The 243793-nt window shown below is 41.4% G+C and overlaps 2 protein-coding genes across 4 annotated transcripts; both read right to left on the bottom strand.

Annotated features, from left to right (window-relative positions):
* Positions 1-72974: 72974 nt before the first annotated feature.
* Positions 72975-168229, bottom strand: KIF26A (kinesin family member 26A). Of its 2 annotated transcripts, XM_072339090.1 has the most exons (16): positions 167972-168229; positions 167514-167777; positions 137169-137669; positions 119424-119590; positions 100013-100196; positions 88680-88889; positions 86787-86880; positions 86042-86304; positions 85602-85785; positions 85156-85315; positions 83457-83619; positions 79538-82910; positions 75930-76120; positions 75458-75478; positions 74930-75080; positions 72975-74427 (listed from the first exon to the last, which is right to left on the bottom strand). In XM_072339090.1, the coding sequence occupies exons 1-16, from the start codon at positions 168023-168025 to the stop codon at positions 74252-74254; spliced, it is 6156 nt and encodes a 2051-aa protein (XP_072195191.1). In that variant the 5' UTR covers positions 168026-168229; the 3' UTR covers positions 72975-74251. The 2 variants fall into 2 exon arrangements, with proteins under 2 accessions (XP_072195191.1, XP_072195192.1); XM_072339091.1 differs by lacking the exon at positions 75458-75478.
* Positions 168230-196172: 27943 nt separating this feature from the next.
* On the bottom strand, positions 196173-238082 carry ASPG (asparaginase). 2 transcript variants are annotated; one of them, XM_072337841.1, is made up of 16 exons: positions 237891-238082; positions 232840-232969; positions 229841-229952; positions 226996-227121; positions 225430-225513; positions 224269-224395; positions 218044-218156; positions 216533-216715; positions 213746-213859; positions 210718-210837; positions 209554-209649; positions 208539-208702; positions 203487-203573; positions 198530-198629; positions 198159-198218; positions 196173-196616 (listed from the first exon to the last, which is right to left on the bottom strand). In XM_072337841.1, the coding sequence occupies exons 2-16, from the start codon at positions 232923-232925 to the stop codon at positions 196590-196592; spliced, it is 1599 nt and encodes a 532-aa protein (XP_072193942.1). In that variant the 5' UTR covers positions 232926-232969; positions 237891-238082; the 3' UTR covers positions 196173-196589. The 2 variants fall into 2 exon arrangements, with proteins under 2 accessions (XP_072193942.1, XP_072193940.1); XM_072337839.1 differs by lacking the exon at positions 237891-238082 and adding an exon at positions 237449-237679.
* Positions 238083-243793: the final 5711 nt, after the last annotated feature.

Consider the following 243793-nt stretch of genomic DNA (forward strand, 5'->3'; position numbering starts at 1 on the left):
TTAGAAAAGTATATTTATCACTAAAATAAATTCTTCTGTCATCCCTCAACATATTCGCAGTTTTCTCATTCAGTGTCGTGTCTAACACCCTAAGCTCTTCCTTTTTCTTTTCTAAAGAAAAAGTTCCTGAATTCCTGCACTGTATGTCAATTTGTACATTGGGAAATTGAATGGTGAGACACTACCTCACTCAACCAGAGACACAATCAGATTTATAAGACTATAATCTCATTTGCTACGATCACTGCCATAATGAGGAATGCATGTTTTTATCCAACAAGGCCTATTCTTAATGTAATATACTCTTGACCTTGAACATCCAGTGGGGCTACTTAACCAACAGCCAGTTATAGGGAGTCTTCCATCTTGAACATCAAGATAATGAACAAAAACATGCTGTATAGATATAAAAGAAAAAAATATAGTATATTCACCTTAGAACTTTTTTTTTTTTTTTAAGTTTACATATTTATGTATAGAATCACATTACATTTTTCAAATAGGTGATTCACATGCATGCAACTTCAATTCAATACTATCACTGGGAAAAAAAAGAAGAGTAATCTTAGAACAGCATGGGTTAGAAGGGAATCCCAGAGATCATTCCCCCCTGTCACAGGCAGGTCCTGGGCCCTTGAGAAAGGCATGCCTATTTGCCACAATACAAGTAAGTAATAAATGGCAACAAGGGCTCAGGAAGTTTGATTTCAGTTCACACCTCTGCCACAGACCTTAGGGAAATCATTTCTTTTCTCTTTGACTCAGCTCCCTGAATGTAAAATGAGGTTAATGATATTTTTATCATACCCTTTGTCTCATTCATCTACTCAGAATTCAAGCTTTCTGGGGGGGGCTCTCAGTGCATTATTCTACAGTAGCCACTGTAACAAGGACAAATCTCTATTATGGTGTCTGCTCTCTTCTGTCACCCTTATAAATATGATAAATCATCTACAATTAATCATCAAGGCTAAAAAAAATTATCCCCTCATGAAATGGTGATAACAAAATGATTCCAGCAATATCCCTGTAATTTATCAAAAAAAAAGCAACCAACAAGTCAGGACTTTGCTGGTAGAAGAAAGCATAAGTGAACTGATCCAAGATAAAACCTCCCTCTGCAAAATATGGATCATTGCAACTTCTCATTCCAACTCTCTACTTTTGCAATTGTTCCCTACACTTTGTTGAAGGAATTGATAAGAGATTATGACTTGCTATGAAATTAATCTCCCAGAAATATTTTATTTTCACCATTGAAGGGGGTTCTGCGGGCTATAAATTCAAGGAGTGTTAAATACGGAAGAATAAAGTCTGAATATCTTAACACAATTTTAAGCATAAAACAGAAATTTTTAAAGTTATGAACATACAAGAACAAATTAGAATATGTGGAATATCTTCCATTTAAATGACTGCTATACTGAGGAAATCTCCTTACTGAGCAAACCTACACGGTACAAATGAATTCGTTGAGCAAGGATCCTGTCCTCTATTTCTTTAAACAAGGGCATCTTGATGCCTGTTTCTTTACCACAATAGTAGATGCTATTACCTGGCCTCAGCCTGTTTCAAAAGAGTAGTCTGCAAAACTAACAAGTGTGCAACTCTGCTCACCTGCTTTGAGAACTTGGCAGCACACACACATTTCACTGCGAAGCATTCAGGTAGCAAGCAGATACACTTCTTTTGTTTGCACATATTTTCTTATGTTGATGGCACTGCTTGGCAAGCCATTAACCAAAGCCTTATGTATCTTTTTTGCATTTATAGAACTTAGTACATAAGCCTATGTATATTTTCCAGGTTTTGCCTTTAACAGCAACTTATGACCCAGCACTGCACAAAATTCTCTTTGAGAATGGGATGTCTCTCACAAGTCCATGCACAAAGCACATTCAGGGAAAATGGTCCCAGGGAAAGAGATCAGTTTTAAGTGCTGCAATCAAACAACACAAATTACATTGCCATCCTGGATAACTACACCTTCATTTAAAACACTTTGACTATACTACCAGCTTAACACACTCTGTTGCGACTGTGACTCTCTCTCACTGCCTGGCAGTGGGTGTGGGTGTGATTCCAAGCCATGCCCCTTCAGTTTCAAAGTAGGCTTCCCAGTCTTCAGAAAACTCTCTCTTTCTCTTATTTTACTTGATTTATTAGCCTCAATTTTAATTAGATTGCATTATATTGTGTTATCTTGCATTCCGATATCATAGTAAAATCAGTTTTCCTCCTTAGATCATTGCCGCTGCTCTGTTTCTTTCCTTGAGCCCAGCTCCCATCTCCCTACACCTTTCTCTGTTTCCCTTCTCATTTTTGGGGCCAGGGGGCCCACAGGCCAACTGCTCCCCTGTCACAGACATAGATTGGTCTAGATAACTCCATGACAAATGGGAAGTAGAATGTGCAATTCATGGAAACTCACACGTGCATGGGCATGCACGTATACATGTATGTTTATATGTATTCTCTCCAAAGAGAAAACAGGCTCATTGTTAATGCTGACCCACAATGCAAGGCTGGATATAAACTCTCTGATAATAAACTTGCTGTAGTCATTAAGAAATTGCAGCAATTTTGAAATGTTTATTATATACCAGATGTCATGTGTAGGATTTAGGTTTCCAAGTGACATGAGAGGCTAAGGAACAGTGTGGATTCGAGGACAACATATTGCTTGTCTGTCTCTCTCTCTCTCTGTCATGGTAATGATAAGAAAGGGCAGGAATGCAGTGGCACTTGCTCCTCTCCAAATAGAATCACCACACTCAGAAATTCCTAAATAACAGCCTCAAATCACTTGTTGGGGTGAACAGAAATGGCAATCCTTGGCTGGCCTAAATTAGCTCAAGACCACCCCACACAGGAAGCCCGTTAAGGAGAAAGCTGACTGCTCCAGACAGCAAGGCTATTTGTATCATCTAACACATTCATCACTCGAGGTAGCAATGAACATCCCAAGCAACAAGCAGGCAGGCCAGCAGCATGCTAGAGACCATCACTTGGAAGCAGTGAAGAACTCAGAGCAGCTATTTCATGAGGTGAAGGACTTTCAGAGCAGGATAAGCAGTATGAAATTAGGAAATTAAGGAACCCAGTAAGTGAGGAAGAAAACACTCAAATCTACAGCTTCATTACCACCCCCCCACCCCAAATGAATTGTTTACTTTGCACAAGCTAAGGATGATATAAAATAAGTGAGCATGCACTGGTTAGGGTCTCCCTCTTAGAAAATGACTAAGATCAAAGACTGACTGACTATTTTCTCTCAGAAAAATTGAAAATTAATTGCTTGAATTCATGTACCAGTTTATTCAAGTCCTGTCTTCTCCAGTCATACAATTTGCATTGACTGACAGATATTTTTAGGATGCTAACATAAAGAGCTGGCCTAATACTCTATGTCAGGGTATATTTTAATTGGTAAAAAGCAATCATCTTTGTTGCAGCAGGGTCATTTCCTGAATGTCAGAAATCAAATTAACACAAAAGGATTATGTCCCTATCAAAAAAGTTGTGTATCTACAACCCATGAGACATAAGGCAGAGAATAAAACCTATCAAGATTGAAGGGCAAATTCAAAGTGCTCCTGCTCAGTCTTAAATTAGGGGAAAAAAAGGCTGGAATTAAAAGCTATATGACTGAAGCTGGAACACGTATACATTATGTTCACAGCTCCTCCCATTCTATAAAACCTGAGCATTTGACAGTAATCTTAATTATCCACAGCTAAGGCTGTTGACAGCAGAGGCAAAGTCAAGCAACTCAGGGTGGTCTCTAGGTGAGCTGCCTGCCCCTCAATATCTATTAGTCACCCACTTGCATTAAAACATGCACTTATTACATAGTAAGAAGGCAAATGTGAATTAGGGAGCCTTGGGGTGTTGCTGCTCATTCCCTTCAAACAGCAGAAAGGCCTCTGCAAAAGCCATGTGTACCTGTTCTCTAGGTGCCCTGTGACTAGTTAATCAAGTGTCATGAATATTTAGATTCTAAGCATTGCAGAGTGGATTCTTTGACTTTCCCTTCCATTCAACACTGCTCTAATAGACCTGAGTCCGCATAAGCAAAATGTATAATGCCTCTGTTTCCCAATGATGAATAATGCCTGTATGGCACAGATCTGCCTGCAAAGTGGTACAGTTTGTGCCTGTCAGAATCCTGCCTTCATCACCATCCTTCACAGCTTACCTGCAACAAAGTCACATCTAATACTCTGCTCTAGAGCCTAACATTTAAGTGAAAAATAAAACTGTGCAACTAACTAAGCTTTATCACAATCTAGTCCCTAGCTCTCACCAACGAGATGCACAGAACTTTGGAGTCAGAAATAACATACTCCATTCCCAGGAGCTGCTCTCTTTGAAGGATCCACAGCTAGATGTTACAGAAAGTGTCCTGGATCTTGAGGGTTAAAACAACTAGACGTTCTGTTACCCATAAATATCCAATCAGTTGAGAGCCTGGCTACCGCTTTATGAATAATGGATTGTTGTTCAGCACAAGAACTTAAAGAAGAATGAAAAAAAAGGAAAAAACAAATGGGATGTTTCAAGGTGATCTTAAGCCATCTATTTTGTTCCCTATTTATAGATTTTATATAGCACAAATTTGTCTCATTAGCCCTGAAGAAACCTACATAAAGACCACCTTCAAAATAGAATCAAAATAATTCCTTTTAAAAATACTGGATCTATTCTCCTTCATTCTTCTTGTAGCTGAAGCAAACTTAGCTAAGTTTAGCCCAAGTTTGAGATACAGAACTACCCAGTTTTCTGAATTTAAAAGAGAATTTAGTCTTCTCAAAAGCTGTTCCTGTTCACCTCTAAAGTATTGTTGATTCCATGATATTTAATCTTATATCATCATCATCGATTAAGTATAGACACTCTTTATTTTAATGCTCAGTCAGCTCCTTTTAAAATTCTCTCAATCTACCAAACATTTTTCTGACCATCTAGCAGATTAACTTCATGTTATGCCATTCAACTCAAGACATAGTCAGCACTGCTGCCAAGAGACAGGATTGTTGAACAAATCACAGTAGATGTTTATGGATTACGTACAGGTATGACACTGTTTTAAAACAATAACAGTAATAGATAATCCTAAAGCAACACAGTGTAATTTCTGACCACTTTCAAAATATCATCCTTATCACAATTCTGGCCACAGAGCATGAAATCAATATATGGATGTCGCTGTAAAATTAATGAGGCCTCAATAGACTGTTTGGAGAATTTTATTTTGAATCATTTCTGATTTTTCTTTTCTGAAATTGAACATGCATACATTGGTTGACAAATGTATCACAGCACAAGAAAAATCTACAGGAGTATTTGTCCTCTGTAATCATCTCCACCAGGCATATATTCTTCTTTCCCTGAACAGATAGACAAAATTAAGTACTTCGGCTTAATTTGGTTGCCATTGCAAGCCCAAATGGGATACAAAGTGAAATCAATATTAGTGAAATAGATCAGACTAGAATTAGAAGGTAATATAATTAGGTTCACTTTGCTATACCTTGGAAGTCTTATCTCCAGTATTCTACCAAATAGAATATGGGCATCTATTTTCTGAAACTATAGGAGGTTTTTATGCTGTATTGTCCTTATTTATGCTGGTTTGAATGAATACTTCAGAAAGACCTGTCGGTCCAATTCCTTGTCACTTAGATCTGTCATATCTCAAGGAGAGATCTGGATTTCATGCTTACAATCAAGATTTGCTTCTAAAGAAACAGAATTAAAAATTGTTTCATAAGTGCCATGCAGAGAAAACAGCATGTGCTCTGTCCTTAGGAAACATGCTTTTCACCTCTGAGTGCTTGACTGTGATAATCCCAGAGCCCAATAACAAGGATCACAGGAAACCCATGCCTCTGCTTCTCAGACTTCAACATGGCCCGACCAAAATTTACTGCATCAGCCAAAATACTTTTCCATGCCTGAGATGGAGGCTACCATGGAGATAGGTTGTCTCCAATTAACAAAGGTTTTTCTGAGTAATCAAATGCAAACCATGGGCTCCTCCCAATGTCTCTAATGCAAATCTCTTCCCAAAAGAATGGAGAATCTGTTTTGCCAAGATGCAGGCATAAGACATCTCTACAGGAATCACTATACAATAGTGAAACATATTGCCCTTTACACTACATCAGACAATGAATCCACATCATTCTCACAGTTGTAAAATCCCAGAATCATTAATATTGGAAAAGACCTCTAAGATCATCTAGTCCAACTCCAACACATCGCCCACCATGTCCACCAAACCTTATCCCTCAGTACCACATCTTCACATTTCTTGAACACTTCCAGGGACAGTAACTCCAAGGCATTACCACTCTGAAAATAAATTTTTCCTAACATCCATCCTGAAAAGAAGTCTTGCCATGGGTCACACCAGTGCCAGATTCTCTTTAGTAACATCTGTTGTGATAGGACAAGCAAAAATGGTCTCAAATGAAAAGAGGGGCAATCAAGAATGGATATGAGAAAATAGTTGTTCACAATAAGGGTGGTGAGGCACTGGCACAGGTTGCCCAGCGAGGTGGTGGATGCTCCATCTCTAGAGACAATCAAAGTGAGGCTGAACGGGGGCTCTGAGCACCTGATGGAGCTGTGGGTGTCCCTGTTCACTGCAGTGGAGTAAGACTGGATGACCTTTAAGGGTCCCTTTCAACAAAAACAATTATATCATTCCAGCAGCAGAACACCTCATATTTCATATACAATTTTATTTTTTTAATCCTTATCACTAAAAGAAGGAGAAAGGGAATAAGTTAAATTCTGTCTCTCTCACTTCAAGGCTACCTTTAATGATTTTATCCCTTTGGACTAAAACTTGTAAGCTCAGATCTGAACTTAACATCAAAACATGGGGCAAGTTCCATAAGAATCAGGAAAAAGTATATATATCCAGTGCTGCTGTGGAGGAACTTCCTCCTGAAGCTACTTCAGTGCAACTGCTCTCCCACTGAGTGTCTTGAGGGGGCTGCACAACAACAACACATGGCTTTACTGAGAGAAAGATGTCACATGCCATGGCTGACACACTCCCAGATTTCCATCTGCCCCACTGTCTATAGCAAGGAGCAGGAAACACAACCAAAACAACACTGGGAAGTCTATGCCATATGCACACCACTCATGCAGTTCCCCAGGGACTCAGAAATAAAGAGGAATGCCATAATGCACTCTCAAAGAAAGGCAAAAAGGAAGCAGGGTTGACACAAGGCACAAAACCACTGTGAAACAACTTAGAAGCAGCTCTTGAAAGGCTGGCATTTGCAGTTAATAACTCAATGCAGAAAAACTTGAACCCATAAAAAAGAAAATCTGGCAGCAAATGACAAAACTCGTTTTCCCTGTTTCTAACTCAGCCCTTGAGGGGCATAAAAGAATGACATTCTTCAATGGGAGAGGTAGTGCAATGCCAGAGCAATAACCAGAAATGCAATGCAGGGACACCAGTGCTATCATACTGACACACAAGGACAAAAGAACTGGGAGTACAGGGCAAATTAATATGTGAAAATAAGAAAAGAGAAATCACTTTTAATCAGATTTTAATCTCATTAAGGATTGCTTGCTCATTCTTTTCATTCTGCTACCCACCTTCAAAGTTAACATAAGCCAGAAATCAAAATTATAATTATGATAAGTCAGTGAGATATTATAATGTTCCCATCCGATTGAAGGGATGCCACAAATTTCAATGTATGTCAAAAATCTCATTTATGAAGACCTATATCAGGCTATGAGGAAAAATAAGATTTCCTACTTTTTAAGTATATTAAATAGAGTAAATAATACAAAATATAGCAGTAATAATGTGCATCATCTCATATTTTAATTATTGGTAAACATGCTTTGATGCAGAAGATGACAGGTGGGACATACATCCTACCTTTCCTAGACAAATGTGTATCACATATCAGCTCCTTAATTTCAATTTAGTGCAGGTATATTTCTTGAAATGCAGTAAGATGCTACAGTAAGAAGCCCACAAACACAGGAAAATGCTGAATGGTGACAGATGTGAGACAACTTTACCATGAAATAAAGTTAAAACAGAAGTTTCTACAGTCATCCAAGTCTACTCAATCAGTAGCCTAACCACATGCAGTCAAAAATCATTTTCTAGACCTTTTGCAAGTCTTGGGACATTGTACAAATTCCATACTATTCTGCTAAATATATATATATTTTTTCTTTTCCTTCAGTGCTCTAGATAGCTGCTGGGGTTTCTTTTAGTCAACCCAATTGTACCAGCACTACCTGGCTTACAGTACTGCACCTGGCAAACATCTTCCACATGAACAGACTCCGGTAGAAATTACTGGACTTCAGTAAAATTCATGAGTGAATGAACTGTGGATTTTTAGCATTTCTAGCTGGAGGACAGTATTTTAAGTTGCACATTGGTACTCACAGAAGTCCCATCCTACTCAAAAGAGTCATTGAAAGTGCCAAACTGCCAACGAAAGAATAAGCTTACAACATATCATCCACCACACTATATAACGCTTTACTACTGAAAGTGTGAAAGTATTAAGTTAAACATAACACCATCTAATATTTATATATTTACGTTAACAAGAAAAGGATGAAATATAAACACAAAAAGCTAGCATTTGCAAGAGCAGCTTCATGCAGTGAGGAACAATAACTAAGCTATTTTTGCCTATTTTATTCTTTTAAATTAACTTAAAAAATATTGCACGTGTTGAGATAAGGAGAAAGGCAGAATCAATGGCTTTGAAAAAATATCACTTTTTTTTTTCAATTCCTTGCAAGTTCTTTCCATTTCTGCTTGATCAGAGTGACAATCTGAACTCAAGAAGCTATCCCCAATAAAGTTTTTACAGAAAAAAAAGAAAAAAATTTACATTTCTTTCAAAAGAAAATAACCATCAAGCATGCCTACCTAGGGCTCTTACAGATCTGAGGCTCTTCCACAGACCCATCCTCAGCCTTTTCCCATCTGTAAACAGAAGACTACTTCACTGAGGAAAAACAGATTTGTTTCCATACTATAATCTTTTTCCTACATTTTACATTTATAAAAGGCCTTATCTCCCTTTGCTACTCTAGCTAATGGTCTTCATGATATTGTAATAACCATAGTAATGAGCTCTACCACATTTCCTTTATCTAGAAATTGACTTTTTAATCAAGAAATGCCATTAAGCTAGTTTGGTAAAAGCTATATTTGATAAACCAAGTCTATGTTTTTATCCCATTTCTTATTTGTCTTAATGTATTTAAACATTGATTCTCAGCATAGAGCATTACCTGCCACCATTTCTTCAGTATACATATCAGATTTGGCTTCAGTAGAAACCTCTGCTGCCAAAGTTACCAATTAATAAAGAAATCCCTCTCTGAGGAAGGAGGCTGAGCTGGAATTTATCCGAGTCCCTACACTTTGAACATACTGAACTCTACAACCACATTCAATATGGATATATCTTTTTCTTTATTGGTTCTTCATGTCCATGGTCAGTACTGTCATACTTTTTGAAATAAAGATGTTAAGTATACTTTTAATTCCAGAGGCCTCTTCAAAACTTTTTTCTATACCATTCCCATAGCATACATATGTTTTGCCTTTTTTTAGTGTTTAATTTTTTAGATGATTCTTAGATTTCTCTTGTTGAAATAACCCTCTACCTCAGTGTACCAACATCTGATTTGCAGAGGATGAGCTTTTCCATAAGCGTAGATAGCTTCCTTTCTCATTACCCAGATTTCTTGAAGACTAGACCTTGTACTTCTCTAGCATTAAAGAACCCAAGTGTAACTCTGTGAGATGTTCCTATAGCAGATGACTGCTAACCTCATTTCAGAGCCATCTGACTTATCACAGGATTCTTGTTGTTTTCTTTAAGAGCACATTAATCCCTTAGTATCCTTTTTCTTCATATTATTTTCACCTAAAAAACTAAGCAAATTAATCAATTTGTATTTCTTGCTAATTATTATTTTTAAGTAAGAATGCCTTACACAGAAGTTGGATTTGCAATCCTTCTGCATTTCAGCCCCTAAGAACTGCTCTGGTTTCACAGCCCTGATGCCACACAGGAGAATACTGAGCATCTCAGAAGTAAAGCTGTTCTTTATAATTTTGTCTATTTAGACAGATGTAACTAACTTTAAGTCCTTCTCCTTGATGTTTTTCCCCTCTTTTGACAGCAGTAAAGAATCATGTATGCAGAAGCCTCAGTAAAAAATCAGAGCCCAATTGAGTGAAGTCTTGTGTAAACATGAAGAAAGACAAATGAAGGAATTGTGGTACTTCAGAAGTCTGTGTGGGGTCTGCATCTCTGATTTCACCTGGATCAGGCTTTTTATGATTACACCCATTACTAAGTTTGATGCAAGAAACCATTGGAAGATAAAACCAGAATGTTCAAAATATAAGAAGGGTGCCCATTACATCTTCATTAGCACTTAAATTAATTAAGCCTTATTTTTTTTATTCATTTATTCCTCATGGTTGACTGATTTTTTTAAAATCAATCCAAAATCCCATTACTTTTGTTTTTACCAACAGAAGCTTACTTTTACCTAACTTTCCCCTCCAGTGAGTTGTTTTGAGCTGCTATCTGCCCCACATTGCAAATACACGACCCAACCAAGAAGCTAACGCTGTGTGCTTCCCAAATGGTCAGATACAAGCAGTCAGTGAATGGATGAAGTATTTACCAACTCTTAGTCTGTGGCAGGGCAGCCTGATGTTTTTGTTTGAAGCTAAGCACTGTACCTGATTTTCATAAAAATTCAGTAACATGCAAGTTCCTGTTTCCCTCTTGAAATTATCCAAAAGGTTCAAACACTTATGAAAAAAATGGAGGAAATGTGCACCAATATTTGGAGTGATTTCAGGCACCTTTTTAATTCTCATGCATAGCACACGAGGTGAGAGTCAGCACCATTTTTCATGCAAGTCTCACAAAAATTAAGTGTAAATAAGACATATTTCCAAGTGTATAATGTGCACATTAAAAAATACCGTCTAAAGATATCAGCTGTACAGAGCATGAATAGTACACTGACAAGCTTGTGAAAGACTGATGTTCTTTGAGCTCATCACTGCATACTTGAACAGGATATGAATATTTTATATTCATGCTAACTGTCATACTGCAAGTTGAGCTGCTTGTACTAGAAAGGCGTACATGTAGCGCTACTATTCATGTTTACATTTACCCTGCAAACATCAGCAAAACGTTTCTTTCTTGTAAGCATCTCCTCCCCCTCCCTCTGTCTTTAATTCAGGAGAAATTATTCTAAATGACTACACAGTAACAAGTTAAAAATGGAAGATAAAGTGGCTTCTGAGAATTTAACCTAGACAGCAGGCAAAGAGAACCTGATAATCCAATACTCATAGTATGAAGCAAGTATAGCTGTGTGGTATGGTAGGCCACTACTGACTGCTGCAAAAAGTTCCACTGAATACAGTTTGGGGGGGGGGGGGGGGAAATGGAAGTTCAATAACATACCCATCCATATATATTCTGAGGAGCTCATCAGAATCTGCAGAAACTAATATACAACATGGAAATGACCTCCAGTGAATGCAGTTCTCTTCCTTTCTATCTCAAATAATCACAGCATTATTTGATACAAAGATCTACTAGGACTGACCCACCAGGACGGCTAATGTGCTTTACTTAGCAACTCTATGACTCGCATTCACAAAGAATCAAAAAAGAGCAGTAGTACCTCCACCTGACAAAGGTCACGTTGCACTTACTTGGACAATCAGAATATTTTTACTAGAACCCACACTGTATCACTGTGACTATCTGCTTTGCTAATCTAAGATCAGTAATACACCCACTGCCAGCTCTTTGCCACCGTTCTGTGTCTCGCAGGACTCTGTGTGACCACACATTTTAAGCATTCAAGTGGCACACTTGTGCGCTGTGACTTTGTTATGAACAATCTCAAGCTGTAATTCTTTTAGTCCTGAGCAACTCTACAGTTTGTATTACATCTTTATACCAAGCTTTGAAATCTGACTTTTGGGCTATAATTTGCCTTCTGTTGACACCTGCATAGAAATCACCTCCCAGACTTCTGACAATCATCCTAGAGACCACACAGAAGATCCAGGAATTTTATTTGAAGCTCTTTCATAATGACTGACTTTTTAAAGCCAGACTACTGCAGGGAAAAGATATCTTTTCTAATGGTTCAGAAGAGGTCATGTCATCTGATAAAGGAGGAACTACCAAAGCCTGGTGACAGTAAGGCTTACAGTGAAATATGAAAAGCTAAATTTAGTCCCTGCATTGATGGCAGATCATTAAGTATTTTCTTACCTGTACATTCATACGCACACTGGCATCTACTACTTAATATCAGAGCTCAGATTTTAATATCAGAGCTCAGATTTATCATCCTCCACTTACTGAAGAAAAAAAAGAGTATTCCTTTTATACTTCAAATATATTTCTATACAACCTGTAAAGAACTCAAACTATTTCAAACATACAGAGAGGCTCAAACTACACCAGACTTCTCCATGCATAACCACGTTTCCAAGGCTTTACAATTTGAAAACCGTAAAAATTACTTGATTTCTGTATAAAAGTATTTTCTAAAGAATCAACTTTATTTTTTCCTTTTCCTAATCACCCTTCATGATATCTTTACAAGATATCCTCAATATATTGCTTATAAGCTAAAATCAGCCAAGTTAAACTTGAAGAAATGGCATAGAAGTCTATTTCTCCTCTCCCTTTTTCTCTTTTGATTGTGTTAATTTGAAAAGCACCACGAGGTGATAAACTCATACCAAGATTACTAAACCAGTCACGATATCTCAAAAGCCCAGTAATTTCTTCTGCCTCCTGTGGTCTCTGCAGTCATTAAAAAGGTGGACAATCTAATCAAGCTGCAAGTTGTTACATCTCTATTTATGTAAGAGACATCTGCAGTTTCTGGAAGTTATTGAGATACAGCTAAATGTAATCTAGTCTTGTCAAGATAAGGTAAACACCGGCACTACTTTTGTGGGATCAATCATAACTGCCCAACTGGAATATCACAGCCTGCTCAAAAGTCACAGGATCCTCAAGTTCCACCAAAAGAGCTGGGCATATGCCCAAAAAGTTTCTGGATTAGAAGGTTCCAATGTATTTTTTTCATGTCAATGTACCTAAGCCTTCTTTAAAAGCAGTTATCAGAAGATGTTGCTCAATGTCACACACAGCTTTCACTGGCCTGCAGACCTGGATTGCTCCCCAGGGTCTACAAGAAGATGCATTTAATACAGACGCAAAGAGAAAACCATGAACCTGGTACCATGATGTACTGTCTGTACATTAAGAGGGCTCAGGACAAGCCTAGCACCAAGCAGCCCACTGAATTCCACAACAAGTGGCTTAGATCGCTTCCTATCACACGTGCTCCATTCCTTTCTGCACAGTCCCTTGATAGTCAATAAGCTGCTCTATTTTCTGGACAACAGAACACACACTGTCTGCAAACACAAGCTAACTCATAACAAGCCATGAATCTATAGGCCCTCCCCAGGAAGCCACTCAAAAAGGAAGAGTGGGGAGAAAGGAGGGGCCCTTTTGCCTGGTACCAATTACTTCTCAAAGTAACAGTAATATACCACGAACATTATACGGAACTCCTTTGGCTTTGCTGGCGTTTCTCAATCTCCTTTACAGAAAGATATGCAGTAAAAGAGGTATTTCTGTGACCTACAGCAAGCCTGCACACAACTGTTTGTACTATATACTGCTCTGCTTTGCTCCCTGGCACTGCTCTTCGGTGGCTGTTACGGCCCATAAAGCCATCTGTTAGGAAAGCTCAGTCATAAAATTATTAATGCCTGTAGCCTAAAACCAACCCTAAGTAAATAAACAGTACCACAGAAGGCCCAGCACAGAATTCTTGGATGGCTAATACACAGGAAATGCACAGAACTATAAATCTTAATAATAGTTCTACATGCAATTATGTATTTGCTGTGTGAAACACACAGAAAGGCTACACAAATCTGCCTTAGAGTTGAACCCCATGTGAAAATATTTGCAATATTGTTGTGAATCCTTTTGACACTTAGAGCTTCTGGAACTGTGCAATTACATAAGAAAGTCCCTAACTAAGACGTCCGCAACACACAAAATTCTCAAGGCTTAAAGTACAGAACAAGGGAAGAATTGCCTAAGTCGGAAAAACTAAAATTCCTTAGGGGAGAGGGTAAAGCTATTTGTTTTGGATATATGGCATTCCAGTCACAAAGAAAACAAACAGAAATTCAATATAGATAGATCATTGACAACATAATGACAAGTCTTGAGTAAAAAAATCACACAGGACTATTGCTTTAGATACTTGGTGCTAGCTCCCACCTTGATGTAAAAATGGAACTTCTTCCACTTCCCTCACAGCTCTGGTCAGCTCTTCTCGCCCAGGGGGTGTCCAGAAGGCCTGGAACCTGGCTGGTTAGCTCTCACACAGGGGATGTTAGGGGTTCAGCCTGTTCAGCTCCCCAGAAGCATGCACAGAACAGCCTGTCACTCTTGTCTGGTAGCCACAGATATCAACATTACTATCAACATTTAACTTCAAAACATCTGCCAGAGAAGCTGCTGTGCTTCAGCATTAAGCATATCTTTTAAAAAAGGCCTGATATTAAACTCATTAACTTGACTTCAGCAAGGTCTTTGGCCTGGTCTCACACCACACTCTTATTTCTAAATTGGAAAGATATGGATTTGAAGGCTGGACTGTTCAACAGATCAAAAGTTGCTTGGATAGTTGTAGCCAGAGGTTTGAGCTCAATAGTTCAGTGTCCAGATGAAGCCAATGATGAGTGGCATTCCTCAGCACATTCTTCATTAGTGAACTGGTTAGTGGGACTGAGCACACTCATAGCACATTTGCAGATGACACTGAGCGGTACAGTTTAAACAATAGAAAAATACCATCCAGAGGGACCTGGACAGGCTTGAAAGTGGGCTTTAATGAGATTCAGCAAGGCCAAACACAGTGTGTTGCACTTGGGTCAAGGCAATCCCACATATATGTACAGACTGGGAGAACAACTCATTGAAAGCAGCCCTGCAGAGAATTACTTTGAGGGTACTGGTGGATGAAAAGCTCAGCATGAGCCAGCACTGCATACTTGCATCCCAGAAGGCCAACAGTATCCTGAGCTGCATACAAAAAAAGGAGCGGTCAGCATTTTGAGGGAAGGGACTGTCCCCCCATCTACTCTGCTCTCATGAGGCCTTATCTGCAGTACTGTGCCCTGAAATCAAGGCTTTGTGTCTAAACTATAGAGCAAGGTTCTTTAGAACACAGAGTTGGAGACATACGGGTCTTTATTTACAATATGATGCATGTCTGGGTTTTCTCTTAAACTAACATAAACTGGGTTGTGACTTTTACTATGAACCACATTTTGATATATCACATAAAGAAACAAGCACCTTTGATTTGTCTATCAGAGTCAAGATTTTGAATATCCTGACAACATCTCTCTCTCCCTAGTTCTCATTTCCTTTTTTTCCAGATGAAAATAGATCAAGAAATAACAGGCAAAAAGAAAACACATCACCACCATAATTCAGCATCACTTACTCAGAAACCAGGGAAATTTCAATAACTAAAATGTGACTCAGTAGAATAAAGCAACCATTCAACAGCACAGAAGACACTAAGCACACAAGCTGGGCAGAACAGACCAAGAACTGGGGGCAGGAGTGTAATTAGATTGACAGGAGCTTGCCAGGGATCAGAAAATGGAATGCAAAAAGCAAGGACTCATGACAAGATGCCATCACATCTGTCCTGAAGAGTAGAGTTTCATCCCCTCCCCATCTGCAGAGCAAAGCCTGCAGTTCAAGGAGTGGATTTGCAGGATTGCTCAAGAGTAGCAAAACAGACAGAGGGGAAGACAAAGTGTTCCAAACAACAAAGGTCTGTGCACAGGTTGATAATGAAGGGTCCAAAATAGAGCTTCACAGATGAGAGAATTAAGGGAAAAATCCAGGCTGGACTGAGTAGTGTGGGAAGTTTCACCTGAAAAATGAAATTTGAAATGAACATAATAAGCAACTCATCCCCACACACAGAATGGGCTGCAGTTCAATTTTCAGACTTCCACTGTCTGAGTATTGTTTCTAGCTCAAATGGAAGTTTTCATCACAACTTTTGATAATGGTTTTCATTTCTGTGCTTCATATCTGCCATCCACAAATGACTCATGGCTATTAAGAAATGTAGACTTTGGGGAAAGAAGAACAGAGTGGCAACATTGGTTGAAATAGCTTATTTGCTGGGTTCTTATACACAAACTAGTCAGCTTTCCATGGATCACAAAGGTAATTTTTCTGTCATAGCATATTACTAATAGAAGAAAAACTTTAAGAAAAGCACATGCATCATTTTCAGTGATATCCTTTGATGCCTTACCTCATGCTGTAGTTGTAAACAGGATATCTTAATATAATTTCCTACTTTGCTGGTTAGGGGGTTATAATAACAGTCTTTTTCAGAGCAGACATGCACCAATCATTCTTATCTACCATTTTATCTACTGTTTTTATCCACAATCGCTGGGTTACAGACAGAGTTGTATTTTTTACGTATCAATGATTAATTTCAGCACCCAACCAACCATCAAGGTTTCTCTCTCTATTCAAATCAAAACGGTGCGTCCTCCCAGGAAAACATTTCCCAGTCTTCTGCTGTGCAACAGGTTTCCTTCAAGAGCAGGGGGACTCAATAGATCTGTATTTTATAAATTACATATGTCGAAAGATATTCTAGGCACTCTATAATTAGCCAGCAAGGAAAAGCATTTCTGATTCATTAGGTCAACTTTAATGGTTTCCTCATTAAAAGTTTTTGCTGTTAAGCTGACAGAAGCTAGAATTTAATAGTAGCTTCCAGCACTTTCTTTATTAGCCGATCTCTATTGAATCAGTCTTTATCACCTGAAGAGAGATTTTAAATGGAAATTCCTCAGCCCAGAGCAACCTAGATTGACCAAAGGCCTAGAGATTGCTCTGTCCCTGCTTTAATAAACTGACTGTGTATATTGCTGCAAAGGTCAGTCCTCATTAGTCAGCAATAGCCATGCAAGATTTAACACATTATATTCCAGTACTAATTTGTCACTTGTTGATACCATCATATCCTTGTTGATATTAAACAGCTATTATATAGGATGGAATTTATAAATAAGCATCTCTGGAGAGCTTTTACAAGAAAAAACATTTCCCTCTCATTCATCTCATAATTCTCTGGTCTTCTGACAAACAAACTGCCATAATTTAGCAAAGTATAAAATTAACTCCTTTACTGCCTTCCCTCTGAGCACAAATCAGGTCAACAAAAGCTCATCTTCTACACACCAATGGTAAAGCTCTTTCTTAGGCAACTCACTGAAGCTCAGATTCCCTGCTGCCAAATTTCACACAAACCAAACCACATCACATACTATTATCATTGGGCGTGCATGGGGAAAGAGGTACAGAAAGAGGTACTTTCTTTAAAAGATCAAAAGTGCCCATCTTCCACTTCTCATTAATGTTCCAACTAACAGACAATGAATTTAAAGAGACAAGTTCACTCAGCTATAAACAGGATTAAGCTTGCACAACTTGGTTATTTCAAAACATACAAATTGTAAATGCAGTAAGAATTAGATCACCGAATCCAATCAAGACTACTCTATTTTAATTAAGAGCTATCCTCCTCAGCAGGCTCACTTGATTTTTGAATGGCTTCTTAATAGGTGCCTTGCCTTGAGCCTGCAAGTCACTTAGCACTAACTCGTGTTCAAACTTATACTTTCCATAGGGAAATTAATTTGAGAAGCTTATATGGGGTTTTTTTTTGAGAAATATTTGTGTAATGACTAAGGTGCTGCTCCAAGACTCAGGAGGTAGGGATTCAATCCGTGCATCTCTCACTGCACATGACCTTGAAGAAACTCTCCGGGCCTCATTTAGCTCAGACAAAATGAAGGTGACATTTGCTTTCTCTCACATTTGATCTGTCTGGATCATAAACTCCTGGTTGGCAGGGACTCCTTCTCACAATTTGTTTGTAAAATGCCTAGTGTCACTTTACAAGCTGCAGCACTAATCTAAGATAAATTAAAAGTAGTAATTCATACATTAACATAGAAGTGAATTTTTCCATCATAAACTCATGGAGTTGCTTTAAGTAGGGTTGCTTCTTTACAACAGTATCAGAGAAGAGGATGCAAGAAGGGAGGTCATATTAGAAACAGACAGTGCCAGAGGCAGTTCAGCTCCTGCTTCTTTCTCCTCATCGAGCGACCTCAAATGATAACTGCATTAATTATCTGCTAAATTCCAAATTAACTAGGAAATCTTTGGTTAGCCACGAGAAATGTCATGGAAGAAAAAAGGACTTTAGCCTCAGCCACAGTGTTTGGCTTTGCAGGATTCCCTCATTTCAGCAGGAAACTGCTGCTCAGTGGGCAGAAATATCTTGCTTAGTAATCTCTTGTTGAGGAAAAATAAAACAAAACTAGCATGCACATCGTTCAGATGTGACTGTCCATAGCTGCAAAAGCTTGCTGGCCCAAGAGTGACCTTGGCATCCAGTAACATTGCCGCATGAGGCAACGTTAATGGAGGATTAACGTAGGGAGGAGGGAACAGCAGCAGAACAGGGAATAGGTGGGGAAATGGGCAGGCAATAAAAGTAGCAATGAACTGTCAAAACACCCCCATACTCTCAGACCATAAAAAGCAGCAGAGGAGTATCTACAGAGCCATACTCTGGAACCAGAATAATTCAGTATGACAGCAGTTTAGAGACTGAGGGTAAAATATATATATATGTATATATATTTTTTAATTTCAGATAAGAAAGCAAGAAGTTCCAGGTTGCAAGCACTACAGTAGTACCAGTAAGTAGATACCTTGAGTTGAGTTCCTCAAGCTGTATTTTTATTGCTGTGAATAATTCTGGCTGTCAAAACATCCCAACCGACTTCCTTTAAATAACAAAGATGTTCTGAACAGATTATGTGTGCTGCCATCAGCAGCATCGGAACAGAGGTTGAGGCTAGCTGTGAAGAACTGTTAAAGTGGCATCCAAGTCCTAGGCCCTCTTCCAATTTTATTTTTATTTTTTAATAAAACTTAGACAAGCTGTAGAGTGGCAGACTTCTTGCTGAACAGAGCAATCCTTAAAGTAGAAAATAGCAAGAAGGCTTAGAAGCATATGGAACCCATTAGAAATGGCATGCTTGCAGGGGACAAATTATAAATTGGATCAACTAGAAAAGCATCTGAAAAAAAGCCTGTCTACAATTCCATCTTATGTGAACTGTCTGAATCCAGCTGAAGTATGTTTCTAATGATAGGCTTCTCCATCATTTCTCCATCTTACCCCATGTGGAAAATACCCATAAGTGATGACAGACAGCTGAAAACCCACAAACTCTAAGACCTATCCTGAAGAGAAAGGGGAGAGGGATAAATGGCCTGCTTACCTAGTCACAATAATGTATAATCACTGCATCTTCAAAGCATCCTGTAACCTCAGAGGAGCTATTTCAGAGGTCTAATGGAGACATTGCCCACATTTGTGCATATAATCACAGAATCATTTGAGTTGGAAGTCACCCTTAAGGGTGATCTAGTCCAACCCCTCTAAAGTGAGCAGGGACACCTACAGTCAGGTGTTCGGTCTCACCTAGCCTAACCTTGAATGTCTCCAGGGACATGGCATCCAGAACCATTCTGGGGACCCTGTGGCAGCACCTCACTACCCCTATTGTAAACACCCTTTTCGCTTATATCCAAGTTCAAATCTCCCTTCTTTCAGTTTGAAACCATTTTCTCTTGTCCTATCCAAAATACACCACTATGTTTGGGGTGCAAACCCCCAGAGGTCCCCATGCCTGGATGGGATAGATGTGGCTGCTGCACCAGCCACAACTGACATACTGTGGGGTGCTCTCCTCCAGCCCCACACTTGCTACAAGCATGGATTTCACCCCCGTTGGCTTCCTCCCTCTTGCAATGTCTGAAGTGTGACTGCTAACTTTGCTGTTTCATGCAGATACAGAGAATATCACCATAAAGAATAACAACCAGCCTTCACTGACATCAGACATGCAAAACAAACTTAGCTAAGCTGATTACTGTAATGTGGTAGCCAAGAGCACTGTTTAAATTTACACGGGAGAAGAAACGCTTTTGATACTCAGTACAATGAGGTGCCTATTTTTGTAGTCTCATGTTTCCTAATTACCTTAATACTCTAAGAATTAGGTAATATCAATGTACAATCACACTGGGCTCACAGCCTCCCATTCCACAGTGCTTGCAGGGAATGCTGTTCTGTTGCAAGAAGTCTGGCTGCAGTATCAGACAGCTTCTTTGAAATCGTCAGCCACATTTCAGTGTAAGGAAAACCCTAAAACACCACAAGGCAGAGGAAATGTGATGAGCATGAAGGTGGCTACAAAAACCCTTTTTGCTGACACTGTGCTAATGAAGGACTATCCTCTCTCAGCCAAAATTGAGGATGAAGCAAAATCTACCATCAAGTGTAATGAAAGCAATTCTGCCTTCCCAAACCCGTGTGTGCCAGGAGATACCTAACACACCATCACCCACACAGACCATGCAAACCTAACACAGCTCAACAGTGCAGCTGTGGATGTGCCCTGAGAGGACTGGAACAGTTCCTGGAGAGCTGTATTTCCATTCACTCAGCCAGTAACCCTAAAATTTAGGCCTGGTGAAGTTGCAGAGGTGATGCTGGATGATAGATGCTGCAGTAGCTGAGCATGTCTGTGGGAGCAGTGAAGCAGGGCCTTTTGTGCTAACCCCATGGTGTGAGCTTAACAACTCCACTATATTTCTCCATATGTTTATTTATGGGCAGATTTTGAAAAAGAAAGCAAAGCATCCTAAAATGGGAACAGATGGGATCTGCCTATTATCCCAAATCATTCTGTGACAGAGAACGAAAACAAGGAAGGCTCATGTGTGGCAACCTGCAGTGCAAGACACTGAACAGACCCCACTGACAAGCAGTATCTTATTGCTGCAGAGACCCAAGCTGGCTCCCCGCTCGTGTGCTTCCACAGAGTTAGCTCTAGCTTGCAATAATAGAAGTACAGAAAGGAGTTGACCTTTGGTGCAACAAATGAACTCAGCCAGGACACATATGTGGGCTCTTGGGCATTAAAAAAAAACAAAAAACCAACCATAAAAGCACGTAGCTATCAGCAGCATTAAACTATCCACAGCTACAAATTGCTCTTTCATGCATGATACATGCAATTACAGCATGCTTAAATCCTGGATTATTGAGACAATAGGTTGTACCAGCTTAAATCCAAGTGAGTCATTAAGCTGTGCCACTTCAGTAGGAATCTGCATACTTAAAGTGTCTGTGTATCATACAGTCCATCTGTGTAACACAGTCCATACAGCCCAGCTCCAGTAATTAACTACACTTCCTCGTGAACATATTGCTACCATGTGTATCCATTAGCATCTTGGCAATATTTTCTTTCTGCAAAAAGATTGAAAGTATTAGTGCCAATGTGGTAAATCTGTCTACGTCTGCACGTCTAAGCCTTACGGCTGTTCACAGGGATTGTCTCTCTCTCCTTGTGTTAGACTACCAACTGCTTTGGAAACTCTTTCCATTTCAAATGCACCGTGCTTCCATATTGAAATAAAATCCCCAGGAGATGACAGATATCTGATGCAAGGTTAACAAAGGAGGGCTGTTAGCTACTGATGGTGAGTTGAGTTGGAAAGTTTACAGGGAAAGAGGTGGCCACAAACCAGTGCAAAACAGGTTGTCAGACTGCCCTTCCCAGAGATGCAACAACACATCTGCTGGGAATCTTCAATGATTTATCAACCTCCTCACATAACCCAAGGAAGGACAAGGAAAGCGCAATGTGCAAGCACGTGGATAGTTTTAGATTCACAGTTCAGGAACAAAATATGAAACTGGAAGAAACCTTGTTACAAACAGGCTTTTCCAGAGACTCTGGCATAAACCCCAAACCACTGAAAAGTAACAAAAAAAAGCTGAGGCAGAACAATGCACTCAGTTTGCTACTCTGACCTCCGGTAACCAATCTGAACCAGTAAATCCACACCACAGCACACTGCAGTGTGCCATCTCAGACCAGTCCTGTCTTGCAGGACAGACAGCTCAACTCTCCAGCTCATTTCTCATGTGTTTCTGGGAATAAATACAGTGAGAGCCAACTTGGGTATTCAGAACATGGACAAGCTATTTCTAACTGTGCAAAAGGACTGGTGTCAGGGGCTCTTTACCAAGACTGCAACACCCCTAGGACTAGAGGGAATGGTTTCAAGCTGTAGCAGGGGAGATTCAGGCTAGACATTAGGAAATATTACTTCTCAGAAAGGGTGGTCAGGCACTGGAATGGACTGCCCAGGGAGGTGGTGGAGTCACCGACTCTGGGGGTGTTCAAGGAATGACTGAATGTTGTGTTGAGGGACATGGTTTAGTGGGAGCTATTGGTAATAAGTGAATGGTTGGACTGGGTGATCTTTTAGGTCTTTTCCAGCCTTTGTGATTCTACACTACACCCCAATTAAGGAAATAGCACTTGTGGTTTTGCCATATACTGCCAGAGAACTTAAGAAATCACAAAGGCAAGTAGCACTGCTGTTTGGTCACGTAACTCTAAAGCATCACAAAGAAATCTAAACAGTAAATCTGGTAAATCATTACTCCCAAGATACAACTACAAACGCCAAGCTTTACCATCGGTAAATAAATGGGAAAAATACATAAGAAAATCCAAACTCTGACTCTCAAGTCAAAGCAAGTTGTTCCAGTATTATGATTCAACATTATCTGCTAATCAGTGCCATGAGAATTACCTCCCCCTTCGCTTCCATATCCCTAAACAGAAAGACACACTTTCTGAAACATATTTTAATAAATGGAATGCTAATTAAAATCAGGCTTGTGACCAGGAGAAGTGACCTCAGATTTCTACACACTAATTAAGATTACTCATATGTTGCACATACTAAAATATCTTTTTTTTAAAGATTATTCTGTGGACTCCCCAAAATAAAACCAAACCTCAAAATATAGAACGTTACAGAATGAGAATATCACACACAAAGAAATAAAATGAATGCATCTACAGGTTTTTTTTTTAGGATTATTTTTATGTTGAACCATATCCACTAAAATGCCTTCTGGGAATATCAATGTCAGAGCTTCAGGCTTAAATCCTTCTAACAAGACAGCACCCAGAACACCTCCAACCACGTATTGCAATCATTGGATTCCTATGAAGTCCCAGTGGGCAGAAGCAGAGTTTCTTCACGCTGCACAGCAGAAGATATAATCCACCTAAGAAAACAACCCGAGGAAATAACAGCAAAACAAGATGCAAAATCCGTACCTCTTCAGGGTCATGGAAGCTGAGCAGACACACAGTGAACTCACATGACAAACTCTGACTCAACTAACTGCAGCAACACATTTCAACTGTTTGAACTAACATGAAATATATTTATTTTTCCAAGTCTACCTGGGAAAACTCAGATCTTTCTTGATTTTTATCTTCCAGATATTTCTGCTGAGAAGTATTTTGATCTGGCTTTAATTTGGCATTTCAGCAGGAAAGGAAAAACACTACCACTTAGAGCAGCATCTAAAGCAGAAGAATTCAAAAGAAGGAATAATTTACAGGAGATGGAGTTGGCAACACTGATTCTTAATATTAGCACTAAGGATTGAACAATACTTGTGTCCCAGCCTTGGCACTCATCTGTACCATGCAAAAGGGCAAACCAAAAGAGAACAGAGTACAGCACACTGTACTCTTAACATCCATTTTAACAGGAGAGGAAGCAGATTCTGTCATTAATAAAATGCCATGGAGCTCTGGAGGGGCCGGCCAGCCAGCTCTGCCCCATGTGTCAGGCCAGGTTATGAGCAAACCACCATTGCTTCACACATATTTTGGAAAGAAAGCAGTACAACAAATACAACTTCCAAATTTCTATGCTGACAAGGGTTCTCATTAGGTCTTTAAGGAAGTAAAGTGTGGGGAGAAGAAACAGCAATTGATTCCTAAAGCCAGACACATATCACATGTAGCAAATATCAGTGAGCTGAAGCTATAACTGTGCTAAAGTTGCAATAGCAATTTTTTTTATTTCAGGGTTGGATGACTTAAGGCATCTCACCAAAAAGCCAAAAGGTACACGTTTGCACTTCATACTGGGTTCATGCCAGAGGAAATCTCCCATAGCAGCAGCTGTAAAGGAGCACCTGCATTTGCGGCCAGAGGACAGAAGCCAGATATGGGCCAGTAGCTGCCCTGTGGCTTGGATGCACTGTCTCAGTGGGATAGGCATCAGATTTCTATTGCCTGTAATTGAACTCGAAGCCGTTTGCTTCATTTGGTTTCAGATAATTTCATACTCTTGAACTTTCTGTCATGTTAGCAAGTTTGCTGGAGTGGGGCCTTTTTTAATGAAAAAACATACCTGAATTTCCTGTAGAAACAGGTCCATTTTTCATTTTGTAGATGACATTTGCCCTCAAAAATGGACTTCAAAAACAAAAGCTCTTACTTGAGCTCAGAGGCCCACAGTTTACATTCACATATTTTTTAACACAAATACTCCCTTGAACTGACTTTTCCTGCTGTACATAACAAAAGTACACTTTTCAAACCCTCTTCATCCCCTGAAATGATCCCCCCTAACCACAGTCACTAGAGACAGGATGTGTATTTGTCATGTTTGTACAGATACAAGATATCTGTGGTTGAGCTACAGATAACCCATTTAAAAACCATAAGCTGCCTTCATTCCTTAAACCACAACATAATGCTGATTACAATGAACTATGCCTCCATTCCCAGAAAGCAGCAGCTGGCATACTTCTGTCACTGCTGCAAACCAGGACTGAAGGTGATGATGAGCCAACAACACTTTGGACCTCGACCTGAATACATTCTTAAATCAATTAATGAAACTCACTACAGTCATTGTGGAAACACTTCTTAAGATTAATTCCAGTTAGCATTTAATATTCACAGTAACTTATAATTCAGCTTGATATAAAATGATGAACCTAAGGGGATTTGTTAGCTTTCCAGATAATCATAGTCAACATAAGACTACAGTGTGTAAAAAGATCTGTGATTCCTTTGAACACCACAGTTCTGCTATCCCCACAGTTTTAACAAACTCAGGGCAGATGGAATTAGAAACACAGTTCTGCTTAAAGTCAGCTTCAACAAGAATCTGTTCACAAGCCATAAATTAAAGACAAGAATAACCTTCTTTCTCCAGACTTGCCAAGGCCAATGACACCACAAACATCTGGACAATAATGACTGAAAGACAGCAAAATCATTACTGACCTTGCCAGAGGCTCACCGCCAGCTTGTAACCGTAACATCTATTCTTTGTAGCTTTCAGGTACCACACAAATATCACTCATCATCCTATAGTTACCATATTTATCTCTCAGTCTCATTTTAACGACTTTAGAGACACCAGCATTTGACACTAAATATAAAACACTGCAGCAAAGGAGAGGACAGTTGAATAATTGCACTATCACTCCCCAGTGAACAAATATCTGGGAGCAATTACAGTCTTCATGTTTGAAGGTAAGGCAAAATTTCTGTACAGCTTACTGCCTTTGGCAATGACCATGTAGCCAAGAAAACAGAATTAGGAAACACTGCTAAAAAAAAAAAAAAAATTACAAAGGAAGCATATGGCAAACCTTTAAACAAAACTCAGGAATCCTGACAGGAAAAGAAAAGAGTGAAGAATAAAATGGACATGGATAGACAAAGTCAACATCTTGGGAAGCAGTTGGTAAAGCGAGAGACAGATTTCATCATAGTAAACAAGCTATAAAGTTCTCCCCAGGAAAGCCAGGTTGCATTACTCAAATGTCGAAGACACTTCTCTTTTGTTATGACTTGAAAAAAAAATCTTGTTTTTCTGCCTATCTGTTTACAGGGAAACATGTATGTGGGCTGTCTGCTCTGGAATGATACTTTCAAGTCGAATGCTGGAACTTGGCCTAGACACATTCTCTGTGATGAACAAACATCCCACGTGGGGAAGGAAAACAAGGGTTTCCTAACAAACAAAGTATTTGTTTTATTCATTGGTCTTTTAAAAAGACAATTTTTTATTTTGAATGATGTATCTCATTCACTATTAAATGTGCAAAATTGTACAAGAACTTGGCAGCAAATACCTGTTAGAACTGCAGGAATAGGATATTTTCACAGAAACATGGCTTTGTCAGCATATTTGCAGAAATTCTGAGGTATAATGACAGGCATGTGATCTCACAAAGGTGTTCTTTTATGCTTCACATTAATGGTGTTTTATTAAGCACTAGGTTTGTTGTATGAGGAATTCAGAGCTGAAGGTAGCAGTGTTGAGCTCTCCATCCCCACAGCTCTCTTATAAGTAGTATATCTGCAAAGACATTAAACTTGTATGCAGTAGGCCAAACAAGTAAATTTGTATGGAAATTACAGTGAGGAAAACCATCTGTCTGCCACCCTAGGCGCTATGGGAGGTCTACAACAGCAGTGTCAGTGTTGGTCGATTGTACAAACAGCAAGATTGCCTTCACAGGCTTGGACAAAAGTGCTTCTTGATACTGTTACCTTTGATCTAACCCCTCACAGATCTTCTCTCCAACCTTCTGACTGGCAGCAAATACATCAGCTGGCTACACAACAGGCAGGCAACTATCCAAAGAAGACAGCAGGGAGAAACTACCATGGAATCCTAGAATAGCCCCAAGTTGGAAGGGACCCATAAGGATCATCGAGTCCAACTCCTGTGAAAACAACCTCAAGAGAAATATACCTTCTCAGAAATCTCCCTGGCAGAAAGAACCAATCCATGAACCCAGACCCCAAGTCTTAGTTTTGGAGTCCTATATGTAAGCCTTATGCCTACAATTCATCTTATTTCAGTTCTGAAATAGTCCATACAGACCCAAAGCAGTTGGTGTAGATAGCAACATCAACTTTCATATCTTGCTGACAGCCCTCTTTCATTTCAAAATCAACAGTTTCGGAATGGTTTGTGTATCCCACCTATGTCTGAACCTATTCAAACCTCACACAAGAGAGCTTTTACTGTTGAGATAATTACAGCCCCTACATGGATGAAATTCTGCAAATTCAACATCCACATAAAGTAACTGCAGGCTGTGTGGGTATGCCAAAACCCTCATTTGTCTTTCCAGAAATCAAAGGGTTTGCTTAACAAAAAATTATTTCATCCTCAGAAGTTTAACCTTACAGAAGTTACATCATCTACAGAGGCATTGCAGTAGTAGGGATATCAGTGAGAGGGGGGGGAAAAACACCCCCTATTATCACAGGGTAGTTGTACAAGGCCATGCTGAATGGGGCCCTGTGCAGTCTGACCTGGTGGGTGGCAACCAGCCCATAGCAGAGGGCTTGAAACTGGATGATCTTTAAAGGTCCCTTCCAACCCAAACCATTATCATCCACATAGAGAGACAAACCTACTTAGAAGTACTGGCTCAGAGAGAGAACTTCCAATTGACAAGGGGGAAAAAAAAAAAAAAACAACACAACAAACAACAGGTCTTTAAATGTAAAGCTCACTAAAAAGCTCTTACCGAGTAGTGTGAATGTTTGCTGATTGTAAATATTTACTGAATGGAGTAGGAGTAATAAATTTTATATGCCTACCAAGGGCAGTATATTTTCAGCTGATTTTATTCTTTCTGGAAGGCTTTATGATGCATTTATGAAGACATGCTTACAGGCAGGATTAAATCTCTCCTGTTTGCACAGCTATAACACGAAATATGCAAATGCTGTGTGTGGTAAATTAAAGCAGTTTTTGTTGGCTTTTCTCTTACAAGGAAACTTGATTGCAAAAGAGTTCTCCCTTCTCCTGTGTAGCATATTAAATTAAATAAATAAATAAATAAAAATCCTTATCCTTTAATTCCTAGAATTTAAGCCCTTTTTTTTGTCTCATGCCTCTCCTTCCAGAGAAACTACTGTGTATTTTGTCCAGGAGAAGAGTGCAGGACTTGCTCGACTTTGGAGTGATGAGCCTGCAGTGTGAGCAAGACAGGACTCGTACTTAGACAAGAAATAACTTACACATTTCACACAGATACTGATCACCAGAAAGGAACATTTACCGTATTAAATTGAAATCCATGAATAATTCACCAGCTTCAGCTGATGACAAACCCAGAAGTGGCAGAGTACTTGATGATCAATAATTATTTCTGAGATTTTTAGGAAGCCTGGCATCTTATAACTGAACAATTTAATTAACCATTGGATTTGATTGTTTAATTGCACACACTATATCAATCTCTCCTTTTGAATTCTGTGCAGGTGCTAAAAATAGTTCCTCGCTTCTTGAACAAATGCATTTCTCATGAATTATAAAATCTGTTCTCTAATAAGGTTTTCTAATAGTGCATTCTGCGTTACACTTCCGCACACAGTGAACTGCTAATAGCCTTCACATAATAAGTTTACTGGAAATTGTAGCTCTAAGTTTACTGAAATTACATTTGAATCGCATCTGTTGCTGAGGTTTGTAATAAGTGACAGTACTAAGACTGAATCTGATTTTGTTCTGACCTTATGTCCAGCACCACAATACTCCAGCAATAGATAACATTTCCAGCAGTAAGAGCCAGAACACATCTGGGGTGTCAATCCATTCTTCAGACTGGAAGGAGGTTTATGTATTTAACCAAAGACTTATTTTCTTTCTTTGAAAATCTCAGAGAGACAGATTTATTCATCAGTTGGGTTTCTTTCCTGGGTCTGCTGGCTTTGTGGCAAATTACATCTCACACAATCCTGAGACCAAGTTGATGTACTGTAAGGCATTAATTCTATCCTGGAAGAAATAATTTCTTATAGTTTCAATGACAAATACTGCCCCCACTAGAAGAAAGCTGTGATGATTGAGAAAAAAAAACACCAGTTCACATCACTAGATGTGTTCACTAGATGTGAACTTCATGTGAACTTCAGCCTTATGCTGAAGCAGAGAACTGAAGATACAAAAAGGGAGCAGTCAGAATGGTTCTTATGTGCATTTTGCACTGCCTTTTGAACACCAAAAACTTCTAACAAGATTTTTTTTCCAATTAGTTTTCTTTGACCATTTTTCTGGCCATTCTTTATTCACTTCCTTCAAGCATTTTGCCTCTACTAATGCACACAGCTGCCTCAAGAGCCTCCTGGGCTAAGAGTTCTTTCCCTGGTCTGAAGAGCAAGAACTACATCACCAAATGGTGAATTATCACATCATATAGCCTAGAGTGGGTAGTCTATGCCAATTAGTAGTATAGGCATTTCATTCTCTTAGCTCCAGAGGAAAATCCAGCTTGCAGTCTGTATTACGTTCATATGGCAGACATTTGGTCTATCTAATCAAAAGAATCAATTTTTGGCAACTCAGTGAAGGGATAATGCAGTACGCTCCAGAAAAAAAACAACGCAATAGTTCTATACAGTGTCAAATCATTATCATGATTTTGGCTCACATGGCACTTACTATTGAACAGAAAGTATGAATTCATTAAATTGACATGCCACTCCTTTCACATAGAAATAAAAAGGAGCTGGCAATCCTGAAACATGAATATTTTTGTTAGATTAATTGTTCAATGCATATTTACAAATTATAATAACATAGTTAGGAATACCTTTTCATAAGTTTCAATTAGGACCTCTCATTTATAACTGATCATTTCTGGATGCTGATCCATTGACTGCTACTCTCTAGGTGCAATCTCACAACTAGTTCTTCCATTGAATAGTCCACCAATCAAATCCATATTTCCTCTTCTGAATGTCAAAGTCATTAACACTTCTCAAACAAAGACAGAACAGAAGTTTTTCCTGATGACAAGCCTTAGAAAAACTTAAATATGGTGATCATTATCTTTGATTTTAAGGCCCTCCAACTTTTTGTCATTGATTTTCAGTTGCTTGTAGTTTGGTCTCTCTAGAAGAATCATGTTGTAAGCATGTTCTGGATAATCTCTGAAATCAACACTGTTATTAAGTTGCACCTCACCTTAAGAAATGCCAACTCCCAACTCCTAAACATACATACATACATATATATATATATATATATATATATATTAATCCCATGGAACAGTTTCATTATTATCTGATCTAACCAACTTGGCTTTAGTTTCAGTTATTCAGGTGGAAGGTAGCTGATATGTATTACTATATTTTAGAATTATAGCCACTTAATTTTGCACCTCTGGATGAGCCAGCTCCTGCTATGCTGACTCCTGTAAAATTCTCCATAATTAATGCTACTGAAAACAGCATAGGTAGGCTTCCTTCCACAGCACAGCAAACAAACAAGGAGGACATGGCTCTTCACTAGAATTTACCCAGACCACTGAGAACAGCATGTTCCTCTTCAGCCAGGAAGAGTGAAGAATTTCTACCTGTGCAGTTTACCTCAGTCAGCCTCCAAGTTAAACACAGAACAACTAAAGAAAGATCTGGGAGATGTGTGAATTGCCCTAGAAACTAGAGGAACAGCAATTCCTGCTGTTCTGTTTCTACCCTGTTAGTGTCTGGTCAGTCTGGCCCCAAAGGCTCTAAATCTGATACTACATCTGCTCTAGGATGTTAATGTTTTGAACTATAAATATTATTACCATAAAAATCTAGTGTATTGCATTACACGGAGAAGTAAATTAAGCACTAATTTACATTTTTTTAAAAATTTTTTTTATTTTTAATTTAAATGCCTTAAATTAACTTTTTTTTTCTCCCCCCACAGCTGCTGTAGAACAAGAAAAGCTTTTTCTTGGGGATTTTGGCTTTGCTTTTTGACTCCATTTGTCTTAAATATCCCTTAAAAGTTAACCACACAAGTATCAGCCTTTAAAAGACTGCAGTACTAAAGTTCATGCATTCAATTCTGATGTAAAGCAAGCATAGAAATGAACTTTGACATCCAGGGTGGATACAATGGGTGACTAATGCATCCAGTTTAACTATAGAAGGCAACAATAAAAGCTCAGCATTGGATGTGGAACAGAAAACTACCTAAACTGCCCATCTAAGGTTCTCCAGCTCTGAACATTTTTGCTGATTTTGAGTGTTTTGTGCCATGCAAGATGGAGACTCAGTCTTCTTCCATTCTATACATAGTTAGGTGCATCACAACCATTTTAGAAGTCATACTTCACATTTTAACCAGAAGCTCCCATACTGTTATTCATCAGATAAGTTACTAAAAACTCCAGGTTTTGACCAACATCCAGATGTTTTGAGAACAGTATTCTCTGCCTGCATTTTTACATGCTACTCACTGTGGGACTTGATCAAAACCTTGACTGCATAACTGAGGCTATCAGCAGCAGCTCTGTGCACTGTAATGAAGCATAGAGAACAGGAGGGCTCTGCCTTCCCACAGGGGAGCCAGGAGCCACTATGTCTCAGTGAAACAGCCAGCTGGTGAGAAGGGAATAAATCTATTACTGCAGTCTGCTTCTTTCTTTGAGAAGAGTCAGGAGAAAAATACTTAAAAGAAAAAAAGACTAATAATAAACAAAGCTTCACATTCCCAAGCTTAGCCTATTAACCAGCAGAAGCTAGGTATGTCAGATTGTGACATTTTGCATGTATTTTTAATCCATCTGGTACTGTCCAATATTGAAAACAGGACATTGGCCTAAATGGGCAATTAATCTAATCTTCTACAGCAATTCCTATATGTTTCTTTTTCTCTAAACATATGCCAATACAGAATTATAAACAGTGTTGGAAACATCTGAATTTGATGTACTAGAGGTCACTGAAGAGCACACAACTCTCTCTTCCCTCCTCTCCATTCCACACAACACTCAGTGTGGGAAGTTTTCCCAGAATTCCTATTTCACATAAGTAAATCAGTTTTTAGATATCTTTTATTTGCATAGAAAATAATCAAATACTCACTTGAGCCTATGAAATTTAATTGGCTTTTTCAGTGGTTAAAATCAGCATGGTAAATAATCTTGATCTCACAAGCAAGACGCAACTGAGTTGAAATAGTAAAGCAATTCATCTTCAACAACGTAGCATATGGTAGCTTGGAAAACAGAGCTCTAAATTATGACAACCATCCTAAAATATTTAACACCATTTCTTTGGAGATTTCTGTAGAAATCCAATAGAAAAGATCTATCTTCTGCTCACAAAATAAATGCAAATTCCTACAAGGCTGGATAACCATATTAGGCCTGCAGACATATCTTCGGTTCTTTCTTGCTACGCACTCCTGTGAGACCTCCATATTCCCTGATACTCAGAGAAAGTAAGTGGCTGCTTTCTCCAGGCTTCTCATACTTGTTTTTCAGGCATCATCTCGGTTCCCCTTTCACATCTAACAATTCCATTCATGGCTAATAAAAAATAATAATAATTAAAAAAATAAAAAAATAAAAACAAAAAAAAAAACAACAAAAAAAAACAAAAAAACAAAACCACAAACACTTATTTTAGACTATGTTTTGGAGCATTTAACAAATCAACTCATAGCTTACAACTCTCATGCTGCTCTGTGGTTTAAAAACCCTAAACAAGCTGAAAAAAGTTACCACTGTGGACTGTCCAGTTAACTCAGAACCTACTCACAGTCCATTCCTAAAAAAGGATTAAGTTCACTTATTGTTGACACACTTCACATTTCTGTGTTCCCTTCACATCAAACACACACTCAAGGCAGCAGTACTCTTGACCCCCCCAGGCATGCAATACACATTTGTGTGCCAAATTAACCTTCGGTTTGAAAATTGCCTTCAAAAGGCAACACAACACAAATGAGCAAAAACAAATTTAGGTTCTTTCTCTTGTTGATCTTCACAGGCTCAAGTTACTTATTTAATATCACTGGAATCACCATGGAACAACCACTTCAGTATGTGGGTGCAATGATCAGCACAATCACTTTATTCCAGCTACTGACTTCCAACTGATAATATAAAATGTCGTTTCAGAACAAAAAAAAAATGAAGGGATGAAGAAAAAGGTGTTTTCTCATTCCAAATTCAAAAAACCATTTTGAGCCCCAAATCATAATCAGGTTACTTTGGTGAACCTTGCAATTTTTTTTTGGCAGCTGAGACTAAGACATTAGTTTATATCTGTGAAGAGGTCACATTTTTGAGAACAGAAAAAAAAAGTACCTTGAATATGAAATAAATACTGCATTTAACTCTTACTTACATTATTTCACCACATAGCTTATCCCAACCAGACAGTCTAACAAAGCGCAACCCAGCATAATAAAGTTCATCTCAGTTTTGTTCTGAAATGAGAAAAGAACTCCTCAGGCTTCCTTCATCATCTATGCTTTCTAACCCCTGTGTTGATCACCACCAACTCTTACTTCTTTTATCAACACTTTTTTCTACATCGCATCTTAATACAATGTGTGCTTCTTCAGAGGTTAACTTAGAAACCATCTCTGCTGTGCCCAGCCAAAAAACAGGCACCAGACTTCTTAGTTGCAGCTCTTGACAAGGAAGATGTGCAAATCCTGCCTTTATTGTGATGAAACTGACAATAGACTAACACTGATCCATAAGACACTATCAGAGAAATTAAAGACTCATCAGGTTTTTACATCATTTGTATTTACATAAACGTTTTTTCTTAGCTTGTATATTCTTGTAGGAGTTTGTGAGAGACCTAGTCACCTTTACAGTAATAAAACAGCAGTTTCAGTCAATCATATACTACTGAAGCAAAACCAGAAAATCTAATAGAAGAGGCATCATGCTGATAACAGGGGAAATACACCAAAGAGCAAAGCTCAGAACCTAACAGAAAAAGAAAATAACTGAGAGCTTGACGAGCAATTCAGAAAGGAATGTATGCAGTTATAAAACAGCTACTACTCTTCTCTGAGACTGCATCATAGGGTCACTTGCAAGGGCTCAATGGCCAATTGCTGTCAAGAAAGTCAGTCCTGAAATTCAGAATAGCTGATTAATTTTAGTAGGCTAGAATCTTCGAAAACTCCAGACATGCAAATTTGATTATACACTATCTATCATGAGTTCAGGTTAACATTTCTCAGTCACTCTATTGTAAGAAAATTGTGTGGTTCTTGTTAAAGCAATTCCCATTCAAGCGAATATCTGACAGTTAAGAAAGCTTGGGCATAATTAGTTAATACTAAGAAGAGTAAAATATCTTAGATAGTGACAATGCTGGGACAAGCTAAAAACTATGTATGTGCTATTCCCCCTGCAGCTATTTAGGAAAACAATAAATGGCGTGAGGCACCTACAGATGGTGCTGGCTGGGGAATGTTGTTCTCAGGTGCTGGGAACAACTGCTTTAGAAGTTAATATTCATTAGACTTCTGCAAAAGAATTGTGTTGACAAAACTTTTTGAGAAGAGCTACACTGGAAGAGGCTCAGGTTGGAAATCACAGAATTGTAGGGGTCAAAAGGGATCTCTAGAGATCGAGTCCAACCCCCCTGCCAAAGCAGGTTCCCAAAACAAAGCAGGTTCTGATAATATTATTATCAGATAATCTTTGGCAAAATAAGGATTGCTTGCTTCTTTTTTTCTTTCCATTATTTCCTAGCATCACTTCTGCAGATGACCTCTGGAATAAAACTGTCTCAAATGGTCTCCTTTCATTAATTGTCTCCAGACAAATCAATTTATGATGCGAGAGATGTTGACAGCATGTTTCAAGAGAAACTAATTGCATTTTCAAAGTTACAATGACAATTAGCCATGTAAAAATTAAGTGCTGTGAAAATATTTTTAAAGAGTTTCACTGTGAAGAATAGATGGTACTTCAAAATGCTAGTGGAGCAATAAGCTCTTGTTTGTCAACATAATATTTCCTTATGTAATTACAGAACAGTGTGCACACGCTGGCCACTTTTCTTCGCTCCATTAGGGAAACTAACTGCCAGCATTAAGAGCAGCATGACAAAAGATCCATTTTCAATTATGAAACAAACAAGAATTCCAGTCACAAAGCTACTTGCACTACTTTTATTTCTGACATATTTCATCTATGGCCTTTAACCAAACCCAAGTCTTTTCCCAAGCCTTTCAAGAAAAAGAGATGCATTAAGAACAAAGGGTCAGTTATTCAATTATCCTTATGTACTTGCAGATGTTTAAAAAAAAAAAAAAAAAAAAAAAAAAAAAAAAAAAAGAATTAGCTTAATTGCATATTCAATCTAAGGTTTAGGAAGAACTTTCAACTACTAAAACTGGTGACAGATTAGAATACAGCCACCCAGGGAGGTCATGCAATCTCCTACCCAGTCCATGAAGGTTTTTAACAGCTATGTAGGAGATCCATCCTGTGTAAGCACAGAGCATTGGACTCTGCTTCCTCTTGAAGTCTTTTCCAGTTTGACATATCCATTATTCACTGTTTATATGCACCCTGACTCAATGAGCACACTGCTGTATTGCTGCACACTGATACAGCTGAAGCTGACAGGGCTTGTCATAAGCATAGGGCACTGCCAAAATACTAACAGCTGCAGAATGAGAGCTTTTCTTCAGCAGTCCATGGTTACTCGTTATTAAGGCCTCAACATGCTTCAGTTTCCTAGAAGATATTGCAGCACCTTTTGAGTTAACTCAATACAACTTGCTTTGTCTTAAAGCACAAATATGGACCCAAGTAATACCATATTCATTTCTTATCCATGATGAATAAGGTTACCAGTAGGAATTAGTAATAGTTTTATGCGTTATGTCTTTTAAACAAAAAAAAAAAAAACAACAACAAAAAACTATGCAACAAGAAATCATTAAGAACAAATCCTTGCTATAGTTAATAGAAATAAACCAGATTCTTAGCATAATCTACCCCCAAAAGAGAGTCAAGACCAAGTACCACACTGATTATTTTTTCATTCCTTTCAAAAATCATTGTACTGTTCCGCCACAAAAAGTGAGCCAATTTGAAGATAATACATAAAAACAGATACATTGTACTTGCTAGAGAAGTAATCATTTCCTTAGCTATTTTCAGTGACTTCACAGATTGATTCCAGTATCCATTTGCCTGTTATTTTATTTTTAACTACAGTCATAAACTCAGCTGATGGCCTCAGGGAGCTTCCCCACCAAATACTATTTCTGGTCAGTATAGCATGACTACTCCCTTCAATACGTACTCCCTACTTTGCTCCATTACCCAAGAAACCACATTTTTCCACTAGCCTAAGATAAAAATCAGGTAGCAGTCATGAGATCTGATGGGAAAATATAGTTTATGTAACCAGTCTTTTATGTTTAACAATTAAATATACCATTTCTCTAGTGTGTACATTAAGTTTAAATGGTCATTGCAAGCAACTTAGAGAGGTCCCAAGGAACAATGAACTGGAAAAGCTCTTAGGAGTTTCAGAAGTCGCAGAGAAGATACAGAGTATTATCTTCCCATCTGAAACAAAAGCATTTTAAGCTTAGAAATTCCAAGAGCTCTCTTTTTCTTTAAATCCCCTTTCTGTAGATATGTTTGTTGAGTATAGAAGTGTGTATATAATGGGTGCCAGAGAGATTAGTAACACCAGTCTGCTATCTCGCATTACTACCAAAACACTGTTGTGCATTGAGCTCTTAAAACAACTGTTCTGAAGTTGTTTTGGTTTACCCCATTGACAGCTAACATAAGCAGGATTTCACCTGACTATCAGTCTTGCTTGTTTTAATTGTTGAAGGAACGAGGCAAGATTTTACAGACGGGTTAGCTTTCATAGACTAAGCCACAACATCCATGGAACCACCTTGGTTTATTGAAGTGCATTACTAGGTGGTCCTCCTTCCTTCTCACTGCAGCTCATGGTATTTCTTACACTTACAGCATAATATATTAAGCAAAGTGATCTCTGGTGTTTACCATGTGCTGTACATTCACACAAAGGATCACAGAACCTGTTACACTAGTATCAGGCTGCTCAGGCTACACATCTGCACACAGAGGAACACACAGGATCACATGCTTTATTTTTCCCTGAATCATGCAAGAGGAAAACAAAGTCTTGTCAAAGCTTTATCCCCACACATAGAGGTCCACACAGACTCATTAGCTTATATGGTGAACAGCTCAGGAACTCCCCTAGGGTGTCATTCTTTAGAAAAAGGGAAAGTATTTAATTCTTTCCTCTAAAGTAGAGCAAAATGTCCTGATCTTCCTTCACTCAAGGGACAAAACTCAGTTTCTGAGTGACATAAATGTAATATGTTGTTTCTCAAGCCCCAGATAAGACAAATAAACTAAACTGCTCAGCTAAAGGGCTTCATCTGTTGCCTGGTCTTCCTTTACTGCTTCAAGTATTTCTCTCTTCACCTCTCCCCAGCTCTGAAGAATATGTAATTTTTGTCCAGTATGTCTCCTGCTGGGTGATTCACATGCTGTTCTTAATTTGCCCCTTCACATTTCAACAAACAAATTCACCCCTGTCCAAGACAGATCCACATTTCCTCTTCTTTCTCTCCAAAGGATAAAAACAAATAAACAATTTTCATTTGGCTTTTTCAAATAAAAACAAACATCAGCTGTTTCTATGAAGATGGAATGATCTCCATCCTCAGCTCTATCCCCAGCACCCCAGGGAACCAGGCCTCCACATACCTACACAACACCGTCAGTATATTTGGAAAACCCTTGACCCCAGGTTAGAATGTACTGTATGTGGTTGTTCGTGTTCAGTATTCCTATTTACTCTTAATTGTCTCTAAAAGGGATTTATTTATACAGTCAGCTGTACACTGCTCACTTATTACTCATATTCAGCATTGAGCTGTGCTGCCACAGGAGTATTTAATGACCTTTTGCACACCACTCACTCACTTCAGTTGGGATGAATGTGAGATCCAATCCCTCCAATTGTCCCACCCCTTGCTATAAAACAAGGAGTTCTAATCAAAATACCTCAGGGCATTGTATAGCCCCTCACTTAGTCACTTGAGTTGCTTCATCTAGCGCTCTCTCTTAACAAGTATTTCAAATTGGATGATAGCACTAGAAGGCTTTGCTCAAATATAAGCAGTGCCCATTTTCCAGCTTTATTAAATCATAAAGCACTTGATTTGCTTCCAAGGATTAGGTCCAAAATATCCTCTGGCTATACTGACCATTCAACAAATCACATTATAAAAGTAGCACTACACTAAAGTACCTCTAAAAGCCTGCCTTCCTTGAATTTTGCATGGTTATTATTCCAATCAATACCGGAATGATTCAAACCCCTTGTGAACAATCTCCAAGCCACCTCCTAGGTGCTCCTCTTATCTGTACAAGCATTTCACAGAATTTCTGAACTGCTGTAGGGGTCTATAACAACAACTGGCCTTTTCATCATCAACTTCTTGCCACATCACCTCTTGTTTATTGGATACAGTATTCACTCCTTGGGGAATCCATTCCCATCCTTAAAAGTTGATGCTAAAGTCAGTTTGGTATTCCGGATCTCAAAATTCTAGACCTTTCCAAACAGTGCTACATTTAATATTTCAGTTGGAACATTTTAATTCTGGACATAGGATGCTTTTTCTCCTCCACAAAAAGGATACTAAAAGTGTGTAGTCCAACTATTTTTTCTGTTCCTTTATATTGGCAATTCAAACTTCTAACAGGATGAAAAACCTATGGTGGTCACAAGCCACAGTTAAAGAAAGAAAATGCCTGCTTTCTCCTTCACTTATAGAAACACTTATTTTAATATGAGATTCTAGAATACAATGCCACGAAATGCATATTGCCATTTGAATTTGTACACCGGAGACCTACTGCACCACCTCCACGGTATCACCTGAATTAAGTTTCATCATAACCCATCTACTGCAAGGGTTAATCCAGTTAAATTCCAATGGAATTTCTACTCCATGCTCTCAATAGTGTGACAAATTGAGAGAAAAGGCAGGGGCACATGAAGGGTGTGCTAATTTCAATCAACCCTGTTCCAAGCGTGTGAATGCCAGAGAATGATTGGATCTCAAATTTCATCCTGTGTGCAAGTATTGCTTTGTTGTGAGCATTTACATTAGCAGTTTAATCCCTTTAGGAAAAGAATACTAAAAATTGCTTTCAAAATGTTCCCTTCATTAGATCTGTTGCAATTTCTCTTGAAATAAAAGGCACAGTTTGAGTGAGTGAGAACCTTGCAGATGAACTGTTAGAAACATTAGAAAAGAACCTCTCAACCCTTGAAAGGAAAGAAATTGTACTGTACATTTCCCTACTGAATTGTTGCAACATTTTAACATCATTTGGGGGAACAGAACTTTAAGTAAATGCTAGCAAATGTGTATCACATGTTTAAAGAAAATCGACCACAAAATAGAATTTAAAATGTGCAGGGAAGCCACATTCATATACAGCCACAAATTTTTTCTAATCTTGCTTTTCTGCCCTTTATGGTAGCTTATTTACAGTACTTCGCTGTGTCGGAGATGGAATGATACAAATACCACCATGGGAGATCTCAGTTTTGTGCTTCAGCAAATTCCCATTTCAGAGAAGATTTTGTAAGATTGTCTGAAGTCACAATTTCTAGCAGCTCATCAGTGCATCCTGCACTGGAAACAGAGATATACAACACTTTTAACTGCTGTATAAATTAAAAAAAGACCAAGGCAAGCAGTACATGCACTAGTATTGGGTACAGAACCAGATATCACATGCATGGGTGCTTTGGAGGAATTTATTGTAGAAAGCTAAAGCTGGTCCAGTAGCAAAATAGCTAAATCAGTCCATGCTTACTTCAGTCCTGAGATGTGTACAAGCAGTTTTTGTGGCCTGATACATGCTTGTGTCTATATTCTCAGTCTTCCCCAAATCACAAACAGAAAACTGCTAGTTTCTAGAGATGTATGATTCTAGCCTTTAAGCCAGTCACCTCAGATCAGATCACCTCACCTCAGATCAGACATGCACAAATATATATATATATATATACACACACACATATATATACACATACACACACACACACACAGAGACTACTATAAATTAGTTGAGGCCCTTGTTGCCCTGTAGTAACTTGTGAGGATGATCAGTTTCCAACTCCTTCCCTGAAACCAGTGAATTCCTAGCCTTGGTTCTCCCCACCACCAGAAAGTTTTGTATGGTTTGGTATGGTTTACACTCTTACCAGCTCTCGCTAAAACTAAACCAAGGAAAGCATCACTGAGAAGTTACTGTTTGATGAATTCACACTTTTCAATGATAAAATACTTCATTTAAATATTCCAAACACCCAAAGAGAAAAAACATTTAAACTTCTTTTTAGAAAAGAGCATTTTCCAAAATCAGAATTTACAGATAAGCCTCTTACAAAAATTCTTAGCTACTCTATGAAGGTTCCTAGCATGCCAAATTAATAATAGTAGATCAATGGCATTGATAAAACAGATTTTGCTGATGACATTTGGTCACATCACCTACATCAGTCAAGTTTCCAATAATCTGTTTTCCAACTATTTAGAAAATTAGATTTAAAAATATATATACACATGTTTAATAAAAAATACTTTTTTGATCCACACAGAAGAGTTATAGAAAACAACAAATAGGACTAAACTGGGTGACAGAAAAATCAATCTTCAAAAGATCTACAAAGGAGTATTTAGTAGTTGTGTCTTCAAACATACATATATCTTACAGAAGCAACAATAAAAGCAACTGCAGACCACAGCACTCAAACTCCTCCAGGTTCACTGCTGTGATAATGCTTTGGAGATAGGCAAGTAGGAGTGTACTTACATTTGTAACTGATGCCATAACAGTGGCTTGATTAGCCCCACACAAGTTGGAATAAATAGCCTTCTGGAAACACCTAGCATTGTCTATCTCTGTTGTCTGGTCGGATAGCAAAAAGGGCAATGTTATCTTTTCTCAGAACAGCCACCCATGACTTTAAATTTGAAAAGGTTAAAAACTTCTGCTGACCTGTTTTATTGTTTGACATGCATAATGATACTGACAACAAAAACAAGTAAGCAAACCACTGAGACTGAAAGTTTCCCCATAAGCTCACTCTTCATCTACCTTCTGACATCAATTGCTCAAACAGACAGCCAAGGAGAGAAGATCTGTTTGTATGGGAAACTGACATGGAAAACAGAGACATGTGACATTACTTTCTCCTTGGCAGTTGATTTTTTCATGTCTTACATTCAGAAAAATGAACTTTCTACTTCCTGCAAAGATGCAATGGCTGCAACAATAACTAGAAAACATTATTCAGGACCAAGCCCTTATTAAGAGAGGGCTGCAAAAAATAATATGCATAAATCAAATTTGGCTTGGAAGAGCACGAAAGCTTCAAAAGGACCTAATTCTGGAAAGTACATAGCAAAGCATTTGAACATTTTCTTATGTCCTAGTGAAGCATGTGGTTAAAGTTAAGCATTTGGTTTTGTTCTTTTTCTCAAGTACAAAGCAATGAACAAAACAAATAGTTACTTCCTTTAGCCTTCATATGCATTCTGTCTCAGTAAGGAACACCAAACCAAACCCTCTGTACTACTGAGACCATAGATATCCAAAGTAAGACTGCAACACTTTAAAATCAAATCCTAGGCTCTGCAGAGTACCATTTAGATGAAGAGCTATGTTAGTTCCAACCAGAAAGAAAACAACTTTGCAAAAACTCTTACACAAAACTTCACAGCAAAGGAGGCATTATTGATAAACCACTTCGTATAAATTGATTGCATCGTATCTATCCAGCATTGCTTCTTAGTGCCAGAAGTTCAGCATTAGCTCAAAACTGCCTGGGTCTGTGCTTACACAGACACCCAGTCAAACAATTAGGAACCTAATCATTAAAGAGTTTAAGACGGAAAACAGATGTTCCAGCCAATTTTGTTAGAGCTGGGAGCCTCTGAAGAAAGACGTCTGGATTGTTTAGCTTGCTGATTTCTGCAGCGCCAGAGATCACTTTCGTTACTGTGTTTTGAAGCAGTAATTTCTGAATGATGATGCTGGCAGAACTACAAACAAAGAATTACACTAATCCAATCTGGCTGTTACTAACACATCTAAGACTGCCTTCAGACTTTCACAGGTCAAGCAGGATTTAAACCTTAATCCACTAATAAAGCAGAAATACACCATCCTAGGACTTTTTAGAGTGTCTTTGCCTAAAAAGGTATGAGCCCACAGTGGGTTCTAGCATTTTGTCCTGCAACGGGAGCTCAATAAAGTTGTTTATATAGATTGGACTGCCAACAATCAAATTGCTTTAAGTAGATAAAGCTCTTACTCTAAGCATTTGCCAAAGAAATATCCTGGCTAACACAGAACTGCCTCTCCAGGGCCTTTCCACATACATATACATTCAGTGTGACTGATAACCAACTGTTAAGGAACAAGAAGCATTCCATTAGCTATGAATTAGAACTTCAGAAAAGAATCTACTTTCTTCTCCTGAGTTTTGGAGGAGAGACCAAATGTTGATTCAAATCTTGGGATCCAAATCAGTCCCAGTTTTGTTGTCATCAGTGGCATCTACAGGAACTACTCAAGGTTTTCCTTAGCTTACTGTTGTTTTGGTTTTTTTAGAAAAACTACCAAGACTTCTTTTGCATTTTAGAACACTTCACAAAACAGTGTTTAACCCCAAAGAAAAGGCCAGAATCCATTTGAACTTCTTACTCAAACACTGGTGGGACCTAAATCCAAAAGGCATTTACTGACCCTAGCCTAATACCTGCTTGCATAACTTCATACTGTCCACACAACCCGCATTAACATAGTTTTGAGAACTAATATCCTGTTTTCTAACTGATGAATGACAGTGACTGAGATTCCACAGAACTGAGGCTGCCACCGTTCTGAGAGTCAGCCTAAATAGTGAGGAAGGGATCAGTCTTTAAATAGAAAAAGCAAGGTTTGCAATTGTTTATTTATGCCAAAATTCCCCCAAAAGTTGAGAAATGCCATAAAGGTGAGACTATTTTGTTCTCGTCAAATGAATAAAAGAATCAGAATTGCATGAAAACCATCCTCTTGACAGAAGCAAGATGCTCATTTAGCTCTCTCAAATTTCCTCGTCTTTTTAGTGAAGACAGGAAATAAGCATCTACATTTCTTGCCTGTGCTTTTGTTTATTAGATGAAAACCTAATCAGCCACCGATAATGCAGGGTTTTTTTAGCTAAAACTAACCTCCAAGTCACAAGGAAATGAGTGAGGTTTTTCCTTTCTATGGCTGCATATGCTTCTTGCTCATTAAAATGGTCACTGATGAGTACCAGCATGGTACATTAACAATGCTATTAGCATGCAGACAAATATCACATTTCCAAGCACAGGTCTGAATTCTATGAGTGAAATTTTATTTTCAGTTACTTAACACTGATTGCTCAAAGCAAGAACTAAGCTGGCTTTTGAAGCTGCATTTCTCAATCTTTGAAATGTTCAGGATTCTGGATGTAGTATCACACCGTACAAGATGCACTTTACAGTAAAAACCTTAAATGTTACCCAGTGAAATAATAAGTAATAAAAGGGAAGCAATAGGAAGAGCAAGCAGGAAGTTGTCCCATTGACATTAACACCTTGATGCTTTTAGTCAGTGAATAACAATGGTTGAGGACTTCTAAGACAGAGACAGCAAAAACTCCTGCAGAGGAGGAAGGAAAATGAAAGAGTTCTTTTTAGAGCCCTTGATAAAGTCCTCAGATCTTACAATCCGGTGGAAAGAGCAATTATTGCTAAGATCATGTATAAAACAAGAAAAATAATGGTTAAGATCTAAAGCCATGGGGAAGGCCCTCACAAACATCACTCCCTGGTCATAGTCATTCCTTGTTGCATTTTACATGTCCTTTGACACAGTTAACTTGGTGTCTACCTGCAGGGCTACACCTAAGTAAACCTGCATGTCTTCTGCTCCCTTAGCCTCCAGCCTGTGTCTAGACAAAGTAAGCTGGTAGTGGTCAAGGTAAAAGGCTTAATAGCACTTCATCTTAGTAGAGACAGCCATACTCATTCACATCTGGCTCTCATCTGCAAGAATAAGCATATTGTCATCTGTTCTTCTGCATAGGTATACAGATAAAACTTGCCAAAGGCAGTTCCATCTCTTCCTACTAATTAGGTTGTTAGATCTTGGGAAGCAATGAATTACACAGGAAATCAGTGGCTTTAGCCATTTATGATTTTGCACCTATATAGTGGCAAGGAAATCTATAAACCTTCAAAGGTACTTCAAAGAAACCTTTAAATGTTTCTGATTCTCAGTCATTAGATTTCCCTGCACACACACAAACCAGCATAACTATAATCTGTGTAATTAGGAGTCTATTAAAGACCTGGAAAGAGACAGAAAAAGCAGGAAGCTAACTTCAGGACTCCCATTAGTCACAACCACCCAAAATGAACTGGAAATAAGTAGTTCTATAACAGCATAGCACTAAAATAGAATACAGTGGGCAACTAAGTAAAAACCACCAAAAACTACTCTCCAGTAAAAGAGGCATAGTTCCCCCTTATCAGCAGGAAACTCTCCTTCAAGCTCAGCAGCAGCTGGATCAAATCCTATCAGAGAAAGGAAATATACATGATGTGTCTAAGGCATGCAGTTACAATAAGCAGAAAGATTGATATTGCTTTTCACTAGACCAGAAAAGGTTGCTGTCAGATCCTGAAGAAGCATAGTGGTGCCTGACTTATGCCAAGTGCCCCAGAACAAAGTTAATATGTGTAGCAAAATTCACAAAAGAAGAACTCCAAACACTCCATGCAGCCATACCCACAAGTTCTGAATTAACATCCAAATAAAATCCATTAAATACAGTTAAGGCATATAGATGTTTCAGCTAATACTACCATAGGATCCACAAGGAAAACAAAACAAAACACCACAAACCAAAAACCCTAGAATCTTCAAATGCTTATAACATCTTAACTAACACTAAGAAGGGGAAAAGGTGAAAGTTGTTCCCAGTTTGGTGAGGAACCCATATTGGGTGAGGAAGAGCTGAGGCTTATAAAGAAATACTTTAAAAAGGCTAGGTAAAAAAAACAAAAACCAAGAAAAGCATTCAAGATACATTTCTATAATAAGCATTAGAAGATCTGTACTGGCCAGAAAGTACCCAATGTCCATACTGAAAACAAGCAGCTTCCATTATTTCCATCCTAGCCCTCCATCATGGAAGTAAAAGCTCATATGTGCTGCAGACTTACTGAAAGAGGCTAGGAAAAATAAAATGCAGAGAAGAAAAATGTAAAGCAGAAACAAGACATCAAAGCCCTCCACTGCTCATGCCAGAGAACTGGTGGCCCATGGAACACATCAGATGTCTATCTGAGGTACAGAGTGAGAATGGAATTCACATGCTCATGTTCAAAATGCTTTCAGCCAGACTACCCAGATGTTTGTGCACAGCTGCATATTAATAATGTTCTGTGGGCAGAATGCAATGGATGCAACAATCCTGTCTTGATGTGCAGAACAGCTGCAGGAAAATGGAAGGCACAATCATAATTCACAGAAGCTAAAATTAACTTCTTCTGCAAGCTGTTTAACTAAAACTCATATCATATACACAAAAGCAAAGAGAAAGGCAACCCAAATGAAGACAAGCAGAGAAAGAAGAAAAAATATCCTTGGAGTTTTACAAGTTTGGGTTGTGATTGCAATTCTTTTTAGTGTTCTTGTCAATAAATGTTCTGTATGTTACCAGCTGATGCTTCTCCATAGGGGAAGGAACTTAATTATTAGAAAAAATTTAAACCACAAAAAAAACACTCTCTAAATAAAATAAAAGAATACGATGAAGTACAAAGACTGCATTGAGAACAAAAGTGCTGGCCAAACAATTTCTGTCAGAAAACGTTATTCCATATAAAGTTACTGATTTTTAATGGTAGATTTGACACAGCCCACAATACCCTTCTCACTCCTTTTCAGTCTTAGTGTGAAAGTTGGGCTTTTTCAGGAAAATGAAGTTCTAATTATTTCAGTTCACCCAAAAAAAGATATTTTCAGACTTAAATATTTGTTAAAGAGCAAATTGAGATCTCCATTAGGAAATCCAGGAATCTTCAGTACAATCATGTAGATGCTCAAGTTATAATACATTTAAATGTCTACAAGACCACCAGAAATCATGTATTTCACTATTTGAAGCAGTTAAATGAACAGAGTTAAATCCTTGCCTGATAATCCTTGCACACTGAATAATTTTGCAGTGCTGCACTCTGAAGGTCTGTTGAAAAGACCACATGATCCTTTTTTACCTTCCCTTCAGACCTTCCTTAAAGTAGGAATCAGTAAGGATACTGAGCACACACAACATATACTTGACCAGGCATTCTAGGCATATTTTGGGTAGAAATCAGCTCGATTCACAGAGGTAACAAAGCAATTTACTTCAGGAGAAAAAACACCTACAAACTTATTCCAGCGTAATCAAAGCAAACATGAGCAAACATGAGCAAAGATGAGAGTTGCTGCTAAACCTGTCTTTGAAAAAAAAGAATCCTCTGCTTTTTTTGATTCTTTATGTCTCCAAAAATTAACTGTCTAAACTGTACGAAGCAGAACTGGATAAGAATCAGTCCATCCATACCATGAAGTTTCCTGATCTTTAATTGCTTTTTCTTATTTCTTCTGTTTCACAACCAGAAGCGAGGAATGCAGGGAAAGACTGTAAATTGAGTATGTAGACAACATATGAAGTTGGAATTATCCTAAAGGATGCTGCATTCTCACAGTTCCTGTCTCAACTCTAACCTGTTTCTTCTCCAAGATATTTTGCAGTTCTCAGCTGGTTCAATTACCTTCCTAACTGGATTAGTTTGACTGTATGCTGAGGACATATACAAAGCTTCATCACCCGTGACTAGTTTTATTTATCTTCTATTACGCTGCTCCAGCTCCCTAACATCCCTCCTAGTTTTTAATTGACTGTTACCACTAAGTGGTTCCCTTTAAGCCAGCACAGTTAAGCCAGCACAGTTTCTTTAGCAAAGTCTTTTGCCCTCAGAATAAGAACTACTGGCATAACATTTCTAATTCTAAATATTTTAGATTTTGTATCAATCATCAAGAACAGAGGGACTTCCAATATTCAGTTAAGAAACCAGCTAACAGCCTAAGAAAGCCTTTGTAAATGCACTGAAGGTATTCTCAGATATAAAAATAAAAACATAAAAAAAAATGCTGTTGCCAAAGGAAATAAGTATGATTTCTAAAGCTGCTTTCTAAAACTGCTGTTAGAGATAGCAGGATAAGCTGTTGTAATCCTAGGTCTGGAAGCAGGGATACCACAGCTTTCAAACTTCTGTACGCAGTAACCAGGAGACCTTTTCCCCCCCACTCCCCTCTTTTCCTCAGCTTTAAACCTGTTTCCAGTCCACTGAAGTGGCAAATGCAAGCAGTGATATCGTGGCCAGTTTCTGCCACCAAACAGATGGTGACTGCTGGAAGCCAGCAGCACAGCTCCCAGTCACTGAAACTTTATTGGGAGCGCCCACCAGCATGAATAAATGTCTTTAGACGGACTAATTAAAAGGACTCTCTTCATTAGTTAGGACCATCTGTTAGGCCACAGACCTGGTGGAATTGCATACAGGTGGACATTCCTTGGTGGAAATCAGCAGAAGAGCATCTCATGGCTTGTAAAGCTACTGTGATCCAGTAACAGACTAATGAGGTTTCATGCAGCATGTTCCTTCAATCTGTATCCACAAAGATTTTTACCCCTCTCCCTCAGCCAGATAGGTACCAATTAGCTCACCAAGCTCAAAAGCAACTCAGCCCTCCTGGTCAAATGTGCCAGGTATCTTTCTGGATGCATCACAAGGGCCTCTATCCTTTCAGTTCTCTTGGAGTTTCCATGCATAAGCAAGAGGAGAAGAAAAGAAATTGTTGAAGATGACAAGAGATCAGCTAGTAAAAGCTCAAGCTTTCACTAACATGCCCAGTGTACAAAATTCGTCACACAACTAAAGGCCCATAAAGATAACCAGAAAAATACTTGGCTTATTTTTTAATAATAAAACCTGCTCCTCCAAACACCAAATTCTGATCTCCGCATTTAGATTCCTCAAGTCTTTACACATGGTCTGACAACTGTATTCATTAGTAACAGAACTCCAAAGCCCACAAGATCTTTTGACTGCTCAGAACTTTAAAAACAGAAATGCAGCACCACACTTTTTTTTAAACACTTTTATTCCCATGGAAGGGTTAAAAATCCCAGTCCAAACACATTTATACAAGTACCAGCCATTACAATTCACCACCACTATCCTAAATGCTACCAACTTTGCCATGAGTGACAGCAAGAAAAAGGAGACTTAGCTGCTAGAAAAAGATAAAGGTCAGGGAGGAAACATTTTCAAGAAAAAGTTGTTTCAGGCCTTACTATACATAAAAGGTCATTTATTTTTTTCTGTTATACATCACCTTTAGACAGTCACACTGTTAAGGCAACACAGACACGCAGGAAGCTGGCTAGCCAACATACAAAGAGCTTTAAAAAGAGCATAAAGGCCAATATGTTCCTATTTACAATATTTTGTGACCCTAACCTAATCATCATGTTTTATTGTTTTCTAATTTTATAGCTCTGCTCTTTTAAGAGAGCCAGCCACCAGCATTTCATCTCCACTGGCCAAAGGAGCAGCCAAGTGACTGCTTCACAGCCAACGTCAGTCACTGAGCCATAAGCAGCTAAAATGAGATTGTAAATGCACAAAGTAGCAGCTGATGCCCTTCTACTGGAAAATTAGACTCAAGATTTAGGCACCTATGGGTTCTCTTTTGACTTCAGTTTTCACTGGGACCCAATTTAATATTATTTGATCGAATTTGAACTTAAATTAGAGCAGCCAGCAGAACAATAGATTTATGCCAGCTGAGGAAAGTAGTACATTTTAAATACTACATTCTTGTGTTTTTGTAGAGGAATAAACAGGCAGGAATTCAAGCCTGAAGGAAACAAAATGTCATTGTGTAATTTCAAGGCCAAACATAAGCATGTATGCTGAAATCAGAAGACATCAACTTAAGAAACAGAACTTGACAGAAAAAACATGATTTTCCCTGTGTTGGAAAACACATTTTCAGAGTCACTGTTTATAACCTAAAGCTGATCAAAAGACATAAGATGGTGTGTTCACCTCACCCACTGTGTAAACAGTCATGACCCTCAGATTTCCTTTACCTGATCTCTCTCCAAGCAGCCAAACCATTTGTAATCAAGCTGTAGAAAACAGTAATAGAGCATCCCCATTACTTAAGAATTAAATATTACTCCACAGGAACAGTTTATTTACAAGATTTTCAGTTCTAACAATGACTGGGCAGTCCAGAGATACACCAATTGAGTTCTTGTCAAAGAGTATAGTGTTATGACTAGTAATGACCAGCCAGTAATTTTTCCAGGAATCATAGAATAATAGAATCACCAAGGTTGGAAAAGACCTAAAAGATCATCCAGTCCAACCATTCACCTATTACTAATAGCTCTTACTAAACCATGTCCCTCAACACAACATCCAGTCTTTCCTTGAACACCCCCAGGGTCGGTGACTCCACCACCTCCCTGGGCAGTCCATTCCAGTGCCAGAGAAGCAGATTCTGCAAGATCTTGTTAAAATTTATGTTCATTGATTGCCTTCTAAGCCTGAATAGCAACCAGGTTCACTAAACTCACCCAGACCCTCATCTAAGGATTTGCACTGAACTTCATTTGGCCTTTACTGACATTTTACAGAAGACCAAACAATACCTCCTTCAAAGTTAAAATCATTCTGAACTATTATTTTTATACAAATTAAATGAACACTTGCAAAGAAAAAGCAGGCATCCCAAACTCATACAGCTTTCATATTACCCGTGCCCTGTACAGATATAACTGAAACAGAGCCTGATACATAAGCAACACATACTTCTTAAGTGGTGACAGTAGTAAACATGATTTCAAACTTCTGCTAGACCACAAAGACAACCTCAGGGAGCTGTTAAAAATGCACATGAAGCATGAAGCTAGCAAAGCTATATTCAATTGTTTTAATAACATTCCTACAGCATGAAAACACCTAGAATGCTACGTAAGTATATGTATGGGGAATTAATAACTAGTTGTCATCAGTACTGCTGTTTCCCCTTAAAGAGGTTTTTTCCAGTACACATCTGAAATGCTAGTCAATATACCTGGTTTGCAAGCTCATATTCAAGTGCATTCCTTACAAATTGTTTTCTGACAAATACAAAAGAACTTCTGCCTAAGTTGATTACACATGGTGCTATAGGATATTTTAAACTCCCCAGTCATACCTCCATAAGTAAATACTCATGATTTTAACTTTAACCAGCGCATTGCCTGTTGATAATACTGACTTAGGTATAGGGTTTGGTTTTTCCTAGGTAGCATTGGAAATTGAGGAATATGAACAGAATCCTTCAAGGAGAGCTGAGCCTCAAGCATTCTCAGGAAAAATACAGCCGAGCATTTGCAGAGATGCATCACAAGCAGATTAACATGTATAGAACCAGTACAGACAAAAGAAAAGAGAGGGAAAACATGTTTAGAAGTTGAATAGGTGTATTTGAAGCAATCAGTCTTACATAGAACGTCACAACTTGTCATTCCAACACACTGGAAGTACTGGTAATGGAGATATGGGCCTAGAAGAAGGAATGATTCGTGTATGGGCTAGTGTTTACTGTATTACTATCCTGAAACCACTGGCAATAGCAGAAGCACAAGGAAACAAGCAAGATTATTCAGTTAAATATGCCATTACAATGCAAGCACAGTTGTTTTAATACACACAGGCCAGTAGAAGATTGGTGCTCATCACCTAATGGCATATGATTATGTTTGCCTCAGAAGCACATGCAGACAGGCAATGCAGATGTCCACAGATGCTACACAAGCAATGAAAAGCTATATTCATGGGAAAACTGGAAAAACTTTGCCCTCTAGCAGATGATGTGCCTGGATAAAGGCAGACTGGTATTTTCCCTTGTCACATATCAGGGGATAAAGAGATGGTATAAAATCTTTCATTTCTTGATTACATGCAGCCATAAATGCCAGCTTGTTTTAATTAAAAGGCTGGAACATCAGCATTTAACAGGGATTAGAGACGTTGCTCAGAGAACTTCCCTTTCCCCTCTTGTGATATGCCACTTGGTATCACATTTCCCCACACATTTGAAAACTCTCGCTTCTCAGCAGCGTTCTTTGGGATTCCCAACATATTTCATAAATTCCACATAAAATACTGTGGAGATGATACAATGCTCATCTCAGTTACCAAGGTACAGGTATGAACATAATCCATTTAATTCTACTGTGCTACAGTCAGCATGAGGAATTTTGTCTGAAATGATTCTTCTAAAGCAGAATAAAAGATAATTTCCTAATGTCTTAAGAAGGCTGTTGCAAGCCTCCAGCCTGGCTGTAAGTATCACTGACCATTTCATACTGTAACATTTTTCATTACTTTAGCCTGTTTTCAAGACTCAGTCCACCACTAACATTTACCTCTACCTTATATTTGACTTTTCCCTTGTTTTTTCAAAACCTCCCCTCTTCAAATCATGCCTTTAGAGGTTGGCAGTGGCAATCAACTTAGAGATTGTTAGTTTATGACATAATTCTGTGCTAGCACTGCTCTAAAGCTACTTGGATGTAAATCACTGAAGCAAGCAAAGACAACAAGAAATACCTATTTTAGTTTTGGGAGTTTTTTATTAAAACTAACTAAAGGCTGCAGGTCAGGTCTTCTGCAGCTGATAAATCCACCTTTATACACAAAACCCCTCAGGTTTCCATCAAAACACAGTTTGTAGGGTCATAATTGTTCAGATGAATTTGGAGATTTGACTTGTTGGGTAGAACCACCTTACTGAAAAGGTAATCCAAGAATCTCAGGGCTAATTTGAAATAAGAAAATAGGACTTTAAAATTAGAATCCAATATTAAGATTGAAGATGGAAGCTCAAGTAGCCCCTATTGCCATTTCTTTTGTAATGAAACAACATGCTTTCATCCAATACCCTGAAGCTGCAATTAGAAGTAAAAACTTGAAGTTTAACTCTTACTCTCTGTTTTATTTAAGGCAACTTACCTACCTGGACACATACAGCCATACAGTGACAAAAATAGCCAAACTTGAAGGCCAGCAATTAAGTGAGTGAACAGCCTCCATGACCTCAGTGCATGCACAGGTGAGACTTAACCACAAAAGTATAATGATTTCATTGAACACCTAAAGCCCTTGTCATCAGTGCTGGTGGCAATGTGTTCCAAAAAAATTCAACAAGAACAAGGTAAATAAATTACCTATCTCATATAGTCAGTCTTGCTTACATGCATCTAAATGCACATGTATCTACAGAAATACACTGGCACAGTACCAGCTGTAAGCAACAAATCAGAGATCTTACTGCAGAGAAATGAGAGTAACCATAGTGCTGTAGTACATGAGAACATACACAAGATTCCTGTAGCATGTCAGGTAAAATGGCGCCTTAAACATTATATCTTAGGCTAAATGCATTGGTAGAGAGCACACACTTCATTCCTCTGGCTCATGAGGCACAATCACTTCCCTGAAGAGCCCAGAGAGCAGTTGTAGTTACACTCACTGACACCTGCTGCATTTCTCCCCCCCTTGCATGGCAGAAGTCATCAGCTGCTGTTTAGAATAGCTCAGAAGTCCTTTTGCACAAATATGGTAGAATAAGCTGACCCCAATACGTGGCAGGATATAACCTTACCATGTAAGACACTTATCATCCAACTCTTTTTTCCTGCATTCTTTCCCACTCCACAGCAGAGGCCAAGGATTTGTTACATATTCCTATCACTGTACTAAATTGAAATGCTTTATATTTCACTACAGTTTCTCAAGTAGAAAGACAGGAATAGTTAAAGTATTATGTATTTGAATAATGTTAAAATAACTTCAATGCCAGCAAGAGCTGCAGCAAATGGTGAAGTAAAAATTGTTTCTTTATTCTTTCTACAGCTCACGCCAGCATTCTTTCCTGTTCTTTCCTCTGAATTAGAGGTATGGTTATTCAAATGCATTTACTTAATTTTATTGAGCTATGCACTGGATCCTTCCACTGCAAAGATAAAAAAGTCAAGCCAGTAGTGATCAATGCCTTTCATAGATCACCAGTCACAAGGATATGGCTATTTTACCCTCCCTTTTCTCCTCACTGTACAACTACTTAAGGATATTACTTAATTGATGTGCCAATGAAACCTTTCAGAGTTGCAATGAAGACATGCAAAACTTTACCTAGCAGCTAGTTCTTAACAGTGCTGACAAAAACACACAAAAAATACTTATTAAAAAAAAAAACAAACAGTAAGTACATGAGCATGGTACATGTGATAGAGCTAGAAGCATACATAAAATTCCTCCTGAAAACTCCAGGCTATCTGTACACTATCTGATTTGTTTCATCCATAAGAAATACTTAACAGGTAGTCTTCTTTCTCCAGTACTTCCTTTGTCGCTTCTTTCATAAAATACAAGAAAATAAAAGAGAAACCCTTATGGGGTTGAGAGGGATTATAAGAGTGGCTGCATTTACAGTATATCAAGGGCAACCATGAGATAACTTTAAATTAGACATCAGAAGAAAAAATGGAAAGCACTCCAAACAAGCCAAAACAGGAAGCCATCTTGCATTCTTAGTTCAATATGTCCTAGTTTTGTTCTTTTATGAATTGACAAACCTCATGTTTCTTCTTATACATTATTTAATATATAAACACACACTGATGGGATGGATGGATAAATCCTGGTATGGCTGAATGAACAGACATTAACTTTCAAACACTCATCTTCACCCTTCCAACATTTACAAAGAATTTCCTTTAGGGGAACTGGAGAAGCTGAGAAGAAAAAAATTCTACAGAAGGAAGCAGACATCTGAAAAGCCACATCTACATGTAAGTGCTCTGAATTTAAGGTCATATACTGCTAATCGGATCACATTATTTCCAATGGAAACAAAAGTCCCACGTGAGAACAGGATCTTCAAAACAGTGTTTCTCATATCCTTTCACCAATTGCAAGCTTTCTTTTACTCTCAATATTCAAAAGCTATTGCTTGTAAAAACTATCCTCCCAAGCCCAAAGCTTTCTGCTTAGCTATATATCTGAAGCGTCTGTGACTCTTTCTTCTCATAGTGATAAACGCTTCCTTGCTACAGATTCCTATGTAGATAAAATCCACCACAATCCAAAGAAGTGTAGAAGATTGGGGAAAAGAGGGAAGGTGTCACATCACAAAGCTATAGGCCTTCAAATGCTTTCAACGCAGAACTGAGCTTCCATATCTGTTCCAGTTTGACAGTTATTTTCTTCATCTGAGTCAAAAGGCAGGTGTCATCCAGACTCTCCGTAGACCCAGCCCAACTGGCACAGCTAATCTCACATAAGCTCAATGCATAAAGCTACCAACTCCAACATGAGCCACAGTCCTTGCCACACAGACCTGCTTTCTGCCAGAGCAGCAGGAAAACACAGAGAACCAATCTGCTCAATTTGAATATTTTTTTCCACTCCTCAAAGAATTTAACTCAGCCATTTATTTACTGGGACAGTCGCTACCATCATAATAAATTGATGGGAAACTATGAAAAAAGATTGCTGGTTTACACCCACAGCAGAAAGATTCAAAAGAAGCAAGCAGCGCAGCATAAATAACTTCCACAAACAAAGCTTTATAGGGAGAGTTGTCTGATCTCCTTTCCTCCCCAGCTCTCAGTCTGTCCTTCTCCAAAGGCAGAGGTGAGCTCCTGAGCACACACTCCCCTCTGCTCCAGCCTGCACGACACTTGGAAGTCAGCCCCAGACAAACAGATCTCACAAGAATCACTTCCAGTTTAGTATTTTACAGCTACTCATTAGAATCTATCCATAACTCAACCAATTCATCAGAGAAGGTGCTTTGCCAGCTCCTGCATGAGCAGCATGGCAGTAGCAATAAAAAAACGTGTCATGACTATCACTGTTCAACATGCATGTTTTCCTGTTCATGGGAGTTAGTGCAGATAGAAAACAATTCCTTTCTCCAGTATGTAGGCAAAGAAACTCATCCACCCTCAACAAAGATGCTGGCAAGAGAGCTTCTTGCATACTGGTGCTTTCAGCTTAGAAGAACTGTATTAAAGGCCATATGAACAGCACTCTTCTTTCTTCAGGAAGGTGAGCTCAGAGCCTAGAGCACTCAGCTGCAGCTATAGACTGGTCCCTGGGCTCATTGTCCACATTGCAAAGATTGTTCTTCATCATGTGGCACAATCCCCAGGGTTACTTTGTCTCCAGGGATTCTTAGAGCCTTCTTGAATGTCTATGGCCTCAAAGCTTTAAAAGCTTCCTAGTTATTTTGCTCTGAGAGAAAGAAATAGTTAAAGATCTTTAAAGCCAAGAGACTGACTAATTTTTAAGCTGTGTGAAATGAATTCAACTGAACACAGCAACTCAGTGGAATCCCTAGATTTCTTTAAATGAGCCCCTGCAGCAGATAATCTCCTCTTAATCAGTTTGATGCTCTGATAAATCAGCTCCTATTTCCTAGCATGGGGAGAAAAAGAGCAACTGAGTCAGTGCTCATTTGAAACAGAATATGTTGATAGAAGCTATTTGTACGTGTAAATGCCAGAAAGCCTCTAATTTACAAACACGGGAAATTCATTTCTATTTTAAGTCAGTGTTCATCTAATCCTAGGATATTTTGAGGGATTTTGTGTTAGCCCACATGCATATCATTCCACTTGTCTGCAGTACAAAATTTGCTCAAGTATACAAAACAAACTTGTTGGGCCGAGTAATAGCAGTAATCCATCTAATCATAGTCAATTCAGCTGCTGGTTGCTTTTGGGCATCTTTTGCACATTAATTTCAAGACTGAATAAGCAACATCAGAGCAGCTATTAAACAAAAGCCCGTTCATAAAGCTATCAGCACTGAGCCTAATATTCAGAGGCTCGTGATCTGGCAGAATGCTCTTAAAGTAAGTTTACCAGCTTTAACCTTTCCATCTGTCACTAGACAAACTAGTCAAGTCAGTATTAATTTATTACTAAATAACATTTCTGATCAGTAGTTTGGTCATTGAGAACGAGGACACTTACAAAAACAAAAACCCATGAAACGCTTAATTCTGCTTTTTCCCAGTCTCAATTTGTCTCTTTATCAGTGAGTCAGAATTATTCCATTGAAGTTTTGGGCATCACAAGGCACTCAAGTGGTACGCACAATGCTTACAAAATATTTCTGAAATATGTTTGAGAAGGGATACCACGCATTGTCTTATGTTAAAAATAACTGTGTTACCCCCATGTTTCCAGCTCCTCCAGCAGTCAGGCAGCAGTGCTGACCAGCTCCAAGCAGTTCACAGCCTACTCATGTTCAGGTCACCACTGTAAGCCACATTTGCTTAAACCTGATGATTTGTGCCACCTTATGCTCCTACACCAGAGCAATAAGGAAGCCCAAGAGCTTGCAGTTTTGAGGATGTATATAGTAGCAAGGATCAAGTTTGCCAAACTACATGGACATTCCCACCTAGAACAAGCACTTTCAGGTCTGGGTGTTAGACCAGATTCAATCTATGGCACTGTAGACAGGATCCAGTCACTTGAGCCATGATTCAGAGATGCCTGGAGATGACACCTCTGTATCACTCCCAAATATGCTGCACAAGCAGCTCTGACAACTGCAGTAACTGGTTCATCACAGATATATATTTCCCACATGGAAATATATACACATAGGCAAAGGTATCAAGAAAGATCAGTTCATTCCTCCAAGACAATAGCACAACACTTAGATGGCTAGAGAAGGTGCGTTCATTGCCTAAACTCAATACTAAAAGTATTGGAATTCAAGGAGAGACCCCTCTGCTTGTCCAATAGTACACCATACAGAGGGAACAAAAATAAATCAGAAGGGCATTCTGTGAAAGTACAGTCGAGCATAAGAAGAAACAAGAAGCACTAGTAATCACTGAGGATCAAAACTCATACATACTCCAAGGATGAAAAAATGGGTACATGCATAAAAATAAGAAGCAACAGTGGCTACAGATATCTTCACTTCTGTATAGGAATAGTTTTGCCTAATGAGTTCCTGGAAGGCCCTCAGCAAATGCCATTCAAGAATTCAACCTTTTTGTACCTGAACTGTACAGATAAGTTATATACTTCCCTGGAGGCCCCAGTACAATCACAGCAGGTAAATCAGGGAATGCATGGATCAGTGTAAGTCCAATGGTGATAAAAATCTTGCAAGGAGTAAGTTTTTATTCCTAAAGTTGAGCATCTGATATGCCAGGTGATGTCACTAGTTCAGGTCCAATATCATTCACAGAACTTAAGCTTGCAACTGAAATTTGGAAATTGTAATTGCATGCTTTAATTCTACTCCTTCTAATTAAAAAACATATTAAGAGCCACAGCTTGATTTACAAGAACACCTTTCTTTAAAAGTGCTTGTTTACATGTGACTAAAAGGCATTTAAAGTCTCTCTTTATCCAGTTAATAGAAATTCAACTTAATTGTTAAGACAGCTTTTGACTAGTTGATTTATGAAGCAGAAAGGACTTCAATAATAAACTCTGCACTCCAGTCCATTTTAAGACTTCCTACATACAATGAGAGGCCTGTAACAGTATTCTTGATCATTAAAGATACCATTGTTACATCATTTAGGATATGGCATCCAGATTTCTCAATTAGGTTTACTAATTGCCATTAGTCTCCTAATATTCCAGTTAGATGTTTTTACTTCTGCAATACATGGTATGGTAAACAGACTGAGAAGCTAAGTATCTTACCCTCAGATCCCTTAAATAGCCTGAGGTGCATTCAGAGCACTCTTTATGTTAATGAAAAGGAAGTCTGCTTTATAGTTAAGTCACCAGATTGGTACTTGAGAGATCTGAATTCACTCCTTTCCCATACATGTTTTGTGTTATGGCTGGCATGCTTCCAAATAGCTCCAGGTTCATCCCTTGGTAGGTGAAACTAATGACAGGAGCAAGACTGGGGAGTTCCTAGATAAGGACAGAAAGTGCCAAAATAACCAATAACCCAGCCACAAAAAGCACAAACAACCTCACGCAGTAATGTGTTCTATATCAAGGAAGATGAAAAGTAGATCTTCTCTAAATTAACATCTTATCTAGTCTTAGACAAGAGGAGCTAAAGGTTAACCTAAGGAGCCTACTCTCTACTACCCCCATTGAAGATACATTTTAAATTAGGCAGCTAATTCCACCTTTCCTCCAAACTCTAAATGCGGTCACATCTAGGCAGTCATGAAGCCCCAAGAACATGGGCAAGTTAATGCTAGTACACTACTTTCATATCACAGACTTACTCTTTATGTCTATCCATCCGATATAGTTTACTCTGTGATAACTGCAACCTGCACAGCTTATTATATGAAAGCTGCAGTCTCTGGACACAAGCTGAAGACTCTGGGGGAAAAAACTCAACAGGCACAGTTTTAACAACAGCAATTGTTTCTCTGAAAAACACTGCTCTGGGTCACAAGATCACCGACATGCAACTGAAAGTCAAGTCTATTGCTGATGAGGTCTGCAGACTGAATAGAACTAACAGATTTGAACTTGTTGAAACCTTTCAAAGCATTTTTGAATGCCTATAATATGACGTTCTGAGGTGATGTAATAGCATTGGGAAGTTCTGAAACATCTTTATAGCTTGCAACCTTTCACTATGCCAGGTGTATAGTCTCTACAGAAAGCCTTCAAAAACAATACTTTCTACAAAATTTTATGTATAACAATTTGGCCCTTTCAAGTTCCTCCTGTTAAATGCAAACAAAAGCTTCACAATATGTGACTCAGTTACCAAAGAGTGACTCCATATTTTTTTTTTCCCAAGGTTTTCACAAACATGCTCAGATAATCCCATATTTACTTTTTGCATGCTTAATGCAATAAGCTTCAATAAGAAATACATCAGGAGATTATTCAAATGTGGCAAGTACCACGAAACATGTGAAAATGCACATAGCATGCACCAAACTATGTTGTACAGAGCTCGCATTTCTACACCACTGTGTAGGAAATGCTGTGCAATAATTTGCTGCTTAAAGCTACTCCATGCACAGAGAATACATCTGCATGTTGCAAACACTGCTGTTGCTTCACAGAATATTCATAGAATAGTGTGATAGCAACTTTGAATTCCTTCAGTCTTGTGTTTCAGACTTACTGAAAAACTTGCTTAGTAAGACCACATCTTATATGTATATGCCCCTACTACTCTGTTTATTTCAGGCTTTCTTTGATATATTCCTAGGGCCACTACCATATAATTCATATCACACATTAGCTTCAACAATTTTATTCAATCAGTTGTCAACTGCTTACAACATGAGATCTCTTCCCTTTTCTACAAGGAAGAAAGAATTAACAGAAAAGACCCCCTGGGTCAGTCGTAGAAAAAAAGATACAGGGAAGATTTGGCATTTCAAACTTTCCTCTATAGCCAATATGTTCTTCAATAGCTCTCCCAGTATCAGCAAGCCTGCTCATCTTAGGGGAATTACATTTGATAGCATATTTAGTTCACAGGACCAGCACAGCTACATTAAACAGAGGCTGCTAATAAAACATTATATCTCTCTCCCCCCAGCACTCCATTTGCCATGATGTAAAAGGCAGACACCCCATAGAGAAATTAATCAGAAAGAAGGAGAATGAATCTAAGGAGTGAAAATTAAAAGACCCCATGACATCTATGTCGTTATACTACATCCAGATGAAATGGGGTCCCAAAACTCAAGGATGTATTAGGATCCTTCTGAGAAATGGAAGTGGTTATAGAATTCAGCATATTAACATCAATATAAATTTCAGTTTTAAGTAGAAAGATTTCTCTTTGCTAATCACTGGAGCTAAAGTGAATGCAGTGGTTTTTGTTTGGTTTTTAGAAAAAAGCACACCTATTTTCCTCTGCAAAGGGATGAAATAGACAAAACTTAAAAGAGATCTAAAAGAGTTCATGTCAGTCTTACACCAGTAAAGCCATGTTTTGCCTCTACTGAAAATGCACCCTAAGTATCTACATTTCTCCCACAAAATGAAACCTGGAAGAGGTGCCCATGTTCAAATAAAGTGACATAGTTGAGTTTTTCCCAAATCTCAATAATTTCTTTGTTGATCTAATTATTCTCAAAGTGTTTCATAGCACCAGAACTGTGCTTACACTTTTTCCTTTCAACATTTCCTTTTAGCTCAAAAATTTTTCTCCTAACCAACACAGATGTGTCACACAGATGATTCCATTGGGAACATTTAGGCAGAAAATGCATAATATCAATCTTCTGTGTCAGGGTGAATGCTAGAATCAAATCACAGAACTAAATTGGTATGGACCTTTAAAGGCCAGAAGGCTCAGGTCTAGAAGACTAGCTGGAGCACTTCACAGAACTGCATGGCTTGGAAGGAACCTCTAGAGCTCAAGTCCAATCCCTCCACTAAAGCAGGTTCCATACAATAGGTTGCACAGGTAGGCAACCACACAAGCCTTGAATATTTCCAATGGAGAACCCCACAACCTCCCTGGAAAGCCTGTTCCTGTGATCTATCATCCTCACTGTAGGGTTATTTCACATATTTGTGTGGAACTTCTCATGTTCCAGTTTTGCCATTGCTCTGTCCTATTACTACACACCACTGAAAAGCCTGGACTCATCCAGTCATCTCCCACACTTTAGATATTTATAAACATTGATTAGGTCCCATTTTCTCAAGGCTGAAAAGACCCAGGTCTCTCAGCCATTCCTTGTACAGAAGATGCTCCAGGCCCTTTATCATATTTGCAGTTATCCACAGGATCTCTAGGAGAGATCCCTGGGGAACAATGTTAGTTACAGGTTGTCAAGAGCCCAATTTGGGTCCTCCTTCTCTTTGAATTGCTTGGAGATGGCATCCACAAGTTGCTCCATCTCCAGGCAGTCTGAGAAGGATCCTTTCCTTAGATCCCCAGCTCAAAAATGCTGTGTCTTCCATAAATAGTATATAGAGGTAAATAAACACCACAGCTAGGAAAAAAGTTCAGGTCTTTTACCTCAGTCAGACATAACAAATTTGGAAGTAGCATTTCACACTCCCCTCATCTGACTTCTGTTTTCAGGAGACTTGTTATTCCTTTCCAAAACAACAACAAAAAAAAGCCAACAGCCCCTTGATGTTGTCCAGAAAAACATAAATGGAGAAATTCTGAAGGACTGAACAGTTTTAAAGCATAAGAAAGCTATTTTCCACCCATTTTTATCCTCATATTTTGTTTGGCTAACAGCACAGCTGCTGTAGGATTTAACTTCAGTAAACTGAAATCATGTTCAGCATTACTTATAAAAATATAAAAAGAAAATTTTAACATGTTCCCCAGATCAGGGAAGTAAGAAAAGCTGAAGAGCAAAAAAATATCAGCTTTTCCAGCTGTACAACCTGCTTCTGAGAAATTTCTGTGTTTAAGAACTAGCACAGTTACAAGGTGCTGTTTTCCATTTATGACCTGCTAGAAGAATGGTTCCCAAACCCTTTGGGCCAACACACCTGAAATCTTCAAAACTTCCGGTGGCTTACTTCACATATTTTTCATTATCCTTTCTGTTGAAAGCGCTCTAAAGCAAAATCTATTTCCCATGCATGCAGCAGTCTTGAAACATTTAAACTAACAGAAGCCCAAAGCTACTCATCATGAGTTTCTGCCATAGTGACACTTCACACATACAAAATCTGATGCAGCCAAACAAGAACCAATGAGCAAGAGGTAAATAAAGGTTAACTGTTTATCAGGACAAAGACTGGAGCATAGAAAGGGAGGATTAAGAAAAAGGGAGAGCAAGCCACATCACAACACCATTGCCATGCCTAACGCTTTCCTGGTACATGACATTTAAGTGATTAAATTTATCTTGGGCTTTGGTTGTCAGTGTCTCCTTGTGATAACATCTTTGATAATTAGATACCTTGTTCCAGCACTACAGCAATAGCAAGGTTCTACCCTATGATAAGAAAGAACAAGTACAAAGGGAGTGGTCAAGTAAAGTCACTTAATAAAGTTACTTACAGTGCACCTTTCTCAGAGTTAAGAAACATCCCAAATACATCCAATAAACCGTACAGCACTATGTTTGTATGTAACAGGAGTGGAAAGGGTAAGAACATTTGTTACAACTGTTCCTTACAGATGAAGTCAAGATAGCTATCTATCCCTAAGCATTCTTCCGAGGATGTTTTATTTGCCTGGTAAAACAATTAGGTGGAATAAATCTTAGTACTGATCAGCACTACACATGCAAACACTGCAAAACTTTAACCAAGTGAAATAGAGTTCGCTTGTTGGAACTCAGAGTTGGAATTTACCAGGTGTTTCTGACAGGGTAACACCAGATTTTTGTAAGTTAACACTCACTGGTTCATTCTCACCATTACCCTTGGCTATTTTCCACTCCAGCCCTACAGAACAAGGATTACTCCATCAATGTGTTCAGTTTCGTAGCTTCCTTCCTTATGATACAAGTACAGAAACAGTAAAATGAGGGCTCTATTTCACAACTTTAAGAAATAGGTCTATCCCTGCAGGCACTTGTTGAATAGAAATATAATTCTCTGCTTTTGGCACATAAGCTGTTCTCTAACACAGCAGGGAAATGATAACTAAGGTTACAGCTTAGTTATACAAATAACTTTCATTACGTGACTTAATTCAAGAGTAACTTCCCATACACAGGGGTTAACAGTCTGCCCAGGGTTGAGGCTTGCGCAGAGCATTAGAGTTTCAGTGAAGTTGTAAGAAATAGTTGTTTCAGCTTTCAACACAAGTAAAACAGCATATTTTAACAAATTCACAAAGCAAAGCAACTTTGTTTTGACCACAGTTTTCTGCATGATTACATAATAAAATGATTTAATTAGTCCACATCAGTTTTCCCCAGGAACATCATAACACCCAGTTGGAAAAATACCAGTGAAGCCCTACCTGAGATAAGTTCAGCAGAACTCAGATTTGATAGTTTTACAGGAGCAGGACGAGTATCTTTTCCTCAGAAGCACATAGTGGTCCTGAAAATAGTATTTTCACACTTGATTCAAGATATTTGTGCAGGTCCAGGCAATGTTACATTGGTAGCCCTGAGACGCTGAGTGTTCTGCAGTTGCCAGAGCAAAAAGTCAAGCTCACTACCTATTAGTCTCACTCTGTCCTATGCTTTAGATTTCCTTCTGTTTATCCTCCTACACTATTCTGATATTAATAGCTTGCTTTAATGTTTGCAAAATATACTTAGCACAAGGCACTGAGTTCAGATACTAATATTTCTCTTCCCAGCAGGATGAGCATCTGCAAAACCCAAACACTTTGGTATGCCACACAAAGCATAAGAAAATGCTTTTTGCACTGTGATGAGAACAAGAGAACTCCAGTAGGAATACACACATCAGCACTTTCTGCTTCCTTTAGCACAATGCAGGCTTTGAAGTACAGATAGATGAGAAGAAGTTTATTTTGTAAACATGTTTCTACATCATCTTCCAAGATTACCATGTAAAGTGATTAAAGTCTCATCAACATCCTAACAAAGAGCAACAAACTTTTTTCCCCTTCTCAGCGAAATTAGGTTGAACAACTAGGCCTGTTACAGAAAATCTTGAATTAGTCTGATTAGTCTCACCCATATAAATTAAGAAAAAGATGCCTCGCTTTACAAGACTACGATTAAAAGCTGCATTCACATAAAATTAAGTAGGATTAGGCACACTTAAGGCAATATTTCCTGTTTGCCAGCCCTTCTCCCATAGGAGATGACCAGAGCAATTTATGACTTCAGAAAATAATCACTACGAGGTCTCCAAAGATGAAACATGGCTGCCTGACTTTCAGTGACAAAGCCACACACAAGCCAAGGCTACTTCAAGTATTCTCCTCATCTGATCATCCAGGCAAAGAAAAACATCCAACCCACTCACACAGGTTGAGCAGGTCAAAATATGGCACTTGTGCCTTCTCCAGAGAGTCACCCCTATAGCAGAAAAACCAGAGCAGAAAAGGGAGCAAACAAAACCCATATCTTACCTCATAATGCTGCAGCCAACACAAGCAGTGAGAAATCACAAACTCAGAGCCAGAAAATGGCTTGTTATCCATCCCAGAAGGTAATGTGTGGCCAACACTGCCTTTTATCAAGCCCTTAACAGGTGTAAAATTAGCACTCGTTATTAAAGACAATGGAGTTACACAGATTGCCAGCAGCTGAAGAAATGTGCTGGGATTGTTCTCACCTCCAGTTAATTTGCCACCATTCAATACTGTACATGAAGCCCGTAAATTAGTAAGGTACTCTCTGAAGCACAGCAGTAAGTTAAACCCTTTCCAAACACAGGTGCCCTCAGTTGAGGGCCTAACTATCAAATCCTGCTCTCATCAATGCTGGTTTAATTTCAGGCAAACCAAGTTTACTCGTGTATACTCCCTCTTAGTCTGCTCTATTGTAATCTGTAAGAGATCCTCGTGTGCAAATTCTGGGACAGAGCAATTTTCAGCCTGTCTAACTCTACTGAGCACGGAGCATCCTCCCTCCTTGGCTGCTTACAGTTCATTCCTGGAAGCAGAGAAAGGAGTTATTCACTGAGAGAGGCAGAACCAATATCAGCTGTGTCTCATTACAGGAGATGACTTCAGGTTTAGAATGAGAAGTCCCTGAGCCACTAAGGAAGGTGCAGCTTCATTGCACATTTTTCTGTATTAATAGCAAGCTCAGCTTTGAAAGCAAGTGATTTGGATTTGTGCTGCACACAGGAACTCCTCTGGCTGCCCACCTGCTTTTATTCAATTGCGATGTACATCACACCACTCCCCCTTCTTTCCAGTAACTTGGAGGAGCTTTAGCCAACATCAAACACATCTGACAAAGGGCAGAAATATCAGTGATAATTACATTCCTATGGGGTTTCGTGCAAATTGGCTGCACGACTGAGGAGGAGATTAACTCTTTCACCAAGGGAAGGGCAGACATGAGGTAGGCATCATGCAGACCCCAAGCAACCAGATTGCTCTGCATGAGCTGTAGTACATGCTGCCTTTTGTCTACTGGGTCTGTCACAGGAGCCTGACTTCAGTGGGAGGGGATGGAGGGGAGTGCTCATGAGTCCATGAAACCACACTTTGTTTCTGCTGCCAGATCCTGTATGCAGGCTGAAGCTCAGACCATGGGGCAGTGCTCCCTTTTATTAATACATTCTATTACTGATGTGTGTGGGAAAGGTCTGAGGGAGTGTGGTAAAGCTTGTAGATAGTCACTCATAGCCGCGGGTTCTCTCCTGCTAGAGCTGCTCTGCAATTTTCCTATCGTTGTTTTATGATGTAGTCAGAACATGTCTGAAACACCCAATATAAAAGCAAACTGTTGCTGCGCTTCTATTGAAAGGCCCCTGGACAAGTTCAAGTTTGGGCAACCCTTTTGCTTAGGCACGAAAACATGTTACTGCTGTCCTTGGTTCATTGCACATCTTAGAAAAGGCAAAAACAAGCATAAAGCAAATAAAGAGTAATTTGTCTCTGTGCAGAGCCCTGGTTGGGCTGCTGGGTGAGGTGAGTCACTAGCACTGCTGGGGTTGTCACTGTGGTGGCTGTAGCCCAAGGCAGAGCCCTTCCCCTGTGCTCCTGAGCTTTGTCACTCCTTGTACCATATGCAAGCTGCTTTTATTTCATGGCTCTTACATGCCTCTGGGCAATGGGAGTGACTGCATTCTGACGTAGGTTATGCCAACAAAACACCCATCTTGATGTCATTAGGGAAAGGCTCTGTTCCAGGGGGCAGTGGACGTAGAACAGGCTGCCCAGGGCAGTGGGCACAGCCCTGAGTGCTGGAACTCAGGGAGTACTGGGACATCGTTCTCATACATTGGGTTTGGATTTTGGGTGGTGCTGTGTGGAGCCAGAAGATGGACTCAGTGTTCCTTGTAGGTCTTTTCCATCTTAGGATATTCTGCGATTCTAGATATGTGCCAGTGTGCTGCAAGCTAGCAAAACACATTGGTAATTCACTCTGATAGGATAGCACAACAAAGGGAAACCTTACGCAACACATTTGTAAACACACAGCCATGCCTTGTTGAAGTATTGCCACATCATAAATACAAATAGAACAACTGTCTGTGCAGCTTGCTGCTGTGGGAGATTATGGCTAGATCAGCCCTTGCAAAGCATGGGGAGCTCCAAGAAAACAGCAGCACAGCTGGAGCCACTTGCTGTACATGCAGCAACTTGCGTGGGCCCCGGAGCACCAGCAGAGCCCAACTTGTTCTCAGCTACCATCAGCTGTCTGTACGAGGGGCAGAGAGGCCTTTCCCAGTGAAGGGCAGGCGTTTGTGTTTCCAGGGGCTCCCGGTTAGTTTGCACATGGTCTTGTCAGGCTGCGGTGCTCGCTTCCAACCTTATTATTAACACTGCTAACAAGGAAAGGCCTCAGAGGGCAAGGGCTGCACAGCTGCATGCTTGGTGCACTCAGAGCGGAAATTCCTGGCCACATTCCCAACATATATAGACCCATCCATTTTATTAACTGATCTTATAGCATCACTGACTCAATTTCACACCCATACCATGAGAACTATGGATGAAAGGGGGGGGATCTTATGAAGCATTCAGACCTGCATTTACAATTTACACACCTGAAGGTGGATCATAGTATCATATCATAGTATCATAGTATTGTGCGAGTTGGAAGGGACCTTAGAGATCATCGAGTCCAACTCCCGGGATTCGAGCCCTCTGTGTAGCAGAGCAGCACTTCTACCCCCTGCTCCACAGGGAGGATTCGAACCCGGGCCCCCTGGTGTTGCAAACGGGAATTCTACCGCTGCGCTCAGTCTCTCTGAGAAACCAAATAGTGCATCATAGAATCACAGAATCACAGAATCACCAAGGTTGGAAAAGACCTAAAAGATCATCCAGTCCAACTGTTCACCTATTACTAATAGCTCCCCCTAAACCATGTCCCTCAACACAACATCCAGTCTTTCCTTGAACACAAAAATTTTAATCATAGTCTCATTTTAGTAGCTGCCTAAAAAATAATCTTGATAACAGTGCAGAGTTCTATCTTTTTAACTTGGATTTAGCAATGATTATGGCTTAATAACTACACCAATCTAACGACTTAATGACTACAGTGCAATCCAAGCATGATGCAAAACTGTGCAGTTCTCACTTGTTCAAATGTCAACACAGCTTGTTGGGCTTCAAGCAGAAGAAAATGACAAATAAATGTGACTGCTGTGCTGCTAGCACCACTGGTCCAAGCCCAAACATAACAGCAGAGCATTTGGATCCTAGAGATGAACATCATTCCTGTCTTTTCTATTAGGCATTTCTTCTATCCCAGCACCTGCCCAGCACACAGCTTTGGAAAAGAAGTGCACAGTGTAGGCTCTGGTACTTCCTTTATTTATAGATGTGTTTTATATATTGTTACATTTTCTTCCTTCTCTGTATCTCCCCAAAAGGTGAAGGGAAAAGCTGAGGGAAAGCTTTGCTTTCTCTCCTTTCCTGTCATAAAAGCAAATAACATGCCTTCACTGTGAAAACTGAGCAGCCTGGAAATGGGATCCCATTGGAGCTCGTCTGCAAGGCTTCAGCTGCCATGTCTGAATGCTTTGCTCAGGACCCAGCAAAGGTCAAAGCAGGAGCCAAATGTTAAGAACTAAACATAGTCCTTTCAGAAGAGAGCACAGCAGTCCACTTGGTTCTTCCCATTCAATACCCTGTTGAGGCTAAAAAATGGTGCTTGTACAGCACTCAGTCCCATGAGATAGAAGACTTTAGGTACAAATGTAACTCATTTAAATGGTAATATGCAATGAAATGAGTAGCACCCTTCAAAATCCAGGGCATCTGTAGGTATAACAGTTCTGAGTGCTGAAAAAATGGACAGGCTCAGGGAGAGGTCTGGGTGAGCCTATATTTAAAATCAGGTTTTCCAGCCATGGGCCAAAACCCTGAAACATCCACGTATTGCATTGTGCCCTGGAGCACCACATGACGTCCCAGAGAGCAGCAGCATTAGGGCTTTGCATGCTTTTCCTAGACAAGGTCAGACTAATTAAAATGTGCTTTAAATACAGTTGCATGAGCTGTGTCAAGTGCTCTGCAGCCCTGATTACATCCTGGGTACTCTGAAGGGAAGCATTGAAAGCAATCTGGTAACCTCAGGCAGCAGAGCCTGTAACAGGGAGACTGAGCCTATTTGGTCACTACCTGGGGACTGAGGGCTGTGCTTTCTTCCCATGCAATGTACTGGCTATGATGCCAAGAGTTAACTAACGACCTGGTACTTCCCTGTTGAAGTCAGCAGCAAAGCTTCATTTAGTTTCAGTAACAGGCAGGCTCATTCTTCCAAAAGTCAGGACATGCTTCTTCAGCCATCTCAAGGTGACCAGGACCACAACATGAGCTGTTGCATTCTTTTGCCACACCTGAAAGGGAGCTCTGATGGAAACGTTTACATTAAAGGAAAAAAAAAAGAAGCAACAAAATCTTCAGAATTGGCTGTGCTGGCTCTCTCCAGGACCTGGCCTGTCCATTTGAGACTGTTCAACCAAACAAAAGATATCTCATAAAGACCTCACTGAGATTTTAATAAGGCCATAATCTCTATAACACATATTGATAGAAACATACAGCAAGTAAATTATAGAATCACGGAATAATTAAGGGAAAGACCTCTGAGATCACCAAGTCCATCTTCAACCCAACCCCACCGTGCCTACTGACCGCATCCCTCAGTGCCACATCTCCACTTCTCTTGAACACCTCCAGGGACAGCGACTCCACCACCTCCCTGGGCAGCCTGTGCCACTGCATCACCACTCTTTCTGAGAAGAAATTTTTTCTAAAACCCAACCTGAACTATATCTGGTGCAACTTGGGGCCGTTTCCTTTTGTCCTACTATGTTACTGAGTGTGCACTGATGTGCTGGAGAGAAGCAGAAATGTTGCATGTATTTTGCTCACCATCCTCTGGTGAGTTGTAGACAAACGATTGTTGCCCTTTCCTTCCATTCAGAAGCCATGGGAACATGCCCAGGAATAACCTTTCACAAGCTGAAGAAAATAGTCAGAAGCAAAAGGCATAAAAGTGGCAAAACCAGGCCACTGAATGTGTCTATTACCAGCAGTCACTGTGTGGATAGTTCTGTACTCCCATTGTTGTCACCACACTCCTGCAGCCCCCTCAGCTTTTGGGAAGAGTCTTAGGAAGGGAAACATCAAGTGAAATAATGATATCCTAAGTATGCTGCTGTAAGGCTACTGCAGTGCTAAGTGCACCCAATCCTCAGGCAGTTCCCCTGCAGCCCTGATAATAAATCTCTCTGAACACCTACGCTGTCAAGGGTTATGTCTTATTCTCTGCATTTCACAAACAGATTTCTGCAAGTCAAATTCTGCATGAAGGCATGAGACGCGCAGGAGCAGCCTGGGAGGCAATTTTTGCTTTCTAATTTGCACTCGTGATACCACTGCACATCAACAGAATTATTCTTCCCATTCTCCCAAATACCACTGATAAGGAAAACACTTTGAGCAGGACCTACACAGCTCCACTGAAGCACTGCTAAGGCAATTTACACCATCTGAAGCCCTGGAGCAATAAATCCAAGTCAGTGGGACATAAGCCAAAACTGAAGTGTTTTGCTGGATACAAACCAGATTTACTTGTTTGCTTAAGCAGGTGCCTAAGTGCTCTAGTGAACTGGGGCCCAAATACACTGCCATTTTTTATTTGTGTCCATTTTTGCCAGCCTGGACAGCTGATACAGAGGTCATCTTAGAGCCAACATTTTTGCCTTAAACCCTGCTTATAGCCTCAATATAGAACAGCTGCCGGTGGAGTTATGTTCCACATGTGACTTTAAAAATAAAATGCAAGTGACTGGAAAACATGGGTTTATAACTAGAAACAAAATACATGAGTATCTTGAAATAGAAATAAATGAAACACTTACTGAACGCTGAGAAAAGAACAAATAATCTCATATTTCTGTTGCAGTCTACTACTACTGATGTTTCAGTACTGCAATTAGGGTGTCCTAGAAAAGCCTTAGCTTAGATCAGAAGCACTATTTGGAAAAAAAATAAAAAATAAAAAAGGTTTAACATATAGATTGAATTAGGTTTTGCTCACACAGCATTTGTAGGGAATCTGTTTGTGATAACTGCATATACAAAGATGGGATGGCTCCTTAGACATACAGTTCTTAATACTTGGTCAGCAACAACAGAGCTTAGAGAAGTGACCACCACCTCATCCATCTAGCTTGCAAACTCTCACAAGCAAGTCAAAATCCTATTTCCCAGAGTCAGTTTTAATTTATTGGCCCACATCCATGGGAAAATACAAAAGTAAGCTTGGAGGCCATCTCCAGAATCCAAGGTTCACCTCACCTTCCTGAGACCCCAGTAACCAGAAAAGAGCCTGGCTTTCTCACTTCATTTCTCAGGTTTTTATTGAGTTACCATTACACTGATTTAAAAATACGGCAGCTGTCACTACATTCTGGGGGGCTGGGAGCAATCCTGTTGCCTGGAAATAAGCATAACATGAGCTGCTTGGTAGACTGGGCCACAAGGGGACCAGGAAAGGGTCCCCTGTGGAAGAAGGAGCTGACGAATTTCATGGGAAGATCTGCAACCAAAAGAGAAATTACTGTTCTGTGACTGAGGCTTGCCAAGAGTAACTCAGAGAGTTCTCCAGCACCACTGGGATTCTATGGTTTTATTTGATACTGTGACAAATTCAACAAGCTCACTCCTTTAAGAGTGCAGTTTAATGGCTCTCTTAGATCATTAAATCTCAAAAGAAAATTGATGAAATAATGTGCCCCACCTCTTTTTGCAACTCTCATTTGTAACCCTTTACAATTAGGCTATTTACAATTTATTGTAAACTGAGCATTTGTTTGCATGAATCTTAAGTGAACAGGACTGAAAAAGAAGCCAAAAAGAAAGGAATATTACAAGATGCAAGGACTTGTGATACAGAAGATACCTCACTATCCACAACCACCAGCAAAGAACGCTGTTTGCATAAGTAAATGTCTGCTATTTCACCCATCAGTGCCTCACCTTATTTTACATCTCAGTCTTGCTTTGTGCCACCCAGCCAGAGGCTAAATGCATCTAATACGTATGCAATTGCCATGTTGACATGGAAGTAAGCAGCCTTGAAATGTCTCTTTCACTATTTTGAGGAAAACATAACCATGGTTAGAAATTAAGAAGAAAAAAAAAAAAAAGTGTCAAAAGCTGCAAGACTTTGGGATACATGATTAGTTTCTTGGTTTATATCTCTGAGTACTGCAGTATTGCTGGAAGTGGGGAGAAACAACAAACACCTCGCAGAGAAGGAAGAGAATGGCAAATAAAAGAACTCCTGTTGCAATTAATTAGGGACTTCAGGCTACCCTGATATGAGCCCAGCTGTGCTGTGCCCACTGCTCAGAGGCAATCACTGGTCAACTCACCTTGATGCAGCAGCACTATTAAATGCACATCACCAGATGACAGTGTAATGGCAGCACTAACAAATCTAGCATTGCACTCCAGTGCTCCTATGGATGTATTCTCCTTCAGCCCTGTAGTTTGGAGGTCTTCCACTTTGCTAACAGATACTCATTCCTCAGCACTCCACTACTTTCTTTGTTTTGATGGTATTTCTCTGATCCTTGCTTTGGAAAATCCACAAAGCATTGCTCCACGGCTTGATTTCAATGCTGTGTTTGGAAGAACTGTGTAATTCTGCACACATGCACAAAAAAATACAGCTTAATAAACGTATCTGATATTCAAGGACATCAGCAAGGGGATTCCACAGAAATTCTAGATGTCACATTCCTCTCTATACAACCCAGTGCAGTACCAAATTCCAATAAGCAAATATGGAGCAGCTTTTTCCAGGGATAAACTACAGGGACTTTGATAAGGGCAGGGCATCCTTTGCAATTTATCAAAAATCATAAAGGTATTTAAGCATCAGAGTCATCCACTCACTGTCCACCTCCTCCAGTTGTATAATGAGGAGAAAAGCATAGAATCATAGAATCACAAGGTTGGAAAGGACCTACAATATCATCTAGTCAAACCGTTCTCCCATTACCATTACAACAGAAGGGGTCTGTTGTAGTTATTACCAGCAGACCCCTTCTGGGAGCTACAGAATGTGGTGTTTGGATGCTGATGCTGTGCTGTAAGGGCTTTGAAAAGAAAGAGGGAGGGAAGGAGGGACAGATGGGAAAACGCTACATGTTACAGGTTGTTTGGCCAAATAGCTTGAAAATACTTGAGATGGTGTCATTAGAAAGATTAGCTTACATTAAGTCTGCCTGGAGCTACTGCAGCTGGCATCAGCGGAAGATAAGGACCAGGCACAGCTACTGTCCAAAGAGAGCAAATGCAGTAGTGTCAGAAATAAGTGTAGTGGTTTGCAATGATGGACCAATGGGGTGCAGGGCTCAATTCTAGTTCCTGAAGTTATCATGTTTTTGTAGACTTGCTCTTAATTGCTTTGTCTCATCAGGAGAAAAATGTTATCTGAGCCACAGGTTTTTGTTCTTAAACTGTGAAGTGCTAACAGTATTATCACTGCTCTTTATTTTACCCTTTGGTCTTTTGTCTCTTTTCTGATTGGTTTATGATGACTAACGTCAAGGCTTTCTCACAAGTTCTCTCTTGGGAAAGAAAATAACATAATATGACATTTAGTGCTGCATGCCACAGGCCATCCTCTCTCTTCCTAACATCAGTATCACGTACATAGCAAGGAGAAATCGTAACAATAGATGTATCTTTTATTCACAGATAAAAACCGAAGCAAGCTGTTATAATACATATTTGTACAAAGGATTTGAAAAAACCATAAAAAGGAAGATGATCAGAAAATATGATTCATTATGAAATGTGGTATTACATACACTATTAAACCTTTGCAAAAGTATTTGTTTGGCAACAATTTATCAATAGTTTCCACACCTATGTGGCCTCCTTCAAAAAAGCACAAATCTCATGCAGCATGTATAAACTTGATCCTGAGGGTTTGCCTTCCTTAGAAAAACTGTAAAAAGATATACTATTTGTCTTAAAAGTTCAAAATGCAAATGCTATATTTATAGTCAAAACTATATAAAAATATGGACCTAACTTAACATTTACAAAAAGTTTTTGCTTCTTTTTTTTGTTGTTGTTGTTTGTTTTATGGTTTTGGTAATAAACGTGATTCTCAGTTCTTGCATTCAGAGAGGAAAAAAGAAAACCAAAAACAAACCACAGTGCCCTTTGTAGACTTCTTCACATTAAAAAAGACCAGGTCTGTGAGAAGTGAGGTTATTAACCAAGGAAGTAGGTTAAGCAGTTAATATATATCTATATATGAATATATAAAATGGAAAACAAACATTTATTTTGATCTGAAAAAGTAATAATACAAAACCCGAAGGTAAAACAATCATCTCAAAATGTCATAATACACCTTTTCAATAGATAAATGTTCATAAAAATATCTTGAACCCTAACCAAGAAAACAATTATAATACAGTTTTAATTCTGCTACATAAAACAGCTTTTCTATGAAACAAGAAGGCAAGTTCAGGTATGAAAACATAATTTACTTATTGCTTTTGCTACAATGTTGTTTGTTTTTTACATATTGTCATAAATACACTATACAGTATAAAATACTTCGTAGGAATACATTTTGTGGTCTGCTTAGGTTTGCTGGCTTTAATTCTAGCACCGAATACAAAAATGAAAATCAAATGAACTTTAAAGGCACTTCCATTGTATGCTTGTTTGATTTTTTTTTTTAATGTCTTGGTTTGTACTAAATTTCTTCACTTCCCTCTGGTAGAAGCAATACTTTTTCCTACTTTTCACTTTGTACAGTTCAGGTCATGTTGAGGCACCAAATGATTTATGAACATTCCCATCCCTCAGCCGTTTCTTTCTCCTACAACATTCATCGCTGCTTTTTAGTCTTCACTTTTTCTCCTTCACTTCCCAACTGCTTAATCTCTTTACTTCTTCATGTCAGACGATCCAGCTTCACTTCCTTCAGTCCCTTGAAAAGCCTCTCTTCAAACCTCCACTTCCCTTACTCCATCTTGTGCATCTGTTATTCCAATATCAAAACACGTCACTATCATGATATGCGACTTGCACAGATTAACACACTGCTCTAGTTCCTCTGTCACTTGTTCCAGTGCCTCCAGGTACTCCTGTGACTCCTTATCAAGATCAGGATCCACTTCAACTGTCAGATTAAAAAAAAAAAAAAAAAAAGCATGTTAAGGTAAGAAGCTCACAAAGAAACAGCATTCTATCATGAGGTAAAAAAATAAATAATGAAATGGACCATTGTACTTCTCTTCAACTAAGAAAGAGTTCCATTTTTCCACAGTTCACCTTGAAACTCACATCACTCAGTCTGCAAACAAATCTCATGCCTCAGTTTCCCATCTGTAACATGGATTTGAAAATACATTTCCTTCTTTGGAAAGAAGGACAATAAAATATTATATGGATATTTAATATTAAGAATCACAGTGTGTCTCTGTTGTTTGTTTCTTCCATTTCTGGTACTATTCATCACTGAACAAAATCCTGTATCACAGAAATGCTATTGCTGTCACAGAGCGCTTGGGTCCCTTTTCAGCACAGTATCTTAGCAAGTGCTTAACTTTGTCAGAGGGATTGCTCACATGCTGAAAATTCGTTACATGTCCATCATAATACTATTTTGCAAAAATACTTACAGTCTTCTTTCCATTTATTCGGATCTATCATCAACCTGCATTTTGTCTCTTCCAACTCTTCCTTCAAAAACTCATGCTTTGCCTTTACTTCTCTGATTCGCTGCTGGCGCCTCTCTAGTATCTTCAGCTTTGTATGGAAATACATCAGACCCTTAAAAGACAAAGAAAAAAACATTTCATTAATTTGCCTGTTATGAGCTGACCTCTGATGTTTGGACACAAATTGCTCCCAGTTCACTACCTATTAAAGTTGGCAGATGAGTTGTTTTGTTTGGTTGGTTTTCATTGTTTTGTTTTTACTATTATTATTATTTGAAGTTCACACCAATGGATTCCAGTCTAGAGCAACAGCATGCTATGTCACTCTAGCATTTGTTGCACGCTTCTCTACGAGCAAACACCTCCAATACATTCTGAAATTATCACTGTTTGTAGAGGATTTCTTTTTTCAGTAGTGGAAAACAAACAAAACCACCACAGCCTAATAATAGGAAATGTGAATTCTTATTTTCTTAAAAGTATTCCTACCTTCTCAACATCCTGGAAAGGCTATTACAAAAGAAATGGGAAAAAGGCATCAGAAGAATATAGAATTCTGGTCTCCAAAACAGAATTAGGTGAAGTGTTTTCCAATTGCAAGTAAATTAAACTCAATGTATCCCTGATTTAATAGAATCCTGTCATTTACATAAAAAGTTAATGACCCTACAGTTGAGAGAAGCTGTAAGGTTTCATCAGCTAGGCTAAGATTATGAAGTTTCCTCATAATGTATTCATTGGTAACTTCCATTTACACCATCAGTCATGTTAAACACAATTAATTTTAGATAGCAATCACTTTCATTTTCCGTGTTAAGGGTACCTCAACATATGAATTGTAAAATTAATAATTATAGTGCTTTAATTGCAATCAATTTCTCAAACACTGTTCCAGCATTCAAGCAAGGATTCTGCTTGTGTACTGTAATTTGTCTACAGTTGTTGTAAAATATGTGCTGACCTCAGTTTCCTCTTGTCTGTGTCGATGTAATCGTTCCACATCATCAATCTCATAAACTTTAATTTCAAATGGCTCCTTTAAAGTGCCTGGCAAAGGTGGTAGATCAACCCATTGGCCAGTGACACTGGGTTTTCTTCCTAGGGAGGCAGCATCTGGCAGTGGAGCAGGAATCAGTCTGCGACGCTGGAGACCTGTAATGACAAAGACAAGTGATCCTCAGATTCCAAGGGGACTAACAGACAGCAGAACATGATTGCAGCAAACCGAAGATGTGGGTTCTATGGAAAATTAGGAAGAAATGCTTTTCTTGATCTTTTCCTTTTAGCAAATCCCCTCAGGCTGCTGAATGAGTTACTGACTTGACAAAGTATGTTCCTGTTAGTTTGTCAATGGGAGTAACAACAGTTCCATTCCCAAAGCAGATGTCTAAGCACTGGCTTTTTATTCTCTCCTTGGAAAAATATTTTTCCTGGATTTATTTCTCTTTGGTGGGTTTTAATTGTATTCATTACCTTGCAATGGAAATGAGATAGAGTAACTTTCCACCAATACTGGTAATGGCTGACAAGCCTGAGTATCTCTTTCTCCAGTTAAAGCCAAGCAAGGCTAAGATCCCTACAGTTCTATTACTTCTTTGCCATGAGCACCCAGCCCCCTCCAGTACAACTGCCAGTACTTAAAGGAGGTAAATGTCAGCATTTTCAGTGACACTGTGGGATAAGAAGATTTTTGTCACTTCAGAAGGAAGCAATCAATCAAGTTGCAATTTGTCACCGCTACACCTATCACTGCCCATTTACATTTAGGTCAGATTATGACAAATCTCACAAATTCCTCAACAGCAAGCATTTGTTTTTTCCACAAGCAAAGAGCAAACCACTACACTGATACAGTTCCCAGGACAAGTTTCCTACAGCAGAAACTGACTGGCGTATTTCAAAAACATTAGTACTTTCGTATAGAAAAGCTCACACTTTGGTGTCCAGCAGTTTTCACTGTCATAAGTGTCTCTCTCTTCATTCTCTCAAAGGCAGAACTTTACATATGTCATGAATGAGTACCGGCATATAGGGCTGGTTAAAACAAGGCTGCAATCCAGTCCCTAGGTAAACAGAAGGGCTGAAGGCCACCAGAAACAAGCTGAAACATCACATTAGCAGTACAAACAGCTTTGGCTGAGTGGTGCCAATAAATTCATTGCTGACAAATCTCACTCCTTTTATTGAAAACCTACTCTCAGAGTTGAGTTTTATTACTTTTGGTCTTCTTGCTAAAGAGAATGTATCAAAAAGACAAGGCAGTGCTGCTCAGAGGAAAGTGCACCCAAGGTATCAACTAGGGTTGAGACCTCTGCAGGAAAAATTCAAGTTAAGGCAGCCAGGTGAGCCCTGTCACAAAATTCCAGATGAAATGGAGACAAAACCCCAGCAGACACCTTATGAGACCAATACACCCCTACAGATACCTGATGAGTTACCTGGTTTACATGCTCTTAAGAAAAACATCCCTTACTCTTATTTGCACCCTTGCTAAATTCTAAGTAACAATAATCACAAGGGGAATATTTTTGGGAAAGGTAAGAGTTGATTCTACTTCTCCAGCACTTGTTTATCATTCTCCCATTCTCAGTTTATTTCACCTGAATCAACACTATTTGCCCACTGAAACCACCCACTGTGACTCTGATCTTGTAACTACATTGGTGAGAGCTGGATCCCCTCTGATGAGGGCACTGAATAGAAGTAGTAAAACACATATACTAAGCAGAAAAACTTCACATACTTCCACTGAACCAGCCAAGGTCAACGTCATTTCTCTGCAGACAAAGTTAAAGGGTGAGGGAACAAGGTTTGCAGTGACACCTAAGGGAGTAGGTTCTGTCTACACAGTGGGTTTCCCTTCCCGAGGTTTTGTAAACCCAGAGACCTGTCACATGACTATGACATAGTTGGGAGCAATGTAATCATCAAGAATCTCCCACTTTGCAAAGATTAGCATATGGTTTAGGGCAATAATGGGAGTGCATTAAACATTTTGTTTATGAAATATTTCATGAAGTTCCCAGGAAACTTTGTTTCATGTATAAAATACATTATGGTCTCAAAGTCTGAAGCACTCCAAAAATAATTTACTGATACAGAGAAATTTCAATTGAAAAAATAAATAGTTTGTCATTTTTTAAGACATTAGAAGCATTTCCTGGGGCAAAAACAAATAGAAATCCATCATCGGGTAATGCCTTCTCAATATGTGCACAACTTATACAGCTGCAAATATTGATTTGTCGGAAAGGTTTAAGAGGTTGCTATGCTATGGAAAGAGAACTGCAACAAATGCTGCACTAAGTTTCCAAACTGATTTATCCCCCACTGAATCAACTCAGTTTCTTTGACCAGAAAGTACCATAGATCTACATCACTTCAACTCATTTGACTTTACTGCCAGAATTGTGCGTTGTGTCTCTACAGATTACAAAAATTACCCCTAGCCATCCAAAAACTGAAGATTCAGTGCATCACTGATATCCATTCCTGTTCTACTGCTACTGGTCAGTACACTTAGATTACTGAATGAGCATTTTGGTCTTTAGCTACGCATGGCACTGATTGTCTCTGATTCTTTATTGTATGTCTTCAAGCTAAATGGATAAAAATGACTACTGTAACAGCAGTCACACCAGCCTGATTTTGAAGCTGGCTACAACCAGGGACACTTAGATGAGCACCACCATCAAGAGCAACAAGGAAAGGTACTGGAGAGAAGAAAAGGGGACTTGGCACTCATATGCCCACCTCTGCATGGTGCAGTCAGATGCATCTGCCTTGGCACAGCATGCAAGTGAGAACCATTGCTTCTGAGCAACTTCCACATTGGTCTGCTATTCTTCTTAGAATCCAAACATTTACCTTCCAAACATTTTTCATGAAACCTCCTCTACAGTGCAACACAGTAATTTTGCAGTTATCTGGCAGTATTAATGCACTCTCCTGCACTGCCTGCAGGCCCTACTTTTGGATACTCTAATGCATGTCCAGCAATCTTCATTAATTCACAGATGCTGTTCTCCACTCCAGACTTATTTCCTTGTTTCCAAACAAGTCTCAGCCCACTCCACAGAAACTTCCCATCAACAGAGCTCCTCTTCTCCTCACTGCCCCCTTCTTGCTCTTCTTCCCCAGCCTGCATGAAAACACTCTCCATCCTCACAAAAATGCTTTCAGTATCTTCACTCTTCCCAATCCATCTCTAACACCCTCTTCACCTGGGCTGTGTTTGCTGCTGACCCTGCTAAAGAAGGAAGGTCCCGGTCTGCCGGCAGCCACCTGCTGCCTCCTCCCTCATAAGGAGGCTGCCAGCGCCCCAGGGCACCCAGCACCTTCTCTTGCCCTCTCTGCTGCAGCACCTGTGTCGCACCTGCAGCTTTGAAGTGAAATAAATGACAAGTAGCTGCTGTCACAGCAATACACGTGCACACACAAGTGCAATGCAGGCAGACCCCACTTCAAGCTTGCCCCAGCCCACTTCTGTTGGAGGTGCTATGAAAATTCCACACCCTCCAGGATGCAGCAGTGTGCTGGTGGCCTGGTCACCTTCCCTTTACTCCTTACCTGTTGATCGTTTCTTGGGGGACTTAAGGCTTCTCATCCGGCCTGGAGAGGACATCCCACTTTCACTCATGGAGTCGTGCGCAGAAGAGGCACTGCCAGTGGCCTCGCTGTCTCGAATCATACTCTCATAACCGCTGCTGCCACCACTGTGGTAAAACAGAGCTGTCCTCCCCATGGCTGGTGGCAGTTCCCCACTTAAGACACTGCTGTTGTCACTACCATGCCCGCTGCTGTACCTCTGAGGCCGCCGGGGTGCCGTTATCTTGCTGTATGGAGATGGCAGCACTGGGATTGGTGACTTCTCATCACTGAGATTAATGCCACTGTCGTTGCCACTATCAGAGTCGGTAGAGCCTCGGAAGTGGCCCACCTTGGCAGAGCCACCAGACACCAGCTCATTCACACGGCTGTTGGCTGCCCTCATGGCCTGCTTCGTCCCCATGATGGTCCCTCGGCCAGGTTTGCCACCAACAGGTTGCATGGAGCGAGGTGCAGCCTTTCCTCCAGGAGCCACACCAGAGCTCTTCCCCACCGGCTGTGCCAGAGACTTCACGGAGGAACTGAGAGACTTTGACCCGCTGGCAGAGAGGCCCCGGTTTTTATTCCCGCTAGCTTGGACCTTCTGGTTAGCTGTGGGCTTTGCCTGGCTGTTTTTACCAGGCGTGGGGTTGTTGAAGGACAATGGTAAAGCTCCACTAGAGGCAACGGGGGGAACACCCAGCCTAGGGACAGAGCGTCCTGCCCGGACGTTACCAGTGCTCACATTTTCCCTCACCAAGTTTGCTTTGGATCCGACTGACGTCAGACTGTCACACCTCTCCAGAGACATGTGGCTCCCATAACGGTGCACAACCTCACTTTTTGATGTCTTTGCCTTCAAGCTTGATGTCATCTTAGGCAAAGAGTGATCACCTTTCAGGTTCATTCTACTGCTGGCACTTTCACTGAAGTAAGACCCAGCTTTCAACCGCAAATCCAGTTCATCTTCAGCCTTTGGTGTGGAAGCTCTGGCAAACTCTAGGCTGGAGGCTTTTCCCCCACCACTTCCCAGAGCAACAGGTTTCTGTTCCAGGCTTGATTTGCGCACAGGAGGTGCTGGAGGCATTGGCCCACCTGGTCTGGGCAACATACTTGACTTCTGTGGCATGCTCTTCTTTCCCAGTGAAGATTTCAAGCTGCCAGTAGCCATAGGAACATCTGAATTCCCTCTGGTGATGGCCTCTGACAAGGTACTGTTATTAGCATGTGATACTGGCATCACTCCCAATGTGGTGGCCCCTCTCTTCAGCTGTGGCATCTTCATCACAGCTTCTGACTTCTTTGCAGCTCCACTGGAGGATTTGCAGGCCATTTCACAACCATCCACAACCCTCTGTGAACAGGCAAGCACAGTTTGTGACTTCATTGGCCCAGATGATGTGCCAAAATACTGGGCAGCTTTTCCTGGCTGCTTGTCAGTACCAAATGCATGAGATTTTGGAGACAGCAATGCATCCGTGGGCTTTGTTTCCAGCTGATTATCTGTGCGCAGCAGCCAGGGATCTTCAAATACACCATGTGGATTCTGCAGATCTTTATAACTGATGACAGTATTATTGTGGATTGGAGACGAGGTAGTTTTTGTTTTCCTAGGAAGACTAGAATGTATTGTTTCTATTACAGGCGTATTACGAGAATTACATTTTATTTTTACAGGCTGATCAGAGACACAAAAAGCACTTTTAATCTGAGATGCTTTGGTAGTTTCAGAGGTTTGAGGGCTTTTTCCAAATCCTGAGGACAGTTTGCTAGAACTCATGCTCTCACTGTCCAGTTCAGAGAAGCAAAATCCACTGTCATTCAGAGCGCTTTTCAAAGGGACAGATAAATTGGGTGAATCCAAGTTGAAGGGATCCTCAGACTTATTACAGCTGTAAGATGTCTGAGCTACAAAACTGTCACTTGACTGAGCTCCATCACTCTCAATTGTACAAATGCTGACTTCACTGAGCCACGAACTGATGGAGGAACGTCTGCTGCTGGTAAAGGGATCTTTAGCGAAGGGCACAACAATATCAATATTTACACCAGTAGAAGTTTCCTGTGAGGTATAAGCATCAAACTCATCATTTATGCTGCTGATAATACTAACTGGTCTTGAACCCGATGCAAGAGCCTGAAGGGAGCAGTCGCTGTTAAAGCTAATGATACTGGAAGGTCTTCCATTATCCATAATCCCACTGATAGACAGTTCTTCCACCACAGTGAAAACAAGCTCATCCTCTCCATTCAGCTCAACAGGCTGCTGTAAAGTCACCGTAGTAGTCAGTATATCTCGATCAAAACATTTACCTCTGAATGCTGATCGGAAGCTGTGTACCTCTATAGCGCCCGACTGACTCTGGCCATTGCTACCAACCAGAAATGTGCTTCCTACAGAGTTTTGCTCAGTTTTGTTTGCCATCTGCTTGCTCATTCCCACAGGAGGAGTCCGAACTGCGTTGCTATTGTCCAGTTCTAAACTCTGAGCTGTGGAACTTGGCACCTGCTCTTTCTGCTGTGGAGGTGGGGGTGCTGGGCTTGGCAAGGGCCTCTTCACGTACGAAGACTTTTCTTTAATGACACATTCAGCTGTGACTTTATTCTGCTCTGGGTTCTTTGAAGGGCTACACCTTGACAACTGCAGGGAATCGGTGATTGTCTCTCTCTCCCCCTCCAGTACTTTGCTGTCAGTGCTGCTCTGCGGCACAGAAAGCTCCGTTCTCAAGTGAGGCGTGCTCTTTTCATGACAATTACCATTGCCACCCCTTGGTGCAACAGCCTGGAAAGGAATATTATGCCCTTTTTTTGGAGATGCAGTTTCTTGGGAAACTGGTTTCTTAAATCCTCCAGAAGGAGAAGACAGTTTTTCCTTTATCAACTTAGACTGCGTGTTTTCTGTACCTCCGGGCACTGGACTGCAATTGGATGTAACAGACGTCTCTCCACAAGCGTATCTGATAGGTTCCTCGCTTCCATCAATGCACTCTAACCTTTCTTGCAGTTCAGCAAAAGTGTTGCATTTAAAATGGTCCTTGTCAGAACTCCTACCGCTAGCAGAATTGTCTTTACTTCTCTTCTTGTTCAGGGATGGGATTATGGGAACAAACTCCGGAGGACCTTCATTATCCGTCAATTCCCTGTCAGACAAAGCCGCACCATTGGGACCAACATAGATGACAGTATCACAAGACTGTTCACTGCTAGATGAATAATCGGGATCACTAGATATACTCAGGACAGGAAGGTCAGGGTCAAGGGCAACAGTTCGTGGGTGGAATGGTCGAAGATGGGGAGGTCTTCGGACATGTCCTTCTTCACATGAACTCTCTCCTCCAGATGAGCTGGATGCATACTGCAAATGATCAACAGGGGAAGAGCTATTAAATAAATTGTTTTATGTGTACTTAGATGTGCATGTAATTGATAAAAAGAGAAGGTTCTGCAATATACTCTGCACAGTATGTACTATCACATCTACATCTAGTGCAAAAATATTACTGTGTGAATTAAAGTTACAAGGTCATACTACGCAAATTTTACTGCAGTCATAAATAACACCTTTTCAGACAGTTTACATTAAATACTACACATTTTCTTTATCCTCAACAGTTTTCTGCTTCTTTCTTATTGGTTTTTAATTAACACAAATTGAAGCCTGAGATAGTTCCACATACAAGCAAATAAAGGATTCGTGTTTAGAACAAAAAGAAAAGGAATTTCAGGATTAAGGATTGGAGGCGGGATGATGGCTTTATGCCAAGTCATTTGTCAGTTCCCATTCCGAGCTTTTATGCATTTTGTATTACTTCTTATGGCTGAGAAATCCCATATTCCCCCACCAAGAGGTTAGAAAGACTCATTATCAAATGAATTAATTGTGGCTTGTTTGTGTACCAACCTTGGATTTCTTCTTTCTCATTCGGTGGATTCGTGATGAAAGCTGAATGGTGGTGAGGGTTTCTGCATAATTTGCTGGAGAGTCAGAAATATGCGCAATCATAGTAGTTCTGCAGTTGATGTTCCCAAGTGATTCCCTCAACAACATTGTCAACTTGTTGTCTCTGTGTAACAAATGAGAATGTTAATACGGTTTAAAGAAATGGCAATTTTTTGCAGATTATTACACCACAAGTTTTTTCTTATTCTCAAAGGATATAGACATTTATGGTACATATCAATCACAAACTATTCCTATCATTTGCCAATATTCAAAATGTGTCAAATTGTACAGATACAAATATACCAACATTTGGACAATTTATCTGTGTTTTTTGCAGAATAATTCATTTTGTTTGTTATGTAGCACAGCTGTAAAATGACTGATAACTAGTTTAGTAACCCACACTTAGTTCATAATTATCAAGCAGCTCATGATCACATTATTTTTTATCCACACAGACTTTGCATCTCAATCTAACCTTTGTGGGCTACGGGCATATAATTTTGATAGGAAAAAGTCAACAGAAATAGTTAAGTCCTAGAAAAATAACAACATTAGGTATCAGAAATGCATTATTAGTGTCTCACTAGCTAATTTAGTTCTCATTATGACATGGCAAATGGGAAGCTATAACTCTCTCTGAAAGTATTCCTTCATTAGGTGACGCAATCATTAGCTATGGAGAGCAAAGCTGACAAGATAGCTAACATTCTGTCCTCCACAGGTCTCCAACACATCTACCCAAGGCTCTTTGCTGGCTGTTTCCTATCACCAGTCTAAGCTGGCCCAAAGCATAGGAATTACTATCATGTCTATGCTCACAAAATCGTAGTAGGTGCCCTTCCCTATTCTAACCCATTCATCCTTTACTCCATCCCCAAACCTAGCAACCAGCCTGAAGAAATTACCTACTTTCAGCCTAATACAGAAAGAAGGAACACCTGTTTGAGACGCAGCACTAGATAAGTGAAATGGCATGATTGATAATAAAGACATGGAAGTGTAAAGACAAGCAGAAATTAAACTTAAGGGCAGAAGGCCAACTTCTGGCAGGGGTGTTTACATTATGAATGTTGTCTTTAGGCTGGGCTCCCCACAGATATATTTGGCATATCATTATTGTCAAGCATACTTTACAAAGCAATACACCTGAATGTTCCCTTCTGATAAACAAACGCGCAACATGGACACCTTTTCTCGTTGTTTGTTTGGTTTTTTTTTTTAATTGAAAAAACTGGAATGTACCACTAAAAATAGTATAGTGAAATAAAACCCCTGGATGACCATATTTTATAAATATTCCATTATTTTCTGAAATTTCTAAACCGTTTCTAAATTTCAAAAAGGAAACAGAAGAGGAAAAAAAATAAGATCTCTGCCATTCCTCCTGCACTCTTCAACAACCAAATTCTCTTCAACATACGCATTTCACCCAAATTAAGCATATGCCAATATCCACACAATTTCTGGTCACTCAAGTAAGAATGTAGTGTTGGTAGATAAATGCATATATCTAATTTGTAAGTGATATTAAGACATTCCTCTCTGACAGAACTTCCTTTACTTTCATCTTAGGCAGAGTAAATTGTTTTTGCAATTCATTGTTCAGGTAACACCAGCCACAAATTTAAGCTAATGCATGCAATAATTGACTTACTTATATGGCACGTGTTTAGCACCATTAATTAAGGCCAAAATTACATTGCCCAAGGCAGAGAGAGACAAACACAGAGAGCCTCCTCCATCTCGGCTCTTGCTCAGCACTTTTTCACAGCTCCCTAGATCAATGAGATGCAAACGGCTGCGTCCTCCAGACACTAAAACAAAAAGGGAAAAACAGTTGTATGTCATGTGCTTGTATGGGCTCCAGCCAGACTGGGTATTGAAAACTTATTCAAATGAAGAAAATAATGAATACAGCATAGACTAATGACCAAATTAAATATTAATAGCAAGGAAAACCAGATATTAGCCACAGCTACTGAAGTTGTAGGTGGACTGGCTTGAGGGTTCACTTCATTTTTTTTGAGTTTATTGCAAATAATTGTTAAGCAAACCCAAACCCAAGTCATTTAAAAGTTAAGAATATGTGAAGATTCATACTTCCTCCTTTGCCACTCTTCTCCATGCGATACTGATATATGTGAAGAGTAAAGAGCATGTGTGAATTCCTCCTATCTTCTTCCTCACATTCAGGTTTGCTGGTACTTCTGGCAGCAATTGCAGCATCAAGGAAAAAGGCAGCTTTCTCTGCTGTTGGAGCCCTTAGCTCGCTTTGGTTTTGAAGCTGGAATACAAACAATAAAATGTCCAATTAGCACAGGAGCTTATATTTTTTTCTTTCTGAAATAGCTTAATCTCTTGAGAACTAAAAGAAACAAGTATGTACATCACAGGAGCAGGACTTAGCAGATTAAAAGCAATATTTTTTATTTATTATGTTTTACCATCTTGAAAGTCGTCATAATTGCTGTCAGATAAAAGAAAATAAAAAGTGGAAGAAATTCAGACTCAGAAAATCTACGATGTGATATCCATTATACCTGGGTTCCACATATTGGATCTTCTCTTAGATAAACCCCGGGAGACTGGCCATCCTGAAGGCTGCCAGTGGCTACTTCAGCTAACAAATCCTTAAGGTTTTCATCTTTGCCGCTGATCTCCACAGCAGATACTCTAATAGAAAAACGAGTCCCAGTTTTTTCTTTACGTTCGTTGATTAATTTGAAGAGCCATGAGATTGCACAGGGGATGATACCAAGGCTTTGTGTGGAACTATCTTTCCCAATCATCGTAAAAGATTTTCCTAGAATGAAATGACAAACGTGAACTTAGTTCACCTTTCTTGTAAAAGACAGTTTCTCTACATCTCACCACTGCACATTACATGCAATGCTATGCACTGCAAAGATAATGGAAAATAACAGATGCAAAAAATGCCAAGTATCTAATTATTAATCCATTACTATTTATTCAATTAATTTTGCCATTTTTGCAACTCTGACCTTCAGCAAATTAGATTTTAAAAACATCTCTGGTCTTTTGATTTTCATCACAATGCACCTATATATAAATGTGCTTCTGAATAAGCTAATCTGATGTTACGTTTTACCTTTTCAAATTAAAACTTACAATCTCAGTGTAGAAATAAACCATGATAAGTTTGCAAAGCTAATTAAAAAGAAATTCTAATCTATTCATATACTCCAGGTTTATTGTTCCAGGAGCTGACAGCATGTAATTACCAGACTGACATAGTAATTAACTGTAACGAATTTGGGAGCTCACCAAGCTTGACATGACCAAAGCAAAATATGCAACCATCTGCACCATTCACAACAGACTGGATTACTTCTGCTACTGTTCCAGAGCATACCTCCGCCTGAAAGAAAGATTGGAGACAAATAAGTAGAAGAGAATATACTGCTATGTTTTTCCACTACTCTTCTGTATGAAATGACTTAATATTTTTATATTCTTCCCATTTTTATGGCATCAGTCCTATTATTTCAGTAACTACACTATCTTAAAAAAAAAACAACAACAACAAAAAACACACAAAAAAACCCACAGCCTAAAATAGTTTTCAATTCTATTAAACCAATTTTCTTGGAATATTGATTCTATGACTAATGTACCAAACTGAATGCTATCCAACCAGGCTTCCTGCTGGTATAATAGCTTTGCCAAGGCTATTCAGCAATAGTAGCGACTCCACTGAAATTAAGCTACTCAGCAGCGCTCACAGGAATTAAAAAGACATTCATACTGGAGAAAATGCATTAAGATCCCTGAATAAGATTTCACAGCATCACATTTTCCTTTTCCAGGGAAAACAGTATCATCAATAACTTGCTAAAATACCTGAGTGTACTAAAACCTGTTTATCCACATCAGTGAAGGCTTCAAATATACAACATGATGATATATTAGGTATGGAAACTGTGTGGGGCAGTGGAGGCAGGGAAAGGTTTAAACATATAACTACAGTGAAATGGTAAAGCTGTTTGTAGGTCCTTGGCAGTGAGGAATGATGCCTGCACAGAAGCGGGTGGGCTGCCCAACAGAAACACCACAAATGGTCCACTATGAGCTCTGAAAGTGCCTGGCCCAAACAAGGGGGCAGTGACCCACAGGGCTTGTGTCAAAGCCAGCACAGCTGTGATCAACCACCTTGCAGAAGGGCTGGCCATGGGAGTTTCAGTATCTGTAAGACAAAGCCACTTCCAGTTCTAGACCAATGCTGACATCATGGTTGGAAATCTCTGCACAAAGACATTGCTTGGGTTTATGCAGAATCTCAGTACCAGACTACTGGTGTAGTTACCATTGCATTAGGAATGGATCTGTGTGGGACGTATTCTCCATCTTCAGTGCTGGCTAGAACTTAAATTTCATGCATATTTTTGTATCTTTTCTTTGGAACCCAAAAAGTAAATAAGATACTAAAAGATATGAGCTTGGGATTCTGAACTACAGCTAAATATCTTTTCTCGACATTAATATATCTTTATCATCTTTGTTTCAGTTTGTATCACCTTGTGTTTCAGTAAAATCTAAGTTTAATAATAACTCCCTGAAAACAAAAGTCCTGTCAAATACCCATCATGCCCTCTGCGTATCTTAGATTTAATGCTTGGGGCTACTACTGTAGAAATACAGACTTTTGCAGGGCATGAGAGGCACACACCACCAGCACCACCACCAAGATAAAATATTCAGTCAAAAATGTAGAATAAGGAAACTGGAAAAGGTGATGAAAACATAAAAGCTCCCTAACTACTTCAGTATAGCAGTACCATGGGGTTAGCTGTGTCTCTTCTCCTAACAGCAGCATTTAGCACTTAACATTAAGTACATGCTCATTACCCACTGAAAGCAGTGAGGAAGGAGATTCTTTGTGACATCAAATGGGTTAAAACTTAAATGGATGGAAAAGCCAACTTCAAATTGGCTGTCTTTCACTAACAAGAGAAAACGCACAAAGATAATTCAGTCAGCAAATCCATTTCCTTGTACTTTATGTCTTGGCTAAACTGAAAACGTCTGTCTAGTAATTACTGTAGTGTGCGGCTTCTTTTCCAAGCGTTAGGCAACTCATTCAAATACAGAAACAGAAGGTACTCTAAAGGCAAATCAAATGCAAAGGACTCAGGAGATTTACGCAAGTGACTTGAGTACCTGTGAAGCATCCTGTGGGAAAACTGCATCAAAGGCAAACATCTTCGGGACAGCAACAACACCTCTTCTGTGACCTCCATTGGAAGACCCACTTGCCGCTGGATCATAAAGCGTGATTTGCTTTTTTCGAGGATCTACCTTTAGGAAGGACATGGATTCGGATGTTTCATGCGTTCCTTGAGAGGGACAAATCCTTACCATCACTTTCACCTGCAAATATTCAGAAGAAAGTGACAACTTTTATTTCCAAGCTCAACACATGCATAGCATTCCTCCCTAATATGCCTCCCCCTCCCAAGACACGATCATTTGTATTACTTAGGTGTGTCAGGACAACCGTGGGACAAAACCAGAGCCAGATTTTTCAGGCTGGTTTCCACCTGAGGGTTTTCACTAAATTAGCTTTCAAAGGTGCACTTTGTCCCTTCTTTTGACTCCCCCAGTTTCACTGTTTCTATTTCCAAGCGTCTGATCTGCAGGTATAATCCACTGTAGGCGTAATACCACGCCTAAAGAAAACAAAACTCTGGTCTCCTACCTTCAATGTGCTTAATGTGACCTAAAGTACAACCTGAGCCATTCCAAAAATCCATGTGAATAATTCAAAGCGGAGAGAGCTAGCGCGTTCAAGCTGAACTAAATCTGGAAAGTTTCAATTTCTTTTTCACATTGCTGTAATAAACAGGTGCCTCTCTTATAGCTTTCCCAGGCAGACACCTTTAAGCTGTTATTCCTAGGCAGCTTGGTGGTTAGCTGAAGATTTAATGGCAGTCTCAAAGAAGGGAAGCAAAAAAAAAAATAAATCAAAAACATTAGAAGCTTGAAAAGAAACTACTCATGAAGTACATTTTTACTCCTACACGTGGCTTTTTAAGGCAACACTTTCAGACATGCTGGCTATGATTTTCCGAGTAGCTCATGGGAGCCAAGTGACCTGGTCTCACTGAAATTCAGCAAAGGCTGCACACCTGCTTCTACTAGGTTTCCTGGAAGTCCTACCCTTATTTTGAAAAGCCGTGAAATACTGCCTCATACCTATTTACAACCATTTATCCTTACAAAATGCTCCCAGGTCAGAACCATTGTATTTTACACACCTGGCACTGCAGTAAATGACTATTACAGGAACAGTGTCACTCAGCTGATCATCAAGTCCACACTGCCAGCCGATCAAACTTAAAGGAAAGCTATTCCTGGCAAGAGTAACTCTCCCTGGCCAATATAAAAAGCTTCAAAAACAAGGTGAACAACAGTATTACATACTCTTCTAGCTAACAAATGACTTTCCCAGCAGCAGTGGGACACCTAGTTTTGTTGGGTGAAGTGCCTCCACAGCTGTAATGCAAAACAGCCAGCAGAGCTGGAACAACCCACACCTGCGCTCTCCAAAGCACCCATCGGGACTTGCACGTTCCCTAATGCAACTGCTGATCCAAACAAAATACCCACTCCTCCTTCTATAGTACTTGCATTCAGTTTGGATGGAGAGTGAGATAGCAACCTCTCTACTGCAAATCTACCAGATGACCCCTCCAAACAGACAGCACAGAGTCATTTGCTGATTCCATATTTAGCTCTAGCTCAATGTTGGATGCTGCACTGGAAGATAGGCTGGAAAGCATATATCTCTAATAAAGAGCCTCCTTTCCAGTAACTTGCTTTTGCTAAATTTAATCTTAAAACTGTCAGAGCAATTTGGGTCTAAGAGCCTGAAAATATTCTAAGTCACAAGAGTACTATTTCATGAAGATTGTGTGCATTGATATTACTGCTACATTCTCTCCATCTTTGCAAAAAAAAACAAACACAAAACTGCAGTTTGAAGTCACCATCTCCCCATCAGTCCTGCACCCTGAAAAATAAGGGCAAAGGAACACCTGAAGCTGAAAACACACTTCAGCAAAACTGGGTTGGGAAATGTAGGCCCCCACAGCACTGCAAGGAACAGACCCCAGTGTAGGCTGAGCCATCCTCTAAGAATGCCCTTTATCCTTGACAAGGTGAGAAAGGTAACAGCATATACCCCTGGCACCTGGTTCACAGAAGTGAAATGCAGTGCCCAGACAAGGATAAGTCACAATGGACAAGTGAGTTCAGCACTAAGCACTACACAAAACATCCCTGCCTTTATCAAGGACAGCTATTTGATGATTTTCATCTCATTCCTTAACTGTTCCATTTCTCCAGCTCCTCAATTCAGTGGGGTCTGAGGTGCACGCAGGCATCACCTGCCCAGCCACGCAGGGGTATGACTGAGTGTCATCACAAAGCATTCTCAGAAAGCAGCTATAAAAGCTTCTTTCCTCAACATTTTTTTTTCCTAACAAAGAGTTTAAGAAACAATTGACCCCTCCAGTAAGTACTGCCAGAGGCTTCACCAAAGGCAGAAGCAAACTCTTCCACTTATTCACTCAAGCAAACCCCTATTCTTTTCCTTCCACTTTTACACTGTTGTAAATATGAAAATACTGTCCCTTTTATACTGATATAAAAATAAAAATGCAGTGCAGGAAAATAATTGAACCTCAGAACAAATGAAACAGCTGTTTCAAAAGCAAAGTGCATCAGGAGTGACAGTCTCAAGGCTGATTCCTTATAAAAGCTCCATGGAGGCAGTGTTGTGTATTAGCCTCTTTGCTCAACCTTGACATGCAACTGAAACATCCAGAAAATAACCACCCTAAGGAGAGAAATACATATATACGTGTGTATACATATATGTATTAAAGAAAACACAAATCCCCACCTCAGGGTCGCTTGATTAAAAATAATTTTAAAATATACGCTATTTTCAAATAATTTTCCTAAACTGCACTTTCTTTTCTCTCTCACACTTACTATTAGATTATAGCAGCCAGAGATTGGATTAGAGGAAAACTGGTTTCCTCCTGACCCAAACAGCAAGTTTCCTCCATCAGCGTGTTCCTCCCTCTAATAAAAAGATGGCTTCAGTCCCAGAAAAACCATGCGTGTCAAATCAGCTTTTTGAGACCAGCAAAAGGATACCAAAATCTGTTCCTATAATGGATCAGATTCCAACTCCTAACAACCTTCAATGGTCACATTCATCTTTACAGTGCAAAGTTTCCAAGAGAAATGTAACTAGAGGCAGTATTTGCACTGCACTCAAATGTGGGGGGGGTTTTTGGCTTATGAAATTAATGACAAGAATTAAATGCAATAACATTAATTTCAGGCCCACTCAGGATTACATCCTCTGTTGGCAGATGTTCAGCAGTATAGCCACTTCTGATGCAGAAATCCAACTGCAGCAGTACCAGCTGCTTGCATGAAGCAAAGAAATGACATGAGGAAGAATTTAAAGAACAAAAGAAGAAACAGAAAAGTCAAGACCGAAAGAGAAAAAGAGATAAAAGTAATGCAAACAGAGAAGGGAGCACACACACACAAGAATAAAATAAAATAAGCAACACAGATAAAGTGATCCCAGAAGAGTCATCTCAGGCTCAGACCATCTCTGCCCTGGCCACTTTTAGACTCTGTAAAGAGAGCTAAGATGCCAAATGCTTCCTCTGACAAGGATGAACCTCTTTGCTATAACTGGAAATTCTTACTAACTCGTTGTATTGTTCTCTTCTGTCTTTCTTCTTCAATGTCACAAAGATGCAGAAGAAGAAAATGAATAACAGGTAAAAGTTTATAATCATAAAGGATGCAAGAATTTTTTACATACACATTCAGAGAGATATCAAATGCTGTTATGAGACTCAGTAATTACCTGACTCTAATGCTGTGGGTTTTGTAAGATGGGGTTAACACCCAATTGGGCTTTCCAAACTTATGTTTCCACAGGAACTAGGAGGTCAGCAGAAGTGCTGAAGGAAATTCTATTAAAATCAAAAGCGTTTGGGAAGATGGCAAACATCCTGAATATGCTGCTAAAGGATAAATAAATAAATGAGCACAGAATTTGGAAAAGCCCTGGGAATGGGTGGTATAAGGTCACAAGTCCACCTACTCAAGACAACAATGGGTATAACATAAACTGTCACTAGCAATAATAGGTGAAAGATTCATAACAATCAAGGGCTTTATTAAGTTCTTTATTTTCCTACATTGGAAGTTCGTGCTCTGAAAGCACACACCTGCAAACCAGCATTCCCTTTCTCCAGCCATGGGGAAAACCCAGTTTATGGATACTGAAGCATAAAAACAAACATCATAACATTGTTTTATGCATATATAAATAATTTTAAGTGAGACAAGCTGACAAAAGGCAGATTTATGAAGAAGAAAAAAATTTTGTTTGTAGTGACATAGGGAGGAAAAAAACCCTCATGTGAGGTACAGTGGCTGTGGCTAAGTCCCATATAGTTTTAGAAACATCTGATGAGACCACTAGACAACCACAGACACAAATATCAGTAATCTGCAGGAGCCCTAAGCCGAAGCTCTAGACTTTGACATTTTTGACCATTTTGAATGTTAAAGAGAGATGCATATTTAACAGTTCTGAATTGTTAAATACAACACTGAATCTCCTCAGAAATGGAGGAACATATATCCTGGCTAGCGTCACCCTTTCTCCTCTAAAGGCCATCACTACTGTCTACCCCATTTCACACCTAACGGTCACTAGGAGAAATCTTTTGCCTCCTCCCCACATTGTTCCCATGCTGAGACCTCCAGGAGCACCAATGCCACATATCCTCTTCATGTGGGCTGGTCACCTCCAGACTTCCCTTCATATAATGTACCAGATGCAGTTAAGAGAGCAGGATGAGGAAGTGACAGCAACATAAGTAACAGGTTGGCTGCAGGACAGGTCAAGATAGCGCAAAACATCAAGGATATGTCAGTGTCAAAAAGCAAGTTTGGGAAAAGCAAAAGACAGACCAAAAAACTGTGAAAACCAAATTTCAAGGCAACTCTCTGACAGTAAGACATGAATGTGAGACTGATGGCCAGAGGCAAGCTAGCAGTCTTTCTTAATATATCCTTGCTATTTTGGATATGCTGAACTGAATGGAAATACAGCAAAGCCATGCATCAGTGAACATGAAACTCCTCAAAGACCAGTGAGGCAACCGTCATCTCAGAAGACATAACATCCAAGGCTGATTTTTTAAGAGAAAAGAGCCAGTGATAGCAGAGAGAATGACACAAACCTACACAATTTTAGACAGGAACAGCCAAGAGACTGAGACAGCCAGGTTCACATTGATTATTACCCTGTAATCAAGGAAGATGGAAAGACTATCAACATTGAGACCAGAGAAAGGGGAAGGATTATCACACTTGAAACAAAGAAATAGAGTATTTGGATTCTATCCCTAATACTACCAGACTTCTACAATATTGTTTCAGAGGATGTTTACAAAAAAAAACAAACAGCATATATAATAAAGTTGATCCTTCATCTTTCAATGAAGCAAAGGATGCCAAATAATATACAGAGCTTAATTTAGGGCAGACATGTAGGCAGAAAAAACTCTTCTAATTCACCAAGTAATTACCATACTCCATGGCATTTTGAATGCTGAGGAAATTAAGACCCTGACCCAGCCAAGTATGTTAACAGAGGCATAACTGTAACATATGGTGCTTCCTTTGAAATCAATGGGTATGCAGCGCTCATGTGTTTATGGTGATGCTTTGTTAGCATTTGATGCTTATACAGTTAAGTTTCAAATCAAACAGAACAAGAAGGAAAAAAACAAAAACAAAACAAAAAACAGAAGAAATGCATTAAAAGCAGATTTTTAAATACATGGGCTCAAGACTATTTTTTTTTCTTTTTTTTCTTTTTTTTTTTTTTTTGCTAAAATAATCTCTCCGACTTTATCTCTCTGTAATTTGGGAAAGTGCTGGCACTATACTGGAATTCCATTCTAAAAATGCCGATTGTATTCTACATTGCGACAGTATCGTAATCCCTAAATGAACAAGCAATTTGGTCTTTAGCAATAAATGTCATTACATCAGATTTGAATGGACACTAAATATTCCCTGGAAACACGCATCTTTGACAGGCATCACGCAGCCAGGAAGTCAATCTCGTCCAATGCTCACAAAATGACGTATAACAGCAGGTTAATTAAATAACTACATTTAGACTTCATCCACCATTCTGAATTAAGATTTCTCAGCAAGAAATTACAAAGAATTCACATTCCGTTGAATAAAGGCCATTTTCCAATGAAATCACTTGTTTCTCCACTACAGTCTAAATCAAATTAGAAAAGTCTTAGTTCAGAGCCAATATTTTTCATGGATTTAATTGTAACTGACAGATATATAACCCTTGCTAAATTGGTAGTTCTTACAAGCCTTTCACATACTGCCACTACCGATGGATGGTAAATTTATATGCAAAATTGCTATGCTAGCATAGACCATTTAGCTCCCCTGGGAGAACCTTTAAAGAAAGAAAAAAAATAACGTCTGTATTGTTCTCTATTAAAGAAGAATTGATTCTCCACTCCCAGGAGACATGAAGAAAATTATTTTATTTTTAAAAGGTAAAAACAAAATAGAAGGAATTGTGTATTTTAATCTAAACTTTGATGTTTTTATTGAAGTAGTTCAGTGCATTTCAGCAGGAAGGTACATACTTTTTACTATATAGGGCTACATGTGTGGATTGAAGAGTACTTAGTATATGTGATTTATACCAGAAATAACACTCTAGTCATTAGGAAACAAGCAGCAATAAAGATGACAAAATTAAGTACCTATTTGTTATCCATCATCAAACCATCGTAAGAACCAGTGAATGGGACATACAGCACACTTAAGAAAACCCTGCATGATCAGTAAATCATATTAGCAGTACATAAGCTTTGGCTTGGTAAAGCATAAAAGAAAGTAGATGTCTAAAACACATAAATGGAGACCGATAAGTCAGACATGTCTGTTGGACAGGTATATACAATTCAGGTTCACTATAAATGCTCCGCTTCTATTGTCTCACATAGGAGGCTCCTGTCATTCTAACATACAAAAAGAGAAAGGATCCTTGAAAGAGACAAGCACTTACAGTTGCTGTTGTAAGTGATGCGGTATTATAAAGAATGAGCTGAATAGAACTCCAGAAAAAAAAAACATTTTGCATGAAAAAGGCTTCCAACCATGCTGAAGAAAAATAGCAAATTAGAATGCTACACAGCAGCCACTATAAAAAGGATGTCTTTTTTAATACCACAATATGATAAATTACCTTAAGTAGCACATTAATGTCAGAAATCGAGTACAATCTAACTTCTTTCCAGTGACAATATTAAATGGCTTTCAGACGTCTTTCCTACTATTCTGACATTAAATTTAATAACACCCAGAGAGACCACAAAAATGATTCAGTTACAAGAATCACGGTGTATTGGATCATTGCCTTTTAAGCAGGATTCAGCTAAATGATTCGGACTCTGATGTTTTTGGCACATTCAAGTGAAAGGTATGAAATCTGTATTGTAACATCTATTGGCAGTGAGCAAAATTCCTTTTACATTTAGCTTATATCGATAATGGGATTTCCCTTTGTATATGGGAGTTTGATAATTGTTGATCATATAAAACACAAGTCTCGGACACATTTACAACTTTAGATTATTATTACTTTTTTAATTCTCTTTTTAAACTTTTTAGTGCATGGTGTTCCTGAATATTGAAAACCCTGCAAGCAGCTGTTAGAGTGTATAACCTTTTGCACTCTTAGTAAAGAAAAGCAAGCAAAAGGCATAATTAAACACTTCTGCTGAATTTATGATAACAGATAATCTGGTATTCGTGAAATGTAAAAGAAGTTAATAAGATATTTACTACCAACCTTCCAAGACATGACTTGAAACAATGAGAAATTATAAATAGAAACTGCAAAAGATACACACCTATAGGACCTCTGCTGCAGTGAGTCACTAACATATTCAACCCCTGTGAAAACCATATAGTTACATTTCATTTTCAGAACTGCATTATATGCATGGAGACGATGATGTCAGATAGAATCAAATTTAAACCTTGGGTTCACACAATCAGTAATTGTGTTCAAGTGCAAGAACTGGCCATACAGTCTTTTCACATTCCTGCCCCCTCTGGCAGTCCTGACAGTACACAGTTACCTTCTGTGCTGAGCTGACGCTCAGTTCAGTGGGTTTCTTAAATTCAACCACCCTCCACTCCAGTTCAGAATAACTCTTACTCGTTTGTTTAACTTTGAAACCAATTGAAAAGGACTTAATGCATAGGGAATATCTCCCATTGATCAATCACTGACACTTGAAGGGTTTCCAGTTTGTTTCAACATTTTTCATTCTCACATAACATATACATTTCTCCTTAAATGTTATCTCTTCAGCCCCTTCACAACACAAAAAGTTGTACTGCTGTATGGTCCATCCTGTCAGTCATGAAGAAGCCATGAGACAAGAGGGACATTAAAACTTGTCAAGGTATCTGTCCTCAAGAATCAGCCCCTTGCAAAGAGAAAGGACTGGTCCTCAAGGAGTCATCCTCAGGTTAGAAAGGTTAAGTAAGGCAGCCACCAATACTGCTGCATTCTCACCTACACAGCAGATACCAGCAAGAAAGCAGTCCTCCACATCAAAAATAACCATGAAAGACAAAGCAGCAGCATGTGGGGAGATGAAAAAGGAAAAATTGCCTCAACAGCTGCCTATCCCACTGTAATTGCACAATAATAGGGCCAGGCACACTGCTGACCTGGGAACAGTCACACAAACCAAAGAAAAAGCCAGCCACAGACACTGCAGTAGGAGAGACTGACTCCAGAATCCAGCATTGCTTCTATCCACAAGTTATCTTGTACTTACTATTGGACAGGCTGCAAGAAAAGCATGAGGAAGGAGAGAACCAGGAGGACAGCAAAGTGAAAAGCTGTTAGGAGGGAGCAAAAGGTAACAGGATCACAGTACATCTGCCAGCATTTGCCAACTGCTCTCTCAGTTGCAATGATACTTAAAGCGAGTTACCGTAAAGAGATGCTGGGCTGGATAAATCTTAATTAGCAGAAACTGGTTAAGAAGAAAATACAACAGAGAATGTAACCACTACACCAGTGAACTAAATGTTACCGAAACTGACTCGGCATTGCTCAGAGAAGGTGAAACTCAGCATTCAGAGCTAAATAACTGAATGTTCTATGTAAGACTGAATTTTTTCTTAGTCCATAACATCTAAGAATTAGAATAAATAATATTTCATTTCTTCTGGGTTTTGGTTTGCTTTTACAAAAAACAAAAAAAATTAAAATGAATAGGTGAAGTGGTTTTAAGATGTATTGCACATTTTAAACCATGGGTTAGAGAAGATGCCTTATCACCTTATTTTTTGAGGAGCATTAAAACTAGGAAACAGCACACCCCATCATCACTTTGATACTCTTCAGTCTTAATGCACATGTGAATGATGCTATCAGCAGAGAGTTCTTATTCCCAGCACTGCACAAGGGCTTTCCAAATGTTGGTCAAGTACATGATGAAAAGTCCACAGCTGGAATCTTGGACCCAAACAAACAGTACTTTCAATAATATTATCAGCCAACAGCCTACACAACTGAGACACTTGAGGGTCAAACACCAGCTTGTTGATCCATAAAAATCTGAGAGTGCTTTGGTGCAACCTTCTTGACAAGACAGAAATACAAGCCACTCTGCCAGCATGCTCTCTCTATATATGTATATGCCCTGGATCATGTGGTCTATCTACCTTTTCCATTAGTGAAATATATATATACATATATATTTACATATATGTATATATTTATATATGTATATAATATATATATATATTCCATGCTGGAGAAGCTCATGCAGTTTAGCAGGTGGGCATAGCCCTGGTCTGTTGGGTTGCTGCAAGGTCCCACTTTGATCTGCTGCATACTGCTAGCCCTTTGAAAGGCATTTTCTCTGCTCCCTGATTAAAAAGGTTGGTAGACCACATAACCTAAGGCATGATTTCCTACCATCTGGGATCGTTTACTTGATGTTTAGACTTTGCTGACCTGTTTCAAGACGTCAGCTAAACCAGAGTTTTCTGCAAGGCACAAGTCATGCTGATAAGCTCCACTGACCACCCTCAAAGTGTAAGAGAAAGGCTACACGCAGCTGTAGGCGTGTAAGTGTGGTGAGGTACAGAGACAGTTCTTCGAGCTGTCAGCACAGGGAGATATAAGCACGCTTTAAAGGTCTTCCTAAGCCCAAGAACCTCAGAAATGCAATGCTACACATCGCTCCTCCCGCCACAGCTAAGTGCTCAGCCTCAGGGAAAATAGGCAGGCTCTAATGGGCTCTGCTAAAACATCAGCATAGAATGGATGTTCCTTGACCAAACTCTTATTCCTCCTCAGAATCTCTAATGTGCCACATTTGCTGCATTCCACCATTTCATAACAAATCATTTTTATAACAGATTTTAAAAATAGGAGCAGAAATCACATTTTCGTGTACACATTTTCACTTGCTTGAAGATAAATAGAACACAAATCAGTAATTGGGGTTATCACAAACTCACCAGCTTAAGAGAATACAGAGTATTCTCTGAGAGTAACAGTACGTCAGTTATAAGAATTTAGGCTGACAATCTCTTTATGTTAATGCTTTCTATGGTTAGTCAAGGTGCATATCTGTGCTTTCTTATGCACATTAAGTATTTCAATTCTATCTTCAAACACCAATTGCTTGTAACTTATGTAAATAAGTATTCAGATTGTCATGTAGGTGATTAAACTGTTATAAATATGAATAAAGCTCTAAGTAATTAGGTTGTATTTTAATTAATTTTAAATAAAATTAGGACAGAATTTACAGTTTGAAAGGTGATAGATTTCCCAAGCAGGAGACACATCTATTTTTCTCTAGCTTTTTGATCTCCACAGAATTGCTCCTGGTTTACATTGACACGTGAAGTAGAAGAAAACCAAGCACCCGTGCCTATCTCCTTTACTCACTGCAGACAGCATCAGCAGCTGCACCTGAGCGTTGCTGGTAACAGAGACTGCTTCTGCTAAAGGTGACACCTGTATGTGCACTGGTTTTGGACCAAAGAAGTCAAAGGAAATTCTGTCCCTTGCTTTAAGAGAGGAAAGAACAAAATAACCTTCGTCAATATTGTCATCAGTGATGTTAACTGGTTTCAGCATAGCCAAAATTTATGCACTGAGTCTGCTCTGAGGATGCAAACATTTTCCAAAGTCAACAAATGGTAACAGCTCTCAGGCATATTCAGACAGATGCATGTACCTCTCTCACCCAAAACCATTCCCTTGAGCCTATCCAACCATGTCCTAGGCTGAAAGCTTCCAGCCCCATTAAAGCTGATCTGGACAACTATTTTAAAAAACTGAAATCCAAAGTTACCTTTCCAATGCCAGGGTTGTCCTTGATTTTGGACACAGCTCTCAGAAGGCATGGTGGTGCTGGGGGAGGACAGAGCTGTAGGATGCCACTAAAGTTAGTAGCATAAATAGAGAAGTCGTGTGTGTGTGGCAGGGGTGGATGATATTTCTTTCTCTTCGAAGACAGGTTAAGCTTCTGTGCTGCTCTGTATAAAAGCAATAGCAAGAAATGACAATGTTACTAGGTGTTAATGGCAATCTTGACCAGACAAACAGATGTTCATTGTCATCATTGTGTGTTTTAACAAATCAAGTCATTGCTTTCTAATCTGATTCAATAAGGACAAAACATCAGGGGACTAATAAAAGGAAACATGGGTAGAAAAATTATGAGTGAAGTATTCAGTTAATTTCTCCCTCAGCAGAGTTTCAGTTCTAAACTAACTTTCCTCTCCTCCCCCCAACAGCTTGACAGCTGAACCCTAAAACGCTTAAAATTTCACTGATGTAATAAAAAGTTGAAATAATCCCCTTGTCACCGTAAGGGCCAGATGGACTTTTCTGGTGATAACATTATGGAAGCAATGCTTTGTACACTACAAGTTACTCAAGACACAGAATGACACTTCAAGTCAGCTAAGCCTAGATCCTATCTTGTTGGCTGTGCTGAAAATCCTCAGATAACAGAAAATTTCCTTCAAGAAAGATTGGTTTTTTCCTCCTCAATTCCATTCTTCCACGTTAAAAGGGAAAGCTATTAGAGAAACATTCTTTAATGTTTAAAATGATAATGATCCTGCTTTTGAAATGCAGAATTTCAAAACATAAAAGACAGAGGAAAAATTAAGGCATAAAATTAAAATTGTAACATTCTTCCTTGTGATTAAGAATAGCAACAATATCAGTGTTTATGCTATTCCCCACCAGCAACACCAAACAGTATAGCAAAAAAAAAACCAGAAACTCAATTCTACATCAAAACCCGTATGGGAAAAAACACCCTATAGAGTAATGTAGAACATGTATCTGCATAAGTGAGTACACAGCAGATAACTGGCTGTGACTGTGAGGGTGAAATCTCGGCTCTGCCAAAGCCAAGAACTGTTTCGCCACTTGAATATGTGTGATGAACCTTAAGACTGCCTGAAGATAGACAGCCTTCAGATACTTATCATAAAAGAATCCAACATGCTATCTTTTATTATAATTTTGAATGACTGCTAAGCCTGCAAAGGAACGAAGTGTTACACTAGCAATATCTGTGAGCGATCTGAGCCCACGCTACTGACAGTCAGTCCTTCTGTTGCTACTTCAGTACAACTGTTGGTAGCGGTTGGTACTGATACCAACAGTATTTCCAGGGGTAGCAAAGCACTATTCTGGTGCATGTTTGTGATATAAAGGCCTGTCACTTTGGGTAAATTAGTTTAGAAGTATATGACCAACAAGAAGTCTCCTTATACAACAGCTACTTTATATTTTCATCGTGACATTCGGGCCAGGATCTCAAAGTGCTCTCCAGTGAGAATGAGCTGGCATCAATATCTCTGAAGTATTATAAGCAACAGACACATGGAAAAACTAAGGCAGTGCTACGCTCAACTCAGGGTAAAACTAGACCTCTTGACTTTTCCATGAATCTAGGGATGATTCAGCCCCAGGTTCCATCATCTTAGTAAGATGATTTGTGAAGGAAATTCTTCCTTTGCTTCCTACTTACAGTAGGTCAGGAGCAAAACAGAACACCAAGAGCAGGAGGCCTGCACAGTCTCTTCCAGCAACACTACCATTTGCATCAAGCAAGTTGCAGGGCAAACACCGAGCTGTGCCCAAGCATCAAAATTACTCACTTGGGTCAGGATTAAGCATCTAAGAACAAGAATTAACATCTCCAGGCTTCCCAGTTCAATGTTCTACATTGCCCAACATGCGAATTAAACTCCTGGACCCTTTTCCTCATCAACATCAAGAGATGTAGACACCCTGTGTGCTTCTTTCTCCCTCTAAAAACACTGCAATATTTTGAAGAAAACAAAGAGTCATGTGATGAAAAGACCACAGTTCCAAACTGAAAGGGAGTCAGAATCCACCCTCTTGTGAGAAACAAGCTGAATTCTTGCCTCTGAGCAAAGAAAGTTTTTGACTCCCACTGCACCCTGAGACCAGCAGGACCTGCTTCCCATGGTGAAGGAAAACACTGCAAGCATGAGTTTACACAGAACTTCAGGTTTTCAGTGGCAGTGAGAACTGATTTAACTGCCTAAACCCCAAAACTCTTGATAATATCTCTTTCAGTATGGAAACATATGCCTGGAACAGGACACCAGGCAAACAGTTGCACAACTTCACTGAGGTTGCAGCTGCACACTAAAACTGTAATGCCTCCTAAATACACAGCTTTATTGTGCAGAAAAGTCTATCTACCCATTTGTGCTCTCACATGGAAGTCAAGATAGTAATTACCCTCCCTCTCCAAGTACCAATTAACAGTTCTGGTTATTATTTAATCATCTTGTTGATTAATATGAAAGGTAGCATTTATTTCCTTGTTTACATGCTATGATCCCTTGTTAAAATGATAAAACCTCCTCAAGAGAATGTCTTCAAAGTGGAATCAAGATATGCATTACATCCTGATGAAATAATTATTCCTTCAGTATATCTGGCTGAAGGAGCTCCTCTGGGAAACATACGTGAAAGAGAATGGGATACAAAGAACAAATTTGCTCAGTAGTTGTTTATTCAGGCACCTAACAAAGTACTAATGACCAGTAAATGCACCCAAAAAGGCCAAGCTAAGCAGCACGTAAATATATAAATGGAAAAATCAGCCTGATTTAAGTATAACATCTCTCAACATTGTCCAGTAACACAGTTTTGGACCATTATAAGAAGCAGGTAGAAGACACCAAACCCACTAACAGTTATGTTAACTTCCCTGAGACAGACCACCTTTCAAACTGATTCCTCCTAGCCGTATCCAGACTTCACGCACTTTCACAGTTCAAAGTATGGTGCCATATGCTAGCTAAAGCAATTAACTGCTAGAGTGCTGATAACTCCTTTTCCTATGAGTTTGAAGGATCGCGGTGTGCTGAGAAATTTGGCAAAGGGACTGCAGATGTCCATGTAGGATAACAGGAAACTGAGAAAGCAGAGGAACTGGAGTAGTTGTTGAAGAAAATAATTGGTGCTTTGACAGGCAACAGGCCAACTGCACTAATAATGATATATTCTAAGCTTATCTCATCTCAGGTAGCAGTGCACAAAGTTTAATTGTAACCTCTCTGTGTTTACTTGACATCAAAATGAGGTTATTTCTGGAATAGGAACATCACAGATATCTTGCACAAGCAGTATCAAACAATTTGTTGGGTTGGTTTGTTTTTTTTTCTATCTAAAGGGGAATATGTAAGGAGTTAAGAACTGAGCAATTGGGAAAACAAAATATAACCAATTCTAGACTTTGAATACAAATGTAAGTAGCTGTCAGCCTCAGCTCTTACGAAAAGCACAGTTCTTTAACTGCTAAAAAAAATTCAGCTGGGCAGCAGCCTTCATATGATGGGCTTGGGCCCCTGGAGTGGTCCAGGCAAGGAAAACCACAAAAGGGCTCATCAATCCTTCTGCACTTCTTACAACACCAGAACACACTTGGTGGTAACCAAGCCAAGTACTCATTAGACCAAAACACAGGCCACGTTGGTTTGGATGAGGGCCCAATCAAATGAAACAAAATCCAACTACACAAAACTCCTCACTTCAGTAAAATTCACGAGAACATGTACTCACAGGCCACTTCCAAGATGCATGAAAATACTGAATTTCCTGCAGTCCTTATTCAATAACCCATTACTAAATTTACACCTGAGTTTCCAGTCCTTTTTTTCCTCCAGCATTCTCTTTCTCCAGTAGAATCTGCCCCATCACAACAGAGAAGGCCAACCTCTAATAAACTGTGAAACTTCCAGAAAGGCTGAAGCTGGGATCATACCAAACCACTTTCTGTATGTGCTGTGCCTATTTCCTCTCAATCTGAACCTTTTCCTCGATTTTAATCTCTCATGCAAGGCTCTTACATTCACCTTCATTGCCACGGTAGACTGTCTGGTCTTCTACAGTATCAAATACTTTTTCGCCAAAGGAAAAATTATAACTTCTAAAGAATACAGTGCAAAACATAAATGTTAGACTAATTTGTTTTTCTGGGTATTTTCCAAGTATTTCTTTGCAACTTTGACACTCACATACTTTCCACCTACCTTTGGTTTTCCCCATTCAAATTCAATAGCTCATCTACAGAGTATTCTTTCAAGGGAAGCTAAGCTCCACTATTATGCCTCTGTTCCAATTAATGCTTCAGAGACCCATGCATATATTATTTTTACTTCTAGCTGTGAGATCTATTGTTTGCATTTTGCTTAACTCTTTCCATCGCTAATAGAAGATGTCTTTTAAGATGCTCTGGAGAGTTCTTTTCTCATAGCTAGGTGTCACGGTAGAAAATAAAACTAATATATGGCACAAGCAGGAGCATTCAAATATTAAATGACAAGGGACAGTCTCTAACCTGTTCTTTCCCCTCCAACACAATTTACAGATTACTGGATTTTTCTGCCATGCGTGGATGAGACCAGTGAGGAAAAGCACAGCCAGATCAATTACAAAATTCTCAGCATCTAGAGAATATGTGTGCAGCAATGGCAGCTACAAAGCCTGCCCAGTAAAATAAATACAATTTTTTTTCATTTTATATTCTTTTTATGTAGTTAGCATGACATTTCAGATACTCTAATGCGCTGCAAGCTGCTTCTACATTACATTCACTATACACGTTCTGCACATTATATCTGTGAAAGTAAACAGTACAATTTAAATCCCTAAAGAACACTGTTCCATCTAGGTATAATTTCTCCATGAAACAGAAAGCTAGAATTTAAGCTTTTATAATGATGCAAAATTACAAAATTCTACAAAGTGTTATCCTAACATTTACTAAGCTTCACAAGGAAAAGTGATGCAAAATATAGTCTGGGACACATACTAGAAATGAGTCAAGTGAGACAGATGCAGAGGACTTAATTTGACAAGCTGGTTGTGCAGACAAACCCACACAAGTCAGATTAAGCTCCACTGATAAAATAATAAAAGAAAACTTCTTCACATTCATTTCAGCACGAGCCATTATGTATTAACATAATTTTAGCATCCTTAGCCAGCCTTATCACTGTCATTCAGATTGTGAAATCTTTTAGGGTTTTACCAAGCAAGTCATGGCCAAAGAAGTGCATGGTCGAAGTCTCAAATATCCTGAGCTTTGGAGTTTACTTAAGAGTCCACTCAGCAGACCTTGACAGATATCTCAAGACTCAGCTTTATCCCGAGACTGAACCTTCTGCAAAGCTTGCAGAATTCTGAATGCAGGTTTACCCTGGGTATCAGTCTTTACCCTTAAGAAGGATCCTTCTGAACTTTCTTAGCTCCCAGCCAAGCACAGTCATCACCCCTCATCACATAACACAAGCCTTTCCCACTGCAAACCAACTCGAATGGAAGCAGTGGGAAAGTCCCAGTCTGTCATTGTATCTGCAGTTCCAGTTATTGTTTCCTTAATTACTCGTCAATAGAGACAACAAATAGACGGATGTCCTACAATACACCCTCCAGCATTATGTCCTGAGCCTTCCGCAATTAACAGAACAAACTTGGTTGGCATTATCACTTTTATTATTGCTATTGCTGTTTGATTTGTGGTTCTAAAATTAGAAAGACAGCACAATGAAACAATATACAGTTGCTGCCCAAAACACCATACAAAATAAGCAGAAATAAGCAAGGTATCAGGTTCCACCAGCACCATTTAATGTGGAAAATAAAACTGGTTCAGAAAGAGCCATTTTTGAACAGAAAGCTGGGAATGCCTAAATCCTAAAACGTCTGGGAGGAAAAAAAAGTCACCATCTGTATTTTTGCAATAAATTTTGCCCAAGGCATCTCTTATGAAGTATGAATTACATTCTGAGATTATGTCCTGTTCTTCCCCATGGAACAACATTCCCAGGTTTCTGTGATGCATACTTAGTTTCAGGAGCATATGCTGACTTTCCTCAATTCAGCATCATTATACATGTACAACACCAAACCTTTGTTTGCTTAGCCATCCCAGCAGTGCTGTCCAGATACACTGCCAGGAGGAACAATAGATGTTCCTTATTTCACTGGCTCACCTTCCTCAACAAATAAATAATTTGGATCACAATGCACAACCTCAAACAATGGCATTTTTATAATGGGCGACGGAAATAAATTTCAATAGAAAAAACATCATTCTAAAACATTCCAAAATGTCAAACTCCATCTAATACTGTGGCTATATTACCAAGCCAACATTATGAAAGGAAGTATCTTCAACATGAGATTAAGCTCAAGCCTTGCACGTAGCATAAATTCAGGCCTGAATTTCAGCTTCTCGCTTTGAGTGACCTCAATGTTTTCTATCTTTCATTAAAATCTGAAAGGCAGAATATATATATACATGATATATATATACATTATATATACACACACACACGATATTTTATATATATACACACACATATATATACATACATACTATATATATATACTATGTGTGTGTGTGTATATATATATATATATATATCAGCTACACTGACATATTAGGAACATTATCTTCTACATTTTCCCAGGAATGAATGTTACCTAATGTATTTCCATTATATATTTTCCCAAGTTGTTCTCAGAAACTTCAGGGAAAGCAAGTCACAGCCTCCTGAGGCAGTCAGTTCTATCTTTTAACTGCTCCTGCTGAAAGAAAATTCACACCTTGTATTTCTCTCATAAATATGCCTTGCTGTAATTTACGTTCCTTATTCCCCCCATCACCCCAGTAGACATGCAGAGGAGCTTATTTCCTTCTGCTGAAGCAGCTGTTACCTGTATGAAGGCTGAGCATCTCTCAGCCTTCTCCTTTCCACACAAAAACAGTTCCAGTTCTTTCAACCTCTTCTTAAAGACCAAGTTTCCTTGATTTCTGATCACCCTCATTGCCCTCCCCCTACTCAGTTCACATCTTCACCAAGTACAGAATGAAGGCCTGATGGACAGGCGTACAATAGTCGAGATACACCTGAATTCAGACACCTTACAAGAAGACCAGACAGAGCCACTCTGTGCGAAACTCAGAAAGACCTCTGTGAGATGACAGGTTAAAATAAACCTGCAGAGTACAGATGACACCAGAAAAGCTTTCCCACGGTGTACAGACCCAAGAGCTGATACGTTTTCTTCACCACACATTACTACTTAAACATAAGCAGCCAACCAAGTGATTTGCAATCAAGAATCCAGGACGGAATTCTCACAGCTCTTCTGCTGTTCCCAAAATTTAAATAACACCAAGGGCAGCATTCGCTGACTTTTACATCCAACTGTTTTTTCCCACTCTCCCAAAACAGTGGTTTCTGAGGTGACTGCTACAAAATTGTTATGAGTGATGTCAGATAGACATTCTTCTCAGTATGCAGATTTAAAACACTTTTCTGGCCAAGGAATGTTGCTTCAGCAGCCAGGACCAAGGATCTGGAACTGACTTATTTATACACACACCAGGGTAGCAGCTAGGCACCGCAGCCCGCCACATCCCATTTCCAGCTCTGCTCACTAATGATGTTAAACAAAGTAGGAGCAGTTGCACATACTGCTGTACTTCTGTGCTCACTGTTTACAGTTGTGCCATATGACAAACTGCTGAATACCCGTGTAGGTTAATCTTTATGTAAGCAAGACTGTCAACACCTAATATAGAAATATGCCAGTTTCTGGGTCGCACGCAACATAGATAGCTCCATATTGAAAACACGGCTACCTGACTGCCAGCGGTGTTGTCTCGCTCTGTTTCATGAACTAACTGAGCTAAAGCAGGCAGAACCACATCAATCTAAGCACACACCTTAGGCAAAAACAGTTGGATTTATTTGTCAGCATGACACAGACTCTTGAAAGAAAAACTAAATTTTAGTCTCATTTGTATTCTATCATGAAAAAGTAACAAAGCCACTTTTAAAACTAAAAAGTAATGAAACGGAAACAGCGGTGCTAACTAGCCATTCATTATTAAAGTAATTACTTTAATAGATCATCTAACATTTTGCTCTGCAATTCCAGCTCCCAACATACAGAAGGAAGCCAGCATCAAAATGACTTATCAGGCAATACATTATTTTTGTTACAAAGAATATTGCACACAATGCTATTCATCAAAAACAGTCTGGTATGAAAAGCAAAAACATTCTGCTTATTCAGGCTGCTCCCAGGAAGGAACAGACACATCCGTCATTGCAAAGGATGAGAGAGAAAATGCAGGACATGGCTAACAGGGGATATCTGAAGCACAGGGTTCAGGCAAACATATATGGGGAAGCATGGGGCTGAACCAGGGCCCTCCTTATGCAAGATTTTCTCATTTCTGGCCACTTTCAACTGCAAAGCCTCCATTAACTCCAGGGATGGTTATATTTTTAAGTTACCTTCCTTCAGTCCCAGCACACTGGCCCTACAGACAAACCTTTCTCATTACTTTCAGCTCCACTTATCAATGCACATTTAGAAATTCCACAGAGGGTCTGTCCTTCCTTCGGCCAGCTTTTATTTCAGATACTTAGCCAAAGGCTTGACATTTCTACTACCTAGCAAAAAACTTCTTGGTGTGTGTGTGTGTGTGTGTGGGGGGGGGGGGGGGGGGGGGTATTTACAGAGTTAAATGCACTGACAGTACTAAATGATACAGTGGAAATCAACAAAGTCTTGTGCCTACACAATGAGTATTTTTAAACAAAGGAGAGACGTGCAAGATTCTTAAAGCCGGTGTACCTGTGGTTTGTTTAAATGACACCAGTTCTGAAGCAATCAGACTACCCCTCAGAGGTATGGCAGGCTAAAATTGCAGCACCATTTAAACCTTGTCCTGGACTTCAACTAGCTTCCCTATAATAACTTTCAGATAAGATTCATTTAATGCTGATTAACTTCCACTGATTCATTTCCTTATATTCAAAACTCCACAGGGCACTGCTTCTTAATAAGTGAAGCAAATCCAACGGGGATGGGCAGAGAAACACTAACTAATGCTGAGAAAAGTACTGGGCTAAGCTTGGAAGCATCATGACAAAAGAATCATTAGAAAATCATCACAGAATTGTTTGAATTGGAAGGAACATTTAAAGGCCATTTACTCCAATCCCCCTGCACTGAGCACATCTCCATCAGATGCTCAGAGCCCTGCCCAGCCTGACCTTGGCTGTCTCCAGGGATGAGACATCCACCAGCTCTCTGGGCAACCTGTGCCAGTGCATCACCACCCTTATTACAAAAATATTTTCCTTATATCTGGTCTAAATTTCCCTTCTTTTAGTTTGAAACCATTTTCATCATATCAGAATAGACCCTGCTGAAGAGTCTATCCCCTTCTTTCTTACAGCCCCTCTTTAGATACTGAAATGCTCTCAGCTCTCCCCAGAGCCTTCTCTTCTCCACAATGAACAGCCACAGCTTTTCCAGCCTGTCCTTGCAGGGGAGGTGTTCCATCCCCTGGATCATTTTTGCATCCCTCCTCAAGGCCAGCTCCAACAGGTTCATACCTCTCCAGTACTGAGAACTCCACAACAGGACAGAGTACTCCAGGTGAAGTCTCACAGTACAGAGCAGAGGGCAGGATTCCCTCCCCGACCCTGCTGGCCATGCTTCTGATGCAGCCCAGGATACGGTTAGCTTTTTGGGTTGCAAGGGCACACTTCCAGCTCATGTCCAGCTTGCCACCCCACCATTATCCCAAAGTCTTTTTCAAAAGGGTTGTACTTTAACCTTTCATTCCTCAGGCTGCATTGATAGTAGGGGTTACCACGATGCAGCTGCAAAACCTTACGCTTGGAAATACCCTCCATCATCCAACAGGAAGGATGAGGGAGGTTTTGCAATCTTGCAGTAGGTCAAGCTCTGCAATTGTAGTGCTGGTGCTTTATTTTGCCATGACATTTCATTTTTGTTATAAATGATAATGTGAAGCATCTTATTTTGCCAGTAGCACAAGCAAGCAAAGCAGTCAAGCTCAGAACACAGCCAGTGTCAGCTGAAAATGCACACACCCTGCAAACTGCATGCAACTCTCAGTAAACTGAGTGTCAGAGTGACTGCAAATCACCCATGAGAGCCAAGTGCTCTATTATCAGTCTGATTTGACTATTTCAATTGCTTTGTCTGTCATGCCTTAATATAAAGCATTAAAATAGTTAAGTATGTTATTGAAAGAGCCTGAAAGACACCAATAAAGTTGTGAGACAGGTGCAAACTGTCAAATTACAGCCCCACAGGAAAGTTGCCGTTATCATTTTACCAATGGAATGCCTCATTCCTCCTGCAACGAAACTACCAGTGCAGCTGCCACAGCCTCCAAGCTGAGAAGTCCCAAATAATGGGGTCAGAACAGACACTGATGTTCAGGAGCCAAGGAGGCAAAAAAGCAGGCAGAGGGAAAGGGCTGGGGTGGGTGAGGTGGGAGATGTGTTCCTCTTGACAAGGGGCACGTTCAGGTGAATGAGGAAATGCAGACAGGATCATATGAAAAAAACCCTAAGTTAGAGGATAAAATATTAAATTCAGGAAAGCAGAGGGTCAGAGAGATAAGAAAATAAGAAGTACCTGCATGACTCCAGTCAGATCATCTATAAACGCTTCAGGCTTTTCACTAGTTTATAACACCTTCCATACTTCACCATTTACCCCACGCACATGCACATTCCGTCAATCACTTGTGTCTCTATAAATTCGAACTTTGGTAGCTCTGAAGGCACCAATTCTGTCCTACCATTGTGAACACATCTGTTTCAAGTTATTCTGCTTTGTTCTTCCTCCTGGGCATCAGGAACATCTCAGAACACAGAGCAAACCCAGTACCGCAATACTGTCTGCACAGAGTCACCTAAAGCAGCTCAAAAAGTCATTTCATCTCCTAAGGACGCTGCCTCTGGTGTTCCAAAACCTCCTGTATTATCTATCCATCGAGGTAATCGGGGGCTCACAAAAAAAAATCAGCCTTTTCCAAGGACAGCCTCACATGAAAAAGATCGTTAAAGGCAATTAGCCAGCACAAAGCACTACCAGTGTTCCGTTGTGCCTTCATTCAGCTTCTGCTATGAAAGAGTATTTGCCAAGGCAATGACTTTTAGGTGCCCAGCACTACTTCATCTAGTCAACACAAACCCAGTTTCTCAGCCAGTTCCCTACTGACCTCTGGGACATTCTTCACACTTTCAGTACTGATGAACTGAGAAGTGCCGATGTCCAAAACTCCATTGTTCCCTCTCTTCTCAACTACTTTGGCTTCTTTACCTCCTCTTTTTGCTGAACCACAGCTCTATGTCCCCAGCTGTCTTCCCCGTCAGTCTCACAGTCTTCACAGACGAGCTCCTCATAGCAGGGAACCTGGCTTAATTTACATAGTGCTTTATCAGCATATGGTATGATGCAGTATTAGTAATGATACCAGTAATGATGTCGCGCTCTTAAACACACTGCTCTGCACAAAGCCTACTAAATTCAGTCTTATCTTCTCATTTATCCTCCTTATGTGCAAAAGCTAAACAGGATATACCTAAGGCATGCACTACTTTGTTTGTCCTTAATTATAGGCACTATTATGCTGCCACAGCAACTAGGAAAGTTTAAGCTGCCTAAAGATGATACAAGATACTACACAATGCTACACACCCTGCCTCATCTCCTGTCCCTGCATAGCACTGGGCTATATGCAGGTCACATTTACACACCAGGGACTGCTAGCAACCACATTCCAGCAATTGTGGCATAGCACCAGCAGGACAAGGCAAGCCATCCAGTGTTGTCACTCCATCTCCATCTGCACATCTGCATGAGGGCTTCCTAGAATCATACAATCATTAAGGATGGAAAAGAACTCTAAGATCATCTAGTCCAACTGTTCATCTACCACCAGTATTTCCTACTAAACCGTGTCCTTAAGTATCACATTCACATCCACTGTCTGCTCCACAGACAGTGACACCACCACCTCCCTGGGCAGCCTCTGACAGTGCCTGACCACTCTCCTGGAGAGTAAATTTTTCCTAATATCCAACCTGAAACCATACAGCTTCAAAAAGGCATCTGGGAAGGTTTCACACTTCCAGTATCCTGTGGTGGGCAACACTCTGCAGAGATCAGGCTGCTCCAGACCACCAGATTTTGAAGAGAGATTCATTGAGGGAAAAGTGGGAATTACACATTCGACACCCCCTGAAACATCTGGATGCTTCAGCCATCAGAATGCTCAGACACCATTCCTGACTGGCTTCCAACAATGACTGGATGGTAGAAAGAGGAAGTGGGGCACTGTGGGGATTTAATGACGAAGGTCTGATGCTCTGAGTGGCTGTTGAGCTGCATTAATGTCAGCCAGTTGATGTGTCCCTGGAAGAGCCTCACAGCTCCCATGATACTGCCGCAACCCCAAAAAGAAGAGACAAACCATGTACAGCTCTTTGTCTACCTCTGTCAACCAGGCCAAGAAAAGCCAGGATCCCCCATTTCCAGGCAATTAATTCGAAATTAATTTTCTGACACTTCAACATACGATTTCTTGGATGTGAACTAGCCTTAATGAGGATGGAACTAACTCTGCTTCTTCCTCTGACTTGTGATTCACCAAAGATTTGCTATAGTTACCTATAATCATCACAAGCACTTCTGTTGCAGCGTCACAAACTGACCTGGCTACTGCATTTCAGCACTAAAAGGTCTGGCTCAGGATCCAACGCGTCACACATTTTCTTCACCTTCCGGTGAACTACTACTTACTCGTAACCCAGTTATCTACTTTAACTGTCAAAGAGATTTAAATTGTGCCAGCTCTGCACAAAGCCAGGATACCAGCACATCCCAGCAGGGTACAGGGCAAAAGTTTACAGCTATTAAATACAGAGAATTGGTGAACTACATTATGAGCTTAACAGAAATATAATTCTTGCTTTTAGAAGGACAGAGAATGGCAGGATGAAGTGATTTAGCTGGAAACATCTCAAACATGGCAAGTTAAAGAAAAAAAGTAGGGTTTTTTTTTGTTTTGTTTTTTGTTCTTTTTCTTCCCCGTATTAAATTCTGAAAGTACTGACAGACAAGGAATAATCAGGTTTAACAGGTTAGCAGTAATATATGCCTCAAGTGTTCCTAATACATCATAATCTTCTTTCACAGAATTTGCATCACTGTCAAACCCAACTACTGATTTTCGGTTGATGCTTTTAACGTGTTTCTATGGTTACTTTCCAAGGTCGCATCACAGACGCCTCAACAGCAGTTCAGACAGACATTTTGCATCCTTCACTGTATTAAATAATTTATGAAAGTTAAGGCATCCTCATGGAAAAAAAAAAAAAACAACAAAATCATAAAAGAATGGTTCTGAGGTTATTTTCTCAGCAACAGTTTGAAGCACAGTAAAATCAATATCCCTTCAAAAGCCCTCAAGAGGTAGACTATTTGAGTAATGTTCCACACGGTACAAAACGCTAAGGAACACATTCTAAGTTTAGATCTATATGCACAAGCCTACATGAACTGCATGAGTGAATCTTAAAGCAGAACATGTAGACATCTAATTTGCTACTGTCAGCTTCGTCTTTTAAACCAGGCAGCAGCTATTGTCTCCGTAAGTATTCTGAATTTAAAAAAAAAAAAAAAAAAAAAAAAAAGCAAAAATAAAACTGGAAAAAGTGAAGTAAAAATGGTAATGACAGCCTTTATTATTTCCATCATTTTTCATTCAAAGCCACACAGATTTCACCTGTCCCCGAAACGTTACAAATTTTGACTAGCGTAATGAAAGCGTGTACACAAAATATCTGAATCCTCTGCCTACCACTACGCTACATCAGAGTTTATTGGAACTAATTGAAGTGTCTGAAGCTTGGAACAAAAACACATTAGTCATTTAGTGGTTGTGCTAATATTGCTATGCCTTTCGTGCAGATTCATTAGATACAGACTGCTTCAATACCCTAATCATATGCTCAGTCACAGCACAATCAGTACGCAGAGTACTGACAAGCTGTCCCACCATGCCTAGTGCTGATAAGGTGCCTGCTCTATGACTAACCTCAATTATTGACTATATTTTATGGTCAATCTAATGGCCAAATGCTTATCAGTGAACCATCGGGTGCCTGTAATAGGATAGTGACCCTTAGTTTATATGTACCATTACTGCTCATTAGTGAATAATTAGATTCTGTAATCCACAACTCACAGGCATTACAATATGATGGAATATCCTGAATCTAGGAAAAGACTATGTTTATTTTAACTCATAAGATGTTCAATTGCATTACTCAGAGATTGTATGTTATGTCTTGCTAAGAAAGCTGCTTGTAAAAAGCACATCGTGTAGTGTTTTATGTCATGTCTAAATTGACACCGCTTTCCTAAACATGCAGAAATACGATGAGTGGAAAGATAATGGGTGTGATTCACCATTGTGATTCTCCAGATTTATTAACTTAACTGATTTCAATCTAGCAAAGCCCAGCAACACTGCAAATAATTTAGAGACCTAGAAACCAGGGAGTGCACAGTGAGTGCTGTGTTTGGAAAAGTAATTCATCACTGCTTCAAAGGCAATGGTCTCACAGCAGCAAGTGCAACCTTGTACTCAAACCAGCCTGAAAAGACACAAAAACAATCCAATATCAAAGAATATTAATATTTAAGATGCAATACAGCTTGTTTTCTGTTCAATCTTGCTCAGGGTCAGCTGGCTTTATACATAGCCTCCTCCAAACAGCTTCAATTCCTCTTAGCTGGCCCATCACTGCTTGAACCCCCACTTTGGATACCAAAGCCAGAAACTCAAAAGAACCAAACTTCTGAAGATGGTACAGGCAGCACTGCCATGACTGTCACCAGCCAGCAACAGGCAAAATTAATAAATAAATACATAAATAAGTCACACATTAACAGCAACAGCTTCATTTTTAGGTGAACCCGATAATTCTCTCAAGGGAGTGGTATTTTCTTTTTAGACTATTAACCTCTTCCCAAGTTCATTCTCCTCCTCCTTCTCTCTGTCTTTCTGCCTGCTCTTGAATACAACACCTCCACTCTTTCCCAGGTGTCCGGCTGACAGAAATCTAACAGCTTATTACAGCTTTCCACCAAAATCAGTCAATATTTACTTAGTTGAAAGCATAAGAGAATTCAGCTCACAGAAGGGTCCTACAACTTTCTCACATATTTTCACTCGGTAATTTCAAGTTTGTTCAGGTTGCTTATACAAAAAAAAAGAAATAAACAAGGAAAGAAAAAAGAAAAAAAGGCTGTGGAAACACATACAAAGTATGGAGTACTACAGCAAGGCATGGCTCAGACCACACCAATGGGCAAAGCCTACTTGCATTTTTCTTAAACCTGAGGAATGCCCACTTAAAACTTCACCTGCACTATAAAGGTCAACCTGGGAGCCTCTTCACAGCCACCAGTGCTGATGAGCTGCACTTTTTACTCCAACATCCTTATTCTGACAGTGACATATTGAGAAACTGCATTTTCTGCTAAATCCTCCAACCCTTCAGTAACACGACCATAGAGCAGTGTCTGGCAATTTGCTTGTGTGGCACAGTCAGCTCTTAATCAAAGCTTTTTCTCCTTCTATGACAGATCAGAGTGAGGGAAAAAGGCTTAAAACTGATTTAATTTCTTAATATGCTTCTGTCTGCTGGTTCTAATACTTGGCTTTGATTTTGAATACTTAGTACTTCCACACCAGACTCTGCATTTCTAGGTAATGAATAAAATGTTTTTCTTTTTTCTTTATTTTGAAAAGCAGAGCATAATTAAGCTTAAAGAAATTAAATATGACATTCAAATGAAAAGGAGCTTTGGATGAATACATGAACTTGGGCTGCACATTATGCGTAACAGAATCAATGCATTCACTGCGAAGACCATCTTAAAAGATATTCATTTTTACTCCATGTACCTTGTGTCAGCAGGTAAAGGCTCTGATGCAGCTATTAGTTTTTTCCACACGAGGATATGAATACTGCTGTACTGAGTTCTGAATTTGTGACCTTACAAACTATGACTATGATTGAGGAATAAACTGGAGTGGAGAAAAAAAAAAACAAACAAGTGAACCAAAAAGGTTGCACAGACTTGACTTCACAGGTACAAGCCAGCCCACAAGCAAGAGTCAAAGGGTGCCATTCCACTGAATAGAGATTCTAGTTTTAATTTGAAAGACATTTATGTGCTGCCAGCAAACCACGCCACAACCCAAAAGCTAATTGTGCTCAGACCTGTACAAACACAGTTAATGCTGCTTCATGAAGAACAAGACTGGAAGCCTTTATTCATGATCTACTGTTGCCACTGCTAAGTAAATCACAGGCGCAGTTTCCACAAGCAACCTACAAAGGCTTTGTCTTCTGAAGTAACTAACCCTGCACCCTCATACACTGAAAGTTAATATACATGCATATTTTTGCCTAGCTACTTTATTCCTGTGACAAAACAACCCTCTTCCCAAGAAAAAGGCCCATCCACAGCCACTTTTTAAAAAGGACTCCTGTAAAGATGGAAGCACTCAATAGAAAGATGAAAAGAGAGGAACATTTTTTGGGGGGAGAGGGGGGGGGGGAAGATTACTTGTAAAATCTTCAATATATTAACTGTATTTGTCCAGAAGCAAATAAGGGAAAAAGTGTTCCAGGCTCAGCGTAACTCAAACAACAGTCTGGCCCTGCTATGAAGTTTACAGTTTAAGTGGCTGCATAGAGAACGATCATAAGGAAATATTCAGAAAAATATTGGACTGCAGTATGTTGCCATTGCCTGCAACTCCTCACTTATCTCAAGGTGCTTGCTGAGAGAGGGTTAGCTGAGTAAGAGATGAAGGACAGAGAAGAAGATGTTGCTACAAAGGATTCAAGACAGAGATGACCTCCTGCCACTCGCTCAGAGTTGGATGGTGCAAAGGGACAAAGACATAGGGGCGGAAAGGCTAGATCAAACAGTTCTGATACCCCACCACCACTGAAGGTAAACTGCTGAGACTGTTAATTCTAATACTTCTGCTCCCAGGATAAGCTACTTCTTCTACTCCAGATTCTGCCAGCACCTGCCTCTGTCATCCCTGAAGGTTTCCTCTTCTTCCTCCCAGGGGCTACACACTTCAGCAAGGAGAGGAGGGGACAGCACAGGAATTTTGATCCATAGGGCAGGACACATTAGAAGCAAAGGAGGAACGGGGGAGTGGAAGATTAATGCTGACAGGGGTGGATCTGCCTAGCCAGGATTAGGCAATAGTATCCACCCGAGGACTTGATCAACGTATATATGACTGCCAGGGATCAAATTGGAACTCTCTCCTCCTACCTTCATAAGACTCCCTGCATTTCCATCTATATGTTCAATCAGCAGTAGCTGAACTTGTTGTCCGAATGCTTGCTTTTAGGAATCAAAAAAAAACAACAAACAAGAGAAACCTCTTAAGAGGTACTCTGAGAAGACCGAGAAATAAATACTGAAATGCATTTATCAGCAAGATGATAAAAAATAATGAAAATACTAATTCAGAAAACTGTTGAGAGAAACAAGTGCTTTGTGGGGGAAAAAAATGAAGGAAAAAAAAAATAAAAATCAAACCATCCCTATTATTTGGTTTAAAAAAAAAAAAAAAGAGAGAATTTTGAACAGAGAAAATGTGTAGGGAATAAGTAAAGTACTAATGGATTTTAAAACATTTTAGCTAGCACATGGCTGCTAAAGCTATAAAAATGCTATTCACTCAGGGCAAAGACAGATTCATGTGAAGCAATTAGGGCCTGATCCAACAGACATTGACGTCATTTTCAGTCCTGTTTCAAGACTGAGGACTTTAAGAATATTTCAGTCAAGCCAATGATAATCATTAGCAAGAACCTGTCTCTTTACAATAAAACCAGAACTGTGTTTTGCTGACCAGTGACAGAATCACCACTGGGAGGAAAAGATTTGGGATCTTTTTTTTTTCAGATTATTAGGCACTGATTTCTTTCTCTCAGTTCTAAATGGGTTATTTTATTTTCTCCAGTGAAAGCATAAAGCTTAATCTACTCCAGTAGATTGAATCAGACTGTTCATACCCCCAGTATGAACAAGTTGTTATAAAAGTTGTGCAGCTGGCCACTCTAGCTACTAAGGAAAGGATTCACCTCTAACTTTATCTAGCTAACCAAAAGAAAAAAGGTTGAGCTTTTCCCCTCACTTTCCTCTCCACTCACACCAGCTTCAAATAACTGCCTTAAAACAAAACACCTTATCCTCAGTCAGCAACATTTCTCTATGCTGACTTTAAACCTGCAGCACAGACCCACAACGTGAACTTCCACACATGACACTTGGCACAGACCTTTCCCTACCTCTCGCGTACAGAGACATGGTAGTAGATAGGTACCTGATGCTTTAGACTCACCACATCACATTTGTCTGCCCAAGTGCTGTTTTCTGAAGAGCTCTTTTTTATTTTAAGATTACAATTTACAATTCATTTTGTCAAATGTCGCAAGACATAATTAAGGAAAAGGAAACAATACGATTTTAGCAAGAATAAAAAGGATCCTCAGTGCATAAATTCTACTATAATGCCATTCACAGACATATGCTTTTTCAATATTGTCTCAAAACATGTTCAGTTCTGAATTTAAAAAGGAGTTTGGAATGCAAGTACAAAGCCCTGAATTTTGTTGTTTTAAATACCATCTGCTTGACAGCGTATTGCATTTAGTCAACAGTGCTAATTACAACAAACGTTTCACAAACAAAACTAACAGCTTATTTTCATTATAAGACCCAAGAACAGGGAAAAAAGAAGACTGTTCTATGCTAGCACTATAAAAGTCTTAAACTGTTTTAACTGTTGTTACCAATGAAGGGGAAAAAAAACCAAAACAACACAAAATAACAGTTGTATATACACATGTGGCCATGCTGCTGAATGAAAATCTAAATAAAAACCTCTTTTACTTTTGATCCAAGTGTAAAAACTTTGCTACTTCTGCTTCTGCTCCAAAGAAACCTACTGAAAACCAGATTTGCTACAGGTAGAAATGCCCATTCAGGACTAGATAAAGACCAAGAGGTATGTGATAGGGTTTTGGTCAACTAAGGTTCCTGCTCAAGTCTGCAGAGAGAGAAGTGGGATGTCAGTGTAACATCCCTGCTCCCCAATGGCAGTGGAAAGCCACAGGTGACCAACACTACCTCACAGCAACCAACACCAACCACCTTCTACCTATCAAAAAAGCCTCAAGGATATTTCACAACCATTTGAAAATCCACAAGCAGTTACTGAAAACAGAAAGGTGACGAACCTGATGAAGAATGAAGCTGCAGCTGAGGCACCTGCCGAGACCCCAGCTGGAGCCACCAAGCTCTGGGAAGCTGCTGAGCCACCGGGTCCTGTGGGGTCGGAATTGTTCTGCCCTGAGCTGACCTGAACGCTGGGACCATCCCAAACACTTTCTGGTGCAGTTTCTGCCTGAAAAAGAAATAAAAGAAAATATATAGGTTAATACTCTTTGCTGAATGGCCATGATGGGGAACAGTTATATGCAGTATTTCCAAAGAGTGTGAAGATGAACATGAAGATGAGCTGAGAAGCAATACAACTGGACAAGTGTACCACAAAAGGTCCTGCAATAGAGAAGGTAAAAGCCATGACCGCAGCAGACAAGCAGAATAACACAGGGACCTTTTGTGATGGGTAATGCACAGTTAAATAGTATGACAGGCATGAAGAAATGGAAACGATAAGCAGAACCCTTTTGTTTTACGGTGTTATTTGGGAGCTGGCAGAACTGTTTATCTGGTTCAGTTATAGCTGTCAGAAATTATTTCTCAGCAGCACATCATCTACAAGACCTATCTGTTTAAGAGGAACTAACCAAAGAGTCACATTCGTAACAAGTTTCCACAAGAATAACTCCAGGAACTAAACAAAACCAAAAGAATTGATTTTTTAAGATGTGTATACAGCCCTGCTTTTCTGCATTACCCATCTTAACCGCACAAGTATGTGGCATTTTTGTCTCCGATACACACACAGGTCCAGCGTAAGAACAAGAGGAGCTGCATCTTCTTCAGCGTAACGCATCCACAACATCACAGACTGAGTTTGGAGGGAGGTGGTTGTTTTGGAATTCTGACAAAGTGACAGACATTGGTATGGTGAAACTGTGCCGTGTCCATACATCCTCCCTAGGCAATTAACTCTTTGAGAGCCAAGTTCAATTAAGTCCCAGTCAAACACTCATTGACAGTGCTGGGAAGGACTCCTTTTAGGAAGAACCCGCTCTCTGTCTAGGAGTACTGAGGATTTAATTAAAGACGACACCACAATAAATATTTGTCAAAAGAGGTAATTGCTTCACATATGATAATATATGATATTTCTGACATCTGAAATGCTACTTCGACATTTCCAACTAATTAGCTAAAATAAATTCCAGAAAAGGAGACAGTCTTGTAATGAAGCACAAATGCAATTAAATACTTCCTGGGATGCCACCAAATTTTAAATTTTGTGCTGCCATAGATCATGTTTTACAACTACAGATACATAAACATGGTAATAGGGCTCTCCCAGCTACGTACAGACAATAAACTTTCTCATGCACTGGAAAAAACAAGAGTTGCTCTCATAAGAAGTGAGGCAACCCTGTTGTTAGGTATCAAGCACAGGAAAACTGCCAACCTCGCAGCACTTGGCTGAGTGTCTGGAGGTTCATTTGGACTCATTCCCATAGGTTCTGTCTGCTGAATTCCCAGTTCCCAGAAAAGTCAACAAGAAGGAAGTGCATTCGGCTCCTCAGAATGTCTGCACTTCAAAGGCTTATGCTGTTGTCATAACAGGAGAAGTGACAAATGCTTCACCTTACGATGCTGCAACAAAAAAAAATCCTTTTATAGATCACACTTCAGAGATCTGAGGCTGAGACAGAGGAATATTCAAACAAATAAGGTAATCCTAGTGAAGTTACTTGTGCTGAAAGCCTAACTTGAAGATTTAAATAACCTTTCACAAAAATCCTTCACTTGGTAACACACGTCCCAGAAGATTAGATTTCTTAGCAATGCAGGAGACCAAGCACTGCTGGAGATCAAGAATGACACAAAAAAGTGGTACACTAGCAATATGCACACACACATAGAAAATGAAGTCTGTCTACACCAGCCATGAGCTACTGACATTGAACCATCACACATGGACAGCCAAGAAACGAGATGACAGGAAAATAATGAAATCTGCTCATGTGGTTAGCTGCTTGAAACTAAATGATGGCGTAAAGAGTATTATGGGGTGGTGGATAAAGCAGGTACCTGAGTATGAACAAATTGAAAGGGAAAGTGTGTGGTCTTGACCTAAGCCAGCCATGGAAAATATGAGACACCCAGGGAAAAAATATACAGACTAGGAAAGATCCAAATGTGCTATCTTCTGAGTTACCTGAACTGATGCAAAATGCTGCCACTGCCAATGAGAAGAGCTTACTGAGTGCTTAGCAATGTATGGATTAGGAAATATACATCAGATGCGTAAGAGAATAACCAAAAGAAGACCGCATGACACAACATCACAGAAACAATCAAATGCCAATGAGGAAAAGGTGGACTCTGGATCTTTGACCTCAGCTGCTGCATCAGCTGTAACACCAAGCTGCCCTGTGTGGTGACTGGCACACAGCACCACACTTCACCCTAGGCTTCACCTAATGAAGCAATCTGAGTGATGAAAGTAGAGTTACACAGCAAAGTGATGAAGCAAGGTGGAGCAAGACTGGTTTCTAGAGAGAAGGGATAAGAAACTCCAAAGCTGGTACACTGAGGGACTGGCATGCTCACAGGCCAGCACAAGAGGGAAGGAAACCCCACCAGCTGCCACTCCTAGCATTAGTGTTTGAATATTCCCTTATGTTCTACCAGGAAGACAACCGCAATGCTCCATCACGTGCACTGTCTCAGATTAAAAAGCTGAAGAAGCTGAATTCCCAAAATGTATGCATATTTTTCCATTCACTTTAAACAGGACAAGATTAGACAGCGGGATTTTAAAACAAAGAAATCACATTTAAGCAAAATATTGAAAAAAAAGAATACTGAAGAAGCAACATGTTTCTAACCTTTAATGTAAAGTTAAAAACTGTATTTATCAGAAAACTTTGGGGGATTTTATAGGAAAGTATGCCAGCTTTATAAGAACTCACTGGAATCTGTTAACCAGATCAGGTTTTGCTTCTTTGTAAGCACTCATCTTCTGACAGGTCAATTCCCATCAAAGCAATTCACGTTTAAGAAAAACACGAGCAACAGATAACACACGTGCTTTCTTCATCACTTATTCGTTTCTATGAGAACTTAAAAGCCTAAATTTCTAAAAGAGACCAGTGACTGCAGACATATCAGGCACCTAACTCAAAACACCCAAACCTAAACTCATTTTTCAGATAGCAGATGGTTTATACTTTTCAAACACCCATTTCCTAGCCAACATATCTAAGCTGGATCATAGACTCATAGAACAGCCCAGGAAGCCTAATTGCCATTCCCAGAATTATTACACACTTTTAAAAACTCAAACTGAAATTTCTGGGTAAATCTGACAGTATTTTTCCTCAGTTCTTTGCATAAAATTTACATTGAATGAGAACAGTGGGAAACCATTAACTCCTGTAAAGGAGAAAAAGTGAAATAAGACAAGCAAGGTAAATTCATTAGAAGCCTAGTGCTGAAGACAAACCATACCTTTTTCATTAAGTTTTCAATTACTCAATTAGCATTCTTAAACATTGCAGGAAGACTGATGTTAATTCTTACCAAGAAGGTGTGGAAAAAAATCCAACCAAGCTCTCCCAAGTTTAGGATTAATTTCAAGGATTGTTTGCACTGTATGAAGTGAATGCATTTTCCAGCACAGTCATTTTCAGCTCTCCAGGATACAGCTACATCTCAGCTGCTGAGGAGAAAAGGGTCAGTCTTCCTACAGGCATATCCAGTATCCCTAGCTAAAATAACATTTCAGCACAGACCAGGAACACATATTAACCTTCCAAAAGGAAGATGGCTACATGGTCACACAGTGATGGCCATGTTCTCCTTCTGCCCTTTTTCACCTCTGCACACCACATGCGCACTGTCCTCATGTTTGGTGGATATCAGGTTCCCACTGGGACCAAACAGGCACACAGCTGCCCAAAGGGACATGCCCTGAGGCAGTTCCAGGCTGCAATCCCACTAACATCCTCTTATATTTAGGTACTGAATCCTGCCAGTTCTTCTAGAAAATGGAATATCTGAGGCTGGCCCACCTCAGCACAGGGGGACCTGCAAAGAAAAGAGAAGATGGATCATGGGGAAGAAATGAAGAAAGACTACTTGAGGACAACAGCAAACCAAGGAGAACTTCAAAGTTTAGGAGAAACAGCTCCATGGGTACACATCCCTCCTTGCAGTCACACACTAAGACTGTTACCAGTTCAAGAAAATCCAGTTCAGGTATGAGGAAATATTTCAGGTCCAAGTCATTTGCCCTGAGGCAGGAAAACTAAGTGGAGATTGTCGGACTCTCTTGCACACTCCTGATTCAGACTGAGTCGCCTATAGATGCTGAAGGGTAAAACTAAGATAAGTGGGCTTTGTTTTTAAATTAAGCATGGGAATTACCTCATGCCTCACCCTCATCTCAGTCCATTCTCTTTTCAGGACTACATATGGAAAGTATTCCTCTAAAGGAACAGGAGCAACTCTGCAATGTTCTCATAAATCACTCATGACCAAGTGCAGAAATCACAAACTTGTCACTATAAAGCGCTGCTGAATATTTTAAATGTCACACGCCTCCACCCAGAGATTAATGTATTGGGTTTGGCTTTTTGTTTTGTGTTTTTTTGTTGCTTTTTATTTTTGTGTGTGTGTGTTTTTGTTGTTGTTTTAATTTTCTAAGTAAAATCTGGAGGTGATAAAAAATCATTAACTCTCTGAAAAACTGCCAGTCCCCCGAGGAAGGATTTCCAAAACTGCTCTATAGTGCTGCTTCCCTTTACTTTCTCTCTGAAGCCATACATAGACTGGTGGCAGTAAGAGCATAGCAAAGGCAAGGGCTGAAAACATTACACCAGGTGTTTTGCAGTCTGAGCACATCAGTGACAAAAGGGTTTTGGTTTGGGGTCCCAGTGCCCATCCTGAGGAATTTGGAACAGCACTGGATGTGCTGCATTTTGGCTGGCAGAATCCACACATACAACCAAGGTTGACAGGGCCACAACAACAACTGTAGCACAGGTTGCTCCCAGTCCAAGTTCCTGAAAGCTCAGGGTGAGGACAGAGAGACAGAGGTGACCTGACATCCTCAGGCTGCAGAGATGTGCTGGGTATGGCAAGGGCATCCCCTGTCCCATCCCCAGTTCCCAGCACACAGGTTCCCTGCTGTGACCAAATGGCAGGAAACATCTGTCCATGTTTAAACAAGTCAGACTTGTCTAAAATCACACTATAGAGAAGCTGGACATAGATTAAATTTCCAGGTACAGCACACTGACAAGTCATTACCATCTAAGGGACAATTACAGCCCTAGCAAGCTCTTAACAAGTTTGAGATACATAGCCAAAAGCTAAGCTGAATTTCTTTCAGTTTACTGAGTATTTCCATTCTCTGGACATTGACCTTTGTCCACAGATCAAAAAAAGCCAAGCTAGGTGCTGCTACTTCATCTCTGCAACTTGTGCAAAACATGAGCCTGTTGACAGGCAAGAAGCAAATATGGGAATATAAAAATCTGCATAGAGAAAAATGGATCAATCCCTGGACAGTGCTATGAAGGTAAAAGAAAACCAGAAGACTAAAGAGAATGTAAAAGAAAGAAATCAGATTCAACATCTAAATGTGAGTATTAAGAACAGACTCACAGAAGCGGGAAGGAAGAAAAATTACAGAAACATCACCCCATATCTGGTAGATACCTGCGCAATCAAAACCCAATATATTATCTTGCCAAAAACTGGTTCTGTAGTGAATGCATTCAGCAGGGCTTCACTAGTAAACTGCAGTTGAAGCTCTAGCAACATCAATCCTGATGCTGTACTGGGACTGTTCTTTTCCTCCAACTAAGTTGTTTTCACCCCTTTCTGACTTGCAGGCCAAAAGGCAGAATTTAAGTAGTTGCTTTAACTTGCTATTCTCTACTTTTAGACTACGACATCACAGCAAACTGAACTGTAAAAACTGTTTGATTTAATGATTTTGCAGTCTATTAAGGCTCTTGTTTGTATATGACAAAACAATAATTCCCCCCAAATGTTTTATACCAAAGTTCTATGACCCACTAACTGGAAGAAACATGACATAAATCTCTAGCTGGGTAATGCTTACACTATAAACCCTCCTTCCCCCCAAGCATATCCCTCCCATGTGAAATGTCTCCCTCTCAAGTTGACTAGCATGATGTAAAGTTAACCATGCAGTATACACCACTTGAAATGAAACATGTTCCAAAGAAACTTCATACTACCTTTTGATAATGTTTCTGTTGGGGCTCATTATAAAATAACTAGGGTAGTTTACAACCACAATGCACTACTGTAGTAGTAGTTCCATAACCTGCAGCTGAAAAGTGATAACAAGAATGCCTAAACCTGTACATTCAGACTTTTATGAGCATTGTGTGTTCAATGTGAATCAAACACTGAGCGTAATATCCCTTCCCTGAAATAGGTTTTCAGCTACAAGAGTTGCTAATGCCTGGCTTATTGTTTTATCTTTAAAGATAAGACAGAAGGGAAAATCAAAGAAAAGCAGAATTAAATAGAAACAGGAAGGTCTGTCAGACAGGAAAACACTGTAGGAAACCCAAAGGCAACCTCAGGGCTCTTACTTTTTGGTCAAATATCTGAATTGCTAACACAGGCTGAGGATTTGTGTCTTCACTACCAAAAATCACGCACAGAGTATGTTTCATGGACTGTCCTCACTCTTCAAATGCATGGGCATGGAAAACCATGTGCTTCCAGTGCTGATATCTTTTGCAGTACAGTGAAAGAAGAAAGTCTCCCTATGGCCAGGGGCTCCTGATCTCACCTAAACCATGCTCCTCAGTCCCAGAGATTTAGTAAAGTTGTGGATAGATCTTGGGCTGACGTCCCTGGTCTCTGAAGTATCCATTCCTTCCTTCAGTATGCTTGTGTTCCCAGGCTAGAAAGAGTGAAGCCAAGGCTCTGAAAGCACAAAGGTGCCAGTGGGCACCAATGAACCTGCTGCTTCCCTGCTCCCATTCACACCTTTGCACTGACAGCATTCTCTCTCATTCTGACACAGCTTTCCACAGCCAAAGCTTCAGTACCCACACAGGTGACTTCACACCTCAGGTGCATGGAAAGAAGCAGCAAACAATACTCTTTTTTTCCTCCTTTACAGCTCTCTGATCACCAAACATACAAATGTTACTCTCCCATTTATATACATGAGCCCACCACTTGGAAAGCTGAGGGGACATGAAAGGGTCAGGAAGGGCACAGACCCTGCCACACATCCACACTCTCAAAGTCAGGACCCTCCATGTATGGTCAGTTTAAAACAGCCTGTCCAGAGGAGCTGTTTCTCCTACTGCCTCCAGGCAAGCATCAGAAAATGTTGCTTGGAACCATCCCTGCTGACACTGCAATAGTTACAGCTTCCAAAACCAAAAAAATATTGCTGTTTACAGCTCAGGGTGCTTTAATTTGCCATTGTGGTCAAAGTTAAAAATGAACTGTTTATTCGAATGGACAAATATATAGTTGAATCCCTGCTTTTTGTCAGAGGCTGATATGAGCAAGCAAAGGAATTCATTAACAAGCTCATAATAATGCAAATTTCTGTTTGCTTAGGATTTGTTTTCCTACTAGAAGACAAATGCTTTTCCATTAGGACTGACTTCCACAGGCCAGATGAGTCTCTAGCAACAAAACACAGGGCACACACAAATCTTTGAAGCAGAACTTGCAGTGCCTTCCTGAGGCTGCAAAAATCACCCAGTGACTTCAGGCAGCTCAGTCCAAGTTTCACTGTGTCTTGCTTTCCCTATTTTGTAAAACGGAATCATCACATTTCCAAGAACTGCATCTCCTTTTTATTACATTATTTTGCAATTACTACGTTGTGACATTTACTGACATACAGTGTCAGCAAATAAAAGACAAAGGTGGCCAGCGACTGCCATATCTACTTTCTTTTTCAATCATGCCTGAACTGCTTATATATTACACATAACTACTTTAAAAGAGAACATCCCTCAGGACTAATTTGCCTGACAGCTACCAAGTGCAAGGCACCCACTGAAGAACGTGTCTCACTTGAAGAGATACAAGCCCTAGTTACGTGAAGTGAAAGCTACATCTTCAGTACACCAAAACCTAGAGTATATGGCCTCATCTCCAGTAAGCTTAATAAGCAGCATTAAGTTTCCAAGGGGCAGTTCAGGCTATGTGATAATTGGTGAAGGACACCAACCTTTCAAATTAGGGAAGGAGATGTGCAAGTGATGCTGTTTCTCCCTTGCAGCTGTTCACTGCTTACCCTCCCATGCTGAAACTCTGCAACTCAGATGCACAGACAGCCATGATTCCCTGCAGGTGTCCCAAAGCTCTCCAGGTAGCTAAGCTAAATGCCAGGACAGATTCAAGGAACTCCAGAAGAACTTCCCAAACATGAGTGGGCAAAGAAGGGCAAAGTGAGGTGTGACACATATAACATTAACTTAAGACACACCTAAACAGCGCATACTAAGTAAATTTGCAGATGATACCAAATTAGGAGGAGCTGTTGACTCCCTCAAGGGTGGAGGGGCCCTGCAGAGAGATCTTGACAAATTAGAGGGTTAGGCAGTCAGCAATTATAGAAAATTTAACAAAAGTAAATGCTGGATTCTGCACCTGGGCAAGGGTAATCCTGGTTATATTTACAGACAGGGGAACAAGAGACTATAGGTAACACTGCAGAAAGGGATCTGGGGGGTTCTGGCTGATTGCACGTTCAATGGGAGTCAACTGCCCTACTCTGCCCTGTGCTGTGTGGTCTCACCTCGAGCACTGGGTGCAGTGTGGCTGCCACAAGATTTACAAGGACATAAAGCTGTTAGAGAGTGCCCAAAGGAGGGCTACATAGAAGGGGGTCAGACAGGGGTTAGGGAAAGGCTCTGCCCCAGAGGGCTGTGGATATGGAACAGGCTACCCAGGGCAGTGGGCACAGCCCTGAGCTGCTGGGAGCTCAGGGAACATTTGGATGCTGCTCTCAGACATAGGGTTTGGATTTTGGGTGGTCCTATGTGGAACCAGGGGCTGGACTTGATGACCTTTGTGGGTCCTTTTCAACTTCAAATATTCTACGCACACTGAGCTCAGAACTGACAGTTACAACTCAGGGAATAAGAGAATCACCAAGGCGGGAAAAGACCTACAACCATCCAGCATTTCAAGATGTAATAGCAGCCAAAACCACCAGATTCTGAGCATCACAAAACAGGATACTGAGAACAAGAAGGAGTCTGTCCACACACTGAGTGCAGTCCTAGTCCTGCATCTGAAGACAGAGGTAGCAGAGTTAGAGAAATGACAGGAACAAGCAACCCTTTGTCAGATGATCAAGAGGATGATGCATCAGTCTTAGGAGGACAGATGACATAAGCTAGGACTATTGTTTACCAAGATGAAGACTGAGAGGCATCTGACTGAGGGCTACAAAGTCAAAAAGATACTGAATATGCTGAATGAAGAATTACAGTGCACCCACCTCTGTGTTATGAGGTACAAGCGATGGTCAATGAAACTGATGGGGTTTAACTTTAAAAGTGATGACAGAGAGTACTTCTTTGCACAGGGGTAATGAACTCTTGCAACCTGTTGACATAGGAGGCTCTGGAGGCAGAAATTGTCAGCAGAGTCAGGCATTAGATAAATTCTGGGATGTCAGGCATATAAACAGATACTAAAGGAAACAGACAGAGATGTGCCCCTGAGATCTCCTCAGCTACACATGCTGAGGACTATGAGCAGACTGCACAAAGCAGCCAGGCTCCATAGCTCTCCCTAAACACCATCAATAGCACCACTGCTAGAGACAACCCTAAGCATGATGTGCCACAGCTCAGACAGAGTAGGATATTTCTAACATTCCTATCCCTTACATCTATCTTTTCACTTGTCTTTCTTATCTTAACTAGTAATGGGAGGTTGCACTACTCCCATAGGTCTCCATAAGAACATCAGAGTCATCCAAAGAGGCTGCTGAGGATGGAGGCAATATCTGCACAGCTAGTCTGCAGACACCAACTAAACTCAGACCATTCTCTAAGCCAGTCATCCTAAGGGTACTTTCTCCCATTCATTTTCCACTATCTTCCTATAACAGCTGTGATCACCTTGACCAACACTACCACCCTTACTTTTGAGAAGCAGGAGTGGGAGGTTCTGAATAGCAGATCCATCATCTTTGCCCAACATTCTCAAAAATACAGCAACAGGTTCCTTTCAAATGCTTCCTCCAAATTAAATACCAGGAAAGATCAAACTTGTCCAGTTTTGAGAGATCACCAGTGTCCCGGGTTAACCCAGCTGTGCAAACCCAGAGGAATTAATTCATAAGCACTTGGGCACCAAACTAAAATAATAGGCCAACTTCGCACAATGTCCGACCACAACATCATTTTGTGTAATGATTTATATGGACTCACTTCCCTAAAGTATTTCATGCCAGAATCTCACAAGTGCTACTTTAAGATTCAAAGTGAACCTCTAATTATTGATCCTTCGTTACACTGGGAAATTACCTCATCGCAGTTTTAAAGTTCTATTTATAAGTCTAATAATCTCATCATTGATTATGGTGACTGTATTCTAATTATAAATCCATTATCTCCCCAGCAGTGAAATAAAATCAATAATGCACGTAAATGGAAAAGAAGGAATTTAAATGTGTACATTAACGTCATTCCAAGTAGCACTATTTTATACACCATCTCTAACAAAACCATGTCACATCATTAGCAATAATGTGAAAAATCTTCTTCAATTAACAAAGCTGATTTGATACTGTGTCCAGCAAAGTGGCAATCCATTCCATTAAACACACACATATGAAATGCTTGAAACATCTATGAACTGTCATAATTTTTTTTCCCAAGTGCTCAAACAGAAACGTAGATACGTTTTACATTGGTGCTTTTAAAAACTCCTTTCAGAAGCTGCCTCTTATAGTCTTTCAGTGATTCCAGTTGCAAGTAACAAAGAAAATCAACATCTGCCACATGCTCAGCTGTTCACAAAGCAGGAGATGCTCTCCCTGTGCAGTGTAACTACCTGGAATCCCAAAACCTTGACATGTCATCATTGCAGTATTTAGACTACAGAGCAAATGTTAAAGTGCTTTCCAAAAAACTGTACTGTATTCAGTCTTTTATTATGCATGTAGAGAGACTGAGTTAATCCACACTTGTATCCAGCCATGTACATCAGTTCCTTTCATGAGGTACAGAGACCTCTGCAAAATACTTGTCCTCCATCTGTTTTAGGCTGACTAAGGTCTGAGCTCATTTGGAATTTATCTGGTTGCTCAGCTTTTCAGCTCTGAAATGATGAAGCATCATTCAGTTGGAGCCCACCCTTAACCAACACAGTGCAGAACAATGGCAGCTTCATTAAAGACCTTCTGGATTAGATATATAGTCTTACTCTATTGGATGGTATTTCTGAGCTCCAGCTAAAAATTAAGAGCCTTTCTTGTAAGGTGATTTCTAATGTTGTGAGGAGCGGGACACGTGAATTAACAAATCAGATAATACACATGGTTTAAATGTACTAAGCAAAAGACACTAAAGTAAAATGGGTGAACAGAAAAGGCCAGTTCAAAGAAATTAATTCACAGGGGAGAGTAGAAAATTTAAACACCTGTAGTAAAAAAACGAGGAGATATTTTTCACTTAAAGTGTAGTTTATAATACATTTTCCAGATTAGAGTCCTATGAACCCCTATTACTTTCAAAAAGGCATTGCAGAAACTCAGGATGTTCTCACAGAGTTCCTCACAAGTTACACAAAGATTTTCTGAGAGTTTGAAGGCAGTTAACCTCACCAACAGGCCTTGAGATAACCTGAGACCCAGTAAAGGTAAATTCTGTGGATTATCATCTGCAAATAATCTCTGAAGTCTGCTTGTTTTAAATCTACCCCTGATTACTACAGGTGAAGTCTGGGCCAACATTCTTTATTATTGCTTGTTGACTGCAGTTGTCAACAAAGGCCAGTATGGATTTGTTTCCCTATGAGAGCTGTAATAATAACTGCTTAGCCTAGAGGGGCAAAGGATCAAAAGAACTGTGCTTTCAGGTGGTAATCTGAGCCCCAAGAGTGTCTGAGTCCTGAGGATAGTTACTCTGTCCCATGACTATAAAACCAACAATATGGCAGAAGTTTCAAATACACAGTATAAAGGGATGCAAACCACACCTTTACCTATGAAAATGCTTATTTTCATCTTGGAGCCAATACCTCTTTCACCAACTCTCCCTATTTTTCATGAGGCACTCTGATATCTGAGCTATACTTTCAAAAGCAAGCGCATTTTCATGCTGGGAGCAATCTAAAAAGAAAAAAAATTCTTTTTTTAATTTAAAATGGGCATGAAGTCCTTAGCAATCACACAGAACACTGTGCTAACTAACACATTTCTATGCATTCTGTGTGTGTGCAACACTAGATTTCTAACCCACAGTTTCTAAGCTGATCTGTTACTTGATCTGCTACTGCTGAGGTAAGGTCAACCTCGCAACTCTAAATGTAAGTGAATGTAAGGTATTGCTGATAGTGTCGTCCTCTCACATCGCATCTCTCCCTCCACACAGGAACTATAAAATTAGGTTAATATGAAAGAGCACTTCATAACTTGGATCAGAAGGTTTCTTTTTATTGCTTGGACTTGTTAAGGAGAGCAACCAACTCCAGTTTTCTTTGTTATTCTCCTTCCTTGATGTACCTCCTCTGAAGAACAGTAACACCAGCACCTCTAAAACTAGAGAATACATTAAAGTCTCTGTGCAGTCCTAGCCCCACTACTAATCTGAAGTTTGCTATTGCCTTCTGTAGATCCAGGTTGTTATCCATCTTGTCTGAGAAACATCCCAAAGCTCAAAGTCATCCAAATGACTTATAGACAAGATTTATGGTCAAAGCACTATATTTTAATTGTTTTGTTACAAAATATATTTCACACATAGTATTATTAAAAGGTCACTGAGAAATCTATCAAGAAAGATTTTAGAAATCCATTTGGTATGACATTTATCAATGTAAAAAAGTAGATGCTGGAAAGTGAATCTTCTCATTCTTCTGTTTTCCACAGTCAGTTTCTATTACATCTTCTAAGCAAAGCAGAAGTCATCCTCGCTATAAACAAAGGAAAAGGATTTCAGGAAAGTCAACAGGGGCTGAGCAACCCTCAAATGAATCCATCTGGTTTCCATTAGGAATATGTTGTCTTCTTACCCTAAGAACTACGGGAAAGCTTAAATTCTGGCTAAAACAGCCTTCAGAAATTCTTCAAATAATGAAAATTAACAGAACTCCTTGAACTTACGAAGACATGCACCCATTCACACCCAGACCGGCTTTTTGACCCACAGTCAAAGAGCCTCACTCAACCTAGACATAAACATAGCTTTGAACATGTGAGTACTTTCAAGGATGCACATTGGAATACTGATAAATTCACAATTTTATATACCTGTGCCTTAAAGTCTTTTTAAATCATTTACTTCTCCAGCACCTCAGCTTTCCTAGGTTCGTAATGGAGTAGGTTTCTTCTTAAATACATTTCTAAAGCAACTTAGATACTAGTAAACAGGCAACAAATATTCAAATTAGAAATAAAGCGTGGCAAAGATTTCATTTTGCATAAGATGAAAGAAAAAGCAATTTGCAAAACAAGCTCTATTTCACGGTGATGTTTTTACACTGCACGGCTACATTACCACTTTTATTCAGCACATAATGCTGCATACTAATAACAGTCAATTCAAAGCATGCAGTTGAACCTCTTTTTCCTACAGTAAGCAATATACGCAGGTATTTCTAATAGAGCTACAATGTATTTTTAGTAGTCTTCATTTTCTCCATCTCAGGCAGAATCTTGGTTCTAGGAAGACTAAATTCCCCTTGCTTCTCTATGTTTAACAGTATGGTTGGTGCCAACGCTGAGTACTGCTTACATGCCTTTTCATTTGAGTAGTGACCTTGTATTCATTTGTCAGGTTTAGAATTAAAAACATCAATATAAAACTATGTACTAATTACAGCTGTCAGTCGTCCACTGCAAATCAGCTGTCTTACATGGAGTTATGTCAGCTCCCTCCCCTTCACAGTGTTCACTGCCTGGTCAAACTACTTATCACTGCTACTGGTGATTATTTTGTGTAATTTTTCACAACAGGCCACTTGGGTAAAGCCACTGATTACATCTTCACCTCTTGCACTCTCGTTGCAATCCTCGTCCTCCCCTCCCTGGACCCTCCTCCAGATCCTTAATTACTGCTCCTTTTCAGAGCTCCTGAAGACCACGGTTATTATTGCAGTTCGAGCAGCATTCACACTATGCTTTGAAGACACGCTCCTGTTCAAAAAATTTATAATCTATATAATGGATTTTCACACTTGAACTCCAAACATTTATTAAAAATTTACGATGCATTGCACTTCTGACCCCAAACATTCGGCTCTGAAGTGTTTTTGTAACTCAGTGACATTATAAGGCAAGTTCAGGAAGGGAGATGAGAGGAGCAGAAATCAAATCATCCTTTTATCTCTGCAGACAGCTGCAGTATTACCACTGTTAAAACTGACCATAATAAAATTATATATATATACACACACACACACACATATATATGTATGTATATATATGTATGGAACCTAAAGAACAGTCTGTAGATACAAGGTCTCCTGAAGTTTGACAGCGATGTGTTGTTAAGCATTTTCAAGACACCCATCTGGGTTCTACCAGCACCAGCAGAAAGCAACAGACACCTTCAACAGTTGAGGTGAGCAAAGATAGATGTCAAAGATGAGCCAGGACAGACAGCCAACATGAGAAGAATAAAGCACATCTCAGAGGTGCCTGGTACTCTCCCACTGCTATAAAGGAAGGCTCTGTAATTAGCTTGGAATAAACACCTGTCTTTTTGGCAGTTGAAAACAGTTGAGATGAATCCCAGCCTTCATCTGCATCTGTCATCCAGTCTTTAGAAAATGAATTATGCTCACTTCAAGTGCGGCACTGAGTTATATCACTGAGATGTAAAGCACTTAGAGAACAGTTTCCCAGCAAGGAGTGCAGCACTGTTTGATGAAAAACCCTCCATTGAGGGGGGGAGGGAAAACTGCAGGTTCCAAGTGAATCAGGAGTATTTACAGAGTGAACAAAATAACATCACAAGTTAAGAGCATGAAGACCTCAGGGCAGGAGCTATCTTTTCTTCTGCATTTATGCCGTATCATAAGGGCTCCAAAATGCAGTCATGTTACACATAATAAATAATTCAATGCTATCCTTTTCACTGCGTTTGTTTTCCTTGCCCTAACCAGAACAGTTCACATCTTGCATGGGCTCTATATTTGGAGGCTTGCTCCACAGCTGCAACACTCTGATCTTGATTCTGGTGAAACTGAGGAGGTAACCCAAACCTGAACTATCCATTCTACAGTTCATTTCAATGACGCCTCAGCTAGAACAAAATATCCTGCTAGAGTGCTGGTATTTAGACTGACATGGGACAAAAATGGAACATTTAGAGAGATATGAAAGTGTCATCAAGAGTCTAGAAATCATTACTAACAAGAAAAGGCTGAATGCACAGGATTTACCTTCTGGTAAAGATTGGAAATGTGACAACAAGCCTCAAATAGAAAAGGAAAAGAAGAAGCTATGCAGAACAGAATAAATTCTTCTCCAGCTACAGTAACTGTCACCTGGAATAATGGGTTTAACATGCAGCAGTGGAGATTAATTTTTGCTTGTTTATTTCAAAAGACAAGAAAACCTTTCTAACGGAAAAGGAGGTTGAGAGCTGACAATCAGTAGAACTCATGAAATCACAGTCATGACATTTGTAGGATGAAGTAAGACAAGCACTGGACAAGAATGCCCTGCAGTGAATGCTATCCTAGATCAGCCAGTTCCTGAAATCCCTCCAACCTTACATCCAGCCTATGGGGAAAAGCAATGTGCAGGCACTTTCCCCACCCAAACAGCTTCATCATACACAAGGCTCTTAATAAAACAAAAGCCAGTAGGAGAATTCAGACACAGAAAGGATACTGCGGACAGAGATGAACAAAGTTGGGCTTTAATTAAAAATAAAAGAAAAAAAATAGCATTTCTCCAAAAGCTGCATCTAAAACTAAACTGCTCTTGCAGATGACTGGATCACATCCAAGCAACCTCCAATACCCAGTCTAACACTGTCTGTCCTTTCATTTAAAGGTCACTTTTCCAGGCTATTGAGCTTTTTTGCACATTTCTAGATTGCACTTCAGGTCTGTTGCATTACACACAGCTTTACTTCACAGGGGTTAAATGAGGTAGCTCAGTTTTATTGTAGGGTAATGCAGTGGTTAGGGGAAACCACATCTATCAGTAAGCATGGTTAAGCAGAAAGAAATTTGGAGCTGGCAGTTAGTGAATTATTTAGAATGTGAAAAGAGCAGGAAGGGAATGAGCAGAAAAATTGAAATACTTGTGCTTCCACAGACTGTAGGCCTCTTAAGCCAAAAGCTTTCTAATTTTCCTACATTTCTGTGATATATGCAGAATTAAATAGATACTACAATGCCACATGCCCTAACACTGGCCATAATGGTCCCAAACAGAGTAGCATTTTAGAGAACAGGACTCACAGAAGCAGTTCCTCATAATAGCTGAATAGAACGTTTCTCATCCCTTTTTCTAAAAGCAATATCATTAGAGATCAATACATCAATAAGGATACACCAGATATAAATGGGGGCCCCCTCAAAGTGGGACATGCAAGCATTCACAGATTTCCATGTGAGAAAAAAGTATGGGAAGGAACAATCATGTCTCTGAAGAGCCTTCTAGAAGGAAATACAGCAGCCTCCCTGTAAAAGTAACTCCATACAATGGCACTCTTAAAATTAACACTGACGATCTTGAAGCTCAACCAGCTGATGCTACTAAGCAGTACTTGGTAGTGTTTATATATACCAGCACATAAGGCATTATGTTACACTCAAAGCTGTCTAGCACCAGCATCCCTGGTCTTGAAAGATCTGTTGCAATACCTAAGTGAAAAGCATGACTTCTGCTCACTATCATGGGAAAATGGCTTATATCTTAGTCAAAATCAATCTGTGTATCATTTTGTACTCAGCAGTAATGAACTTGGTTGTCAAGGTGATGTGCACCTCTATTAAGATTTTTCCTTTCTCGCAAGAATTCTTACCATATATATATCAAATACAGAAATGGTTTAAAACCAACTTTAACACTTAGAATCCAAGTGCAGTAGTATTTACAGAAGCATGTCTGAACACCCTCCTCACAGCAAACTGTTTTGCAAGACACCTAACTTGAAGATTAATCCTCCCCATAGCATTCTATCAACATCTGCTGAATCAAACACAGCCATAGAAGTTCAGCGCTAGACTAGAGGGTCAAATTTGTCTTTGATACAGCTCCCATGAAGCCCCCAGAGCTTTCAGTGACAAACCTGGCTTTTTATGTTTTTCTGAAGAGGTCACCAGGTATTTGACAGGCAAATAACATCAACCTGCATCCACAAAGCCACAACAGTTGCAAAAAAATTCAGAGGAAAGGATGTCACCATGCACGATAAGAAAGCAAATTCCTTGTGACATCTGACAGAACATCGTTCAGAGCTCTTTTCAAGCTATTCAGTTCCTGAAACATGGCTTAGAATACCATTAGCTAACCCTCTCTAACATAAATATGCATACATCTCACATTTCTTCTTTATCCACGCACACGTAAACAAAAGTTGTGCATCTACATTATCATGACTTACTAGACAAGCCTGAGGCAGGAAGCTGTTCACCCTGGAGATACTCCACATGCCCTCGAGGTACTGCTGAGCCTGGATGGTGACTGAACTCAGTGCACCGCTGAGACCACTGGGAGCTACTGTGACTTGAACACTGGAGTTTGGAAAACTGCCCATGCCTTGAGACCATCCAAGTCCCTTCTTCCTCTCTGTCCCAGAGAAGAGATTTGGTGATTTTCCAGGTTGCCTGCCCACCTGCCCAGTAATCAGTGGCAGATCCCGCTGGGAAGAGACTGTGACCACCCTGGGTACCATGCTGGTCACTGCTGTGGCACCAGGTGGGAGGTCGGGCATTTCTGAGTAGCTGGCTTGGTTGAGGGTGTGCATCATCTGGATGGCTTCCTGTTTCAGCTGGTTCAAGTGAGTGGCACAAGTTTCGCATCTGCTCTCTCCTTCATTCCTGTTTTTCTGTAAATAGTCAGGCACTTGAAGCTTGTCAAAAATTAAAGCTGATAATCGTGGGTCCTACAGAAGGGGGGGGGGGGGGGAGAAGCAGAAAAAAAACAACAAAAACAAAAACACATTGAGTCAAAACACAAAAAGAGAAAAAGACAAAGTTCCACCCATGGAAACACTTTAAATCTCTACTGGTATTTATCAAGGTTTTCTTTTTTGTCTGAATACCCCAAAAGACTTGCAGGTCACAGCTGACTAATAAACCATAAGTGACTTCATTTGTATGAGACCCAGCACGAAAATTTTCATCAACTTAAACAGCAGAGCTGTGGGTGCACTTGATAACTACTCATTCTTCTAATTAACTCTCCTTTGGAGATATCCAACATGCTTCTTTTTCATGCTCAGAAACAACATTAGGAGAGATGCTGACCCTACAGGTACTGTAATGCATTTCAAGGGCATTACCACCAACTTTAACCCAGGAAAATAAAATTTCATATTATTAAAAAAAAATTAGTGCATGACCCTCAGAAATGAGTAATCAAGTGACATAAAGACAGCTTAGATGGTAGTGATCAAAAACTGGCTCCTCTGCTGGCTAGGCCTGTTATTTCTGACCTTTGCGACCCAGATGGTAGCAATATTCCCTTACACTACACTTGCTTTGATGAGAAATAGATTTGGAAGTACAGCCATGTGTGAAGGTACGACAATGTGCACACTAAGAAGCTGATTTAAAAGCAACACCTACTTTGCTCCCCACTCCTCCACCTTGCTAGTTCATTTTAAGGCTGCCCAGAAATCTTAAAAGCTTGCTCTGTGCTTCCATTTCAGAGACAGAGTTACCTATCTCCTGCAACACACCAACGCCTTCCCATCTCCAACATGCTACTGTAAAGATCAGCCAGGAGATTAAATCCAGCCCTGCTGTAAATCTGCTATCAAGATGAATGCCATGCAGTAAAACTGACCCAACTTCACATGCTCTCCTCCAGCTCTCTAAACAATTAAAATTTTAATGAAATCACAGCCAAAGGTTTATTTGTATAATTATTTTAAGTGAAAATATTTAATTTGCATGTTCATAATGAGGGCATGCAAAGCTAGAACGTCAGCCACCCTGCATACGCTGGGGTATCCCTAGATCAGTACTCCTTTTAAAATCGTATTACTTGATGCCAAATTGCAATTGCTCTCTAGGAAATGAATGCCCTATTAGAAAACTAACTCATTTTGGTTTTAATTACAACACACATCAATAAAACTCTTTAGAAGTCTAGGGACCGGTACTTTGGCTTTGCTCATTATTCTCTTTCAACTGTGCCATTTCCCTTTGCTCTGAGTTTATAAAATCCTCAAACACTGCTCAACTTCTCCACCAGCAGCAGGGAATCTAGCTTGTTTTTAGCTGCTGGATTACTGCTGCAGTAGTTTTTGATCTATCTCATAAAATGCCAGTATTGTGTTAATATAAACCATTATGTATAGCATCACATCAGTCCACAGCCAAAAGCCATTAACAAAAGTTACTTTTTCCACAGTAATTTAAATTACTGTTTATTTACTGGAAGAAAAAAAAAAAAAAAAAAGAAAAGAAAAAAAAAAAAAGAAAAAGAAAAATTACCTCTCAGGCTAAGGAAAGCTGCTCCTGCTGTTGACTGAACAATACATTGCATTCACACTAGCGAGTGAATTTACAAACTCAGATCAAAGACAGTGTTTCATCTTTGTCTCATTTCTCCTTATTGAGGCTTAAAATGCATTTGAAGTTGCTCAATTTGCCTATCCTCCTGAGCAAGAAAATTCTTCCCCTTCATGCCTCCCAGAAGTCAGAAACTCTAAATTAACAGATAACAGTCAGGAAAAAAATAAAATATTTCAGAAACTTTTTCCTAAGCCAGTGGCACATCAGCAGAAAGGTGCTGTTGGTTAGACTGGAAGATATCACAGCACAGCACTGCAGGCACCATTATGCTTCAGGCAAGCCAAGGACCATGCCTAATGCCTCCCAAGAAAAACAAACAGCCCACATTCTGCAGAAACCCTTCCAAATGAGAGCCTTCTGAACACAATCTTGCAATCAACAACCTAGCATTAATTGCACAGCTGCCAAAAACACCAGAGCACAATACTGCGCCACCACGTCGTGGCCTGGCACTCAAGGAAGCTCTAACTAGCAATAGGACTCGAAGGAATGGCCTCAATAGGGGAAGTTCAGGTTGGATATTAGGAAAAGTTTCTTCCCCAAAAGAGCAATCAGATGCAGGAATTGGATGCCCAGGGCAGTCGTTGACTCATTTAGATGTTGTACTAAGAGACATGGTTTAGTGAGGAAATTGGTGGTAGGAGGACGGCTGGTCTACATGATCTTGAAGGCCTTTTCCAATCTTGGTGATTCTATAAAGCACCTGTGGCTCTTGCCGTCATGGGCCTCATCTGGCAACACTTACATTGCTATCAGATGTCAAAAGTTTCAAATGAGCAATTAAAGTAAATGACTAGGTGAAGCAGGCTTCTCATTCGAAAGAAACAACTTTCTTTTGATGTAAAGAAAATTAATGAGCCCCCAGTTCCAGCTCCATATACAGAGTTCACAGCACAAGGCAGATGAGAGTCAGGCAGTATTGCAGTTACAAGGAAACTAAGTGGATGGCATATTAAAAAGGGGAGGAAATAGATCTATTTAGATTACACAAAACACAGAATCGTAGAATCATTAAGGCTGGAAAATGCCTCTAAGATCATCTAGTCCAGCTGTCCATCTAACACCAATACTGCACAGTGACTATGTCAGTCAGTGCCACATCTCCATTTCTTGAACACCGTTAAAGATGGTGACTCCACCACCTCCAGGGCAGCCTGCGCCAGTGCCTCACCACCCTTCCTCAGAAGAAATTTTTCCTAATGTTCAACCTGAAAACAAACTATATAATCACACTTTATGTCAGGGCACCTGACATAAAGACACCTTCCAATTTCTATAAAAGGCCATTTCCAACTGCCAAGCCCTTACAGCCTTGTAAGCCCACTCCCCACTGATGCTCCAGCTCCCTCTCAGAGGGCCCAGCTGTGAGCTTAGATTACTTTTATTTTTCCACTCCCTGTGACAAAAACACCTGGCTAATGATTGGGCGTGAAGGGCAGAGGAAGTGCAGGTTACTGTTAAAAACATTAAGCGGAACTTAAAAGTTAAGTCAGTCCCATTAAAGGGGTTTTACTACCTGGTGACAACGCCTGGACCTGGGGAGCCCCTGTTTCAGCAGCTTGTGACCTAATGAGTCTGAGTGGAAGTTGCCTTCTCATGTTTTACAGGGGAAGAAAATGAAGCGGAGCAACCAAATGTGTTAAGGGCACAGATGGGGCGCAGTTAAAGTCATCCTCATCACAGCTCTGCCGGCAGTGAGGGGAGCAAACAAAGCAGGCATGCAAGCTGGGGGTACTGACACAACACTACCACACACAAACTACAAACCCATCCAAACAGTGCACCAAATCCACTTCTGCCTGCTGTGCTACAAAAGCGACTCACCCTGTTAACTTCTGCTTACAAATACTGGAGTGCTAAACACTCCAGACAATTACATGAATAATGATTCTACTACGGACCACTGCAGTTGGGAGCCCAGCAAGCCCACAGTGAGATAACTGCACATATCTGTGTGAGCAAAAGTTTCCTGAAACACCTGAATTTGTCTGTGTTTTCCAGCAAGTGGCTCTTACAGACACAAGTGACCTTACAAGCTCCTGGGAGACTAATCACGCATGTACAACTTGCCCCAAGGATAAGCATGCATGCCTGGTCTGAAAGTGCTTTCTAGCTGAATTGGGGAAGACAATAAATGTGGAAAACCAGGACTGTGATCCAGCTAGAAATAACAGAGAAATAGCCACGTAGTTCAATACTGTTGCATTTAGCCTGGAGTTTGCCTTCAGGCTTTATCTCTGAAAGCTGAGAGTACAGAAAACACGCTCAGATCTGAAAACACATCCAGTAATTTGTAACAGAAGGAAAAATAGAGACAGTAATTTTAATTCACACAACCCTGTCCAATGCAAAACTTAACTGCTGCAGTTCCTCCCTGTGAAATCCAGCACACACCAAACAGGCTTCCGGCAATGCAGCTAACATGTGGGGCACAAACAAAGGCCAGCATCTCACAACCGTAAATTACTACAGCCTGAGACCACAGTCCTTGAAACAACAGACATACTCTAAGCAACTGTGATGTGTCCAAAGGCCACTATCTGAAAATCCCCACTGCAGCTTAGGCACAAAAATAATATGCAGGTTTTCAGAAGCATGCAACATCAAATGACCTTGTTGGAGCTCAACTCTTTGAAGCCTGAGACTGTTTGAGTGACATGCAGTTAAAAAAAGAAACCTCAAATTCTCTTGAAATTTTACTGTAATCTGCAATTTATCAGTAATTTCCAAAGTATTTAAAGTCTGCATTTAAATTTTGCTAACAAAGAGCGACAGAAAGCTTTGCAAAAGAGAAACAAGAATGCAAACTTTAAATCTTACCTGCAGCCACTGACTTCTACCTCCCAAACTAAGCAACAGGAGAGGATGTAGAAAAGCATCTGGATTCTCACTTAAGAAGTCACTGAAGTAATACCCACCCATCTGTAACCTAATCCTTGCAGTGAGGGACTATCCAGAGAGCGCGAACAAATGATGACGAACAAATGATGAAAAGTCAAATTGCCAACGACCACCCTCAGTAATTAGCTGTAATTCTGCCTGCTGCTGGTTTCTGCAATGCAAGTTTACCTGCAGCAGTATTTAGAATTAAAGGAAATCTTGATATAATCAAAAAAAATAAAGAAGCACTGAATGGTACACTGAAACACATCCTTAAACACAGACCAAGGCAAACCACATGTTTAAAAATGCTTTGGGAGAATCAAATGTACTTTCCCAGTGCAAATGGATCGATGATAATGATTTTTTGTCTTAATTGTCTTTGCCAATTTCTGCTATGCTGCTTACAAATTAGTTTTTATCTTACATGACATTGTGGAATATCCACTAATATGCTCTATATTGACACATAATGTTGAAGGTTGGGGCTTGCTTTCCACTATATAATCATTGACAGAAAAGAAAAGGAGAAAAAAAGAACATGCTATAGATACCATTTAGTATAACCAAATTAAAAAACAACTATGCTAATAGCTTTTTGTTTTTAAAAAGTTTCTGCGTGGCTAATTATCTCAAGGGACTGAAAATACGAGCTCTAATTCTTCAAGTAACCCATGCTATAAGACCACTCGGTTACTGGCCTATGCTTTATCAGAGTGTAAACAATCAAGGAAAAATAAACACACAAAGCTTTTGCAAGATGGGAGTTCACTGCAAATCCCTTCTTCCAGAGGGACGTGGGACTTGCAGTGTAACTTAGCTGTCTATGGAAGCAGCTACCCCTCTGAATAAGAAGGGAAGCAATCAACGTTTCCAAAGCAAAATACACATGAATTAAGGAACAGACAGATGCATTTAAAGGCCGAATTCCATTTCATCTCCCTACCTGAACGCCTCACTACCTTGAAGCAGATTAATTTAAGTGAATGGATTGCGGTCCTTGCCCTACGCTGTCTGTCAGCACGACTTCTTCCAATCTCCAGTCCCATTATTCTGCTTCTAACCCCAACCTGAGGCAGTGCATGCAGACGTATCCTCTATTGACTCTGGCCAGCTGAGTCTCAACCCAATTTATTTTCATCTTTGGCAACCCAAAGAGTTTGGGGGAAAATACACGTATTAGAGCACATTTTATTTCTTACTTTACAAGTAAACTGCATCTCTTTCAAATATCTTCATAACAAAGGTCAGGCAGCACGCTAAAATGTGCTAAAAAACACACGACCCCACACTAAAAATGACTTCAGCGTGCTTAGTTATTCTGAAGCCTCCACTGAACTCTATTTATTTCCATTTCCTGCCCACTTTAATGTACTTCAGTGGCCCGCAGTAAAGTTAAAGCAATAGGTGTCTGTCATAAAGATGAATAGTGCTATTGGAATGCATAATACAGTGGAAAGAGGAAATGAGAGCAATCTGGTTTATTTACATCTCAGACTCCCATCAGCACCTCAACCCAACTCCCAGTGGTTTCAGGGGCCTTTCCTGTTATCTTCTGCATAGTCCCCTGCAATGATTCCTCTTTTAACCTCCCAGAACTGGAAGGTATAGGCCGTTCCCGAGATTTGTGTTTGAGAGCCAGTGGAGTATGGGAACAAACAGCCAGGCAGCGCATTCAGTGCAACAGAAACAACATAAAGGTAGCACTCGTGATTTAAAACAATTAAAGACGCACACAAAACAAAAGATCCCAAAGAGATCTGCTATCATATTTAAATTTAGATCAACACACAGGAACACGACTACTTCTGAAAAATAGTAATTACCGTATCACAAAATATTACTTTTAATCTCCTTTCTTTACGATCTAATTAAACAGATATTTTACTTGCCTTTGGAAAAATGTTTTTCTTAATTTGATTCAATTTTAACATTCCACGTATTCTATAAACTACACATTCAAACCAGTATGTAATTTTCTGCTTATTTTTAACAGTGTATGACTTCATTTAAAAATGATGCGTTTTAATTTGCATGTTTATTGTTGGTTTTAAGTAATCCTTTAATTTTCCCCTCTCGGGTCTGTGGCTTACTGTAACTTCACAATGCAAATTCAGAACTGATTTTGTTCACATGATAAGAGGGTATCCCAACATCCTCTGCATTCTTCTTTCCCTCCTTTTTTGTTTTTAAACCTTATTTATTATCATTTTGCACAGCAAGAGTTGTCCGAAGAAATAGTAGAAATAGTTACATATCCCATCCCTACACTGCCCTTTGGTGTCCTCAGAAGATATAAGTCAAAACTTCTTTTCTCTTTAAAAGGAAAAAAGAAGAGTTTACGTGCTTATGAGAAGTGTTACAATGACCGTTCTGGAAACTGATGCCCTCTGCCACTACCTACCCTACATGCAGTTTGAGTTCAATCAGGCACAGTTCAAATCACTCCAATCATACAGTACCTCTGAATTCCAGCACAGGGCTGAAAACCTGAGCAGCGCTCACCACAAAGGAAACACGCCGTGTTGTCAGAATGCCTCAGAAACATGATCCTTTGGTATCATTTTACTCAAAACAAAAGGCTGTTTGCACTATCTCATTTATTCAGGCAGCAGCCCGTATTTTCAGAATCAGATCACAAGGGCAAGCCTTGTGAGATAGACTTCTCCAATGAGCTGGCCAGAGACCAGCAACCCAGCCCACACAGCTCAATGGACTGGGAGAGGAGTAACACTCTAGATGAGATCTTCAGCACATTTAAGTTACTTTAATGACATTTCTCTCAGGAGAAGCATGCTCATTTGCATCAGGCAAACCTTCAATGGGGGATTTTAGGAACGTCTGGACTCCAGCCTCAATGATCACAACATTGGCTTTGAAAAACCAAAGAGAGAAAAAAAATGCTTGGAGCACTCAGGACATCCATATATGAACCCTACCACTGTTGCAGTCCAACCATCTGAATCCAATTAAAAGCATGCTCAGTGGCAGAAGTTAGGGAGTGGACACATCTTCCAAATGAACATCATTAGCATAATGTAGATTTAAAATCAACTACGAAAACCAGTGCTTGGCATTGGATCACACCCTCTTAGTGTCTCTCTCACTTGCTCATTTTATCAATTATTTGTTTGGTAAATGAATACTTGAGAACCATAAAGAAACGATTTTGCTTACAGAATGGAAGGGCTGCCCATTGTGTATTCCTCCTGAAAGCTACAAATTACTGCACACAGTGCATAGTTAGCACACTATGCAGTCTGTCTGCAGAAATAAAGTAATAAAGTGGATTACACTTTATCTTCATTAAAGTGCTTCTGTTAATTTTTTTTTTCTTTTGCCAAAAACTGATTTGTTGGCTGAAAAAAATTGAGTTCACAAATTGAGTTTAAGCAACTTCATAGTAAGTCAGAATTTTCCCTTTTTCTTCCGGTTTGGAATTAAGAAAAACAAAAGAAAAGAAACTTCCAAGCAGAGAAAATTAACGACTAAGTGTACTTCTAATTCCTCAGCCTCAATCAGGCCACACACTGCTCTGAAGAACCTGCTCGTGTTCCTTTGCTTATTTGGTGGCACGTGTAGAAGAGCTGCTGTGGGGTAAATAGACTGTGGAGGCAGGTGGTGCTTCGCATTTATTTTACACACCTTTTAGCAAGAAACTTCAACAAGTAAGTTCACAAACTTGCCATCAGCTCTGTTGGAAAGCAGCACCCTGGTGCCTCCCACATCTATGGACTTGGAGAGAACCAAGCTCTTTGGTTCTTGTTTGGTTTCAGTTAAGATGCTAATGCACAGAAGTAGCTGATTCCATTCTGCTTAACTAGCGCGTTCTACAGTTATATTTTACTTACACAGTTCCCCTATTTCAATGGTTTCTTTAGATGAAAAGTTCAGCACTTAACACAACACCTTGGAACGTGAGCCTGTAGCAGTGTCACACCAAAACGCTATGTAAAAGAAATGTAGTAAAGTGGGTAGTACTAAGACACTGTTGTTGCTCATTTTGTTGATCCTGCTGTTCTCCAAAAGCTCTTACCTGAACATTATCAGATAACCTTTGTTCACAAAACAATCTATTTTCTAATACGAGACTTACAATGGCTATGCCATACTGTGAACAAGAAAGCAAGTATCCTGCCTTGTACCTTAAAACACCTAACAAGACCATTAAAAGGCACTGTACATTCTCCTGGCAACCTAAATGACAAGTCAGAAATTGACTTTTTTTAAACTGCTCTCCCCTGTCAGCCCAGCAAATGATGTGAGCAGGAAAACAGTACTGTGATTAATGTCCACCTGTAATCCTTATGGCAGCAAGGCTGGGAGGCCCCACAGTGGTCCTGCAAAACCCACACGTTGTACAACCTCTCTCCATCCAGAGAGCTTGTGTAATCAAAGAAGACTAACTCCCTTTGCCCAAGGTCTCTCTACTGCAAACATAGATCAACACAGCCATGTCCACAGACAGACAAACAGAATCACTCTGCCTATGCTCAGGGCATCTTGAAAACCACGTTGGTATGGTTTATAAGCTCTGTTTCAACACAGGATATGAGCATAGTAAATATGTGGGCAGAGCGAGCTATAACACACATAGATGTAGACATTCCCACAGACGGATAGCTAAAATACCTCTGCAAACTCTGTCAGGCTCCTCAAGAAAAAAAAAAAAGTAAAAAAGCCTTATCTCCTGAGACACAGCAGCAATCAGACACCTGGCAACAACTTTCAACACCCTTCAAGCCAGATCCTATTAAAACCAGCAAGTAAGAGATGAAAGGCTGTAGCTCACCCTACCAGTCACACTTACCAGGGCTCTTAAACATTTATGGTATCTAATGTCGCTTCTATAGAAATTCCACAAGCTTAGACAATGCTTAACATCACAGGATACATTTATACTTCCATTCAATTGTTAGTACTACATAAGAGGATGTTTTTACTTTAATTTCTGTTCTGAGACCTTGAAAGATAAGCTTTCTCATCACCTGTTGGAAAAGGCCAAGTACAGAGGAAGATAGCTTTCCTTTAAGAAGAGAAATTACAGCCCCAGAGTGAGACCTGGGCCCTGTGAAAAACCACAGTAACATCCATACCAAATACAAAGTCAGTATTTCCCTCTCTCTAAGTTCATGCATCCCCATTCCTGACTATGAATCAGCAATGAAGACTGTTTCATCAATCCACTTCTCCATGTATCACAAAGCACCCATGAAATGCACGTTTGCTGGGAGAAGAGTTAAATTAACGTGCAAAGATTCCCCTCATTTGAAAATTAAGTTTTGTGGCAACAGATAGCGCTGTATCAAATTTGCAGTAAATCACCGGAAAAAACACCGTACGTGCTTCCCAGGGTGATTTATTATTATTATTATTACAGATGTAAATATACATTTAAAATCAGAAAATTGTGTGTAATCATGCCTTGCCAACATCCTCATAAGATCTGACAGCTAGTCAAACAGTTCTAATTGTGGACAGTGCCGAAGCAGTTCTACAGATCCTTAGAGCTTGAGGCCATTGGAGATAACCATCTCGTCCGGCCTCCTGCACCTCAGAGCCCTGCTAATTTCAGCCAGGGGGTGCAATGACCCCGACAGGCCTATTTAATGAAAATAGGAACTTTAGGATTTTTAGAAACATTCACTTTTACTTCGACCCACAGGTCTTTCAAAGCCACAGTGCTTCCGAACGAATCCTATTTTTAAAGTGCTATGAATAAAATATACAATTCAAGCAGACAGCAGCAGCACTCGAGGTGATGTAAATCCCAAGCTGGCACACGCTGTTCTTTGCTGGTGTGCTAGCTTGTATCAGCGAGGCCAAAAACCTTATTCCATGTGATCAACTTGAGAAATCCCGGTGGCTGACTCAAGGACTCCCAGCTTATGAGGCAGCACCATCCCAAACACTGGCTGTGTACTGGTAATCCTTGATTTACCCCTGCAGCTCTGGTCTCAAAGCAACCCGTTCATTATGCAGGATATGCTCAAAAGATGTGTGTTTTACTTCACAGGGCTGATGCTGTGATTCACAGGAAAAACCAGCGCAGAAGGCACAGATTGGGATGTTACTGCTCCAGTTTCAATCAGCAGACACTCACTGAAATAAATTAACATCAGCATCTCGTGGAAGTCCCTGCACGAGGATGTTAGGCAAGATTTGTTCAAGAACGCAGTCTCGGGAGCAATTCATCAGGAATCAGAGGTAAGCCAAAAAATAAATACAATTAAAACGGCACCAGCTAGAATAACAAAGCAGCACAGCCAAGGCAGCATCCACATGACAACCAGAGGCATCTCCAGAGCAATCAGAACAACTGTCCACAGATCTTGCCAATGAGCCAGATGCTGCTGCTGGAAGAAGGCTTGTGTTGACATAAACTCAGAGATGTGAGATGCTTAACACTGAGAGCAATCAATCTTCACAACTACTATCCGGCTGCCAAGATTCACTATTATGCTACAGACAGATGAAAACAAACTTCATAAAACACATGCAGATTCTACATGACATCAAACTTCCCCCTCCTCCTTACTCCTCTGAAACAAACCGGCAGTCTGGGTGTAGCCACAAATGACCTGATGCTTTTCCTGAGTTAACAACAGAACCAGGAAAGAATATCATCGGCTAACAGCTCGCTGTGCACACCCTGCCAAAAAGCCAATGAACTTATCATACTGTATAGGAAATTCCTATCTTCCACACCAATTAGTGACCCAACAGTGATTGATTTTATAATCCCAAACTTTATTTACAAAGTTAACTTCCTCTGGGACCAACTTTCCATTACCCAGCATGTGGAAAATTGCATACAGCCAGTGCGCTATGAAAAATCAAGGAAAAATAAGTGCTATTTAAACCCCAACTGTACCATACCTCCACATTCTTGCTTTCCTAAGGGAGATGCACTTTTGACAGTTACTTCCTTTCCCTGCCCTAACATCCTATCTCCACCATACACCGGCAGGGCTCTCAATCAAAACAGAAACAACAACAGGAACTAGCAGTTATTCATTACAATAGGATCAAAACATTTCTAGGCACTAGCGCTGTGCCAAGTCACTGTCCTTGAAGACCCTGCCTCAATCCACTTCTTCCCTCCCATACTGGACACTGTTACTGAAAGTGGTTCCACTTCAATATGAGACACCACGTATTACAAATCCCAGCTTTTTAATCTGAATCCACTCAGGAGATTCACATCTCAGAACTGCAGGAGGCAATGAAACTGACCCACAGAAAGGTGAGAAGATTAGCTAGCTAACAACACAGGCTGATATTTATCCTTAATTTTAATCAAGCTAACATTAGCTCCAGTCTATAAAACCAGAATTGCACTGCACGCTAACTACCAGAGTAATCACAGCAACAGCACCACAGTATGATTACTGGACGCTAATTATATCTTATAAAGAGTTAAAGACAATCAACTACGTGTAATTGAGATTTATATGCAGTTTTCCCCTGACCTAGAAACAGCTTCATACATTACTAAGTTAACGTTATTGCCAGAAACAAAGCAAACAGTTACATCTACATGACAAAATACACGAAGCACACGAGCCAGATGTTGGGTCCTTTCATCAAGAAAGCAATTATTTAATTCCTGGGAAAAGATTTTCTCTCTCTTTATTCCACTGGTACATAATAGTGCTCATAAAAGATCCAGTCCTAGCTCCAGAGCCTGGCCTGGGTCCAAATCTGCAGCGCTGTGCAGGGATAAGAACCAAGGGTCTCCTCTTCCTACCATGCAGATACTTCTGGGCAGTAGGAAGCATCCTTGGAACACATCCACACCTGCTCTTTCCATGCACTGCATCACAGCCCCCATAATGGCTACTGGCAGAGACCATGCTGCCCCTTGTGTCTCTCCAGAAAGGCTAATCCTCCACAAATGAGCATTACAGGGATCACTGGGAAGCTGCCACCTCATTTCATCACAGCTACTGACCTCCAGCTCCATGAGGTCCCCTTGGTCATCAACCTAACAGCTCCTCACTAGAAGCTCTGCTGAGAACTGCTTGTCTTCCTTCCCCAAGTCTTTTTTGCCAAACCCTTTTTGCCCACTGTCCTCCCAGCTAACAGCAGCCATTGCCTCTAACAGTCAGACACCCAACAGCCACCATCAGCAGACACCCAAAAATGTTCTGCTCTGACACTGGAGTGAAGGCAGAGCTATCTTGTCTGTCACCAGCCTCCATGCTTGGCTTTACACCAGAGTGCTTACAGAGGCAACAAGGATAAATATTTACACAATGGCTGCATTTGGAGGCCCAGCTGGATCTAGCCCCCCTCAGTCAAACTTGCAATTCTAAAACATTTAATGAGTTTACCAAAATCACAAGTTACACAGAGCTCTGCATGACAAGCCAGCCAGCAGTTCTGCAGGCTACACTCCAGACACTGAAGAAGCTTGTCCCTCTACAAGGTTATTTTGAGTCTGTTGCTAAAAAAAAAATGATAATATTCAGTTACTAAACAGATCCATTAGCTAGGAAACTTGACTAGGAAACATCCCTGCAGCATTTAAAACTTAGCAAAATAGTCCAACGTACACCTGGTTATTGCTGCGACATCTGCTTCGGTTTTATGTATTTGTGAGTTGGACCAAAGAGAAAGATAACCAAGTTTACAGATATAATAAGACAAAGAATGACAACATGTTACTGTTAACTGCTCATGAAAAATGGCATAAAGAACTCAAATAAAGCAAGTGCGCTGCTTGCAATGTTTAAAAAGTTATCACATGTTGTAATGAACCATATACAACCAAATGGTGCTTTTCCTAGTGCTGAAGAAGAGTAATTTTATTCTGAACTAAGGATCCCATCATAAAATGAGAGGAAATTCACAGCCTGAACAATCACAGTTGGGCTGAGAACATTTTTAGGCATATGGCAAATTTATAATGGTCATTGGGGATGAAGAGCTAAAATTCTGTTGCAGGCTCTGAATTCAAGACATTTCACATAAAACTGTGCCTCAGGAAACAATAAGTTGCTAACTGTGCAGCATCACAACATGATAGGCAGCATCCAACATATGTAAATCTGACTGCCTCAAATATGAATTCTAGTTTCATTCCTAGGACTGATTATTTTATAAAGGGTTCAAATAAGACGAAACAACTGTCTGTAGGCATCGCTAAGAGAAAACAAGTAAGATGAGCTCCTTCTGAACTTTATACAATCTGAGTTCCCTCTGCATCACACAGCTACAATATGCGATGCAGTGTTCCCAAGTAAATGCCCTGATTACTATTGTAAGTCTGTCATTTAAATAGTTCCTTCCTGCTTAAAATGCAGAAAGCCAAATGTGTTTTCCCACCACTTAGCATTGTGTAAGACTCCTTTCTGTGCCAGCAAGCTGGCTGAAGATGGATGAGCTTCCAAACTGATATCATTTTTAATTATGCGTTTTTCTCTCATTACTAATTTCCTAAACATGTCTCTAATCTTGCAGTGAAATCTGAGTGCAGTAGGTGTATCCACATACATCATGCTCTAGAAAATTAATATGAGATAATGATCAGGACTGCCATCATAACATAACCTGAAACAAGCAAGATACACTAGAGGTGATATACACTCAGACTCTGATCTCAAGTGTTTCTGGAAAGCAGCTGTTCATGGATAGCTTCCCTCCCTCCCACATCTTGAACCCAGAAATGGATTTATTTGGGTATGAAGCAGGGAGATGATTTCAGCACGCATTACAAAGGAGCCTCTCCTACACGCTTTCTACCAGGTAGCTACAAGCTTGGGACACACAATACATATTCGCTCCTTCACTCTCTTACCATAAATACTCTATCCAGAACTACCATTCCCATAAGGGATCAATAATTGCTTGCTCCTCTACAGGTGATAAATACAGGTGACCCAGCTCCCTCTCACCATCACGGAGGAGCTCCCTCCACCTGGGACAAGGTTTCTGGTAAGGTATCCTTTCCAAAAGCATAAGACAGCAGAAAGCATTGAAGGTAGCCCATGCACTGATCACAGGGGTGGGAAGGCACATGCCCCCAAAAGGGTCTTGCGTGCATCTGCATCAGATGCTCTTTCAAACAAGCAATCAGGACTGCACCCAGCACTATCAGTGTAAGTCAGCCGAGAGCCATTCTCTTCACACACAGGCTTGCTCTCATTCCTCAGTTATCTCTCACTGCCTGGAAGGCACTGCACCGGTTAACATGTTGCAGCATTATCACCATTAAACTAACAGAGCAAGATGGCAACTTTAGGAGGTGGAGGGGAAGAAAAAAAAGAAAGCAGAAGCCAAGGGTAACTATCAATGAGTTTTTTTCTCAGCTAAGCAAATTGCACACCAAATTCTTACAGGAGCAATGCTTTCAGCACACCAGCTGCCTTCTCTTCAGCGGATGTATCCCAAATAAAAGAGGCCAATCCTAAGGGCTGTTCACAGTGGCTAACATTTAAGAAATCAAATAAAGCAAAGCGTGATGAATCACACGCGTTTAAATAAGCTTATAACTTCCAAGTGGTCTTAAAATACGCCACAAGTACGACTCTGCCTACTTACTCAAAGAAAAGGCAATCACTGCTGTCTCATTCAAAAAAATATAAAGGTGCAGAGAGATCAGTGCTATAGCTGAAGTGTATGCACCAGAGCAATGCACATAAAAAATGATGCATATATAAGGAGCACCAGCTGGAGAGACCTGGTATACACGCAGCAATTCACCAGCCCATAATCGCATGCTGAGAAAAATGCATATGCTAAATGGGTAAGTGCATCTAAAACTGTAATGCTAGTTGACTTGCCCTAGCCCCTAGGGAAGTCCGTAGCACAGACAGCGCCAGTAGGCTGGAGGCAGGATGTTCCACTGTACTCATGATGCTACAGAATCTGGCTCAAGAAGAAAAACAACAACAAATATATATATACATGATTTAATGATTTAAGAATAAACAATTTTAAAAGGTAGGTTTCCCAAAAGTGCAACCAAATCTCATCCTGTTTTTCTACATACTGACCAAGATCAAAAAGCTTTAAACCCAGCTCTGACTTCCTTAAAAACCCGATGAAGAAATTTGCCCTCCCATGAAAATGCTTCATGAAAACAAATACATCTCTCCTACTAAATTGCACTCGGCAAAAGGAAGGAAAAGCTGAGGGATGCCTTTATTTTCCCTTTCCCACAGCTTCTTGAAAGGAACACAAAATGCTACAAACCTGCACATCACCAGAGCCTGGTTGAGTATTGCCCACCCATCACTGGAAATGGGGGCCTGCATTGGACTCATGAGAACACACAGTGCTGAGCAGCATAACGTAGCCCTCCACCTCCCACAGAAATCAACTGACCACTGAAGGCAAGCCTTTAAAGAGGCTTCACTGGGTTATGACTGGGCTCCCACTTCTTTTTCATTCTCATTTGCATTTGCTGACAACTCCTTTACAACCAGAGGGACAGGTTCTTCATAAGAAGCTGTTCCAGTTGCTGCAGCTCACGTCTTAATCCACAGACTGCAGCAGGTCAGATTATCTACACGTATCAAAGACAACATTGTGCTTTATAAGCTATTTTTCTGCCTCAGCAAGGAGTAAGCACGTTTTTATTTCTTACTATGTTTACCCATTACCTCACCAAGCGGCATTATTGTTAGTCTTTCTGAGGCTCTCCTAGAATAGGAACATATAAAACAGGATTTCCTCCAGCTCTGCATACCTACTTACTCCAGAGTCATTAATGACATAGGACTGGTTTGAACAAAGACTTAACATGAAATGAACATTCAAAACAGCTGGGAACAAAAATATATCTGCCTAGAACACTGCATCTCTGCTTTGTCTTCAAAATAAAGCCAAGGAGGCACAAATTTGCTTTAAAGACCAGTTTTACAGTAAAGTTCTCGTGAGAAAAATGGAAGAGCCAAATATTTGCATGTGGGACATGTTTACGTATCCCAGTGGGTTGCAAATTAAATTTCATGCAGTCTTTACCAAACAGTCTTTTCTTTTGTACTGGAGATTAGAAGCAACTTCACTGCCATCAGAAGGGACTCTGAAGATGGAAAGACAGAAAAGATCCAAGTCCTGCACAAGTGGCCTCCAGAAACCTAAACCAACCACATATTGTCTTCCATATGATTACAAGTGACAGCTGGAATACCTGAAATTCTGAGATTTTAAAATATTTCTGACCAGTATTTTAAAGAAAACTGGATGTACGTTTATAAGAAAAATACAAGTAATATTGCACAAACAACAGCAGAAATTGATTCCTCAGCTCATTACCACACTGGGGTTTTGGAAAGGGATGTTTATCACCATGATCCTTCCCCTGATAGAATGTGGTTCCCAGCAGAGCCAGTGACACACTGTGACACATCCAGCATCCATCACAGCACTGGACGTGCCACTGATAGCCCCATGCTGAGAAGCAGCACACCCAGCTCCCTTCTGCACTGCCCCATCATTCCTCAGACAAACGTCCTGTGGCTACTCAGGGATACGCTTTCAGAAGGCACCCTGCAAGCACATCTGCCCTAAAAATTAACAGAAAGCTGGAAGAACGTTACAGGCAAACAAACAAACAAAAAAGCAATCCAAAGGCTAAAGGCTGACCAAATATATGTGGCCGTGTAAAAGGCCAGGGATAGTAGGATGCAGAAAGAAGTAATCCAAAAGCTGCAAAAATACTGCTTGGATTCAGTGCTGAGCACCCAAAACTACCTTGGCAATCTCTTGAAGACCTCCATACCAACGGCACACGAGAGCACAGGCAGGCAGCCAAGAAGGCTGGGAGAAGCACATGTGATGCAAGGATGCAGGAGAAACACTACTGCTCACTTCAATGCTATCAGCGCCTCTCTGCCTGAGGATATTTCCTACCTCTACCTACAAACAGTGCTTCCAAACCATTAAGTAAACATTCTTTGAAGATAATGAAGCTTATTCTAATCTCACAGTGGTGACACTCCTGCATTGTATTCAGCTGAGCTACAAGACTCCTGGGTAACTCCTCTGTGAAAAAATCAGGATTACCTTAACTCTTTGCTCTTACACAGACTTAAAGGATCTTGTCAAAGCATAGAAAGAGGCAGCTTTTCCACTCAGCAGATCTACTTTTGTTGCTGTTGAATAATCAGAGACATTTTCAGCTCACTCCTTTAGATGTGGATAAGCTGCTTCTGTACCCTTAAGCTTAATGAGACAACCTTCTGTACCAGACCTGTCTCTCACTGCTTCCACAGGAAGCAGGACCACAGCCGTTAGAAAGGAATCACAGAATGGCTTGAGTTAGAAGGGACTCCAAGGATCACCAGGTTCTAATCCCCCTGCCACAGGCAGGGCCACCAACCTCCAGATCTGGTAGTAGACCGGGCTGCCCAGGGCTCCATCCAACCCGGTCTTGAACACCTCCAGGGATGGGGCGTCCACAGCCTCTCTAAGCAGCTGTTCCAGCACCTCACCACTTCCAATGTGAAGAACTTTCCCCTGACATCTAATCTAAACCTTCTCTCCCCGAGCTTAAAACCATTCCCCCTTGTCCTATCACTATCTACCCTTGTAAAAAGTTGATTTCCTTCCTGTTCATAATGTCCTTTTAAATACTGGAAGAACAGATGCCCAACACTGGCAAACAGGGCTGTTGTTCAAGTGGCAAGAAGAGAGAAAATCAGATCAAACTTGGACTAACGAGAGGAACTGAAATGAAAACTACCAAAATAAAACACAGAAAAGTAACAATGTTCCAAAGCGTCACCTCAGGCAACAGTGCTTTTGCATTCTCACTTGTGTTCTCCTCCCAGGGTCAAGTGTTTACCACTATTCTGCATTGCAGTTCTTTTCCTGTCTACATTTCATTGCACCCAATCCTACAAGTGTCAAGTCCTATCACAGTAATGAAAAGTTGAGTGAAGAAGCTGGGGTGGGTCAGAAAAGCCAGCGCTGCATGTAACACATCTTCCATGTTATCAAGAGACTTGGCAGAAGGATGCTGCAATCCAACTAAAGTCTTATAGTACAAATCAGAGCTATTTTGCTCTTGGGCTACATGCACTTAAGAGAGGTCATGACCAGAATAATAAGGACATATAATACAAGCTTAAGAAAAGGGCCTCAGATACCGTAGTGCTGGTGCAGCATAAACTCTGTTCTTCAGGTGTCCTTGCTTTCCCAAAGGCAAGACTGTTGCCCTCTTCTTTTGGTCGCTTTCAAATGCCAGAGGTTGGGTGGAATATTCATGTTCAGAGTCAGTCCACAGGCAAATATCTTTTGGAACGTTTGAGTATCATCAGTCAGAGTTGTTTGTCTCTTAGATAAACTGCTGTTAGATTTGGATAAGCTACGTCTGAGTCGCACCAAACAGATCCTGGCACCCCACTCCTCAACACAGATAGTCATATTCCCACTGAATGGAAACATGAATAGGACATAGAGAAATGAATTTGAAATACACACACTGATCCAACACTGTTTCGCTGGTGTAAATCAACAGAAAACACACAGAGCCAATAGGTTTCATTTTCCACCTGTTAACACAGGCTTCCAATTCCATTTCCAATAAATGAACCATGCTGCAAAACCGTTGTGAGATGAGAATCCACTGCTGTATTTATCCAAAGATGGAAGAGACCTGCTGCCAGATGCATGATTACATGTTGTTGAAGATGCTATTCCTCAAACCCAGCCATGGCTCCTCAAAGGGTTGTTAGCAAAGACGGGACTGCTTTTCACTGCCAAACAGCCAAAATACAAGAAGTCCATAAGCTGGGGCCATAAGCTCCTCAACAAACCAGCAAATGAGCACAAAGCCCATTCTTCCACACAGAAAAAGAGAAACCCATTCATAGGCTGAGATTCACAAGTACAACATATTGGCTCGAGAAAGTCTAAATCACTCAAACATTTTTTTGCTCTTTGTTTGGCTCCGAGATCTTAAACTGGAATAAAAAGTAACTTCACCAGAGGTCAGTCGAGCAGCAGTAGGAATGCACAAGGCAGCAGGTTAAAGCATCTCATAGTTACAACAAGAGTGCAAGCATAAAATTCAGAAAGGGCCCTCAGGGATCCCAATGTAAGACATGAAGGTGTAATTAAAAACCATAAATCCATCAAAAGCAAAATATGTAAACTTTAATGCTTTAACTCATATTTTTCTTCCCCAACCACACTTGGGTTACTCTACGCTCCTTTGGAGCCTACAAATAAAAAATTAACAATACCAGAAGAAATATTTCTTAATATGTAATTATCAATAATAAATGATTTTTATTTTATTCTTACAGGTAATTGCCTAAGGAAGCTCTCTTAGCAGACTGCTGAGACTCAGTGTATTATAAATTACTTCAACTGTATCTCCTCTTTACAAAACCCACAGAAGGACAATATCTCACAGTGTTTCCACGCCTCTCAATCATCCACACAAAATTACCCCTGTGAGAGCTCGTTGGAGGAACGTCAAATATACTCTCTTTTCTTTGCAACAAAATCTTCAGCAGAAGACAGCAGAACTGCTCACTTCTGCATTCAGTTACACAAGCTACACTAACACACGAACACTTTAATTGGGGATTCTGAGTTTAGCTTTATATTTAATTACAAGCTACAGGCAAAATAGTTATGGGCCAAATCCTGGCCCACGTTTCACCCACAGCATAGTTTTCAAGACAGCTTACAAGAGCTCTGCAATGCCCATGTAGTCCATATTAATGCTAAGAAACTTCCAAAGGCGCCACCTGGGAAAACCAGCCCTCCCATCTGCACACCTACTGGGGAAAGGAGCACTGATGTTGCCCTGAAGCGACTGTCGAACACACCTCTGCCTCACCTCATCTTTCAAAGGCCATTATGGATCTCTACTACAGTTCTTATACGTTTTGTAGTTTTTCATCACTGGTGACTGCTTCATAAGGACTGGATGGTCCAGGCCAAGCAGGTATGGGAACATCTCTCTTCCTCACAATGCCCCAGCAATAGGACATACACCTGGGGATTATGTGATGTCTACATCATAGATTCAGCTTGGTTTCTTCTTGGATTCATAAAGTTAAGTCTCAACAACACACACGTGATCCATTATCACGACACAGCCAACACTTCTCAAATAACACCTCAGTCCATTCAATTTTACTAAATCCAGGCCAAAACACCAACACAACTCTGCTGCTCTAGCAATGCAACAAGAGCACAGCATTGAAAGAGGTTAGCATTCTCTTCCCATTTATTTGAAGAACACTGCACATGGAAATCAACATCCCTCTCACCCTGGCTGCCAGGGATTAGCTTACTCAACTGTTTCCCTATCATTGTTTCAGTCATTTGGATGCTATGAGCTCTGGCATCACTAGTGAAGCTTTATCTGCTGAACACACACCAAATCCATTCGACTTTTACTGACTATTTACGGCAGCTGAAAATCATTTACTTTCACAAAACAGGCCATGAAGGGATGTGCCCAGTCTGGGCCAGTGCCGGGTTGCCCAGGCCTCTCAGCAGTCTTGGCTTCTGGAGCCACTTCCACACCAGCATCTACTAAGGACTCCACAGACAAAGCACATTTATAAGGCTTGGCTCTTAGCCACTCTTCCTCCTGGGAAGCATGCCATGGTTTGCTGTAGCCTGGCCACAGCTGGGCAGTAGATACAAGCAGTTGCTTTTACACCACACGCTCCAGACTGTATGGTATTAAAGAGAAGGGTGAGTTGTAACACCAGCATGTTTCATCCAGAGGCACTCTTAGAGAACCCAAATGCTACTGAGGGAAGAGCTGAATGCTCCAAGCAGGAGAGCCCAGTCCTTCTACAGCTGACCAAAAAGCAGTAAAGGAACTAAAACAAGGATGGCCAGATTTCCTGATCATAGGAGCAATGCATATGTTTTTATATTCCAGACAGTTCTTAAGACTTCCACATCCTTTTGTGGCCTTTCAGTATTTAAAGGGAGCTTATAAACCAGACAGAGACCAACTTCTTACATGGTTTGATAATGATAGGACAAGGCATAAGGGCTTCAAACTAAAGGAGGGAGGTTTAGATTATATCCTAGGAAGAAACTCTGCTTAGAGGACAGTGAGGGCTTGGCACTGCTGCCCATAGAGCTGCGGGTGCCCCATCCCTTGAGGTGCCCCAAGGCCAGTTTGGATGGGGCCCTGGGCAGCCTGAGCTGGTGGGGGTTTGCCAGCCCACTGGAAATGGTTGGTCCCTTCTAACCCAACTATTCCATGATTCTATGATCCCAGAGTTCCAGGAGCCAGCATGCAGCCTGTGGGTAACAGCAGCTGCCATTGACTGCTATGGGATGAGAATGGGATATAACCCACTAGTCCTGCAATGGTGCCGCTGACCTCAGCCACCCCTGCAGGCTGACCTCCAAACACCGAGCAGCATCACAGGATGGACTACAAGCACAGCCGTCACCTCTGAGCTGCTCAGCAGTCAAGACTGGAAAAGCAGCAGACAAACCATGAAAAAAACCTTTTATTTGATAAAACTGCACAAAAGCTGTAGGAAACTGCTGTACTCTGAGAATGACAGCAATGCTAAAAGGAATAAATACATGCTACCACAAACAATACGGTAAGAACAACACAAGGCAATAGAGTACAATGCAGACTGAGTACATCTAACTTCTCAAATGACTTGAAGCACAAAGCCAAACGCTGCCCATTTGCAACGTAATCAGCCCTGATCAATCTACACACTCTGACAGCAACACAAACCACGCTGTAACAAGTTGCCTGTTGTGGTAATAGTACGAAATACATTTAAACATTATCTTTTGAAAGCTGTGAGAACTAGGACTAATACTTCACCGTAGCTGTTAGTACTGAAAGCCAGTCAATGCCAAGCCTAGCCAGAAGTATCACATTTCAGAGCTGTACAGAACACTTCCCACCCTATTCACCCAGCAGTGCAAAATCCCTCAGCAATAGCTGGGGAAGATTTGCTAAGAGCTAAATGAAAATTGATCATTTTCCTACAGCTGCCCAACATTTCAATCAATGCTGCACAGGTATTGACATATGGTAACGCTGGCCCAACCCCAGCAGAAGCTGAGAGCAGTCTGCCAAATTCCAGGAATGCTGATCAAAGACTGATTTTTAAGGCCTGACTCAGAAAGAAGGATAATTGTGTGCACCTAAGCCTTTTTTTGTGTGTGTGTGTGTGATCAAGTGCTGAGATTCCGCTGATTCACCCGACATTTGAGTGATGCATACAACAGTCAGACTGGTAGTGATGAAACAAACTTGCAACAATGGCATTACGCTGCCTAAAATAGGTGGGTTTATTTATACCAGCTAAACATTCTTTCTCCAGCATGAAAATGAACATCTGCCAGTTACGCCCTCAAAGTTCACGCAGCTTCAAAGCAAAGCGGTCAGTGCAAAGAACCATACAGCAGAAGCTTGCATTCACTTCAACTTATCCTACAGAATACGTTGCTTCTGCAAAGAAACATTAGCCCCACCCTTGGCTTGGGATAATCATTTGAAGCCTTGCTCTTGGATTTCTGTACTAACTTATCTTTTTTTTTTTCCCCCCCATTTCAAACCAAAACATTTCAAATGAAAGCTAATAAGTAACACACTTTGGCACGAACTTCAACAGTGGAAGGGGGGACTGAAGCCACTGAAGCACTCCTGATGTACTGCAGGGGCACACCCCATTTCCTCAAGGCAGCTTTCTGGTTTCATCACAGGGATCACAGCACAGCCTGAAGATAAGCCCCTTTTAGATGCCATTGGTACTGCTTTAATCCACGCTCCCCAAGCTGATCTGATACCCGCTACTTAAGCAGGCTCCACTTTGCCCAGACATCCTCTGCAGCACTTTCTATGGCCTTACCACTCCTTTCCACGAGAACTGGCAATTTTCTTCACAGATTATCACTACTTGCATCCCTACCCAGTGCCTGAACAATTCCTCCAATGGCAAAGGCAGCAGCAGAAGACTTAATTCTCATAAAAGTAAGGTCCAAGTTACCTCAGGTACCCATTTGAAACACTATGCAGAGCCAGTAGACACTTGCATAAAAAGTCAACCCGATCCTGATTGAGTGCATGGCCAGTAACACAGACAGAACTCTCACCTTCCTGAAGGTGTTTTTCATTAGTGGCTATACATGAAATGTAAGTACAAAACAGTTATTCCAGTGCTGCAGGTCTGAGGTCAGAGGCGAATTCAGACAAATCAAATTTCATAGATTTCCAGTAAGTAAATACATAAATACATACATAAAAGGGGATGTGATACTCTCAGTTTTACAGCAGCTTGCCACATTTGCTGTGATTAATATCCAAACAGACGTAGTTCATGAAAGCAATCCAACTTTGACAAAGGTAACAGCATCATCAGAGAAAAGTCCTCCACAAACTTGCAATTTCATATAGATTTTCCTCCTCTACTCAAAGCAGAGCTGGTTCTTCCCTACATCAGCATCTTCACAGTGGGAAACAGGATTTGTATCCACAAAGTGAAGACCAACAGAATGGTTGAGCTTGGAAGGAACCTCTGCATCCATCTGGTCCAACCCCTGCTCAAGGAGGAACACCTAGAGGAGGTTGCCCCAGACCACATTCAGACAGCTCTTCATCACCACTAGGGAGGGAGACTCAGCTGTGAAGTACCCAGGTAGCAGGAAACCCAAGCAGCCATCTACACTCAGCAGACAATTCTGCTGTTGAGAAAGCCAAATCCCCCATTGGCTCCAGCCATTCCCTGGCACTATCAGGCCCAGAAGAGCAGCTGCTATCAGCTGCTGTGGGCCATGGGAGAGGAGGATGACTGCTGCCTCCTATAACCTCCCTGCAAACAAGCCAGAGGCTGGGATCACTGTAGGTGGAAACTCTTGGCAAAAACAATAAAGCAGCAACTACATATTTCAACAGGTTCAAAGTAACCTCAGATGTTAGCAGCAGATGCTCTTTTCCACCCCCTGGGATTTTGAAATGGTTTATGTGTTTCCTCCCTTTCCCCTAATAGGGCAGGGTGCTGAAGGCATTAGCCACAGCAATACTAATTACCCCCAGCTAGCTGGAGACCGCAGCACCTCCAGCTAATTGCGCAAGCCCTGCTCCCCCTCTGCAGATCCCCCAGCGAGAAGGTCTGTGGCCTCAGGCATCCTGACTGCAGGATAATCCTACTCACCTGCATTTTAAAAGGGCATGCTTGGAAATCCTAAATGTCTAAAGCAAACACATTACAGTTAGGTTCCACAGCCTGCCCTACAGCATGAGGGCTGCTGCACAGACTGAAACAAGTGAACGGCTCGTGTCAACATATCTGACATGGTGTTGTCACTAACCCTGTTATTAGACTGCACAGTACCTGCAATCTGCATCTGAGCTTATAGCCCCAAGCACTCTGCAGCCAAGTCCCTGCAAGAGCCTCTCTTGCAAAATTTAATATTAAAAGTGCATCTTTAAAAATGCCCCGTAGTTTCGTATTTATTAACTCAGACTTTACTTTTCCGCTTATGTACTTTTTGAAATGTTAAATACGGAACATTCTAAGGTGCACTCAGTGCTTGTAAAGAGCCCTGAAAACTCAATTACTCTGCAGAAGTATAAGACAGTTCTGCTTAGCATCCCTTATCCATGTCAGCCTGGTTACATAAAGCCTCCTATGGAAAGAAAAACAGCCCTTTGATTAGGGAGGACACTGAGATTGGCCAAGACTCAGGTCTTTCAGGCTTCTCCTACAGCTTAAGAACCTGTCAAATGATCTGTAATTGAGGTGGGAGACTCAGAGCAAGTGCCCATAATTTCCAGAATGAGAGGAGCTATGCAGGAACAGCCTGGTACTGGTTCAGCAGACAAGTTGCCAGGGAATATTAGCTCACTGTCAGCACGTGTGCATCTCCAAAAGGCACTGCTCCCTCTTTTCAAGTCACCAGCAACACAAAGAAACACCTGGGCAAAAGGAGAGCCAAGAAGGTGACTGACACACTCATCCAACTAAACCATCCTTCCTGAGCTCTGCTGCTGGTGGAAATACATTGGGTTATTTAGCATGAATGAGAAACCCACAGGGAAGCGCATGCTGTTCCCAAAACTTTGTTCTTTGTTTCCTGTTTGAGTAATGCCATCAGCATCACACAGGTGTACCCATGGATGTGGGAAGCAGCAGGTGTGGTGGGAGGCAGCCCAGCATCATGGCTGCATGCCTGAAGCCTCTTGGGACTCCCCTTCCTCAAGACAGCAGGTTCCTCCAGCTCAACCCAAGTAATACAAACACCAAGGGATGGAACATCTCTCCTCCAAGAACAAGCTAAGAGAGATGGGGCTGCTCACCCTGGTGAAGAGAAGGCTCTGGGGAGAGCTGAGAGTGTTTCAGTGTCTAAAGGGGGGGCTGTAAGAAGGAAGGAGGAAGACTCTTTAGCAGGGTCTGTTGTGACATGACAATGGTTTAAAACCAAAAAAGGAGGGGATTTAGACTGGAAGGAAGACATTTTTTACAATAAAATTGGTGAGGCACTGGCACAGGTTGCCCTGAGAAATGGTGGCTGCCCCATCCCTGCAGACAGCCAAGGTAAGGCTGGATGGAGCTGTGAGCATCTGATGAAGCTGTGGGTGTCCCTGCTCACTGCAGGGAGTTGGACTGGATGGCCTTTAAGGGTCTCCTCCAGCTCCAAAAAGTCCAAGTATTATTCTATGAACACAGAGAATGCTGAGGGCATGGTGAGCCAGAATCAGATGATTCATGGTTCATTAGCAACCAAGGGCATGAACCATCCCAGTCACCAGCACTCCAGAGCAGGACTGGTAAAACACCTCTTTGTATCCAGCCATGGCATACTGGGTTGGCTGGGAATACAGGGGTCACGGGGCAATATGTATCAGGAAAAGCACTCTCCATCCCAAGGGCACACACCACTCCTTCATCTCCCAAACACTCCTGGAGCATTTCAGTAGCATGCTCCATAGAGCACACAGTGAAGGTAATGCAAGAGGGACCCCAGTACAGAAAAACAGCAGCTCCTGGAAAGTAGGACAGTGAGAACTCAGCTGAACTCATGATAATGCAGAGCTCATGTCTTCCCATCCCATAGTGCCTGCAGTGCACAGCACAAACTGCATGGGCTGGGGACAGATGAAACAGTGTCATTCTTGGGCTGGGAGGGACACACAGTTGTCTGCTGACTGCTTCCAAAGAAAACTTCCTCTCATCTTGGCCTCCTGACAATGTCCCAATGACAAACTCCTATTTCAGTAGAACTGGGTATGGTTGTTACTCAGCTCATCGTACACCACGCGCCATCCCTGTCCATCCCTTCCCTGGGGGGGCACTCCTCGTTCCCACACACACCTCTCTGGACATGACAACTCGTTCAGGTTTACTGAGCAGGGGCACCGTGCAAATTAATTAATTAGCACTTGGTGAAGGACTGGGAAGATGATTTTAGGTGCTAAGTATTATTATTACTAATTTAATCCACAGCTCCATTCAGTCCTCAGCCTCTCTTGTGAAACTGCCAACCATGATGCCAATTAGCGGTAATTGTCGGGGTGGCTTCCGGGGCTCTTTGCCAGCCAGGCAGGGACCACCAACCCACCTCTCCAGGCTGCCAACAGCAGCAGCTTCCAGGCACTCAGGAGCCTCAGGAGCCCATTACAGCTCCCCAGGGACACGGCCTGCAAGGCACATGCAAAACTTTTAATTAAGGATAAAATGAAGCACCTTTCTTTCTTTTTTTTTCTCCTCCTCCTCCACTTGTTCAGTGCACAGCCCAGCAACTGATGCTGCAACACCCAAACGCCAATTTGTGGTACTTTCAGATTGAACTTTGTTGTTTTCTTTCCCCCCCCCACCCTCCTCATCCTTGCTGATTCTGATTCGCTCACAGCCTCACTGTGGCAGCGAACCGTAAAGACAGCAGCAGCAAAAAGAAGGGAATCGGCAGCATGGGGGTGCAATAAATCCTATATTTAGGAGAAGTGCAAAGGAGTTGTAACATAAGCAAAGAGGTCTATCTCTATATCGTTTGTCAACAGAGATTTGGAGAACTTGAAAAAGCCCCAAACAACGAACAGCATTCTGTAATCAATGCACATCATCTGAGCACCGAAACTTTACATTATTTATATATTTTAAATAAGTCTAATTGAAAGGACAGCAACACACAAACGATGAATCACCGCCCTCCCAAGCAATTAGATCTGTTATCCCCGCAGACTGCAAACAGTGCCTTGGTTTTTTATTCTAATGTGAATTCAATCCCCTGTCAGCTGCCCCACGCAGAAGAATACAACTGCTCCCTTTCATCAGCACAGATATCAACAGCAGGAAACTGGCCCTTCTTTCATCTCCCAGGCTCCCACCCACCTTTCCAAAGGGCTTTAAACCAGGTGTGGAAATCTTTCTCAACCTGTGCTGAAAGATCCCTTCACTGCGACAGCAAAGGACAGGGCTGTGAGAGCAGCCTGCTCCCAACAGCAGCCTCCTGCATTCATTCATCAGGGAGCTGCTTCTTCCTCTAACAGTGCATCAGGAGAAACTCTTTGGACCTTTACTGTACAGGCACGAAACTCAGAGGGAAGAGCTGCATTTTCAGATGTCTTGTTATATAATTAAACAAGAAAGAAAGAAGGGGGGGAAAAAAATGCAAGCTGCCTTTCTGGCACAAACATTACAGTGTGCTCAGCCTGCCAGCTTATTGCATCAGATTCCCACTGCATGGCCAACAAGCTGCAGCTGAGCACCCCAACCTCTGCTGGGTATCTCCTGCTATCTGCAGGGCAGAAGGCAGCAAGTGGGGTTGCTTGCTGCATCTTCCTACCCTAGGAGCAGCTCACTGCCCGGGTGAGGGGCCTCTGAGCTTTCAAATTAAGGCCAAAGGTCTCATGCATGCTGGACAACTTAGTTTTAAAAGAACCCAAGTATCAGTATGCTGCTCACCCAGTAACCCCCCAGCTACCCGTGACTCCGTGACTAAGCCTGTCAAGGTTCCAGCACTGTGATGATGGCTCTCTTATTGCTTTCCTAGGCACGCTGCAGAAAAGCGGGATTCACTCATTCATTCACCCATCATCGAGTGCTTATGAAGGACCGGAGGGAAAGGACCACACAGACACAGCCCTTTGCTCCCCACACACCTGGCCTGGTCCTTCCCCACACAACTCATCCCATCAGGGATGGGTCCCATTGCAGTGATGGGAATTGGGTTGTGTGCACCCTGCTCCAGCCCTATCAAATGGATCTCATAGTGGGAATTAAACCACCCATGAAACAAAAGGTCTGATGATCCCAATCCGAGACCTTTATGCTGCAGAAGAGGAGCTCAAAATTGATCCAATTGGTCGGCACAGGGACTCACTGTTAATTTCAAAGTGTTTGGGGCCAGGCCTGAGAACACAAACGTTGCTGACACTGCTCCACAATGCACTTGCAAACAAAACTATATTTAGATTCAATGGGAATGCTGTAGATCATACAGGAACTCTTTGAATGAAAATGAAGGTCAATAGGGTTTGGCTTCCTCTCCAGACCCTCCCCCCTCTCCCCCCCCCAATTCTTGCAGCCATCCAGATAAGCATTGTTTAGAAAACAATGCCTCTCTGCCAAACGTTATCAAAAACCCAACATGGGTTTTTGGTGCCCTGAAACAGAACCTGGGGGTCTTCTACTGCATTTTGCCCTATCAGTGAACTCCAAGGGTCTCCCCAGGTCCCAAAGCTCAGCGTTTTTCCACCTGTATCACCTTTGTTTCACACAGTTATTTAAGGAAGTGAGACTAGAAGCAATCACAAAGATCTCTGATAGACAACAACACAGAAAGAAGAACAGTGCACATCTGGGCACCTCAGGAGCACTCCTGCACTTTATCCACTCACTGAAGAGTCACCACGGGGCACAGACTCGAGGGAAACCACCCTGAGTGACCCCGGGACCTCAGGAACCCGAGGAGCACCGGGCAGCGAGAGCTCCACAAAGCTCCGCTCCGGCTTCCGCCCGACCACCACCACAGCGGGATGTGTATGGGGGCACAGGGAGGGGAGGGGGGAAGGTCAGCCACGTTTCACGTCCCCCTCGGGAGGAGGAGCCGAGCTGAGCCCCCGGCAGCCTCAGTGCGCTCCCACAAACGGGGCAGTGCGGAGAAAGCCCGGCCCCGCAGCCCCCTTCAAAGTCAGTTCTTATTTCAGTTTCTTTATCCCGACAGCGGTACCCGAACGTTGAGCACGCAGCGGCACTTTCCGATAAACCAACGCCTGCGAACCCTGAAACTTTTGCAGCGCCCTCCCGCTCCGCAAAGCGCCGGGGGTGCCATATCCGCGGGGCACACACCTGCACGCTCCGGGACCGAGTTTGCCCCCTCCCTTCTCTCCCCTCCCGTAGCCGGCAGCCCCCACTTACCGGCGGGGCGTTGGGCGGGCAGCCGCCTGCAGCCAACCTGGCCGCCTGCCTCCTCAGCTCGACCAGCTGCGCCTGGCAGCTCCGGCACCAACCCCCGGCCGCCGCCCGCTCCAGCGGCCGCGTTTCGCTCCCGACGGCGGCGGACCCGGCTCCTTCGGGCGGCGGGCGGCGGGCGCAGCGCTCCTCCTCGGGGGCGGCGGAGGAGGCGACGGACGGAGGTTTTTTCCGAGGGGAGAGCTCCCGCCCCGCGCTCCCCTCCGCCACCTGCGGAGAGAGCAAAGAGAGCTTCAGCGCCGAGCATCGCGGAAAGCTCGGCACCACTCCCACCCACCTCAGCCACCCGCCCCGCAGGGGGGGGGGAGGGAAATAAATAAATAAAGACGCGGCAAAATGAAATAAATAAATAAAAGTTATCAAACAATAACCCACGCGCGGGCAGCGGCGCTCCCACAACTCACCCCCTCAGCTCGGGGTTCGAGCCCCGGCCCCCTCCTCCCGGTCACCGCGCTCATGTTGGAGGGTGAGGACGCGGCCCCGCTCCGCTACCACGGGCGGCACGGTGCCCGGCGGAGCAAGGAGCCCATGGTGGGCAGAGGGAAAGGCGGGGGTCGGCGCTAGGTGATGCTGCCTCCCATGCTGAAGATAGAGTGAAGTTTGGGTCGGGAGAGAGAGGCGTAGTGAGCTCCCCACGGCAGCAAGGAGAAGGAGCCGGAGCACAGGAGCACATCGGAAAAAAAGCTGCAAAAGTGCTCTCCGGGCAGGGGAGGAGGGGCCGGGCGGGGTGGGGTAAGTGGGGCGGGCTGGGGTTGGGTTTGGAAGGTGAGGGGGGTGATGTTTTCATAGCGGCCCTACGGGACAGTCCCAAACCGCTGTGCTCGGGGCGTTGTGCACTGACAGCCCCGAATTCCGCTGGAGCGGGGCGAAAGGGACGGGGTGCCATTCGGCTGCCGCATCGGGGAACCCTGCAGGCGTCGGGGCAAACGAGGCTCGGGGGGGAGGAGGGGAGGGGGATGTCCCGTCGCTCCTCTGCAGGTGTCGGGGCTGCCCCTTCTTTCTACCGCATCCGCCCTCCCTGGGCTGGCTCCGCAGCCGCTCGACGGGGGCGCCGCGATGTTGCTACACGCGACTGTTGACCCGGCAGATGGGGAAATTAACGCTCCCAGCTAATTGTCTACTTGGCTGCCGCTCCGGTTCATGTATTTAGCTTTTTTTCCCTTCTTCTTAAAGTTTTTCTCCCCCAGAGAGAGCCACAGGCGCTTCTGTCTCCCACTCCTCCCCCCTCCCGCAGCCCGGTCCCGCTGCCCCATGGCGGCGGCGCGGGGGGAGAAAGCCGGGACGGGCGGGCGCTCTGCGGGGCTCGGTCCCTCCCCGGCTCCGCCGTTGCTGTGGCTATGCCGCCACCTTCCGGCCGCAGCACGGCACCGCATTGCTGAGCTCGGCTCCCGGTTCGACCCCGGTGACGCGCGGTGGGACCGGAGCACAGCATTGCGCTGCGGGGAGCGGCGCCCAGCACGGGGAGTTGGGGGTAAAATGTACAGGGCTACGGATTAATTCCCCCCTCCCCAAGAGACATCTTCAACCCCTCCCCATCAGACATCACCTCGCCGCTTAAACTTTCCTGACCACGTGTTAGAAGAGCCCCCCCTCCAAAACACAGAAACGGGTGCCTGCCCCTGGGGGTTGGGGGCGGCCGCGTTCACCCCCGGCACAGCTCTGCGATACCCGCGTCCCGCTGTCCGGAGCCGTAACAAAGTTTGGGGTATTTCTCGTGTCCGAGCGCCTCCCGCACATCGCTCCATCCGAGACGTTCTCGGGTTGGATGGACCGCGGTGCCCCCGCGCTCCTCCGCGGAGCCGCCCGCACTGTTCGTGGTGCTGAAAGCCCGCAGAGCCGCCAACTTCGATCCGCTGGAAGTTTGCCGTCGCCTCAACCTCCCCTCCCCGCCCCTCCTCCGCCCCAGCCGGCCGAGGTGCCCTTACCTTGGTTTTGCGCCTCAGAGGTGGCTGGTTGAAGCCGAAGGATGATGTCCGAGTCCAAGCACAGAGCGCCGATCTCCAGCAGCCCGGGGCTTCTCCTCGGGGCGGTTGACGCGTCGGGAGGTTTGGGAAAAGCCATAGTTTGAGGGTGGGAAATATCCGGCTCCTGGGGAGGAGGCGATGTGTTTGGATGCAGAAAGAGTGCGTGCGTGTGTGTGTGTGTGTGTGTGTGTGTGTGTGTGTGTTGGGGGGGGGGGGAGGAGGGCGGAGAGGAAGGAGGAAAAAAAAAAAAAAGAAGAAAGAAAGAAAGAAAGAAAAGAAAGAAAAGAAAAAGAAAAGCAGCCAACACCCCTCACCCCTTAAAAAAAAGAAGGGGTGGGGGGGAGCCAAACACGCGGGTGCGTTACTCCTTCATCCGAGAGAGAGGATGCACGCCGCGGGGCTGAGGGAGCGCAGCCGGGCACCTCCCTGCCTCTCCCCGCCGCTCTCCCCGCTCTATACAACCCTCCTCCCCCCCCGGCGCACCTTTGCCTTGACGAGCGCGGAGCTGCGACCCGCTCAGCGACCCGCCGGCACCGCGCTGGGTGCGCGGGGCGGGCAGCGAGCGGCTCCGCCGCCGGCCGCCATCAGCTCCCCGCGCCCGCTGGCCCCGAGCCCGCGCTGAGAGCCGCCTGCCGGCCCCGTCCGCACGGGGGGGGGGGGGGGAGGTTCAGGGTGGCGGGTCTGTGTGCTTTTTCTCCCTCCTCCTTCCCCTCCTCTTCCTCCTCCTCCGGGATAAGGGCAAGGAGGGAAGAGCTGCCGGTGAGGGCAGCTTAGGAGGGGGAAAGATGCACATGCACGAAAGGAAAAAAAAAAGAATAAAAAGGGGGGGGGGGGGGAGGTGTTAGGGTTAGAGAGAGAGAAATAAAAAAGGAGGTAAAATGGGGAAAAAGGAAGACAAAAAGACGGTGGAAGACAAAAAGGGGGGTGGGGGAAGGTAGGAAAAAGGGGAGAAAAAGAAGAAAAGATCGTGAAAAAAATAAAGGGAAAAAAAAAAGAAGGAAAAAAGGGGGAAATAAAAAATAAAATAAAAAGGAAAGGAATAAAGGGAAATTAAATGAAGGGGAATGAGGGGGGTGGTAGGAGGGGGAAGGAAAGCCTGAGGGAGCTCTGGGTTGGGCCTTTCACTCCTCTAGGAAGCTATACATATAAGAGAGCTCCTCACCTGGGGGAGGGCGAGGCCCCACGGCCACCACTTGGGCGTCGCAGCCCCGGTCGCACCTCCTACCCCCGACCCGCTGCTTTACGCACAGGGTACCCACGCAGGTCCCAGCCTGGGGCCGAGCGTCCGCCCCGGAGGTGGTTCGGGACCCAGCGGGGTATCCGCCCCCCGGAGGGGCACGCTCCGCTCAGCGCCTTAATCCCTTTCTGTGTACTTTGCCGCTGAACAAATAACTCACGTCCTGACAAAGGCATTATCCCGCTTCATAGCGCCGGCAGTGAAAGTCAGATCAATCGCCTGTTTAGTAGGGTCTCCGGGGAGCGGGTGCCAGCCCGTGCCCGGTTCCCGCTGTCACTGCCTCGGGGTGAGCCCAAGGCTGTTGCCGGCACGTCTGGGTGGAAACAGAGGAAGACGGAGAGGATCATAGATTCACAGATTGGCTTCGTTTGGAAGGGACCCTTAACGATGTCTGCATTTCAGTCCCCTACCGTGAGCTGGCTGCCCCCCACCAGCTCAGGCTGCTCAGAGCTCCATCCAGCCTGGCCTTGGGCACCTCCAGGGATGGGGCACACACAGCCCTCTGGGCAGCAGTGCCAGGGCCTTACTGCCCGCTATGAAGAATTTCTAGTCTTCTCTCTTTTAGTTTAAAGCCATTTCCCCTTGTCCTGTAAGAAGAGAAGAACTGAAGGCTCTATGGCTACAAAAGGACACCAAAATTATCTTTTCACTCCAAAGCTATCACATTCTCTGTTCTGGGGTTTCAGCCCCTGAATTAGACACAGAAGAGGGCTCAGTAGGCAGCTTTGCACAGTGGAGGTGGAACCCAGGTGTCCCAAGCAAGCATAGAAGGGTCCTGGGACAGGGGTAAGGTGGAGAGAGGCAGTGAAGTGAGATGCTTATGGCAAAGGGGTACAGATTTCTCCAGCTTCCTTACTGCCTCCCTTCCTAACATAGACATCTCAGACTAGTGTCAGCATGTCAGCTGGGTCCTGAACCCACCTGGGATAAAGTCTGCAGGGACACAGCCACTCTCCCACCTTGTGCAGCCTCCTCCCCACCCACAGACCAGCCCTATCCCTGCCTCCTACCTTGCTGTGCAAAGTCTCCTCCCCCTCCTGAGCTCCACCATTCTGCCCCTCGCAAGTGGGATATATCTCTGCCCCTGCAATGTACCATACTTGAAAGGTGCTGCATCACCAACATGCTGAGAAGGGGAAAGTAGGAGGAAAAACAATACAAGCACAATGGCGAGATGGACATCAACTGTCCAGATAAAGATAAAATGGACAGATAAAATGGACCCATCACCAGAACCCAAAGCAACACATGACACTGCATTGTGGAAAGAGGCTAGGAAACTTCCAAGAACAGATAAAACTGTGACTCACTGCCTGCTTTGGAGGCATCTGCTCCCATTCCCCACATCTGTAGCCCATGGTGAGTTTAAACATTCACCCCATGCTGGATGGGCCCCAGGAGGACCTGGGATCTTCTATGCCCCTTGCCCTCCTACCCATGAGCTCTGCCTCTCCCACCCTGCCCTGACCCTGCTCCCCAGCTCTGTGCAATGACCTCAGGAAGGTTTGGCTCTTAGATGGGCACTGAGAATCAGGCATTAATAGTCCATGTGCATCTCAACCTCACCCTTAATGTGAGGGATGTCTCTCTTCAGTTATCCCTAAAAGGGGGAAAATTACCTCAGGCTGCTGCCTTCAGGTGTCTTGCCAGCTGAAGCAAAAGTTATTAGCCTGTATTCAAGGCAGCTAAAGTAAAACATCAGCAGGGTGACAGTACATAATAATGGACTAGATAAAGTCCATTTTTCTTGGGCCCAATGAAAGCGATCCCCAAGCATTAAAACAGGTCTCTTAATAAATACCTTATCTCCCTGACACAGAGCCCTGGCTGAAGATAACCAGACAGCCATTACCCTACCTCTAAAATGACCTATTTCCATCCGGGCCACTTCAAACTGGCTTCTCTTTAGAGACCCCTCCCCAAGGTAGGCAGGGAAGGCATGAAGCACCTGAGCTGGGGGAGCCAAGCAGGGCAGGGAACCCCATTCTCATCTTCAGATGGGGTGGGGGACACTGCATTGCAATGCATCTCCATCCTCCCAGATAAATCACCATGGAGTTAAGCATTCTCTCCATGAGCCAAAATCTCACACCCTCCCACTACGCCTACACTGGGACAGGCAGTGCTGGGGTTCCACAGTCCCACTACCTTGGGCCAGCCAGGGAGATTCTGAGCAGAAGAGTGGGGCTGGAGCAGGCAGTTGAAACCCAGTGGTGGAAAAGCCCCGCTCATCCCGATGTGAATATCCCAGGCTGCAAGGTGCTGCTGCACAGGTTGCACGGGACTCGTTCATTAAGGTACCATACAGGTGATTGTGGATTTATTAAGTATATTGCTGTGATTTCACATTTAATTTACTAAGAATACAATGGTTTGGGCTAGAGGACCCAAGGGAAATCTAGGCAACAGTGAGCAAAAATCCATGAAATTCAATGTAGCACACTAATCATGGAGGCATTATAGTATTAATTGCTATAATGATATACTTCTAATCCTATCTTACACCATGCCACATAATTTCATTGGGTAAGAGAGGAAAGGAATTAAATTTAGTTCAATACAGGCAAGCGTGTAACTTAATAGAGTAGTTTGACTCCTGCACACTCATGGGTTTAGGGCTAATGTCACGCAATGCGTGCCACGGCAGGGAAGGACAGCACGAGACTTCTGATGCCCTCCTGGAAACCTGGAAGCAATGAGGAAAAGTGCTAGAATTCTGCTTTTCAAGAGGCAACCCAGCCATATAGAGGATAATTAGAATTCGTTGTAAAGATGATTTATCATGTCTATCATTGTGCTTGAAAAGGCGAGGTCACCCATGAATGCTGATGAAATTTCAAAGATCTGCTCCCCAAGGACTTTCTGCATCTGCTGCCCTCTGAGATGGGGAAATAGCCCAGGGCAAGCTTCTCATTAATACCACAGGAAAATATAAGCATTTTGTCAGACCTAACATTTTTCTTCGGTAGGATACCTGACATGATCAGACCTTTAAATAACGCCGTAATAGGGCTCACTTTCAGGTTCACAGACTTGGCCTCCCCCCAGGTTTCGCTGGGTAGCAGCACCCGGCCCAGCCCCACTCAGCCCCAAACAAATGCAGCATGGGGTGGGCGGAGGTGGGAAAGCTGCTTTTGATCTTGTTTGTGTAATATGCAAACGAACATCAATGCGAGGGAAAGGGGGGGTGGCAGAGAAAAGAAAGCAGAGCAGGAATAGCCCTATGCTCTGCAACACCAGAGAGCTCATGAACAGCCAAAGAAAACATCATTAGAAAAACATGATAAATTAGTGGGACTTAAAAGACAACAATAGCAGGCACTGCCCGACTTAGAGGCTGCATTGAGGAAACCCCACAGAGCCCACCCCACTGCCCTGGGCAGGTTTCCCGCAGGGCGCTGCAGGTTTCGAGGCGTTCACCAGGCACTGCCCACCCAGGGCTGTGTGGAGGGCTTTTGTTTGTTTGCTGTTTGCTTGGCCTCACCTTCATTTTCATCAGGTCTGCTAGGTGGGATTGATTTGCGGGGCAGGCATTAAAGACCATAAAGGGAAACTTCAGCCCTCGCAAGCTGAGGAGAAAATAATGATCGCAACTGTGAAACCAACATGAAAAGCCAACACATCCCACTCAACCCTTGCACATGTTCAGATGCCACCACCCTGGGGACATGGAGGTGGACGCCCCTGGTGCCCAGGGGGGCTTCCAAAGAATCCTCCCCAGTTGCCCCTAACCACTCCCTGAGGGCTCCACAAGACAGGGTGGGACATACAGGCACCAGATGGGCCAGGAAAGGACAGGAAATGGCAGATTTCCATCCTGTTTCTAGGAGAAGAGGGGCTTGCCAGCTCAGTCCTGTTTTCCTCCCTGTCTGCACTCAGATATTTATCTGTGATGCCGGGGCTCTTCCCCCTTCACACTGTACTGCCACTTCCCTTCCACTCCCATGGTCCCAGAGGGTGCCAGCTTGGTCTCCAGGATACTTTATAGCTTCCACTTTTTATCAGACGGGTCCCTGCTCCTGCAAGGCTGCCGTCCTCCTGCACTTGAGGCAATTCAGGCACAGAATGAATTCCACGAGCCTGCAGCAAAGCAGGGACTTCAGCAAACCCTGAATCACAACTTGCCTGTTGGACAGGGCTGGGTAAAACAACCTGATGCAGGGGCTCTGCTGAGCCTGTAAACTTGGAGCTGATCTCAGGCCTAGCTTTGGCTCAGTCTCTTGCCTCCCTGTGACCTCACTCTCCAAGAGGAGATCAAACCTCCCTCTTTCTGTAAACAACCTGTGAAGGTCAGGGGAAGGAAAGCCTGACACCATTTAATGAGAGACAGTTGCAGACAATCTTTTGCTCAGTTGTCCGTGTCTGCAAGGCGTGGGGATCTCTGTCTTCCAGCTTTTTAATTTCCATTCTAATTTGCAAGTCATATAGAGAGACAGTATGCAATCCGTGGTCTCCTGCTTAATTCCTTGTCACCCTAATCATGCCAGTTTAACCCTCACTCACTTGGCTGCGTGTTTCTCATACAAGCCCGAGCAACACTCACCACTGTGAAATATGCTCACCCAGTCACGTTAAAATCCTGCTTGTGCTACACACCTGCGTTTCTAATACTATTTCTATACAATACTATACATTTAAGCCGCAGAATGTAAAATAATAATTCTGCCTCCTTTTAATGTTGGTTGGCCTTTAAGGAGCGGCGGGTGGGGAGCCAGTCGAAGGCTCTAAACGCTTCAGGACCACGGACAGCGCCACAGCACCGTCTCGCTACCGGGCAGCTCCTGCGGGGACAGCAGTGCGGGGAGCCCGGCCTTAGGCGTACAGCGTCAGCCAAAGGATGTCCCGAGTAGGAACAGCCTTGTCCAAATACTCCTTGATCTCCGACAGCCTGGGGCCGTGAACACTGCTCTGGGGAGCCTACTCCTGTGCCCGACCACCCTCTGGTCAAGAACCTTTTCCTAACACCCAGCCTGATCCTCCCTTGATGTCGGTTTCCTCACATTGGTGGAGTGAAACAGGATGATAAAGACTTGCAGGGCAGAAATAGGGACTTAGTGGAGGATTCATGCAGAGAGGTGGTCAAAGAGGGAGGGAAAAGCCCAACCCTAGCTTCTAGCTCCCATCTGCCCAAAGCAATGCACACAGAGATGTTCCCAGGGTCTCTCTCCACTTTGTGACAAGCAACTCATTTAAAAAGCAAACATCAAGTTCTCCACAGCCATTTTTTCATCAAAGATAAAGGAGCATCATATCATAAAGTGGAAATGTTAGCTTTGCTGGCCACACAGAAACACAGCTTTTGCGACTTGAGAATACAACATGAAAATTATACTGTAGAGAACAAAAACATCCAACATGCTCCGGAGAGTTTAGAGCACACAGGCCATCCAATGCCTCGTCTTACAGGAAAGCCGCTGTTTTATTTCCTTCTTGACAGTGGATCCTGAGTGTATTTTCCCCCCACCAGTCCATTCAGAGCTCAGTGCCTTATTAATCCTTTAACGAAGCAGGAAGACTACATTTTCTGAATTTAATACTTAAGCACACTTGATTGGAAAGAGCAAGTTGTACATCTCAACTAAAACAAGGCTGCTTTGTCAGTATGAGACAAAGAACAGAGCAGGTGACAATTTGCCAACAGCCTGAAGGCTCTTCAGAGCAGATTTCACTACCAGCAACAGGCAGAAACTTTTTGTCTCAGCAATACTGCTGATCTTAGGGACTGCACGAGAGGAGATCGAATCCCAAACCTCAAGTAAACTCAAAACAAAGAGCATTTTGCAGCTCTGAAGGAGCAGCGCTTCCAGACCCGCAGCTCTCAGGCTGTGCTTTCCACTTTCGGCAGATGGCACTGCTCGGCCGGGAACTGCCCTTGGAGACCTCATCCCAGAGGAGGGAACTCTTCTGCTGTTATAAAACTGTTTCAGAACCCAGAGTGGAGAACTGAGAGAGGCGCAAAAGAAAAGTCAGTTGCTAAGAAGGCTTAAATTCCAGCGTATCAGGCAACACATGGCAGCTGCCGGACTTTCACTGTGCATGCTGCCGCTTCACCATGCATCTTGCATGTTATAAGAAGTCACAATGAAATACACATCAGAATAAACTACCAAACAGATCATTAATGGCTTTCCTTTCATTTTTGTTGTTTCCCCCCCCCCCCCCCCCCCCCCCCAGACGAGGGTGTTTAACAAAAGCAAACAAAAAAGTTTCAAAACCAAGTGGCTAGACCAACCAGTTTATTATGGTTTTATTTTTCAGAAAGCCCTCTTTTTCCAGTTTTTCAGTGCTTGCACTGAAGTTGGCTACATATTGTTTATTCTCTGTCCCAGGATATGAAAGATGAAGAGCTGAATCAGTGTCAGGGTGTTGACAGCCCAAGAAGGCAAAGCAGAATGAATGCAGTTTTCTGTGAAACAAGGGGGGAAAGGCGTGTGGGTGCATCAGTATTGCACATGGAAAACATTGCTGGAGAGCCTATGACACAAAAAGTGATGACAGGTTCTTGCATAATACGACACTTAAAACTATAAATGGTACACAAAACTGGAAAAGCACTCCCTCTGTACCCACTCAGACATTTTCAGGCTACAAATACTTCACTGGTGCATAAAGCTCACACATGCTTACCACCAAATACAACACATAGTCTTGCATTTGTGTCTCGGGGCCATCTTGAACCAGTAGGCAACAAACAGAAGAAAGGGACACATGGACCAGCTCCAACTACTGGGAAAGCTGATATTGTCTAAATAGAGCTGCAGGCAAAAAGACATGGCAAAAAGATTGTGAGCTCCAGCGCCTCCACTGCCTTTTCCAAAGCTCTAGAAAACCAAGCTGGAAGCTGCTGACAGGTTACCCTCTCATACAGGCACATCTCCCCCATAATGGTAGGGACAGCAAACCAGAGTCCCCAGTATCCTTCCTTCTAATGGCACAAAGCACCTGGCCCTTGTCATCATCTGTAGGACAATTAATCACACTGAATAGCTAAAAAGACCCAAGCCAGCTCTGCTGAACACATCAGGCCAAAACATTCCCTCACATACCAGATGTGAATTGATTGTTCAAACAAAGGACAAGCTTGTTTCCAGTGAGGGAGGGAAGAATTCAGAAACATCAGAAAAAGGAACAATAACTGGGAGGAACAATCTCCCTAATCTACTGATTCTGTTAACTAAACCTTTACTGGGGCATACCTGGAAAAACAAGCAACAGTTTTAAGTAACAAAGGTTATTTACTTCTTTGTTGATCCTTCTGTCAGGTGAGATGGAAGGAAGAGGTTAGAGTGGAACAGAATTTTGTAACTGTAGGCAAGAAAATGGTACAATGCATTGTCTGCCTGCCCTCCTATGCCAACTCTTCACCACACTGGTCAAGCAGCAGGATACTCTAATTGGCAAGCCCCCATTTCTCCATGTCACAAACAGCAAAAGCTCCAACTCCTCAGGAGAGAGAGCAACTCTTCCTTCCCCACAAAAGCCTATGTTCAGATTCTTAGCAGGCCTTGCTCAGTTTTCAGTATGCAGTCAGGAATAACCCTAATTTATACAAGGCTGCACATGCTCATTCCAGACTCTTAAGCCAACTAACTACACAGCTACATGGATGGTGGCAGCATTAGAAAAGTCCTCATCTATGCCACTTAAACTTACTTTTTGAAGTGACAAGAGTTTTCATGTTATTTAAAACCAGCAACTCAACTCGGCAACACTGTGATTGAACACACTTGACTGAAAGAGCCGAACTGTCAGGTTTAGAGTCTATTTCACAACCTCATGGTTGTGAATCTGGTCAAACTTAGACCAGATCAGATGTACAATGACTACTAGACTGCAAGTGGCAACACATCCACACTCCTGGATGCCAACTGACTGAAAGGTGCAGTATCTTGCATGTTAGCTATCTAGACTAGTTTAGACATAGTAACCTTAGCTCCAAGATCTATGAGGCTGGAAAGGCACAACTTTGCAAGATGGTGGCCTCTTCTGGAATATTAGGTGTTTAATACACAGTTTCCACATACATAAATATTCAGTGGTTGTTTATAAAGCAGTTTGGTCACTCTCTTTTCTTTAAAGCCTTATTACAAAATAGAATGTGTAAGTCAGGAAAAATATGTTTGTATTTACTAAGAAAAACAGGGAGGGGAGATGCAAACAACATTATTACACGTGATGAATCTCCTGTTTATTTTAGAGTCTGGAAATTGCCTTATTATTTTCAATTGAACCACATGTCTTTGTAAAAGATGTATTCCACTCCAAACCATAAATATTCCAGGGACATCCTATTAGATGTGTTATGCAAGTGGGGGAACTAGCTTATCCAAAAGCATTCACAGTGCCTACAGACTTACACTTACTGTAAACCTGTCCTCTATACTCCCTCTACAGCAAAGGAGATACTGCCCTCACTACAGTTCTCTGTCTGGAGATGCCTGGAAAATAAACCTCTCACAAATACTGCCTAAAATTACTGTCATGTGAATACCCTCTTCTGTTCTCACAGACTTTGAGTCTATGAAAACAATAAAGCACTATTCTTTAATTTGACATGAGCACAAAACTCTCTTTTACAATTTTACATCTGAATTTGGTTAGACGGAGCCTGTAGTGCCACCACCTCAACCTTCAGTATTTGTGGGTACACTGCAGAGGTATGAAGACAAGAGCAGCCCCCAAAGAAAAAATGCATGGTTGCCAAACCCACATCAGCCTGTGAAAATGTTCAGGGTGAATACATCCTGATGAGGCGAGTTCACAACACACACTGCACTGAGTGGAAGGAACATACTGGAATATGTTTGACATACTATTACTAAATCATCATTTAGATCCCTGCCCATCAACAGGGAGATGGGAGACACTGCATAGGGAAAGACTGCAAGCAAAGATCATCTTATTCCAGATTTGCCCTTGCCTGGCATCACGTGTTTGTGAATTCTCCCTCCCCAAGCAAGAAAGGTACCATCTTTCAGATCAGGGACCCACTTTTCAGATTTTCCTTCCATAATTTAAACTGCCTTCTCAACAGCTTACCAGAAGTAAGTTTTCCATACACTAGTGCAGCTTTACAAGCCTTCTGACCTGGAAATAAGATTAACAAAACATGGGTCAGGCCAGCCAGCATTTGGGATTGGGAATCTCTGGTTTCACCTGAATGGGCAAAGGCACATGTCACGGGGTTATCTAGATCAATCTATGTCCATGCCAAGGGGACAGTAGGCCCCCCAAAAAACAGGAAGGGAAAAAGGGAAAGGGGTAGGGAGATGGGCTCAAGGAAACAAACAGCAGCGGCAATAATCTAAGGAGGAAAACTTATTTTACTAATTATGATATCGGAATGCAAGATAACACAATATAATACAATCTAATTGAAATTGAGTCTAATAAATCAAGTAAAATAAGAGATAGAGAGTTTTCCCAAAGACTGAGAAGCCTACTTTGAAACTGAAGATGCATGACTTGGAAGCACACCCACACCTGCTGCCAGGCAGTGAGAGAGATCAAGCATCACTTCCATGACATATTTTCCTCTGACCATGAGGTCCTCTGGGACGTGCAGTTCTTCTCTGTGCTTCACATGATGTCATGATGTGGAATACCAATAGCAAAAATTACAAAACCATGACAGCACAGATCACTGTAGCAGTTATAAGTAGCTTCTATTTGCTTATCCTATTCCATCCAGGTACACCAATAATTGGAGTTTCTCTGGTCTTATGCCCACGTGAAAGAGAAAAGATTTGGCTTTCTATTTGGATATCAATAAGATTAACGGAGAACATCTTTACTGGTTTATTCCAATGTAATATTGCCGATTCCAAGCATTAAGAAAATAAGAAAAAAGGCATAATGAATTACTCATCCCCACCCTAGAACAAAAATCACAAGAGAAAAAAAGAAAAAAGCTTTGATTCCATTTGTTTACCAGTTTCTCAGCACTGCTGGTGCCATCAGATTACTATTCTAAGCCCTTCTACCACAATGAAAGCTAGTGACTGTCTTAAGATTTACAGTTATGTTTAATTAAGTCACATAAATCTTGAACCTGAATATTTAAGGAGAAAAAAAAAATCTAGCAGAACAAGCTAACAAGAAACCAAGTAAGAAGAGGTTCAGGATAGAGCTTCCAGAGCCATCAATGAGCCATTGATAGTGAACAGATTCAGAAGGGTCACTAGGCTGTATGACCCAGGAAAGCCGATACATTCACTTGACCAGATTAAAACTGCCTGACATAAACGAGTATGTCAACATACGACACGTCATATGTTAATCCAGATTAACTATACGGTGTTCCTGACAAAACCTGCTCTGGATGACCCTGCTTGAGCAGGGGTTGGACCAGAAGACCCCCAGAACAGTCCCTTTCAGCTTCAATCACCATTCTATGAAAAACCAAAGGGGAACAACAACAAAAACAAACAGTACAGACTTGTGGTTTGAGTCAGTTCTCTTGGTTCTGATTTCTTATGAAGTCAGGCAAAAAAAAAACACAAAAAAACCAAAACCCAATAACATCCTATTGGCAAAAACTGCTGTGTAAAACTCATGAGATGTGGTAACTAAACATTATTATAAATTTATTTCATCCTGACACCAAAACCAACTCTACAGCTGTTTTATGATAGTGTGAAGGTTAAACAGCTACAGAACAAGCACTCCTGCACGCGGCTACTATAAAAGTGTCACTGAATTATTTCTAATTTTAGTGCCCGTTGATCTAAAAATGCCTCCCGCTGCACTCCAGGAAGCAAGAAAAAATAAATCAAATAAAACTGGCAGAGGAGAAGCATGCATCTAACACAAGAAGCTGAGCAGCTCTTTATAGAACTAGGACTGCGGGGAGACTCGGGAGGGGTTCAAGTCACTATAGCCCACAGAGGAGAAGTCTGTGGTCAATTTAGCGATGTCGCACCACTTCACAGCAAACTGTGGGAAATGTGTACTTCTAGGGTGGAATTAGTCTGTCTTCAGCCATTCACTTCAAGATGGTAAGATGCCTGAGAGTGCCCATTTGTCTTCACTAACCATGAAGTTAGTACATAAAAACTGGGTATTTCATTTACATTTGTTCAGGAGAATCCCATTCAAGTGCCCACTAGAAGGTAAATCAGAAGGTCACTACCCCAACTTCAAATGCCATTACACCCCAAGACTCAAATTCAACATACACAAAAATGAGGGAAGAAACATGATCAAACAGTAAAACAAGCTTTCTGGACGTGCCTGTAGAAAAGTGTTTTCAAAAGACCTTTACTTGCATCTTTACCTGCACTCTCAGGTACCAGTAAAACATTACTTGAGCATTAGGAACAAGAGCACCAAAGAGATTATATGAAACCGTGTAAGCTAAGGGGAAATGTAAATAACCAGCCCATTAGATAGAAAAAAAAATAAATACCAGCTGGTGAAATGATCATCAGCACTCATCAGCTACCAGTATAAACTGCTGAAAATCATGAAGTTTTACAATGAAAGTCATGCACATTCTGAAATTATGGGTTCTCATAAAGTTTTGCCAAGGAAAGGAAATCAGAAACAAACTGGCTAGCAAAAAATCATTTCTTCATAGTAATAAAGCAGAGACTTTGTCACCTCATTTATCTCACGGGGATGTCATTACTGCTGATATGGACAATTAACTGTATTTGGAAAAAAACATTCTTCAAAAATTATCTGCAATTCTCCATCATCAGTTCTGAGTAAAAAAACACTAGTAAGGAGAAATGATTTCCTCATTGGGGTAAGCTGGTATAATTACACAGAGATGAATAACCATACACCAATTTTACACAGGCTGAAAGCATGGACATTGCTCCACAACTATGGAATAGGTTAATCTCCTCCTCTCCTCCAGTCACTAAGGCTTAGTCAGATCAGGTCAACGTGTTCCTTCTGCTGGCAGCGAATCACAGAAGCATTAAAGTTGCAAAGACTCCTAAGATCATCCAACCATCAACTCACTCCTGTGACTGCTCTAGGCCATGTCACTCAGTGCTACATCTACCCTTTTCTTGAACAACTCCAGGGTTGATGACATCACCACCTCCCTGAGCTGCCAGTATCTCACCACTCTGAGTATGTTTCCTAATAACCAACCTGAACCTCCTCTGGTGCAACTTAAGGCTGCTGCCTTTCATCCTATTTCTGTTATCTAGGAGAAGAAGCCAACCCCCACCTCACCACAACCTCCTTTCAGGGTTGACAACCTGACCACAACCTCTCCCGATCCTCCTCTTCTCTAGACTGAAGAAGTTCCCTCAGCCCCTCCTCACGTGATGTGCTCCAGACCCTTCACCAGCTTTGTTACCCTCCTTTGGACATGCTTCTTGTTTCCCAGCACAGAAACTGTGCAAATACTATTACAAGCACCATCCCAAAAGCTGAGCAAGACTCTGGAAATGCTAAAGATTGGCACCTAGAATTAGTTACTGTTAAGGGCTTCTAGAGAAAGGCCTGCTGATCAAGAACAAGGATTTCAGCCTGATACCTAGGGTGTCCCAATTCCATTATTACTCAGCAGCTCCAAAACCTGTATTACTCCTACACAGAGACATGTTCTCCAGCAGATGACACAGAAAGAGCAAAGCTGAACACACCTCCCTCATTTCAAATGAGGAATTTGGTTTGAACATATCTCTCACGAGGTGTTACCACCCAGCTCTCCGACCAATCAGCAGCACATCCAACACACTCATGAGTGTGCTGAAACTGGAAGGTGCTGCCAGAGCATGAAGCAGCCTACAGAAAAGGGTGGGGAGGGAGGAATGCATTGCTGCTTCCTGCTCTTGGGCACAGCAGGCAGGAGAGAATGGCTCCTTGAACCAGAGGACCAAAAGGTTTAACTCACCCCTGCTTCCAGTCTGACCATAAAATACCTTTGCTATTCAATTTTAAAGAGAGCAGAAAAATTAAGTGCTATTACATGAAGGCCAAGATTCTAGTGATAAGAAACTTAAATGCTGTCTGCAGCATTAATAGTAAGAGCTAAAGATATGCTCTGCAACTGCGGGGCAACATTAGACTAAGTTTGGCAGAAGTCTCCTCCCTTCACACCCTCAGGCTTTTGCTTCGCTTAGACAATATCACAAGGAAAGGCTGTTTGCCCAGAGGTTTTCAGTGCATATTTGTTGGGGATTTTTGTTTGTTTGTTCATGGACATGGCCAGCTGCCAGCTTATGAAAACTACAAGCTTTGTCATCAGTAGTTCACCCAGTCTGAGAGAGGAAAAACAACGGTTAGAAGTCAACTTTATCCTATACCTTTCAAACGCCACAGGAAAAATGAATAAATAAAAAAAATCACACAAAGAGATGTTTCAGAAACATTGTGATGCTCTCCAATTTCATAGAAGGGTTATAACAAAGCATCAGTTTCTATACAAGCATAATATAGCTTTACCATGACAGAGTTGAACCTAGTGCAGGAACATTCAACTCTTTTCTCCACCTAAGCAGAACCTCCCCACCAGGTTTGTTCTTTCAGTTACTGAGGCCATTCTTGAATAAAAAAGAAACACTTTTCTGACCCGTATCAGAGAGACCTTAAACTTTTTAGGGGCACATTGGACTCTGAGGAAAAACACCACTACTTACATCATCCTGAACCACGCTATGAAGAGCAATGATAATACCTTGGAAGCAGGAAATCTTTCCTTAAACAGCTCACATTGCCACTGAAATCAGCAGTGTGTTTGAATAGAGCCAGATGGGAGGATCAAGCTTATCAGCTGGAGGTGGCATCAGGCAGAAGAGCACTGGGCAAACCCCAGCTGATGTAAATGAGTGCAACTCCCCTCGAGTTAACAGAGTTGGGCCAATTCAAGCCAGCTGTGGATCAAACCCACAGCGTGTTTTGCAAGTCTATTTCCAACTCTTCAGGGCTCTGCTCTTCTGTGTTTAAACATTCACAACACCCACTGAATTTAATGAGAACTGCGTGTACAGAACACTAGTGTTATTTCTTTTTAAATATTTGGGAGGTGCTCAGAGACTGTGATAATGAGTGCCATATATTAGAACCGAGACAGAATGGCATTGAATCATCCAACCCTTAAGTGGGACAGGTCATTAATCTTTTCCTTGGGAGAACGTTTCAATTTTTGCCTTGGCAAATGAGGAATCATCATTAATAGATGTTGGGGGTTCTACCTTTGCCAAGTTTCAGACAAAAAATGTGTTTTTCCATTTGCCTTGGGCTTGTGTAAGCTTGCCTAAGGAGGCCAGCCTCACAGTTTGAGAAACACTGCTAGCAGCCACCATACCCTCATTCCTAGCTAAATTAAACCCTATTACACTGTAATTAACCTTGCCTAACTCGTTCTGACTTACAGCAGTAGGTTAAAAAAAAAAAGAATCATGCCTTGCCTAAACTGTCCCTGAGAAGCATTTCTACGTACCAGGCTTGCCTACTACTCAAATATTTCAGCTTCTCCTTGAAGCTCCTCCTCTGAAGATCGCAACTCGACTGCAGGCAACACCAGAACTCTTCTTGACTTCAGCGTGACCAGATTCATCTGCTATAATACTCCTGTGCCCCGATTTCATGCCAAACAGTGTATTTTTGAAGAAAGCAGAAGTCGCGGCAAGACTACGTGCATTTAAGGCTTAGATACGCTAAAATATTAAGAGATACACATAGACAGGCTCACTACATTTCTTAGGTTACATTTAAAGCAACAAAATTCTACTTTATGGATTAGTCTGTCGACCATTTTATTTAGATATACGGTGAAAAACAGAACAAAAAAAAAACAACCAAACATGTTTCTAGTTCTATTTGGCTCGTGGGGCAAGCGTGAGAAGAATAAGAAAGTAGGAAAAGCTTTTCAAAGTCATCCTTTCAAAAGGAAAACAAACTGTTGGTAAAACCATTGTTTCCAGATTGCCTTTTAAAAACTCAAGAAGTTCTTCAACTGTATTCGGAAAGACCCACTTTTATCAGAGGTCCATCAGGCTTGGTTAAGCCCGCAGCTTTTGATCAGACCATCAAGGCAACAGCCTGAAAACTATAAACCCACTGAAGTCGTTCTCATGAAGGTCTGGATAATCCTTTAACTGCCCGCAGTAAAAACATATATGGGGAATACACCACAAAGCACCACAGCTTCAGCTTTGCGCTGCTCCTGATAAAAGGGTATTCACAAAAAGGAAGAAGAAACACCCTCGCATATGAAGTGCCATGGTTGACTACATATATCACCAGTGAAAAGGTGGCAAACCTCTGAAGTGCAGCGCTGATGGTCAAAGCCAATATCAGCTTTCCTTTAAGTCTGGATGCATGGGTAAAAAAAATAAGAAGAGCAAACGGTTATACATTAAACATAGCATAACACCTCCCGCAGCTCCAGACTGATCCTACCTGCACCTTTAAAGACATTACACCCCTCGATTCAGTGCAAGCAATAACTGCTTGTTCTCTCTTCCCCTCTCAGTACCCCCACGGATACCACAGGTACCGTCCCTTCGCCTCCTGTCCCCGCAGCCCCCCCTCCGAAAAGCCGGAGCTTCCAACAGGGCTCAACCCCCGTTCCCCGCCTCCGACCCGCGGCGCTGCAGCTCTCCGTCGGCCGCCCGATGCCCGGACCTCGCTGGTCAAGTGGTCCTAAACATTTCACAATTATGATAGAGAACTGTTGAACTGTTAAGAACCACTGCACCAAGGAGGCTGAGGAGGTGCGGGGTTGGGGAGGGGGGGGATGATGCGCTTCCCCCTCGTTCCTAACAGCCGGCCCAGGCTCTTCCTCTCGCCGCAGCGGACCTGGGGACGAGACAAAACACACGGGGCAGTCGGGCAGGAGAGCACCCGGACCCCCCCCATGCTCCTCGCACAGCGCTGCCACTTACTCCTGGCCAACGTCCCGCCGGCCTCGCGCTGGGGCTTGGAAGGAAGAATAACAAAAGTTTTATAAAGAAAAAATAAATAAATAAAAAGAAGAAGGGGAAAAAAAAACAACCAGCCATCCTTCTCAGCTCGGAGCCGCTCTCTCCGCCACCCGCCCCAGTGCCGGGCTCAGCGTGCGGAGCACGCTTTTATATCCGCGCGGGCACGAGCCGTCCCCTGCCGCGGCGGCCAGGAATGCAGCCCTCGCCCCTGCCGGGACCAGTTTTTCCAGGCTGCTTTCTCCCTGACGGGGTGGTTTTGTTTCGAGCCATCATCATCATCTGGGGCAACCCGACGTCAGCAGGGAAGAAAGGACAAACCTGTTCGGCGTTTCCTCCCGCCCTCCTCCTCCTCCTCCCTGTCACCGGGGGGGGAACCGCTCAACAGGTTTCGCCTGAGCTCGGAGGTGGCGGCTGCGGGAGCGCGGAGCTGACTCCACCCAGCGCCCTCCTGACAGCGGCTGCCGCCTGCCCTCGGCGCCCTCACGGCTTCCCCCCCCCCCGCCTGGCTGCCAGCCTCACACAAATGGGATTTAAAGTCATAATAATAATAATAATAAAGCCTTAAACCGGCCCGTCGTGTTCGCTGGGGGATTTTTTTTGTTGTTGTTGAGGCACCGCTCGGCGCCTTCCCCTCAGCAAATATGGGGTGGGGTGTGGGGGTGCTGCCCGCTTTTAGAAGAGCCCTGTGCCTTCTGTATGGGCTGGTAGCGCTGCTACGTGCTGCCCTGCTCTTCCATAAGAAAATCCCCAAGCTTGGTGCGATCCCCATGTTGCTGAGTGTGGTTGTTTGGGTTGGGTTTTTTTTGCTCAGGAATGGCATGAAGTGCTGCGTGCTGTGGGAGCAGGGCTGGCTGTGCCCCATCTTCCCCACAGCCCCACTGCTGGGGCTTTTTGGATCTCAGGGAAAAGCTTCTTTCAGTGAGGGCGGTGACGCTCTGGCACAGCTTGCCCAGAGAGGCAGTGGATGCTCCATCCTTAGAAACCATCAAGGTCAGGCCAGATGGGGCTCTGAGCACCTGGTGGAGCTGTGGGTGTCCCTGCTCAGTGCAGGGAGGTTGGGCTGGATGGCCTTTAGGGGTCCCTTCCAACTCAAACGATTGTGATTCCATGTACTTCCAGAAATCAGGCCGCTTGCCACAACACCACGAGTGGCTTTCTCTGATATTTGAGTTTCTTCCATTAATCCCTCACAATTTCGCTCTCTTTGTCTAATAGGAGAAAAATGAAACACAACCCACCAGGGCTTTTTGAGCCCTGCTGCTGGGGTGGGCAAGAAGGCCTTCACGCTTTGCCATGCTGGGACGGGGAAGCCTGTGTGATGTAGGAAAGCTGTGGATGGTCGGCCCTGCTCTACCAGCAACTCAGCCTCAGGCCTTCACCAAGTCACTTCACCACACCTTGAGGAGGAGAGATAATGCCTACCTGCCTCATCTTATGAGGCTTCACTGATGTTAATGGAGTGTTTTGCATGTTTAAAGAGCTGTATATGTGCTGTGTATGAATTCTGGCTATGATCTTTGGTTCTTTATAAATATATAGGCAACTCAAGCTAGTCCTGGAGGAAATGCCCATAAGAACAGGCATTGCAGAGCAGCGAGGGACTCCAGTGCATGTGATTGAGGCACTCCCACTGGAGCAGGAGCAGACAGGTCGCTCCAGGAGCCTATGCAAACTCCCCAGTTCTAGGCTGGAGGCGTTTCAGTTCACTTTGGTAAAACCAGCTCCTGCTCTTCTCCACTCTCTCGGACTCAAACCCAGAAAATAATGTTGTGCCTTTCTTTTTCCTAGAGAGTACAATCCTTACAGCTTTTCTGAACATTTGTGTTCACAAAAGCCTGCCTAATATAGAGGAATATGCAGTGTTTCTGGGTTAATTCAAAGGCAACATGTTGCTGGCAGCAGAAGTAAGGCTGCTCCTCTGTGAGATGAGTCCCTTGTTTTATGACAGTATCCTATGTGTTCTCTTACCTGCGATGCACACCCTGTGCACACCATGATCAAACTGGCTGTTTTCTATATATAATTCCTTTCTAACTACTGCCAACTCTCATCCGCCCCTAACAAACACAAACACACACCCACACCCATGACTCTACAATACCACTCAGCTAAATAATAACCCTACTGCCCATACTGTAAAAGCCCTTTCCAGACAAACCAGTCAGAACCCACTGCTGTGATGGTGAGATGTAACACCACCCGCTGACCCCAAGTGCAGGTCTGATCCAGGTTCAGACATGTATGGCTGATGGCCCTGAAGTTGGGCTCTGAGTCCTAAGAGAGGAATTGCCTGGGGCAGCCAGTGGGAATTGAGGTACAAGAACTCATACTGGGTTTAGGCAGGATGAGTCATCTTTTGCTTGGTGTTTTTTAGCATGTATTGGTGGTTTTACTGATTGAATGTTTACGGTTGTTGTTTGTGTTGTTATTTTCAGGGAAGAATATAGTAAAAGATGGCACAGGTTTTGTACTTGGTAGATGTGTAAGGGGTGTCTAGGGCGAATGTTATTGGCAAACATCCCATTACCTCTCTTGGACAGTCTCACAGAACAGAGTGAGTTTTAAAAGAGAGTGGAGGTACCTAACAGTAGAAATGGACTGACAGCACAATACAGGGGATAAGCCATGTATTAATTGTTATTCCTCTGTGAAGGTATGAAAGGTATTAAAATAGCAGGACTGGCTCTGAAACAGGATAGAGGGGAAATTTAGTGGTATTAAAAGGGACAGTAGTTAGCTCGTATTTCTGCTTGTTAAACGAGCAGCATGTATGTCACCCACTGAGTTTGCCACTCAGGGGCAAAAATCCAATAAATAGGGCTATGGTATCTGCTAATGAGGACTCATCCTGCTAGACACTGAGACCTGTCCAATTGCAATGGAGAAACAACACACTGTAGCACGGAACATGATGGTCTGATATAGCAGGTGGAGTTTGCTTGTGTGGGGAAGCAAATACTAATCTGCTGATAGTGTCAAACAAGGAGCAACACAAATGAAGACTTAGTGCCAGGGATAACTGTAAGAAACAAACAGCTGGCCTAGGAGAAAACAAAGATGTTGGGTAAGCTTATGGAAGACGTGAAAGGATGTGCTGATTGCATGGTAGAATATGGAAGGCATAAGATCTTGCCTATTCTGATAGTGAAAGATTATGTGACATTATGACAGATGATTGGAAGATGATATCATTATTTTCTGTCAGTATCCCCATGCTCCTTGGCGTAAGGTCCCAACACTTTCCTGCCAATACTGTATTTTGGCAGGTAATATCATGGAAGGGTGTGGAACAACATACAGTACTATTCCTTGTAATACAATGTGCTTCAGCTGACAATTCGAAACTCAGAATGAATCCAGCATGCAAACTATCTTGGATTCAGAGCTTACTATTGTTTTTCCCCATCCTCAACAGTTCCCCACTGATTCACTATTCCTGCTCATTGCTGCTTGCCTAAGATTAGGTTGGATGTTTCTTAAGCAAAGGCTTGGAGTCTGACATGTACTGTAAAAAACCTGACATATTCTTGGGAAACAGACCCAAAACCATGCAAGTAGATTTCCTTCCACTCTGGGAAATCACCATTCCATATGGTCATAGCAAGCACTGATGGGGCAACTTCTTGTTTACTTGAGTTGACTCAAACTCATTTGCCAATATAGCAGCCCACTATGTGTCACATGAAAGTGTAATAACAGCTTAATAGTAACCTGCTTTGCGATAATAAGCACCTTGAGAGAGAGCCTACTGCTTCCTCATGAATGGGAAGTATTTCCATATTATTGCCTAAATAACAATAAGTAATTTAAAGAGAAAGAAGGTGGGTTGGGGTGTTTTTTTTTCAACCAAGAACTTTTAGAAAGATTTTTGGGGGTTGCGGTTCAGTACTTAAATTGATAAAGACGTGCTAGGAATTAAAATAGGGATAACAGTGCAGAATTCACCATTTTATGCACAAAATTGTGATTAATCTCAAAATGTAGTGGGAGGGGGGTTTGTAGGTCATGTGCTCTGTCTAAACATCAACCTTGGGCACTAACGAGGCCGTGTATCAATTTGGTGCTTAATACTGCATGTCACCATTCTCCTTGCTCTCATTTAATGTATTGTTCATTCCATGCCAATAGCTAAATCTGTAAATTACGGAGTGCAAATTAATGTACTCTTTCCTTCTTAGGGAGAATTTTTCAAGTCATGCTTTGTCTGCATGCAGTAGCACAACAGTTAGCAGTAAGTAAGTCATAGTAGACATATCTGCAGATAGTTCTTCAGAGTTAGTAGAGTGATATGATCCACTCCATAAAGCCATGAGATAGGAAATCATTACACGTGATTTGACCATTGAGATTTCTTGAAGCGTTTGCTGGTTCAGACTATTGAAGATGGAGAATCAGAATGGTATAAAATAGCATGATAATTTTTAGCAACTTGTCATACTTCTGGTTTTATGTCCTTGAATGCAGAACTTTCCAAACAACAGTGGTAAATGGTGACATAGCTGTGGGTAAAGAGCTCAGTCAAAGCGGTCAAGTAAATAATGTGCCTTATTTGACATCCCATTCTGTCAGTTGGCAAAGATAACAGGCAGTCATCTTGGCCTTGAAGCCCTGGATCTCTGCTGGATTCAGCAGAGATCTCTGCAGGATCCTTGCCTCGAAGGTGCTGAGGATATCATAATCACCCAAAGCGACCCTTTAGCAGGAATCAGATGTTCCACAGAAAGAACTCACTGCACCTAAATCCCACTTTTACTGGGCTCTGGTTACAAAGGTCCACATCAGCACGTTTCCCCAGCACAGCAGCTTCTAATGTATATGGGATTAATTTCCATCTCTCTGTTCTAATTGTCCTTATTTCTCAGTAAAAGATTGCCACAATGATTCCTTTTTCTCTATCCTGACATTCTTCTCTTTGCTATGCATGACCATTGCTTCTGAATTGCCAGGACTGAAATTCCTCTTATGTGCTCATAATTAGTTAAATAATTTGAAATCATGATGTAGAAATAACCACCTTACAAAAGCAAACATTATTGTAATTCCTTTTATTCCCTTTCTTATCACCCTTTACTGCATGGAATCTCACTTAATCTCACTTGCAAAGTCTTAAAAGCAGGGTCTGTGGCAGCTGAACACCACATACTGGAACCTAACAGGATCTGGGACGGTGGCACGTGCACTGTACACATATGCATGTAATTACTGGGACTAATTTGCACTCAGAAATGCTGCATATGCAACTTAGCAGGCAGCTCTGGCATTCTTCTGGGCAAGAAAGTTATACAGGGCTCCCGTTTTGACACCTAGAAGGCACGAGGGCCTGCAGAATACGGTGTCTTGGGAGAACAGTTATTTGTTGTGGTAGTACTGATTCAGAGATTAATCTCTTGGCCTCTTCCCATCTTGTGCCGGGTGCCACACATCCATCAGCTTGCTGCTGGAACTGGGCTGAGCTGCAGGACGCTGCGGGCTGGCACCTGCCCAGGGCTTGGCTGCCACCTCCCTCTGAACACAGCATCCCAGCTGCGAGGGAGGTGCTGCTGCTGAAGACGCCAGTGGGAGAGCACAAGATCTGCACCAGCTGAGCAAGTCTCAACCAGCAGGTGTTGGCAGGGCTGGGCAAAGGGAAAGGGACGCTGCCTCTTCCTCACCAGCTGGGCCAACAACGAGTCGTGCTCCCCGTTCATTTTATTTGCTTCTCTTATGTCTGCAGCAGTTCGGGTCAGATGTCAATGCAGATTTGGACATCAAGTACTGAAGCCTTTGACCATAGGATTTACATCAACTCTCCCAACTCAAGACAAATGAAGGAGAGCTTTTTCACGCAGTGTACACCAGACATTGCATATTGCTGCTATGAATCAGGGTACTTTTCCCAGCTGTACTTTTTGAGATGCAGGCTTCTGCCTTTTCCCATTCAGCTGATCACAGGTAAACAAATGTATGTATAATTAAGTTTCTGAAGTAATTTTCAAGTAGACACTTTGCACAAATAATAAATCTAGTAGTAGCTGGTTTTATTCTGACTCACAGACTATCTAGGATGGCAACATCTGAGTCCCATCCCACAGATTCATTTGTATGGTTCAGTAGGGTATTTTAAATATCTTCTAAGCTTTCTACATTAGTAGCTGCTCTAGAAGAGTCACTAAAATTACAGTGTCATTAAAGCTGCAGAAGAATCATGGAAAGTCTAGTCTTAATGATCCTACTGCTCATACAGCCTGCGTGGAAGAGACAGAAAAGTGTCAGCAGTGCCTGTGATGACATACAGCCCACACATCTGATCGGTTCTTCAGAATGTGTTGTCACTTACCATAAAATTATTTCAGGTTTATAGTGATCTAACAAATTACAGCGATGGAAACTAAAAGCTTCATACGCTTTCATACGCTTCAGTGTAGGTCCTATGCAGCGATCAGCATAAGTGCCTGGAGAAGGGGGTTACACCTATAGCTGAATAAGATTTTGCTATAGGTCCATTAATGCTTTAAGTGGGATAAAGCAAAATTTGGTTTCTATGCGCAGGGGATACGTTTCTCTCATTTGTCATTTCACTTCATGAATCCATCTTAAAAGTGGATATATCTGCTGATATCGCAGTCTTTTTTGGAGAATCCCCATCAATCACACTGTTCAGACAACTGCAAAAGTCTGCTTTAAGGAAGCTGAAGGCCTTAATTTCAGGTAAGGGGTTTCAGTGTCACTCGCTGCTGAACACCAGAATCATGGTATGAGACATGTGAGATGTGCTGTTGCACAGTCATTCTAAGTACAGATGTGCAGAAGTGGCGTTTTTTAGGAACTGAAGAAGAATGAGCAGATACTGAAGCCTTGTGAACAGCTGATGTCCTTCAGCAAGTACTGATCAGGCACAGCTAGTCAATCTGTCAGTGGGTCAGCCAAGACAACATGCAATGAGAGCGAGCACATGCCGATTTTGCAAATAATTAAGAATACCCTTCCACCGCTGAAGTTTTATAAGAGAATCTCCAAACAGAAGCTTAATGTTTTCAGGCATCGTTTAGAAAGAAAGTGGTGGCATTCAGGAAAGGAAAGCTGTAACTCAAATCAGGAACTCAGACATATTAATTGTGCAAATCCCTGCTTTTTACAGTGTTAGAGAAGTGCTGACATAGCCCAAGCAGTCGCTATCCCTTGGCAGTATTTGCTGGATCATTAGGAAAAAGAAACAAAGTGGAAGCTGGGTGTTGTCTGTCAAGTGAAGAAAGCTTTAAAATTGATGCAATGTTTGACTTTTACACGAGGCATTCACAGCGTCTCCTCCATGGAAGAGGAGGAGGAGAGGCAGCAGAGGTCCACCACCAGCAATCGTTTCAAGAGCATCAGTTCAAAGCCCCAGCTCCAGAAACAAATCCAACATTTGAGCAGCAGATTCCTGCTGTTATTTTCTCACAGAAACGGATATGTCATTTTTATGTTCTGTTAAGCATTAAAAACCGATGCTGAAAAACATTGTGAGCTCTTCTGTGCCAAAAGACTGCAAAACGATCCAGATTCTGCCAATCTACTCCAGTGTCTACTGTGTGCAAAGTATCAAGCTGGGATCTACAAATGATCCTTGAATTATGTGTCTGATCTAGCATATGGATGTAGACGTTAAAGGGTATAAGGGCACCATGGCTGACTGGAGGTGAATTTGTTAGGGGAGTTAGGAAATGGATCGGCAGTTAGGCCTGGGCAACAGAATGGGCACGTTAGTGTTAGTATGGCACTGCACGGCTGCTTAACCCACAGAGCTTTACCAAGCAGAAAACTGCTGGATAAAAACAGTGCATTTGATCTTTCTGTGATGACCCGAAGGGGAAAAATTAGGATGTTTGAAAAGCTAAAGCTGCCCCAAGAATAGTTAGCATACTTTAACTCATGAAAGACTCCCGGCTGCTTACAGTAACTGGAACAAATAGGTAGGAACAAATTGGTACAATTTTCATTCCTCACTAATATTAAGATTTTGCTTTTATCCACTATGTAAAGCTGAAGTGTTACTGTACACAAAGAGACTCATCACAAGACTGGGAGTTATCACAGAGACTACAATTACAATCACTAAATCTACTACACAAAGCAAAGGGTGCAACAGACAAACCAGACCAATGCAGCATCTTGAAAGCGTTACTGAAGTCTGCGCCCAAGAGAATCAAGAGCTGAAGTTTCTGAGTGGACCAAGTGATCACTGCCTAATACCTCTTTAGGCAGATGTCAGAAGTATGAGAACATGATTGTTTAGAACATCTTCTGTAATTAAATCAATTCTTAATTGAAAGCCATAAGGGTGCTTATGTATATATTGCAGTCAGCCATCCTGGGACACGGATTGAGTGCTGCCATAGACATGGCATTGCGTCTTAGAATCTATTTTGTTACTATTTATTCTCATCCCAAGGAAGTAAATTACAGAGTTGTTTATCAAGGCATTTCCTACCTCAGTGCACCTCCTTTTAGATAAAGAGTTTGGATACCAGGTCTATATATACTATAGGAAGAGGAATTTGTGCACACTTTTTCTTCCAATTGCAGAAATTTGCACAGATGTGGCTTTGTTACAGATGTTCCATTTGTGCATTTACAGATCAGACATCAAATCTGAGGTGTGATCTTTGAAGCTTATCTTAGTTCTCATCTACTTGATACTAGTTTTATCGAATCTGAAGCATATTATTGCTATGTAGCATCAATTGTTTAATAACAACGCAGCACAGCCGTAGCATTTGTGACCGTATTGAAGAGGTGCGCTACTTTTCACATTAAAATACTGTGCTTTTTTGTTTTCTCAGAGTACACTCATGGTTGCCCTGTTTTAGGGGGATCTGATATGCAGCAAACCTTGGGAACCTTTTAATGCCAGCCAGCTCAGCAAGTCATCCACACAGCTCTTCTCCACGATAAGAATAGCTGTGGGAAGGTTGAACAGCGTAAGGAGGAAAAAGAAACGACTATCTGCACTTCAAAGATTCCCCTTCAGATGAAATAGATATAAAATCCACATAGATTACTGCAGCAGCTTTAAGGCGAAATTAAAAGTTGCCATTGCCAATATATGCATTTGCCTGGAGTACTCTCTGTGTTTACATATTCTGGGATGGACAGAGCTGGAAAGGTATGTATCACTTCTTTTTTCCCCCCCGCAGACTGAAGGTGTTGTGACTTTAAACTTAGGGTTTGTTAACATCAAGGTCGCATTTCCAGTCCAAAGAATTCAGTGTCCAGCATGTAGCAATCTTGATTATATTCCGGTCAGGATGTGGTAGAGTTGCTATTAGAAAGAAAACAATCAGTTCACTCAGACAGTCCCACAAACATGTTTTATGGCATCTGCATCCTACTCATTTCAAGTGAGGTTTTACAGTGACACACTTGGTGAAGATTAGTACACAACTGCAGGCAGATGCCCACGGCTGATTCAATTGTTTGCACTGACACTCACAATTGCTGTAATTGCAGCTGAAGTGATACAAGCCATTGCAAAAATCAGACCAAGTGAAACCAACATTGTTCTGCAGAGATTTTATTAGTTGAGACAGAGAAATGTACAATCCAGTGTTTTCTCTCAGAACGAGTTTACTGCAGCGTTTCCTTTTGCCATGCCTGCAATACTGTCTTCAGTCATTTAATAAAAGGACATTCAAATGGTCTCCTTAAAAACAGAGCCTGTGCAGTAAGGACAGTAAGGGCAAGACATTCCAGCCTCATTTGTTCATGAAACTTTATATTTTGTTTAAAAAAATCAGTGATTAAAAAATAAAGCAGTGTATGATTTTTAGAAAAGCAATGAGAGGTGAATGTGTTCCTAAGTAAAAAAATATTCCTAAGTCAGTTTTAAGTTTTCCTGCGTGCTCCGTGTGCAGCTTCTGTTGTTTCTTTCCTTTATTGCTCCCCGTAATCGCTGAACACCACTAAGCTGGCATTTCTAAGAGGAGTGACCATCTTCTACAGCCTATGGATGAAGAGAAAATGGATGTTAAACAGTTGGCATTATCCACGACCTTCTTGGGAAGAGACTACCATGCAGGCTGTCAAGCAAGTTCTCGCGCAGCAACTGATGACTTCCTCGAGGTTGCCTGCACTGCTGGCGGCTCAGACGGAAGGAGCTGACATGATCCAACGAGGAGCTGAAGATTTAACACATTCATTCCCTGTTTGCAAACTAGAAGTGACCTCTGTGGACAAATTTCACTGCAAATGGAAATAACTTTGTAACACCACGCAGATTGTAAAGGTATTTTAAGCATTTTCATCCTGGATGCCGGAAAACTTCCATTTAAAAGCTTGAGACTGTGACTGCATCTAATCCTACTCTAACACCTTAGGAGAAATAAAACCTCAAAACTTTACAGGAAAGGAAAAAAAACAAAAGCCTGGTTCTGTCTTGTTCTCATTTATTTTTTAAATGAAATTACCCACCTATATACATGAATTCACTCACATTGATCAAATGGGACACGGAAGAAGCAAGGTAGTCATGACTGCAACCAAACCTTTAACTAAATTTAATGTTCATTTGATTAAATAAAGGACATCATCTCCTCCCAGTAATTAAATTGGTATTGGACTTGCCAATATATCGGAGAAGAGATATCTAAACCCTCAACATATTGCAGCAAAAAGGAGTTCAGAGAAATGAAAGGCAAGTTTTAAATGTCTCCAGTTACAGCACAGCACTGGGGATGGTCAAACGCCCAGACAAGTTCACTACAGAGACTTGTCAGATCTGATGCTTTGAACACGGGACTCACACCCTTCTCACAAGCATTCAGCCAGGAGAACACACCTCCTGCATTAGCAGCACAAAAGAGATTCATGCTGAGCGTCAGAGACAGCCATGAAGCTAAATATGTATAAACCAGAGAGGCCACAGCACTGCCCAGTCCAGTGCTCTGGGTGGGAGAGCTGTGTGCAGAAAAGGAGCCAGGAGATGCACTTGAACCTCATGTGGCCCTTCCAACTCAGGATATTAAGTAATGCTAAGATGGGTTAGTGTAAGGTGCTCTGTGATAAAGGCAGATGGAGAGCACATCTGCAAATGCTGCAGGTACCCAGCGGTGTCTCCTGTGTTGGAGGCTGTGATCACACCGTGGCTGTGCTGGAGATGGGCATGTTCCCATGCTATGGGCACAGCACCATGAAAAAACAGGCCTGGCAGGGTGACCAAGGGAAGGAACTTCCTCTCTAAAGCAGACAAGACAGAGGAACAATTTACTGCGGAAGGCCAGAATGAGATACTGCTGCCCTCAACAGATTTATTGTAATAGCACTCAGGTACCCAACCACATTGTGAGCCACGCTGTAAAAAAAATCACTTATTGTTTCAGGCCGAAAGAGGAATGAGCATTAGTTCCATTCTATAGACCAAGGCAGGGATTGCAGCCGAGCCCAATGCTCAAATGCGAGATAAGGCTTAAATACAAAGTCCTCCTTCATATAAGCATATACTGAGCCACGCATTTCAGAAACCATGCCCCTGAAATCTGAGTCTTACCTTCTTTTGTTGCTTCTGTCTGAGGAAGTCAAGAGCCTCCTTATGCCCTGTAGCCTTTGCCTGTGAGTAGAAACATGAATAAATCCTGCCGTCCTGTGCACTGGGACATGCAAATACTTTCTTGTGGGAAGTAAGACTATGTTACCACAATATAATTAAAATCCAATTTAAATTTTAATTCCTCTGAGATAGATGAGAAAGTTCTGGCTCCAACAGTTTATTACCTTGGGACAGCACCAGACTTGAGTTCACAACATGCAGCAATCCCGTTTATAGCTCCAGAACAGCATTTGCTTTTCCCGAACTCATATTACCTGACAGCACCCACAGAGTTAGAGCACTGCACGCAGCATGGCCTTGTGCATACTTACTACCTGTAGGGCGTTCTTGCCATCATAACCAGTTTGCTCCAAGTCTGCACCAGCCAGGAACCAGGCATACAGTCCTTTCACATCACCTTTAGCTGCAAGGCTGGAAAAAACACATAACATTGGTTCTTTCAGTCTATTTCACTGCGCTCCTGTGTGCTGTCCATGAGCTCCACAAGCAAATGCTGAACCAGAACAGGTTCAATATGGCTGCAGGATGGAGAGGTAAGAAAAGGAACATTATTACAACAACTTTGAATAGCTGAGCAAGCAACACAGCTTGATGAATCAGTTCCTTAAATTAATAAGGCTGTGCTATAAGTACTTACAACAGGCTAGTTTCACACAGTGGGTGTGACTATGACCAAGGGGGAAAAAAAAGTCATTCAGTTTCATATTTCACAACACGGTATTTATCTCATGAAATGAGTTGGGGGGAGGGCAATGGCTGCATCGAGGTGCAGTTGAATAAGTGAGGGTACAAGCAGATGTGTTTGCAATCAGCCTGCCCCGTTTGAAGCCACTGAGAAAACCCCTTCTTAAGTCTGCACAGCTGTGCTCACTACCTGAAGTTGTGACAGCACGTTTATGTGTTATCCTTTGGACAGCCAGCTATGTTTTTGAGTTGAGGTAATTTGTATGATTGAAATGGGCAGCATAGGAAAAAATAAAGAAAGAAAGGAAAAAAGGCCGTTGAAGAGAACTTCTGTCATGCGTAACAAGCAGTAGTAGAGGTCTACATTAATCTCATAGAAATCACTGAAAAATAAGTGAATTAACATTATCTGAACAATGTACACCAGAGTGCTGTACACCAGAGTGCTGTATACCAGCACATCTGCTGGGGATCTCATCTGTAGTTCTTAAGGTTCCTTTTTCACTTGATTTTGGTAAAGAAGGGCTCACAGCCTGCACGTGCACAGTGCACGCCTGTCCCCATCAGCCCTGCAGGCTGAGCTGGGAGCAGAGCTGAGAGGGCTGCCTCTGCATTTCTCAGGGTAAGAACACACCGGGCCACAGAACAGAGAGGAGCTTCTTGCTGCATGCTGGGACTGTCTGAGCACAGCTCCCTGATAAGCATCAGATGAGGCTGTAGCTCATTACGAGAGGGAAACCCCCGCTCCTATTCAGTTCAACATTTGCTGCCTGAAATGCTGCTTGCTGTGGAGGAACGGCAGTGATGGGCTCCGGGATGATGAACGTCTGGGCAGACCAATGGAGAGCAGGGTGTGCAGGAAGGTGCAAGGGGCAGTTGGTTAAGGAAGCTTATGGAAGAAAGCCTGAAAGCAAGTCTGAAACTTTCAGTTCTCTGCTAGACTGAAATCACCCCTGGTGTTGATTAAATCTCTTAAGTACCTGAAAAAATGTTTTCAGGGGAGTGGAAGCCTCTAATTGCAGCAGCCTGAGGAGAAAGGCAGAGAGAGGCTTTCACTCACAGCAGTCCCAGAAGTTGTGCAGGGAAAGAGTGCAGAGGATCTCCATATTCCTCATGTAACCCTGCCAGCCCCAGGGCAGGGGTGAGGCCCACAGCTGGGGCTCTGGGAGACAGGGATGTGGCAGTGGGGTCTGACATCACGAAGGAAAGATCAGTAAGCCATTAATTACAATTGCTGTTGCAGAAAGGGCCTCTCAGAAAGCAGAATGAAATAGAGGAAGCAGAGGCAGTCCAACAGGAAACTCAGTGGGAAGCCCTCAAGGAAACTCTAGAAAAAAAGTAAGCTTTAGTAAAGAAGTGTTAGCAAATGAGAGAAGTTGCTTAGCAGCCACTTACAGAACACGGTGATTACTATTTACAAAGACTTGCTGTTCACACTGAGATATCCTAGAATGAAGGAACAAACAAACCAAAAGCTGAGCGAATGAGCTACACTCAAAAACCTGGCCTCAGAATGTCTCTGCAAAGTGGAAACCACTCTGGACAAAGTCAAGAACACTCGGAATTATTACTAACACAGGGCAATTCAGCTAGCATCGCTGTATGCAGCAGTCCGCACTTAGAAACTAAATGCCTAATAGCACCTTTTCAGAAAGAGCAGTTCGGATCACAGTGCCACAAGTCAACAGCATGAAGTGGTCTCTTTCTGTGATATCAGAGCAATCCAAACACACAGAAATGCCTTCCATTTTGCAGCAGCCATTTACTGATCAAGTTAATAAGGTATTCTCTAAGGACTGTGACCAGAGAACTAAATATGATGGAGCTTGCTAGAAAATTCAGATACAGCACTGAACAGAAGATGCTGGCCATTCATTAAGTTGATTGTAATCAAGAACCACGAAGCATGTTCTCCAACTCCAGATCTCTATCTGGATCTCAGTCAAGCCAAATGCATCTGCATTTCCTTCACACACTGTAAATGTACTTCATAGAGTCCAACAAACACACACACACACACATATATATGACTTCATAGTACACACACACCTAGGGAACTTTATATTTTTCTCAGAGATACTTAGAATCATAGAATCATTATGGTTGGAAAAGACCACTAAGATCATCTAGTCCAACTATCAACCCATCACCACCATGCCCACTGACCACATCCCTCAGCGCCACACGTTACAGCAGCAATTCTGACTGCAAGCACAGCCTCTACATGGCAAGTCCATCATTTTCGCATCATGAAATGGAATAAAAACAACTTCAGTGAACACTTAACAGGACTTTTTAGACTTGTTTCTTGGCAAGTAAGAACACATTCTGCCAAACTCAAATACCACATGCAGCAGAAAAATCATAGGGATGCTGCGTATCAAATGACATCATTTCTGGAAGAAATGACTATGCACTGTTTTGCGGTTTCAGCATGGCCAATGTGTTTATGATGATGACAGGAGAGCTAAGATACCAGGAACAGCAATAAAGCAATTGTATGCCTCATTTTATGCCTCCCTGTCACACCAGTATCAAGCAAACTGAGTTACAGGAGCTGCTGGGCAAAGGGTGCTCTTATGGTCAAATTACATCAAAAAGGGAGTGATGCTGCTTGGGTTTCTGAGGGCTGAGAAGGACAAGAGCTACTGCAGTTCTAGATCTGAGAAGGAATGTGAGCAGCTAAATGACACTTTGGGTTCCCTCCTGACACCTACAGTAACAGGATTTCATCTTTCCAAGGAGCACAAAGCTCTGCTCTTCCAGTGATTCTCCTATTTCAGTGCTTACACAAAGCAATCAGGAAAGACCTTCTGGTTTTGGGTGCATCATCAACATTAATATATATATATATATATATATATATATAATATTTAAAATTATTAAAATAACATTTATATATATTATATATATATATAATAAAGAAAATCTGTAAAGACTAAAGTACAAAGCATGGGTTGTTCCATGAGTCTAAATGTAAGAAAATAGAGGAGATAGGACAGAAAATTCAGTTTTTGTGGCTTTACGGGAAAGTCAGTTTTTTTGATGGTAGGTAAGCAATGGTAAAAATGTGCTTCTAGTAACAGAGAACTGTATGGAGAAAAAAGATGAGCTGGTTAAGGGCAGTAACTCAGAGAGTATCAGAAAGCAAGCAGCTTTGTTGTTCTGAACTCCAAGTAGTGGACACAGAATCATGGAATGGCCTGGGTTGAAAATGTCCACAATGATCATCTGGTTTCAACCCCCTGCTATGTGCAGGGTCGCCAACCAGCAGACCAGGCTGCCCAGAGCCACATCCAGCCTGGCCTTGAATGCCTGCAGGGATGGGGCATCCACAACCTCCAAGGGCAACCTGTTCCAATGAAATCCAATGACATACTGCCATGGGGACAAACTCAGACTGTACAAACTGCAGCTTAAGGTACATTATATAAGGATAGAAGTGACGTAGGAAAACAGTTCTGATTAGGTAGAGGTGTTACACAAACAGCCTGTTCTATCGCAGCTCAGCCATGTGAACAGACTGTTTTTATATGAACCTTATCACCATTAATAAAAGTTTAAAATATCCCCAAACCTCAAAGGAAAATATTAGTTTTGAACAAGCAATCAGACCATACAGATACAGTATGTGCCACAGTCCCTGAAACGTTCTAACAAATGGTGTCAGAAGCACTGTGTGTTTACAGGTCCCTTGTTGTCTTTGTGGACACCCCACTCACGTCAGCCAGACAAACAGGTTCTGCACATGGCGCAGTGCTAAGCAAGGGGCCAACTTATTTGCGGAAGAATTCCCTAAGCCACTCCCAGCATGTTGACAGATGCAAGGAAGGGCTCAGTTCTGTCCTATCACCTGCAGGGTGACAGACAATTCCTGATATGGAGGCTGGTATTGAAGGATTTTTGTTGTTGTTTGTATTTCAGAGGAAAAGAAGAAATGAAGTAAAAACAACCAGAAATGTTACCAGAAATTATAACAAGCCTCACAATTTTGAGCTTGTAATTCAAAACCTTGAATGGAAAACACGAAATCAGGTATCTGTTTCTTTTTGAAATATGGATCCTTAACATTAAAGCATCTTATCTATTAACGGCTGTATGGAAAACTGCCTTAACAGAGGATTATATTAACTTCAAATTAAATACAGAGGTGATAAGCACTTGCTGTTTCGGAGTAAAACGTATCTGTGCATTTGATTTATATATTTTGAGAAAGATGCTTGTTAAAGCTGTTCCCATCGAAGTAACAAGAGGATTTTATTTAAGTAAAGATTTCCTTCTTACTCTGAAATTGCTTGGAAAAAACCTGTGTGTTTTCTTCTTGGTCATTTATCCTCACAATATTCCCATACTTTATAGAGCCTTCTTGACTTACTGGTGTTGCGGCACAGAGTTGATTATAAATTTCATCACTTCTTTTGTTTCTTCATTATTATTTTCGCACATGAGAAGTCTCATGTCCTGTGCCAGGGACACAGGAAATAACTTCCTTGAAAGCTGTCCTCCATTCTCAGAGTTTCCTCTGGAAAATCATTCCTTTCCATCTCAATTTTAAGGCCCCACTTTCCCTAAAGTCACATTTACCTGCAAAGTATCGTTCCAGTGTTCTCCAAGTCATGGCTTGAAAGATGTGCTCCTGTTTCTCTTAATAAATTGATCACCTTTGTGTGCCTTTAAGAAAGAAACAGAAAAGAAGAAGAAACATTTTAATCACAGATTTGGAGAAATTTCTGAAACACATTTCCTTCCCTTTTCACAGGAACTCTGGCAGGCCCTGGGCAAGGCCAGCCTTTAAGATATTGCCCTGGGTACAAAATAACTTGACCTGCAAAATACATTTTCACAAGTGGCCTAATGAAAGGTTTGGATTGTGATTCCAAAGGGAGGTGACTGTGTTCCTCCGCTAAACAAACAATCTAGGTCGCAAACCTAAAAGCATACTGTCTTCTCCAGAAAGAGCATGAAGGCATCCGCAGATCAGGAACAATTTCCTATTTCCTCTTTCAGAGAAGTTGCTAGACCATACTTGAAGAATTAGGCACAGCACTGGTGCAGGAAATACTTGAAGTTTCTCAAGCCACTGCCTAAACTCATCTGCCTTAATTCAAAATAACAAATAAGCTCACCTATGTTTTTAGCTTCACCACTTGCATTTTCTCAGAGGTAGCCATGGGCCTTCCCATTTTAGAACTGGACTAAACTCCTTACTTAATCCCACTGCTTCTCTTTAAGAAACCGCATCTTGAATGAGAAGTTACTTTAACGCTATCCTGATTAAGTCTATATAATCTTATATATTCCATGTAAGACCTATCTTTATAAATTAAAAACTAAACACTGCAGGGACAATGTGGGAATCGTTTTGCTTTTTCAAACATGAGTTACTTGCCCTATCAGACATATTTGATTCAAAAAGTACTAAATTTCAATATATATGTATTTGTTTCATGGCAAAGCATTGCTGGAACAGCAAACACCACAAGTTGGTTGAGTTATCTGAAATACTTTCTCAGGAGGATCCCTTATAATACAGCTAGTCACTCACAAGGATCTCCTTGAGAAAGCAAATAATGGCACTGCATCCTATGTTTCAGCCTGCAGTAGAGAATGAATTCTACATTTATGAATTCTTAGACCAGTAAACAGCTGAAAAGTATTAAATTTGATACTGTGACTATGAAGAGCAAGAAAGCATAGACCACCACTCACATCCCCATCACTCAATGTGAAAACTGTGTGGGAGCCCAATCCAGAGTATCACTTCTTACATTTACCCACAAGAGCATTATTCAGACTTCAAGAGGCTGGCTGTGAATTTGCTGATACGTCTTATGCACAGGAGAGGTATTTTGTCTTTAGATGTTGTTTCTGCTCTTCTACAGCTTTGCTACAGCCTCAGAAGGACCAGTTTTGGCTGATCTGTAGTTGATAACTGATGTCATGAGCCATAAAATTCTTGGAATCAGTTCAAATGCAATTCCCTTTCTAACAGGACAGGACTAGGAGCAGTGCAACTGCTGGATAATCAAAATATAAGCTTAGAGAAAAGGCCAATGTCCCCATGTTAACCTGCAGTCCAGAGCTGCATGCCCAGTCCAGCTTCATCTGCTAAGCAAAACCACAAGCATACGTGGTGCCTCCAGACTGTTCCTGACTGCCTTTCCTTGGCTCTCTCTGTTACCTAGCCACGGCTCTGGCTCAGACACGGCCCACATTAACAATGCTATTTCAGGTTACTGAAGTTGGCTGTTTGATACCACCACTTATATTTATTTGCTCTCCAATGGAATATATAGCAAACCAGAAATGTTTCTAAGTGTCTTCCTAGCTCTGATTCTATTACTGATGATACCACTGAAGATGAAAAAAAAAACCTACAAAACAAAAGCAATGTAAAGTAGTATTTTAATGACTGAAGAGCAAAATAAAGGGTTTGGTGTGGTCTTCAAATATCCATTCCCATGCTCAAAGTTTAAGATCCAGATAAAGACACCAGAACTTCTGGTTCACAAGTGCTCTGACTCTGCAGCCACCACAGCGCCATGCAGTACGTATCATCCTAGGCCTTGACTTGGCAGACACTTACAGAAGGGAATCGACTTCAAAAGGCATGAATCACACATGTGAAACGAACACACATGTAAGAGTTTGCAAGGCTGGGGCCTTAGGGTATACACCTTCCACCAACTCTCTTTAAAGAAATGCAGGTGTAATGTATATCCAAACTTGACAGGCTTCATTCTTTTTAATGCTTGCTTCCCTAGCAACTGCAGTGGTTATGGCAGTATGAGTTTAGTTTCACTTCTTCAGTTTTCTACAGGGTATCAGTGGGCATTTTATGCTCAAATATTGTAGGGACAAACTTCAGCATATTTGTTCGAAATTCTAGTGTTTAAATTCTCGCTGTGCCTTAGACTTCCTGAAGTAATGTAAATGGAACCTTGCAAAATATCAAGTATTTAAATTTTTATTTACGTGGGAGGTAATTTTACTGCCTCTAATCTGATGTTCTCACAGCAGCACACCAGAAACTCCCTGTTTTCAACCTCTTACCACTGTAGTGTAAGTAAATGGAAGTACTTTTACTACATAAAATATACAGGGTTTTTTTATTCAAGACATTTTCCTGCTTAGAAAAGTTTCTGTTATTAAGAAAATATTATTCTATTGTTTTGAAAATGAATTATCCCTGGAGGGGATACTTCTACTGGAGGGTACTCAAAGAAGTTAAAGGAATGCTACTAATTTTGATATGTCAAGCAACTGGCCTGAATTAACAGTGGTCTGCTTAACTTCACACATGAAGTGAACGAGACTACATGCAAATTGCAGTTACAAAGGAAAAAGCGGAAATGCAGTACTTGATTTCTCATTTAGAAATGGACTCCACATTTTACCATCCACGGAAATGAAGAGTCACAGTAAGAAAAAAAAAAGAGAAAGAGAAAATAGACTTAAGAGACTACCACTGATATAGATCAAATTGCTGGTCTGTAGGTGACAGTACTACATTAAGATGCTTTTAAGAAGAGACATAACTCCTGATCATCTTTACACGTTATGAAATGGAAAAGAGAAATCAGTCATCATTACACAGATTTACATGCTAGGTTAAAAGGCAGGCTGCTGAACAATGTCACATATCAAACTGAAGGGAAGCTGTTTTTAAGATGAGCAGATTCTGCACTGCAATTATATTCCAATTAAGCAAATATTAATTCTCAGAAAATGGGATTAAGCTGATGCAATATTCAGTAAAATTGAGAAAGTTACAATACGAAACATTTTAAAGCACTGACTCGTCATTAAAGTCAGTTTTCCCCCTTCCCTTTCTGCCACACAGTACATTGCATCAGGATAATCTTCACTTTCAGCACGCAACCATTTAATAAACAGAATTTAAATGTTTCTGTAGCTCAGATCTTTTTAGTGGGTATCTAATTACACACACATAAAGCTGTCTGATCTTTACCCATCTTCTTGCGTGCTTATCAGCGTGAAATGCAGTGTGAGTACACAGCAGGTCATCAGCACAAAATTATGAAATTAGTTCCAAGTCAACTCTTCCTCTCATTATAAGAGTTGAAACAAAAAGAGAAACTGAAAACAGTTACGGTGCAGCTTCCTTTTACAGTTCCCAATATCAAAAATGTGCGTGCAGTTTTTTAAAGAGCTTAAGAGTCATAGTAGGAGTCTTAATATAGGAGTGGCAATGCTAAAGAATCCAAACAACAAGCTCATGTGAAATTCCTCAGGCGGTAGTTGGGTGCGGTAAAAAAAAAAAAGTAGGTGCCTGATTTGCAGGAACATCTAATGGTATCTAACGCTTTAGCATTTTCTCACATTGGACTAGAGCCACCTCTGTTCAGCTATGAGGTTATTTGTTTGATTTGCTGTTGGGCTTGTTTTTGCTTTAAGACTTTAAAGGGTTTGCCACTGAAGAGTTTATATATTCATAAGATAAAGCAACAACTTATAAATCCATTGGAGACCATGCAGCAGGTCTGGAGTAGCACAGTGGCCAAACAGGACTTTAAATCTCAAGTTAATAGGGCCTGTTGAGTCTTCTTGCATTTGGCCCTTCTGACAGGCAAAAAATCTACTTCTGTAGCCAATGCAAAAGCATGGCTGTCAAACCTGCCAGGGAGCAGTCTCCAGCCTGAAAGACCTGGTGAACTCGTCAACGTGAGAAAGTTGTAGGAATATCTGGGGACAGACACCCATGAAGACCATTACAATTCTACCACTCCAAGCTCCTTCATGTAAAATACCTTCTCTCCTGCCGTCATACAGACTGAATATGAGATAAGGAAATGAAAGTGGATCAAAGAAACAAGAGATTAGGGTATGCAGCTTCTAACACGTTGGAAGACCAGTGGCTCTGTGAATCCCCAGGCTATAAAAACCAACTATTTTAAAATTAAACTTCTCCTAACTGATAACTTTTACACACTATGCTATGGCTGTCCCTTAAGAGTATGCACTATGGAAATGACCAGTACATCAACTTGTCCATGACATTCAGAACAACAGGAAGAAGAAATGCACAAAGCAGTCAGAGCCACACAGACATCTCATATTATTACGAGTGGGTGGAAGAGGAAAATAAATAAATAAAATAAAAAGTCACCCAGCAAGACTCAAGCAAGCATAGGTGGAAGGGAAAGACTAAAACTTGACAACCTACCAGTATATTTTGTGCCAATTGAAACAGTCTGGTCTTGATGAGAAAGGGGAGGGCAGAAAGAAAACAAACTGCCCTGGGTCCTGCGTTTGCATTTCTGACAGTCAAAATGTATTTCAGTTTGGCTCTATTTTATAAAGAAGCCTCATAGCAGAAAGCGGGGACCTGAAATTATGGACAAAGCCTTGGCAAGAAGGTAGCAGTAAGTCACCTTATGCTAAAATTCTACAGGCGTACGGTGTTTTTTGCTTTCATTTTCTGTTACTTCAAAAATACTTTTAATTTAGGCTAGTCACATCCTTTGAAACAAAGCTGTTTTGTGTTATTTTCACTGCTGTCATTTACATATGATCGCTGAGACAATACAAAGGCAAAGAAATAGGGATGGGCTTTAAAATTCAAATGGATGTAATGTTTATCAACTTCACATGAAGTGGTATATAAATTGTTACCTGAACTCGATCGCATTCATCAGTGGGGTAGATCCGTATCTGTCTCTAGCGTAAACAGTTGCACCAGATTGTAACAAATACTCAACTAATGAGAAATGTCCTTCAGAAGCTGCAATATGAAGTGGAGTTCGGCCATCATAGTCTTCACAGCTTAGGTTTTCACTCTACAAAAGGACAGATCCTTCACATGCTAAAAAGATAATGGCTGCACATGAAATTGTTGGTACAGCAAACCACAACAAGTTGTACCACCAAAATATTAAGCTTACAAGTTTATCTCACAGTGATATTTCTAGCACCAGTACAGGTATTTATTTCACTTTCCATATCTCATTACAGCCCCCCCAGATAGGCTTTTTATTGCACTATGCCACACAGCAGCTTTGTGCCTAGAGTCTGCTAACTGTCTTCATTTGTTGTTATGTTCAAGATACATTCATCCTTTTTCTAGACCCATTATCAAAGCCTCAAGAGTAGAGTTAGAACAAGGAAAATTAGAAACAAAGAGGTGTAGAAAATGATATAGGGTAATAGGAATTTCTTTTTTCAAGTACAGTCCAAGCTCGAGCTATGGGGAGAGCCAAAATCCTGATTTAACACTGCACTGTGTTTCACTTAAATATAATTTCCAAGTTCTTTTTCTTTTTTTTTAAATCATGACAGATTTACATCCAAAAGCTGGATATTATGAATATGGATAAAGAGAGTTAAATGAAAGAAAGCAGCACAAATCATTTTAAAGCGTTCCAAAGTTAGCAGATAAGAACTTGCATATTAATCTACCTGTATTTTTGCAGTTCAAAAGAAAATGAAAGCAGCTGAGAACCAGATAGAGGAAAGAACATACCAGTTTTGAAGGCAAAGTCTGAAGTGCCTAGAAACTAGTTCTATTAGTCAAAGCACCTCGATTTTAAGACTTCTATCGTTGCTTCCCAGAGAGCACTGGCTTCCTCCTATCATGCACAGCTCTACTTGAATACTTATTAATACTTATAAACAGTGAATTTCACGTTACCACTTCTGCTATGACTTTCATTTTCTCTATGTCACCCCGTTTAGCTGCAGCACAAGCCAAAGGTGGAATTAATGCATCTCTCACAGCTTCTAACTCCTGAGAAACAAATAAAAAATAAAACATTTAATATCAGCCTCGCCTGTAATGTGATCAAAATGTAAGTCATAAAAACTCTCCCCTTATACTTTCATGTTGAGTTTTTGAATTAGTCATCCGGATATTTTAAAATGGTAGCATTTTGTTCTTGGAAGGAATGAAGTCTCATGTTTGCTTTACATTTTGTAGCTCTCCCATCCATGATTTATATTCCTCCCTAGCAAAACTACAATTACCTGGTATCTATATATACCATTTAAAGTGCCCATACTAATTACCATCTCTGCCCTGACACAGTTACACATCAGTAGAGTAAGAAAAACAGGGCTGGTAGGAGTTAGGAGAGATCATTATCATTTATTCTCGTCAAGAATGAATCAACTTTAGTCATGTGAGTCCTCAGATATTTGTGTAATCTGTACCTCCAAACCTCCCATTTCTCATACTAAAGAACTACCTATTACTATACTATTCAGTATGCATACAGCTGGTAAAAATCTCATCTTCCCTCAAATCACGTCAAGAGGAAAGCAAACACTTGTATCTAAGAACCAACACTATAGTTTCTGATTTTCCAATCGAGACTAATATTAAAACCCACAAATTATACTTGTGTAACGCTTCCTCAGTACCATCCTTCTATGTCTGCGTGCACAATTAAGCTGTTTTACCCCTTATTATTTGGCCTGCTCCAAACTGTCAGTGCATTTGACCACAAAAACACACAGTGCTCTTTCATATCATTGATACCCTGAATTACAGCAACTGTCTGAGGCTTGTTGTTGTAGCCAGCCAGCCAAGAAAATAAAGTCAAGATGGGGCTACAAAGAAGGAAAAAAAACAACCTAACAAAACAACAAATTTAATGTGTTTTTAATTAAAACCATTTTAGTGCCCTGCTTGTCATTGTGTCCTTTCTCCCACCCCATCTGGTTAGCTGGGGCACTTGGTACTGAAAAAGTAATCTAAAAGTTCCAGTGTTCCATTTTTGTTTCAGCTGTAAGCTAGGTTCATATAACCAAGTTTACAGATTTACATGAGTTTGGGTTTAAATATTTAAAGATGTACCTCCTTGCAGCCGATACTTAGAGATTTGACAATCACTTGAAAAAACTTGCTATCTATGAGAGAGATCTTGGCTCCTGTGGGTACAACAGTCATTTCTCCTCTTAGATTCTCACTCAGCATCTGAAAAGCAAGCAATCAAACCTTTTGTTAGCAAAGGAAAAATATGGTAGTAGTCTAATAAAAAAAAAACAAACCTTAGGATCAACTAAGAAAATTGTTTGGAGGAATTATGGAAAGTAATTGAATGCAAACAAAAGATTAAATAAATAGTTACTGTCCAACGAAGACTGCAAGTTAAAAAATACAAAGGGGGGCAAGAAATAAGGGACAGGCAAATTAAACTTTCTGCCAAAGCAAAGAAACAAACTAAGCACAGAATAAACTACCTCAATTTTTAGAGTATGCAGTATCAAGTTCCCTAACAGAGTATGCTGCAGCCTGCTTAAAAACACAGAGATACTGAGTAATTAGCAGACTAAGGTAGAAGACCAGAATATTTTGAAATGCTGCCTTTTGCCAGCATTCCCATCACCCGGTGCTCCTACGCAGGTTGCGTGCTTAGGCCTCAGAACAAAGCCCAGTGCTGCCTGTGGAAGTCATCTATTTCAGCTGATTTTCAAGCAGCTCCAGTAGCCCTGATTTTGTTAACATTCTTGGCCACAGAACCAGTTTTGAATGCAGAGGTTCTGTAGTAGGGCTCGTTATTTAATCATAAAGCAGGTGTGAATAGTGTGCAACATGAGTGCACCTGATACAAGCAGGAAAAAACAAGAGACAACAAAAATGGACAGCTAATTCATGTGTAGAAATTGCTGGAACACAACAATAAAGAAATGAAAATGCTGTGAAAAGCAGGCAGTATGAAATCCGGAGAACAAGGAGAGAAGCCATTCACAATTTTCCATACTGGCACCCTTTCACTACAGGCTGCTGATGCAGCTCCCAAGCACGTAGTTGCTTCAATTAGAATTTTAAAAAGCAGGATTGTGAAAGTTTGCAAGGAACAGATGTGATGTTGGAAGGAGGAATGCCCCAGGTTCACTTCTGTCTAGGCATGCCCTTTATTACAAAAAAAGCTCCCAAGCGCTGACAACACTATAGCTGTCTGCTGGAAGAGTCCCATACACATGTAACTCGCTCAGAGGATACCAATTGCTTTGGCACACTTTTAGAGCTTGACAGGTTGAGATCATTACTTTGCACAGGTAACCCTAGCAATTGGCACCTATGCTAAAGGCATCCAATGCAAAAATCCTGCGCGCCTTACTCAGTCCTACCAGCTCTGCAGCCATTTGCTTGTATCTGGGGGCACCATTCCTTCCTTCTTCATGTTGAAAAAGAATCCTAAAATAAGCATGCCAGCTTCAGGAGAGCTTCTGTCTCTTGGGAGACCATTGTTTAGTGATATATTTAACTGAAGATATTGCCACAGACAACATATTTCCAGCCTTTCTTCTTCTCCTGGTCTCTACCACTCATTCCTGCCCAGGCAACATAGCATGTTGCTCCCTTAGTTGTGCCAACACAACTCTTTGTGTGTCTGTATAGCGAGATGAATGAGGAAACCAATCCTGCTTAACTCAAAGAAATTGCAGAAGTTATTTGTTTTTCAAGTCGTATAAGGGAGCTGGCAGCGCTACCTCATTACACCATATAACACATTACAGACAATGCAGGAATACCATGCACCAGTGGTACCTAAAACATAGTATCACCAAGTCCTCACCTGAATAATTCAGCTATCTCGCCTTGGCAAACTGTATCTCAAATTAAGTTTTAACCCATACACCTAGGCAGGATGTCAGCCGGAAAGTTTCTCCGGTTCCAGGTCAAATGATCCTCTGTGCAAGAAGATTAAAGTCTACGTTAAGAAAGAGGCTAGTATACGTGTATTCCAGGGGTCAGCGAGACTATCAAGGGGGCATCAGTAAAGAGCCTGGGTTTATGAAGTGTATATACACAAACACATGCAATACCACAACTTACAACATCACGCTGCCTGTTTAGCATATTGTTGCACAGAGTATGTTCTTGACATCCTCTCTGAAAAAAAAAACCCACACAGCCTCTCCTCCTTTCGTTTTTTAGAGTAAGGACTTCAGCAAGCAACACAAAGCTCAGAAACTGAAAGTATTTCCAAGTACAGTTCGTGGTACTTTCAATCTCCCACTTATGATCACAGGAACCTTAACATGCTTGTCTCAGAGCTCCTACTAAGCATGAAATCAAAGCCAAATTTCTTCCAGTTTTAATCTCAAGAACCCTTAATGTTATAAGATACACTCTTATAAGATACACACGTGCGCTCAGTACTGAAGACCAGAGAGTGACTCATCATGATGTCATCTCCTAGAGTGTCAAGATTTTGGTTTCACTGCATGCAGCCACAGAAACACACACATTCCTGTAGTGTGCTGCTCCTCCCACCTAATTCACAGCTATGTGTTCCTTGTATATACAGGAACTTTATCGTTTGGGGGAAAATGCCATAATTAAAAACCAATGAACAGAAAGAACAATGTTAAAAGGGATAAGATTTTTAAATACGTTATAATTGGTTCTTAAAAATAATCCTCTAATTTGGATGTATTTATAAAATGCATCCCTAATGCTCACAGAAGTAGTACTGTACAGTTAGAGGCTGTACATACCATTCATTTTCAAAATTAGCTTTACCACTAATATCAATGACAAGATCTTTGCTGACATCAGAAGAGTTAGGATTCTGCCTCCCTTATTAATTCCACACATATTCTTTTGTATGGAAATGTCTAATGCAGACTACTGCATTTTTACTGCTTAGTCTTCCACCGATTTATGCAGAGAATTCTCTTCTTCCCCAGTCTACATACATTTCTTTGCCTAGGAGTATTTCCTATAAGAAAAAAAACCCAACGTGATGTTCACAGTATGGCTCAAACCAATTGCTTTTAAATGGAAGGGAGAATCCCAAAGCATTCAGCTGAGCAGAAGTTAGCACAGTAGATGAGAAAGTTAAAGCCTTTCAAGGTCACACTGAAATATTTACCTGTCTCTTCTCCTCCCAGCTAAGCTCACTCTTGCTGAGTATGTATGACAGTTTAGTTAAGGCTGCCTCTGGTGTCATATCGCATCCAGGAGTTACTCCAACATCAGCGAGAATCTGAAGGAAAAGAAATAATGGCTCCAATTAGCATAGCATGCAGAAATATCTGTGTGTACAGAAGATGGACATGAATGTGTGGCAACACAGAATACAGCATGCAGCTGTGCCTCCACACTCTTAGTCCTATTGCCACTGTAATTTCTGTAATCGTAGCTATCAAATATTGGGCAAATACTACATCCAGTGGAATAAAGCTGGCTTATACTTTACATTCCTTCTCACGCAGCAACACTGAAGAATTCAGCCAAACCCTTGCCAAGGTCACTTACTGTGCTCAAATGGAAAGGTCGCCGGTCTGCTTCAGCTATCCGCAGAGTTGTCAGATTACTTTTACTGAAAAGCTGCAGTTAGTCCATTTTAACCCAGCGGAGCTGTGAACGCTGCCAAGTAGGCTGCTCTTACTCAGCCGTATTTACCGTTCCTTTATGGGGCATATCTTTGGATGAGTTCCAGCACTACAGTGTGCTCACAGCAGGAGCGCTTTCATATCCTTTCAGGCTGCACGAGCAATGTGTGATTTAGAACATGCAACTAAAATGCATAATTTACGCAGTTGCGATGAGAACAACTGAAAAAGATGACCCAACATTTTAAACTTACCTTGCTGGTAGTTAATAAAAGCGCACAAGCACCTGAACCAGAGTAAGAAGCTGAAGCAAGTTAGCAAGCTTCATAAGTATATGACAGATAAAGAAGATTTCAGATCCCATCAGTAAACTGTACACGGGCAAACATTCAGGTTTCTATAAACTACAGGCCATTAGCTTTGCTATTACATGATGCCTCACAGCTAAGCATCTTGCAGTAGCTTCTTTACACTGATTTACTTCTAAGTCCTTCGTATATAAACTTCATCTTTGGAACCTGTTGTGGCTTAACTAATATTTCAGAGACTTGATCAGCACATTAACACCCCTCAGAGCCCCAAACCAACACTGAACTCATACAGAAAAAACACATATAAAGAAGGTGAGAAATACCCTCTGTACTGAAGAGCTAATTAACAAACTAGCAAATGACAGTTATAGGGCTTTTTCAGTAGGCTTAGGAAAGAGGAGGAGGAAGGGATTTCCCAGCTTCCTTTCTATACCTTAAGTCTCCTCCTCAATTATAAGTTTCTGCTTTGCAGATGGTTCAGAGGTCAGATATTCAGTTCATTAAATAAAACAACACTTCAATGGAAACCAGGGAGTCAGCTGACACACCAGATGAGTAAAAAAAACAGCCTAGCTGCATGCAAAGACCTGTGAAAGGCTGTATTTAAAGAAAAAATAGTAATAATATTATAGCCTCCATCAATGGATGCTGAAGCAACATATTACATGTTCCATGTAAAAGATGGATACCAGAAATGAACACATTTCTGCATGGCCTCACATGTTTGGTAAGACCAATGCTAGTGACCTGAGTAGAACCTTTTAATTAAACAAATCAACAAGCTGAATTAGAAAGTAAAGAGCCTGGCACTGAGGGACATGGTTAGCAGGCATGGTGCGGGTGGGCTAGGGTTGGATATATATGATCTCTGTGGTCTTTTCCAACCTTAATGATCCTATCGTATTTGCTACAGAGCATGAGATCTCTCCTAAAGTTGATGCTTTCAAAACATTCCCCCTTAACTAAACATTAGCTAAAATTCCACCAACACCCAAAGGACAGCTCACATCACAATATATTAAGTTAGAATACTAAAAAGGTGAAAATAAAAAACCCTGATAATTGCTTTTCTTTCTGCTCAAAACAGACTGTGTATTCTTAAAGCAAATATAACCTAAAATTGTGCCAAATCCATGTTAAAATAGACAGGTTTCAGCATCAGTTCAGAGGACTCAGGTTTTCCTTATGGCTAACATCAAGACTAACCAACGATGAGTGTAGTCAGTGAGTACATTCTGCTGGACAGGTGACTATCCCCAACTAAAACCGGTGCCTAAAACAGGGGCATCACCCTACAGTAGTGCTTCTCAAATACTTAATGGCTGGCCTTTTTGTAAAGGCCTGTTAAACCAGCTTCCTTCACACCACCACATGTAACACATACTCTCATAGAGCTTTGAGCTCTTATATCTTAATACACAGTTAAGAAACTCACTACAAAATGTCCTGAATAGTAAGAGCATTTGCAGCTTAAATACAACTGATTTCCTTCTGCAAGACATATGCTTCCTTACACACTGCTCCTCTTCTTGCTGAATTCAGTTGCACTTCCAGTCAAATAAACACTGATATTTAGAATATTGCTTGGATTTGCATGCTTTCCTGCTGTTCTTACACTGTAACTAATTACAAGCCTATCAAGTATTACTCTATTTGATCACCTGATCCACAAGCTAGACTGTAGCTCAGAGAATGCTTTGGGGAGAGACACTAATAATCTAATGTAAGGTATCCAGGAGTGTTGCACGCAACAGGAGTAAGCAGCCAGTGCTTTGGGATTTGAGGTGAATATGTAGACCATTCAGGCTAAGAGTAACAGGACTGTGTTTGCAGATATATATTCACACCCTTACGGCTTAACATTTTTCTAATATGGTTATATTATGAGCAATATCTTCACAGTGTAACAAATCTGGCTTCGTACATCGGCTCTACTGAAGTATACAATCAAGTTATATTGGCAAAATGTCTTTTACGCAGCAGTAGAAACTGAAATCATTGCACAAGCCTCACCTGCCCTGTTTCATAGACTGCTTTAACAGACCCTCGCAAGCACTGGGTACAGTTCAGAATCACCACTTTTCGTTTAGTTGCTCTCTGAAGTTCTTTTAGCAAGTCTCTGCTATTTGGGGCATTGCCACTTCCGTAAGTTTCAAGTACAATGCCCTCAATTGGAGGCTGGAGAAATGCTTTCACCTGTTTAAAAACAAGACAGCAGAGAGAGATGAATTCACATCACAGTAAGATTTTCTTGTATGGCAGTTATAAAAAATAGTCTGTTCCTGTTACAGTCTTATAGGCTCTCATGCCTTATAGTCTTCTCATGCCCTTCTGTACTCCTCATCTGCAGTAACAAGGACTGAAGGTTAATGTCAAAAAAAAAGAGCATTTTAAATTCTTAGTTTCCTTTAAAATTCCTAGAGGGATAGATTTTAAAAGAAACTATTTTCCACTATTGTGACCTCGGTGTGAGGAAGGATGCTATTGTTTAAGGGCCATTAACGGGCTATAACGTTGCACCACGGAGGAACAAAAGGGTAGATTTACACTTACAAAATAAACACAGAATTATTATTTCAATCTGGAACTCCCATCCCTGCCCAGATTTTTTCATTTTAGCAAAGTTTTGCAAACAAGCATCTGCCTATCTAAATCAAGGAGTGTCTCATCTTCCAGGAAAGAACACTCTACTGAAGCACAGAGGGTTTGTTTTAACTCAAAAAGCAATCAATTTAATGCAAAGCAGCTAATTATTATTATTATTATTATTATTATTTTAAGAGAGGTTTAAAATCTTTCTGGGACAGCTGTTACTATGACAGCTATTGTGCCTCGCTCTAAGAAAATACCTTGCAAATTTCTCTTCCTAGAAAAATATATTTTTAACAAACTAAACATTTCCTTGCTGATCACATACGCTAAATGCAATACACTGTAAGCCCCTGTGAGACTAGCTACGCAGTTGGAGTTTTATTGCACATATACCACCCCTCTGCCTTTCCATCTGTTCATATTCACCTAAAAAGAATGGTGATATAATTGAGGAGTGCTTCTTAAACTACTGGATTCAATTTAAATTGGCAACAGCCATGAAACTCCCATCAATTTAATGGAAGTGGTGCTAGACAAAATTTCGAAGACCAATTCACCTAAACCCACAGTAAAACTGTTTTCAAAGGCTAAGAGCAGGAAAATCCTACTCCTCATCTTCAGCTCTGTATGAATGCTGAGGATCATGCTAACCACTGCCATGAGATGAAATGAACCTTGAAAAATAAGCATGAGCTGTGGAAGAATTCACACTCACCTCCACAGCCATGCATTCTTTGGCGAGGTATCTATTAGTATACCTTAACGTGCAGCAAGGAAGCATTTCCACCATCACCGGAGCCTATGTTACTGCAGAAAAGTACACTTTATCTATTTATGAGCCCTTATAAGAAGTTAATTTAACGTTTCGGGACCCAGAAAGTATAGATAAAAGATACTTTAATCTGCCTCCAAACCTCAGTGGTGACACTCACAGCAGCAGCAGTTATTCCTGGGAATATTCGCAGAAGTCCAACATTCCTGTTCATGTTGGTATGAACTCGAAATTTCTGCGTGGTCTTGGCTCTCCATACTATTTCCCAGTTTACTGCAAAAGAGAAATGGCCTTTCTAATATAATATCGAAGACATAATATTAAGTACATTTGTAGCACCTCATACTTACAGCAGAATCTTCAGAACTATTTCTTATATAGGGGACTCATGAAAGACAATATATTTTTTGAAAGAGGAAATGAAGAGTTATTTAAGACAGCAGCCTTAGCAGCTGATCTAACACACTTTATCTATTACATGCCACATGATATGTCTTTAAGGCCAGTTCCAGGTCAAACTCAACTGTGTTATATTTTAGCTTTAACTCCAAAATAGTGTAGAAGCTGAGATAAATCAGTATTACATGTCAATATTTCTAAGTTAGTGTCCTTTGAGGGGATATTTAAGTACACTTGTTTCAATTTAATAGCATTTTACAGCTAAGACTTCCAGAATGGACATTTTAGTTCAATGACCGCTCATCCAACTGCAACACCTTCAAAAGACAAGTTTGCTGGCTGTGAAAACCAGTTGAGTACAAGACCTGATTGGTTTGCAGTGTCAGTCAGGTACGGTTGGCATCAGCTCTCCCATTTCAGAGAGGTCAGGAAGTCTCAACTAACACACTGATATGTACATCTAGCATAAGCAATACACTCACATATCACACACTGATCAGAACCTTGCTGGACTAATATCAGCCTGGATTAATGTTTAGAAAATAGACCTTCGTTTTCTCAGACAAGAGATATGACAAATGCATTCACTGTTGCTGCTAATCACCTCCTGAGTTTATTACGTAGTTACTAATGATTAAATAAAATAGCAAGGATTCAATTAACTCCGATTACACATTTAGAGCCAGAAGCCAGCTGTTTAACTAATAGTTTGTTTGTGCTGTATTATTAGAATCCGAGTCATGCATTATTGATTTCAAAATTTTACTACTTCAGTAGCGCAGACGGCTGCTCCAAGTCTGCAAAGGAAGTTTAACAAACAGCCAGCAGCTCAGTGTGCCAAGCTTCAATGGAAGCAGACCATGCTGTATACCTGTTACCTCACTGTGATCTGAGCTTTTTAGAGTTTGGCAAAATCCCTGAGCAGGAAGACAGATAAAAGGCCTGAATGCATACTGACGATGTGTTCTCAGCCATGATAAGAGTTACTCAGACTAATTACTGTTAAAATCTCTTGCAATCAGCTGACAGTCGTTTGCAAGAAAATTTGAAGGACATTTAGGAGCCTGCGCAGAAGCCTACTCTATTGCCCCATTACCAGAGATGCTGAGAAGAACACAGTCCTTTGCAGTCAGGACAGAAAAACTTCAGTCATCTATAACACTTTGTGAGCCCTTCTTGAGGTGCCCATTCACAAATACAGCCTCTTTCTAAAAAACAAACAAAAAAATACCATATACAGAAGCTGGCTTGGCACCATGTTTACTCTGCCTTCTGTACTTAAGCCCATGGATTGCTATCGCTCCAGGAATGGGAGAATAGAAACATAGACAGTTCCTACAGCTCATTTTTGTGTACAGAGTCCTCTGGTTTCGTTATCCTCCATAAGCTAGGAGTCCCTGCCAAAACTTCACAAATGCATGCTACTACATTTGGCAACAGCCAGCATCCCTAATGTCCTCAACAAACTGCCTGAAGTAGAAGGCCGAGGAGAGAGATCAGAGGATAGGTTCAAAAGCCAGACCATACCGGGCCCATGCCTGCATTCACAGAAGTACATTCTACCAAATAACACACAGCCTTCAAGATGAATATAATGCAGTCAGACACAGTAGAGTGATGCAGTTCTAAACTATGCTAAAAATAAAAAAAAGAACGAGTGAATCTCCTCAGTTTACATAATGTGCTCAGAACTGCAGACTCCACAGATGTCAGATTTCCATTAGACAAATGAGCTTAAAAAGCAGAACAAAAGGCAACAGTGATGCAAGAGCCACAAAACCACCTGGATTTCATAAAAGTTCAACTTCAACTCAGATTTATGCATGACTGTTCTAACTGAGGCTATACCGGGAGGAAAAAGAGACACGTTTAGAACACATCTTTTGCATCCTCCACATCAAAGATTTTTATCCCCCAAAAGGAAGAATATTTAGGCAATATAGTTAAGCATCTTCATTGTATCGAATAAACTAGCTGTCCTGCAGCCAGTGGCTGCAGTGCACAAGGATCTTTACTTTTGGTTAAATAAAAGTAATAACAACCTTAGCAATAACTACCAGTTCTTAAATAAAAAAACTCCTGCAGGTGAAGTACAAAAAGCTCTAAGTGTTGGTGTTCATAACACGATGGATATGATGGATAAGAGTGACTAATTAGGGATACAGACGTTAGGCACAACAAGAAGAAAATAACCTGTCCTGACTTGGGTGGGCTGCGCTTGTAAAATGTTTAACTCTTATAGTCCACTGCATTAAGGATGCAGTGTTGGGGAACAAACCTAAGTTAGCTACTGGTCTCACAAAGCAGAGAGAACATTTTAAAAGCATAAAACAGAAAGCTAATGGCTATTTAAATCCTGCGTTGAGGATGGTTTGGGACAGAAAAGACTGCATTATTCAAGGACACTATATTCAAAGTATTAAGGCCTGTTTGTTTTTCCTGACAAAACAAACACAAACAGTACTCTGCTGCTCCCAACCCCTCTCTCCTTCCCAAACACCACTTTTCACATTACTGGCCAAAAACCAAATTTGAAAGAGAAGCATATACCTAAGTCACAAAGTGAACTAATAGGGTTTGAAGCCTGAGTAGCTTTTGTTTCCCTTCTGAGCTCACTAGTGTAGGGATGGGAACACCCTGCAATCCCTGAAGAGGCAGCTTTTGTCAGAGGGGTGCTAAGAAAAATCTCGAGCTTCCTCCACATCCCGTGTTGAACAGTGATGCAGAAGGAAACAAGCAAAACCATTTTTCCTTCAAGAAGCAAAAGCACAACTTTAGAGTCCTTATCTTATTCAGCTTTACACTCACCCACATGTGAGACAGATCTAGAGTGGGGGGGAAAAAAAACAACAAATAGAAACAATAGCCTATCTGAAAAAACAAAATAAAAAAGAAGCAGCAGCTCCAAGCAGGGCAGAAAGCAGCAAAATCCCTTCTTTTAACACTGCCGATTCCACAGTGCGGGTTTCAGCTCATAATGAGGGAGCAGTAATTCAGAGGGACACTTCCCTTATGAGTGGTGACTGAACTCCAAGTTATGAAATCAAACAAGAAATGCAGCTTTTCTGGATCTCAGAGCTCCAGACAAACAGCAACACTTTCTTCTCATCCCTCTCTGCAAGGCTACCAATAAGCCATGCCATTATATAAGCTGCTCCGGCATTCATTAGAATTCATGGCCACAGCCAAGGGGTGGGGAACACAGACCAACCTATGGGTGGAAATTCCTGACAGAGGCAAGCAAGCTTAGACCCCCTTTTTTGGCAGTTTATTATAAAACAATTGACACACACCTTTTGAAATGAATATTTAAATCGAGGGGTATAACTGCAAGCATTAACATGCCTACTTACTAGGGGAAAAAACACCAAAAGCACTTTGGTGAGCAGAGCTGGCATTTGCCTTAATGCATAAATGACTTGGGCTTTTTACTATAAATAACCAGAACTGCCAACCAAGACAGACTTGGCCAGTGACAAATAGCTTCTCTCTAATGAGACTCGTGGGTAGACGAGACTACAGGGCCTTCCAACCTGCTGCCACTGTACCACACCTGCATACACAGGCACAGACTCTTTTCATCCCGTACACAAGTTATGTTTCTAATCATACGGTCCTGCACATAAGCACCACTCCCAGAAGTTACATGCATGCATGATGAAGAAAGTCCAGTCATGGTAACAAAGCAGGTTTCATCTTTGCCTCATTAAGACAAGAGAGAACAGAGGACAGTAATCAGTTATGAAATATATTGAGACTCCTTATACATTTCATGTGGAACAGACCTCCTCGTCTCTTTGTTTTCAAAGCATGAGAAATACGACAAGGTATTTTACTTCATGCACTGTATGATTTAGAAATATTGGGCTTTGATTCTCTTTTGTTCATTTCATATAGTTCTCTGCTAGAGCAGGGAGGGGAAACAAACTGAGCTTCCTCCTCTCTTCTCTGACTCTGTTGTCTTTATATGGTACGTCTAACCTCGAAACACATCTCCTCTCCTTGTTCCTGTGTACCAGCCCATGATCACAAGCTCTTATCCCATCATGCTCCTCATTTCTTCCATTTTGCCACCTGTTCACTCTCTGCTTCTCCAGAATGTTCATTCCCAGCTTTGTTACAAACTAGGAAGCCCCAGGAAGAGCACAAGGCCTATTCCTTCTGACGCTGCCAGACTGCTCTACATAATGCTGAAGCAGCAAGAGTCAGCCCAGTCTACAGGAAGATAAGAGGCATTACACAAAGTGATCTGGAAAAAATAAAATAAAATGAATTAAAGATGCTGGATTTGTTTGGTTTGCTTCTAAAAGCCCCGAGTGGCTCCTTGTCTCTGTGAAATCTTCATACTAGCAATGTATGAGCAAACACGAGGGAGACAGCTATGTTTCAAACAATCACTTTGGACAAAATAAAGCAGCACTGGTAGATTGCCCATACTATACACTATGTTTTCCAGAATGAAACAATCCTTCAACTCTGACACCGTCATCTTGGATAAATGATGCTACCCTAGCTGGGTAATCAACTGAAACAAATAAAAATAGAGCCTATCACACCATCAGTTTTTAACTCAGAAATCCTTACTGACCTCAATGGGGCCTTCTACTGAAAAGATAATGGGACAAAATATGGGCCAAGCAAAGTACTTAGTAACTTTCATTTTTCTCCCCTAGACAAGGAATCACAAAGCAGGCCATTTAAATCCAAAAGAAAGATGGCATGCGATTTGCAGCCTGATTTCATTATCGATCAGTCAGTAAACTGAATTTATTTACAACCTATCTGATACACTTCATAAAAACGCAAGAAAGAAGACCTTCCTCAAATTTCTAAAACAACCAGCTGACAGCATTGCAGTGCTTGACGCCGCACAGTCAAACAACAGCGGCAAACTCTCTACCAGAAAGATGTCTCATACGTCACTACAGTACTTTACAGACCTCCTTAGTTTATCTGGCCCTGCTACAAACACAGTCCTTTGACCCTGGAACTACTTTTTAAATGACTCCCATGCATTTGGTTAAAGGGACACATTTATTTTTCCAAACTACAGAACGTCCCTCTGCCATAGCAGAAACCATTCAGAACACCACGCTGCAAAATCTCAAGCTCCTAGCAAAAGAATTTGCGAACCCCCATCTACTTCTTATTTGTGGGAATAATGGAGACTGTCAGCAAGGACTCCATCTTTTAAAATATATCTAGGCTATCCAAAAGCAGCTGGCACAACGAAATAAGTCCTGAAAAATGTCCTTTACTATGTTTTTTGACAGCCCCTCTAGAGAGAGACTCCAAATGGGCCACTCTTCTCTCCTCTCCAAAGAAACAGTACCTGATGTCCAAGAACCAGCACCAGAATGTTAATGACTTTACAAACAGGCACTGAAATCTTTCTGTAGTTTTTCTCCTCCTTTAAAGCAGGCACATATAAATTACAAGGAGTCTTCATATGTTAGGGGAAAAAAAAGCCCAAAACTTCACACAAGGCATATTTTCAGTGTGCTTGCAGTTTAGACAAGTCCTAAATATCCAGTAAAACATCTTACAAAATGTCATGCATCAAACAGACGATCTGTTGAAACTGCATGTACTCAATAATGACTCTTTTGCCTGATCTCAGAGCCCAGCACAGTCATTAATGAGGGTAAACTCTTTGTTCTTTCAATCCTCACTCACTCATTTTTATCTTCAGAGCAAGCATTTTCATGACACAAGGGAAAAATTCCCTTTGGTTAGTCTAGATTTTGAGTCAAAGTCTGTCCAGCTCACATCTATATTCAAGAGATAAATACAGTTGAGTTCACAAATTCTCAGCCCTACTAATATTTGAAGTTTCAGAGCATATAAAGTGGAGTCAAAATACAGTGCTTTCAAACATATTTGAGTTTAAAAACAGCATTTCAACTACACAGGCACAGATTCTTTACAGCTACAGCTCTATTACATGCGGCATAAATTACAAGGCTTAAGAGAGGATGTTGCTTACTTGTAATATCAACCTCAGCATTTGCAAGTGGAGGCAGGTTAGGTGAGGAAAAGGCATTGAAACTCCCAGCATCCACCTTAGTCACCCTATTTCCCCTGTACAATTTATTATAAAAATACAGGCACACCTGCAAAACAAGTAAAGAAACAGGTCTATGAATAAGCCGGTAATTAAAAGATTCAGTAGATAAATACTGTAGTCTGTCCTTTATAAAGTGTTTTCTAAATCTTTAAAGCTACTCAGAGGCCAGCAGATGTTTACAACTCCTACCCTTTCAAAAAGAGTTGGCACATCTGTTGCGCATTGGTTTAAGAATTTAAGAAGAAAATAGGTTAAGAGCTAACTAGTTTCATAATCCTCTTATGAAGCAGAGTCTAGGAGACAGCAAATTTACCTGAGCCCACTTCAGAGACTGAGGAAAGGAGTAGCATGGACAATTTGTGTACACTTACATCTAAATTCAGAGTCCAGAATCTTAACAAAAGGCCTAGTGAAAATGAAGGATAACTTTCAAAACTATAAACAATATCAGGTTTCTTTTCAAGCCCCTTAAATTAAGTCAACTGGAATTTGAATGAAAACCAATACCTCAAAGTTGCTCTTAATTATGAAGATCTTGGCCTTGCTGTGATATCCTGTAAGGACTGGCAAGCATGGCAGTAGTGAAATAAGGTGTAACCTGATTTCTCTCAGATTTTTGGCTTGCATGGCATCATCATCTTTAAAAGCAGGGTGCTGAAACCATGGAGATGCTTCCATGTTTATTATGTGTATCGTCTTTGACACTTCAGTCTTCGGGTACTAGAGCTAGAAGATATTGCTATCAGTTCTAGCACAATTTAAGAACTTCAAAGTAACTTTCAGTTCAAAAACTGACTTAGAAATGCTTCAGGTCCCACACATTTGTAAGGGAATCTCTGATTTCAAGTCTGCTGCAAGCTAAAATTCAGACTAGATAGTCTCTATAGATTGCACACAGGCAAAATGAAACGTCCTGAAAAAACAGCGTGATCTTTACCATGCAAGGAGCCACTACATCAGTGGAATCATTTTTCTTCCCCTTTCAAGTGCAAATCCTACCAGGTTTTCAAGTAAGTAAGTATGTGCCCTAACTAGAGGGAGAGGAGCAGCTGACAGGATGGGCTTCACAGGCAAACAGACCTCGGGAATCACGAACTGTCCAGCAAAAAGCAGTGCCCCCAGAAGGTTGTCTCGGCCGTCGTTCTGCAGCTCATATATGGGTACCTGTAGAGTAGAGAATGAAATTAAACCCCATCCTTCCCGTAAAGCCTACATAGCAGGAAAAAATGTATTTAAAGAAAAAAAAAATAATAAATCCAACTTATGCAATAGAAATACATGAATAATTCATATAACAATGATTTATGACACGTAAAGTTTCCTTCTTCGTTCAAACTATTTTAAACTACAGCAGAAGGTGGGGTTTCCCTCTGCTTATCCAGCTTCTATAACTTAAATGCTTACAGATAACAAAGAGATGATTCTAGTATGATTAAGCAATTGTTTTTAGAAGAAAAAATATCAAGAATATAAAGTAAGCAAACTCAGTTTACGTGACTGAACATGGGAGACATGATTGTACAGAAGAAAGTCTTAGTTCATATGGAACTGTCTCTATGGCTTCAGAACAGCTCTCTTGCACCATCTTTCATCATAGTAGTATATAAGACCTGAGCCAGCAGGTTATGACTGACAGAAATGGACAAGATTAAAAGCAGAAAACTGGTCTGCTGAATGACAGGGATGACCTCCATGCCTTTACAGGTTGTGTCTTTATTAACAGAGAGTCAGAGCTCCCTTCTGCAAAAAAAAAGTCACCCGCTCAATTGCTAGATTATGCCAGGCAGCTCCCCAAATAATTAAGCAAAAAAAAGTAACACCATGAATATGATGCAGCACAACTGGCCTGCTCCATGTCAAGACAGTAAGTGGTAGCCTGTTCCTTCCTAGACTTTTCTACTTTGACTTCAAATAGACCACATGTGAAAGGGAAGCTATGAGACGTCGGGGAATGGTTTTACAGCTCTATGTTTCATCTCTCTTTTGTGATTAGAGCTGTATTTTACACTCAAGCAAGCTATTCTAGTACTACAACCCCTCCTCCTCAGACAATATGCAAAGGTCTGATCTCCAGCTAAGAGAATGAAAATTAATAAATCTTGTCTTTAGAGGAAAAGACAGCCTGTGGGAGATGCTTTGTGGAACAGAATTGATAAAAAAATGCATCCAATGCTGAGAGATTGTAAAAAGTGAAAAATAATGCAACAACGAGGAACATAAGATGGGCCAAAAAAATGATGAAGTAATAAGTATTAAGCTTCAGGGCTTTAAAACAACAACAAAAAAGACAGCTAACAACCAGCAGCCACCTGAGGCTGGAAAGATGCCTCTCATATAAACAGATTATTACACAATGGCCAATGACAGGCTCTTATATCTTTCTCTGAAGCATCTGGCTCCGACCATAATGAACTACTGGTCTGATGTGGTATGGAGTTGTAAAGTCACTAATGATAAAATTATGGGACAGATCCTCAGCTGGCAAGCCTGTCAGTTCTCACTGATTTCTATCAGCACTGTGAGCATTCACCCTGCTGAGAGGCCTGTCCCGCACTACTACTGAAAGCCATAATGACGGTCAAGATTTGACACAGCTTTGCATACAAGAACAGAAAATGAAGCTTTATTACAAAGAAAGCCCATTACCTGCGATCCTGTCAGAACAACAGTTTTACCCAGGTTCTCGCACATGAAGGATAAGGCTGAAGCTGTGTATGCCATCGTGTCGGTGCCATGGAGGATCACAAAGCCATCGTACTTTTCATAGTGCTCCTGGAGACGGAGAGACAGTTTTCATGCTGTTATAACAATGCACTGGCATCAAAACAACGGATGGACTGCGTGACTTTCACTGATGCAAGCAGCAGTGTAATACTTTGAAGGGTACTACATGGGTAATTCCTCCTCAAGTATCCACATTTTCAGTTTAAACATAATTAAGGGTTAATAGGACAATAAACACTACAGCTAGTAATTCTAATTAAGGAACAGTCAAAGAGATTTTTCTATTTATACATATTAATGCAGCATTTTTAAACCAGAAGACTGCTAATTAAGAAAAGCTTAGCAATGGCTCGAAACAAGAATGTTAACATATGCAAATCAGTTGCATGGTCTGATTTCTTGTAGCTGCTTTCACTGAGGGGATTACATCACTTACAGGAACAGAAGAGGCAAACCAAGGCTATCATGATATACATATAGGAAAAAAAAACAACAGCCCGTTTAATCCCGTTGGCAGCCAGGCAGATTGCCAGTGTAAGAGTGCCCTCTTCTGTTTGAATGCCATCACTTCTCAAGCATTGCTCCACTCCTGCAGCTCAAGAGGTGTTGAGGCTTTTATCGTTTGTAGGTAAGGTGCGCATGCCTGTCTAAGAACACCAGGCACAAACAAATGCAAAAAGGGAATTTTATGATGACTTTATGAAGTCGGAGTGCATTAAAAAGAGTGCGGCCAGCATGGTGAGGGAGGTGATCTGCCCCTCCTAGGAGCACTGCTGGGCTCCTCAGGTCCAGAAAGACAGGGAACTTGTAGAGAGAGTCCAGCAGGGAGGCCATAAAGGTGACTTGGGCCTGAAGCACTTGCCTTGTGGGAGCAGGCTGAGAGAACTGGGGCTGTTCAGCCTGGAAGAGAGAAGGCTCAGAGGGGACCTTATCAGTGCTCATAAATAATGGATGGCAGTCACATGGATGGCTGCCCAGAGAGGTGGTGGAGTCTCCTTCTCTGGAGATACTCAATATCCACCCGGATGCTTTCCTGCCCAACCTAATGCAGGGAACTCCTTTAGCAGAGGGTTGGACTGGATGATCTCCAGAGGTCCTTCCAGCCCCAACCATTCTGTGATGCAATCTACGTACAATTCTACACAGGAAGCTTTTAATGCAAAGCCACAAATTACTCTTTGTCCTGATGGAATAAAACCATCAGCTGGTTTTCAGAGGAAAAGAGGAATTGGTTCCTCTGCTTTAAGAATGATGCACATAGTCAGCGTTTCAGTCAGAGAAACTGATGTCTGTAATGTGATTTGGTTTACATGGGCATGATTATATAGCACTCTGAGCCAATACAAAAAGTGCCAGTGGGAATTTCCTTTGAGGTAGATTTCTTATGTTACATTGGGCACACACGTTTGGCATCTCCTGATAACATGGTCAGCTCCCAATCCACCCACACATTTTGACTTGTCCTTCACTATTTCTTCACCAATACTCATCCCTGCATGTTGCCATGAATGATAGTTTCAGTGGAGATCTGTTTAATTCTCACTGGTTAGCCCACAGAACAACCACCAACGCTGCGAGATTTTTCTGTAGGCCAGAAATTGGGATGCATAAAGTGTGCTGCTGTGTTCATCAATGCTGAAACAACACAAGTGAATTCCAAGGGCTAAAATCACAGAAACAGCCAAAGGTAAAGTGGAAAGAAAGGTAAATTCTCCTCTGTTCAACATGGCATTGCCTTCTTTAAGATACCCTACTCCCAGCCCTGGGCTTTTCCCAGCTGCATCCCTGTTTCATACCCTTTTTGTCTCTTCTGCAACCTGTCAAGATGCATTCCATAGGAGAAGCATCTTCCTTACTTTGATGGTTTCAGGATTAGAGGACCTAAAGGTCAAAGACCATTACATAATCTTCAGTAGCATTCCCAGCATTGTTATACCCTTAGTGAAAACTGGTACAGCTTGGAGGAAGACAACTTACAACACAAAGACTTACACCACCACAGAGTGAGGAGTGGAGAAGCAGAGTCTTTGCAGGCCCATCATTACTTATTGCTAACAGCTGCATATGAATTCCCGGTGTGAAGTATTTTACATGTTTCATATTTCTGCTTTCTTAAAACCATACAGTTAAGAAATGGGAACAGAAGCAGAGAAATGCTCTTAAACTAGAGAAGGATGTAACAAGTTTATCTATATGTACAAAAATATTTAGGGCTCTGATCATTTCCCAGCATGTGGAAGCCAACCTTGGTAATGCTTTTTCTCCTGGTTGCAAAACCAAAGCTAGTCAAGACTGTGTGTGTCTGAGTAAGAAAGGCACACAAAAACATTTCCTACACTGATAGCTAACCATTAATTTAGCAGATTAGAACGTACAAATGCTGTGTATCTGTACAACCTCCTGCTAAGTTACCTGCACCTAAGGATTTACCTGATACTTTTCAACGGTGAATCTAAGCCAACATGTTATAGCATATTAATCTACGTACTACATATCTTCTCCCATCACAGATGCAATTTTTCCTTTCATTTTATTATACAGAACTATGGCTTGTCACTGGAAGAGCTACGCAACAAAAGAGTCTGCAGCCTTTTCAAAATGCAAGCTTGTTGTTCTACAGTTAACCATGAAACATGGATGACATTAAAACTTTAAACAAACAAATCTAATTATAGCACTCCCACATCGTTATACCTTGCTAAGTATACCAAACACAGTGCTATTTTTGCTTTAGCAACAAATGAAGTTTTATCCCACACCACAGTACCTCGAGTTTCTTTGCAATTTTGGCCCAGTCCTCTGGTGTCATGTTTGAAGAATCAAGTAGTGGTGACAGCTCCAGGATTGTGTAGAAAATTCTTGTGTTTTGCTTAGAGACACTAAAAAGAGAGATAACTCAGATAAAATATATATATCATTATTACAGCTAACAGCAGCTCATTGCCTCTTTTTCACTGAAGCAGTAGCTTCCCCCTGTATCTGCAAGCCTATAGCCAAAGAAATGAGTCTTAAAATTGAAACATTAAGTTCCAAGTTTAGAAGCTTGTGACTTGATGTGGTTTGCAGCACAAACACTTCAATTTACTAAACTTAGAAATTTGGGAGGCAGGGAGAGGTTGGCAAAAACAAAGGCAGGAAAGAATAACGCAGAGTCACTTTGTTTAAGCTTGGAACTAAGTTCTAACGTAAGTTCACATCTAGCCTTAAGGTTTAAAAAATGCTTTGTAAGCTATTGAGAGGAGTCTGTAAAGCTCCCAAGATACACAGAGGGTCCACAGATGAGTTTCAACAACTGTTTAATGCTTTGATAACTACAAATTCCTTGCAACGAAGGGAGTCTTCAGAGTCTTAGGACTGACCTTTATTTTTATAGCTTTTAGAAAGTTTACTTTCCTTGGTTTCTCTGAACTCAGATTTCAGAAAATATTTCCTTTTTTAGCCAATACCTTCAAGTAAACTGTTGCCAAATGACCCACAGTTTCCTAGTATTAGGCTACCTCCCTAAAGCCTCAGTTCTAGCCTATCAGGCCTGTTAACATCTTGCTGTTAGCATCTCTTCTTTGGATTGGTACCAGACATCTCTCGTGAATGATGTGAACTTTAAACATGAAATAGTGTCTAAGATATTAAAATACTGGCATAGTTGGAAATGGCAGCCACACTGGTAACCAGACAGATAACTTATCAGGACTACTAGCAGGCCAGCTCAGCCCTTTCTACCTCCCCTTCCAAGTAAAGCCATCCAGGAGCACGGTCAACAGCATCGCCTTCAGAGTATTCTCAGTGCTACTCCACTGCCTGAGGATGATGCAAAGTTTTTTTGTAACTGTGATTGATGCTTCTACATTTATTTCCTATGAGCGTAAGACAGTCCAAGGCCATATAGAAGGCCATGATACTCCATAACACATGGATGCGTAAAATGAAAGTTTCTGTAAGAGTGTGCTTAGAGCACTGAGTTCATTGCCTTCCCTCAGCATTTGTAAGTGCTTTTTTGTTCCCCCACTTGCTGTTCTTGCTTATAGCAATATAATATATTCTTATAGCAATATAAAATATTCTATAAAAAAATTCATCACCAAACAAAATCTGAGCAAACACTCCCCATATGAAGCCTGTCTGAGAGTTGCTTACAGTAGAGAAAGCATTTAATCAACGCGGGGTTATCGTTCAAAAACAACCGACTTACTGTAACTAAGATATCGTATGAGAAATTGCTTTGCTGGGCATGACATTTATCTGTGCTGCCTAAGAGCAACTTCAGAAGTCAGTGGAAAAATTGTGAGAAGAGCTTCTCAAGGAAGTGCTGCTTAAATAACACACAGCATACCTAAAACAAGACCAGCCGAGTCCACTGCTTTCGACTCCTCTCTCCAAGAAAGATGATGATGGTATCTTTGCTCATTACGTAACAGTTACAACACAGTTACACAAAGTTCACAAAATACTCCCATTTTCTTCCTTCAGAAAGCTGCATTATTTCTCAACTGCCTCGTTAAAATATCACTCAGCTGGCACAGAGGAGAAAGTGGCAGATTGCCACGACTGACCTCCACAAATGGCACTCAGCAGTGCCAGAAAAAAGAGGACAGGACTGGTTTTTTAAGCTTCAGTTCTTGATCTCAATGACTGTTTCAAGGTTTTCTGCTCTTTGTGGAAAACGTATACCAAAAGAAGTATATTTTGGAGTCCAGTTTGCATATCAGTGCAGAAACGTTACATTTTAAATCCCCTAAAGTACTTAAAAGTTATTCAGTTATAGCAGCATTGTTACAAATCTCAAATTTTCTTGATATAGCCATTGGATTGAACATCAATTGTATATTCACATCCATATTAATCTGCTGGGAGTTCATTACTTTCCCTTCATTCATCTTCCTGCTGTCTGCCTTCTAAGAAGTTACTTTTAACACCAAGGCATTGGTACAAAACAGAAAGAAATCAATAAACCTTACAATTTGTTTTCATGCTCTGATTTTCTCCGCAAAGTTTAAGGAATATCCATTTGCACTCATAACAAAACAGCAACGGTCCCATTTGTTCTTGAGTGATTGTAAAATCATCCTTTGTGCCAAGTTAACATGTTTACAGGGGCAGTCATTCATCACAGCTGTGGAATATCTCAAATTAGCATACTGCCCTCTCAGTGAAACCTAAAAGCTTACTAATCATTGCTCAAGAGTTAAGAAGCAACGCAGATTAATTATAAGCCCATCAGCTATTATCATAATGCTGCATAAATTTGGGAAAGACAATCAGCTTTTGGGTTTTTAAAGAACAAAACAAACATAAAGCCTGTAGAATTAAAGCATGAGGCCTATGCGTGGATGCATTAATTAGATGCTACTTTATCGGGCACACAGAAGATAATTCACACATTGCTGTATTTGCAGCTTTCCTAGTTACTTGGGAATATTTGTACACTTGCATAGTAGCCCATTAATATCAAAATAAACTGCCCACAGTGTCTGCTTGTTGACGAATTCATAAGTAATTTCTCAAGCAGTTTTATGACACTTCACGCTTTGCACAGTACAAGCATGCTAGCCTTTTTCCTTTTAGAATCATGGAATCACAGAATAATTAAGGTTGGAAGAGTCCAACTAAGATCGTCTAAATCCAGCCATGAGCCCATCCCCACCGTGCCCACTTTTAAGTCAATATAAACATTTTTGCTGATTTCATAACAGAATCCCCAAGTTAATTATTGGCAGATACAAGCGTTTTAAAGTCTACCCAATTCCCTCTCCCCTTGGAAGTACTTACGGGAGCACCAATGTGTTCTCTGGAAATTCATGGCGGTTATACAGTTTTGTTTCCTGGGCATATGCATCATCATGCAGCATTGGCATCTTCTTCAAGCTGCTTACTAACTTATTGGCCTCGGGAGCAAGTCCTGAAAAATAAAGACTAAATGAAGTAAACGAAGGATGGAAGGGAACGACTAGCACCAAAAGGGGGGAAGAAATCAGTTTACACAGCTTGTGGCCTGTCCCTCCACATGAAACATTAGCAGTCTACTGCCAGTTCAGAATGTGAAAGCAACGGAATTAATAAATCTTTGGTGCAGTTATTCTTTTCCAGGTTCTAAATAAATAGATAAATCCTTTATTTGGCAGAAATAAGGTTACAAATCCCCTGCCTATCAAGCATTTGTGTTTTACCTAGTTAAACTGTTGTCTGTGTGCAAATACTGATAGCAAAAGGCTACCGTTCTCTTCAACATTTGCCATAGCTACCCTCTAGACAGTGGCAGGATATTTACCAAACACTGAGCGTTGTTTTGCACTACAAAGCTGTGATATTTCTGCCTAAGCTCCTTAGCTTACATCCTACAGATGTACTGGCACAGACAGCAAGGTGCTACTATGGTTGTATTGAAAAGCTGTGCGTTAGGTCTCTCTGTCAGTAGCAGCAGCATTTGTACAAAGGGGAAAAACATAAAAGGGAAAGCCTAAACAAATCCCACGTTAGGTACTGAGCATAGACAGATAGGGAAAAAGACCTGTGTTATAAAGACAGAGAAATAGCAGCTTCCCAGATGAGTCCTAAGCACTGAGCTCCTCACCACGATCTGTGGAAGAAGCACTTCGCACCAGCAGGTTGAGGACTGAACACCTTAACTGACACAGCAGAGGTGCATGAGGACTAGATGACCTCAGAGGTATTTTCCAACTGTAACGATTCTGTGAAAGCACAGATGCATCCTAAGCTCTGTTCACCTTCTCCCTGCTCTGGACACCCTCCTCTCTGTGGCAGTGGGCCTGAAGATGGCTGAGGCCTGCACCAGCCCAAGCCCATGCAGAGTGTGCTGGATCTGCATTCTGGGGCCGACCAGGTATTTCAAAGGGAAGCCAGGTGCTGCTCTCTGCTGGATAAAAAGGCACCTTCAACATTTAACGCTACATTTGGTTTGATAGAGCCGGGTTCCACTGTGAACTCAGCCTGCAGCTGCTCTGACAGACGTAGGATGAAGGTGGTCTCCGCATTTGGCTGCTGAAATGAGTTGAGAGGAAGAGGGAGGTTCATTTATGGTCTGAATTTTGTAAAGTGGAACATTACATATTTTATTAACTCACATATCTTTAAGTGACAGCAGCACATTAGGAGCTTCCGGATCAGCAGTACTCCAATTAGATTACAACAATTCCAGTTATAAAATTATATTGCAGCGTTCAAGCAAAGGCACTTCCTTTTGAACTCCAAGATTCTACTGGTACTGCTGTCCAGATCTGTTCAGTGTTAGCTGAACTGCATGCAGCCTGCTTTGCTTGGGGTCTTTTACTTTCCAAGCTGATGGAAAATCCTTAAGAATGGCCTAATCTCTTTCCTGGCTTGCCCTAAATGAAGTACTGGGCCTTTTCATAGCCAGCTTTCTTACAGGACAACAACAGTATCTGAGTGGCTTTGATTGGATTCCTACTGGAACATTTTGTTTTACAAAATATACTTCACATGCTTCCAGCTTTTTGTTCCTTCAGTTATAAACCCTGCTTTTTCCTATGAAAGATGTCCCTACGCTACTCACAAATGGCCATTGCCCTTGGGATATAGAGTCATTCTGGCTCTGAATCTCCACACAGTATCACAGTGGTTTTTTTTTTGTTTTCCCACGTTCACCTTACTCTGAATACTGGCAATGAATCACTACTTCTATTCGCTCTAAGAGCAGGAGAGCTGATGAACAATCATATTCCTAAATCTCTTCCCAATGAACATTCCTCACCTCTGGATAACAAATTTGATGGGATTTTCCTGTGCCTGCTTGACCGTGATCAACTCTTAAGACATTCTGCAGACATACCAAAGATGTCTGGCTCACAACCCACGCAGTCCCCTGCATGCACCCACATTTAGCAGTATTTTCTGCTCCATCGCTTCAAGGAGGCACACAGGGGAACTCAAGCACAGCAGTTTTAAGAACACTTCTACTTTATTATGCATGGGAAATATCTCCTGTGAACCAAACACATTAACCAAGCACTTGCAGCAGCCTTACCCTTGCAAAGAAGAGGCGAGCCACACAACTCATCCAAACCTCTCTCATCAGCTGCTGACCTGTTCCTCTGCAGCTGGATGACCCTATCTCACCTGGATCCAAGGATTTTGTGTTTCGCTCCAGTACTAAAACTAATACAGAAATAGCTACTTATCAGTCTGGTTAACCTATATAGCCTGTGTTGTAGCTGAGAATGGGGAGCTGAAAGACTCCAATTCAGCTGTGTCTCGGGGGCTTAACACCCAAGAACCCACTATAGGAGCTGGGTCCTATTTGGACCACGACAGTCAGTCCTTCGACAGTCTACAACATCTAGAAAAGACAGAAAATTATGTTACCCAGAAAGACTATTCCAAGTAATCCTTCTAAGGGGATTTAGCTCAGCCCTATTTGTGTTTGTTAGGTAAGATTTCTTTTCTCACTTTCTGAGGCAAAAGCTGGGAAATAGAGCAATGCTCGAGGCTGAGGAAAAGACCATCCTGAAATCATCATCCAGGAGGAGCAGGGCACAATCTTGACAAGGGGATCAGTGTTACAATAACCTCACTGTACAGAGCAGCAAGATTATCCTTCTGAACTGATAAGCCAAAAGAGGTGGGAGGAATGAGGTAGGAGGAAGCAGAAGGAAGACACTTAAGACATGCACTGAGATTGCTTATCTGAATGTAAAGGAGGAATGCTGGGAGAGGCTGAAGGTGACTCTGGTTGTCACTTCACTGTATGAACACAAAGAGACCACCCATCCTCTGAAAAAGACTCCCACAGGGCTAAGCTCCAGGGCTGTAGGGAGTTCAAAAAGGTCTGTCTGAGAGACACTGGGATTGTGCACAGATCAACTGCAAAGCACCTACAATGCGATTACCATCAGACCAGGCAGCGATCAACAATCATCCATATGATCAATAACCATCCATACGTGCACAGTGAGCCCAGGGAGTGTGACTGTAACCAGCACTGCACCGAGGCATCTCTACAGAGGCCTGATGTGTTTTGCAGGAAGCAAGCTCCTATCAAACTGTCAGCGTTTACAAATGATACCATCCCTTCTTGTAAGAGGAAAGGCCAGAAAAAGCTTGTCAGCCTAGATGGAAATGAGGTAGGAGCCTTGCTTGCACCCTTCAATTGCTGCTGCAAAAGGTTTTATGCTGCTCAAGGAATACACTGCTGTTTACTTTGCTTGAAACACATCACAGTTTGATCTGTGGTTGTGAACAGGTGCTTTGTAGCTATTGATTAATGACAGAAATGAGCATTTTGTGATGGATTTTGTTGTTGCTGTTTGGTTTTGTTTTACCTTTTAAGCACGCTGCCTTTCCCATCATGCCCTTTCACCAGCTTCAGTCTAAACACTGTGAACTGCCAAAGATTCTTAAAGAGGCACTCCAGCTGCTCTGCTGCTGGATCTGTGCATGAGGAGGAGGAGGAACCCTCACCGGGATGCAGCATTGGATCAGAACTGTCAGCTTCTTTGCATATGCTGTAATGATTGACACGCGTTAGGCAACAGAAATAAAGCACACGAGATCCAAACAAGCGACGGAGTTCACGCATAAAAGAACAGAGACTTTTTTTTTAAGGTGTATGGGAAACTGAGACAGCAGAAATAGGAAATGATGTTAGCAGCAAAGCAAACAGAGGAAAGTGACCACGTGTCACTCGAAACACGGATTCCTCTTGCAGGCTCATTGTGCAGGTTAAACACAGTGACGAAGCACGACGCTGTGAAGTATGTGCCCTACAGTAACAAGGAGCAGCAACTGCCTAAGAAGGAAGGAAACAAACCTAGTGTAGAAAGCTTGGAGGCAAAGCCCCAAGTGCCTGAAACCTACAAATGCAAACCCGAGATGTTATTTCAGCCGTGAGACTCTTCAGCAGGTAACAGGAGCACCCTAGTTCTATAGCTAGAAGCTTATACACTTGAGCCACCCTGGGATGCTCTGCTGCCTACCAAGTAAAGCAAGAAGGGAACTTAATTCATCCCAACCAAACTGCTCCCATTCTGTCCACACCCCCAACCCGACATCACTCTACATGATATGGAGCCCAGGATGATTCTATTGGGGCTAAGAATATCGCAGCGTGAGCGATAGAACGAAGCTGGTTTCATTTTCAGCGCGCGAGCGTGCCGAGAAAGGGCTGGCGCTCCAGGAAACACGTTGTTCTGCCCTGCCGTCCGCAGCCCAGGGGCCGCTGCTCAGAAGGATGCGCTCCTACGGGTGCAGGATTTGAGGAGGAAGGACCCCGTTCTGGTGCCTCTCGCCCGCTAAAAGCCCGTTTTTCAGCTGGCGCAGGGAGCGGCCTCCTTCCCCCCCGCCCGCAGAACGCCGCACCCCGCAGCTGCAGCCCGGCTCGCCCCGCTCCCCCGTGGCCCCTCACCCTTGTCGTCCTGCACCATGCCGATGGTGCCGCCCGTGTTGATGACCAGCACCCGCGCCTCGCTGACGGCCTTATAGCCGGGCAGACCCTCGCGGTGCGTGCCGGACAGGGCTCTGCCCAGCGAACCCGGCTTCACCGCCGCCTCCATCCCGACCGAGGATCCGCTACCTCCGGCGAAAACGGGACTTAAGAGGACGGCTCGGGGACCGCCCCCGTCCCGCCCCCGCCTGCCGGGCAGGCAGCGAGGTGAGGCCCCGAGGGGCGGGGAGAGCGGAACCGCCCCCGGAGAGCGCCTGGCCGCGGGGGGCCTGGGAGGCGGGGTCCGGCCCGTTTGGTGCCACTGGAGGGAGGAGCGCGGGCAGCGGTGCGGGATGTGGCGGGGGGAGGGCTGGATCTTCCCCCTGTTGGTCCGGAAACCGAGGATGGGAAACCCTGTGCTTACCTGGCTCGTTCCCAGTGTCCGCTTACTCCCTCCTTTCCTGCTTCCTTTGCGGACCCATCGCTTCCATCCAGGTTTTCTCGCAAGAAAGAAAAGATCCACCTTCAGGCAGCGCATTAAGCCGCAGGACAAACAGGAGACCTGCGACAGCACAGCGGTCAGGGCTGAGGTGGAACGGTCGCCCTGTAGTGAGATAAGCGCAGGGGAACAAGCAGCACTGCAGAAGGATGAGAAGCCAGATGGATCTCTCAGTTAAATCGAGCGTCCATCTGCACTTCTCTCCCCACAGTCAAACTTCATCTGAGCTCGTGTCCCTTTTTAAGGCCGTTCTCCCTAAGGGACTGCTACCTCCTGCCAACCCGTGAACACACGGTTCTCCCAGCAGTTACAGCTCCTGCTGCTCAGCCCCCATCCCCAAAGTACTGGGGGAAAACCAGGCTCATGGTCAGTAAAGATGCTTGGTGTGACAGTGCTGCCCTTCCTTGTTCCCCAGCTCCATCCTTCACCCCAGCCTACCACAGGAAGGCAATGACAGGGTCAGCACTGATAACACGTTTGCTAAAACAGATGAAGAGCCACCAATCTGTCTCCAACTGGACGGCTGAAAGCAGTGATAGCAGACACCTGGTTCAACAGCTGAGGGCCAATTGAGCATGCACCTTAAACTCGGAGTCCATCACCTTACCCCACCAATAGTGAGCAGCCCAAGAGTTGGTCCCCTTGAGCTTTCCTGCATGGTCATGGCTGCACAATGGGATCCCCCCTCAACTATGGGCACCTTTTGAGGTTACATCTGCACAGAGATCTCCGACACCCTGAGGTCAAGGCACCTTGATAACAGATTCTCAGTAAGTGACTGATATTTGTTTAAGGTTTTGTTGGCTTTTCTAGTATTATATCTTTGTGTGCATATCATCCCTTAGACACAAATGGCAGAACAAGTCTGAGAACAGGAGCAGATCCAGCCACACCTGGACTCCTCACCTCCATGGTTTAAGGGATTTAGAAAATAATGGGGTCCACTCTAACGCACCTGATTCAGTGGAACGGTCTCTTCTATGCGTGTGTTAAGCCCTACCTGATATTGAGTAAATAATTGGGTGTATCCAGCAACCAGGTAGGTCAAATCTGGTTCAGTTACAGTTAAATCACTACATTAGAGCAGAGCAACATATATCAAAAGAGCAATCTATCAGATTGACATTTCCACCTTACAGCAGTGGGTGGAGAAGGAGCTTAGTGCTCTTTGAGTTACTTCTGTTGTTTAAAGTTGTCTTAATATGAAATGATTCACCAAAAATGCAATTGTAGTAGTGCACTGTTAGATCAGAGGCAAGTATAGGCACAACACCATGGTTGTGCTGCAGCTAGAATAAAACAAACGTATCTGGTGTGTATCTCTGCTGGAGTCCCTTTAAAAAGCTGTCCATGGCATCCATGAAATCTTTTGGATTGCTTGTCCCTCACCCTCACTGTCCTCCCCACAGCTGTTGGGGTTGTTGAATTCCCTAAGAGAGCAAGGTCTGTGATGAAGACAACTCACTTGGTGAAGGCAGCTTCACCCCCTCCTGCCCTTGAGTGGCCTTTAGTGCCTACTCCTACTACTCATGGTAATATCACCTAACAGTCAGTAATACTGATCAGAAAGCTGTCCAAAAGCCTTGAGATGGATCCTTGCCGTGCAAGTCAGCCCTTCACACAGAACAAAGAGCAAGACATAGCCCTCATTTCCTTTCACACCATAAAAAGCCTGTATCTATACACTGCATTATATTTTATATATATATATATATATATATATATATGTAAAATTACAACTGTACACTGTTAGCTGCATGCACCTGATAATCACTTTTTATTTTGTACTGCACTATTAAGGATGATATTCATGGATCTAAAGTAACTTGAAAACTAGCAAAAGAATGATTCACTGCATAAATGGATGGATGGGTACCAGCTCCATAGAAACAATCTAAAGAATATACAGGAATAACACCTCAGCTTAAATAAAAGGTGTTGACAATAGAAAAACAATTATGGAGCACAAAGAGGTGCAACAGATACATTTCCTTGAAGTGACAGAACATTATCTCACGGGGAAGCAATACAACATTTAAGCCACCCAGTCCAAGACGGGTTTATTCCAACACTTCCAATTGCTCAACAAAAGGCCCAGATGGTCTTAAGAGTGTAAACCTGGAGGAATCAAAAAGTCTCCCTGGAAACTTAATTGGCAAGACATTTCAAATGAAGTTCTTGTAAGCAGAGAAGAATGGTGGCCTTGAACGACTTAACAGACGTGAGATCCAAAGTTGTGAGGAGCGTGAAACAGGGAGTTCTGGACTCAGGAAAGCAAAGTAGTGTTTGATATTGCATAGCTAATAGCATCCAATACACCAGGAGGAGTAGAGCGACACTGAATAGTTGGAAGGAATTCCTGCCATCCCAGCTGGTTTGCTCCAGCAACCAGGTGCCAGCCCTGAAGTCTGTCCACATGACATTTAGCTCTGAGGTCGGGAAAAGAAATAAATGAAAAACAACAGCCCGGTGACACAACATCCTGCTTGCTAGAATTGTCACATTTGTCCTGAACGTTGTGAATCAAACAGGATTAGGAAGCCTGCCCAGTGAGTCTAAGTAGGAGCTGAGGAAAAATACAACAAACACACACCAAAAAGCTTCAAACTGTGAACAGACAGCAAAGAGCACTGCTGCAAGGTAGCGCTTAACAGGCTTTCAGGGCTGTTTCCTTTCTAAAATATAATTCTCAGCAAAGACTTCTCACATACTTCAGTTCTTCCTGATTAGCGGCAGTACGATGATTCACTGCACAAACCATGCAGGTTTTACCTATGTGCCCTATTTCAAACTCTACAGAGAAAATGTTCATTACAGTTCTCTCAGGAAGATAATGTAAAATACCTGCTGCTCAAATCATCTTTATTGTATTGCCTTACAGTAAAAACACTTGTAATATGTGAGAACTACCTATTGCTAAAACACCTATACAAGCACATGTTATAATGCCCTGTGAAGAACATCAGTGTTATCACCATTCTAAGCTGAAGAAACTGAGGAACATAGCTTGGTAAGTACTGAGTAAGTACTGGGTAAGTACTCTGGAGTTAAGCTCCCAGCATTCAGATTGGGCAGGCAGCCCTTCACCCAACAACTCTATTCATAGGGCAATACATACCAAGTCGGAAAAAAAAGCATTATTTTTGGATATGAAACTAAATCCAAATTTCCTTTCATTTGAGATTTAGTGATTTCTTTTCCTTAACGATAGCTTTCTGCTATGTCAGATTATTATAATGTGACTCAGCCAAAAAGGTTTTGTTTTTTTTTGTCAGAGAATCTTTTAAACTGGCTGCAGAACCCACACGCCTTATTGGAAACTACCGCACCTGCAGTGGGTAACACCAGGCCTCACCACCTCATTCCTGTTTATACAAACGGGAGTGACCTGGGACAAGCTGAAACTGGAACCCATATCCTGTGAATTAGTTCTTTGTACTGCAGTCTTGTAAAGGAAAAAACAAACAAACCCTCGTTCTCCTTTTTACAGTTTAACTGGACTGCATTCCTCAGTGGAGCAGCTCCGTATTAGCCTGACATAAACTGCTGCACTTGGCCGTGAGGCTTCTCATCTCTAACCACAGGGTATTCTACAGATGCAGTAGCAATATGAAGATCACACAGCCTTCATCAATGAAAGAAGCATTCAAGCATGTTTTGTACCATTCACTACATATGAAACAGCATTTAATGTAAGATTATATTCTGGATACACAAACAAGGCAAAAAAAAAAAAAGTAATTCCTCAGCAGATCTAGGATCCAGCCTTTAGTTTAGACATATGAAATACATCTTTCAAACAATTATTGCCTTCTTGTACTCCTACTACATATAAACAAGACAACACTAGCTGCTCCCATTTACATAACAACAAAGGCAAAATGGCAGTCAGCTGAAGTCTGGGAAGAAAGATACCGATTCTTGGACCAGCTGAGCAACCAAGGCTGTAAACATGACTGCAATCATCTCTATGGCTGACAGCTCTTCAGGAGGAACTTGGTGATCTCTTTGATTGTTCAGCAATCACTGGATTGAAACAGTGTGTGATATATACAGATTGCTCTGGAAAAGTCTTCATCTCCACGCACGGGGCTGTGAACAACCTGTCCAGAGGGAGGTGTCCCTGCCTATAGCACAGGAGTTGGAACTAGATGATCTTAATGGTCCTTTCCAACCCAAACCATTCTATGATTCTGTTAACTCATTTTTGGACCACAGACAAGATGATTCTCTTCCCCGTGAGCTAAGAACACAGGAGGGCTTGGACCTTATGTAAATCTTGTTTGTGACTGGTTGACTCGCTATGCTATAAATATCCCCTTTTCCCCTTTCATTGGTACTCTCATCCCTCCTCAGCCATGAGCCCTGCAACCACATCAGTTAAAGAGGACATATAGAAGCCTGAAGCATACAGGTCAATCTGATGATCCTCATTCCTCAACAAGAAAGAACTGGTCACGCAATGGAAGATGGGTTCTGTATGGCTGCAATGACCACCAATGATGCAAACCATAACCATCAGCCACGGCCAGTCTAGAGCAGCACTCAAATGACTCAGTAAGATGTTTCTCGGTTTGTAACATATCTTAGAACTCAACAGCATCATCTAGCAATAGGCTGCACGTGCTGGCAAGGCTGTATACAGACGTAACATACATGGTTTGACTCAAGGACTAAAATACAACTAGAACAAAACAAACAAGATGCACGAGTTCCATGTGAAATGAGTCAGAGGCCTCGTGATAACAGAACCCCAGAGGCTGCCGGCAGGATAAACTACTGACTTTTCTTTTTTCCTAAAAGGCTTTAGAAGAACAGAGTAATAGTAAAAATCGTTCAGGTAGACAACCAGTAAGTGCCAGAGTGAGTTCTTAAGGCACGTGTACGTGATCAGCCCACTGAGGATGTAGAGTGTGCTGTAACTGATAGACCGCAGCTTGTACCTTAACAACTAGCTGGGATCTAGGGTTTTCTGTGAACGCCTTCTCTTGAGCACACTGGCCATCTTTCCTTACAGACCAAATAAGACTAAGCTTTGATGGCAATGTGCTTTTCAGTTCTGATCCTTTCTACATGGTAAGGTAGATGGGAAAAAACATTGCACCTATTACACCTTGAAATGGTGCTGTTAGTTATTTCCAAAATCAGTGCAACCCATCAAGCCTATGTTAATGCTTATATCTTGCCTCAAACTGCAGTTCTAACATGCATCCCAATTTGCAGGGCTTTTTTTCTGTCGTCTGTAGTGTGTTGTTTCTCTCTGATCTGCTTTAAGGAGCGTGGCAAATGCACACAGCCCGCAGCATGGCTTCTGTTTTAAAGATACACAGGGCAATGCAGCCCAAAGGACAGACTGCCTTGTTTACAGCAGCCTCAAGGACCAGAGCTACAGTTCTAAATTGATCTTCATTTAAGTGAATGCTATTTCTTCACCAATAAAACGAAATTACAAGAACTGAAAAGGCCTGAAGAATCTCACTACTGGCTGTGCATGACTGTGTTTCTTACCCCTCCAGGTCCGTGCTGTCTGTCTCTCCATGGCAATTCTTTTCCCTGAGAAAAACCATCTCCGTGGCTGTATGAACAGCTGACAAAAGGGAAGGTGAGCAATTCTCTGGGAGCTGTGTGAAAATTATGATGTCCAGATTTGTTGCTTATTTTTAATAATTATATAATTTTCACTTAGAAGTGTTCCTACACTGTAAAAACTCTCTTCACTGAAGGCATTACATCACACAAGTGGAAGTTCAGAGGGCAACTATAAGCACACAAATACCGTCAGCAGATGGCAGCACATGCACACAAACTCAGCACGACAGCAAGGCACA

The sequence above is a fragment of the Excalfactoria chinensis genome, chromosome 5 (genome assembly GCF_039878825.1).
Source record: "Excalfactoria chinensis isolate bCotChi1 chromosome 5, bCotChi1.hap2, whole genome shotgun sequence".
NCBI lineage: Eukaryota > Metazoa > Chordata > Aves > Galliformes > Phasianidae > Excalfactoria > Excalfactoria chinensis.

Coding starts and splice junctions, on each gene's coding strand:
- KIF26A (XM_072339090.1), bottom strand. CDS start 168,025: ATGAGCGCGGTGACCGGGAGGAGGGGGCCGGGGCTCGAACCCCGAGCT. Junction 83,620..85,155: donor GCTAAACACGTGCCATATAA/GTAAGTCAATTA, acceptor TTTGTTACACAG/AGACAACAAGTTGACAATGT. Junction 75,081..75,457: donor CTTTCCAGGATGTTGAGAAG/GTAGGAATACTT, acceptor TTGTCTTTTAAG/GGTCTGATGTATTTCCATAC.
- ASPG (XM_072337839.1), bottom strand. CDS start 237,596: ATGGAGGCGGCGGTGAAGCCGGGTTCGCTGGGCAGAGCCCTGTCCGGC. Junction 229,953..232,839: donor GAGAACACATTGGTGCTCCC/GTAAGTACTTCC, acceptor CTCTCTTTTTAG/TGTCTCTAAGCAAAACACAA. Junction 198,219..198,529: donor GCAAGAACGCCCTACAGGTA/GTAAGTATGCAC, acceptor TTCTACTCACAG/GCAAAGGCTACAGGGCATAA.